This window comes from Cervus elaphus, chromosome 4 (assembly GCF_910594005.1).
Source record: "Cervus elaphus chromosome 4, mCerEla1.1, whole genome shotgun sequence".
Lineage (NCBI taxonomy): Eukaryota > Metazoa > Chordata > Mammalia > Artiodactyla > Cervidae > Cervus > Cervus elaphus.
The window spans coordinates 8,817,883-9,063,105 of record NC_057818.1 but is presented as its reverse complement, the minus strand read 5'-3'; the positions used below and the strand labels follow the sequence as shown (position 1 = coordinate 9,063,105).

The following is a 245,223-nucleotide window of genomic DNA, read 5'->3' as shown; positions in this document are numbered from 1 at the left end:
CAAATTCAATGAACATGAATGCAACAGGAAAAATTTTGTGATTTCTTTTTAATCAATATAAATTCAATTACTTGTATTCCTGTTTTCAGTGTCATCTTCTGGAGAATTGAACACCAATTTCAGAATTCCAGAGTTTGTTCACAAGAGGTATAATAGTCAAAATATTTTAGACCTTGATAGGGCCTTAATGTATTGGTAAAAAATGAAGGAATCCATATTAGGAGGAAATTAAAAATTTAGGCTTTGAATTTAGGTAGGTCTGGATTCTCATCTGCGTTGACTTAAAGGTGATACTGTTGCTTCTCATATTCTGCTAATGTCAGAACTAATCACATGACTCTATCCTCTGTACATGACTGCAGGAGAATTTGAGAAATATGAGACCACACAGACTATTTGGGGAGCTCTCTTTGGTAGGTTCAATCATCGCCATTATCAAATCCAAAGAGATGAAGTACCTTTTGTTTTGTCTACAGAAGCAGTCCAGTTATAGGTAGAGTTATGTTTTGAAGCAAGATAAGGAGTTTTGAGCCACAGTTGAGGACTCTGTTCGCAAGTCTTTTATTCTATGTTACAGTTAAACTTAGGTTCCCAGAAGTTGAGCAATCTTCTCAAGATGCAGGATGAATTAGGAATAGAGCTGAATTTTATTCTTTCTGCTTAACCTCCCTGCCTGTCTTCTCCTGGAGATTTCTGTAATATCTTTTTGTAATTATTTCTGTGATGTTTTTCCTCCAAATTACCAACTTGTTTATTATCACCTAGAAAGAATAAGTCTTTCAGTGAAATGTATGAGCATGTAAATTTTATGATAATGAGAAACACTTCCTCCTAAAACTAGGATAGAGCATCTGGAAACATAAAATTCATATTAAAATGACTGAAGAGACGCCCCTCCTCCCAATCAAAGTAATTAAAGCCTGGTTGCAAGGATTTGTATTAAGATTAGGAAATGCTTCTTTAGGTTATGTTGTGGTGAAATCTTGTCACAATAACAAAACAGTCTTCTAACATGTGGATGAACTCGGGGCTTCATTGTTGAAGAGCATTCTTCCTCGCACTATGAGTCTGAACATTATGTGTCAATAAAAATGTGTGAAGTTAGTGGGGACTATCTACATACTAGGTTGGCCTTCCATTTTGGTGGTTGAAAAATGGCCACAGATTCTTTAACACACTTCCCAGGGAAAAGTGGGTTTCCCCTGAGAGAACAGCTCTGTGGCTGCTTAGACCAATAGGCTGAAAGAATATAGTGGAAATAGGCCCAGGCTAAAGCAGTTTCCATTTTATGTCTCTTAAAATACTCATTCTGGAATCCTTAACCTTCATGTGGAAAGACAAACCCTGGGAGAGAGAGGGCTCCAGCTGTACTCAGCTCTCTGGTCACTTCTAAGGCACCAGACATGGGGAAAAGAAGCCATCTTGGACATAGACCCCTTCAGCCCCAATTGCTGTACATAAAGCTGCGTGGGTCAGAGACAAAGTACCTGCTGAACTTTTTCTGAATTCCTGGCCAATAAAACTGTGAACAAATAAAATGGTTGTTTAAGCTGTCAACTTTTTTTTTTTTAAATAATTTTATTTCCCATTATGGCTTATATTTTTGTTGTTTCTTAGTTGCTAAGTCATGTCTGACTCTTTGCGACCCCATGGTTCCTCTGCCTGTGAGATTTCCCAGCAAGAATACTGGAGTGGATTGCCATTTCCGTCTCCAGGGGATCTTTCTGGCCTAGGGATCGAACCTGCGTCTCCTGCATTGCAGGTGAATTATTTACCACTGAGCCTCCTGGGAACCTCTATAGTTTATCATAGGATATTGAATATAGTTCACTGTGCTGTACAGTAGGACCTTGTTTATTCATTCTGTAAATAACAGTTTGCATCTGCTAGCCCCAGATTCCCAATCCATCCCACCTCCAGCCCCTTGGCAACCACAAGTCTGTTCTCTATGTCTGTGAGTCTGTTTCTGTTTCATAAAAGTTCATTTTTGTCATGTTTTCGATTCCATATGTAAATGATATCATATGGGATTTGTCTTTCTCTTTTTGATTTACTTAGTATAATAATCTCCAGTTCCATCCATGATGCTCCAAATGGCATTATTTCATCATATTTTTATGACTGAGTAGTGCTTCATTATATATATGCACCACATCTTTTTTATTTATTTATCTGTTGATAGACATTTAGGTTATTTCCATCTCTTGGCTATTGTGAATAGCTAAGCTATCAACTTTGGGTTGCTTTATTACATAGAAATTGATGACTGGTACATCTCTTACCTATGATTCATATCTAGTTTTGAGTTTAAGCTCTGGAACTAGCCTGCTTGGGTTTAAATCTGATCATCAAGTCTTAGTAGTCATGTGATCTCAAACAAATTATTTTAATTCTCTGCTTCAGATTTTTCATCTATAAACTTAAAATACTGAAATTCATCTCGTAAGGTAGTTGTGAGGACTAAATATGTTAAATATGGAACTTAAATCAATGCCCAATAAATACTTATTCAGCAATACACCGAGTACCTACTAAGTGGCAAATACTGTTCTCAGCAGTTCAGTTCAGTCACTCAGTCGTGTCCAACTGTTTGCAACCCCATGAACCGCAGCACACCAGGCCTCCCTGTCCATCACCAACTCCCAGAGTTTACTCAAACTCATGTCCATTGAGTCAGTGATGCAACCCAGCCATCTCATCCTCTGTCATCCCCTTCTCCTCCTGCCTTCAATCTTTCCCAGCACCAGGGTCTTTTCTAGTGAGTCAGCTCTTCGCATCAGGTAGTCAAAGTATTGGAGTTTCAGCTTCAACATCAGTCCTTCCAGTGAATATTCAGGACTGATTTCCTTTAGGATGGACTGGTTGGATCTCCTTGCAGTCCAAGGGACTCTAAAGAGTTCTCCAGCACCATAGTTCAAAAGTATCAATTCTTTGGCACTCAGTTTTCTTTATAGTCCAACTCTCACATCCATATATGACTACTGGAAGAATCATAGCCTTGACTAGATGGACCTTTTTTGGCAAAGTAATGTCTCCTCTTTTTAAAATGCTGTGTAGGTTGGTCATTAACTTTTCTCCCAAGGAGTAAGCGTCTTTTAATTTCATGGCTGCAGTCACCATCTGCAGTGATTTTGGAGCCCAAAAAAGAAAGTCTGACACTGCTTCCACTGTTTCCCCATCTATTTGCCATGAAGTGATGGGACCAGATGCCATGATCTTAGTTTTCTGAATGCTGAGCTTTAAGCCAACTTTTTCACTCTCCTCTTTCACTTTCATCAAGAGGCTCTTTAGTTCTTCACTTTCTGCCATAAGGGTGCTGTCATCTGCATATCTGAGTTTATTGATATTTCTCCTGGCAATCTTGATTCCAGCTTGTGCTTCCTCCAGCCCAGTGTTTCTCATGATGTACTCTGCATATAAGTTAAACAAGCAGGGTGACAATATACAGCCTTGACATACTCCTTTTCTGATTTGGAACCGGTCTGTTGTTCTATGTCCAGTTCTAACTGTTGCTTCCTGACCTGCTGTTCTAGGCTTGGGGCATCAGTGAAAAAAATAGGCAGAAAGTCCTGGATTTTTATAACATTTATCTTCTTTTTTTTTTTTTAAGATTTTTAAAAAATGTGGACCATTTAAAAAATCTTCATTGAATTTGTTATAATATTGCTTCTGTCTTATGTCTTGGTTTTTCAGCCCTGAGGCATGTAGGATCTTAACTTCCTGACCAAGGATCGACCCACGCTTCCTGCATTGAAAGGTGAAATCTTAACCACTGGACCACCAGGGAAGTTTGCCATATACATCTTAAATGAACAGATGAGTAAAACCCAGAACTCATGGAATCAAGGGCCTTCTTAGACTCAGGATGTTTCAGTTAAATGGTGTTCCTTTGTCACATTTCTGCACAGCTCTGCTTTCTTATGTGAATAATCTTTGACTATGGTGTTGGTTCAGAGAAGGCAATGGCACCCATCTCCAGTGTTCTTGCCTGGAAAGTCCCATGGACAGAGGAGCCTAGTGGGCTGCCGTCCATGGGGTCGCACAGAGTCGGACACGACTGAAGTGACTTAGCAGTAGCAGTAGCATGGTGATGGTTAAGTCACTATCATAGTGATTTTGGTGACTTACAGGGGTGATCAAAAGCAGCCTTCGAAAGGAAAGCGGCTGTGTAACTACGGACAACTGAACTCTCTGAGTCAGTTTCATTATCTGTAAAATGGACTGATGATACTGAAAGCAGTTGAAGGTCTCCCCTACCTCTGATGACTTGTGTGTGACAAGAGGCCACCAAGAGGGTGTGGGGAAGGAAGTAAGAGTGCTTTCTCTGTTGGCTAAAGTGAGGGGATTAGAGCCATTTGGATATTTTTTTCTAAACTTGGAATTTGTGTCCATGGTCTGATGTCTAAGTGCAGTTTCAGGGACAATAGAAAAGCATATTTAAAGAATGATTTGGAAAAGGTAAGGCACATGACTGCCATGCTGCAGAGTTATTTGCATGTTAGGTGGCCATGAAGAGCATGTTTGCACCACAAGAGGCTCCTTCATTCTCATGCTCAGGCATTCAGCACACAGCACTCTCCATCTCTTTCTCAAATTCACATGCCTTTTACAGCAGGGCAGTCATTCTGATTTATTGAAGTTACCAATACCTCTGCTTGGAGCCTCACGAGCTGGTATTTTCATTTATTCATGCATTTGTTCTATGGCCGTGTGCAGTGCAATCCTTTACTGCTGGATATACACAGGCGACTGTAATGTTTTGTGTTAATTGCACCAACAGAAGTTTGCTTAAGATTCCATAAGAGCTGGGGAAAGAGGCTTTGGCCAGGCTAGGAAGCTCAGGACAGGAGTCAAGGACATCTGTTGTTTTTGTCTTTCCAGCACCCCTTCCCTTCTTTGTAGGCAACGGGCTTCTTTCTAGTGAAGGATAAATCCTACGTGTTCTAAGTGGGACTGACTCAGCAACCCCTGGTATGTGACCCAGACACATAAATGTCTCCCCTAGGAATTTTACGACACAGGCATTGGCAGAGACTCATTTTGTTAGGGTTGCTAATCTGAAGGGGTATAAATTTGGGATGGCCACCGGTCATCTTTCCAATCATTTGAAGTAAGTCCGATTATGAATGGAACATACATTAAAACAGCTGCAGAGACACTTCCCTAATCAATGGAAAGTAATTGAAATTTGGCTGCAAAGATTTATATGAAAATCAGGAAACACACCTTTTAAATTTTAGGCTGCTGCTTTCCTATTACAGTGATGACACTGTCTTGAATGAAGGGAAAGACAAAGTCCTAATAAATACCATTCAAGTGCCTGGATCCAACCATGCCTGAAGCTAGACATTTAGTTCTGTACTTGTTTTATGATCCAGTGAGTTGCTCCCCCAACTTTTTCCCCCTAAGTTAGTTCAAGGTAGATTTGTATTATCTGCAAGTACAAAGTTTTGCTGGAGTATATAATGACTTAGCTGAGTTTTAATGGATGAATAGGAATTTGTCACGTGAGTTGAGGATGAATAAAATTTTCCAGCAGATAGATCATATAAACAAAGGCTTGGGGAGAAAATTTCTAAGGAAAGTATCTATATAAAATAATACAGTGGGAATTGTCCTTGGTCCAGGCTGTTCACTTGGAAAAAATATTGCTATAGAGTGGCCAAAATTAATTTGGAAACAGTACCCACAAGAGCATGGCCTTCTGAGTAAAATCCACAAAGCAGTAATGAGTTGGAAAAATACTAGCTCATAAGACTCACTTAAAAGACTTCTGGGATGAAGTTATAATTGTGGTAGATACATAAGAAGTGACAGAAATATTACCTTTAATAAGAAGTTCCATTTAATCTATTCGGACTTGCTCAGAAACATTGGGGGAAATCAATCACATTCATTTGATGCTCTTATTTATTTAGAATGGCTGAAAAATATGGCGTTTTATAATTGCTGTAACTAAAGAATCATTTTCACCTGAGATCTGCCAATTTTCAAACACCACATACTAACTTTAATCCAGCTAATGATGAAAATGAATCTTTTGTGTCTTTCAAAGCCAAAAGTATGTTCAGCACATCAGTCTCCTTGCTTGAAATGAGTCCTGTCTCCTTTTCTCCTTTGCCATCTGGATTTACCCATCCTTTAATTCCCACTTCAAATTCTGTTCTTCCAAAAAGTTTCTTCTGAATGCTACAGCAGAATCAAAGCCACCTTCTTCTCAATACGTGTCTGAGTTTACCTCCTGGCCTAGAGCGTGCTTACTGTCTTTATGAAGTTAACTTTGAATTACAACTTAACTTTGGATTAGAGGCCTACTTGGCTGTAGCATCTGGGGCTGAGGGGGCTTTAATATCTGATTTTGTAGCTGCAGAGTAGATTCTATATATTACTCTGCAGGAGTCCCACCAGTATTCCCGTCCCCTGGATGAAAGATGTAGCCAGGAATTATAGTTTCATGGGGTACTGATAAGCCTTATAAAAAAAATGGGCCTGTAATGAACATGTTTCATGTATTAGATGAAGTAGTGTAAATTCAATAGGTCTCTAAAGTGAAGGACTTATCAGAGCCTTCAGTTAATTTTTAAACAACACAAGTTTGAACTGTATGGGTTCATTTATACATGGGTGTTTTTCAGTAAATATGTACTACCACACCACATGATCCTGGTTGATTGAATCCACAGATACAGAACTATACATGTGGAGGAATCACATATATGTAGGGCCAACTATAAGTTATATGCATATTTTCAAATGTGCAGAGGGTCAGCACACCTAACCTCCGCATTGTTAAAGGGTCAGTGGTTATATCTTCATACATTATCTTGGTCGACCTGTTTTCCATATAATTTATTCAACACTAGACTCAGTTTTCTAGGGAAGATGTATTACATTTCTGTTGCTCAATCAATGGCTTCTAGAAACATCTCTTCTCGGATACCTGTTTCAATTGGGAGGCAAAATATTGCAGGCTTGTCATTTTACAATAGGAAACACTCTTGACCCAAGAAGACTATGCAGTGTTTGCTGGACTTTCAGTTCCTTTTTAGGAGACGCCAGCAATGAAGACTGAAGGAGTTTATTTTACTAAGTGCAGAATTCTATAACCTTCATTGTCTATCAGAAAGATACTCTCCTTTGTGAAAACTTAGTTCATAAAATGGCCAACTGGTTTTTCCTGCTGAACTCTTTCAATCACATTTGAATGTAAGAACTATTTTAAACATAGTAATTCACCACATTTACCTTGATTTTTATTTATATGTAGGAATTCTACTTATTTTAAGTGGATCTTAAGAACAATGATTTCTGTGCCTATATTTGGAAATGCCTAGAAAGACTCTTTATTTCTTCCTTTTATTTATGGAATTGGTGATTCTGGGAGTCAGGATGTAGAAAAAGTGTGGGCTGTTGAGCAAACCCAACTTGGATACCTGTTCTATTTCTTGCTAACTTCATGGATCTGGGGAAGGATTTCACCTTTATGAACCTGTTTCCTCACAAAATTAGAACCCACTTACCTCATTGGAAAGTTGTGATGTTCTCTTGCCCTCCCTCGTCTTTGCAAACTGAAATGTGAGAAGATGCAAAGCCTCATTATTGCCCTGTGTCCATCTATTGCTCACCTTGTTTGAAACTGCGTTTCCCTCTGTTGTGACACTTCTTTTTTTCACAGTGGCCTGTATTCACCATCCACGCCTATTCAGCACTCTGACCTTTTCTGCCTGTCTTATTGCCAGTTTTTCTGCACACGCGACATCCACGAGCAGTAGGTATCGTGATTATTTCAGAATGTATTTGGTCGATTATATCTTGAGATTAAATTTTGGATTATTTTGTTCAAATAAGATTGCCCGGTATTGGGCCTTATATGCCTTCTATTCTTTTCTGAAATACCTTGGAACAAACTTAACTATAAGAGAAATCAACCTACATTTATCCCCTAATATTTACGCAAAGTATAACAGTGTATGAGCCTCTTATTTTTGTATTGAGGAATTTGCTTTAACTTTCATTATGAAAAATTTCAGACATACAAAATAGAGATAATAACAGATAATATGGTGAAATCTCATGTACCTGGCACAAAGCTCTAACAATGACCTGTTTGTGGAAAACTTTGTTTCACCTTTATCTTCCTCTTTCTCCCTATCACTGAATTATTTGGGGACAAATCCAGTATATCTTTGCATTTCATTTGTGAATGTATCAACATGTATATTTTGAAATGATAAAGGCAGCTTCTAAAAATCTAACTGCAATACAGTTATCACATCAAAAAATTTAGAAGTATTTTAAAAATTTTATGTCAGTCATTTTGAGTGGCGATGGTAGGGGGGAGATAAAATGTGCAGTAGTTGAGGTTCACTACAGAGCCGTGCAGGTTGAGAAAACAGTGCTGTGCAAAGCCTGAGCACTTTGTGACCTTGACCTTCACCCTGGTCTGCAGATCAGAAGAATCTGGCAAATTCTAAAATCATGAAAAAGAAAGAAGGGAGGTCTCTGGAATGACCACTTAGTATTCCTGCTCCTGCCCAGCAAAGATTACAGGGAGCCAAAAGTTTCTGGAGGTTTGTAGACACATTTACTGGGCTACAAGTTTTGAGGCTCTCACTGATACCAGTAATCGCTGCATCATTGACAGAGGTGGTCCCTTCTTCTTTGGAGCTGATGGCGTCTGCTGCAGCATGGATTTTGGTCCCAAATGGGAGAATCAGTACATTGATGATACCATCATTCCTCTCAGAAACTAACAACAAGGAAAAAGGAAAGAAACCCCCCAAAATAAGTCCTAAATGTGCTACCAAGGGCCAGTCAGTATCCCTAAGTGGTAACATTTCTTATCAAAATGTGACAGAAGTTCTTTCATTAGAAAGGTGCCAAGTTAATTAGCATCTTATAGGGCCTTGTTATGTGCAGAACAACTTTCCATCTGCTGAAACTTTAATCATTATACATGTGACACAAGGAAATTGAGCTTCACATTCCATTACATAATGTAAATTGACAGTTAGTGAATGCTGCTCAATAGCTTGATGTCATTAATAAGGTTGTTTCTTAAACTCATAGCAAATATGAAGTTGTTTTCTCAGTAGGTTAAAAAAAATTAGAGCCAATCCATGTGGCAGTTTTGAGAGGTGAACCAGCTGGGTGCATCTGCCAGGCTTCTGGAAGTCACGGGCTGCTGATGGAAGAAGATCATGTGGGCACTGAGCTTTGTTTGAGGTCACGGTTCTAGAAGGACGTCCTGTAGGGAGGGCAGGGTGGAGGACCCTGCGGCTGTCGCTCTCCCAGGTCGTGTTCAGCACTGGTCTCGGGGTGAGGGATGGGTGCTGGCCCCACTCTGGAGGCTTGTGCCTGGCTGGCGTGGAGATGCAGAGAGGCAGCACCACAGTGGGACAAGGGAAGGAGAGCTTTGTGAGCAGGTGGTCCCTTCTTATGTTCCACAGCCTTTCAGCACTGGGTCCAGAACGTTCTCAGGTAACGTTCTGGGAACCTCTGAGGTCTGGTGCCCCAGCAAAGCAGCCCAGGGAGTCACTGTACAACTGGGGGACAGCATGAGCCACGTCCCTGCTCTGACCCTCATCCCAGGGCCAGCCTGCATGGTGGGCTCTGCTGCCTGGAGAGGGGGCCTCCTCCCCTGCTTGTCCCCGCGGTGCTGTCCTAGTCCTCAGCGTGGCTGGAGTCGGCCTCGCTCCACCCGTGCCTTAGTTACATGCTCGTTGTAGGTAGACAAGGAAATCCTTCCCACCTCTTTCAGGTGGAGTGGGATTGTGTTCAAAGTTAAGACACAAAACCAAAGCAAACAGACAGAAACAAAACCAAGTCAACAATGAAAACAGGAGGCAGGAGCTTTGGGCTGGCTGCAAGGATCTTAACTGTGGAAAGATCGGGTTGGGGGGAACAGAAAGACTGAAGATATCCTTGGATTGCTCAGGGTGTGGGCTGAGGGTGGGCAGGAGTGGGCACGGCTGTCAGCAGCCTGGGAGGGTCCTGGGCACTGGACACCAGTGAACCAAGTATGTAAGTGCAGAGAGTTAAGTCAGACTGGAGGCAGTGTAAGACATGGTGGCTATTTAGCCAAACTACTAAGCTCCCAAACTACATGAAATAGACTCCAAATCTAGCTTGCTCTGAGTTCTTGGAATAACAGACTGCCTAGCTTGAAACTTGTGTCTGTTTTCTTTTTGGTAATAAATTCATGGTGATTTCAGAAAATCAGGAAATTTAAATAGTAAAAATAAAACAAAGACAAGCAAACCCCCTCCAAAATATTCTATTATGTAGAAACAAATCAGTCATATATTTGACAGATTTCCTCCTTTCTTCCTTTCCTCCTCCTTAATCTCCTCTCATGTGTCTGTGTGAGTGTGTAAATATATCACAAATACACACATATATATAGTATTCTACCTTGTATCATACTTTTCCTCCTTAATATTGAAGACACATTTTCCTGTGTCTGTAATGTTACTACTGATCACTGAATAGCATTCCACAGGATGAGTTATTCAATCTCACTGCTTAACTATTGACATGATGGTCTTTCTAGTATTTTCTTTTGGGAGATTATAGTTCCTGACCTGCACCTCTAATAATGAGCCCCTACCGTTTGCTGGGAAGAAATGAGGAATGCTTCTAGCATCACAGACACTCAGGGTGGGACGAGAACTTGGTTGCGGTTTTGGAAAACTCCGACCTCATTTTGTTTGTTTTTTTGGTGCCATATATAGCCACCTCACCTCTTGGGTGGTCCAGCCTGAATTGACAGTGACTGGGAAATCACTATGTGAGAAAGTCAGCAACGCGCTTATTAAATACACATCAGAAATTTTTTTTTTCCATGAAATGATCCAGAATCTGCTTTATAACATGGGGATCTGGAACCAGATAGACTGAATCTGGTGTCCTGGTTCCTTTGCCCGCCAGCTCTATGGTCTTGGACAAAAGGCTTAAAGCTCTCTAACCCTTAGTTTCTTCCTGTGGAAAACAGGTATGATAAAAGAGGAGGTGCCTCAGATGGTTGTTAGGAATGTTAAACGAGATGAGGCATGTGGAATGCATAGTAAGCGCATGATAAAAGCCAGCTCTGATACAATAATATCTGCACATTATTGTAACAGAATATACTCAGTCACTGCCACCCGCCAGACCCATGGGAGTTTAGAGGTGCTGCTGTGTCATACCCCTCACCCCAGGCTTCTTTTCTTTTGGGAGAGATTTCATAGGACAGCAGTTCATATCCTTCGTCCCATCCCACTGTCTCTCTCCTGAATATACTCCACGTCTACCCACTTCTTCCTTTTCTTCCCACCCACCTCCACGCTTCCCCGGACAAAACCTAAGGCCTCAGGGTGCTTGTACCTTCCAGCAGGCTCCCCTGCCTCGCAGTAGTGTGATTAGTGAACATAGGAGAGAAAATTCTTCTGTGGAGACTTTTCATGCGTCAGTATTTTTAAGAAAAATGAAATACACAGTAGAGTTTTGGTTGGCAGAATTCCTAACCTTGACACAATGGGTAACTCTTTTGGTGCCGGTGACTCAAACTGTTTTGACAGCTCATGTGACTGGAGCTGTCTGCTGAAAACCATTATGTGACCAACAAGGTTGAATGATTTTCCAGGTCTTTCCACCCTGAGCAGACATTTTGACCAGCCTAGTGTCTTTCTCCCACTGGAATAGATCAGAGAAAATGGTGTCTTGCCTCTAATTAAATTCTCATCTTTGCCCAACTGTTTGAAAGGGCACTGTCTTAAACCTTTGAACTTTATTTGTAATACAAAACTTCAGTTAGATAAAGGACAATAATTAGCAGATCTTTTATCTTTGGGCATAATTAAATCTTTAAGAAGGGACGTTTTAATCGATGAGTTGTAATGACAAGTTCATAAATTAATTAATCCCACCAATGGAGGCTTGGCAGTAATCAATGGATCTTTAAAGAGGTTCAGGGTGAGGGGACACGGCTGTGGGAACACAGATGCTCTCGCAGTTCAGTTTGGTGTAAAGATTCTAATTTATTAAGGATTAGCTGGTTCAAAAGATTACCTATTTATTCAAGGGAAAATCATTTAAAATATTAACTTTTAATGGGAGGGAAAACCTTCTTCTTGCAAGTTTTTGCTTTTGAGTTTTCTTCTTAGAGCACTCAGACAACTGCTCCTGACATGTGTTTGCACCCTCGTTCTGGGACTGTTTTCCAATTTACTGGCTTGACAGATAGCTTGAATTAGAGAAATCAAAACTGAGAATGAGCACCTTTAGATGTTTAAAGATTCTTCTTCTAAAACCTCTAAAACCTGAGGGAGTCAGCAGACCCCAGCCCACTTGCCACATCTGGCCCCCTGCCTGTTTTTGTGAATAAAGTTTTATTGGAACACAGACATGTCTATTTGCTTGTCTATTGTCCATGATCATTTCACACTACAAAGGCAGAGTTGAGTAGTTATTCCAGGGACTATCTGACCTCAAAGTGGAAAATATGTACTATCTGACTATTTGTTTTACAGAAAAAGATGTTTGTCAGTCTCTGTTTGAACACATTGTGTCCTTTTTACCAAACCTTGAGAACTGTGGTGAAATTTCAACTCAATACAGCACTACATAGATGGTGTTTACTGTAAGAATGTAAATTAAATATTTGAAACATGAGGTTCTTTGGCTTTAATATCCTCTAAACCAGATTCCTGGCATTAATCTGGGGGAAAAAAGCAAGGGAAGAGAGCAGCTAAGGGAAGAGTGTTGTTGCTGTTGATGGCGGTGAGAGGACAGCCATGTAAAAGCAGGAGCTTGCTGTGTTCCACAAACAGGAAAAACACGAGGGTCATGAGTGGTGTAGCAGTGGTGTAGGCTACTGTAGCAGGCTACAGTGGTGTAGCCTGGGGGGTGGGGGGCTGTGAGGCTGGAGCTGTGATCAGGGGCCAGATCAGAAGGTTGGAATTTATTCAAAGAGTGAATGGAAGCCATGGGAAAATTCTGAGTAGGGTGCACTTGCTTCCTGGTGGGGGGGGGGGTGTGTCACGCAAAATACCATAAACTTCATGGCTTCAAACAACAGGAATTTGTTTCCTCAGAGTTCTGAAGTCCAGAAGTCCTAAATTAAGGTGTCAACAGGACCCTGGTCCCCTGGAAGGCTCTAGGGGATGAGCCTTCCTTTTCTATCCCAGCTTCTGGGGGCTCCAGGCATTCCTTGGCTTGCGGCCTTGTCACTCCAGTCTCTTCCTCTGCTCACGTGGCCTCTCCTCTGGGTCTGGGTATCAAGTCTCCTTTCTCTTATAGGAACACTAGTCACTGGATGGAGGGCCCATCCTAAATCCAGGATGACCTCCTTTCAGGTTCCTTAAATATGTCTGCAAAGATTGTTATTTCTAAATAAGGTCCCATTCATAAGCACCGGCACCGACTCAATCGACATGATTTTGAGCAAACTCCAGAAGATAGTGAAAGACAAGGAAGCCTGGCGTGCTGCAGTCCATGGGGTTACAGGGTCAGACATGACTTAGCGACTGAACAACATAGGTGCTGCTGCTGCTGCTAAGCCGCTTCAGTCGTGTCCGACCCTGTGCGACCCCACAGACGGCAGCCCACCAGGCTCCTCTGTCCCTGGGATTCTCCAGGCAAGAACACTGGAGTGGGTTGCCGCTTCCTTCTCCAATGCATGAAAGTGAAAAGTGAAAGTGAAGTTGCTCAGTTGTGTCCGACTCTTAGCGACCCCATGGACTGCAGCCCACCAGGCTCCTCCGTCCATGGGATTTTCCAGACGAGTACTGGAGTGGGGTGCCATTGCCTTCTCAGAACATAGGTACTGGGGGTTTGGAAATAGACATATCCTTTGGGGGGACACAATTCAACCCATCATCCAGGGGCTAACACGATCAATCAGCTTTTGAATTTAGGACCACAGTGCCTGCTTGCTTGGGGCAGGCGATGGGATTGAAGTGGCACAAGCATGGGACCAGGGGGCCAGCTGAGAGGCTGCTGTGAGCTTTCACCACTCCCAAGTGTGGTGGCTTTGTGGTGGGCAGGGGATGGAGAGGTGCCCAGAGTAGGAGCTGTTTCTCTGGAAAGCTGTCTGTGACTTGGTGGTGGGGGAGGGGGGGGTGGGGGCATCTTTTACAAAGTTAGGTGATTTTTTCCTGCTTTCCCCTGAGTGAGTGTTCAAAGAGAAGGACTCAGAAGATCAGGGAGACACGAGTTCATGGAAGGGTCTGACCCAGCACAAGGAAGATGCTCAAACACTCAGCATATGCTGGTGGAATAGATGCAAGCAGAGGATTATTCCAGAAGCTTCCTTCTCTGAGTGTGTGTTGGCTTTGGGCAAAGATGCAGGTCTCCCCTTCACAAACTGTTTTAAAAAATAAACTCTTTTGAACAGGGCTTAGAATTCTTTGGCAGGAAGACATTGGACACTTGGAAATATTACTATTATTTCTGGAGCCAAATTTAGCAAGGACGGCTCTGTCTTTAATTACTGGTTGATGCTGAGTTGTACAGGCAAATGATTACATGCACAATTAGTTGTTCCCACAAGTAGCCAATTATGGGAACGATTATTTAAGAAAATTGTGGCTCCTGCTAAAGGGACTTTACATCGTAGCCTCAAAGTACATTTCTGTATAAAATTTCCTTTTATTGCATGTATTATTATTTTTTCCCTTCTCCTGGGCTGCTGGAGAAAGTGGCCCTTGTGGTCTCCTTTGTGGGGAGAGAGTCGTGGAAACACAGAACTTTGGGGCATGTTGAGACTCGGGCAAGAGTGGGGTTGACAGCTGGGGTTGACAGCTCTCCGAGGGCCCCTCTTGCTCTGGAGACTGTGTCTTAACCCCAAAGGTGGAATGACTGGAGGGTGACTTAGGCCTCTGAATGGTGAGAAGGGATCATCTGGAGGCACATGAAGCCCTGCAGCACAGCCATGTGTTGCTCTTGACTCTGTCTTGGCCTTTTCCTGCTTCCGCAGGAGTGTGCTTCTCACCTAGGCCATTCCTCTCCTGGAGCGTCACAGATCCCTCCACGCAGCCAAACTGTCCTAAAACCATAACCTCTCAGACTCAGAGGGACGGAAACACCATCTGGTCCATCTGTCTCATTTCAGAGATGATAAAACTGAGGCTAGAGAGGAGAAAGACTCACCCAGTGGTCATAAGCCCAGCTGAAATGTGACCCCAGCCCGCCCAATTCCAAAGCCTTGGCTCTTTCCATTGTGCCGTGCCAGCTTCTGGGGGCAGCAGCCGTGGGGCAGTGCGGCCACCAGCATGTTGTGATCAGTACAATTGAGGGGCTGACTGATGGCTCCCTCCAGGCCCGACACACACTGGAAACCATGCCAAGGCACAGGGAAGGGAATCCAGAGAACCTTCTAGTTCCTCTCGTTATGTACCTGAGTGGAATTGGAAAGTATATTTACCTGAGATCCCCTTCTCGCTTTGAATATTTCTCGTGATACAGACCCTGATACCTGTCTGAGCAGCCCTGACCTCACTCAGGTAGGAGAAACCACCAATCCAAATGCCAGTGTTTGGCATTTGGTCCATAAAACCCTGTTCCCCCCGCCCCCACATGTTCAGTTGTGTTTCTGTGTCCCCGCCTTGTTTTCATAGTGACACCTACTCTTCTATCCGAATGTGGCTGTATTGCGTGACTGCGCCCAACTCTTCTGGACTCTGCACTAGTATTTTACTGTCACATCCCTGCCACAGCCTCACGGTGGGTGAGATGTACTCTCCTGTTTTTGAATTTGGATTTGGCCACGCGATTTGCTTTGGCTAAAGAGTTGCTAATATATGTGGCATGAGCAGAGCTTTGGAACATGCCCGCACATCTGGCCTACCCTTTGTGAAGGACTGTATCCTCAGTCACCCCACTTCTGGGCCATCCTTCGAATGTCTGGAACGAAGGAATGAATGGGCAAGACACCATTGTACTCTGACCGCAGATGTCTCTCCGTGCAAGCAAAGGACTCCTTTATGTCATACTGGGAGAGACAGCAACCTAACGGGTGATTTTTACATGTAGCTGTCATTTTTTCTCTCCTTGACGTGAAATAAATGGCTTACAGCATTTTATAGCCCTCAACTGGCTGTCTGATAAAGTCACCTGGCAAGACCTAACAGCATTTTCTGTATCTTCCAAAGACCACTGGTGACCTTTCCTCAGTAAGCTGGGAGTAACACATGGATCTGCTAACCACAAATTTCTCTCCATGGCCACTCACTGTTCTTTGCCTTTTCTGGAATCAGGATCCGGCCTGGAAAGATGTTCTCTTCACCTCATGAGAAAGCAAATCTGATTTGTTCTCTGGGGGGACCATGGCGCAAGCTTCCCTTTTTCCAGAACCAAAACCTTTCATGGCCTTCCATGACCTTGGCACATTTGAAGAGCACTAACCAGTTATTTTGTAGAGTGTCCTTCAGTATGGGCTTCTCTGATGTTTGCTCATGATTAAGCTGAGGTTGTGTGTTGTTGGCAGGAAATCACAGAAGGGATGTGGGGCCCTTAGGTCTCATTGCTGTGAGGTTAGTCTTGATTACTTGGTTAAAGTAGCGTCTGCCAGGTCTCTTCTCTTTAAAATTATTCTTTTCTCCTTTGTAATTAATAATTATCTTGAGGGAAGATTCTTTGAGGTTATGCAAATACCCTGTTTCTGCATAACACTATCAGCCCACTAATTTTAACATCCACGGTTGGGGTTGGTTCTCCACCTGCCTTTTAAATTGGGAATTCTTTAGGCCTTGGTCCTAGGCCCTGTCATCACCTTCCTATCTTTCCTAGGAAATCTCATGACCCCCACAGCTTCACTCCTGCTAGAAAGCTGGGAGTTTCCTTTGATAAACTTTTTGTTGATTAATCACCAATAGCTGTTGATTCTGTCTCTTTAATCTTCCCAGTCATTCCCATGTCTGCAGCCAGTACTACAAATCAAAATCACCGTCCTCGTCTCTACCGAGGACTGTTGCTTTGCCCTTAAAACTGGTCCCTGGTGCTTTGCACAGAGCACCCAAATGCAAGGCTATTCATGCCTCTTTCCTGTTATGTAGGAAATGTGTAAATCTCAAAGACCCGCACTTTGAGATACTGTGTAGCCATTGCTAACAATGAGCTCATTATGAACTAGGGGACTTGAGCATATTGAATAAATAAATGAGTACGTGAATGACAGAAAAAAGGGAACACCTTTCTCTCTCCTTGTGTTAATGGTGCCAGGGGCACCTTCCCAGGGCTAAGATTAGAGAAAGACAAAGGAGGCATCGACCTCAGGGTAAAACCTAAGTGGGGAAGAGATGCCAAAAACATTCTGTAAGGAAGATAATATTTTTAATTGAATATTTAAAAAAGATTAAAGCAAAAATCTAAAATGAACAGAAAATCAAAATTTAATCTTTCTTGAAGATTGTTACTCAACTAACCCCAACCCTGGGTTGCAACCCTATTGCTAATGGGAGAATTTAGCCCTGCAGATTGTAATCACGTAGAACAGGAGTTCTCAAGAGGAGGGGGGAATGACTTTCCCCGCTGGGGTGATAGCTGGCATTAGAAGTTTTGGGGTGTCACACTGGGGCGTGTTGCTGGCATCTGTTGGGTGGGGGCAGGGATGCTACTAAACATCCCACAATGCACAGGGTGGCCCCCACAACACATAATTATCTGGTCCCGTATGTCAATAGTGCTGAGAGTGATAAACCCTGTGTTCGAGATCCTTAAAAAACACTGTGTCCTTGTCTTTAGAAGCTCTATATAACTAGAAGAATATATCAAGGAGAGTGTGGCAGGGTAGTAAACAACCTCAGTAATAGGGATATGCTTTTCTTCCCCCCTCTGTTGGAAAAAAAAAAAGAGTCTGATTAGCCTGAAAAGAAATACCGTGTTGTCTCAACTTCTCAGCCACGGAGTTCTCTCCTTCACACAGAGTGGGCTGGGCTAGAGGAAGGCCGGGTAGCCCGGGGTCTCCCTGAGCAGCTCCTGCATCTGTCTTTGGTCCCTGGACAGTGAGCTCCCAGTGCCCACACCTGGGGTGACGGGTTGAGATACAGGCGCCTTCAGGGGGCCCCCTGCCAGGCCACTGGCTGTTGACCTGTTTCTTGGGAAACAGGGTCCCCACCTGGGAAAGCGTGTGGGGTGTCTGAGGCCATCAGTGTCTCTGCAGGGCCTCTGTGGGCCTTGTTGTTGCCGTTTGCTCTGCTTCGCGCCGCTCTCCTTAGTCTGTGGCGCCGTCCCCTCCTCCTCTGCTCTTGCTGTGTCGGTCTTAGGAGTGGTAGCAGTTCTGCCCTGTTGCTGTCTGAACGGGGCCCCCACTCTCTGCTTGTTCCCTGGTCCCTGTCTACATCCCATGAGCCATCTTTTCACTGTCCGAACTGTGTGGGTTGATGTCCCTGCTGCTAATACCCTGTTAGATAACCCCCTGTCAGCTCTTCTCATTTCATTCCTTCATGACCCCAAGTTTTTCTGCTAGTTTGTCTTCCACCTTCCAGCTGGACTGAGTTCTCCGTGTAATTAGTGAGGTGACCGTGGGCAGGGCTCTGTGATTCCAGCAGCCTTGGCTTTCTCATCTGTTAAACTGAGATCATAATTATCTGGCCTCCGGACCTCACAGGGCGATTTAAGCCATCTAAAGAAACCACGTTTGCCAGTGAGCTTTGTGAATTACAAAGCACGACACAAAACGAAGCTGCTATTACTGTGCTCATTTCTCCACATTCACACCATGTTATCACATCTGCTTTCAAAAGCCTCCCCCATGGATCCTCAGTGATGTAGGGAGGATGCCTGTTCTTTTTAGATGTTAGACAAAACAGACTCCAGTAAGCATCACCCGGAGGTTGGCAATGTGACTAAACCATGGAAACTGTACACAAGAGCCCTCAGCGCATCTCCTCTGAGGTGCAGAGCAGTGGGGTATCCTGGTCATTGGTTAATTTACCAGGCATCTCTGGAGTGTCTTGCATGAACTGGTACAGGGCTGTATAGCCCAGTGTCTTAGCTTAGGCTGCCATAACCAAATACCATAGAATGAGTGCCTTAGAAAACAGAAATTTATTTTCTCACTGTTCTTGAAGGTGGAAACCCCAAATCAAGGTGCTGACAGGGAGGGTTCTCAGTTCTTGGTGAGGGCCCTCTTCCTGGCCTGCACACAGCTGCCTTCTTGCTGCATCCTCTCATGGCAGCAGAGGAAGCTCTCGTTTCTCTTCCTCTTCTTATAAGGGCACTAATCCTATCAGGGGTCCCCATCCTCGTGACCTCATCTAATCCTAAGTATCCTGAAGACCCCAGCTGTAAATACCATCACTTCGGGCATTAGGGCTATAACATGTGAATTTTAAGGGGGATACAGTTCAGTCCATACCACTTAGTGGTATCTGGTTTCTCTGTCACCTGGGAAACTTGTTATTATGTCAGTTCTGACTCTGAAGAAAGTTAGTATGTCTGGGATGTGGTCAAATATTCTGTTTTAATGTGCATCTCAGGTATATCCAGAGCAAGTGGTCTCTGTACCACCATGTAGGAAACATCAGGGTTAATGGTTAAGAGCATGAGACTTTTAACGTTCTCTGTTCCCTGCTACTTGGGTGACCCAGCTACTTGGGTAACCCAGTATTCTCCATCTCTGTCTCTGAGCGATGAGGTTTGTTCATGCATAAAATGGAGATCATCACAGCCCCGTGCTTCCATGGGCTTTCTGTGGGGGTTAGTTTAATATTATTGTCTAATCATTCATTATTGTTAAGTATTAGTTCTTTGTTATTAAATATTCATTACCATTTGCAGAGTGCCTGGCAGACCTTAAATGCTTTAGATACACAACCACCATCACCAACACCGTCAGGTTATTTTCTCTGCCTGCACATGATATTGTGACATCTGCTTGCCCCTTTTTGGTGTCTGAAAGGATCTTAGGCGCTTGGATCAAGAGCAGACCCTCAGAATGCTGAGTGGGGAATGCTCAGCTGCCCCCAGAAGCACCCACGTTTGGTGGGTCTTTCTCCATCCATGGACACTTTTTACCATACCCACCATTTCTCTCTGCTCAGCCACAGATCAGACAGACTGCCTCTGGGCCGGGTTTTGCCTCCTGTGCTGTTGGTAAAAGCATGGTTGACCTTTGTTTTCCAAATGCCTTCCATGAGTTTCTTGCAGCCTGAATTTGGCCAGCCAGAGACAATGGTAGGGCTGCAGCTTATCTCCAGTGGAGCCACCAGATGGCGATGTCTCCCTTGTCATCGCCGGAGGCCCTGCATCCCTCCTCCCGTTTCAGTGCCCAGCCTCCTGCTCCAGGTGCCAGGTCTCCCTGCTGACTCTCACAGGGTCCCCAGGGTCCGTCTTTGGGACGTGGGGAGTACAACTCTGCTTCTCTCGGCGGAAATTTCATAGCTTTGTAGGCACAGAGCATATGTGGTGTTGGCCCAAGAAAAGCAACTTTCCCCATTTCTAGATGATCAAGCTATTGTTTGCTGACAGCTTTGGTCTGTTTTTGGAGAACTTTGCCCAGAAACTCACAGGGGTCAAACAATTGATTCTATGGATTCAGTTGACTTTCATTCCTCTCTTTTTTCTCTGAATGCTCCCATTCGTGGCTTTCTGATAAGCACCCCAATAACTGTCCTCCATAACATGGATGCAAAACCATTTCCCACACTATTTGAAAAGCAAAGAGTCCTCAGTTACCATGAATTGCATGAGAACAGAAACAGACTGCAGGCAAAACCCTCTGCTTTGACACTGAGAAAGGACGTTAGCTAGGCATTCGGCCTTAGCCGCCTCAGAGTAATTTTCCTGCAGCTTACCTGATGCTGCCATTGCTGCAGCACTCCCTGTAAACTACTCATTTCTCCGAGCTGTTCACGTCCACCTCTGCAGGGAATCTATAGACCGGACTTTTGTTTAGATGCCCCACACTGGACCTTTTACTTCTCTATTGTATTGACCACCTCGTGTACCCTGCAGGTGCCTCCAGGTGATTCAGACTAGCAGGCATCACAGTAATTAATATCAGCCGTCAGCCTTGTGGGTTTGAGTCCTGACATAATTATTTATTTCCTTTGTGTTCTGCTGGGTAAATTATTTAAACTCTGATCCCAAGATGCCTTATCTGTAAAATGGGAAGAGTAACAATACATACATGTCAGGTTGCTGTACAGTGTAAATGAGGTCATATTTGAGATGCTTGGGATGATGTCTGGCATACTCACAGAAGACTTTACTACCTGATTTAACCCTGTCAGAAGATACACAGAAGGAAGGGACTCAAGGAAGGGATGGAAGAGGAAGAGACCAGAGGTCTGAGCGGCACCCAGGGTGATGGAAATAGACGCCGTCTAGAGTGGTGGTGGAGTGGGGCAGTGATGGTGAGCTTCATGAGGCCGGAGCGCCAGGCCCTCAGTCTCATCTTAACACAACTGATGAGCCATAGCTTTTGACCCCGTGATGGAAAGTCTTCACTGACTTAAGGTGTGTGTGTGTGTTCTCTTTCCTATCCCTCATTCTCTGTTCTGCATGTTGGTAGTTACTCCTAATTCACCATCACAGTTCCTGCCTTCCCCTCCGCCCTCTCCGCTCTCAGGGAAAGCCGCACTCGCTCTTCAAACGTCACTCTGTCTTGGTTGTGCCCCAGCCCCCAGCCCTCACCACCCTGCCCCCTCCTCTGTAACTGTGAGAGTGAACGCCTCCAACTTTGTGCCCTAGGCACCTCACTCATTTCAGCCTAGTCCTGGCCCTGTTACACTTAGAGCACTTAGGGTAATAGAAATAACTATTTTCTATGGACTCCCCAGGAGGCTCAGCTGTAAAAGTACCCATCGGCAGTGCAGGTGACGCAGGAGACCAGGGTTCGATCCCGGGTCGGGAGGATCCCCTGGAGAAGGAAATGGCTACCCACTTCAGTGTTCTTGCCTGGAGAATTCCATGGACAGAGGAGCCTAGCGGGCTACAGTCCATGGGGTTGCCAAGAGTTAGCCACGACTTAGCAACTAAATCATCACTACCACCAGTAGAAATAATATCACTAAATATGTTTTTTAAAAAATCAAACATTAATTATAACGCTCAGATTGTCTGACAGCCTTCCTCACCTGATCGTGACCCCCGTGTCTGTCTGGAGTGATGTGGTGGGGCATCTATTGTTACCTATTTGAAAGGTGTCCCTCTAGACCTTTTTTTTGTTGTTGTTGTTACATTTGATACACTTGTTTGCTTCACTCTAACGCTATTTATGTTTCCTGATAACAATATTTATTGCATTATGTTGAATGTTTTGTTCCGTATCTGTCTCACCCAATAGGCTACAAGCCATTACACAAATGGTGTCCTATTTGTCTTTCTCTCACCAGGACCCAGCACTGAGCCAGGCACACAAAGGCTGTGTTTCTGTAGGGAGGTCGGTGAGTGTGTGCTCGCTGGTGTGAGGTGGGGCGAAGGGCCAGGCAGGGTGTGCGGAGGGGAATGACAAGAGGCAGAGAGGAAGGTTTAACTGGAGTGTAACCGCCCCACGTGGGCTCACATTCCCGGAAGATGTCTCAGATCTTTACAGGAGCCACGAGAAAGGGCAAAGTTGGAGCGAGCAGCTGAGCAGAACATTGAGTTAAGTGCGGGCGCTGATCCCTGAAAGGCCCGGCTCAGCGAGGGAGAGCAGGGGACCCGGGGTGCAGGACACGGGTCCCAGTAGCAAAACCTTCCAGCCCCGTGGCAGCGCCTTACGGTTCGCCCAGTCATTAAGATTCAGCGGGAGGAGCGGAGACTCTGTCTCGAAGAAGCCAGCTGAGACTACACTGTTCAGGCTCAGATCTGGACGGGAGAGGACTCGTGAGTTACGTCTCAAAACCTGTGGGAGAAAGTGGTGTGAAGCGGCTTTTGTTATGAGAAGTGTATTTTATTACCGTAGTCGGGAAGGCTGTTTGCAGACGGGAAAGCTTTCCCCGGGATCCTCCCCACAGGTGGAGAAGGTTTTCTGTATTTGCAGCCTGTCTCCTTGCCTATAAATCATTCTGATTCTCTCCCCCTGTGCACATGTCACGGGCCTCTCTATTTGAAGACTTTATCGGCATTTATCTTGTAGCTTTTAATGAATCATTTGTTGATGGCATGTGATCCAGGGTATTTTACATGACTGGAACACCACCCTAACCCCACTCAACTACATTTCTTTGACATGTCTGAGTAACTTCTGTTCTGGCTCCCTCTCTCTGAAATGGGAGCTGGAAAATGGGTGAAGCTATCTCAGAGTGCTTGTTTGGGAAGAAAGAGGGATTTCACTTGATCTAATTATCTGCAGTCATTGTTTTAATCAGAGGGTGCACGTTAAAGTAGAAACCTTTGTTAGAATAGTGCATACCACTGAAAAGGAGGTTTTCCTTTCAGTGGGGGGGTGCACTTTAATCTCTCACCCTCCTGAGTTTTTCCCATTTTTCCTAGGTTCTAATCCAGCGGCGGGCAAATTACTGCCCTCTGACCGAGTGTGATTCACCTCCTGGTTTGTCAATAAAGCTTTATTGGCACAGGACCACACCTGTTTGTTTTGATGTCTTCTAGGCTGCTTTTCCGGAGAAGGCAATGGCACCCCACTCTGGTACTCTTGCCTGGAAAATCCCATGGACGGAGGAGCCTGGTAGGCTGCAGTCCATGGGGTCGCAAAGAGTTGGACACGACTGGGCAACTTCACTTTCACTTTTCACTTTCATGCATTGGAGAAGGAAATGGCAACCCACTCCAGTGTTCTTGCCTGGAGAATCCCAGATACGGGGGAGCCTCGTGGGCTGCCACCTGTGGGGTTGCACAGAGTCGGACACGACTGAAGTGACTTAGCAGCAGTAGCAGGCTGCTTTTCCGGAAAAGCCAATGGCAACCCACTCCAGTTACTCTTGCCTGGAAAATCCCATGGATGGAGGAGCCTGGTAGGCTGCAGTCCTTGGGGTCAAGAAGAGTCGGACACGACTGAGCGACTTCACTTTCACTTTTCACTTTCATGCATTGGAGAAGGAAATGGCAACCCACTCCAGTGTTCTTGCCTGGAGAATCCCAGGGATGGTGGAGTCTGATGGGCTGCTGTCTATGGGGTCGCACAGAATCGGACACGACTGAAGCGACTTAGTAGCAGGCTGCTTTTCATGCTACAACAGCAGAGATGAGTAGTTGTGGCAGGTACCCTCTGGCCCACAAAACCTGAAACATTTACTCTCTGACTTTTTACAGGAAGAGTTTGCTGGCCTCTGTTTTAATTATTTCAGGGATGTCAGTGGGTGGTGGTGCCAGATCTCTGCCTTGGGGGTTCTCTAACGTTGCTACAGTTCTGAAGACAGATCTGCCAGGGAATACAGCACATATGCCCCTGTGAGTGTGTGTGTGTGTGTTTGAGATGCACAAGTGTGTGCTTGGGTGGAGGGACTGTCCTACAGCCTGTGCCCCAGGCCTGGGGACAGCCGGGGTCTGAGAGGCTGACTTCTGTGTTCTTTTTCTTGTTACGTGTGTATATTTTTAATCTTTCTGCAGCTACCGTATGCTAGTTATACAACAACAACAACGAGAAAGCTCTTCCTTTTTGTGTTGCCTAACTTTCCCTTTGGGTTTGATGGTGAATTTACGTCCCTGTAAGGAAATCGAGCAGAGGAAGTGCCCCTTGTGATCAGGGACTCAAGGAGGCCTACGTGATACATGAGCACACAGTTGCAGCTCACCTGACACATGGAGAAGGAGCAACTGAAGTTATCATTTCAGCATTAAGACAGTAAAGTGTGTGTATTCGTGTGTATATATATATATAGCACACGTCATTATTTTTCTCTCTTCCTCTTCTGTGCACCCTTTCTTTTCTCTTTATCATCATCATCATTATTTTGTTCAGAGTAATGTGTGTGGAAAGGTTTGAGCAAACCAAACAATATCTTTTTAGATAGATTCCTTCATTTACTAATGGATTCCATAGTTTTGAGCACCTTCTTTATGCCAGCTGTTGTGCTGTGAGGGACCTTTATCACTGACCACATTCTGAATTCCCCCCTCCCCCCTCATACCTGCAGGGTCCTACAGATGAATTCTCTTCCCTTAGGTTCTGTTACCTTGTCTCTTTTCCTCCCCTTGGGGCTGCCATCCCCTTCTTCTCCAGAAGCATTTCTAGTTGTCATTCAAAACCAAATTTTAAGATTTTCACCTCTTCCTGGAATCTCCCCGAAAGCCCTCTAGACTTTGGTAGCTGCCTCCCCCCATGATGAGCTCTCCCCCTGGAACAGGACTGTCTGCAGAATCATGATTCTCTGAGGAAGGGACAGTGTCTGGTTCTGTGCCTGGAGAGGGAGGAAGAGGAGCACAGATCACACTGGCCCTGTGTAAGCATCTTCACGCACGCTGTCTCAACAGAAGGAGCCCATGCTGAGGTCCTTCTCACTGTGTGAAAGACGGGGAGCGTCCCAGAGATGTGAAACCATTTGGTTCAGAGCTGTCAATGGCGGGCCAAGGCTGGAGCCAGCTCTGAGTTCCTTTAGGTTTCGAAGTTCAGGGTTTTCCTATCGTGTTGTCTTCTGTCTGGTCACAGAGAGCGGGAGGGAACAAGGGAGGCTGGAGGGGCTAGTGAAGGGGAGGACACAGGCCCTGAAGACATGGCAGTGCAGTGGGGTTGTGGGCAGCGTTCAGCCGCCCACAGGGCATGAGGCGGAGGTGCAGAGATGGGCACCTTGGACGGGGGAGTAATGCAAATGCAGACAATTGCTTATATTGTTTTTTTTGTTTAATTGAAAACGGAAAAGCAGTTTTCTTCTTCTTTTTTAATCTGGAAACTTACTGAAGAAGAAAACAGCCTTGGTGCCCTCCGACTCTGAGTGCTGAGTTTCCGGTCAGGGCCACTGCCCCCTCGTGTCAGCAGCAGGGACACCAGCAGACCCACGTCTTGCCCTGCACCCCGAGGTCTGATGTAGATCTGCTCTTCCACTTTCCTGCCATTTGCCAGTTGAAAACACACTTAGTACCGACAGGTATTTGGCAGGGCCTGTCTTCACCAGGTTCAAGTCATCACACTGGAAATGGAAGAGTCAACCTTCCTGTTGAAAGAGTTGGACTCAGCTTCTTTTGGAAAGAGCCCTAGCCTTGTCCTCCGCCCACCTCTCCCGCAGGACTTGGGCCTCTGCACTGATATAGTCCTCCCTTTATTACCCCCGGGCACTCTTGAGGCCCTGTGTGGGATTCTGGAATGAAGTCCTCATTGGAAGCAGCGGCTTCCTCCCCTCGCCTCCCATCCAGGAACTTGCGGAATGTGATTTTCCGTTTGCAAATCTGCGCCTTTGGACAGAGTGGTTCTCTTTACTGGCGACTGTATTTGGTCTGGTCTCCATTCAACTTTTTTAAGAAAGCCCATTGCGGCTGTTATTTTGGCCGCGTGGCTGGGCAAACGGAGCCGAGAGCTGAGCCAGTCATCTGGAAGAAGCAGGCTCCCAAGATTTCAGCTCCATGTGTCTAGAAAACTAAGCCAGTGATGAAATGTTCAAGGTGGCTCTTTGTGTCCCTTGTTTAGCCATGCTCTCATGTTACGGGAGGGGACCCTAAGGCCTGAAAGAGGGCAGGCACTTGGCCAGCTCTCACAGGACACTGCTGGCAGATGCTGTGTTGGAATCCCTGCCTCTGTCTCCAGATCCATCCCCACCTCATCCCCTCTGCATGTGTCCCTGCGTCACTACAGCAAATACTTTCCTCTCAGGTCTAAACCCAGTGGGTGGAACTGTAGGGTACAAATATTCTGATATTTTGTCCTTTTCTGGCTAATTTTTGTGATAGAGATTTGCATGGAATGCAAGAAACCAGGCCGATTCTTGATGTTCACAAGATGCTGGGTGAGGGGCATAGGCTTTGGAGCCTGAGCCCATTTGGGTGAGACCATCAGCCCAGCCATGGGGGACTGCGGGGCTGGGGCGGGGCCAAACTGCTTTCCTTTCCTGACGTCTGGTTTCCTCCTTGCTGTGTTGTGATGGCACCTTCCTCATCAGTCGTCAGGCATGAATGAGAGATCGTGGGAGATGCTGGCATCACCGTCAGCTCACTGCACATTGGCACCTTCCTTCCTCTTCCCTCTCTTCCTTAGGGGCATCATGTCACCTAATTATGTTCACTTCTGAGATCCCTAACCCCTTGGGGGTGTAGTAAGGCAGGAAAAGAAGGGGAAGGGAATATTTGTTGAGCAACTACTTTGTGCCAGGCCATATTTCTAGAGCCATCTTGTAATTAACTCTGGGGTGTTCTTCACAGGAGAAGTAAAATCTTTCTCCGAAAGCTCTTAGGTTTAGCCACTCATGTTCACACGTTTAGTCCACAACAGTGTTAAAACAGGCCTTGAAATTAGTCCACATCTTGTATCCCAACTTCAACCACATCCAAGACAGTGAAGATACAAGAGTGGCTTCATCTCATCCCTCCGCCTGAGAGGGGACACATTTCATATTCCCCACTTGCTTTACTTTCCATGAGAGAGATGATTACCCATTTCATGGATAGGGAAGGTGAGGCTCAGAGTGCTTATACAACTTGCTCAAGGTCACGCAGTGAATGGAGTTGGGTTTTGAACATAGGCGTTTCTAATTTCTAAGCCTGCATTTCTCTTTTGACCCAATCTTAGCTTTGGAGTTTCCACAGACCTGTGTGTGAATGTCACAAGGTAATTTTGAATAAACAGATCATATTGGAAAATCAAGTCTAGAGAGAAGGCCTGTGTTCTTTAGATCTTTGTATTAACCAGCTCAGGCTGCCATAACAAAATACCTTAGATTGGGTGACTAAAATGACACATTTTTTCACAGTTCTTCAGGCTGAAAAGTCCAAGGTCAAGGTTCTGGCTGGGTTTGGTTTCTGGTAAGAGCTCTCTTCCTGGCTTGCAGACTCTTGCTGTGTGCTCATATGGAGGAGAGAGGGTTCAGGCATCTCCTTCTCTTTTCCAAACGGCACCAGTTCCATGGAATTAGGGCCCAATCCTTATGACCCCATTTAACCTTAGTCACCTCTTAAAGGCCCCATCTGCTATATAGTTACAGGATGATTTAGAGCTTCACATATGAATTTTGGAGACATAAATATGCAGTCCATAACAATCTTTGTGTTGGGGATTCACAGAGTTGGACATGAGTTTAAATGATGGATTCTAATCACAGTCTTCTCATGAGTAATAAGGCCCAGCTACAAAAGGGGAGCATGTTAGAGAGTTGAAGAAAGTATTTAGAAAAAGCCAGTCTTATCTGAAGGACTCTCTCCTGACTTTGTGGGACAGTAGGGAGCCCCAGACCACATATCTCGCCCTATTCATTTCTAACTGTTTCTGTCTTCTTGGCTTGGTTTTCCCAACTTGTAACAAAAGTAGTTAACACCGTGTTGTTGCTGTCTAGTCACCAAGTTGTCTACTCTTTTGGACCCAGGGACTGTAGCCCACCAGGCTCTTCTGTCCATGGGATTTCCCAGGCAAGAATACTGGGGTGAGCTGCCATTCCTTTTCCTAGGGGATCTTCCAGACCCAGGCATTAAATCCACATCTCTTGCATTGGCAGGCAGATTCTCTACCACTGAGCCACCTGGGAAGCCCTAGCACCGTGTGAGATTATGCCTGTGTGTGAATGTTAACTCTTACTATTCTCCTGTCTTGCTATGGTAGTTATTAGTGTAATTAACAAACCATTTCTGGATGCCCCTGCCCCGTTCCTAGCATTTCTAGGACCCCTGAGTTGCATGCAGTTGTATAACTTGCTCCAGTCAATGAAATGGGATCACTTCAGGTGAAAGCTTTAAGACCCAGTGCCTGATTCAGCCACTTCAGTCTCACCTCTGCCACTCTAACCAGCAGAGCTCTGGTTAAGGGCTGCTTCGTTAGACTGGGTCCTAGGGGGACAACAGTGTAGAACAGCGCTCCCAGCTGATCAGCCATGGGTGAGAAGCATGGGCAAGAAATAAACCATATTGTTTTAAGCCCCCAGATTCTGGGGAAATTCATATTGTGGCATAACTTAGCTTTATACTGACTGTTTCCTGCTTTGGACCCAACACTCCACACTGTCTACACCATGAGCTCTTGATTCATTCAGCCCTTGGGGGTTCTGGGCTACCATCCCAGTTTGCAAAAGGGGACACCAAGACTCATAGTGATGAAAGCATATTGTAACTGGAGACACAACTAGGAAGTCAGTTTGGTTTTGAACCCAGATTTTTCCAACTTGGAAGCTCATGAGATTGCCACTCTATGGGTATACTCGTCTCATTTCTTCTCAGGAGTCTGCTGGCATTTTGACCTCTGAGTCAGGGTCTGAGCTGTCAACTAATCAAAGACTATCAGCCATCAGGTTCAGGGGTTGGCAAACTATGGCTCCTGGGTCATATCTGTCCTGTTATTTGCATTTATAAATAAAGTTTTATTGGAACTTGACTATGTGCAGCTTTCTCACTGCAGCAGTGCAGTTGAATAGTAGTAACAGAGACCAACTGTTTGGCCCACAAAGCCCAAAGTATTTGCTGACTCTTCAGAAAAGGTTTCCTGACCTTTGATCTAGGCAGACTGTTTCATTTGAAAAGTTAGGAAACTGAGACCAGAGCAGTGGAATATGCATTAAAATGGAAAATTATTTTCACGCAAAGCATAACGAACCATTAGGCATAAGAAAATAATCTTCGGGGTCTATGTGCATAACTGTTCTAAAATTATATAATTCCAACATACCATTCCATTCTCTCTGCATTAAAAACTGGCTATGTTTTTGCTTTTCTTTAAAGAAAACTAATAAACTGACTTTTGATAACCCTAACCAAACAGAGATTAAATGAGAGAAAAAAGTCCATTTTTGAATTGGTTTGAAATTAAATGTTATGTTCGTGCTTACAATATGTCATCGAGGGCATTGTCCCTGTTTTGGTTCATGCGACCTTATATCATGAGCATTTCCCACATCATCAACATTTTACATGAATGCAATTACTGATGGTTGCACAGTGTTCTGCTCTATAGAAATGCTATAATTTATATAATCACTATAATGTTTTTGTTTTTTTAGAAAGTTTTCCATTATACTGCGTCTTTTTGCTTAAATCTCTGCCCACATTCCTGATTTTTTCTTGGCACAGATTCCTAGAAGTAGAATTCCTGGCCCAAGCATATGAATGTTTTAATGGTTTTGATTCATTCTATAAATTTCTTTTCTGAAAGAATTTTCCAGTTTATATTGTACCTTGAGCTTGAGGTTGTTTGTCTTACTACACTCCTTGAATCATTGTATATTGTTATTTTTATGTCTTTCCAATAATGATATGTAAATATAGTATTTTATTTTCATTTCTATCAGCATGTTTTGATCACCATTCAAGGTGGATTGTTTTCATATGATACTAGCTATTTATGTTTTATGTTCTGAAAATACTCAGTTCTCATTATTTGCCTTTTTATTAAGAACTCGAAATACGTTTAGAACTTTCCTTGATCTATTTATTCAATCAGTTTTATTGATGAGTTCTACTATTTTCACTTTTAGTGGTTTTCTTACTTGGTTGGAAATGGCCCTTCCTGACCATAACCCTGATTGCTAACCCTCTCTGTTCCTTCATTCCCCTCCGATTGTGATATTTGTCACCCTCACAATCTGCATTTCCTCATCTCAGCCCTATTCTCCTGGGTTACCAACCTCCTTTGCCAACTGCAAAGAGTATACAAATGTCAGTGTTGTGTTTGGTCAACCACGACCCCACGTATAGTCCCTTCAGCGTCACTTTTGACAGCCTTATTGCCTTGGCCTTCCATTGCTTCCATCTTCCAAATTCTCAGTAAATCCATCTCATGTTTAATAAGTGGAAGAACTTCTAGAGAGAGTCTCAAAAGTGGAATCATTCAGTGAATTTACTTGACACATATGCATTGTGCACCTACTGTGTTTCAGGCACTGTTGTAAATGTTTGGAATATGTCCATAAACAAAGACCACTATGCTCAGAGAGCTTTCAGTCTATGGCACAGACACACAGTGGTCAGTAAATTAAATGCATCAACTAGTCACCAGTGTTGCGGAAAAGGAAACAGTGGACAAGAAAAAAGATCAGAGGCTGGAGGGTGGTTGTGATTTTAAAGGACTGATCAGGTTAGCCTTCAATAAAAAGGTGAGATTTGAGTGAAGACTTAAACCAGGGAGGGGAATAGATGTGCAGTAGAAGAGCAATCCAAGCAAGCCAAAGCCCCCAGGTGGCCCTAAGGAGAGAGCATACCTGGTACGTTCAAAGAACAGCGAGGAGGGCGGTGGCTGGAGAGAGGAAAGACATGGAAAGACAGTAGGAGATGACCCTAACCCTGACCCCAGCCCCAAGCAGACAGGTTAAGCCAGGGAGGTCAGGAAAGAGTGCTGATCATGTCAGGCCATTCCGAGGAGCGTGGATGTTACTCTGAGATGGGGGGCCCGGACACAGCCACAGCACTGAACAGAGGGGTGGCTTGTCTCACAGTTTGGAAGGCCTCTTCGGTTGCTACAGCAGGAAGCCTCTCCAGAGGGGCACAGGCAGCAGTCGGGCACGGCGCCGCACTGCTGCAGAGAGGCTGGCAGCTCGGTTCTGGGTGGCAGCAGTGGAGGTGGGCGGGGCGCTGTGCTTACTCGCTCCGTCATGTCCGGCTCTTTGCGACCCTGTGGACTGTAGCCCGCCAGGCTGTGGAGGTGGGGAGGGGTGATCAAATCCTAGACTGACTTTGACGTTACGGCCAGCTGGATTGATTGCTGGACTAGATTTGAGGTCCTGGGGAAGAGGAGAGAGAAAAAAAGGATAACTCCAAGGCTTTGGCATTGAGCAGTTGGTAGGATCGGCTGCCATTATCTGAGAGCAGAGAGTTAGGGGAGGAATAGGTTTTGGAGTTGAAGACTGGGGATTACTTTTCGGCACGTGGCATATGAGATGCCTAATTAGAATTCCAGGTGGAGATGCTGAACAGGTGACAGAAGAGCAGGTTGCAAGAGCGGGGTCTGAGCTAGAAATAAGAAGTTTGGAGTTGCTAGGATGTAGATGGTGTTTAAAGCCGTCAGCGTGCATGATATCCCAAGGGAGTTATTGCAGCTACAGGATGACCAGCTCCTCTACAAATTACTGTGCTCTGGTACCAGCTGGACTCTGAGTGGAGTGCAGATTGCTCATTCTTCTTCTTTCCCCTCAACTTACTAGCTCTGTGCTTTTCAATCTGAGTGATGACTCCTGCCAGGAGGTACATGAAAGGTTATATGGTATCACATGCTCTGTATCTTTCTTGACTTTATGATTCAAAAACTCAGAAAAATGTTTATCTTATAATTATGTTTTATTGAGTAGCATACAAGTGATTTTTTTTTTAAAAAGGGAAACCACCATCTTTAACAAAAACAGAAAAAACTCATGCTTTTTCTGTTTCCTCTCATCTCTCTAATTTGATCAAAGCTAGAGGTATGTGTTCCCCAGGTTAGGTATACTATGGTAGAAAATGAGGGAAGTAACCTCATGAATTCCCTGTCATAGAAGAAAGTCCCGAGTTAACACCTTCATTCATTTTTTAATTGGGTTATAGTTTCTTTACAATGTTGTAGTTTTTGCTGTACAATGAAGTGAATCAGCTATATGTATACATATATCCCCTCCCGCTTGGACCTTCATCTCGCTTGGCTTTAGAACTTTTGACAGTTTCTCAAGTCAGATCTTTCTCCCTTTGTGAAGGTTTCTAAAGCATGCAATATAGAATCTGAATGAATATTTCAAGAAAAGGATAAATGTAGTTTGGGCCATGGCAGCATTTTTATAATAAATATGTGGCCTCCTATGGTAATGATTTTGTATTCAACCCTCCTAAGATGTGTGATTTTTGGATCCATTTGTTAAAAATATAATTTTAGATCTTTACATTTCATATAACTTGATTTATCTTCACGGTTTTCACAGTACTTGCACATGGATTAAAATTTTAGTTTCTCACACAGGATACACAGGAGCAAAGCAGTGGGGAATCCGAGGGGCCCAGGAAACAATGGATCCAACTTAGAAGAGTGATGAAGGGAAGTCCTGGGTATATTAAGCTATGTTCCTACTATCCCATTCATTTAGACTGAAACAGGAGAGTGTCAGTCTTCAGAAAAGAGATATTTTGGGGAGGAAGTCTTTGATGCTTTCTTGAGACACTAGAAATACTTAAGGATTTGATAAAGATGAATAGTTGGAGAATAGAAAGGCAACTTAAAATGCCACAAAAAACAAAAAGCTGTCCAAACAGAGCAGTGTTATCGCTGCCCTTTACTTAGCTTGATTAATCTCCTCCAAGGGGAAACCTGGACTGTTTTTAACCAAAGGGTAAGACCCTTTTAAAAATTCTTGGGACTTCCCTGGTGGCTCAGATGGTAAGAATCTGCCTACAGTGCTGGAGACCTGGGTTCAGTCCCTGGGTCGGAAAGATCTAGAGAACAGAATGGCAACCCATTCCCGTATTGTTGCCTGGAGACTCCATGAACAAAGGAGCCTGTGGCCTACATACACTTAAGGGTTCTTAAGCTAGTGGTTCTCAATCCGGGGCAGTGTTGCCCCAGAGAGACATTGGGCAGTAAGTGCGGAGTGCTGTGGCTTGCAGTGGAGACCAGGTATGCTGTTAAACACCTTACAAAACACACGATAGTCCCCGCCTCGACCTGAACAAGGAATTATCCAGCCCAGAATATCAGCGGTGCTGAGGTTGGGAAGCCCTGCCCTAAATAAAGAGCAAATGCAGAGAAAGGCAACAAATACAATTTGATTAGTATGTTTTTACTCCAAAAGACAATTGAAATTTTTGAGTGACTATTTACTTTCTGTCATGATTTAGCAGTATTTTGATATAAAGGTAAAAACTATCCATTTATAATAATCTGGATAAAGCAACTACCCACTGATATCCTGTCAAGGTTCAGGTATTTATAAAGCATATTGGTCAATATAATGTTTATCCTCTGTGTGGGGTAGGTTGTGAATACATACTGGCTGTTGGGGTCTGCACGTGTGTGTGTGGGGGTATGTACATGTATGTATGCACTTGCTGGTTTTGATGGGAAGTATAAATTGGGTTTTGGAGAAAGATGCCCCCAACTACCTCCAACTGTAAGCCTTGACTTCTTCCTATTAGGATTTCCCTTGCAACTTGGCCTCTTTTAAACTCCTATCTTGTGCATTCTGTCTTCTAATCTAATACCTCTGCGTACATATCTAAACATGATCAGTGACAGTTTTCGCTGCGGGGTGAGGTTTTCTCTGACAAGGCCAGTGAGCGCTGATTTGAGCCCAGCCATTGTGAGTGACTTCAGCTGTCTCTTCAAGTGACATCCAGCTACTTGAGAAAGGAGTGATGATGAAAGTTCTTTGGGCAGAAAACTTTCGCTGACAAGAAGGTGACAGGTCCTTGCACAGCTGGTCTCTGATATGCCTCGGAAGGGGCCCATGGAGTGACTAATCTGAGCTGTGCAGTAGCTGGGAGGAAGTGTGGGGCCCATGCCCTCCTAGGGCTCGTAGAGATCTGTAAGACGCAGTGGCAGTGGGTGCGGACTGGAGGGACCCCTTGTTGCAGGGGCAGCAGGCCAGGGAGCCCTGTCTGTTCAGAACACAAGAAGACTGAAAATTTTCATGGTGAGTGGATGTCTGTGGTCTTTGCCTGCCCAGAATCTGTTCTTCCTCCTCCTAGTAACAGCACCTCGTTTTCCCTTTAGCAAGTCACCTCATCTCTACTTTCATTTGGTTTGCGCCAACCCTGGCTTCCTGGCTCCAGGGACTAGCGACCAACAGACCCAATCACAGTGGTTGGTTCAGGGAAGGCTCAGTGACTCAGGACGATCCCAAGAGACTCAGTTCTGTGCCTTTGCCACAGCTGTTGAGGAGGAGGTGTTCTTCCTCCCCGAGGTTACCAGGGATGGAAGCTTGGAACTTCTAGGAATCACGATGTGGAGCAAGTCACCTAGAGAATGAACCAACTCAGAGAATAGAAAAGCTGAGAAATGGAGAGAAAGAGACGTTCCAGAATCAGTGAAATTATTTGACCCCCTCATTCATCTGTGTCTGAAGGGCCCTGTATTCTAGGCTTTTCCATTGTGCGAACAATGCGTTCTTGTTTTCCCCTTAGTGCACTTACATTTGTTTCTCAACAGAAAGATTCCTGATTGCTACAAACAGCTACCATTTTTGAGTGCCTGCTCTGTCCCAGGTGGTGTATGTCCAGGAGGTTGTTTATCCTCACAGTGATCTGTAGGGTTGGCACTGCCGATGTCCTCATTCTAGAGATGAGATGAGCACAAACTTGGTGGTAGGAATGTGGGGTCTCACAGTTCTGGAGGCCAGAAGTCTAAAATCAAGGTGTTGGCAAGGCCACACTCTCTCAAGTTCCCAGGGGAGAGTCCTCTGTCTCTTCCAGCTTCTGGTGACATCAGGTGCTGCTTGGCCCTGGAGACACATCACTCCAGTCTCTGCCTCTTCTTCACATGGCTTTCTTCCTGTGTGTCTGTGTGTCTTGAATCTTCTTCCGCTTCTCTTATGAAGACAACTGGTGCTGGGTTTAGGGCCCATCCTAAGTCCAAGACAATCCCGTCCTTAATTTAATCATAGCTGTAACAACTTTTTTTCCTAAATAAGGTCACATTCATAGGTGCCAGGGGTTAGTACTTGGACATGTTTTGGGGATTACTAGTCAATCTACCATGACAGGTGTTTAGAGTCTGAATAAAGATAGGTTAGTGGGGACGGAGATGAGAAAATCTACATTTGAACAATATTTAGAAGATAATTGAGATTAATGCATAGAATGATACAATGTCCAAGATTTTCTTCACAAAAATCCAAAAGTGGAAGGAAGAGAGTGGGTTATAAATTAAATAAAATTTCTCCAAGTCAGTAAATCACTGAAGTTGGGTGGGTATATGGAGGCTATTATACTACCCTCTTTACTTTTGTATATATTTGAAAGTTTCCAAAATAAAAACATTTCAAAAGAAGATAATCAAGAATATTCTGTTTATTTATGTTAATGACATATTAATTAAATTTCAGTTTTGGTTAAGTCCTCACTATGTACCTGGCATTTGCTGAGTCCCTTGTTGATGGGTCATGGAGTAGTTACAGATGTGTTTGTTTTTCCAGTGATATGACACTCTTGTATCACCTGACAAATAGGCCTAAAGATTTACTTTATGTGGAGACATGCACACGTGTGAAAAGATTTTTGTCTTAGGATAAATAAAGCTTTCATCACAGGTGATCGGGAGATTCATGTTATCTTGTCCAAACCCAAGAGTCAAAACCTTCGACTAGCCAGCATCCTGCTGCAAGGAAGCAGCTTGTGTTACTTAATCATCCCAGTGTCGCTTATCAGTAGGAATGAGCGACAGTGATCCCGACTCTGTAAACTGACTGTCGCAAGGAAAGGTGAGCCTATTTAACCACCAGAAACACCACAATATGTTAATTTTCTTGTCTCCATAGCAGACGTTAGTTATCAGAGAGGAGTAAGGGGAGAACGCAATGAACTATTAAATGCAAACTAGACATCTGGGTGAATGTGGTTCTGTAGTTTAATCCACGTGCTTTTTTCAGATCCTTTCTCATTTCTTTGCAAAGCATGGTATAAAAATGATGTCAGAAGAATGAATGGTTCGCTGAGTTGTTTAAAAGCCTGCAAACACCATTTACAAGGTGTGTTGTTGACAGTTAAAAATGACGTATCTATTATTCATTGTGTCCCCCCTGACAGAGAAGATGCTGCTTGGATTTGGCGGCTATAAATGAACAAGGACGGAAGTAATGGAATTTGTGATGTGCCCTGTGCTCAGTCGCTTCTGGGGACTGTATTGGAAGCTCAGTGTTGGAGTTTTCCTCGGAGGGACAGCCAGCTTGGGGATATCTGAGTCTGATAGAAGCACCGCTTGATGAAGTTTTCTTGTACCTCCAACTGTTTATTTCAGTTTCTGTGCTATAATCGTCACTGTTTGGCCTGCCACCTTCAGGCTGCAGGGTTTAGGAGTGCACACTTTGTGCTCAGCTGGTAAAGAAAGACTCCACCTGCAATGTGGGAGACCTGGGTTCAACCCCTGGGCTGGAAGGGCCCCCCTGGAGAAGGGAAAGGCTACCCACTCTAGTATTCTGGCCTGGAGAATCCCATGAACTGTACAGTCCATGGGGTTGCAAAGAGTCGGACACGGCTGGGCGACTTTCACTTTGACCCTGCACTCCAGGAGCCAGGGAAGGACGGGGAGCCTGGCGTGTTGCAGTCCATGGGGTCGCCAAGAGTTGGACACGACGTAACGACTGAATGGCAACAGCCCTGCACTGAAGTCCCAGCTCTGTCAGTGGCTAATCGGGAAGCCTGAATCTATCAGCTCAGCCTGTCTAAGGAGCAGTTCCCCGTTTTTTAAAGTGACCATGTTTCATAAAGCTATTGAGAGGATCCAGTGCTGTACTGCCTGAGATGCGCTGAGCACAGTGTTTGCCTCTGTGAATTGCTCAGTGAGTGTTAGATGTTACAGAGGGAAGAAAATCAAATCCAGGTGCTTAAGTGTGCTTTCCAGGCCCGCGGCAGCATCACCACTAGGGAACTTGTGAGAAATGCAGACTCGTGGGCCCCACCCTGGACCTGCTGAATGAACGTCTGCACTCTGCTCGGACCCCCAGTAGGTTCACGAGCGCATTAAAGACACGAAGCTCTGGACACACTCCTGTTACAGGCCATGGTGATGGAGGCTTTCCCCATTGCCCTGAGGCTGGAAACAAGGTGCTGAGGGGCCCCTTTGTCAGAGAGCTGGACACGCCGTGGACGCCGGCCCCACCCCAGCTCGCTAAGGGTCTGCGCAGCTGACTCTCCCACTGTCTGGCGGTCAGAGCGGGGTTATCAGTCAGGAGTGTTTGGCTGAGAGTACAGCGCACTTAAAAATTTTCAGTTTGCTTCCCCAAAAGCCAAGGAAGGTGTTACCTTCAGGCACCTCACTCTCCAAGGCCGGGGATACTTTCAAGAGGCAGAAGGAGGCGTGTCATACCCACCGGGTGGTGGCAGGGTTCAGGCCAGCCTGGTGGGGTCATCTGACCAGCATGGAGCGCGGGGAGAGGTTGGCAGGTGCCTGCTGCATCTGGAAGTGTGTCTGGACAGAGGGAGGTTTCTGAGGGCAGGAAGGGCCTGAGAAGAGAGCTGAGGACACTGTCATCCCAGGCCCTTGTGACCATCATGGCGCCCAGGAGGGGATTGGTGCTTCCTCAGCTCCACGTGAAAGGGCATGGGTTAGAGGGGGAGCGGGCCCTCTGGTGCTGCAGCATTAGGGCGGCTGAGCAGGAACCAATGCTTCCTATCCGTGGTAGGGTCCTTGAAGACGGGTGGGGGCCAGGATGATGTTTTCCCCTGCCCGCAGCACCGTGGCTCCTCTCTGAGGAGACAGCCGTGTCGACAAGGTGCTTGGCAGTGGGCAGGACCCTCAGCCAACGTCAGAATGGCTGTACTCCTTCCCCACCGTCAGACAAAAGCAACTATTTCCCTCTCGTCCTCAGTTCTGGGGAGGGGTTACCTCAGAACCAGCCTTGGGGTTTCCATCCCTCAAGTGCTGGGAAGGGAGGGGCGAAAAGGAAAGCCTCCAAGTTCCCGGGGCCCAAGCCCAGCTGGGCATGAGGAAGGAGAGGAGTTTCAAAGCAGGTATGAGTTTGCAGTTTCCAGGGTTGGGCTTTGCATAGCTTTTAATAAGTGAAAGTGACCATGGCATTTTGGAATCTACTCAAAATTTAACCAAGCAGATAGAAAATCACACTACAGTCCGAAGCAGTGACTGGAGAAAAGACTGTAACATTTCTGAATTACATTTCTGTATGTTGTTCCACTCTGAGCTCCAAACATAGGTTCCTTAGTCTTTTGGGTGTTTAACATCCACAGTTTGGCCATCTGTCAGCAACCCTTGCTTTCATGATTTCCAGTAATTTTCAGTTTCGCTCGAGGCTGGATTTGAAGCCCTTGATTGCCACTGAAACCAGGGAGTGGGCATGGCCCACTCAGCAGCCTGCCCTCCTTAACCCTCCTTGGTCAGAGTCTGCTTGTTTTCATGTATGCACTTTGCTGTGTTGTTTGCTTGGAAATGGTACTGAATCGCTTCAGTCATGTCCGACACTTTGCGACCCCATGGACCGTAGCCCTCTGTCCATGGGGTTCTCCACGCAAGAATTCTGGAGTGGGTTGCCAATTCCTTCTCCAGGAGATCTTCCTGACCCAGGCATCGAACCCACGTCTCTTAAGTCTCCTGCATTGGCAAGCAGATTTTTTACCACTAGCGCCACCTGGGAAGCTCTTGCTTGTAAATACTGACACTGAAGAGAAGACCACTGCTCATTGAGGTAACAGTGGGTTATTGGGGACATCCAAGAAAGACGTATTTCAGAGTTAGAAAGCAGAAATTGGGGAGAACATGGAGAGAGGGATGTCCGCGCGGGTGATAGCTTTAGTTGACGCTGAGGACATTTTGGTTGGAAATTGTGAGTCGAGATGAAGGGACGGGTTGAACAGTTTGTGCCTCTTCTTCTCAAGGCTGAGTGCACCTTCCACGCACCAGACTCTGCGGTAAAATTTAGTCACTGCTTCAGAGAGCTGAAAGATTGTGGCGATGGCTGTATCCCAGGATACGGGCTCAAAACAATGGAAGGAAACATTTGGGCTTTGGAAATTCACTGGAGCAGTAGGCTGCCTTACAAAGGCATGGAATTCCTGTCACGTGAATCATGAAGCTTCGGTGTTTTTAGAGCTGTCAGGACCTGTGTTGTGATCTACATCTCCTTATCCAGGGTTCCTGATGCTATACCTGTATGTGATAAGCCCAGGACACTGTCAATAGCGTTGAGATAGAAGGGTGAGCCCTGCTAGAGGGTTAAAGTCAATGCGTAATGGACCAGAAGAGAAACCTGTAAAGTCATTGTTATCTTAATCACGATAAAATAATAGCTAAAATTTTTGATTACTTGCTCTATGCCAGGCACTTTGCTGATCCACTTACCTGTTCATCCACCCACCCATCCCTTCATGCATCTATCCATCTACTCCTCATTTTCTTAAATCCCCTGTGAGGTTGGCATCACCATGTGGGTTTTATAGATATGGTGTGATTCCCAAGTCCACAGGTTTGATCTGTAACCTGACTGAGAATATTCAATGTCCAAAGATAAAATATGTTTCTAGGACTGGAGCTAGTCAGTCCTGAGAGCATGGAAAAGGAGAGACGCAGAAGCAGAGTCTTGGAGGGCAAGGCCTACCCAGTCTCAGATTTATTCAGAGGAAGAGGATTTTTGCCCAAGTGTCCTCCAACTTCATGATATCTTGGTCACGCTGACCCTTTCACAGGGGAGATCATCTACTTCAGGAACTCCTCTTTGCTGTCACTTCTGTGGATGTCAATTTGGGATAGGAAATAGGTTTTATTTGTATCTTAACTGAAACTTTGTTAGGAAAATATAATCTGTAATGTGTGCCTAAGAGAGATCATGAATACATGTGTGCTTGTGTAATCATGTATATCATGTATATATCATGTATATCATGTGTGAGATAGTTGGTTACACCTGGCATAGATCTACGAATATATAATTTGTGTATGTTATGTTTTGTGTCTTCCTCTCATCTGTATTTTGTATACACACATACGCACTCATCGTTTGAGATCACCTGAGGCCCTGGAGGGGGTGGAGGGCCAAGGCCTTCTCTCTGTGCTGGGGGCCGATATCAGTCGTGCCCCTGCTTTGCACCAGTTCCGTCTGGTATGTGGTAGAGCCAGCATTTGGATCCAACTCTGGCCACTTTCAAATTTAGGGCTCCTCCAGGTGGGAGCGGGAGGTGCTGTATTTCCTCCTCTTTCTTTGGGATACCCGGCAGTCGAGCAGTCTTGTCTGTAGCTGAGCTTCAAGTAGACATTTGCTCTCTTTAACTCTGGTACAACCCAGAAAAGCAGCTGGGAGCAGTGGCTTGGGGGCCGGGAGCCCCGCCCGGGCCTGGGCCCTTTCTCACGCGCAGTGCTGAAGAGCAGCCGCCTCGGCCGCGCCTCACGGCTCTGGGCCGGGTGTGGAGTGACGCGGGCCGAGGCGGCTGCAGGCCTGGGGTGTGAACAGACCTGCAGAGATCAGTCTCGGCTGTGGGGGTGCGATTCCACCTCACTCCCTGCTCCTCGGAGGCCTCGAGGAGCAGCAGTCGGAGCCTTTGCTCCGGAGGGCAGTCTGAGTCCACCTCACTGAGCCGGGTTTCCGGGGGACCAGCTGGAGATGCGGCTGAGCCAGGCTGGACCTCAGGTTAGGAGCGTGGGTCTCATGTCCTGACTTTGGCCAAGGGCAAAGTTTCAGAGGTAAGAAGAGATTCTTTTATGAAATGCTATCAAGGATATGTTCCTGTTTCTAGCCCCCCGCCCCCCATTCTGTCTTGGTTTTTTTTATTCTGAAAGGCAGTGTCTTCTTTTTCAAAACATACAACCATGTCTTCATTACAATGATTAATTTTGTTCTCCAGCAGCAGATTCACATGCTTGTGTAGTTTGTTCTTTCCTTGCAAAGCCCTCCTCCTTAGCACGCACCCACAGTGGTGAGCAGCGGTTCCCCAGGGGTTGGACACTGCCCCCACCCCCAGGGGGTGACGGTGGGGCTGAGGCTGCCTCTGAGTTCAGCCTGCATGTGTTTAAAGTCACACTGCTTAGAAGAGTGGCACATTCATTTTGCCAGTCCAGGAATGCTTCTCACTTTGGGTGGGAATTCTCTTTCCCTTCGTGCACAAGGGCTTCATCCATCACTGCGCTTCCTTGTCCAACTTCATTAACCTGAGCTTGTGTTCATCTTGTGGCGGCTTAATAACCTTTATTTGTGGAATCCCTCAAAGAAAGCCTTGGTTATAAATCCCACGTCACAGAAATGAAGGCATAAATGCCAATCTGTGTCACTGCATAATATTTATTATTTTAATTAAAGAAAATGGATAGTGACATTTATTAGGTCACAAGTTACTTGTTAATGGCAACAAATGACAAAAAAATTACTGATTTTATGAGCAAATCTTGGAACGTTCCTCAATGATTATTCTGTTACACTCTCAACGTGAGTGGTGCTAACAATGCATTGGGCACATTTTTGGAAGCTCATGCTGATTTTTGGTGAGACACACTTCCTGTAGGGGAAAGTATGAGCTTAACTGAGAAGCGAAGTCATAACTGACTGGTGACCTCAGTTTCCCGCCCCCTAACCCCCAGGTCTTTTTAGCGTATACTTTGACTTCCTGAGATAATTGTGTGTGTGTGTGTGTGTGCGTGTGTGTGTAGGTTACTTCCAAAGAGAATAGACGTAGTTGTGAGAAACAAGGATGTTTATCACAGTGTCATTCTGTGTTGTTTATCACAGAATATATAGGGCCCCCTTACTAAAGCACCCATGCAGACCGGGAGATATGTGAAAAAGAGTGATATGCAATAAAATAGTCCAAAGGCTGGGGACTTACAGGGTGTTTAAACATGTATTACTTCATTTAATGCTCACCCTCCTGCCATGAGAAACATACTTGCCTATCTCCATCTGTTTATCTATTCACTCAGTCAACATACCTCATTGGGATTAGTTACTTTAGGGCAGAGTTTATGGACGAGAAAACAAACACAGTTGTTCAGTAACTTGCACGTGCTGCCACAGCCTGGACCTGACAAAGCTGGCATGTGAACCCTTCATTTGTGTGGCTGAAAAACCTGTGATTTTATTAATATCCTGTGTCCTCTCACCACAGGGATTTTGACCATGACGGTGGAGCAGCTGAAGCTGGGTGGCTCTGAGGAGCTCACTGCGGCTGAAGTTAACTTTAGGTCAGGGTATCTATGAAGTTACGTTTCGCAGGGTTTATTCTCCTTTGATTATTGTATGACCTGTTTCCTGAGTGAACAGGCTAAGGAACAGTGCTGGAAGTTTGAGAGACTGATCTCTTTGACAAAGATTGTTAGCTTGTTTACGGTCATAATCGGTTGTGGTCTTTGTTTTGATGTGTATTTTGTTTTCATCCTGCTGATGGCTAAACATTAAAATAGAGAGATTGTGTTGTTTTCACCTCAGTATGCTGGTAGATTTTTATCCCTTGAGTCCAATGGCAACAAGAATAATTTTGTTCTAAAGACAGAGGGTCCACATTTACAAGGTGGGCTTAAAGATGCAGCCACATGAGGAAAGAGAGAGAAATGGGTGTTTATTGACTACATACTTTGTGTTAGCCATTATCCTAAACACTTACCACACGTTCTAGCATTTAATCTTTTAAGATACATTCTATTATTTTCCCACTTTATAAACGAGAGAACTGAGGCTGAGAATCTCCCCACAGTACAACCCAAGTGCAGTGGTTGACGTGTAGTCCCATGAAGCCTCTGATCCTAGGGTACTCACTGCCTGACCTTTGTGAAAAGTTTTGAGGAATAACTTACGTACATCAACGTGTATCTTAACTGTGTGGTTCAACAAGTTGTGACAGGTGCATACACCCATATAGCTGACACCTCAGTCAAAATATAAGACATTTATTAATGTCGCTGCAGAAAGTTCCCTCATGCCCCCTTCTAGCCAACCTCACCACCTACAGGCATCCGCTTTCTGGATTTCTTCACCATAGATTCTTATTTCCTTTTTCTAGGACTTCATATGCATGGAATTGTATGGTGCACTATTTCATTTTTGGCTTCTTTCATTCAGCATGTTTTTTTTAAAGACTCATCCATGTTGTATGTATTAATAATCCATTCTTATTTTATTGCTGATAGTATTACATTACATGGTATGCTACTGTTTATTTATTAATTTTCCTATTAATGGATATTTGAATTCTTTCCAGTTTCGGGAGATTATGAGTAAAGTTGCTATGAACATTTTTTTAGACAACATATTAAAAAGCAGAGACATTACTTTGCAAACAAAGGTCCATCTAGTCAAGGCTATGGTTTTTCCAGTGGTTCTGTATGGATGTGAGAGTTGGACTGTAAAGAAGGCTGAGTGCTGAAGAATTGATGCTTTTGAACTGCGGTGTTGGAGAAGACTCTTGAGAGTCCCTTAGACTGCAAGGAGATCCAACCAGTCCATCTTAAAGGAGATCAGTCCTGGGTGTTCATTGGAAGGACTGATGTTGAAGCTGAAACTCCAATACTTTGGCCACCTGATGCGAAGAACTGACTCATTTGAAAAGACCCTCATGCTGGGAAAGATTGAGGGCAGGAGGAGAAGGGGATGACAGAGGATGAGATGGTTGGATGGCATCACCGACTCGATGGACATGGGTTTGGGTGGACTCCGGGAGTTGGTGATGGACAGGGAGGCCTGGTGTGCTGCGGTTCATGGGGTCGCAAAGAGTCGGACATGACTGAGCGACTGAACTGAACGGAACCGAACTGTGCAAGTGTGTGTTTTCATTTCTCTTGGGTGAAGAGCTAGGGTTGGGATCACTTGGTCATAGGGTAAGGAGATGTTTAATGTTATAAAAAACTGTCAAACTGTTTACCAAAGTGACTGTACCATTTTACGCTGTCACCAGAAGTAAGTGAGCATTCTGGTTGCTCCGTATTTGCCAAATTTTGCATGTCAGGTTTTAAAATTTGAATCATTCTAGTGGTTTGTTGATGCCTCATTTTTTTTGCTTAATTTGTATTGCCATGGTAATTAGTGAGGTTGGGCACATTTCCTGTGGACTTGTAGGGCATTTGAATATCTTCTTTGTAGGAGGTCCTACTCAAATCTTTTTGCTAGTTTTCAATTTTTAAAAAATTTGATTGATCATGTTAATATTATTGATTTGTAAGAGTTCTTCACAATTTGAGTGAAAAGTGATATCTTAATAATGATGATTTTTCGAGCCCATGGACAGAATATATCTCCCCACTTGTTAGGAACTTCGTTAGTTTCTCTTAGCAACCGTTCTGTAGTTTTCAGGGTCTGAATCTTGCATACATGTTAAATTTGTTGTTGTTGTTTAGTTGCTAAATCATGTCTGACTCTTTTGCGACTCCATGGACTGTAGCCCACCAGGATCCTCTGTCCATGGGATTTCCCAGGAGAGAATGCTGGAGTGGGTTGCCATTTCCTTTTCTAGGGGATCTTCCCAACCCAGCAGTTGAACCAACGTTTCCTGCATTGGTGAGTGGGTTCTTTACCACTGAGCCATCAGCGAAGTCCCATGTTAAATTTACTCTTGTATATTTTGGTGCTATTATAAATGGTATAATTTAAAATTTTTATTTTGTAATTGTTCATTACTGGTATGCCAGAATAGATTTTTGTGTATTTACATTGTGTCCTGTGATCTTGCTAGTTCACTTATTACTTCTAGAACTTATTTTACAGATTCCTTAAGATTTTCTATTATACATAATTATGTCATCTGACAATAAAGATATTCTTACTTCTTTTAAATCCGTATACCTTTTATTTCTTATTTCTGCCTTATTGCTCTGGCTAGGACTTTCTGTTAAATATTAAGTAAAAGTAGTGAAAGCAGAAATCCTTGTCTTATTTCTCATCTTAGGGGAAAATTTCATTTTCTCTTAAGAATGATTTTAATTGCAGCTTTTAAAAAATTAATGCTTTTTATTAGATTAAGAGATATCTCTTTGTTCCTAGTTTACTGAGCTTTTTTTAAAAATTATGCATGGGAATTGAATTTTGAACTTTGTCAGAAGTTTTTCTGAATCCATTGAGATGACTGATTATAGCATATTTTTCTCTCTAGTGTTGATGTGATCAGTTACATTGATTTATTTTCTAATATTGGACCAATCTTGCATATTATTGATAAAGAGTATTTGGTTGTGATATATTATCTTTTAATAAATTGCTGAATATGATTGCAAGTATTCTGTCAAGAATTTTTACGTCTACTTCAGTGACATACATTGAATTGGTTTGAAATTTCCTTCCTTCCTTTATTCCTTCCCTCCCTCCCTTCTTTTTTCCTTCCTTCCTTTTTTCCTTTTTGTATCTGGGTTATATTACCTTCATAAAATGAGTTGGCAAGTATCCCCTCCTCCTCTATTTCCTGAGTTTGTGTAAGATTGATAATATTTATTCCTTAAACAGATGATAGAATTTATCACCTAGACCACCTAGGCCTAGGCCTGGAATATTCTTTGTGGAAAATTCCACAAAGAAACTTTTAAATTATGAATGCATTTTTAAACAGATATAGCACTATTAAAGTTTTCCATTACTTCTTGTGAAATTCTGGTGATTTATGTCTTTCAAGGAATCTGTCTACTTCATCCATGATAAATTCATTGTGATACATTTTTCATAACAGTCTGTTATTATCATTTTAATGTCTGTAATGATATAGTCTCTTTCATTATTGATATTGATAATTTATGTTTTTCCTTTTTCTTGTCAGATTTGCTAATAATGCTCAACTTTACAGCTATTTTTAAAGAGCATACTTTTGGTAGGTTTTGTTGATTTTTCACTATAGCTTGATTTTTTTATTTCATTGATTTCTCCTCTTTATTATCTTCTCTTTTATTATGTATCTTTTATATATCTTCTCTTTTTAGTTACTTTATTTAAACTTGTTCCTGTTTTTCCAGCTTCTTCCTAGTGTTAGATCATTGATTTACACCATATGCTTTTCTAATATAAATTTTTGAAGCTGTAAATTTCCCTCTAAGCACTACCCACATTTTGTGCCTTACTCACATTTTGATACCTTTTATTTTCCATTGTTGTTCAGGTAAAACTATTTTCTTATTTCTCTAGTATTTTTTTTCTTTGAACCATGGACTGTTTAGAATCATGTTGTATATTTTAAAAAAATATTTGGAGTATTTTATAGATTTTTTTTTCTTACCAATTTCTTTTGTAATCCTATTGTTTCACATTGACTTCTATCTGTGTTTTTCTCATAATATCTAAATTCTCTTAGTCCTTTAAGTCCTTACAAAAGGTTGATGTAGTAAATAATGCTGCAGTAAATACCTTTATGTTTGTATGTGACTATTTTTGTCTTCACTGTTTGCTTGAGACATATTATCAGAAGTGAAATTATGGACTTACAGGGTATGCAATTTTTAAAATGGTCTTTTCTTTTTAAAATTTTTGCCAAGTTGTCTTTCGTGTAGAATTTCTATTTTCTTGGAGTTTTCCTGCAGAGATTCCTGTCTGCATGGAATACAAAGCCCCAATGCCTCCTGAAGTTGTATAGTATGGCTGCTTTGAGGAACAATCCAAGTTTTAAAAACCTAGATTCCACAAGAGGTAAACAGCCTCTCCCATTTCCTGTCTCCAAAATACACTTTTATTTTCAAACTTTGTTGTTGCTCAGTCACTAAGTCTTGCCCGACTCCTTGTGACCCCATGGACTGTAACCTACCAGGCTCCCCTGTCCATGGGACTCTCCAGGTAAGAACACTGGAGTGGGTTGCCATTCCCTTCTCAAACTTTAGGGCTGTGGGAATAATTGCTACTCAAAAATTCTGGCCACATACTATCATCTATCCCACTTTTTTTTTTTTAAATGAAGAATTTCAGTCTGTAAGAAACTTCACATTTCCATAGAAGGGCCCTAAATATCACTTTCTTGGCAGACCTGACTTCTTGGTATCTTCCTAGGGTTTTTGAGCAATCAGGAGGCTCACAAGAAACTCACAGATTGCATAACATTTCCTTTGTTTATGAACATCTTGCTTAGAAAGCTAAATCTACCCAGGGTCCTGAAATCAGGCTATAGTGTTTATTTACTATCAACTTCGTCACAGCTTAGTGGAATCCCCAGACCTCTGAGAACCCATATCCTCCCCCAAGTTCCAATTGTCTCTAATGGAGTCGTTACATTTGTAGTAAACATATCATCTCACTCCTATTCTAGGGTGAATAATTAGTCTATGGTGCAGATATACCTAGTGCTAGGATTTATAATGATGACAAAGAAGTTGCTAAGATGTATGCCTGTTTTACAGGGGCTTATTCAGCTTGTGGGTGTGAATAAGAGTTCATTAACCCTAAGAACTGCATGTTGTAATAGCCTCTGTATTCAAGCACACTCAGCGTTTGAGTCCGTGTGACTCACTTGCACTGATGGGTCTTGTTGAGTCTCACTGCTGTTTCTGCCAGATGCAGCTGAACCTGCTGCCACTAAGGCCAGTCCAGGTTTAAAAAGAGAATTAGACTTTCCCTCTCAGTGGGTGGAGTAGTAAATACTGCCATGTTTAATTGTCAGCAAAATGAAAACAAAACAAAACAAAACAAAATAACTGTTCTGTCAGTCTGGGATTAGTCAGGAAAACAGAACCACCACATATATTATGGGAAAAAGAAGTTTACTGTTTGAACCTGTCTTTCACGAGTGTGGGAGAAGTCCAGGTATGATGGTTTGGAAGCCAGAAGATCAGAGACGCAGTCCCTGGTGACTGAGGCTTGACACTCAGTCACATGGAGGAGTCCTTCTCCTGGGGAAAGGCGGGGAGCCAGGCACATAGGAGCATCCTGCACCCGGGAGCTCACAGAGAGGTCTGTGGGGCTGCCACACCTGGCTGTCACAGGGTCCCCCGGCAGTGGTTCCTGCCTCACTGCCACCTTCCCGATTCCACATGAGTTCCTATCGTGGGAAAACCCTCACCTGCACCCATATGAGAAAGGAGCTCCCAGATGCTCTTCCTCTGAACGCTTGGCACTGCCCAGGAGTTCTGTGAGGACTGCTATGCGTCCCATGTCAACACTGACCGGTACTCTCTGGAGACCTTGCACTATGCTGTGACGGGAAACTATAAAATCAGAGAAACTGTAGGAAGAAAAATAAGACATAATGACCTGTCTAGTCCTCAGCCCAGAGACACGCAGGCTCTAGGACAGACAGAATCTGCATGTGATCTGGCCTGCTGGCAAGATGCTTCTGTGCTGAATATTATCCCTCTGTGGAGCCCGAGAGTGGGTTAGTCATGTGGCTTTCCATTCTAGGTGGAGAGATTCAGTTGCTTTAACATATGTCCTTTTAAAACGCAAATACCCTCGAAACCATGACATGGTCTCTGACTTTAGTGTAAACTCATCTCACATTGCTTGCTGACATAAAAGTCCTCCTGTATCAGAGTTAGTCTTAGCCAGGGTGTGATAGATCTACAGAAAGACTCACTGAGCATCCTGTCAAGGGTTTATAATATATGTATTGGGGCTTCTGACCAGAAGAAGCATCAGATCACTGGGGGCATCAGACTTGGGGCCCATGGGCAGTGAAAGGGTGGTGCACAGGCGCCACCTGGGACCTTGTGGCGATGGGGAAAAAGCTCTCGGGAGAGAAGGAGGGAACAAGATGCACATGTCACTGATGAATGCATTGTTAAAAATTTGCCCCAGATTATTCATTCATATTCAGAGAAAGCCTAAACACAGAAGAATGAAGGTCACACTCTTAGGTCCATCTGATGTCTTGAACTGAGCTGAGGTGGCAGCTGCATTGTTACATGGCGTGAGTTTTGGGGATCCATTGGCAGATAGTGGAATTGGGTAGAGCGATATCCGATGGGGAGACTATAGCTATGCTAAGCTGTTTCAGTCATGTCCACCTCCTTGCCACCCTGTGGACTGTAGCCGGCCAGGCTCCTCTGTCTGTGGGATTCCTCAGGCAAGAACACTGGAGTGGATCGCCATGCTCTCTTCCAGAGGATCTTCCTGACCCGGGGATGGGATCCATGTCTTTTATGTCTCCTGCATTGGCAGCTGGGTTCTTTACCAGCAGCACACCTGGGAAGCCCCAACTCAGGCGCTACCTGACTGGCAAAGCCATCTAAGATCACCCCATCCCTGGTCAACACAACCCCACTGGAAGGGGAGCTAGAGTGCCAGACACATTTTCTATCTCCTCTTCTCTATAGATGACCCAAATGCTGTGAGTTTGTCTCACACAGCAGAAGCCAAATAGCTATGACATCTAAGCAGCCTGTAGCAGCCTGTTTTGTGACGGACAGCTACCAGGGAAATTTTTCCCTCTCCCTGAGGATATCACCAGACAGCTAGACTCACTTATCTTTTCTCTCCATCACTTTGATCAAAGCCTCTCATTGTTCGTTGATTTAGCATTTTAAGTCTTACCTTGTATAGTCGAGTTCCCTTTTATTTACTTGCACCTGTCTAAACAAGTAATGGCAGAGTTCCTTCTTGTGTTTTTCAGCAGGTAGGAAACCTTGGCAGTCATCAGCATAATCTTAATAGCCATTATCACCGTCATGGCGCTAATATCTATTGAGAATTAAGCCCAGGGACCTTCTGCGTGCTTAACGTGTTTTATCTAATTCTCAAAAGAGTTCTAAAGTTTGTAGCTGTTATTATGGGTTAACTTACTTGCTCAGGGTCACACCTCAGAAGCAAATTCTTAGTTGGAATTCCAAACTGAAGACTGACTAAGTCTTGTTTTATTGCCTGATAACTTGCTAAACTTCTCAGAAACTAAGTAATTTCAGTAACCATGGGAGAGAAGTTAACAGTTTCCTTATTTTTCTATTGCTTTTGAAGAATCTATAGGTACTAGCCTTGTTCTTCTGACTTATATTTCATTTTTAATTCTTAAAAGAAAAAATATGCAAATTTTTCTTTATCATTAAATGTTTTCAATATTTCTTTGATTTTACTCTAACTTTGTTTTCAACAATATAGATCCTTCTGTGTATGCATGCTTCTGAGAGTGATACTATACATCATTCTTATTAAATTTAAGTTCATCTTCATACCCAACACTAAAATCTTCAATAGAAATCTGGTTTTCAAAATCTAGCCTAGACTAGGTTGGAGACATGCTTCACAGATCTGTAACTCTGTGTAACATGGGATCTTAGACTGAAAAGGGCAGGTTGGGGATGAAAAGAGAAAAGACAGTTAAGGTAGACAGCAGAGCTGTGGAGAAAAGCTTTGTGAAAAAGCCCTAGGGACAAAGGGAAGCGGAGGTCAAAGTTAAGTTCTCTGGATTTTCAGTGGTGTTCCCACATCTGAAAATGGTGACGGGTTCAGACTTGAGTTGAGGGGTGTGATAGAACCTGGAATATTAGATAGGGAGAAGGCTAAGTTTGTATGATTAATTTAGGTCTTGAGAAATATGTTCTTGGGAATATGAAGAGAGGCTCATTAATAATTTCCCCTTTTAAAGCACCTCAGTGGGACAGGCTGCAACTGAAGAAACAGTATTCCTTTTTCTGTCCCTCAGCTCAGGTCTCTGTCCACACTGGAAAACCAGCTTTCAGTTCCAGCACATGTATTTCTTTGTGTTTTGGTTCCAACTGTTTGCAGCTCAATCTTCTTGTAATGAAAGAAACAGAGAAGTTCAGGGTCAGTTCATCTAGCTGGTTCAGAGAGAGACTGTCTCACTGAGACACAGTGCTGAAGATTCTAATAGCAGTTTCACATTTTCATGCATTGTGGACCATTGTAAAATAATTTTCTTTTTTAAAAAATTGAAGTATAGTTGATTTACAATGTTTCAGGTGTGCAACAAAGTGATTCAATTATATATTTATATGAGTGGTTGTTTGTGCATTCATTTTCAGATTCTTTTCCATTATAGGTTATTATTAATATAGCATATTGAATATAGTTCCCTGTGCTTTACTTGTAGGACCTTGTTGTTTATCTCTTTTAATAGTATCTGTTAATAGTATCTGTCTGTAGTAATAGTATCTGTTAATCTCAAATTCGCAATTTATCTCTCCTCCCCTTTCGCTTTGGTAGCCATAAGTTTGTTTCTTTTGTCTGTGAATCTATTTCTGTTTTGTAAATAAGTTCATTTGTATCATATTTTTAAGATTCTACATGGAAGTGGTATCACATGATATTTGTCTTTCTCTGACTGACTTAGTGCGATGATCTCTAGGTCCATTCAGGTTGTCACATATGGCATTATTTCATTCTTTTTAAGTGGCTGAGTAATACTCTATTGTGTATTGATGGACATTTAAGTTGCTTCCAAGTTTGTAAATGGTGTTGCTATGAACATTGGGGTATATGGATCTTTTCGAATTAGAGTTTTCATCTTTTCTGGATATACGCCCAGGAATGGGGTTGCTGGATCATATGGTAGCTCTGTTTTTACTTTAAGCAACCTCCATATTGTTTTCCATAGTGATTGTACCAATTTACATTCACACCAACAGTGTAGAAGGGTTCATTTTCTCATTGTGGACCATTTTTTCCTGGTAATTTTCTCCTTTTTAGTCACTTTGTTTTCAAATTGTCATCTTGTAAGGAATAGTTTCTGACTAAGTCATTTACATTGTGTTGTGGACTGAATGTGTTTTCTTAACATTCATATGTTGGATCTCTAACCTCTCTTGGACTTCCAAGCCTCAGAGCTGTGAGAAATAAATATCTGTTATCTGAGCATCTGGCCTTCCCTGGTGGCTCAGACAGTAGAGAATCTGCCTGCAATGCAGGAGACTTGGGCTCGACCCCTGGGTTGGGAAGATCCCTGCAGAAGGGAATGGCTACCCATTCCAGTATTCCTGCCTAGAAAATGCAATGGACAGAGGAATCTGGCAGCTACAGTCCATGGGGTTGCAAAGAGTCAGACCCAACAGAACAACTGACACTTTCTTATACTATCTGAGCATCCAGTCAATGACAGTTTATTATAACAGCCCAAACAGGCTGATATACATTGTTGTAACTGAAAGTCATGAAATCCTTGGGGGAACTAAAACCCTTTCAAATCAGTTAAGAATCAATTGAGAATAGCATAATATGGAAACAATACACTCTTTGAAGTCAAGCAGAGTTGTAATTGTATCCTTGAGTATCAGTTTCCTAATCAGAAGGATAGAGATAATTATTTCTAAACATTCATACATATAAAATAAATGTACTTCTTAAACACTAGGCTTGGTATATGATAAAACCTCAGTAAACAGTTATTTGTACCCACAATAATGATCAACGTTTTGCCTGACAACACCAACTGCTGGGGAGGATATGGAGCAACTGGAATGCTCATGCATGGCTGATGAGAATGTAAATTGGTACACCACTTTGGAAGACTTTGCCACAGTATGTGCTAAGGCAGAACAAAGCAGAACTTATAACCAGTAATTCTACCCCAGGTACGACCCAACTGAAGTACATACATGTGAGACCCAAAACTCATGCATAAAGAATGGTCAGTTCAGTTCAGTTAAGTCGCTCAGTCATGTCCGACTCTTTGCGACCCCATGAACCACAGCACGCCAGGCCTCCCTGTCCATCACCAATTCCCGGAGTCCACCCAAACCCATGTCCATTGTGTCGGTGTTGCCATCTAACCATCTCATCTTCTGTCTTCCCCTTCTCCTCCTGCCCCCAATCCCTCCCAGCATCAGGGTCTTTTCAAATGAGTCAACTTTTCATATCAGGTGGCCAAAGTATTGGAGTTTCACTTTAGCATCAGTCTTTCCAATGAACACTCAGGACTGATCTCCTTTAGGATGGACTGGTTGGATCTCCTTGCAGTCCAAGAGACTCTCAAGAGCCTTCTCCAACACAACAGTTCAAAAGCATCAATTCTTCAGCACTCAGCTTTCTTTATAGTCCAACTCTCACATCCATACATGACTACTGGAAAAACCATAGCCTTGACTAGACAGACCTTTGTTGGCAAAATAATGTCTCTGCTTTTTAATATGCTGTCTAGGTTGGTCATAACTTTCACAGAAGCACAATTCACATTAGTCAAAACCCCCAAATAACTCAAAAAACTGTCAATAGCAGATCCAGCAATGAGAAAAATGAACTATTACTGCAGACAAGTATTTGGATAAATCTCACAAGAATAACATTGATGAAAGAAACCAGAAATAAAGGAGTATATAAGGTATGATCCCATTTATGTAAAATTCAAGGCAAGCAAACCTAATCTATGTGGTAGAAGTCAGGAAGAGTGATTACCTTTGAGGAGAAAATGACTGGTGACTAGGGGTAACAAGAGGGTCCAGGGACTGGTCACATTCTTGTCTTAGTCATTTCTTGATCTGGTTACAAAAAACCAGGCAGTTAGTAAAAATTTCTTGAGACACATTTATGATTTTTGCACTTTTCTGTGTATTTTTTTTAGATTTTTAAAAAATGTGGACCATTTTAAAAGCCTTTATTGAATTTGTTATGACATTGCTTCTGTTCAGTGTTTTGGTTTTTCGGCCATGAAGTGTGTGAGATCTTAGCTCCCGACCAGGGATCAAACCCACGCCCCCTGTATTTGGAAGGCGAAGTCTTAACCACTGGACTGCCAGGGAAATCCCTGTATTTTTATAGTTAACAAAAAGTGTCTAAAAGCAAAGCTGTTATTTCTCTGTATCATTTGTTAGCTGTCTCCAGAGGGGTTTGCTTTCCTTCTCTTGCTTTGCGACCCCTGCTCCATGCAGAGCCTCTCGCCGTGAAGGCAAGCCCCAGCTCTAGAGTCCTCCGCTGTCAGCTGTATGCCACCCTCCTGGGTCATCTCACAGACAGCAGAGTAAAATCAGACTTGACTCTCCTGTACAATGACTCTTCCCTGCGCAGGAAGGAGACGGCAGCCCTGGCCCTCAGGCACGATGCCCTGCCAGCCCCTCAGAGCTCTTGGCTGATTGAACGCTACATCTTGCCGAGCTTGCAAAGTCCTGGATCTGGTTTAGATCTAAGCCCCTGGAGGGAGGGAGGCCCTGATGGAAATGCTCATATTCTGAACTCAGAGAATAAAAGGGTTTTTAAACTGTGTTCTTGGGCACAAGTTTATTCACGGATCCTGCTATAAACTATACTAATGGCTAAGAGAGAGGTCTTGTTCTTAAAAAGGAGATGGGTTATCTTCAAAGAAAAGAAAGTCATTTGAAGCCCTAATCTAAGTTGGTGGCAACTTCTCTCACCATGATCTCCTCTGTTTCCTTTCCATATGAAGACCTGTGCCTTTAATCAAGCCCCTGGTATGTACCAGACCTGGTGTGATGCTTATATAAATGTTATTTCACATGTGATCTTCAAGGAAGTAAAGCAATACAGATATCCTTAGTTCATCTGTCCACAAGTGGAAATTGAATCTCATAGAGCTTCATGTCCTATGTCTACCTATGGACACAGGACTATTAAATAAAAAGTAGCTGATTTTTAGGTGTACCTAAAAATGTGAGGGCTGCAGCACAGTCATACCCAAAGAGTAAGCTGCTGCTGCTGCTAAACACCATGAATTTCATGCCTTAAGAGCCGATGAGCCTTGATGCCAGAATTGTTTTGGCAGAAGGTCAGGGATAAATCTGTAGGTGAGTGGAGCTCAGCAAGCAGGAGTTGAACAAACCAAGAGAAGGCACCTTGGCATCTGTACCATCACTGCTCTTCTTTTTTTTTTTTTGCAAGTTTCATTATTCTGTCATATTGCAATTTCATGGTTCAGGTGCTTGCCTTGGGTACCTGGCCAGGATGCAGGCTTCCAGAGTGAGCACACACTCTTACATGCCTCATGTTTTACAAGGTGTCTAGGCAAGGGCTGTGCACATAATGACGCTGATGTGCATCTCACAGTCAGCTCTGGTCATTAGCGCATCTTAATGGCCATGGGAAAATGTCAAGTCCTTGGCTCTTGGCCTCTCTCTGGGACTTCTGATACGTGCAGTAAATGGAAACCTTTAGAACACGGTGGGTTTTCTGTTATCAAGCTGATGGGTAACTGCCACTCTGTCCTTTCGTTGCCTTAGTCACTGCTCATCGGTTAACTCATTCCTTAAAAATCTGTTGATTAAAGATCTCCCACGATAGTGGCTCAAGTGACTAGAGTTACCATGCCATGTCTCAGGGCTCCCAGCCAATTCCCTGGGCAGTTCCGCCTGCCCAATTAAGCACCTTGCTTCACCCTGACTGCATCTGCCGATCCTCCTCTCTCCCTTCACCTGTTATCGAGCATTAAAGGCAAACTCAATTTTATGCAGATAAATAGAGTTTAGTGGTAATGTGCCACATGACCTTTGAAGTGACAAGATGACATTAATTTTTAGGGATTCTACCTTCTCGGGCTGTCACTGTTGAGCATGTAACTTGATGAGAAGTGGAGGTCTCTGCATTTTGAGGACGCACTTACAGTTTAACATGCTGTTTCAAATGTAAGGAGGCTCTCTCTTTAATTTTTTTTCACCAGCTTGACAGTTTTTCAAACATATTCACTGTCAGCCCTAACAACCTGTCAACAAATGCCATTATGTGAAAATTGCCAAGACTCACTTGAAGACTGTGAAAAGTGACAGACATGCCACACGGATAAGTTTCTCAAAAACCCAGGGCTGAAACTTTTGAAAGACATTGTGGCCCTTCCAAGGAAGAAATGAACAGTCAGATCTCCAGGAAAAAAAAAAAAACAAACCATACACTTGTCATATCAGATATCTGTTTCTTTCCCAGGCAAATTAAGGTGTATGTGAAGGAATAAAACATACAGAGGACAATAGCTGCCAAGATTCGAGGCTGTGCCGTCGCCACTCTTATCAGTGAATCCAGGAGAGGAACAGAAAACCATTTTTTTCTCCCACTAGAGAATTTAAGGAGAGGTCGCCTTCATTTTTAGGTTGAATGTTTCTGGGAATAGGAACCAGGAAGCAACAGAAACCGAGATAAAGCAAAGTGAATCCCATCATGACATGTGAAAATGAGGACTTGTCCTACTATCAGAACAGGATACATCTTGGCGGTAAAATATGGGGTGGGGTGGTGGTGGGGATGCAGTGATGTACTACAGAAAGCCTTGGATATAAAATTAGGAGACCTGGATTTGAAGCTCAGATCAGCTGTTTAAGCGATGTCTAGCGTTGAGCTCTTTCAGTTAACTGTGTCTCAGATTCCTCACCCATGCACTGGAAATGGTAATATCTGCACTAGAGTGTTATACAGAGGATGAAATGAGTTAATGTGTGAATGGGAATTTGCTCAAAACATGGAGTTGAAATCAAAGGCTCAAAACTGGTGTGGTAAGAGAATGTCTCAACCCCAAGGGTCCGAGATCTCATTTTGGATGTAATTTGGCTCTTCATTTGTAACTGAGGTTTCTATTTATCCAGATTCAACCCCAGTGAAATGCTGTGTATCTTGGGTGATGTTTCAAACCAAAGGCAACCCATCCATGAAAAATGGTGGTGAGAGAGGGTGGCTGGTGACAGAGGATAGAGGAAGGCCATCTGGACTGCAAGTGTCTAGCCCCTCCTATTCAAATGATGTCTGTCATTTGATTTATCCACGGGCCCTGGGGCTGCTAGGCTGTGTTCTTGCTGTTGTTCGGACATTCTATGTTCCAGAGATGAGGAATTCTCCCCTAAGGGGGAACCCACATGGAGAGTCACAAAGGGGCCCATGGAACAACTGTCCATGGCATTCTAGAAGGGCAGGGAGGGTCTACCCTTGAGTCTTGAGTGTTTTGTTCTAAGGAAGCATAGAAAGGGGATATTTAAACAGAATTAGAGTGAAGCTTCCTAAGACCCTGCCTAATAAGTAGAATCTGAGATCAGAGCACATTTCAGTGCTGCATATACCTGTGTCTTTTCCTGCTTCCCCTATACCTCAATTTCAAAGTCACCTTCCCATTTTCAGATATATCTGGGTGCTCTTAATCCTAGAATATCTTACATTTTCCTGCTGTGATGGAGGGGGGCGTCTTTTAAAAGAGAACCCTTTCTCCTTCCCTGTGGTTTTTCTTTGGATCACAAAGAAATGTTGGTGCTGAATTTGTGGTTCAGAGGAATATCTTTGGTTCTACTCAGGAGATGTTGATCCAGCTGGAGGTCTCAACTGATAATTGGTTGATGCCTGTCAAGGGTCCTCAGTATCCCATGTAAAAGCCCAAGGGACAAATGCCTTCTGAACTGACTGGGTGTAAAATCTACATGTGTAGCATTATGACCCCAAATTTATGATCTACACTGTGATCGAATGTGTGGATTATGGTGATGGTGCAGGGACGAATGCAAAAGTGCCAGGAAGACAGGAGTATGTGGCCGTTGGTTCAGCTTGGATAAAAGTTTGTAAAATTCTTGACGTTGACTCTTGTTTAGTAGGTTAGATAAATAATGTCTTTCTTAACACAGCTCACCTTCTCTGAGCCTGTGTTTCTATCAACTGTGAAATGGGAATGATGTCTGTGTTTCTGAGCATTTGGGGAGATGAATTGAGACTGTGTGTAAGAGGATGGAATACTCACTCTGTGACTACTTGTGGGGTCTGATCTAGGTGGGTGCTATTGCACTTCCAGCAGTTTGCTGTTGGAAACTATTTGACTTGAGGAAAAAAGTATCTAAGACATTCTCTGTTCTGCAAAAGTGATGAAATTGTTAATTGTGGTGGTGATGCTAATGGAATAATAATGACGACGGCCCTAGATCACTTATAGAATATTTTACTTTGTACAATGCATTCTGTATGTATAATATCATTTAGCTTCCTATATAATGAGGCATCACAACCAGCTTAGCTGTAATAAGTTATAAACTTCTGTTACACTCCTTCTAAAGATGAATAAACTGAGGTTTAATTAGCTAATAAATGGAAAAGCGAGTCCCACTTTTGTCTCAGTCCAAGGCTAGAGACCAGATCTCAAAGACACATGATTTTCACAAAGTCTAGGACTCAACTCCTAAAGTCCTTTATGCAGTTTCTAAATTTTTTCAATTTAAACTTCCCCAGTTCTTCTCTTTGCCTTTATGCCCTTGGGAGCAAGCCGTCACCTTGATTTTGGCTGTAATTCCAATTAACTCTAATGGTCGTCTAGCATGTCTCCCCAGCATGTTGAGATGGAGATTATTTCTCATTCAATTGTTTTAATGTTGTGGGTGTTGAGTGAGTCTACAAACATTTAACCTTTGGTTTCATTATAAGGCTCAGAGCAGACAGGGTGTGGGGAGAAGATAAACCAGGACAAAGATGCTGGGAAAAGATGTATTGAAGATGGCTTTACGAGAGCACAGCATGTGGAATAATAGAAAAATAATTACAAGTACATTTGAGAAGTGGATGGACCTTTCTATTTCAACTTGGAGCATTGGATAAATATTGCCAGAATGCAGGATGGAAGATGCTAGAAGGAAGAAAAACAGCCCACGTTATATAAAATTGTGATACAATAGCACTGTTTATTTTTCCATTATTTAAAAAAGTAATAATATTCCTGAATTTGTAGAGTGGATCAGGGTTTTGTACAGATGACTTTAAAATTTTATTTACTTTCTGGTCCTCATGATAACCTTGTATGGTTTGAAGGTCTTTGGATGCCCTTGCTTTGAGTCCCACTAACACCACTTGTAGGTTTGCAACCTAGAGAAAGATAATTAATCCTTCTGATAATAAGGACACATTCATACTTCATGGAGTTATTGAATGAAATATACATTATGTGAAAGTAGTTATGTGTGTGTGTATATATATATATATGTATGTATGTATGTATGTGTATATATTACCCTGTAAAGAGCTTGGACCTGATTAGTTGCTCATTAGATGCTCTTGTAATAAAACTATTACTTTGTTTATTCCACATGCTTCATTAACTCCACGAGTAAGCAAAGGCTCAGAGAGGACATTTGAGTCTCTGTGGTCACACAGCTTTCATTCATGGTCAGGAGGAGGCATGAGGTAGGGTCTCCTGATTCCCTCAGTGTCCATTTTTATTGGTTTTACAGGGAAATAATAAAATAATAATAATATAGTATATTATTAACATATATTATATTATATATTATATATAATATAATAATAATAATATAGTATATTATTAACATATATTATATTATATATTATATATAATATAATAATAATAATATAGTATATTATTAACATATATTATATTATATATTATATATAATATAATAATAATAATAGTTGGGAAAATGCGGTTTTCTGATTCCACTGATGAAGTCTTCAGAAAGCCATTCTCAAACCACTCTCAACTGGATCAAGCGGTTTCTGAGGACATTTCTGTCTGCAGCCTCACCTGACATCCCTTTGTCCCAGCTCACAGGGGCAGCCGCCCTCCCCGGTTGCTGTGTATCCATAACCGCATGCCTGTTTTGCTTTCAGTGGAATCATGCCCCTGAGGTACCTTCCGTTACTAAGTCCCAATGCCGGGTCGGTGTGCGGAGCTACCTTAGCTCTTTTGATTAACCAGATCCCTTTTTGTAACCCCCATCCCTCTCTCCCCAGGGTCTCAGTAATTGCACATTGCCACAAGCAGCAGTTTTTCTCAGCCCACTGTCATCTCTGATGTCTTTCTGGAAGTTCTGTTTGGACGTTGGATCTCAGGAACTGGTCCTCCAGTTTTCTTCATTTTTCTCCACTATTTTCCATTTTTCTTTTTGTTTCTCTCTGAGAGATTTCCTAGACTGTATTTTCCAATCCTTCTATTGCTCCTACCCACCCCCACCCCCCTGCCCCATTTCTGCTATTGAGCTAGCCAAGAGTCTTTCTTTTACTGTTTGAATGTTCCCTTTGTAAAGCACATTTCCTCTGCAGAACACGCTGTTTTTGCTTCAGGGTTACTATATCCTCTCTTGCTTATCTGGGTATAGTGATGGTTTTGACAATGTTTTCTTTCTCTGTATATCCTTAAACTTCTTGAAGTTGCATTTTTCTGTTTTCATTTGCATTTTTCCTCAGATAATCCGAGTAATCCTTGATTAAGAAAGTACTGGTCTGAAAAGCTGGTTGGAAACTAAGCATGTGTAAGGTTTGTCTCCTTTCAGTTTCACTTTAGAGTGATCTGAGTGGACTGTTGGTAAACTCCCTCCTAGTATCTGGATGTTTTTCCTCCTGGGTTGGTCAGGTATCCCTGAGATGAGTCTTGATCTGATTAAATGGGTGAAGGTCTGGCTGCTGGTGTTTTGGAAGCCAGAACTCAGTGGAGGAAGGGGTTGGGGAGTGTCTGTTTTTCGCATGCTTCTGTTCATTAACTCCCTCTCTTCTCTTAATGAGACCCAGGCAACCTCCTAGTCCAGGTAGACTCTTTTACTCTCTGCCAAGAATAAACATTTAGTCTTCTGGAGAGGGAGAGGAGCAAGTTACTCAGTGGCATAGAGTGGGGGAGTGGATCTAAGTATCTGATTGCTTCTCTATCGTCTCTCACCCAATTCTGCCTACTTTATCTCCTTCCCTCTCCTGGCCTTAGTTCCTGCTGTGACTGGCGGTGTCTGCTACCTGACCTTTTGACCATTCTGCTGTGTACATCAGGATGTTTCTTCTCAGGTACCTAGAGTTGGTAGCAGTCTCTGATTGTTCACAGTTATTACGTATCCATCCATTGTCCGAGTATCAAAATTCTGCTTTTCTTCTTACTCTTCTCCCTATCCTTGTGAGTTGTCTTTTCTATTTTCCTTTTAAATTCCTTTATTGTGTGTTATTTTTGCTTTTGTTTAACTGTCCTCACCTGCAACTCACTGATTAAAATTTTCCATAATTTTTTAAAGGATAACCCTCTGAAAGAATTGGAATAGAATGTGTAACTCCATATCAGTGGGGACAAGTGTGTTGAATAATATGTGGTCATTCAACTAGAAGCCAGGAAAGGAGAAAAAAAGGAGCAAAGAAATCACTTATGAATTAGAAAACAAAACAAGATGATAGAAAGTGGCTTAAATGTCTCCATAAACCAACACATTAATTTCAGATTAAGCTTGCTGGTTAAAGGAGAATAAAACCTTAAAAATATTAACTAAATGCTTTTTGTTAGTAGATACATTTGAAACTTGGCTTCCCTGATGGTTTATCTGTAAAGAATCCATCTGCCAATGTAGGAAGCATGGGTTCAATTCCTGGGTCAGGAATATCCATGCCCTGAGAGGGGAATAGCTATCCACTCCAGTATTCTTGCCTGAGAAATCATATGAACAGAGGAGCCTGGCAGGGTACAGTCAGTCCATGAGGTCACAAAGAGTCAGACACGACTTAGCAACTAAACAACAACAAAATATATATTTCTAAAATTCTTCAGTGATTCACTGCCACATGAAGCACTCCTGAGCTTTTGACATGTACACAGAGATGAGTAAAGGTCACTTCTCTTGAGTCCAAACTTTTCAAAACTTAGAGAAAAGTAGAAAGAATCTGAGGAAGCTATTAGGAGAGTGAAGGGTCATAAGATCGATTTTCCTTGTATCTGGAATCTAATACAGAAATGAGAACATGTTCAATCATTCTTACTCACTCTAAGTTTCTCTGTTTTCAGGGCATTTGGTTCTTCTTCCCAGTTTAGGGTACATGTAATGGGGTCAGCCTCATTATGGGTTTGGGCTGGATATTAGATGCTGTCTGCTGGTTGTTAATCAGGCTTAATTTGGAAGCTGGCAGCCTCTGGAAGGATCATGGTATTACTAGTAAAATCTTCAGAGCTGGTGTCTGAGCCCGTTATAAAAAGGTTTATCTATCATGTGTTCAGATGGATGTGTGAGTGTTCTTGTTAACGGTTTTGCTCACGGAGGGCGAGTTTCTGAGTAGCAGTTTAACTTTATCAAACAGAGATTAAACCCTTCCCAATGTGCACCTCATGTCCCTCTTTTCTCAGTGTAGGAAAGTTCATGGTGAAAACCATTATGACCTCTAATATTTGGGACTTCTGTTCCTGAGACAGTAAACTGAGATGAATGTTTCCTGGTTCTGATGAGTTCAGAAAGCATTTGCTATAGTGTCCATCTGATCACACTACTTACTATTTTAAAGGTTTCAATGTTGTCACCCTGCCCATGAGATAAAGATCATCATCATTAACAAGGTTAGCAAGCCCTGATCAGACACCCATGGTCAAGAATCCCCTCTCTGCATTTCCTCTAGCTCTTCTCCATATTTCCAGGCATCTGTTTTAAGGGAATATGGGGTTTGCTTTAATCAGATTTGGTAAGACTTAGAGACGTGGAAATGACTGCCTTGAGGGGAGAAGTCTAGCAATGCTGGATGAGTAAAAAAGATGGGAAGGTAAATTTGAAGGAAGTCTAGTCTTTTTCTTTTGTAAGTTGATATTTAGGAAGTAGGAAATTTCTTTATGCAATGTCACCTGAAACTGTGGTGAATTAGCTTCAGGAGTGTTAAGAAGGAGTCTGCAGATTCTTCGTATTTCATAAAACTGTGTGGACTTGCACCACAAATTTAATAATTCAACTGGGTGTTTATTTACTATTAAACCTGTGTATCTTCAAGGACAACACACTTTTCTCTCCTGAGATTGATATTCCTCCAATTCAGATTCGAAGAACATTTCTTGAATGGTTACATTTTCACATTTTTTTGGTAAGGGTTGTGTTCTCTCTTTAAATAAGGAAACAAAAATTCGAAGAGGATAACTGACTTGCTCGAGGTCACACAGCCAGAGTCAAATCTAAGTCTGTTCTTTCTGCATTCTGATCCTCGTCGCCATTTAGCCAAACATGGCTACATAGCCTGTCTTATTATTGACCGTTCTTTGATTCTGGTATGGGCAGCAGGGTTACTCTTCCAATCAATAATCCAAAAAAAAAAAAAACAAAAACAAAAACCAACCTTGGAAATTATTTGGAGCCTGTAGTATTTCTTATGCAGACTAGGACTTGGGTGGTGAGGCACACAACCATCCCTGTTGGCTTAGCACCTACTGAATCTCCCACGAGAATAAGGCTGCATGGCCTCATCTTGAGGAGCTAATATTCTATGGGAGGGGGCACATGATAAGTAAGTAAACGAATGAGGAAGCAGGTAACTGTGATCCTATGCTAAGGGCTTTGAATGCAGTAGGGAGCTGAGAGACGATTTCTTTGTGGCTGAGAACTCTGTTAAATGGGGTGGACAGAGAGGAATGACGTTTAAGCCAAGACCTGGAGGATGAATGATTACTAGTTATGGGCCCATGTGGGGAAAAGCATGCCAGCTACGGGGAGAGCACTGGAAAGGCACACAGGTCAGGGCTTTCGTGTTGGGGAGTTTTGTTCTGTTAGCAAGACGTGACAGAGGAGTCCAGGCAGACGGCGTGTGCAGCACACCGCCTGAGAGGGTCTGCAGGGCAGGCAGTCGCCCAGTGACCAGCAAGACTTCTACAAGAGCAGCTAATTGCAAACCACAAGATTGGTGCTCCTAGAGGGTTGATGAGACTGGCAAGTGCCAAGAATGTCGCCTGTGTCTGGAAGCACTGAGAGCTGAGGTCAGCCCTGGAGCACAGAAGCCTGTCCCCTATGCCTGGGGTGGTGGCAGGCAGCACGCGTCCATTGTTTCCACCGCACTGCCGGCAGTGAATCGCAGCTGGTTGTTGCTGAATTCTGGGATTTGCTTCTTGGAGAAAAATAATTAACACTGGCAGGAGTTTGATTGCATTAATTCACAGAAAGAAACACCCAAATGATAAATCCATAGTGGGAGAAACTGCCCATATGTTACAGATTGGCTTAACATGGTCGAGGCATTAAATAAAAGAAGTCTGGGAAACAAAAACCTTTATCAGCTTTATTAACATTGAACTCTGTGGCTTCCACTGGGGCTGACACACTTAATTAAAGACGCTCTGGTCTAATTAGGTTGCACATCAAATATATAAATACAAGCTTGTAGAAAGCCCAGTGACTGGAGTTTGGATCCCCTTTGCTGTGCATATTTACTTCATACCAACACCAGGACCTTCTCTGGTGAGAGTTGGACACGGTGAGGCAGTTCCACCCTGTTTAGAAGGAGTAGGTATGTGCTTCTTTGTGCCGAACTTCTTTGCATCCAGACGAAGCTGGAGAAAGCAGACTTTGATTTTCTTCATTTTTCTTAAGAAGATAGATGCATTTTGGAAAATTCATCCAGAAGGCCCCTTTGGCCACAGTTTTGGTACAGCATTTGTTGGCTTATATATTTCAATCACTCATTGTTACCCTCATCCTCATCCTTGTCACAATCATTACCTATTTCTGAGGGTTTAATTCATATTGGTTGTTATTTTATATTAGTCAGTTTACTTACACTATTGTGCCTTTGGGAAAGTTACTTAGTGTTAAGTAACTTTTTAAATCTTAGCTATCTATTGCTGCGTAACAAATTACCCCCACACTTGGTGACTAAAAGAACAAACATTAATTATCTCACAATTTCTACAAGTCAGGAATCTGAGCACAGCTTAGCTGGGTTCCGTATTTCAGCTGTTGCCAGAACCGTGATCTCATCTGAAGGCTCGGCTAGGGAAAGATCCACTTCCGGGTTCACGTGTGTGGTTGTTGGAAGGATCTGTTGCCTCATAGGCTATGGGCATGAGCATTTCAGTTCCTCATTGGGGGTAATTGTAGTGCTTACCTCATTTATTTCTTGTCCCTCACAAGGTTTAAAGTCTTGAGACAATTGTTTTTCGGTGTCTGAAACCAGCCATTTCATGTATCCTGTCTCATTTTCTAGTTGTGCGTGGCTGTATGGAAAGTTCAGTGCTGCTTACATCAGCATGTTCAAAAGTGCAAGTTGAAAAATTAGAGATAGCTATACGTTTTGTATAGTAATTTATATATTGTTAAAAAGTGAGACTCTTCAAGTAAACCTGGGGCATATCCATTGAGGAAATCAGAAAAGGTTGACGTTTGGGGTTTCTTACCCTTCACTGACTCATCAGTCAAGTTTACTTGAGCCAGTGACCACCTGTGTCCTCAAATACTTGCTTTCTGGTTGTAAAACAGAAAATGATGAAATCTAGTTGTGAGGCCTAACCAACTCTGAAGAAGGGAAACCTGCAGAGGGCTTCTATTGTAAGCCTCCCATCTTGGGGTAGAGAACAAAGTTTTTCTAAAATTTTTTTTTTCTTTCCTGAGTGAGTGTTTCTTAGGGCTTTAATAATCCATGGACTCCAGTAAAAACGCTATTGTTTCAATCAATTTGTAAGTTCTGTGAGTCCCTACCTATTTTCAGTTTACCTGTTGCCTCTGATGACACCATCTGTCTGATGTCCTGGAAAAACCTGGCAGCAAATGTATTTACCTAATGCACCCAGGACAGAATGGAAGCCAAGACTGGTGTGAGCAGGCCTGTGCTCCACCATAGTTACCTTGGAGGGGCTCTTTCCCTTGCCCAGAAATCATCTGAGTGTGACGTGAGGAATGGGTGGTTCAACAGCCACCACCTCCAATGTCCCGGGTTCCAGTGCAAGTTCCCAGCCAAACTGGAAACCAGGAATGTCTCTGTCTCTTTCCCGATTCATCCTCTCTTTTCAACAACCTCCTGTAACAATATTGTCTCATTAAGTCCCATGAACCTCAGCAGCCAAGGAATCCCCTGAGGTGCTTAACTCACCTGTCCTTTCAGGCTCATCTGAAGAATCAGCTGACCTCCCCCTTCCCAACCCACATCCAAAGTAGAGCTGTCCATTGTTTCTTTCTCTCGGGGTCTTGAGAGCTGACAACCATTAATAAGTGATTTTCTATTTGCTTGTTTATGTCTGTATCCTCTATTAATTTGTAAGCTCCGTGAACATGTGGGGTGCTGTATGCCATTGTTGCCCCACTGCCCAGCATAGGAGTTGGTATATAATAGACAGCCAGGAACATCTGTATTGTAGTTTGAGTAAAAGCATGAAAGGATATACTCAGCTATACTTCAGTGTTGAGACCTAATTTGGTTAGAAGGCCTGAGAGCAAATCCCAGGTCATTAGCCTGGAGATTTTTGAAAGTGCCTTTCCTTCTGAGGAGCCAAAATCACCACCTCAGTAGTTGTTGAGGATCTCATTGTTGCTATGAGAATATTTCTCATGGAGGGCTGGAATTTGGTTCATGTTTGGTAGAACCTGAAGAAATTTTCAGTGTGACATGCCCATATCATTCCCTTAAAAAAATTAACCATTGATGTGGTGTACTCAAAAGTGCCCTAAGTCAAAATCTAGATTTGTATTCTGGTTCAGTCACTTACCACCTTGGTGTCTTTGTTAGTCACTTAACTTCTTTGAATTTTGCTTCCCTCATCTGTAAAAGGGGCCTAATATTATCTCCCACCTCCTGGAGTTACACGGAGGTGAGTTAGTAAAGAGTCCATAGAGAATTCACAGAGCACTGTGGTGTGTAGTCAGCTCACCATACTGGACAATCTCAGATGTATTACTCCATATAGAGAGCCACATGGTTATTCAACCTTAGAGGTGGTGATGTTAAAACGGTTTAGAATGCAGGCAATGCTGTACAGGCTTCTTACTGTGTCTGAATTCTTGGAGCATAATAGTAGCTGCCTCTAGATTTGTGTTGAGAGGGATTCTGAAGTTACCTGCAAACTCAGAGAAAAGGATGCTGTGATGTATTAGTAATCCCTGTCCTGGTAATAGTGGCAGTTCATACACAGGTCTCATCTCATCACATCTCATACACTGATCATCTCTGAGTCTTCTTAGTGAAGCCGTTCTGGTGGTCTAGTGTGGGGTGAGAGATGAGAAGGATGAGAGATTTGGGCATCGAATGGGGAAAGAATAAGAAGGGAGGTTTGGGCAGCTCTCCTCAGGGAGATGCTGTGTCCCAGACCTCCTGAGTGCATCCCCCTGATGGCTCACCGGGGTTGCCAAGCTCCTTCACAGTGGGGAGAGGTCGCATCCAGGCTGTGTGTTTAATGAGCCCCTCTTTGTTGCTCTGTTTGCGTCTACTGTGGACTCTGAATTTGTTTGCTCAAAGTTTCAAGGCTCATTAAACAGGCCAAGTTGGGCTTTCTCTAAAGAGCAGCTCATCGCTTTTTGGATGATCATTGGCAAACTTTTCCTTTGATTTCTCTGATACTCCTCACCCTGGCTCCAGGCATCACTCTTCACTGGTTCTTAAGCTAACTGGAGGATTTTCATTTTCTCGGAGGTGGTTGACTTTTGCGCCAGCCCTGCTGATGACCTGCAATTATTAACCAGTGTAACAGAATGGGGACGGGGAACATGAACAAGTAACTGGACACATTTTGTGGAAAGGACCCCAAAGCAGAACACTTTCCAAAGGTTTGTCTCAGTGAGGTGAAATAAAAGAATGCATGCAGAAATGCTCGAGAAATTAAAAATTGCCTTAGAAACGTGCACCATTTTGTTGTTTTTCATACAGGAATTTTTTTTTTTAAATTACTTTTCCTCCTGGTGCTTTGCCTCACAAGATTCTTAACTTTCACGTCTTATCATAAACGTCACCACTTCAGAGATACCTTTTCTGACACCCTTCACTGCTTGGGCTTCCTTTGTGGCTCAGTTGGTAAAGAATCTGCCTGCAATGCAGAAGACTCAGGTCGATTCCTGGGTTGGGAGGATCCCCTGGAGAAGGAAATGGCAACCCACTCCAGTATTTTTGCCTGGAGAATCCCATGGACAGAAGAGCCTGGTGGACTACATACAGTCCATGGAGTTGCAAAGAGTCAGACATGACTTAGCAACTAAACCACCATCACCACCTCCCCTGCTTGCTGTTGCTCTAAGAGATTATCGACTGCTGAAACAACTGGTTGTGAATATGTTTAGTATTTCTTTGCCTAATTATTTTGTTTCCTCCACTTTAAGATTCATGAAGGAGGTCGGGTCAATGTAGTTAACCAGTTTATCCCCAATATCTAGTATATACTTGGCACGTAAGAAGTGCTCAATAAATGTCTGTTGAATGAAAATGAAAGAGGAGAGTGAAAAAGTTGGCTTAAAACTCAACATTCAGAAAACTAAGATCATGGCATCCGGTCCAATCACTTCATGGCAAACAGATGGGGAAACAATGAAAACCATGAGAGATTTAATTTTCTTGGGCTCCAAAATCACTGCAGATGGTGACTGCAGCCATGAAATTGAAAGACGCTTGCTCCTTGGAAGAAAAGCTATGACCAAGCTAGACAGCATATTAAAAAGCAGAGACATTACTTTGCCAACAAAGGTCCACCTAGTCAAAGCTATGGTTTTTCCCGTAGTCATGTATGGATGTGAGAGTTGGCCCATAAAGAAAGCTGAGAGCCAAAGAATTGATGCCTTTGAACTATGGTGCTGGATAAGACTCTTGAGAGTCCCTTGGACTGCAAGGAGATCCAACCAGTCCATCCTAAAGGAAATCAGTCCTGAATATTCATTGGAAGGACTGATACTGAAGCTGAAACTTCAGTACTTTGGCCACCAGATGCGAAGAACTGACTCATTGGAAAAGACCCTGATGTTGGGAAAGATTGAGGGCAGGAGAAGGGGACGACAGAGGATAAGATGGTTGTCACTTACTCGGACATGAGTTTGAATAGGCTCCAGGAGTTGGTGATGGACAGGGAAGCCTGGCATGCTGCATGTAGTCCATGGGGTCACTAAGAGTCAGACATGACTGAGCAACTGAGCTGACTGACTGACTCACTGACTGAATAAATATTTGAGACAAAACATGATATAGCAATAGGATTAGTGTGGGACTGAAATAAATGGAATGATGGGTTGTGTCCTGGTTTCATCGCTCACTAGCTGTGTAGAGAATTTACCTTACTTCTCATTAATAAAGAGAGAAAAATCAGAAGGAAGTGATGAATATAAGCCAGCATGCACAGTAACACCTAAAGTAAAGTCCTTTATAAATATTAGCTATTATTATTATTAAAATGATTGGATATTACTTCCTTATTCATTCAACAAAAGATCACAGAGTACTTATTTGTTATGTGCTGGACACTGTCTGGAGGGTTTCCTTCAGAGAAAACCGAGCAGCTCAGATGTGCTAGTCTTCATTCCTTCCCTTGCTCCTCTTGTTCCCCCCATGTGACTGGGGACTAACTGTTGACATGTTCCTCTTCCTCTCTCCATACGTCTGAATGACCACCAAGCCCTACAAATTCAGCCTCCTAGATATCTCTCGAGTTGGTTCACTTCTCTACATCCTCACCTGCAGTCTCCAAGTTTAGGCTCCCATCACCTCCATGGCCACATCACCTTCTAAATCCCATCTTCCTTCAGTTTCATTGGCCCTCTGCACAACATCAGAGTGATTGCTCTGAAACTTAGTTTGGGAATTAAGTCCAATCCTGACCTTCTGTTACGTATTTGAAATGAACTTGCTCCCTCCATCTGAAAGATGAATGTGCCTTCAGATGAGTCAGATATTCAACTCAGGTTCTCATCTGACCTTCCTCACTGTTAAAGGACCCTCCTAGCTTGGGATCTGTTTGCCCCCTAGGGATCCTCTTTTCTCTTTTCTCCCTGGCCACCATAGATATGAATAATTCATACTGGAGCCCCAGCACCTAGTAAGCTCTTCCTGAATACTCTCTTGAGAGAGGCAGCTTTCTGTCTGGTCTCTGCCTCTCTGATGTGGCAGAAAGAAATTGGAGATCAAGACAGCTTATTATTAATATCTTTGGGTTGAATCCTAGCTGAGAAGGGTAACAGGAGCCTCTTCCTCGGGCCCTAGTTTCAGACAACCAGGAGAATGTTCTTTAGAAGAAACATACCATTAAAAATATTTATTTTCTAGCAAAAATGCATGGTGAAGACAGCTTTTCTTTTCCCAGGGCCACTGTTCCCTGCCAAAGCACACATCTGAGGGGGACTAACCTCTTCCCTTATTGGAGAAGGAAATGGCAACCCACTCCAGTGTTCTTGCCTGGAGAATCCCAGGGACGGGGGAGCCTGGGCTGCTGTCTATGGGGTCGCACAGAGTCGGACACGACTGAAGTGACTTAGCAGCAGCAACAGCAACCTCTTCCCTTAGAATAAAGAGAAACAAATAGCTTAGAAACACAGCTCCAATTACATGACAAATTTCTAGAAGACCACTGATACTCTTCTGGGCAACTGACAAATTCTCATGCCACCTGAAGAAATTCTTATCAATTTCATGTTCTCCCTTGTAGATACCACACCACCCCCCAATCCTTTGAGATTTTTACTATTTACCCCATTTTAAAAGTGATGAACTTGAGGTAAAGAAGATTAAGAAATGTTCAAAATTATTTCCCTGTGTCAGAGCCAAGATTTAAACCTAGGTCTGTGTCTACAACACATCGTTTCTTTCTGTTCTGATTCTAAAACAAAGAAAATAAAACATTTAGTTAATCACATAAAACAACTTTTAATCATGACCTTTAAATAACTTTCCTAATCTCTTCACTATGGGAATATTTACAAAGAGCATTTTCAGCTTTTCGGGAGGAATTCCGAGACTGGGTAGGAGACATTGACCCCATTCATCCACCAACACAATATGCCGAATCTGTTTTGAGGGTGGGGGAAAAAAGAGAACAAGAGAAGAAGAATCCAGAGGAGGGGCAGCCACGGAAAGAGCTTAGTTTTGTAAAGTTATAAAACAGTACATATGCTCATGATACACATTCTAGATAAAACAGAAAAGTACAAGAAATGACAAACACCATATTTAATAATACCATGCTAAGATGTGGTAGGCATCTGTTACTTGTCTGCTCAGTCCCTCATCCTTCCTTTCCCCATTGCCTTCAGAAACTTAGTCTTCCTTCTTTTTTTTTTTCTGGTAATTTCTTTTCCTGCTCCTACTTTTAAGGTTCCCTAGAAATTTCCATTTTGTCCCATGATTCTTATACTCCTCCCCCTGCCCCCTAGAAGCCACGATGATTGGTTTGGGAGGAGAACCTGACTCAAAATGGACCAGTCACAGCCCTTCCCTTGGATTTTAAACCTTGGGCCAGAGAGAGCATCTGTTTTTCTCCACTAGTGGAAGGTATGAGATGGAAAAAAAAAAATTATTTTAGATATTCAGTACTCATATTTCTATAAGGTGGTGGAAATCAGTTTGTAGTGATCAGCAACAAATATTCCTGCCTAGTCCAGGTTCAATTCCTTATTGTACTCTTTTCCGGCTGTGTGACATGGGCAAGGCATTTCACCTTCCTGTGCCTCCGTTTCTTCATCTGTGAAAAGGTACTGTGCTGAGGGTGGAATCAGTTAGTAAAGGTAAAGTGCCTGGACCGCTGATGTACACTCAGCGGGAACTACATAAACGTTCACTGCTGCTGGTGGCGGCAGTTGCAGTAATCGTGGTAGTGTTATGTGAAGAACGAGGCAGGCACCAGAGTGGTGAGAAAATCCGGGGGGCGCTTCTGTTTCTTGGCTCAAGTTTGTTCCTAAGATCTCCTGCAAATTTGTCCTGCCCAGGGCTCAGTCCTTCAAACCGTCCTGGGACTCTCTGAGTCAAAATATTCCATTTTTATCTAACCTAGTTGACTGCCGTTTCTTACACTTGCCAACAAGAGAGTAACAACTAAATTTATTGGCACTTAACATGTTTAATATAAATGAGTTAATTATAAAAGTAATATAACAATTACTCCCATCCATTAATGAGAAATAAAGTTTAATATTTTGACTTTGTGCTTCATATTTTTCTATTTATAATTATTACATAAAATGGGACAGATATTGTTGATGCCTCCTTCCCTCCCAACCCTCAGAGAAAACTAGTATCTTGGGGAATATGCTTCGCTTCCACAGTTTCATACATTTATTACATGAGTGTGTATCAGCAGATAATACCTGATATTAAAATGCATTAGTGGCACATTACACAGTGCTTATCTTTCTGAAATTTGCTTTTAAAATTCAACATACTTATAAATCAAGTTCTTTCATTTTAGGTGTTGAATTTTTCATTCCTTGAATATAACATAATTTATCTGTTTCTTTTCTCATGAACACTTAGGTGCTTTTCTCTTATTTATTTATATATTTACTAATTTTGCTCTCACAAATCATTAGCATGTTTGCTAATTTCTTCTTATCTATGTGTGTGAGCATTTCTTTGAAGTACATACCTAAGAAAAGTGGGATTAATGGCTGACAAGGTTTGAGTTTTTTTTTTTTAACATTACTAGGTGTTGTCAAATTGCCAAAGTATACATTTACCAGTAGCATGTACGTGGTCCCTCCAACATTCGATATTATTATTTTAAAAAATAAGCCAATCTTTAGGGTGAAAATGAACTCCTGTATCTCTTGTCCTTTTTTCTATAGGGCTGTTGGTTTTTTTTCCCTCTATTTATAGAAACTTTAAATATACCTGAGATGTTAACTTTATTGTGATATAGATTGCAAATATTTCTCCTTGTTTGTCATTTGCTTTTTACTTTGCTTTTGGTTCTCCACATGTTAAAAGCTAGTTTGCTGTTTTTTGTTTGAATTGTTCCCCTTGTCATTCATTCCCCTATTCCACCCTTCTGACCCAGCAGTCACTGCAAAGAGATGTATTTAAAATGCTGAGTTCTAGAAAAGGCAGAGACAAGCCCATTCTTCCAGGTAGCTATGATCACCTTCAGGAAAGCGGCTTTTTGTGGCCAGGGACTGCAGGTTAAGGAAGAAACATACTTTCTCATGAGGACTTGGGAAGGAGCTCTGGAGAATCCACATTGCTGGAATTATCTGAGTTGTGGAAAGAAGAGTGATCTGATGCTAGAAGTTGGGGTTTGACTTCAGTTTTGTGACTTTCTGACTCTGTGACTTGGGTCAAGCCAACCCACCATCACTGAGACTCATGTCACCTCCCTCATGAGATGACGTTGTCACTGAGCGCCCAAGGATGTTATGGCGCCTTGCGTTTACTTAGCCCTGGCTGTCGGGGAGTTGAGGGTGAAAAGATTGCCCCTTTCCCATGATATGGGTGGAGGAATTTTAACTTATTTATTTCCTGGTTATCATTTGGCTACTTATCAAGGGCAGCTGATTCATTTCTCCTTCTGTGTCTGTGGTTCTTTCCAGCAAGCAATCAAGTTTCGTTTTTTTGAAGTCCTTTTCTTCCCATCAGTTCAGAGACCTCCCATGGAATACCTCCCACCAGCTTCCAGGCCTTGATATTTCACAGCTGAGTTATAAATACCTTAGGTAGTTCAGGAATGCCTGCATGCCTTCCTCTCAGGCCGTTGCTGGGAGATCTCATGGTTTCATCGCCTATTTACTCCACATCTTAGATATTGTGCCTGAAATTGTATCATTGCCCATTTTACCTTCAGTTTGAATATGAAACCAATATGAAACTAACGTGAAAATAATACAAATTGTAAAAGGGAAAGCAAATATTCTTGGGGTTATTTTACAATATGTGTCCGGGTCCACTCGTCTTGTGTGTATTTAGTTGGTCCTGTTGGTTCTGCATCCAAAGTGTCTCTTCCATCCAACCAGTTCTCCCATTGCCACTGCCACCGCCTTGGCCCAAGTCACCAATGCGTCTTGCCTGTATTACTGCAAAAGCTTCCTAGTTGTATTCACCTCTTACTCGCTTGCAACCCCGTTCCTTCCAGAAGCTGACATGAATGTATCACTGCCTGGCTGGAAACAACCCAGTGTCTTTTCCTTATGCTTAGAGAGAAGTCCAGTGCCTTGTCCCATCTGCAGGGCTTTGGATGCTCTGATCTACCTCTCTGACCCCCACTTTGTTTGGTGTCCCCACCAGTCAAGCCAGCCAAGTTCCGTCCTGCTTTAGAGCCTTGGGGCTGACAGCTTGCTCTGCATGGGATGTTCTTTAGGAGCGTACTCTTGTTGCCGACTGCACCTTATTCCTGATTTTGCTCCAGTGTCAAGATCTCGAAGTGGACTTTCCCGACCACTGTATCAAAAGCAACTCCCTGACTCCAGTCACTCTTCCAGATGTCTCGGTTTTATCTTCTTCGTAGTTTTACATCTGGCATCTTCTTGAAATGTGACAGCTGACTCACAGCCGTATCCCCACTACCTAGAACTCTGCAGAGCATACATGTTAATAGTCCATCCATGACATGCACACACCTGGACATCCAGCATCCAAAGAGGCCCAGTAACACGTGACATCTTTACTGAGTGGAAATCCCACGTGCTGGGCCATAGTCCATTCAGTTCACCTAGACTTCATGCTTATTGCCTTATCTGATCTCACCTGGGAGCTGCTGAGGCCGCTCATGTGGGGTTCCATTTTACAGATGAGGACACCTTGCTAGACTGTTTGCTAAATGTTACACTGTGGCTGAGGCAGGCCAGGAGTTGCTGCTCCTGACTTTCAGTGCAGTGTTTTTCTGTAAGTACCTTTCCTCCTGCTCTGGACTGCAGGCAGAGAAAGTGAAGATGAAATAAAAATGAGTCGTTTCTGCAGGGCACGTGACCTGAAAAGTAAGTTTTCCAGAGGCTTAAAATAAAATTAAATGCCCAAATTGAGATTGGAGCAGAAAAGTAAGCAAATGATCATTTCAAAGAGAGAAAAAATATTTATTTATTTTTAATGCCACAGTTAGAAGAAGGAGGGAGATGGGCTGCCAAGATCTGGCATAACAGTGTTTCACATGCTGCCCTGCCGGAGCTGTTTCTTTGACTTCAGCGGGTCGTTTTTCCTGTGGCGGCTGGAGGTGGGGTTGCAGTGGTGTCAGCTCTTGGTTTTCTTGGTCGGTTAAAGTTAAATTTAGGAAGGGTCAGGGCTTTTAAAGGTCTGTTTATTGCTTCTCTCCTTCAGCTCAGGGTGGAATAGAATTGACAAGGCTGCTTGTGGGAAACATTTCTCCAATTTTTAAGGAAGGTGAACGACGTGCTGGCGTCGCAGGAGTGTGGACGCCTGTTGACCTTTCTTCAAACCCCTGTTCTCGGGCCATTTTTCCTCCTCCTGGCTATTTCTCACTGACTTCATCACAGCCGAACCACAGAGAAAACAAAACAAACTTGAAATCTGCCTCCTACAGGCTTATACACAATAAATATTTAGGAACAAAAGTGGTAGAGTTTAGTCAGACCGGCAGATAAGCATGTATCCTTGACATTGCCAGTTAACTAACGTCTCCTCTAAGAAATCTGCTTCTGCCTCCACAGACTGTCGTGCTGAAGAAACCATTTTATGAGCACTTTATCATTTTATGATGTTCTTTTTAAAATGTTTGTCTCAATAGGCTTTGGAACTGGAAACAAAATCACTGATTCCTTTTCTCCCCACACCCCCCACCCCAGGAGATAGCTTCAGCTTTCTGATTTATTTTACTTTTAATAAAATATTGAATGCCATTTTCTCTAATTATTTCTTATTGAATATACTCCTTAAGTCCCCCTTTTTCGAATAAAAAGAATAAAACCGACCATGTAATAGGACAATGGTTCTATCACTACTGATAATTATACATTTTGTTCTCATTGTAATTGCCCTGGTTTGAACTGTGCTTATTTTAGCAGAAAGCGTTCATTATTTTATCAACAACTGGCAGACCCCGCTGGTATTTACTGACTTTTCTTTAACCAAAACAAGGATTATAGCTCCTATCCATGGCTCAGCTGCTAAATCTTCGCTAAGAAATTTGGGAACCCCTTTTGAATGAAACACTGTACAAAGCTTTAAGCACTCTTTGCAACTGAGTTGTATTAAATGATAGACAAAAAAAGCCCTCTGAAGAATTGGTGCTTAATTACAACTTAATTAGCATAATTATGCATGCTAATAGCATCTCAAATGAATAGCAGTTGTCAGGAGGTTGGGACCATCTGTAAGAATGTCGGATTAATACATCATTTTTTATTTCTAACAACGCTGTAACTCTTTCCCTGAAAGTGATTTTCATTAATCAAGTTCATTTTTATTATATAGAAAATTTGGCATTTTTCATTATGGGCCATTATCTGTTTCCCCATGCAGCCCTAATACAATACTAATGAGCCCCCGTGTGGCCGGTCCACACTGACAATGGTGGTACAGGTGTATTATTATAATTGTTACAAACAGCACATTGTACCTCTGGAGTAGCGGAGTTCTAATCTCCCAGCACCCGCGTTTCCACTTGGTACCTCCCTGGGGCCTAGTACAATTTTCAGAGCTTTATGAAAAACATACATGTTTGTGGTTACAAAGAAGCTATTTAAAGAGAAAGAGGCCCGTGATTACCTGCAGCCAGGATGCTGTTTTGCTGAGAATCCCTTTTGTGGAAGCAGAAAGCTTTGGGGGTAAAAGGAGGTCTGTGCCTGGGCCAGCCCTACTCTGGGGAGGAGGAAGGCGGCGGCTGGGGGGCCCGGGCATTTGCTGCAGAATGGCTCCGTTCCGTGCAGCATCACTCATTGCTAAACATGGCCATAAAACCGCAGGGGGGACATGTGTCTTCATGGTTCTTAGCCCCAAGAAGCACCCCAAATGGCAATCTCAAAGTTCACATCTGGATCCACACACACATGTTACAGCAGGCTCTGTAAATATCTGGAGTCTGTCTCGTCTCAGAGCTGCCTTTTCCTCTTAGCCTGGGCTTTTGATTGTTTGGAGGGTTTATCCATGCTCCACCTCTGTCCTAAAAGAAACCTCCCCTGGCCTTCTCCCCAGACGCGCACCCACCCAGGCTCTTTCTACTCTGTTCTTTTCAGAGGAGCCTCATCTGTTCTTGCACCCACACCCCAGCCTGAAGCCCAGGGTTGATGCCCTGCAGAGGGGTGGGAGGGCCCTTCAGGGCTCTTCACCCATTTCCAAGCTCAAGAGGAGCGTCAGCCTCACCCACTGTGTACAAATACAAAGCAAAATGGCTACAGCCTTATTCCAAACCTCAGTTCCGGGGAGTAGAAATAAGCTACTTGCTGTGTAGATAAGCCCCATGGTCCAGAGGTGAATAAAGACCCCTTTCTTTGGCATCGCAAGCTACATAGGGGCCGGGAGGGAGCTCTACATGGGGCCAGTGATGCATGTTTGTCCCTTGCACCTGCAGATGGGAGATAGGGGTGCTGGAGAGAGAGGCTCACAGCCTTGGTGGGGTCAGAGAGTATGGGGAAGGCTGCGGGCACCTCCCTCACTCAGGATCCAAGTGAAGGTGAGTCTGTCAGACCCTGCTCTGGCCACATGTCCCAGGAAGCACACTGTGTGTGGAAGATGCAGTCTGTGGAGCAGGGATACTGCCTTGGACATTTTTATGCTAAAACAGTTACTTGTCGTCTATGTGGTTTTATAATTTCCTAAGTCTAGAAACCCTACTCCAGAACCAGACTGACTGACCTTGAATCCTGGCCTTGCCCTTACAAGCTGTGTTTCTCTGAGCCACTTACTGAACCTCTCTGTGCCTTGTCGCCCCTGTAAAATGAAGATGATGCTAGTGACTTTGAAAGGTTGTTGGGAGGATTAAAAGATTTTTAAAAGGTCAAATATATAGCATAATATTTGGCAGAAAGCTCTCATGAAGTGGTAACTATTAATGTTGTCTCCCGAGAACTGTTTTCTTGGGTCCCAAGATCAGGTGTAAGATGCCACTAGTAGTCTCAGTGTAAAACAGGAGGGAGCTGTTGCAGGTGGGGCCAGTGGGGTCAGAGGTGGTGCAGAACGACAGTTCTGAACACAGGCTTTGGAGCTCAAGGGGTCTGGGTTCCCAAGGCCCCCAGTTCCTAACAGCAGGCTCTTCCACAGACTCTTTGAGGTGACCACCTGTGTCCTTATTGACAAGGGGAGTTATGCATGGCCCCTGCCTCCCAGGGCTGCTGGCAGGACCACCCAAGATATGTGTAGATTGCTCAGAACAGTGCCTGCAGTATAGACAGGACCTCTCCCCTGGAACCCCAGCCTAGTGGGGAATAGTGGCGGGCCAAGATTCCTGCTCCACGTCTGCCACATATTGTGTAAGCTCTGTGACTCTTAAACAAGTCACTCGACCCCCATGCCTCGTCTTCCTCGTCTGTAAATGTACCAGAGTATGACTAACACCACTGGGTAATGGTCGGATGAGCCTGGCACTCAGTCGCCGGGATAAGATGTTGGGGGTTTCAGCAGCCGTGATTCCTTGTCTCCTGCAGACTCTCCCCGTGTTGGCCCCGGTTTCTCGCCAGAGTGGATTCTCAGGCAGGGAGTCTGCAGAGCCTGCCGGGCTTACAGCGAGCTGCCACTGGGAGATGCACTGTGTCCGTGACAGCTCCAATCAGCTCGGAACAAAAGAGCGCCTGGCAGTCCTGCCGATGGCCTTTTCTCGGGGGCGTGGGGTTCTCCTGAAGGTCATGGGTGCTATGTTTTTGTTTCTTGTTGCCTATGGAACGACCGGCTTTGTGCTCGGGTATGCGCGTGCACACACAGACAGACTCAGACACACCCCGTGGTCACTGTCCTGCACAGGTCCAGGTCTGCTGTTTGCTCCTCTGCACCCACAGGGTCACCCTGAAGAACACAGGTGTGACCTAAAGGAAGACATCTCGCTCCACACTCAAGAGGGGAGAGACCTTGTTATCTTCCTGATAAAAGAACTGAGAGTAAAACCTATTGAAATAACCATGAGACCCTTATTAAGCGCTCGCTATTCACTCCACCATCCATTCAGGCACCCGTGGATTGTTTTAGCAGATCTTTAATGAATCACTTTTCCCTGCAAAGGGAGGGAGGGTCATCCCTTGGGACTCTGTGGGGAATGGGGGTTTTTTGTTCACCATGGAGCTTTTGACCTAGTTGAGGATGGTACATGAGTGCTATGGGGGCAGGAGGGAGATTCAAGGGGGCTGGAGGGAGCTGGAAAAAGAAGCCAGGCTTATGGGGAGACCAGCATGGGGGCTTCTACTGATTCTGTTTGGAGACTGCCTTAAAACCCGTCCCCAGTTCAAAAATGTACATCGTGTACAAGCTAGCATATCCACTACTAAGGGTTTATCCTCCAGACCTGTGTGAGACCGTTCGTTCAACATAGATTTGAGAACAAAAGACTGGAAACAACCAGGATGTTCATTAATAAGAGAATGGTAAATAAATGATTGTCTGTTTAAACAATGGGATATTATGAACTTGTGAAAAAAGAATAAAGTGGATCTCTATACGGTGACATGGAAAGAACTCAAAGCTCTTTTGTTGAGTGAAAAATACTGAAGGCGATATAATGAGTTTGGAATGTTCCCCTTGGTGGAAAGAAACTGGAGATATACACAGATGCAGGGGAAAAAAATATGGTGAGCAGTACTTGCATCTGAAGGCAGGGCCTGGATCTGGGAGTTTGATGGAGACTTAATTTCTTTGTATGTCATTGTTATGTTTTCATTTTTTGCAGTGCGTGTACATTAATTTTTTTAGTTGAAGAAACAGAGCAGAAAAAGAAAACCTCCCCCTGCCATGAGGCACAGAGAAGGCTGTTGAGGAGAGCAGGGTGCGGGCAAGGGGCTGGGGCTAGGGAACCCTTTACAGCCCTCCCGCCTGAAAGAGTCCTTCCAAACCCCTTCTCAGAGATTCTGTGACTTGTGAAATCCTGTCGCTGGTAGAACCACCTTGTTGCGAATTTCCCAGTATCATTTTGCCCCACGGGGAATGTCAACAGAACTTCATTTGAATGCAACTTGTACCTGTCTGTCTTGTTCCTGGACCTGAAGTGGTTTAGGGTAGAAGAAAGTGGATTTCCTAGAAGGGGTATATTAGTTAGAACCAAGAAGCACCTCTTCTTAAGATCCCCTCATCAGAAGGAGTGAGCAATTCACAGAGCAGTGGCGTAAATGGTAACAACCCCTTGTTGTGCTGCCGTGCCTGTGAGACAGGAACATGGGTTCACTCTTCTGAACTGCTGGAAGAAGACTGAGCTAAAACCAGGAGCCCTGGGCCCGGCTGGGGTACCGTTCCCTTTCAGCCTCAGTTGACTCAGTTGTGCTCCTCACTGCTGGGGCCCTTCAGTTCTGATAGCCCGTGGTTTTGTCGAGCTTAATGAAACAACAGAAATCAAGTGGCAGGAGAAAATTTTTCTACCCCGTGAGTACCATGATGGCACTGCTGACACGTGCTGGCTGTATCTGCCTAAACCATTTTTGGCTTCAGTATTAGGATAATGTGGAAAACAACAATAACACAGAGTTGAGACAGCTACTTTAGGTCTTCTGCCTCCTCACTGTTTTTTGAAACTTTCCCTTGCCTCCAAACTCCAGTGTTCATGACCCACGTGGATATACTTGCTCTGGAGACCCTGCCCCTAGTCCCCTGCCCGTGTTGGATCTGATACCGGCCCCGGGTCCCGCAGACCAGCTTTAACCTCCTTTGGGGTCCACACCCTCATTCTGCTTTTCCCACAACGCTCTCTGCCCCCTTCACCAGGCCTCCCGAGGGTTAGGATCCTCCAATTCCAAAGCCAAAATGTTTTCCAGCTTGTGTTTCCTAACTGTATATAATGTTACTTTAAAAGAGTGAGAAGGCAAGAAAGGAAGGAAGGAAGAAAGAAGCTTAAAATGCTTCATGAAGTCAGGGGTGGGGGTGAGAGGGGGAGTGGCATGTACTATTCACTAGAATTCCTGTAGAGTAATCAAGTCTTTTCATTCCAGAGGGTGTTATTGCCTGGTAATTAATATTAGATCTGATTTTGAAATAAGCCTAATGATGATGACTTTGGGGGTATACATTTTTTTTTGCTGTATTTGCATAAAGCCTCTTTCTCAGCTTTGCATATGGAAGTTAAGAAAAAAATGTGAGTTTTGCCTATAAGATTCTTCTTGGCATACTAGGTGGCAGAAAAGGTGATTGTCGGCAGGGACCACAGTTAGGAAAGTGAATTTAATGTTGTTTGACATGCCGCTTTCGAAAGTACATGGCCTTCCTTGGGCTAGTTGGTGCTGGGAGGCTCGGAAGCACTGGGGCTCTAGAACCCCTGAGTCTTTCCTGGGAGGCTGACACTGGATGTGGCAGGATGGTCAGCTTGACACAGGTGCCTTTCCCACAGACCTTTGTCTCCTTGTCTTCTGCAGTTGTCTACGGCAACTCCACTGTATCTTCTGCATCTCCATCGTGACTCACGGGATGAAGTTAGCAGCGCGCACACGAGGTGGAGTTTTATCCTGTATTCCCTACTTGTTGCTTTGTAAAAAATTACCCTAGGATGTAGTGACTGAAAATAGCAAGCATTGATTATCTCAGTTTCTGTAGGTCAGGAATTTGGGAGTGACATTCCTAGGTGCTTCTGGCTCGGGAGCTCATTTTCCTCTCTTCTTATCTGTGCACAACTTTCTCTCTGCTTGCAGTGCTGAGCCTTGGCCTTGTTCTATTAAGAGGCAAACTCCTTTCTTACAAAACCCTGATTAAATAACCCAGCCTCTTATTTCTTCCTCTGCTCTCCCCAGAAATTGGCTTCTACCTTTCGGCTCCCATGGCATTTGGACATACTTTTGTTAAAATGAGAGCCTCTGACTTAAAAAAAAAAATTTTTTTTTTTTTTTGGCCACACTGTGTGGCATGCAGGATCTTAGATCCTCAACCAGGGATTGAAACTGTGCCCCTTGCATTGGCAGTAGCTTCTTAACCACTGGGCCACCGGGGCAGACCCAAGAACCTCAGGCTTTTCAGTGTGTGTGTACACAATGTCCTTCCCTTGTGGCTCAGCTGGTAAAGAATCCACCCACAATGCGGGAGACCTGGGTTTGATCCCTAGGTTGGGAAGATCCCCTGGAGAAGGGAAAGGCTACCCACTCCAGTACTCCGGCCTGGAGAATTCCATGGACTGTATAGTACATGGGGTCGCAAAGAGTCAGAGACAACTGAGCGACTTTCACTCGCTCACTCACGTGATGCCTCTGTGTTGCCTGGGTCTGACATAATGTCTGGTTGAATAAATAAATCTGCAAAGTGGTTTCTGGGGGGTCTCAGAGACTCGTTTGACATACGTTGAGTTCCCATCCTATGTCAGAGCCTGAATGTCTGGTCCCCAGGACTGACAATGAAAAAGGGACAGTCTGGCAGTCAGTGTTAATTGATTGGCTCAGTCTCTGTTTATAATACCTTTCCGCCAGGGGTGGCCGCATGACCACAGTAGACCATTGGGTGATGTGGGTATGAGGCTGCTGAGGAGTCCCACAGCGTTCTTTTGCCTTCCTAATAGTGGTGTTGTACAGTGATCTTTTTAGATCTAGTAGACAAGAAGTTGTTAGCCTTCTTCATCCCCACTGAAGCACAGATATGACAGGGATGGGTCATAGCAGCTGTTTTGTGGCCATGAGGTGATGAGTGAACACACTGAAATGACGGAGCCAGTGAGAGAGAGTGAGGCTTAATGTTGTGGAGTCTCTCTACCAGCTCTGGGCCGCATTTCTCTAGGTTTCTTATTGTGTGAGGAAAAAGTAGATGTCTGTTTTTGAAGATACAAATATATTAATTACTTGCGGCCAAATGTAATTCTAACTAACACAAATGGAATGAGTAGAAATTCCAATTGCTCTTAATTAAGAAGAATTCAAAACTTAATGTTTAGGACCTTCTGCCACAGGGAACACAGCAGCTGAAGGTAACATTTCTGACCAGATGATCAGATGAGGAGCTGGAGACCGGGCTCCCTGGAGACCCTGGAACTTGGTCCTCCCTAGGTTTGCCTGGCGTGGTCCTCCACCTGGTTGCTGCACTCTCAAAGCCTTCCTTGACCTTTCAGGCTGGCGTCACTGGGACTGTTACCTAAAGGACACCCCAGAGCACCCATACCCCTGCTGACTGATGGGACCAGGGAAACACACGGTCGACTGAGGCCCGGGAGCTCTCGACCCCAGACAGTGCTCTCTAGTCCCAACCTGCTGCAGACGGCAGAAGCGATTAGAGAAGATTATGGGATGACTTTGGAGTCCTTCCTTTCGTGCATTTCTTCTATTATGCTTTTGATTTAAAGCAGGCCCGAGAAAATACTTGATTCTGGCTAAACTCAGAGAAGTTTGTCAGTGAATGAGAATTTCAAACATAACGTGGCTTTGATCTCAGTCAGATCTCCCCTGCATCCCATTTTAATATGTCAATTAAGTATTTTAGTATGTTGACAGAGGGCCGTATGGTGTGCTTATCATCCGGGGGAATAAAAACACTTGCTGATACTGAATGAACAGGGCAAACTTTGCTGTAACTGTCGAACCCCATTCTGAGCAATACACTCTTGTTCGGCCACTTGTTTGCAAGACTTCGAACTTTTAATTGGCCCATACCAGCAGAGTGACAGCAAGCAAGGTTTCAATCAACATACTCATGATTTGCCAGTATTTTGAGCAATAAATTGCTAGCTAATAAATTTCCCGTAGCTTCCTTTGTAAATGCCAGCTAAAGGCCTAAACATTCCGTGTAGATTTAATTACACATTTAGTGTTCCTGTAATTTTGAATTAATTACATGCCAAACAGATTTATGTTCTATGTACTTAATAAACCTTGGTAAGTGCCCTTTTAGCAATCAATTGGTATTTAGGACCTGGTTTGTTTTTTAAAAATAATGGTTCACATCGCTGGGTCTTGTTGTTCCTTCCATATGTTTGGGTGTTGATAGAATTAGAGGCACCAGATGTTGATACTAAAATGAAAACAGAGTCACTGGTGGATAGCAGGGTTCGGGGGTGTGGGGCGAGGAAGGGGGATGAGCTCATACTTGGACGTCAGGGAGCCGAATCATCAGCTTCATCAGCAGGTTTGGGTTCTGCCGTTTGTCTCAGCCCGTCGAGTGGTAGGGAGCCCAGGCTGACCTTGGGAGGAGAGATGAACTGCCTGAGATGGTCAGTCAGTCTCCTCACCGTCTCCAGGTGGTTGGGACCCTGGTGGCCACTAAGGATTTTATTTATCCATTTTTCTTAAGGTGCTGCTTCTTATTGTATTCTTTCTCAGGACAGACTTCTTTTCCAGCTCATTGGGAATCTCCATTGTGTTTATCGAGGATTTGCTCAATGCTCAGGACTGTGTTAGGTGTGTTTGAGCCCTGTTTCCATGATCTCTGATCACAGCCGTCTGGGGTGGGGGAGTAGCAGAGGCAAGAGAACCCATTTGCGCTTCACAGATGAGGCAACTGAGGTCCAGAGAAACGAAGGCGCCTGCCAAGGTATCAGTGAGCAAATGGTGGAGTGGACCTCAGCCTGCGGCGGAACACACCGGTGTCCGCTACTCCAACTACATTTTGATCTCAAGTTTTTTTTTTTTTTTTAATATTCTGTCTTAGTCTGCTCAGGCTGCTGTAACAAATTACTGTAGACTGGGTGGCTCAGACAACAGACATTTGCTTCTCATAGTTCTGGAGGCTGCAAGTCTGAGATCAGGGTGCCAGCATGGTTGAGCTCTGGTTAGAGCTCTCCTTCCCGCTTGCGAACAGCTTGCTTCTGACTGTGTGCTCACATGGTTGACGGCAGGGCCAGGGAGAGCAAGCTCTCTAGAGAGTCTTCTTAAGGGCACCAGTCCCATCACGGGGGCCCCACCCTCATGGCCTCCTCTAAATCCAATCACCTCCCAAAAGCTTCACTTCCAAATACCCTTCCACTGGGGATTATGGCTCCAAGAAACCCATTTTGGGGAGACATAGCTCTGTCCATAGCACCTTTGAAATGGCTGATGATAACTCAGGTTGGGAAGAAAAACCAAGAAACAGTGACCTCTGGGATTCTCAGGTGTGCATGACATTCCTGCTTCAGACGCAAGCCGGAGCTGCCGAGCTGCCTCTCGTTGCGGAAGCAGCCACCACATCTCAGAAGAGCCTTCAGGAGAAATCCTGCCCAGAGCAGAACTGGAAGAGGCAGGCAGTGCCCTCCGTCCATGAAGATAAAAGTCAATCGGCTGGGGAGTGCAGAGGCAGGTCGGGGTGATGAGGAGAGGGCAGCAGTGAAATGAAAAAGCAGCTCCTGGGGGTGGGATTGGAATTCCACATGAAAGAGTCACATAAGTTATCCCTCGGCAGGGCCAGCATCTGATTTCCCTTGTTGTCAGAGGTCGGGGAGGCCGGTTTACAAGCGCTAGCTAAGGGATGCTGCACGGTCACCAAAGATGTTCCTCTCTGCTTCCTGTGAAAGCAGTTCTGGCAGAGCGCGCCCACCTGCCGGAAAACGCACACCGCTCCTCTCTCTGACTGCCTCCCATCCCCTCTGGTGGCAAGTTCCAAATCGAGCTCTGTTAGATACAGGGAGAAACGTGCTGTTTTTGCCTGCGTTCTCTCTTTATCTGGAAACGTCCCCAGGCCTGTGAAGTTAAGCAGTAACATAGCAGGCGGCCATCCTTATTGCTGGATAATTGACTGGGTATCCCGAGTGAAGCAAAGGTGGTTACAGAATGGTAAAGTCAATTATCAGTTATTAATGGCGGTTATACGGCATAACAGAGCAATTTATAAATTGAATTTCTAAGTTGACCAGCTTTCCATTTATGTATTTAAAGGCAGGAGGCAGATATATGAAATAAAGCATGTGACCTTTGCTGGTGACACCGTATGGCTTCAGGAGATTCTCTTTAAATAAATTCTTTACTAGGCCACTTTTATGACGGACTTTGTTGTTTTGGACAGAAACTGCTGAAGGAGCTAATGCCCTCCAATCTGGTTTGGGTGAATGTGTACAGTCACTATTAGTGCCTGTGTGTGAGTCACGGTGTGTCCATACCCACATGTGTGTCTTCACCCGTCAGAAGAGTCCATGCAGAAATAACATGGAAAAGCCTGGAGGGAGGCACGTGTACGCGGACCTCATGATACTTTTTCGACAGGAAGTGTGCCGTTTAAAGCAGCCCTGAAATGGAGAGAGAGCGAGGTCCCTGAAAAACCAGGGAGATCACTGATGTCAGAGCTGGGTTTTATCAGAGGGTGGTTTAGGCTTTACTGCCTCTTAAAAATAATTTTGTCTTTCAGGTTTATTCATTTTTGGCCTCACTGGGTCTTGTTGCCGTGTACGGGCCCTTCTCTGGTTGCAGTGAGTGGGGCTGCTCGCCTGTCGCGGTGCTCGGCCTCTCATCATCGTGGCGTCCCTCGTCGTGAGCACAGGCCACAGGATACGCAGGTTTCGGTGGCTGTGGCACGGGGGCTTATTGCTCTGTGGCCTGTGGGATCTTCCCGGACCAGGGATCGAATCCATGTCCCCTGCACTGGCGGGCAGATTCTTGTCCATTTTGTGGTCAGGGAAGTCCAAGGCTTTGCTGCCTTGTGAAGGCATTTTTACCTTTAATAAAAGGAAGTTTTTAACTTGGCCCTACCGATTAGCTACAATAAAAATTTATGGCAGGCTGAGTGAGTTTCTACAATTTGAGGGGGGGGGTGGAAAACTCCTTTCTAACGCTTAGAATGAATAAGTGGACTAGGGAGGTGCCATCTGTGAGTTTAGAAACATTTTGGCTCTTTCCACTCGTGCTGTTGGCACACACCTCAGCGGTGATGGGAGATCTTGTTTCTTCTGTGATTTCATAACTCACAGGACTCATTAATTTACATTCCAAGCCACACTTTCACCTACGCGTCACCTCGCTAACTGAGCCAGAAGTGAAGGTGACCTCTGGGGGCTTTGTCCCACGTCCTCACTTTCCTTGTGCAGTTTTGTTTTTAACTACAACGTGATGAAGCTAGTTCCCCTTAAACCTGCCACGCTCGACAGAGCTGCTTGAAAGACGCAAAGCTGGATGTCAGTGTCTCCTCTCCCCCCATATGAGGAGTTATTCACCGCGATTTGTAGGCAGCACAAACCATTTTGCTATTTCACCCCCTTCCCCAAACACCCTTTCTTTACCATAATGTTTGGGGCCCAGCAATGTTCACGGCTCTCTACAGATGTTGCCTCATGCATGATAAACAAAATGGGCGATTGCACAGCTGGAATTCCCCCAGACCCTCTGTTGAGCGAAGATTCCCTCCTGTCAGCTCCTCCTCTCTGCTGTGAAATCAGCCACGAGCCCTACCCTCTCTCTGTTTCCATTAATTTCCCCTTCAGCACATCTGATTTCGATTGCAGGGTCTCTGGGTAGAGCCCTGATTAGCTTTTCTTTTGGAGTTGGTCCTCACATTGCTTACAAAAATGAGTGCAAATCATGAAAATGACTCTAAACAAAATCCACTAGCTGGAAATAGTGTGGGGAAAGAATATTGCGGTGGGGGTGATGCGTATTTCAAAACTCGCTGAGTTGGAAGCCGTTTGCCAGAGATTCTGCATAAACAGTGGTGATTGTTGGGACTTATCTTTCTTGCAATATTTCTGCTGAGAACTGTTGGGCAGGCCCTATCTGGAAACTTCTCTCTGTCTCTCCTAAAAAAGGTGGTGGTAGAGGGGAGGGGGCAGAACCCTCATCATCTCTTCTAGGCATCCCACTTCTAACTTCCCAGCCCACTCAGCACTGACTTGGAATTTTTGGCCCCAATCAGAGCTTTTGTGCCTTTTTACATAATGACTGGGCCCCTCTGCGAAGGGATGGGTTGAGTGACAATTTTCTGCATTGTGTCTGTGTTCCGTGACTGGGTCAATAGTCCATCCCTTAGAATTGGAAAAATAGCTTATGGGTGAAAACAAAACCATCATTTAAAATCCCCACACAGTCGCCCCCTCCGCCGCGGATGGGGCTGACATTTGGGAGCGCTGGTCTCTGGAAGAAGCACAGTGCTGAAAACGCAGTCTGCCAGCATCCCCGAGTCAAAGGGAAACAGATCCGCCTCCCTCCCCCGCTCTTCTCCATTCCAGCCCAACTTCCTGCACCGGTTATAAATATTTAAAGCTACAGTCAACAAAGTTTAAAGACGGGGAAGTGAGGAAACCCAATCCCTGCTGCGATGCCTTCTGTGTCCTGCATCCTGCCTCTTCTGGCCTTCGGAGCAGGGTGAAGGGCACGGGGCTCAGGAGGAGTAGCTGCCTCCTCACGCTCAGGAAAGCCGTCAGCACCAGAGAGTGGCACAGACTTTTCATTTTGTGGTCCTGACTCTGCTGAGTGTCCAATGTGACCAGTTTGCTGGAAATAAAGTTCTTGAAGCAGCTCACTACTTTACACCCTTGCTCTGGATACCTTTAGTGCAACAAGCCTAGTAGAAGCACTCAGACTTTGCCGGCACGGTGCTGGGTGTGGGTCATGCAGAGTCCAAAAGCTGCAAACCCTCCCCTGCAAGAATCCATAGTACAAGATGGTACATCACGGGCCATCAGGAGGATTATCAAGAGTTATGCAAAGTGCTGTGGGGGCTTAAAAGACTGATTCATTCACTCAACCAACACCTACCTATATGCCCCTACTATGTGCTAGGCAGTGGGTGAACTTCTGAAGGGTCAAAGATGAAGCAGGATGAGAGTGGGGTGTAGAAAACTAATGAGATGTTATCATCCAAGATGGATCTTGGTGGATGAGTAGGAGGTTTCCAGGTAAAATAGTGAATAAGGACTGGGCAGAAGACGTATCTGGAGGAGAGAAGTCAAGGGCAAAGTTGTGCAAGAGTTCAGCATGACTAAAGGGTGGCAGAAAACCCACGGGAGTTTCTGTGGTACGTGGGTCCCTCACAGGCAGGGACACTGCACCCCGAGGAAAACATATTGGGTCTCATCCAAGCTGGAGACTCTGGTCCTGGGCTGTGTCACTCAGAGAGTGAGGTATGTTTCTCAAAACTGCTCCACCCAGAGGTAATCCCTTTCCTAATTCTGACAAGCAGCCTGTATCTCATCCCCTGTCTTGTGAAAACATCAGCTCTGCTCCATCCCTCGCCAAGAAAGCAGAACTCCTTGCTGGGTGGGAGAGAAGGAATTGCCTCCTGTCCCACCCTTGCTTAGGAGCTGGGACCAGAGGTGAGGGCTGCCAGGTCCTGCTCTGGATGCAGTTGCAAGTTAGTGAGTTGTAGGTGTCCTCTTGTTGGATAATACAGGTTGGGGGCAAAATTTATAGTTAAGAGTCTACACCCTAGCCCAGAGGTCAGTTTCTAGCTGAGGTGAGGGTCTCACATCTGTGAATGGAGCTGTCTTTGTAATGGGGCAATGACCCCCCAGCCTTAATTTTAAAGGACTCTTTTAATCAACTGCGGCAAAACTTTGGTTGAGTAACGTGAAACATGTTTTTACAAATGACATGTGAAATGCATTTGAAAATAAATTTTGTTTTGTTTTCTTCCCTTGGTGAAAAATCTCTAGTTCTTTACTTGGCCTAAGCACGTTATGGTTTATAAAGCCTTCTCATATATTTACTCTTCCCAAGAACTTCCTGAAAACTGAGGCAGAGACTGGGGAGAAGACAAGATCAGAGACTCATGGTGGCATGGGCCTAGGTCTGTGTCTGCATTAGCTCAGGTGCCTCACGGGATCTGTAAGGGGCTCTTTAGGGCCTGGAACCCTGATCCCACACCTTGCTGCAAAGGTTGATTGGACGTCCTGCCCGAGGGTTTTGGGGCTGAAAGGGCTTCATTCTGCTGCTGAGGAGCTGTGGCTTTAAGGGACACGTTTGTCTGCGGAGGCAAGTGCGTAACTTGGGGTGCAGAAGGTCTGAGACGGCCCTGTGATTGCTCCTGTGATAAGACACGTCTTCTGTCCTGCAGACGATGACAGCATGGCCCTGGGGGCAGGCTCAGGGCCCTGGCTCAGCAACGGCCCCATGGCCGTGAGGGACTCACACAGGTTTGGACTCTCAAAAGTAACCAGCTGGGGACCCTGCCCTTCTGCAGTCATCAGATGGCAGAGCTGAGTTCGCAGTTGTGATTCAGATGTTTGAAGTCACCTGTAGCGACTCCATACGGCCTGAAAGAGGCTCCTTCAGACTTTGGAAGTTGGCTTTTCTGATTCCTGGGCAGTGGAGTATTCATCTCAACCATTAGTACCTTCCTTCACCCTCACGGGGAGAAGTGCTGGAGATAGCTCCTCCTCTCCTGAATCGCACTGGCCTGTGACTCGTCTTGGCGGCTCTCTCATACATTGTCTTATCTTTTGCCCTTACCCACTGTTCACTGTGCCCCGTTTACTGTTCTGCAACTCTGTGCCCTGGCGCATGCTCTGGACTGGGGAGCTCAGCTGTATTTGGAAACCCAAGAATACCAGGCGACGACAGTGGCAGTCGGTCCCGGGGATTTCTGACATCCAGGGGTGAGTCAGCACGCTCCTTCACACCATCTTCCACAAACCTGTCACTCTTGTGCCTGTGTTTATTGCTTCCTTTCTGGGAGAGTGCTGAAAGTCACCGTCTAGGAGGCCTCCGTCAGTCCTGAATCAGCCTTTCTCTCTCTGCCTCCTCTCACCTCTATCCACACAGTTACAGGTGCTTGTATGATGCAAACTTCCGGAAGAGGTTGCAGACTTAGGTCACCCATGGGTTCTCATGACCAGTTTGACTCTAAGTGGTTATGGTTTTAGTAGACGGTGAGGAGACCTTAACCTACTCAGCAGTACATTTCTGTAGGAAAGTAGCTCCAAAGGAAAATAATTTCTCTTCATGCAGGAATCACATGCAGGAAAGGCCCAGCCTTTCCTGGGCCTGTTCCTCCAGGATGGGAACTGCTCCCTGACCGTCTGCAAGGCAAAGCCTCCTGGGGGTGGGAGGACGAGGTAGGCTGAAGAGTCCGTGCCTTTAGAACAGTTTTATGAAAAACAGGATGTGGTTCCCAAGATGAGAGCCCCTCAAAAGTGACCAGCTTATTTATACAGTTAAATGAGCAGTTCTGCACCAGAGTGTGTGGATGGAGCTCATGTTCTGTGACTGAGGCCTGTTTATGAGACAACATGCTTCATGGGCCACAGTCACTGCCAAACAGAAAGCTCAGTGCCTGGGGGAACACTTGCAGACTGGCTTTAGAGTTGTCTTTTATTTCTTTAAAAACAGATTGCCCGAGTCATAGGCCACTTAGGAAGATAGTATAGCTTAGCGAACTCTGGTGTGAGAGTGACTGGGTTTAAATCCAGTCACTGATTTGACCTGTACTAGTTGTATGACCTTGGACATGTGAGTTAATCTGTCTTACCTCAGTTTCCTCTTTCTGCACAGTAGGAAGAGAAACACCACCTTCTTGTTTTAGGCTGAAAATTGCCTCCCCGCACCCCCCCCGCCCCCGCAGATATCCGTGCCCAGATTATCCTGGATAATGTGGGTGGGACTTTAATGCTGTTATGAGAGTCGTTATAAGAACCGGGCAGAGGGAAATTTCATAGACACTTTGCAGAGGAGAAGGGAATGTCAAGATAGACAAGAAATAGGAGAGACTTGGATATACTGGCCCTGGAGACTGGAGTGATGTCGCCATCACCAGGGAATGCCGGCAGCCACTAGATGCTGAAACAGGCTAAGAATGGATTCTTCCCTGGAGCCTCCAGAAGGAACCAGAGCTGCTGACTCCTAGATTTTAGTCATTGAGATGTATTTTGGACTTCCAGCATCCAGAGCTGCCAGAGAATACATTTCTATTGTTTAAGAAATTTGAGATGATTTGTTATAGCAGTCACATGAAACTAATACACACCTTCATGGTGTTATCAAGAGGATTAAATATGATAATGCACACAAAACATTTGGTATAGTCCTGGTGTTACATAGTAAATTCTGAACAAGTATGAGCTTTGATTATTGTTTTATCTTGAAGCTGGGAGAAAGATTTGCAGAGGGCAAGGAGAACTGGTTGAGGGGGTCAAAAGGGGTGCGTGGTGTCAGGTCCTGACTGGGTCAAGCTTCTGTTTTTCTCCTTTGGCAAAAGGAGGCCACCAAGTCCTCCCCCGAGTTATGAGGATCAAATGAGTTAATGAACGTGAAACTGCTTTGCACGTCACCCACGTAAATCGTTAAGCTGTGGTTACAAAGAGCGGGACCAAACTGAAGCAACGTGGCAGAGGGCTGCGGAGAGCTTTGTCCCTCCGGCTCTGTGAGGTGAGGTCATCTCTTTCACATCTCTTTTGTTCCTGCCTCTCTGAGCTCATTTGCTGGTTCTCCCCCTAATCCGGGCCCCTTTGGCCCCGAATGGAGCTTCAGATGACAAAGCTCCAACAGTCCCAGCCAGCCGTGAGCCACCCCTGGGGCATATTTCTTCTTGTTACCATTTTTAAGAGGCACAAACAAAAATAAAAATTAAAAAACCCAAATACACTAATCTAAAAAATCATTTGCAGTGCCCGCCATGGAGATTAGGTCGATGGAGTCCAGTTCCACTGAGCTGAAGTTTGAGATGTTTTCAGTCTATTTTTCAGGCCAGAGACCCATGAGACCCAGCGTCGGGTGTCAGCTTAGATGGGAACAAGTCAACCTTTGTCAAATGCTTGAAAGCGGTGAATTCATCTGTAAAGATACCCAGCCTCCCAGGAAATGTGCTGTTTTAGCCTGAGTAGGCAAAGGACAACACATAGGATGAAAGCAAGCCATTTCTGCCCATGATTTGCTTTGCCTTTTACTGGTCCGTCCAGTAAAATCTTCACACTCCCTAAGATGGTCAAAGGTGTGTGTTGTAATGACAGCTCTTTGCTGAAGGACTTGGCAGATTCCTCCAGTTCACTGATTCAAATCTACTCACCTGCCGGAAAAGAAAGGACCCCATTCATATGCATTTATCTTTAACAAATAGGTCATGAAAACCCACAATGTTCCAGGTACTGGGGGGACGCTACTGACCACAATGCATGTGGGTTATCTGGAGCTTGGAGCTGACTGGGGATGACATTAGCCAAAAAGTGACGTCATATCAACAAACTGCAACAGTGATATGACAGGAGCGTCGAGTACTAAGAGGGTCTCCAATGGAAGTTTCTCCCGGCAGAGAGTTCCCGAGTTCCAATGCAGGAGGCATCCAGGGATCAGTTGATCCAAAAGGAAGGGGAACACGCTAAATGTGGAGAGGATGGTGTATGCAGAGGCCCCAGAGTGGAAAAACAACAACAACAACAACAAAATCATGACATGTAGGAGGAATCAAGTAGAAGCTGGCATGGTGGAAAGCAGAGGAAAGAGTTTGGGGTGAGGCTGAAGGAGTATGAGGGATCAAAGTGGGGTCCTTTTGGCCCTGTAGGGTGCACACTATTTGGGGAAGAAAGATTCACCTCCTGGATCCCAGTCCCCCAGGGATGCATCTGTGTGGCCTTCACTCTGGGTCCCCCAGGTCTGACCAGGTCTACGCTGAACCTGGCAGAGCCAGGGCCGTAAGAGAGAACCCGAGAGGCGGGTGCTCTGTGGCTCTGCCAGCCCAGTGTGAGCCTGGCCCTCGAGCCTGGAGAGCGTTCCTGCCAAACTTGTCCTGGGTCTCCTTCTGGCTTAGTTCACACGTGAGGGTTTTTGCCTCCATTTCCCTGCAAGTTTAGGTCTCTGCTCTGAACTCAGCAAGACTTGCTCTAGCCTTGAACTCCGCCGTCTCTGGTTTGTTCACTCGCTCAACAAATATTTATTGAGTATTTGTGATGTGCCAGGTCCTGGGCTAGGCCCTGGGAGGCAGAGCTGAGTGAAAGAAGGCCTACTTCCTACTCTAGAGAAGCTTGAAGTTTGGAATGGGGGGAAGGGTAATAGCTTGGACCTCCACAGTCAAACATCAACTTGTCCTCTGCCCATTGTCTGAACTTCCCCCGTCACCATTTATGGATTGCCAGCCAGCCACTTTTCCTTATATCACAGGGGCTCAGGCCAGACTCTCGGTCATTCTGAGTGGACTGCACTGATCCTCCCTAATATGGGCCAGAGTCCAGTCCCAGCTCCATCCTCCTGCATCCTGGCTGCGTAGCCCCAGGTCCAGACAGCAAAACCATCTTGCTTTGCTGTGTCTTCAGGTGCCCAGAAGGGCCGTCTTCCTTGTTATTTCCCCATGGGCACAAATCTTCTGAAGGCAGCATAAGTTCCCTCCAACAGCAGCATATTCCCACTTGCCAGTAGTTAATGAACTGTTGTTGGGGATGGTTAATGCCCTGTGAAATCAGTCATTAATTGTGGAAACAACCGATTTCAGAGAGATCGCGGCAATTATGAGCCGTTTATGATGGCAGAGGCATAACACTGCCACGCTGCCCATTCGTCACGAGGGAAAGAGTCTGCAACTTGGCTTTGAAGCTATCTTCTAAGGGAGTGGTCACGCACTGCCCAAGCTCCCTGCAAACCACGCTCTCAAAGCCCTGGCTGCAAAAACCCAGAGCTAGTAACCATGCTCCTCGGGAAACAAACAGATACACCTGCAGAGGGCCGGCTGAAGGAGGCAGCATCGGATAATAGATAAAGCGGCTCGCGGGCTGTGGCCTTTCCTGGCCTGGTGGCTTCTGAACTGCGGTCCCAGAGCTGACGGAGCAGAGAAGGTTTTCCTGGTGGCCTCTGGGCTGGGTTCTGAGGGTGGTGATTCTGAGACATATTCTTCATCAGTTCTGTTTCAGGGGAGCGTTTAAGATAAGCTGACCCCTTTGTTGGTAGTGTGTCTGAAACATGCTCATCATTTGTTCTTTTCATGATGAGTGTCCCCCTCCTGGCAGTCAGAAACCGGTCACAGTAACAGGAACGTTCACAGTCTTTCTCTGAACTGTCCTTGGCAACCTTGCCACGATTTTCAGTTTCCTGCCCTCAAGTCTCCCAGCCGTTTCTGGAGCCCCAGACAGTGTCTGTGTAAACTCCTGAACAAGTTTTTAGAGGCCTCCGCCCCTCTGGGAAGTTGGTACCTGGGGGCGTCTGCCCCTTAGTCACTGGCTCTGCATTCACAGGCACCGGTCCTGCATCAGATACTGTCCCCTGTAGCATCCAGGAGGAACGGCAACCGTGAAAGGTTTGCCCAGCAGAGTAGCAGGGCCATTCATCTATTTGACAAGGTCCAGCTCTATCAAGACTGGGTAAGGATGTGGGTGTGTTCTCAGAGCCAGGGGGTTTATGATACTGAAATATTGGGACTGCCCTGTGTGATCAGCAGCATAGCCTTAGCAAAATGCATTTTGGTATTCCAATAGGGTGGAATCCTTTGCAGCATTTAACATGATTATTAAAATCTGTGCTTATTGACGTAGGAAAAATGCCCATGGTCTATTACTGAGTAGAAAAAAGCAGGCAACCAAATTCACTCGATCCTATTTTACAGAAAATGTGCACACATGTGGGAATGTGGGCATGTGACTGTGATGGTCTTTGTTGATACCCCACAACACGTTGCAGTACTTATTCTGAGAGATTGAAGCTGACTTAGAAATTCCTCCTTGTGCTTTTGGATAGTATCTGAATTTATTGTGACAAGCGTGTCTTGAATTTATAAGAAAAGTAATATATATTTTTTTACATTTATTGAAACCTGCTCTCTTTTATCTATTGTAATAAAATTATGTCTTATCAGGATTTTCTAAAGCTTTTTACATTACTTGTCCTTATTGGCCAAACTAAGACACAATGCTATTAGAAAAATTTGGAAAATAGTACCTCCAAAGAATTTGAAAGATTAAGTTGTAAAAGCTGAAAAATAAATGGTTTGCCTATTATCAGTTGGACAGCATCAGAGAAATAGACTTGGCTGGGAGTGGGCGTTGGGAGATGGGGGCAATGAGGCAAAGATACAGGAGAGTTTGGTAGCAAATAGGCAAATAGAAACAGTGGTTTTGCAATGACGGGGTGGTGCTATGGTGGATGTTAGATGACCTGTAGGGGTCTGTTGTGGCCACAGAAGGGATTCTTGGGCAAACAAACTTGTAAATATGTGACGTGACTGAGATTTGCACTCTGCCTTTAAATTTAGGCTTTTCTTGAACTCGTGTGTAATTCCATATTCAGTCACGCTTTTTCCTGGTAATCTTCTGTCCTGTCTCTAAATGTTGGGCTTCTGCTTGGCCCCCGAGCTAAGAAGTGGTTGTTCACACAGCCAAGGAAATGGTTATGATCCCCTTGCCTTCTTAGATGTGGTCTTTTTCTTGTTAAACATCGTTGCATGCAAACTTCATTTTAAAATACTGCAGCACAATTGGAATTTCAGCCAGTGGTGCTTTTGAATTCCAAAGCAAGAAGTGATTTCTTTAATGAAATTTGATGCAAAGTGAAAAACCTGAAATATGAAATCAATATTGTGAATCCAGGTTTTAGCTAGGTTATAAGGTGGCTGGAAGGAGGAAGCAGAAATTTTTTTCAAACAAGTTAACTAAGTTTATTTTAAAAATTATCTTTGGGGCTTTGTATAAATAACAACAACAACAAACATACATTTGAAAGTGGCTTTGTAATCATGGTCAGTGAAAAATTTCTTAAAAAATTCCACAGCATCATAAGCATCAATCTCATTTTATTAATGGTGGAACAAAAATAGTATTTATTCCACAAATCCTATTTTTTCCTACTAAAAAAAATTTCTGTGACTTGTCCGAAGTTCTCTAGGTTTGGAAAGATAATTCATAAATAAAGCAATAACATGAAATCAATGCAAGACATATTCTGACTGGAAGTGGTGCTAATAAAAATGTAAGATGCAGGTCAAAAATAAAAAACCAGTGAATTCTCCAAATTATCTCTTTGCAGTGTATTCCCAGTGATTAAGACAGTCTGTTCTTTATTATCTACACTAATGCAGCTTTAAAATAACTTCCTTCATTGTTTCATGGATCTATAATTTGTCTCTCTAGCGAGATTTTGGGCTATTGAGGGCAAGGGACCATTTGCTCTGTTTGTCTGATATTCCCTACTCCTGAGTTTTTAGGAGAGTTGGGAATGAGTGAAGTGCTTCACAATCATTTATTCACTGGGAAAGAAAGTACTGGAATCAGAAAATAATAGGTTTCGTTTTTTCACATGACTTGCCAACTCCAGTTGATTGCTAATAGCTTCTTGGAGTCCCAATTAAGAAAGAGTCTGAGGATCAGCGGGCACCATGTAAAGAATATTGTCGTTGATGGAGGTAAAGTCTGTCGGGGGTGTAAGAGCAGTGCGTGTTCAGTGCTCAGTCGCTAAGCCGTGTCGGACTCTTTTGCAATCCCATGGCTTCCCTGTCCATGAGATTTTCCAGGCAAGAAAACTGGAGCGGGTTGCCATTTCCTCCTCCAGGGGATCTTTTGGACCCGAGGATCGAATCCGCATCTCCTGCGCGTCCTGCATTGGCAGGAAGATTCCTTACCACTGCGCCACTTGGGAAACCCCAGCAAGAGCAGTGGTGCCTATGAATGTTCAGTCCCTGTCCCTGAATTAACTGACCCCAGACCCACCACGCTTCGGACTCTGTCAGGTGAGAAAAACACATCTCATTATTTAGGCTGCTTTCAATCAATTTCTCTTACACATTGCTGAAAGCATCATTCCATGTGATACAATCTCCTATTTCCCAAACCCAAAACTTCAGCAGAAACTTTTTTGACTCATAAATTATGATTTCCCCCCACTAAGGAATTGATATGTTTCATTGAAACACCCCATGAGATACAGGGTTGCAAAAGTTCTCACATATTGATTCTCCTACTTTCTAGTCAAGCGACTTCTGCTTAGGTTTTCTTAAAGCTCCAAGTCTCTGTCTTCTAATTTGTAAAAATGGGACAATGCATATCTCACAGAATTATCATGAGAATTAAATAAGACAATTGAAGTATGTGAGCACAGGTAACATAGCCGAGTACCACTCGGCGGGATTTCTTTCTCTCCTGACCTCCCTGAGGAAGTTGAAGCTCAACTACTTTGTAAAAACACCCACTTTACTTCACTGCTGGAGTTCAGTCCCCAGGTCTCTTCACAGCGGGCTCTGGCAGCTCTGATGGGAGGCAGCGGAGGGCTTTCCCTTTGGAATGATGGATTTCTTCATGAAACCACGTGCTGGTTCTGGCATCACATCCCCCAGCTCTAGTGCAGCTGAAAGGCAATCTAATCAGGAAAAGAAATTCAATGCGAACTAATATACAATTTGGAAACCTTCTTTTTTTTTTAACACATTGGAAGATTTTTGCTCTTATTTTATTACTGGGCCTCCTGATAAAAAGAGAGATGAGCTATTCTTCAGCCAAAGAAACCCTTACATTGAAATTAAAGTTTAAACCTTTTCTGTGTTTGCTCTGTCAGACCCATAGGATGGTGTCAGAAGGGACTAAAACTATGTGACAATGTTTTATAGTTTTATTATTATTTTTGGGGGGCAAAAAGGTCCTGTTGACTTTTTCTGTGGTTCTGTAGTCTGGCATTAAAACGTTGTTCTTGAATAAAGAGGAAGTGGCTGAAGCTGTAAGGAGAATGACTTAACATTTAAGAATTGATTCAACAACGCGTGCATTTCGTAATACTGAAGAGAATGGGTTTAAAGTCCGGACGGATTTGGTGTTTGCTCATCCCGCTTAACAGCCACATGACCTTGAACGGTTAGTTCAAGCCTCTGTTTCCAGATCTGTAAAATGGGTATGATGCATGCGCTGTTTAACCATCACTGCATAAAAGCCTACCGGTCGCATCGTTTTTTATTTCTCTGGCATCTGTGTGTCACAGGAACTCATCTGCTCTTGGTTGGGTGGCTCTACTGCTGTAGGTTGGACTCACCCACATGCCGGTGGGTGGCAGGGGGCCAGCTGGGATGACTGCTCCACGAGACCCTCATCCTGCCTAGAAGAGCAGGGCTGCTGAAGCTCACTCCTCTAGAGGTCGTGGCGGGGGCTGGGGTTGTGAGACCAGTCTTGCAAGCCCTCGTCAGTCCTTTGGTCATGCCTGCGGCCATTTCACTGGCAGAAGCAGGTTCCCCAGCCCAGCTCCGCACAGAGTCAAGGGTTTACGCTCCTTCCTCCTCCTCCCCGCCTGCTCTCTTTCCCCCGCCTCCTTCTTTCTCCTCCTTCCACCTCTCCTCTGTCTCCTGCTCTGCCTCCTTCCATCCCCCTCCTTTCCCCTCTCCCCCTCCTCTTCCTCCTGCTGCTCCTCCTTTCTTCCTTCCTCTTCTGTTTCTGGGCAGTTTGAAGTGGGGAACAAGCCATGCTGCCTGAACCTCTCTCCACCCAACACTGTGTAGGTCCCTGATTCATGTTGACTTAACAGAAACCATAAGGCAGTTTGTACCGAGCTCGTCAAGCTGTGTGTGTTCATGCAAGCATATGTGTGCCTGTGTGTGCGCTCATGGGCTTACATGCATGCACACACACACACACACACACACACACACACACACACACGGTTTGAAGATATTGGACTATCTTCACTTATGAATAATAAAAAAAAAATGACCTCAGTCTTGTCAAATGCTTCAGGAGAGAAAAAAAAAATTTCCTCTTTTATGCCATCATTTGCTCAAAGGCAGATCCAGAGTGTTCATTCAAATGTTTCTTCTCCCCTGATTATCTTGTACAAAGCTCTCCATTTGGGAATACTTGCAGGTTTCCTTGTCATTCTCCAGCTCTGGTTTATATAAAAATGGATCATTTGTTGAGGCAAACTTCAAAGCCAGAGAGCGCCCTAAGTTATAAATGGTTCCGTCTTTTAATTCAGGCATAATCCTATTAGAGACACAGCTCTCAGGCCTGGGGAATCCTTTTAGGATTCTTTGATCAAGGGAGCACTTTTGAGTTCCGTGGCTTCAGCCTTCCAAGCCCTAAAAGTAACAGGGAACCCATTTGATATCTGGAAATGTCCATTTCTCTCATTTCTGGTGAAAGAAGTATATTCTCCAGTGAACCAAGGCCCGGTTTTGAAATCAGGGGAAAATGTGGGAAGCAGGAATAGCATTGTGCCGTATTTCCACAGCGTGCAGGACTAACCTTTGCTGATGTGCCAAACAACTTTAGGTGGCATTAAATTATATCTGAAGGCGTTTGACACCCTGCTCATTCATTGCCCATCTTCAAACGATCTTTCTGATTACATGAGATAGAAGTTTCAGTTTGGGCTTTGTCTTTAGCTTCTTGAAATCTTGTGACACTTCTGTTTCAGAGATCGTCAGCGAGTCTTGACCTGAGACTCCAAGGCTCCACACATCCTGCCATCCTCTGCTTCCGCGCCCCCATCACTCCCCTGTCAGCACTGAGTTTCTCATCCGGCCTCACTCACGCTGCTCCCATCGTGGGGTTGACCTCTTTGCTGTGTGTTAACGCACCAAACACGTTCATTCCCACCTCGGAAACTTAGCACCCTTTGTTCCCTCTGTTCTGGCGTCTCGTCCCCTGTTAATCCATGTGACAGTCCCTCACCTCTGATCTGTGAGCTAGCTTTCCTTGAGGCTAGCTCTGTCCACCCTGTTTCAAGTGGCATCAGTCTCTGGTCTTCTCTGTCTTCCCGCTCTGCTTTGTTTTATTTTCATAGCACTTTTTCATCACCTGTTGTACTTTAGGGTTACTTATTTGTTTATTGTTTGTCTTCCTCAGAATATAAGCCTCATACTTGCAGGAACTTTTGTCACTTTGGTTCACTGCCAAATAAATGGCCAAGACTTAGGACAGTGCCTGTCAAGTAGAGGATGCTCATTGAAATGTTTGTTGAATGTATGAATGAGAGAACTGGGTTTTGAATTGGTGAATGATATTGTCTAGTTAGAGTTCAGTATCACTGCTGCTTGCATTGTAGGTATTTTTACCTGCACTTTCTGTTTAAGGCAAGTGATACCAGCATCTGGGCCCACAATTCCTGGCCCAGAATTCCTTGAAAATTCCACCTTCCAAAGCCTCAATCATCCATCAAGGCTCTGAGTTCATGACAATATTCAACACACTCCTGGGATCACTTACAGTGCAGATGAAATATGTATCTCATTGGGTTCTGAAATGAATATTTTGAGCCCATATATCAATTTATGTTTTTTGCTTTTTCTCCCGAGTTTCTCATATATGAACCACATTTTTCAAGATCCTAGAGAATGAAATTTATCGACAAGAAGTCTGTGTGCTTTTTAAAGGGTGGGGGGGACGGCGAGGATCTTTCCTCAAATGTAACTGAAGAATTCACCAGTGGAATTTAAATTTGAACTACACCCTGAGTGCTATATTGGAAGTAGCACAAGGGGCTTGTCTGAGATCAAGCATGTGAGACATGTCCAGAAACACAGGAAAGTGAAAGTGAAAGTCGCTCAATCGTGTCCAACTCTTTGCAACCCCATGGACTGTCCATGGAATTCTCCATGCCAGAATACTGGAGTGGGTAGCCTATCCCTTCTCCAGGGGATCTTCCTGACCCAGGAATTGAACTGGGGTCTCCTGCATTGCAGGCGGATTCTTTACCAACTGAGCTATCAGGGATGCCCATAGAAACACAGGGGATTTAGTCTAATGAAACACCTGCATCGGAGAAATGAAAAATGGTGGAAAAAAATCTTTAGGGAGGCAAAAAATTTGAGATCTGAGCTTGACAATGATTTGGGGGCAGAAATCTGTGACTCTGAACCAATTCAGGTGGATCTGAACACTCCATCCCCAACTGGGGCAGTGATCCAATTAATTCATTTATGCAACAAATTTATCAAGTTTCTACTATGTTCCAAGCACTGTCTAAGTGCTGGCCAACCAGTGATGAATAAATGGATAAGACCTTTTGATCCTGGAGCTTAACATCTAGCAGATGAAATGACACATAAGCCAACACACCCAAATATTATTTTGGTTACAACAGCGGGTCAGAGGCCCTGACTTAGGTTAGGGGTGAGGACACCAAGGATGCGAGCTGAAGGTCTGACAAGGCCCCCTTGTGATGCCTAACCTCTGCTCTCTCCTTTCTTCACCTGGGAGTCCTTCCTGCCCTTCTCTTCATTTTTTTTTACTCTGAGGCCACTGGTCATTAAGCTGGTGATTGCAATCTCTTAAAGAATGAGACATGTACAACCCTAGGGCCCTTCACAAATAAAGGGACTCTGCGTCTCCAGGGATGGGTCCAGGGAATCTGTGTTTTGAAATTATACCCGCAGAGTCCGTGGCTAGCTCAGGTTTGGGAGCTTTGTTTAATCATCCAGGAGAGCTTCTGAGGTCCCCCTACTTCTCCTACCAAATTATTCCCTGAAACAGTTTGGTTTAAATGCCAGCCTCTGCCTTCTCTCTCTCCTTTTTACCATCATTGTTCTGGATCCCAGCCATAGTGGACGGTGTGATTGACTCACCTGTCCAGAGGCTCTATTGACTTTTCCTGAAACCCTAAAGTGACCAGAACCCTCTTCTCTTGCATCTTGTCACAGGTAAAGAAGATACAGTTGTCATTCACGTAACACTCCTGCATGCCAGGCACTGTACAGGTAATATACCTGCCCAGATAATATACCACTTAGCTCTTAGGGGCACCTCAGTTGAATGCTCAACCCACCTACACTGATACACAAGCTGTGGTCATGTCAAAGTCACTTGAAGATCCTCGCAAACGTACGGAGACCCAGCTGCTGCCATGCTTCAAGGACCCTGGCCGTTGTTCTTTAGTAGCTTTCCAGGTGCCTCTGATACACAGATTTGAGTTCCTCTGCACCATGGCAGTGATCCTCACACTTTAGACAGAACACCTCAGAATTGCCTGGGAGAGCTTTCCAATGCCAAGCGAGCTGGTGCTCATGTGATTATAGGATTCAGAATCACATCTCGGGCTTCATTCTCACCTGCGGCTGCCTGCAGTCTGGGAAGGCAGTAAGTTGATTGCTTCTCCTGAGTCTTTGGTGCCGTGCTTTTCAGCCTGCTGTGGGAAATCTGGGGTGCCTGACATCCTGTGAGCAAAATCCTGGGAAGGAGGCCTCTGCCTTTTACTTTGAACACAGTGTTTTTTCTCAAGGTAACTTTTGGGTTGGGTTGTTTTTTGAATCCCAGATTAACATGATTTACTAAAATTTGTTAAGGCCAACGCTCGGTTTTTATCCACGTGGGTTAAGTTTAAGGTAGACTCTGTCTCTGGTGAAGCCTGTTACTCTGTTGCATTCTCCTAAACCTGTTCACACCCAGCCTCTCTTTCATAAGTTCAACAAGATTTGAGGGGTTGATTTTACAAAAGTGGAGATGGAAGCCCAGGAGAGATGGCGTGCCTGCTTAGTGGCTCCTGGTGAATGGATCACGTGGCTGGGGCGATAGCTGAGGACCTGTGGCTCCCAAGTGGTGCTTGAATAGGCGGTCCTGGTCCCTTCATGCTGGGTCCTACCACATCAGTGGTCCCTGATGCCTGGAGCTGAAGGTGTGGATTGGGGCAAATCTCCAAAAACAACTCTTAATAAGGCATTCACAAAGCTTCAGCTTTCACCACAAGCCACAGTGACACTAGCTAGACTTAGGGCTCTAGTGATAAATTGGTAGTAATGAAATCTCAATATCTATCCACGAAGAGAAAAACAAAAAATCCATAATGGGCCATGATGGACCATTAGGTGTTAATGGGAATAATACAAATACCCAACAGAGTACATTACTGAACTGAGCAAGCCTCGCCCAGCCCATCACAATCTGTAATGTCTCAATATTTTAACTATACACATATATATGTTGAGTTGAGAATAACAATAGCTGAGATTAGGGAGTTTGGGCAGTAAGAGTTGAGATAGCGCATCTTCACTGTAACTGAAGGGATGAACTGGGACCTATTATTGCAACTCTCTAAGCTTCTGCTTCTATCTGTAAAATGGGTACAACTATGCTCTCCTACAGGGTTGTTGAGAGGACAAAAAGAGGTCACAAGATCTCATTGTTTTAACTTGCATCTCCCTGACTTCTGGGTGAACTGAGCACCTTTTCTTGTGCGTCTTTCAGAAGTTGTCTGTGAACTGCCTGTTTCTCTGCTTAGTTCAGTCTTTTGAGTTGTTGACCTATATGTTTAGATATTAGTCTTTCTGTCAGATGTGTTGCAAGTATTGCCTTCCCATCTCTTTTTTTTAAACAACTGTGTTGAGATGTAATTTATGCACTACAGATTCAGTCATTACCAGGGCACAATTCACGGATTTTTGTAAATTTACAGAGCTGTGCAACCAGTGCTGCAGTCCATTTTAAGACTTTTTCTACCGACCCAGAAATGTCCGTGTGCTCGTTTCAGTTTACCCATGCGCCCACCCTCCAGCCTGAGGTAACCACCAGTCTGCTTTCTGTGTCAATAAGTTTCCCGTTTTCTGGATGTTTCATAGCAATGGATTCATGCAGTGTGTGACTTTTCCCATCAGGTGTCTTTCACTTGGCATCATGGTTCTAGGTTCATCTATTCTGTAGCATGTGTCAGGACTTCCATTTCTTTTTGTTGTTGCGTAGTATTCCACTGGAGGGATATATCAAGTTTGTGTCCTCTCCAGTCCCTGATCTGCGTGCGTGTGTGTGTGTGTGTACAAACCCAGGAATATAGTGTCTCATACCATGACCACAACTAGATAACCAGAGCCATTGGCCCTCTCTGCCTCCATGATCATCACCTCTTGGGCCTGTTCGTTTCCCTGGTAGGTGTGTGAAGCTGCCACTCCTCACAGTTACCTATCCTGGTAGAACCTCTCCCGACCTAGCTGGAGATGACGGTGATGGTGATGGTGGTATGACGGTGGTGATAATGATGGTAATGCTGGTGGTGATAGAGGTGGTGGTGACTGGGGGTTACAATCCCAAGACAGAATGCCACAGAGTCCCACTGTTCTTACTTAAAGTCCAGCAGCTTTATAAGCATAAACACTTTTCAGATTGTTGTTTAACTTTGGTGATTTCCAGGGTATTGAAAGGGTAATTTCTGTCAATTTTTTTCCGGCTTTAGAGTTGCTTTGGGGGAACTGATTGGCCAGTCTCCTTAGCTGGCCATAGCTGGAAGGCTCACCTTGCTTCCCAGTCTCTTGGTTGTCTTTTAACTGAGTTGTGAGTTCTATTGTCATATAATGATTTCAGTTTTTTTTTTTTAATAATACAGTTGTTCCCCATGTATCCTCCCTTCTATTTCAACACTTATCATTACACTGCCATTTTTGTTTCTACTAACCCCTTCTCTTTTTTCTTTATTAATTAATTTATTTTTAATTGAAGGATAATCACAATATTGTGTTGGTTTCTGCCAAACATCAATGCGGCTCAACCATAGGAATATATATGTCCCCTCCCTCTGAAGCCTCCCTCCCACCTCCCCTCTAGGTTGTCACCGAGCCTGGGTTTGAGTTCCCTGAGTTGTATAGCACATTCCCGCTGGCTATCTATTTAACATGTGGTAGTGTATATGTTTCCATGCTACTCTCTCCGTTCTTCCCACCGTGTCCTTCCTACTCCCCCCATGTTCATGAGTCTGTTCTCTGTGTCTGCATCTCCACTGCTGCCCTGCACACAGGTACACCAGCACCATCTTTCTAAATTCCATATATTTGTGTTAATATACGATACTTGTTTTTCTCTTTCTAATTTACTTCACTCTGTATAATAGGCTATAGGTTCACCCACCTCATTAGCACTGACTCAAATGCGTTCCTTTTTATGGCTGAGTAATATTCCATTGTGTGTGTGTACCATAGCTTCTTTATCCGTTCATCTGTCAGTGCACATCTAGGTTACTTCCATATCCTGGCTACTGTAAAAAGTGCGGCAATGGGTATTGGGATACATGTCTTCTTCAATTATGGTTTTCTCAGAGTGTGTGCCCAGTAGTGGGACTGTTGGGTCATATGGTGGTTTTATTCCTACTTTTTTTTAGGAATCTCCATACTGTCTTCCATATGGCTGTATCAATTTACACTCCCACCAACAGTGCAAGAGGGTTCCCTTTTCCCAGCACCCTCTCCAGCGTTTCCTGTTTGTGGGTTTTGTGATGAGGGCCCTTTTGACCAGTGTGACGTGACATCTCATTCAGTTTTGTGTGGACATGCCTGTCAGTATTTCTGTTTTGGCGTCTGTGTTTTTTGGTTTGTTTAGGGAGACTTTCTCCATCCTGAGATCATTAACAAATTCTCTTATCCTTTCCTGTAATATTTTTACATCTCTGTGACTCACATTTAAAGGCTGTTGATTCATGTGAATTTGTTTTCTGTAAGACTTGTACCCATGTATATTTATGCCAGAAAAATATCAGAATTTTTAAAAACCATGTCTTAGCTAGTGTTAAAATTTGTGTATATTCTCTCACCATTAAAGTTTATTGTTTCTTAATTAGTTGTTTATCTTGTTTTATGAGTTTACCTTATTTTCCAAATATTTCTTATGAAGTCTTTATATACAGAAGATATTGAGCCCTTGTCTATCATACTGCTGTGACCATTCACCAATATGCTATTTGACTATTAATTAGTTAATTTTTTATAATGTCAATGCAAAATCATTTTAGAAAAATGAGAAAATAAGCATGGCTTCATTAAGACCTTAGTGTTTACTCTTTTCCTGGTTGGTGTATGTTTAACCACATATTTACCCAAAAAGGTCACGTGGCATGTGGTACTTTCTCAATTATTGTATCATAAACCTTTCTCATGGGCACTTCATCCTCAGCATAATTTTAATGTTGAGTTTTTTTTTTAATTTATTTTTTATTGAAGGATGACTGCTTTACAGAATTATGCTGTTTTCTGTCAAACCTCAACATGAATCAGCCATAGGTATACATATATCCCCTCCCTTTTGTAGCCTCAACATAATTCTAATGATTGAAAGGATTCTATTATATGGATATACAGAAATTTAATTCATTTCCTTCGGTTACTCAGTCAGATTCTTTGCATTGTTTGTCTCTTACATATTAACACTCTGAAGAACAAAAGTAGCTAAATTGTTGTGAGTATCCTGGGGGCTTTGTCAGAGAACATACCAATTTCTGAAGTTTCTGATACCTATTAACAAATTGGCGTCTAGAAAAGTTATTTCAGTTACATTCTCACTGGTGATATGTGGGTAGCTTTGCTCCTAGGACAGCAGGAATTATCATTTTAAGAAAATCTCTGCAAATTTGGTAGGTAAAATTTTATCCTTTCAATGTTTTAGAATAGTCATAAATTTATATATTTTGTAATAAGTAAATATGTAAATATGTATTTTATGTATGTATTTATATGCATATATATGCTTTGATTGCAATTATTTAGTTACAAATAAGGTTAGACATTTTTCAGTTTAGCAATCACATTTCTTTTGTTAGTGGCCTCATCATGTCACTTATCCAGTTTTTTAAATGAGTATTGATCTTTTTCTTAATTACGATCTTTACATATAATTTCATTTCACAATATGAGACTACAGTATTTTGTAGGGTGCCATTCTTAGACTATGTAGTTACTATAATTCCATATCAATAGTATAATTTAAGTAGATTGGTACCATTTTACCTTCTCTAATTATTCTCTCCCCGGCTACGGTAGATTGATTACACAAATCAATCAGAAAGTCCCCAATTCTCTAGCCTTTCTGCTGTCTGTGCCCTTTGCAATCTGACTTTGCAACTCCTCCAAAGATGGAGCTTTGAGTCCATGATACCTCGAAGACCTGCTTTGGCCAACAGAATGGGGTGAAGGTGATGAAATCCCCTGCCGTGTGAGGTTTCGCATGCTCATGCTCTCTCTCTTGGAATTCTGCCGCTGTCACGTGAACAAGCTAGCCTGCTGGGTTATGGGAGACGTGTGGCTGTGTCATTCTATTGCCTTGGCAGACGACAGACCAGCTGCCAGACTGGTGAATGAGGTTTTCCCTGACCACGGGACCCCGCTGTGCTGTGCTGTGCGTAATCGCTCAGTCGTGTCCGACTCTTTGTGACCCCCTGGACTGTAGCCCGCCAGGCTCCTCTGCCCATGGGGATTCTCCAGGCAAGAATCCTGGAGTGGGTTGCCATGCCCTCCTCCAGGGCATCTTCCCGACCCAGGGATCGAACGGAGGTCTCCTGCACTGCGGGCGCATCCTTTACCTGGGAAGCCCCCAGACCCTGCTAGCCAATCACAGATGCTTGAGAAAGTCAGGCTGAGATCACTTAGGCAGAGTCCAGATCAACAGCACCATCCAGCCATCCCCGGATGTGTCAGTAGGAATACACAGTGGTGTTTTGAACCACAAGTGTTGGGGTCATTTGTTGTATAGTAACTGATATATTTCTTTTTAAGAAAGTGAGATGGTGCAAAATATGGAATTTCTTTTATCCTGCAGAAAAAGAAAGAAAAGAAAGTGAAGTCGCTCAGTCGTGTCCGACTCTTTGCGACCCCATGGACTGTAACCTACCAGGCTCGTCCATCCATGGAATTTTCCAGGCAAGACTACTGGAGTGGGTTGCCATTTATTCTGCAGATGATTGTTGTTTTCTATGTATTATATCTTTCAATGGTTAGTTAATTTTATTTGTACCTTATAAGGATATGGAGGTTTTCAATGTTAACTGCCAGTCATTTTATACAACATGCTAACATTTGAGTTCTTCATTTTGGTTTATCTCTTGTTCTATTGTCCTGCCTACTGATGAGTCAAGGTTCAGTACCATCTTAAAATGTCTCTGATATAGTCACCATTTATCCTTGAAAGAAAAAGTAACTTTTCTTGATATTTATTCTTTAAAAAGTCACCATTTATTCTTACTTGTTCATAATTTGTACCAGGTAGGAGAAAGATATTTTCTGTTGGTTTGTTTCATAGCTCCATGATGATATGAACTGTTTTTATGTTGGTTAAAATACTTACAACAACTTCAGTACAGTCATGATTTTTCTGTTTGATGAGTAAACTAAAACAAAAAAACACAAAGAGCAAATAAAAATTCACCATTGCAAAAAATTAACTGTCTAGAATTTTGACATTATATAACAAAAAAACAACTGAAGTTTAAGTAAAATTGTACATCAGTGTTTCAAATAAAAAATCTCACTCAGTTTTTTAGTGATAAAAACATACTTCTAACAAAAAGGAACTTTTACCCTGCACTGGCTAATATTCATATTCTAGATATTTTAAGGCATCTGATTTTCCCCCAGTTTTTACCTTCATCTATATTTTAGGGTATAATTGTTTGTATAGTATATCATATTCTCACAGATTTGTATCAATAATCAGAATTTTATAATCTCTCAAGGTTCTCTGTCATCTGTCTTAAATTTGATTTTAATTAAGGCTGAATGAAAAATATGACGTTTGTAGTTTTACCTTTTCCTAATATTTTAGGAATTTTCTCCCCTAAAATCATAAGTAAATGTTAAAATTTATGTATTATTATTTATCTAATAATATTACTTAATTATCTTCATATGCCCATGTTTGGCTGGGTATAATATTCTCAAAACACTGTTAGGATGGACATTTTTCAGGTTTTCTTCCAGCATGTAGTGTTGGAAGGCCATGTGATTCCTCTCCTTGAGACCTCTTAATAATCTTCTGTCCTTAAATTTAAAAGACAAACCAAACAAATGACAGTAGAACAGGTTTTGTCTAGGTGTTGGTTCCTCCATGTTGATTTTACCTGCCTTTTCACTTACAGAATAAGTTATTCAGTTTTATTGTGGCTTTGCATTTTACTTTTGTTTCCTTTGTTTTGGTATCCTGCAATATGGATTATCCAACTGTTGGAATTGGAGCTTTGCCATTTATTTGTTTTTCTTACCTATTACCTTCCCTCTCAACTTCTATTCAGTCTTTTACTTGCTCTTCTGTGAAAAGTGCACCAACCTTGTTCTGCACTTTTTTTTTTTCCAATGTAAATTTAGTCTTCATGATTATTAATGCTATTTTCTTTTAAATTCAGTTGTGGGGTTGTTTTGTTTTTCTTTGCACATGTCAGGAACCATTACATCTCTCTCTATTGTCTTATCTACATGTCTTATGTCAGTCCCCCACCCCAGAAGCAGATCCAACAACTGCTTAGAGAAGCCAATAAGCAATGAGATATGAGTGGCTGACACACTGGGTAACTAAAACCAAATCCCAGGTAGAAACACTTGGAAATGGTATAAAACACATATTCCAAACGATCCCAAAGTGTGAGCAGTCTGGAGTGTTTATACTCCATATCTGTCAGGCAGTGCCTGGGGCCATCTGCAGGGGCTGGTGAATTTCCTAGGAACTGCCAGCTCACCATGTCCTGGGCATGTAGGGGTCCTGCAACTTGAAGAGATTACTCCAAAATCATTCAGGTGCTGGCCCTTCTAAAAGAAGTTAGTATGCAGAGAAATTGTAGGACGGTTTGAGGGACTGGGGAAAGAGTGTAATTTTTGGCTACATCAGGTGGAAAGTCCACAAAACTAGATGCTGCCCTGAAAAAGCTTTGATAACCAGAATGTGTTCTTCCCTTGTGGCTCAGCTGGTAAAGAATCTGCCTGCAGTGTCGAAGACCTGGATTCCATCCCTGGATTGGGAAGATCCCCTGGAGAAAAGAATGGCTACCCACTCCAGTATTATGGCCTGGAGAATTCCATGGACTCTATAGTTAGTTCCTCGGGTTGCAAGGAGTCAGACACGACTGCACGACTTTCACTCACTCGCTTGCACTTTGAAGCCTGGATTTAAATTCAGTTCACTTCAGCTGCTTCTTGGCTGTGTCTAACATCTCTAAGACTTCCATCTCCCTATGTGTAAAGTATGTATCGTCACAGGGTAGCTTTGAGGATCAAATACTTCAGAGCCAGGTCTCTAACTGAGCACTTACTGTGTATGTTTTCATTTTAAAAATTCAGCCTGGACTTTACCTTTGAGTGCAGTTTTGACCATATGTCTTAGTTTTGTGATGTAATTAGTATTCTTCTGTGTGTGATGTTCTAAATAATGTGTGTTGTGTGTGTGCATGCTCCTTATCCTACCTGAGGCCATTTTAAAGAGCTGCCCCGTTGCCAGATTCAAAACATACAAACGGAAAATGGAAACAGCCAGTTGCTGCTGTTCAGTTGCTCTCTGTGACCCCATGAACTGCAGCCCACCATGTTCCTCTGCTCATGGGATTTCCCAGGCAAAGATGCTGGAGCGGGTTGCCATTTCCTCCACCAAGGGATCTTCCTGACTCGGGAGCTGAACCCACGTCTCCTACATTGGCAGGCAGATTCTTTACCGCTGAGCCACCAAGGAGGCCCAAGACAGCCAGGCTTTGCCCTTATTTTGTGTTTTGATATTTGAAGTGCTTTCTTCTGAAATGTAAATCTTTTTCTGTCCCAGAGTAGTCCTGTGAGGTTCCATGGATGAAGATTTGCGCTCAAAGAGCTTAGGCAGTTTATCCAAGGTCACACAGGAACAAGTGACCAGAATCAGAACGGGCACCCAGCTTCCTCTGACTTCTGTCCCAGTGATTTTCCAATAGCCTCACACTCCTTTTGTGTGGTGGCCTCCGAAGATGTCCACGTCCTAATCCCCTGACTGCCTGATGGCTATTTTGTATGGCAAAAGGGACTTCACAGATTGAAAAAGGCTCTTGGCTGCAGGGCTTCTCCTGGATTATATGTGTGGGCCCAGTGGAATCCTAAGAGTCGTCGTGAGGGGCGTGCAGCGTCAGAGGAGGAAGGGTGATGAGGGAGGCAGGTGTGGGGTGCTGAGTGAGAGGTCGGGGCGGGGCTGGATGGGCAGAGAGAGAACGGGGCTGAGAAACAGAAGGAAGCCAGGCCGCTGGCATGGAAATGGTCAGAACGGTCCTGAGCCGAGGGTGGCAAGCAGCCTCCAGAACCTGAAAAGGAAGGAAAATGCTTCTCACTGGAGTCTCCGAAGGAACACAGCTCTGCCGCCACTTGGCTTCAGCCCGGTCAGAGCCCTTCTGGACTTTCGACCTCCAGAATTGTAAGATAATGTATTTATGCTGTTTTACACCATTAAGTTTGTAGTGATTTGTTACAACAGCCACAGGAAACTGATACTTTGTAATGGTAACAGGTTTGGACACCTCTATGTGTGCTGTAGGCATTTAGAAATTGTTTATTCATTTTTCCTGCAGGGAATAGTACTAGAAAGGCCAGGCAGGGATGAAGGCTGGCTCCTGCTGGCAAAGGCCTCAGAGACCTGGAGCAGCAACATGGACAGTTGGAAGCCCCTGATGGTGGGTTACACTAGAGGCAGACTTAGGGCACCTCCAGGTGGAGAGCCCAGAGTCAAGAGCCTCTTGATGAAAGTGAAAGAGGAGAGTGAAAGAGTTGTCTTAAAACTCAACCTTCAGAAAACTAAGATCATGGCATCCAACCCCATCTCTTCATGGCAGATAGATGGGGAAACTATGGAAACAGTGAGAGACTTTATTTTCTTGGGCTCCAAAATCACTGTAATGGTGACTACAGCCATGAAATTAAAAGATGCTTGCTCCTTGGAGGAAAAGCTATGACCAACCTAGACAGCATATTAAAAAGCAGAGACATTACTTTGTCAACAAAGGTCCATCTAGTCAAAGCAATGGTTTTTCCAGTAGTCATATATGGATGTGAGATTTGGACTATAAAGGAAGCCGAGCCCCGAAGAATTGATGCTTTTGAACTGTGGTGTTGGAGAAGACTCTTGAGAGTCCCTTGGACTGCAAGGAGATCCAACCAGTCCATCCTAAAGGAGATCAGTCCTGGGTGTTCACTGGAAGGACTGATACTGAAGCTGAAACTCCAATTCTTTGGCCACCTGATATGAAGAGTTGACTCATTGGGAAACTCCCTGATGTTGGGCAAGATTGAAGGCAGGAGGAGAAGGAGATGACAGAGGATGAGATGGTTGGATGGCATCACCGACTCGATGGACATGAGTTTGAGTAAACTCCGGGAGTTGGTGATGGACAGGGCCTGGCGTGCTGCAGTCCACGGGGTTGCAAAGAGTGAGACACGACTGAGCAACTGAACTGAACTGAGAGTGGAGAGTGAGGGCTCCGGAGAGGTCAGGGTGCAGTTGGAGCAGAGTCTGAGGAATGCTCCTGTGCTATCTAGGGAGAGATGGGAGAAGACCACCCTGGGAAGCAGGGACAGCATGGCAGAGCCACGGAAGTTAGGGGGTGCACGTGGGTCAGAGGGAGCACAGGAGGCAGCCAGATCCCTGTTTCGTCCGTGCAGGGGAGGATAGCACATGGCTGGCTGGCTCCCCCACCTCCTAAGCTCCCCTGTGCTTCCTGCTATGGGCTGGCCTCTGCGCCTTCCAGCAAGGTGCCTGTGGGCTTCCTTGGGGCTCTGGGTTGGGATCTGGGTCCTCCTCGCAGGAAGAACAGGTCAGCACCCACCAGCAGTCCTTTGGTCACAGAGGCGCCCTCGGACTGCTGATTCATAGATGGAGAGTGTCAATAAAAACAATCAAAGGAGACCAGCAGCCCACAAATAATATCGACTCCAAAACAAGTAAGTGGCGAGGGGCTGGAGAATATTGGAGCGACACGCGCTTGAGTACTTGGAGGAAGTTCTACGGTATAATGTGTTTTCTGTATCAGTAACCCATGCTGATCAAAAGATCGAAACAGCGACGGTTTGGTTTTCTGTGTGGAGGGGAAGACAGCGTTCTCGCCCCCTTTCTGTGCGTCTTGTCTTGGAGACGCGTCTTCTCACCAGAGTTCGGCCCTGCACGTCTGCAGGTTTCCCAGGCGCGCTCTGGACGCCGCACCTGGAGGCCCCACCTGGAGGCCCCCTGCCCGCCGGTACCAGGTCTCAGGTTTGCTTGAGCTCACAGACTCCGTCCTGTGACTGCTTTACGCCAGAGTTCAGATGCCCCTGGCCATAAGATTCACATAGCAAACACATAGATATCCAGCTCACATAAAAAACCTGGACTAGTTTGTTTTGAAGCGTATCATGGAGCAGACTGCTTTCAATATTGGGAAAAGGTGACGGAGATTAGATACTAACTCGGCATGCATTTCTTTTAGCCTCCCTTGCCTGGTTTAAGTAACCGAGTTAACTAGCAGTGGCTTCCAGCTTTCCCCGTGACCTCGTGCTCTGTGGACAGAGCCTGACACCCCAAGGCTGGATGAACCAGGTGAGCTATGCTTAATCTCCCCTCAGTGTTATTTCCCTTCATTATTTATATTTTGTTTATACAGCATGTCCGATGTGCCAGACATTCTTTTAAGCACTGAACAGATATTAATTCATTTGATCTTTGTAATCATCCTATACGGCAAGAACTGTTGTTATCTGAGCTTGAGTGATGAAAAAACTGAGGCACAGAGAAGGTAGTGAATTTCCTTCCCAGGGTCCCAGGGCTCGTAAGTGGCAGGGTAGGATTCAGCCCAGACAGTTTGGTTGAGTTGTCATGCTGCCCCCGTGGGAATGAGAGATTTGGTCCCTCTGGTGTCTTCCTGCTTGCCCACCTCTGCCCTGGGTCAAAAGCCACACTCTCATCGCTTGGGTCTTCTGGCCTCTGCTATAGCAGCTGCATGCGCATCTGAAGTGGTGGGCTCTGTCTGCGTGCCTGGTCTTGGCATTGGCAGCATCCTGACGCCAGGAGTGAGGAGCGGGAAGTGCCCCCCTCTCCTTTCACTTGCCAGGAGCCACCAAGCCCTGAGCCCGCCACCCCGAGTGAGGAGCTCGCACACCCTGGGCCTGCTGCCACCCAGGGACGTGTCCTTTCCTTTATTGGAAACTGACAAGGGGATGCCAACAGACAGAAAGCTTAAAGGTCCTGCTGTGTCCACCCTGATTGCCACCTATACCCACTACAGTCCCAGAGTTTGGGACAGAAGTACCCATGTTCTTTTATCAGCTCCTTTGAAGTCCCATACTTTTTCTGTAGGGCTTAAGGGATGTAGTAATTCCTCGGGGTCATTCTCTTAACACTCCAGACGAGGTAACTGGAACAAAGGTCTGCACGATAGGCCTTTCTTGTTAAAGGCATGGCCCTTGCATTGACTCTGTGCCCTGTACACACTGTGATTTTTTCTAAGTTCAGGATGGCACTTGAGCAATTCCCTTCTGCTGCTTGTTCATTCAGTCACCAGATGTAGATAAACCAGGCTCCGTGCAAAGCACACGGAAACCAGAAAGAAAGCAGCCCCAGTTCTTGCCTCATTGAGCTCATAGTCTCCTGGGGGAAAACAAATAAATGAGCAATTGCACCTGAATAGAGAAATGTTTTGATAGTAGCAAACAAAGTGGGAGAGACAGGTAGGCTACTCGAGGGTGGCCTCTCGGGAGCTGATGCCTGCCCTGGGTCCTGGGATCCCATGGAGGAAAAAGGGAGAAACTGTCCAAGCATAAGGAATAGCATATGCAAAGGCATGAATGGGGAGAAAACACTTCTGAGTGATGCATAATGTGACCGTTGATCATAGGATTAAAACTTATCAATCAAGTAGATGCTCTTAATGTGAGTAGATGATGTTTGGCACTGCAGCAGCCATGTGTGATCATGAGGCCTGAGGATTAGAGCCAACTCCTTTGGGATGTTTTGTAAACTATTAAATACCCTTCGGATCTAAGCAAAGTTTTTTGTTGTTGTTACTTCCACCTTAAAGGATATTAACTGATATAGCTATGATAAGGAGTTTGGCCTTTACCTTATGACAATGCAAAGACATAAAAGCTTTAGCAGCCTGCCTTTACAGATATGTGACATCTGTGATGGATGTGTGTGTGTTCCCAGCATTGCACACTCCAGTTGTGTCCCTGCTTTATCAGTCTAAACAAATAGCAGTTTAAATACAGTGATAGAGGCAGACACATTTCTGTCCCATACCACTTCCCAGAGCAGAAAGCTTTGTGAACAGTTACTCCTCTAACAAGCCACTTTCATGCAGATGTTCACAAGGAGGACACCAACTCTCTTCACACCCGCCCCTTGCTTCTGAAAAACTTTTCAAATTCATCATTATTTATAAAGTTAACACTCATAATGCAAAGGTTTCTCTTTGATGTGGGAGTGTTTTCGAAGCCTCGGTGACCTATATTGCCGACATACTCTGTGCGAGGTGAGGCAGGGACCGGCTGGGGAATTACCCGTGTTTAATGAACACTAAAATTAGAATTTGACTGAAATCCACAGAAATGGCTCGACAGCAAGTTTGAGATGCCCCTGGGGAGCTGTGGGCAGCTCAAATTTACCCACAGGCGTTTTTGAAAATGTTTTTTTTTTTTTTTTGAATCAGCATAGTTGGCTCTTTTGAGCCGAGAATGCTGTTTGCTCTCAAATCTTCTCCCAGCCCCTCCCCCAGCCCCTGACACTGATGCTAAGCACCCAGTGATGCGGTGCGCGGAGCGGGGCAGTGGTCTGTCTGCCCTGTTGCCAGTGGTCACACCCCTCATGGAAAGTTCTAAGAAAAATCGCAGCATCAAAAGCGAGTGTAAAAGAACCCTGGATATCCTCCTGTTCCGTGGACCCTACGAAGGGGGACTTGGGGTCGATTCTGGTATCCTAAAAGAGTTAATAGAAATTCTCCTTTTAATGAGAACTAAAGTCCTGAGAGCTTAGTTTGGTGACCATCACTCCAAACCCAGGAATAATAAAGATGACAAACCACCAAAAAATGAAGTCCTGGTTGGCGATTGGACGAGAGTTGGAGGTGCGGTTTCAGTGCAGCAGCCTCATCTCCCAGGAGGGGGAGCGTCTAGGAGGTGGGGGCAGGACCAGAGTTTGAAACTCAGACATCTTGGTTCCGAAGCCAGCGGGCTCTGTCTGGGGTTGCTCAGCCCACGGCGCACTCTGATGCGGTGCAAACTGCCTGAGAATTCTGGGGGAGTGCTTTTATATGCTTGTGTGATTCTAAAACTTTATTTTCTAAGTTATAAGAACATTTATAAAAATGCTTGTTTGGACAAGCTTTAAAATAGAAGAAGTTAATAATGACTTCCAATTCTCCAGTCTCTCCTCACTAGGAAACTGATAGTAACATTCAGTCTTTGATAGTTGATAGTTTTTGATAGGTCTTTGACAGTTTTTTATATTCTTATATAAATGTACAGATATATAAACTATAGGCATATATGTCTGCCTGTTTTTAATAGGACATTATATTCAGCATTTTGCTTTTTTACTTATAAAGTATCAAAAGAAAGATGACAATTAAAAAAACAACACATCAGAAGTATCTTTCCTCATATATCATCTAATTCTCCTGACTACTATAATATGAATTTATCAAAATTTATTCACCATCCCTTACTGATCCTTTCATTCACTTTTGCAGAATATAAATTCATATATCTTCCTGTCTGTTCTGTCATGAGCACCCTGGGTACTCAACTTGAGAGCAAATAAGAATCACCTGGTGATCTGATTGAAACATTCTGGAGTCCCACTTCCAGCAATTTTGAGTCACCAGGTGTAGGCGGGCCTGGGAATTTGGATTTCTAAAGTTCCCAGGTGTGGTTTGATGCTGCTAACTGCAGACTAGGTTTCAAGTGGCTCTGCCCTTCTTCAAAATCCTCCATCAGCTCAGGGGTGTTGGGGAATTTGTCTCTTTACCAAAGCAGCTCCTGAAATTTCATCTCCCTTTCAGCCTCAAAAACACCCCCCTGTGAGCAGAGGTCCTAGGGCCAATGTCACAAGCTCTGTGGTACCCGCTTCCTGTACCAAGGGTGGCTGCTAACGGCTGCAGGCTCACACTGGAATTAAATTATCATCACACCCCACGTGACATCAGTCATCCACACTCGAACCTCAGACAGCCTGCTCGAATAATGCTAACCTGGGGCCTGTATCCTATTCTTCTAAAAAAGAAAAATTTTATGGCATTACACATCAACCCGAAAGTTTCCCGTTGCTTGCATCATAAGGCTCAGTGAAACACCTGTATATGTAACAAGCTGTCAGTCAGAGTGTGAAATGTTCCTGCCTTCGGTTCTGCACCCTGGCCACCAAATGACCTGGATTGTTATCACTCAGCTGCCTGTCCGCAGTGAGGCCGTGATACCTTTCTCGTCATCACCAGCCTCGTCTGACACACGTGTCCCTTTTGCTGACCCTGAGGAAAATATATTTTAAAGAAAGATAGCTCTTGAAAATATCTACATAGCATTCTGACATTCTTCTGATTTTATTTGCAAGGTCACTCAATTCTTTGTTTTTACATTGTTTTAAAATATGTATTGCACGGTCTATAGGGAATCTAAATATATGTTTCCCTTGATATTGGCAGAAGAGTGTGATGTTGAGAAATAGTTGCCTTCTATGAAGTTCAAATATTAAAAACACAGATATTCTGCTGCTAGAAAAATGTTAACCGAGATGTTATCTTTGGGGCGGGAGGCAGGGGGTGGGTGGAGGAAAATGCATTTTCCCCTAATCCCAGCCAATCAATAGCACCACCAGGAGAACTTTCTTCTTCAAATGATTCATAGGCTCCTCCCGCAGAGATACAGGCTCATCAGGTGTGGGGATCCGGTCCTGAAATAACTGAAATGAGCAGGCTTAAGGATTGCTAGTTTCTGTTACCAACTTTGTCAGCTAGATCGTGAGTCTTTCTACGACAGGTACTCCTGTGTGTCTTTCTGCCTGGAGCGGAGTGGTGTGAAAACTGGATAGCACTGATGCTGGGCACACAGCGGGCCTGCCTCCCTGCTTTTCTAGAAGTGTTTGTGCGCAGCCAGGCAGGCTTTTTGAAGACTGTCCTTGTGCGGCTGCTCTAGGACCACGAGTGTAAGGAATCATGTGAGAGTCTTTGTTGTGAAAGATGTGGGATAATATTTTGTGCAAAACATTCATCCCCCTCCCCTACAGACTCAAGCAGGTTTTGCTGTTTTGCAAAAGTCAGACTTTCTTGAAGCATCTGTGAGCACAGAGTGAAGCCTGATCCTTGTTATAATCCCTATTGTCATCTGGTTCTCGTATCCTCCTGTCTACCCTGGGGCCAGGTCAGACTGCCCCGCTTCGTAGGATCTCACCTCCGACCAAACTTCCTGCCCTTGACCTTGGGGTCCATCAGCTTGCCCTTCACTTTGCCTCTCCAGCAGATTCAGGGTTGCCTCTGGGGCTCTCACCTTTCATTTTCACTAAATCCTTCTGGGGCTGCTATTTTTATCCTTATGTTTGAGGTGTCGAGACTGTTTAAGATGAGGCCTGTGCTGTGGGCACAGCTCTCCTCCACAGGCTGGAGGCTGCTGTCCCATGCGGCCACCTTGCAGTGTTTACGTGGACACCGTGGGTGACTCCCTTCTCCATCCCTCCTCCCCTTCACTCCACAGAGCTAGAATGCAGGCACATACTGCCATTTATTTGTCAAGACGATAAGAGGGGAAAATGTTGGTTTGCAAATTTCCGAAGTCACCTGCTTTTCCTGAGTTGGTCAGTTCTCTTATCCATTAACTCCTCTGATTCTGAGTAGTATCAGTGATTTGCTTTTTGTCCTGTAATATCCTGTCCCTGAAGTAACACTCTTAAACTCTTTGAGATTGGGAGTTCATTTCGCCCCTATCTCTGCAACACCCAGGGCGCCCAGGAGAATGAAAAGGTGGCTTGTTGAGTGAAATGCTAGGGCCCAGATTTCTGAAGACATGGCCATTGATGCACAGCAAATTAAAATGATCATAAATGAAATTCCAATGGTTTAGTTTTGGAAATGTGCAAAATGTAAGTTTAGTTTATAAAAGCATTTATGAAAATGTTTATTTTAATAAGTAAACAAGAAAACATAATTAGTTTCTCCCCACCTCTCTCCAGTCTCTACATGTTAAGGCACTGATGTGAATGTTGTGATGTGTGGCATTCTATATAGCTTTTTCTACTCTTAGGTAAACAGTCAAGTATGTACCTGTACAGGCATGTGTTACGTTTTTAATGGGATTTTTCATGTGTTACTTGTTTACAATGAGACCTAAACACCCCAAAGCAGCACCCTCAGTGACTGCCAAGCAGATTCTCAGTCACTGCCGACCCCCCAGTACCTATTGCTGTTACACAGCAGAGAGCAAATACGTGTCGGTGTATTTGTTGGATGGGCGGGTGAATGAATGAATGAGTGAATCCGGCTGACCCCAAAGGAGGCCCAGACGCTAGTTTCCCCGACTCCGCCAGATGCTCCTCTCTGCCCACCACCCTGGAGCCGAACCCGACAGGCCTGTCTCCCAGTGGAGAACCGTGCGGTCATTGTGTCTCTTCCCCTTTGTTCTCCACCCTTGTCTGTCCCTGGGAAGGCTGGGCTGGGGCGCTGAGCAGCCAACACCAGACAACCCCTTTTATTCCTTTTGACGGCCTCAGGGAAGTTTGATGGGGATATTTCCATAATCGATGAGGGAGCCCTGTCACCCTAAACATGGAGTCTTTAAAGAGAATAGGTTTATGCAAATTAGATATTGATGGAGTAATGATTAATTGGCTCTGAGCCTTTGTTAATATGCAATTGTAGTAACAGAGATACATTTATAATTATTTCGGTTAATTGTTCAAACAAGCACTCAGGACTTAATTGCACAGAGTAATTGAAGAGCCTTGGTATCAGGATTATTTCTTTCCAGAGAAAAATCAGAGTTCTTTAACTAGTTGGATTCCTGTGCCGAGAGGCTTAGGTGCACCTTTGAGGTCCTGGTATCGGCAGAGGAGAGGGGACAGCCACATATTCGTAGGTCTTCCTGTGTCTGCAGACTGTTGGGGATGTGGGCTTTGAATTCGGTCAGATAACGGTTCAGAGTTCCAACTCCCCCTGTTCAGTAGCCCTGTGGCTTTGGACAAGTTATTTAGTTGCTCTGAGCTACAGTTGCCAAATCTGTGAAGTGAGAGGGATGACCCTTCTCTTACACAGTGGTGGGAAAAATACATGAGGCAGTCCGTGTGAAACCCTCTGCTCCTCGGTGCCTCGTCCCTGTTAAGCAGCTCTGATGGGAACCGGCGCGGCCGTATTTACCAGCAGAGCCACCGGCGGAGGCGAGAGAACTGCAGTGAGTACAGGCTGCACAACACCTGTGAGCCCATGGAGGCATGGACGCGCTGGGGGTAGGAGGGGCCCCAAAGGCCTGACTTGGAGCATTTTTAAAAGCACAGAGGTGGGAACAGATGGGAGGAACATGTGTCAGCTCTGGACTGGTCTATGAAAGTGATGATGGTGCTTTGCCGAGGAGCTGGCTTGGTTGCCCACCTCCTGAACATTGCTGTTGGCAGATTCCAACTTTTCTTGCAGTTACCTTTGTTCAAAGTCTCTCTCTGTCTCTCTCACACACACACTACAAATCTTCTGGTGGGGAGAAAGAACTCGATGCTGCTTGAAAAGGGGCAGGCCTTCCCACGGTCCTTGTGTTTCTCTCTCCCTCCTCCTGAAAGTGGCCACTCCCAGCCATGCAGGATGAGGGGCTGCAGGACGAGCTAGCTGGAATGGAGGGAGTATGCAGTGGTGTTCGGAGCATGGGCTCTAGAGCTCAACCAGTGTCTTTGCCATTCCAGGCTTTGCACGTCAAGGCTGTGACCTTGGACAGGCTGTGGAAGCTCTCTCTGGCTCATTTTCCCATCCACAGTTTGGACCTCATTGGACTGAAGGGAGGCATAAATGGGACGGTACGTGTAGGGTATTTATTTAGCACAGAGCCTGGCCGCTGTAAGCGTCTGACAGCTGTGTGGTGATGAGGATGGAGATCAAGATCCTGGGGAGCTCAGGCAGCACTTCAGTACCACCCGAAGGGGGTCACACTCTCCCACATCACCCCATCAACTGCAGCCTCCACAGAGGCACCCAGTCAGGCTGTCCTCCAGTCTTCCTCATCTCTGGGAATTTAGGAGCCTTTTTAGTCGATGGCTCAAGTCATCCCTGTTTATTTCACTCTTTTGCCACCTGAGGTTGAAACGAGGAAGCAAAGAACTGCTTTCTGTGGTGGGTACCATCCAAGAGTTTCAATCACAGCAGCAGCTCTTCTCCCACCCAGAGGGCCTGATTGCTTTCTCTTCTCACTCTCTCTGGAAAGATTCTTTGTTTCCAGATCGACTTTGTACACTGTATCTGCAAGACCTTTCTGTCATGCTTTTTGCATCTGTTTACTTTCAGCCTTTATGTGTCTTCATGTTTAAGACACATCTTTTGCAGGCAATAAGAGTTAGGTTTTGGTTTTTTTTTACGCATTCTGACAATTTCTCTCTTTTGAATTGAGTGTTTATTCTATTAGCATTGAATGTCGTTATTGATGTGACTGGGTTTAGGCCTGGTTTACTATTTGCTTTCTACTTGTCCCTCCTTTTATTTTATTTTTGTTCTTCTGTTCCTGCTTTTCCTACTTTCTTTTTTGTGTTTGAAATATATATGTATATATATATATATATAATTATAAAACATATTAGAGTTCCATATTAATTTATCTATGGCTTTTTAGATGAACTTGTTGGTTTTTTATACTTGAATACACAGTTTACCGAGGGTCAGTATTGCCTCACTTCTAGTAGCATGCGGAAAACCTCCAACCATATGGTTCCATTTACTCCCACTGACCCTCTATGTTACAATTATAAGTAAGTATTATATCCATGTAGATTATAAGCCTCACCTCAAAATACAACTTTATAATATTTGTCTTAAACAAAAAATTATAGAGATTGGCAAACTCTGACCTGCTGGTCAAAAATTGACCCATCACTTGCTTTTGTAAATTAAGTTTTATTGGAACACAGCTGTGCTTACAGGTTTAAATATTGTTTGTGGTTAAGAGTAGTTGTGACAGAGACCATATACTTGCAAAACCTAAAATATTTACTATCTTCTGCTTTTTTCAGAAAATATCTGTGACCCCTGCTTTCACAATCATGTGTATTATAAAGAAACTAAAGGTGGTTGGGGGGGGGGGGTTGGCTAATGCCTTTCAGAGTTTCCCAGATATTCACCACATATGAAGCCCTTCTTCTTCATCTTAGTTGAAATATAGCCCCATATGCTTCCCTGGGGTCTCAGCGGTCAAGAATCCACATGCCAATACAGAAGACCTGGGTTTGATCCCTGGGTTGGGAAGATCCCCTGGAGAAGGAAATGGCAACCCACTCTAGTATTCTTGTCTGGAGAATGCCGTGGACAGAGGGGCCTGGCAGGATACAGTCCATGGAGTTGTTAAGAGTCAGACACAGCTTAGCAACTAAACAACAACAACGACAATCTCCAGCTGTAACAAGGAGTGATACCAAGGAACTTTGAATATCAGAGTGCAGTGCTGACTGTAGAAGGGGGGAGCTGCACTCAGTAGTATGGGCTTTCTGACGCTGTATGAATATTTGAGCACGGCTTAGGTGAGGAAACCCTGTTGTGATTTTCATAAATGTAGCTAGCGTTGTTTTTATGGGATGACTCGGTGCCAGTCGCTAGGGTAAACGCTTGTGCTGGATTATCTCATTGCATCTTTACGGGAACCCACTGACATGGTTATGGTTAATGTCCTAGTTCACCTGAAGGTCCGAGGGATGAGCATTATACTCAAGGTCAGGCACCCTCATGGAGCCAACAATCACACCCAAGGCCTGTGACGGTAGAACTCATGTCCTTGACCAGCGCTGTGCTCAGCCTTGTTACCCTTTGTGGCGTGTCTCTGTCTGGGTGGACTGTCAGCTCCCAGCGTTCATAAGCCAGGCCTTTCTCGCCTGGAACAGTATCCACAGGCCCACCGCATTGCCCTGCCCATGGTGTGTGCTCATCTCGTGGGTGTTGAGAGGCAGGACTAACGTGAACTGTCTAGTGTAGGGCAGATACCAGAAATGGAAAATGAGTGGAGTATTAGAGAATCAGCAGACTTTGAGGGTGCTAATGCCAAACCTTAAAGCAGGAACTGGGGAGGAGGCGTGGGCAGGGTTCCCCGCAGGGCAATCCTGGAGACTTAATAAGGAAAAACAAATTCATCTGAAAGAGGCAAAACTGATGGAAGACACACATCCATGCCCCAAAGAGGGAAGGGATGAGTTTTAGGACTAGGTGGAGAATCAGGCTACCTAGAGAAATCCCTGGATGATGCTAACTTGCTTTTGGAGGGTTCAGAATCTGCCAGCCCTTCCCCAGCCGAATGTAAGAGAATATACCTCTCTCTCTCTCTCTCTAAGTTTCAGCTCCTGGAGTCTGGCTCCTAATATCAGGTGCACAATAAATCCTTGCTGAATTAAATTAAAATGTTTAAGGAGCCATTTTCTGAGCCAGGCCTTTCTCTGCTGTCAAGGAAGAATTTATTTAACAAGTCCTACACTTTGGCACACAGATTCTACTTCTCTTGGCTGGTCTGTGGCCATGATTTAAGATGCTGAGGTTGCTGCCCATTGTTGGGAAATAGATTCTTGGTTGGGGAAGGGGTGTGGCTTAAAGGTTTGGGAAGAAGATAATTTAAAGGAGTTCTAAAAAAGACCGTTAGTTTATACGCTGGTCCCCCTAGAGGTCTCTGGCTCCTTGAACTCTGAGGGCAGTTGGGTTTTGCATCAGCATGAACAACTCCAAGTCATCTGTCTGCAAGAGGCAGGGAATATGGTCTGGTGTAAGATTTCTCCATGCCTTGCCCCCTCCCCCCACCCCGTGGATGTTGTCCATTGTGAGCATCACCTTAAATATAATGAATATCTGCAGTGCCTGGGAGCAGTGATCAGTACTTAGAAGACATGGCCCCTGGTTATAACTCCGTGGTATGTCTTTCCTCCTATTTCATGACCAGTAGCAAAATCTTTCCTCCCCTGAACTTCCCTGAGCTTGAAAAGGCGATATCCTTTCCGAGACACCCAGAGCTAAGATGGAGTATCCGTGCCAGGACTTAATGATCACCTGTTTCTCAAGAAGACAGCTCCAGCAGCTCGAATGAGCCCCGTGATTCAGTGAGTTAAGAAGGAAAGGAGACATTTTAATTTTAGTGGACGAGTGCCGTGTGGCTTCTGGGAATCCAAGCACTCAATCTGCGCTCCTGCGAATGCCAGCTCTGGTCCCCACTTCCAGGGGATGTGAGAGCCAGACCCTCCTTGCCAGGAAGGCATCTGCAGACCAGCTCTTGCTTCTTCAGCACCAGGGGGGCAGAGCAACAGAGACACCCCTTAGGTGCTGGTCTGGGCCCTGTGTCTCTTGGCAGAATGCTCAGGATGCCATTAAATACTTCCAGATCTAGGACTTGCGCTCAACACACAAGTTGTGGCCTTCTTTATTGGTCTCTTGAGCTGGACCTTCAGATCCTTCCAGGTATAATTATCTGAGAAGTAGACTCTGTCTGCTTAATTGTGTAGGATTCTCTACTAAGCCTAAACAGTTCCTTTTGCAGAGGTGCTGTGAAAGATGGAACAGTATTTCAAAGACACCGAACACTTAGGGGAAAGGGAGAATTGGTTTTACCTTCTATCAGTGATGCTGAAGTTACCCAGGAAGTCGGACGGCTCCATTTATTTATCTTGGATGGTTCAGTGTGGAGTGAGGACAGCCTTATTCTGGGCAGTTCTCTGCTTCTGTTCAGTTTTACTTTGAAGCCCCTTTCAGCAGGTGTTTTTCTTCTTTTGATGCTTCTCCCAAATACTACTCCTGAATATTTTACATGAATGGACAACACAAAAATATTGATGACTTTAAAGATGGGAAATCTGTGACCCCACTCTAACTCCTCATGATTTCATTTTTATCTCCATATTCCTATATAATTTACACAGATCAGGTAATACTTAACCTACTCTTTTGTGTTTTATTTGTACCTCAACACTTTCCTCTGTGGTGCTGCAAAGTCAATTTAATGATTCCTTAGTGTTCCATCCTATTGTTTAACAAATACTAAAATTGTCCCCAAATATTGAGCATTTACGTTGTTTAAGGACTAACTTTTAGAGAAAATCTGCATTAGATATCTGTGTGCATATTATTTTATTTTCTTATGTTTCTCTTGAATTGTATCATTGGGTAAAATTCATAGAAGCAGAACAGTTATTTTCAGGACTGTTTTCATGAATCTTGTTCCTTTTTATAACGCTTTCCAACATGGTTGTGCCAATTTACATGAAATGAATTAATGAACATAGGGCTCACTGAAAACTCACCAGGATTTGATGTTATGATTTGTAAAATTTAGGTTTGAGAGATTATGTCACTTTTGCTTAATTTTCATGTATTTGATTTCTCTCCAAGCTTTTGATCTTCTTTCTAGCAAGAGAGACCTGACTGTTCCCAAACTAATCAAAGGCAGTGTTTACTTGGCTTTAAAGCACACGCAGTCATTTTCCTAAGTGCTGAGAACTCCTGTAGCTTCTTCTAACAGCCAAACACAAAAGAGAGGGAATGAGTTATTTAGCAACATGATAACCTGGAGTTACCTTTCCCCAAACAGGAAAAAAAAAAAAAGTTCTGCTTAATTATTTGTTTCTCACATTGAAGACCTCAGTGCTGTTATTTGTCATTAATCCAGTGGAAAATTTTCAGTCTTCATCCTGCTTGATCCTCCACATGCTTGTCCTGGGCCACTCTCTCCTTGAAACAATTTCCTCTTTTGACCTTGTTTTCCCCTATCTCCTTTCACTTCAGCTGCTCTTTGGGGTCTTGTATTGTCTCCTCCCGCCTGGCCTTTGAATGTGGGATGTTCCGGGACTTAGTCTTAGACCTTCTCCTCTTCTGTGCTCCCTGGACACTCATCCCCACAGAGTCTTCCATTACCACTTCTCTGCCATCTTTATCTCCAACTGGAGTTCCAGATTTGGAGATGTGAGCATCGGCTTAGCACCCCAGCGGCTGTTTTGAGTACAGCGTGGTCTGCTCTACCTCCTTTGGAGTCCTGCACCCTGGTCCAGGCACGTCTACTCATTGGCGGACCAGAAACAGCAGCGTCCCTGATGCCTATTACCCCTCACGCCCCTCATCTCTGCCTGTATCAGATCTCGTTAACTTCACCTCTAAAACCTCTCTCGACTCCATTCAATTCTCACCATCTCCCGGGCCGCCTGCCACCTGCATACACGTGGACAGGTCTTCCCACATGTGCTCAGCCTTGCCTCTGCACTCTACTCAATTCTGTGCTTTTCGCTGAAGCAAATTGCTTCTTTAGCTTAAAAAATCTCTGTGGCTTCACATTACTCTTAGAATGAGGACCAAAACCCTACTGTGATCCACTTGGCCGCATGTGACCTCATCCTGCCTGCTCTCCAGCTTCATCTCATTCCGCACTCATACCTGCTGTCCACACCCCAGCCCTGCCTGGGCCTTCTCTCCATTGTCCACATGTTCCAGGCTCTCTGCTACCACAGGGCCTTTGCACATGCTGTCCTCACTGTTGGGTGTATCTCCTTTTTCCTTTGTCTCTGGTTCCTTTTAGGGATGCTGGGGTGAGTGTGGGGGGCACTGCTCACTCTTTCCACTCAGCTCACAGGACTATTGTTGGCTGATAGCTAAATCTTTCCCCAGAGTTTGTCCTCAACTGAAAGGAGCTGCCTTGCCCAGAGAGTTATGACTTGTTGAAGGGGGTACAAAGTCTAAGACTCTGATAAGACTTCCAGGCTCTTGGCCAGGTCCTCTGTTGCTGCTTTTCCCTCTGCCCCAGGCAGCCTCCCTCACTCCCTTGCAGGTGATGTTTCTGAGAGCACCCTACTATAGACCCTTTGCACTCAGATCTTCATGTCAGAGTCTCTTTTCTAGGGAACTAAACTATAGCCCTCCTATTCATCCTTTAGATCCTGGCCCACACATCATGTCCTCAGGACCTCTTCCCCAACTCACCTCAGTCTCTGTATTCATTAGTGTTATTCATTAATGCATGACTAGATTTTAAGCTTCCAGAAAGCAGGGATATCCCCAAATCCCCCACTCCAGGCTATCCCCACACTATCTCTCCGGGTGACATTGAGTTAGCTGCCAGACATGGGAATGAAGCCACCGTATCCAGTACAGATGAGTTGACCCAGATCAGAAGACCTACTGGTCAACCCACAGAACCATGAGAAATTGAAAAAAAAAAAATGTGTGGGAACAAATTGCTTTAACCTATTGAGTTTGGGATGCTCATTCTTTGTGTCTTCTTGCCAGTTAAAAATGTGAACACCTGAAACAACTATAAAGGGTTAAAGTTTCTTGAGTGAGTAGATTGGATTTTGTCAATAGTTAAATGTTCTAAGCTTATCCAACTTACGGCTCAGCTGGTAAGGAATCCGCCTGCCATGCGGGAGACCTGGGTTCTATCCCTGGGTTGGGAAGATCCCCTGGAGAAGGGCAAGGCTACCCACTCCAGTATTCTGGCCTGGAGAATTCCATGGACTGTATAGTCCATGGGGTCACAAAGTGTTGGACACAACTGAACAACTTTCATTTATTCATGTCCGACCAAGGATTTTTAACTTGGTAATTGCTGTCCTGATCGACTCTACTTCTGACTAAAGAGCGTGAAGCGAGGTGGATGTGGAGGGAGGGGATTGTGCTATCCTGGGAAGCATAAAGGTACCCAGCTACAGAGGTTTTTTTTTTTTTTTGCTGGAAGGCCTTAAACCAACTCAACAGCCCCGTGGAGTACTGAGCCCAGCTTCGCGGTGAGCCATAGAATGATGCTTCCGTGTTTCGCAGCATTTGGCTCATCTGTAGACAGACAGATGTCTTTCCAAGGCAGGCTCCTGCGGACACGTTCACCTTTAACGTGTACAGTCTTCATGTTTAGATTCCTTAATACCATGTTTCAACACACTTTCAAAATCCCCCCAAATTACTTATCTCAGACAGCGGTACATCTTTGGGAGAAAGAAATATTTGCATCAAAAATCAGAATACCAGTATTTCTCAATAAAACTGGGGAAAAAAATCGGAGTAACAATTAAAAGGCATAGAGGTCTCTGCGGGTGAGTGTAAATTGAATTGGGAATAGGATATACAACAAACTTTTCAAAAAAAAAAAAAAAACCAAGAACTAATCATTCAGTAAGTCAACAAAGTTATTTTTTAAAGCTTATCCTTTCAACTGCTTCCACTTTATTTTTTTTATGCTTCAGTGACTAAAAATGGCAAAAACATTTTATTTATGTAAAAAGAAATCACTTGTATGCAAAGTTGCAGCTGCTTCTTATAGGTATACAAATGGATAAAAGCCTGGGAACATGCAGTTTTTCTTTTTTTAATGGAAATCTTGATTTGCTCTTTAGTGTTGAGTTGAGAATCCTTCATTCAGTGGTATCTTGGAGTTTGAACTGGATTGACAGCAAAAAATGAAATACTAGAAAGACATTTGTATCCTGGTTATATCTCATTAGATGCAGTTGTGCTTTTGAGAACTGTAACTTTCTGGATTAGAACAGAAAATAAAAATAGTGATGATGGTGATGACTGTAATAATTTGTAAAATGTCTAAAATTTTTAATTATTTAATATTACTTGGTCTGCTTTCCCTATCCTCCACATCCCTGTTTTAAAAATATAGAGTGTTTAAAATAGAATAATAACATGAAAATCATTCCGAGAAAGTACCCCCAAATGTTGTGTACTCAATTAGCTTGTTTTTGGTGACTTGGAAGAAAAAAGACATTCCCTGTATATACTGCAGACAGACAGGAATGATGCTTTTGTACAGAGAAGCAAATAATCCCTTATCTTTTGGAGCACGACTCAGGCTTGTTTATTTATTTTATCTTATTTTGTTTGAAGCTGGTCAGGTCAACTTCTGAAGGCAAAGGGGGTTGGGTGGGGTTTAAAAGACGTGACCTGGGCTGGACTGAGATGGAGTCATGGTCAGACCTTATGTCTGGGCTCCTGTCCTGCAGAAGAATGGCTGGGCAGAGTGGGTTCAGGAGAAGCTGACCTTGAACTTCCTCAGAAGAGCTGTTGATCCTCTGCTCTGATCCATGATCTAGTGGCAACTCTTAACCAGGGGCAACTCCGTCCCCCAGGTAACATTAACAAAGTCTGGAGATGTTGTTGGTCATCACATTTAGAGAGAAGGTTGCTCCTGGCGTCTAGTGGCTGGAGGCCAGGGTGCTGTTGGCCATCCTGTGATGCACAGGAAGCTTCCACCACAGAGAATTAGGGCCCAGATGTTATTGTGCGGAGGTGGGAAACCCTAGTGCGGTGGGACTGTTTGGAATTGCTACAGAGGCTCTCACTCAGAAACCACTTGGATGCTTTGGGGGTTTTTCGTGAGGAGGAGTGTGGGTGATTGGTGCCCTCCCAGGTGATTTGTCAATGAGAAAGCAGAGTCACAGCGACAGTCAGCAGAGCCAAGTGAGAACTCAGGTCCTCAAGTACGAGCAGGTCTAAGTTTTCATTTCCTGCATGGGGCTCCCACCATGACGGACTCTGGTGTTTCTGCTGCAGACCTGGCAACAGCAAGGTCTTTGCTTCCACTTCTGACCTTTCATCATCACCAGCCATCCCCAGCCCCTGGGCCTTCAGCCATCAGTAAATGCCCTCTTGTTCCAGCATTTTAAACCTTCCTCACCAAATCTTTACCTCCGTACTCAGCCATGTGTGAGTCAATTCCATCCCCCAAAGAAAGAAATGAGAAACAAACTGTCAGGAGACCTTCTCTTGCTCTGCCTCACTGTCTCCCATGTCCCCGTCTAGAGCACGACTTCCTCTGTCCCCACTGACTCCCCCCTTTGCTCGGCAGCCACTTCAGGGATGTCCTTCTCTGCTTTCCCTGTATTTCCTTACTTACCGCTGGTCTCCTCACAGTAGAATACGAGCTCCTGTGCCGGGGTGCTTTTCCCCTGCCGCCCTGTCTGCCCTGCATAGAACAGGGCGGGCACCGTAGGTTCTTAGCAGCTATGTTTTGAATGAACACATGATGAGTGATGTTCAGTTAAATCTCTGACATCATGGTCTCACCTGGGATGAGGAAAGTGATATTTCCAGAACCATGGGAAGTTGTGTTTTTCAGCTCCCAGAACAGCCCCACCTCTCCCTTTTTAAAAACCACCTACGCGTGATTGGAGACACACACCAATGACATGACATACCTACACGTGTATATCCTGCTTGGTATTGTTCATGCTCTTAGGCCAATCAGCGCTACTCATAGGCTGTCAGGAAATGGCATCCTTTTCTTCTTATGGCCTCGTCTTTGCTTCTACTTAGTCTCACTCTGGGGGAAGTCAGTTGTGAATGATGAACTCACAGTGCTGTGGGTTGGATCCTTTCCCTCCCAAAGATGCGTGCAAGTCCTAAGCCGCAGCCCCTGTGGATGCAGCCATATTTTATTTGGAAACAGGGTCTTTGTAGATGTAATTAGGTTGAGGCCCTAAGTCCAAGGATTGGTGTCCTTATGAGAAGAGGCCTTTGGGACATACAAATATGAAGAAACCGGGGGAAGATCATGTGATATCAGAGGCGAAGACTGGAGTGAAGTGTCTGCAGGCCAAGGGGTGTCAGGGCTGGCTAGCAGCCCCCAGAAGCTGGGAGAATGGCCTGGGGCAGATTCTCCCCTAGAGGCTTTGCTGGGGACATGGCCCTGCTGACAGCTTGATCTCAGACTTGCAGCACCCAGGCTCAGGAAACACACTTTTATAGTTTTAAGCCCTCAGTTTGCAAGGCTAACAGTCTCCAAATGTGCAGGTCCCTTCAGCCAGCCCTTGCAGCTGAGGAAAGTTGTGTTGGAAATAAGCCGCAGGCTCTAACTGGCCGGCTCAGCACTGTTGGACAAAGGGTGTCCGGGTGGTGAGGCAGCGAATTCCTCTTTCCACAGATGAGGGAGGTGACAGGAGGTGGCTCTGGGAGCCCTGGGCCTGAGCCCTGTGGGTCTTGCATGGGCTCTCGTGATCTGGGGCTGCTGGGGATCCCTGGGTCCCAGAAAAGTAGAAGTGGGGACCCGAGCCAGCCTCCAGTTTAGGGGAAGTCATCTGAGATCATGGACCAACTCGGGAGATGACTCCAGAGTGAACCAGAACACTGAGGCTCTTTGCTTCGGGGACGTCTGTGACGTCAGAGCCGTCATTCTGACCCCTTGGGTAGGTTCTTGCAGCTTCTGTGTGTGCCCTTTGAAAGGGGTACTTACTTGTATTTACTTACCAGGTACTCATCTCTAATGGTAAGCTCTCAAGCTTTACGAGGGAAAGGACATTTCTCTGTTTACTACGCTTTCCTCAGCACATTGCCCAGTACCTGATACACTGTAATCCTCACAATGTGCATGTGATGGGATTGAATTGATGGGAGGTGTTCACGTGCAATCATATATCCTTAGGTAATTGAAAAATGAGTTCAGTTATTGTTTATAAACGTGGTTGCTTTAGTACTTTAAAGAAAATTTTAAGGAACCCTCAGGTACTAAAAGGTGTAGTGAAAAAACAGTCTAAAACAAAGCATCTCACAATCCACAGAACTGTACAACACAAAACGTGAACCCTAATATAGACTGTGGACATGAGTTAATGATGTGTGTTGTATTTGCTTATCAGCTGTGACAAATTCACGACACTAATGCAGGATACTGATAGTAGGGCAAACTGGGTGGAGGAGAGAAAGAATGGAAGGTATATGGGCACTCACTGTACTTTCTGCTCAGTCTTTCTACAGACCTGAAAGTGCTCTAAAACATAGTCTGTTAATTAAAAACTCTAAACGCACACAAAAAAATCTAACTTCCTTATATTTTGAAGACTTGCACTTACTTTGCAGGATTACTATCAAGACTGCACACACACACACACACACACACAGAGTTAAATAGTTGATATGAAGTTGGCTGTAGAGAGGAGACATGAGAAATGGCATTGCTGTCTTCACTCCATACACTATTATTGGGAGCCCCAGAGGCAAGAGTTTTTACACAGATTAACTGCATAGATTAATTTTTATGTGCAAAAGCTCAGAAAAGGATCAAACTGAAATTGACACCAAATTACAGAATTAATGCTCCAAATCTTGTATGATCATTTCTGCCACATATACTCTCTGATGCTGGAAACTCCACCTCTTATATGATTCCAAGATCTCCTTGACACAGCCTCTCATGCAAGTTTTATCCATCTACTCTAAACTTTATTTCAGCTGGAAGGCAGTGTTCTGGCCAGCACCATGATCTGTATTTTGATCTTTATTTCATCCTTCTGACTTTTGGAGAAAATCCAGAAACTTCATCTGACAAGCACAATGTGACCAGTATGATATTAGTCACATGAGAGCGTTCAGAGGCCTCCTCCTCCTGCAGAGTCCATCAAAGAGGAAGTGGTCAGAAGTGGTCAGTAAGTTGGTCTCAGTTAGAGCTTCTGCCAGGGCCGTTTCTAGAATTTCAAGATGCAGAACCAGGTAGTGAGTAGAACGCAGAAGACCAGAGTCTAGTTGTGATGAACCTAGTGAGAAAATCAAACAGATACTCAAAAGCATAATGAATGGGCTGGAGGAAAGAAAGTAAGGGCTGAGCAGGGTAGGGAGGTGAAGGCGGGTTGAGGGCAGGTTTATTACGTGAAAAGTGCTGAAGAACCTGGGAAGTGAGAACTAGGAGGAGAGAGAAAGGGACTCAGGACGAAATTTCTGGTCTGACCAAGAAGTTCTCTGGGGGTAACCAGCAAAGGGGAGGATTCATCCAAGCCACTTATTGGCTCTTTAATTGTCGGCATTTTTTATTTTTTAACATGATACTTCTCTTTCTGATATGGAAATGCATATTGTATCTTCGGGACCTCTTGGGAACAATTCTTTGTGGGGCCCTTGTCTATAAGTAATTTCATTATAAAATTTATTCACCATATGAGGTATGGTGATTTACTGATGATACTGTAGGACAGTGGGCAGAGAACATGAGTTTTTTTGTTGTCCCGTCTCCACATACAAAGGCACCATTACTTCAGGTCCAGAGACCACTTCTTTGTGCTTTTTATGGTCAGTAAGTCATTCCTGGCTGACTTCACATCTTCCATCATAAGCAAAAAGTAGCAACCTGTTATTATTCATAATGCCGTGGCTTTTCATAACCAGTTTATACTGAAAACAATCCAGATACTCTTGCCTCTGCAGCTCCCAATACCATTGATTTAGCTCTGGTTCCAATATTACTCATGACGCAGCGTCATCCGTCACGCTACCTGTGAATACCGGCTCCCACTGATTCAGAGGTTGTGCTTTGTTGATGTTGACCACAATACAACCTTACCAAGAGTGTGCAGGAAAACAGGCACGATGATTCATTTTCTGGGCACGTTAAACCTACCATTTGGAATTTTTTCTGTACTGACATGAAGTGTGGAACAACCCATCCTCCAGTGGTGTCTTCTCTGGAGCTGTCAAGGACATAATCACTGCATGCCTCGCCTGTGGTCCCTTTCACTGTTGACGACACCCGCCACCCGCCGAGCAGGACGCACAGGAAAAGCCAGGCAAGAGGCCTGTGGGCAGAGAAGGGAGAGCCGTCCACTTGGCAGGAAGCGTCTCTTTCTCCTCCAGCCTGACCTGCCAGGCCATGTTCCTGGAGCCAGGGTCTGGCCACAGGGCCTTGGGAGGACCTCATAGTATGAATCCTGGAGCTCTGGGGGTCATTGCCTCCACGTCTGGGGTAAAGGACCCACGAGTGCTCCAAAAGGAAGGAGTGAAGACCAAGGTCTGTCTCAAGGGAGGGACTCCCAAGTACGGGGTCAGTGAAGTCTGGGCATGGAGGGCACACTGCCTGTGTACAGTGAGATTACAGATCACATGTCTTCACATGGTATCACTGCTCCCTGATTTCCTGACGCACTTCCCTTTGACCCCCATTCAGGTCCTGTGTTCCACCAGCTCTTTGTTCCTTCACTGCAGTTTCCTGAGTCAGGCCTCTGATAAGCAGGTATTACAAGGGAATTTCTGTCTCCAAGAAAACCTTTTTCCTTCTTCTTCTTCTGATGAGTGCTTTTTATTCTTCAGATCCAGCTTACTTATTCCCTCCTTCATCAAACCTTCTTGAAGCTTCCCAGCTGCCCCATCAGAACATCCATTCTTTCCTTCATCCAGCCAATAAAGAACTTTTTAATGAGCAGCTACTGCTCTCTGCCAAGCCCTGTTTCAGGCCCTGTAGCAACAACAGTGACTAAATAGGCCAACCATCCTATAGGCTTCCTCTGGACTCTGTGTATCTGTTTCCACTTAACTTGTGTTGAAATTATCTCTGGTGGTGGTTTAGTCAACTGAGTCGTGTCCAACTCTTTTGACCTCATGGACTGTAGCCCACCAGGCTCCTCTGTCCCTGGGATTCTCCAGGCAAGAATACTGGAATGGGTTGCCATTCCCTTCTCCAGGGAAATTATCTGCATTTGTCAGCAAATGTTTTCTGTAAAGGGCCAGATAGCAAGTGGACTTTGTGGGATGTATGGGCTCTGTTAAAGCTGCTCAGTTCCACCACTGTTGTAGCTCAAAAGCAGCCAGAGATAGTATGCAAATAAGTGGATGTGGCTGGGTGCCAGTTAAACTTTATTTACAAAACAGGTCAGGGGCCTTGTTCTGCCTATCATGCATAGTTTGCTGCAGTAGAAGCTCCATTAGAATAGATCCTTTTTTTCTTGACTCTTTCTATTTTATTGTTTTTACTGTTATCTTAGTGCTGAGAACTTGGTGCTGAGCACTTTGCACACACAAGGTACTTGACATAAATTAAGCAAGAGAAGTAAAGGAATGTCATCCATTAAATTGGGATGTTTCTGAAAGACAGGGTCCATCTACACAGTGATCAACATGAATAGGCGTTGAATAGCTGAGTGAGCTACAGGAACACCTTCCTCCTGAGACTTCCTTCTGGTCCGTGCCTCTGATGGGTGGGCAGGAACCAGGCAGGTCCGGGCCAGCCTTGTTATCCTGTCATATTGCAGCTGCCTCCTCAGCAGGCTGAGTCGAGCATGAGGAACCAATAAGAGAATTACAGGCAGGCCTCCCTACCGGCATGGGCCCCTCGGCCAGCTCGGTGACAGCCCGCTGCAGTCTTGCAGAGCCGCGGTCCAGTCCAGGGAACTCGGCAGCGGAAATGGCCATTAAAGTGAAACACGCCTGCCTGTCAGAGAGAAGCAGCGACCACAGGAGCCCGATCGCCACTGTCAAAATGCCTGTCAGCGCCAACCCGCTTGTTAAGCTTCTGGGGCCCACCTTCCTGAGCGAGGGGCAGCCAATTGGCTCTGACAAGCAGGGCCCTGGTGTTTGGCGGGGCCTGTCAGCTGAGATCCAGAGGGGAAGCGGGTGCTGCTTTGGAAACGGGGGCCTGACAAGCGCCGCCAGATCAAGACGAGAGAAAGGAGAGAGGGTGGGGTGCTGAGCTGGGGGGCTCCGGGCAGCGGGGCCTCCCCTAGGAAGGAAGCAACTTGGCTTCTGTGTCCTGTCAACTTTGCTGTCGCTGGACAGTCGGCGGGATTTCAGACAGATCGCCGCCCCTTTGGGAAGCCCAAATGCCTTGGCAGACAATCTCAGGCCTTGATTTGATTGATAAATCCTTTGTGACGAGAGGGGATGAAACAGGCCCCCTGTTTGGTACATACAAATAGGAAATTAGCTGGCAAAGTTGTCAAAGATAATTAACTTTCCAATTCTGCGGGTCTATTCAGGTTGACATCCTGAAATTATTTAGAAATGCACATGTCAACGCTCTGACAGAATCTGGGGCTGATCAGATAAACAGCTTTGGAGATGTTTGATTGTAAAATGATGTAAGCGCTTAGCCGGTGTTTTATCACTGCGAGCTTCCGTTCACTGCTGTGGATGATGTTCAGGGGGAGGGTTTGGTGGCTATGGGTGGGTGGGGGCCAGGGGTGTCGGGGCGCAGAGATTGAATAGGACGCACAAAGTACAACAGACTTGCCTTCTCAGTTTACTGTCAATGAGTTGAGAAATTCCTAACCTTCAATTCAAACACAGTTAACCTTGGACTCAACCCAAGAACTCCTCTCCAGCTCTCAGCCCCTAGAACGAAGGAGAGTTTTCCGAAGGATTTGGCAGCAGGCACGTGGTTCCTCTGTCAAACCCAGTCTTGGCCCAACAAGTGCAGGGTGCAAAATCACCTAGAATCACTGCTGTTTCTTATTCATGATGAGTTTGGGTAGATCACTGGGTTGTCATTGTTGCTGTTTGGTTGCTCAGTCATGTCCGACTCTTTGTGACCCTATGGACTGTAGCATGCCAGGCTCCTCTGTCCATTGGATTCTCCAGGCAAGAATACTGGGGCGGGTTGCCATTTCCTTCTCCAGGAGATCTTCCCAACCCAGGGATTGAACTCATGTCTGCTGCACTGCAGGCAGATTCTTTAGCGCTGAGTCACCAGGGGAGCCCAGATCACAGGGTCTCACAGGCTATTAAGAGCAGAGAACACCTTTTCAGCATTCCCATCTTGTTACTGCGGATTGCTTCTCTAAAAGACCAGTTCACAGCCAAATTCTTCCAATGAAGAAATTCCTTCCTCCAGGTGAATGAAGGCGAATGAGAACTAACATTTCCTGAGCACCTGCTCTGTGACAGAGGTCCATTTGCTTATTGTAAGGTTTGTAATTCCCACAGTAGATAAGTCTTTGTCATTTGCCTGGTGAGAAGATACTCAGAGAGATTAGATCAGCTACTGAGGTAAGCCAGCTATCTAAGAAGTGAAGTCTGGACTTGAGCATGGTTTGACTACTTCTGCTCTTCCCCCACCGTGATTTTCTGGTTAGTAGAATTGAAGACTCTCAGACGGACTTCCCAGATGGAGCAGTGGTAAAGAGTCTGCCTGCCAGTGCAGGAGATGCAGGGAATGTGTATTCAATCCCTGGGTGGGGAGAACCCCCTAGAGGAGGAAATGGCAACCCAATCCAGTACTCTTGCCTGGAAAATTGCAGGGACAGAGGAGTCTGGCAGGTTATAGTCTGTGGAGTTGCAGAGAGTAGGACATGACTGAGCAACTGAGAATGCACACATGCAGACTCTCAAATTGAAAGGATTCTGAAGGTCATAGAGGTCAGGGTTCAGTAATCCAGAATCCCTGGGCCAAATCCAGCACCTACAAATCCAGGCCTACAAGCTAAGATTTTTTTTTTTTTTTTTTTTTGCATTTTTAAATGGTTGGGGAAGAAATAAAAAATAATGTTTCATGACATGAAAACTACATGAAGTTAAAATTTGAATGTCCATAAATAAAGTTTTTTGAACATAGCCTCACTCATTCATGTATGTATGTCTATGACTGCTTTTGTGCTATATTTGCAGAACTGCGTAGTTGTAAAAGAGATCATACGGCCTTCAAAGCTGAGAATACTTACTGCTTGACCCTTGACAGAATACATTTGCTGACCCCTGGTTCACTGGTGTCTCAGTGAGAGCTTATTGAGCTCTGAGTGTAGCGGGCACTGGCAGAACTCTCAGCGGGTATTATCTAATTTATCTTAACTACTCAAGGTGGGTGCTCACAGGTGAAGAAATTATAGGTTCAGAGAGGTTCAAGAAACTGGTCAGGCTAACTCAGTAGAGCCAGGATTCATGGCCTGAGTTCACATTCAAAGCAATGCACTCAGTTCCCTTATTTTATTGCCATTTCACTGTAATTCACGTAACCTGGATGTAGCTTGAGATACAATGGTGATTACCACTGAAGTGGGCAGAGTAATGGCCCCCAAAGATGTCCTCATCCTAATCCCCAAAACTGTGAATACCTTCCATGGCACAAGCGACTTTGCAGGTATTATTAGGGATCTTGAAATGAGAAGGTGGTTCTGGATTATCCACATGGGTTTAAGGATAAGAGGAAGGCAAGGAGGTCAAAGAAAATGAAAGAGACAGGATGATGGAAGCAGAGGTTGGAGTATTGTGGGGCCATGAGCAAAGGGATACAGGCGACCCTAGAAGCTGAAAGTCACTGAGGGGGTGTATTCTCCTCTGACCAGAACAGCAAGAGGATACCTTTGTGTTGCTCTAAGATGCTAAGTCTGTGGTCATTTGTTACAGCGGCCACAGGAAGCTAATATACACTTCCCGCATCCTTGGCTTCAAGCTGCTCAATGTGGTAAAGGACCCTATCCATCAATAGAAGTAGATTTCAAAGAAAAATCTGTACTGCACATGTTAAAAATAAATAACTTCTTGGGGATGGGATCAGTCTAGAGGCTTCCTAAGAAGGGGGTGAGAGGGCTTGCAATGCTGCAGAGCTGTGTCTTCAAGGAGGTCCTTTCTTCATTCCAGTTTCTGCAGCTGGATGCTGCTATCTCCCAGGATCAGCCACGTGATGTAAAGAAACAGAAGAGAAGGATCAGAGGCAGCTTTCCCTCATATCTGTCATGCTTTCACTTCTGAGGCTAAACTTGGGCTTTCTGGCACGTGACCTAACCTGATACCATGCTCCCTGGTGAGTTTTCTCCTCCTGTTTACAGAGGAGCTGAGCTTTTGCAAAAGGGAAATCAGAATCTTGCCTGCATTTTATTTCTATTGTGACCATTTGCAAATTAATTTGGAAGGCAATATAATTTACCTCTTGTATAGAATTCAGTTTTGATTACTGCCATGTCACTGAATTTCCTGCTTTCACGAAAGCTCTTATTATGAGAAATTAAGATACCTTCCTCCTTCATACAAATAAAATAAACATATGGCTGAGATACGCTATTGAATTAAAAAATATCATTTAATCCAGGGAAGATAATTATTTGAAAGAAACTGGAGAGGAGAGACTCAATCTAGGGTTTGAGTGTTGACATGAAATTGTGAAGGCTATTTTCACTCATCGCTGACTTTTAATAGCACTTTGCACAGAGTAATTTGCAGCCTAAACCTTGTTAATGTGATACTGGTTATTTCAGAATCATGTCAGGGAGTCGGAACCATTCCCCAGACCACTGTTGGGGTGTTCCGGTATGTGGGCCTAGGTATTCAAGAAGTGGTACTTAATGACACATTGCCTTGCCTCTCAGTCGATTTTATTTTCTGTAGTCATGCTTTGTTCAAAATGGCCTTTGGGAAGAGGGCAGAAAAGTTAGCTGCTGTAGACATACTGTGTGTACACCACTCTGCGTATCATATGAAGGCTGAGTGTGTATGGGGCACGAATTATAGGTTTGAGAGAGTGGTCTTGACTTTCCGTGCTGGCCTGTGTGCCCTGAGTTTCATCTCCACTGTTACGGTCACTGTCACACACGTCCTTGGAACTTAGCGCGTGGAGGTATACCCTGCCTGATTTGCAGCCGCCCGGTGAGTGCTCTGTCTGGCCTCGGGAGCCCACTCTGCCCATTGTGAAGTGAGCTGGAAATGTTTAGGAGCATTAGTCCTCAGTCAATAGCTCACGTGAACTGGTGGGGAGAGGGAGAATGCCTCTCCTGCGGCGAGGGTGGGAAGCGTGGACACCTCACGGCTCTTCTGCTGCCCTCCCAGTGTTCCCCAGAGACAGCCCGATTGCCCTCAGTGGTAATGTGCGTGAACATCCATGCTTTGCCAGCTTCTGTCCCTCTTTCATCCCTGTCTCTTGCAACTTGGCTGGTTTTCTCCTGTAACTGCCTCTGGAACAAACCACTTGCACCCAAATCCTTGTCTTATTGTCCTTTGGTGGGGAAACCAGTTCAAAACAATCATTATTCCGATGAGTTCATTCGTTTATTTATTAAACCCTGGTTGGGAGCCTGTTCAGAGAAGGCAGCTGAGAACCACGTAAGACCCCTGCCTGGAGGAACACAAACCCTATCGAGCAGACAGATGTTAAACAAGCAAACAGACACGGAAAGGATAGTTTTTTCAGGTTGTACCTACATGTTCTGCTGGAAATAAACAGGGCCGTGGGGGAGAGTGACTGATGGGAGAAGATCTTTCTAGAGTGGTCGTGAAGGGTCCTTCTACGAGCCAGTGACCTGCGGCCTGGAGGATGAGAAGGAGCCAGACAGGCATGCAGGGCAGCAGTGGAGAGCACAGGAGCGCAAAGGAGCGTGACGGGCTTGGAGTGCTGAGGACAAGGGGGAGACGGGGTTTGACCGGAGGGATGGCTTTCATAGGCTCTCCAGGCCCTCATGGGCTGTGCTAAGATCTTACACTTTAAGGAGAACAACAACTCCAGTTGCTGAAAAAATCATCAGGCTAGATGATCACTGTTGCTGATAAAGAGTAACAGAGGGCTTAACAGTCATGATGAGGGTGAGCGTCGAGGAAGTAATACTTGCTGTGAACTTAAGGCCATTCATTGGACACCGTGCTCCATACCGTCTAAGATCTCACTTTAATACTTTGAGCAAAGCGTTAAGTTGGGGGTGTTTGTCATCCCTGTTTATTTGATGAGAATATGTCAGACAAGGGAGTTTGGCCTGCTTACCTACAGCTGAGTAGGTTACATGGGATTAAGTTGAGATTTGAACCTAGATCTCTCTGGCTCTTGAACTAATGCTGTTCCAGTTGTTAAACCACATTGCCATCTTTGCTTTGTTAAAAACACTGCTTAAAATCATTAATAAGCAGTAAGTTACCAGTAAGACTCTGTGACCCCCATGGACTGTAGCCCTCCAGGCTCTTCTGTCCATGGGATTCTCTAGGCAGGAATACTGGAGTGCATTACCATTTCCTTCCTCAGGAGATCTTAAAGAGTTGGACATCACTGAAGGGACTTTCACACATGCACACACAAATAAAAAAAGTAGCCCAAGATCTTTTGATTCAGTGAAGAAAATCAGAATCAGGTTATGAACTTAACTGCTCTATAATTTACATGTTTCTTGTTCAATGAAAGTATTAACATATTTTGATCATTCTACATCAAGCTTTGCGTCAAGCTTCTTCTCTGCTCTCGTTCTACTTGCTGTGCTTAAAAGGCTCAATGCTTGGTGGGGGCTGGGGGTGGGTAGAGTACCCTGCAGATACAGTGGTTGACTGCCATTGGCATGTTCATAAACAGAGATAAAAAAAAAAGGAGGAAAATGCTTCTCTCCGTTCTGAGTGCCTATCATTAGAAATGCTTTTCTGGTCGCCTGATGTCCTCTGCTAGCGATCAGAAGTTGTTTTATGCAGTTTGCTCAGCGTTCAAATGTCCTTTCGATGAATTTGTAGGGGAGAAAGTGGTCTCCCCGTCCTATTCCTCTGCCATGTTAGCTCCTCCTCTATTATTAGAAATGAACCTCTCCCTTCCTCTGACTTGTATGTGTAGGATTTGCTTAATTAGAGAAAAGCTTTGCCCATCAACTGTAGATGGTTAAAGTGGTTCAATAATTTCCTAACAACCCTTATCATTTGCCAATAGAAAGAGAAGGAAGAGGTGTGAATATAAACAGAGGGATATGTTTATTACTCTCTAAACTCCTACTATTGATAAGCAATTTAGTTCCTTCTTAGCTTGTTTAGCTAAAGAAATGGTCACTGGCTCCCAGGAAAGGCCTTCGACTGGGACGATGGAATGTGGTGTGGAATCTTGGGGGTGTCAGGGAGTCTGTTAAGGTCTGGAATACTTGCTGGATTAATATTAGCAATTCTGTTTGGATACACTTTGAATTTTACATTAACAATATTGACTTCAGTAGCTGAGTCAAATCAATCAAGTTGATTTTAATATTTTGATCACAGGACCTCTTAACTCACTTAAAAAATAATTATTGAGTACCTACTATGTGCTGACCACAGATGATATTACCATGAACACAGCACAGAAGGTGCCTACTGCTGTGGAGCTTTGGTGCAACAGGGGTTTCACACAAATGAGTAAATCCCCAAACATCAGGTATACAAAAGAGTTGTGATGCTAAAACAGAGTGAAGTAAACAGATGGGGGCAGGGGGGGTGTCCTCGGAGAGTGGTCAGGAAAGGTATCCTGGAGAGGTCACAATCAGCTGAGATCTGAGTGTCCAGCCTGTCACCATGTAAAGGTGTGGGAGAAGAGCTTTTCAGAGATAGGAAAGTGCAGATAGTACCAGGGTGGGAGTGATCTTAGTGCTTTTAAAGGTCAGAAATAAAGCCACGTGACATGAGCTGAGGAACCAAGGGGAGGGAGGCAGAAAGGAGATGTTGACCAGGGTGAGGATTGTATACCAAACGGTATACGGTCTTGGAAACCATTAGATGGTTTTTGTCAGACTCATAACATGACCTGATAGTCTTCTTTAAAAAGATCTTTCCAGTTGCTTTAAGAAAGCAAGACCAGAACCATGAGGCCCAGCCAAGGGACTATGGTGGCTGTTGGGGAAGAAACACTGGTATCTGGCATCAGACAGCAGAGGATATGAAGGGGCCAGTGAGCAGGTTTGGAAAAGGTTTGGGTGTCCTACAATCGAAAATCTCTCCACAGTGGCTTAAACACAAAAGGCTTATTCTCACGAGTAAAAGAATTGGAGCTAGACAATCCAAGGCTGGTATAACAGCATTATGAAATCACCAAGGGGCACAGGCTCCTTCTGCCTTGGAGCTGTGCTCCTTTTAGCCTGCTGCTTCATGGTCCAAAATAGCTACAGAAGCTCCAACCATTATAAATATATTCCAGGCCACAAGAAAGTAGAAGGCAAGACCCCTTCTTCTTAAAGGTCATTTTTGGAAGTAGGCACACATCTGGTTACAATTCATTGCCATATGTTTATACCTAGCTTCAAAGTAGTCTATTTGTAGAATGACATTTGCTGAGAAATAGACAGTGGATCTTAGCAATGATCTAGCATGCATGCGTGCTAAGTCACTTCAGTCGTGTCCAACTCTTTGTGACCCATGGACTGTAGCCCAGCAGGCTCCTCTGTCCATGGGATTCTCCAGGCAAGAATACTGGAGTGGGTTGCCATGCCCTTCTCCAGGGGGTCTTCCTGACCCAGGGATCGAACCTGTGTCTCTTGTAGCTCCTGCATTGCAGGCAGATTCTTTACCACTGAGCCACAGGGGAAGCCCTAATGATCTAGCAATCTTGCCTTAATCCTAGTACTAACCTAGTTTACTTGCCTGAGACCACATAACTTAAAACATATGGGAGGGGCTGAGACCTAAATTTTACCATTATTTGTTCTCTTATTTTCTGCCTTTCCTATACTCAGCTTTTCTATTATCTTCACAGTTGAGAAAATGACTAGTTTTTTTCTCAAACACCTTTTCAGAGCTATTTATTTTCCCATTTTTAGCACCAGGACCATTCTCTGAGTTCTGCAAAGTGTTATGGGGAGCAGAGGAAAGGGAGAGTACTGATTTCAACCTTGCAATGCAATCACTCCCCGCTTCCATAAATCAGCAGGTTTTTAGGAGGCGGCAAGGAGAGTGCCATCTGATTTTTACACACCTGATTCACAATAAAATCTGCACAGGGGCTTCTGGGGGTGCCTATTTTCCCAAAAGGCTGAGGTAGCAGAAATCCATCTATTATATTAGGGGAGAAGGATTCACCCATTTAGAAATAACTGGTAAATGCTGGTATAGAGCATTTTAACTTCCAATATCCATTTTTAATACAACTTGGTGGAGTGTATCTTTGCATGTGTCCTAAAACTCCCAGAGAGGATCCTTAATGACTTTTCTGCTATAAGCCAAAAGCTTTGTTTAAAAATTAAGAATAACAGTGAATACCAGGATCTCAGATCTCTTTCACTGACATGAATGTGTGGCTTCATGAAGTCCAGTAGTGGTAACTCCTCTTGCTCTTAGAAGAACCATCCCCACTCCTCCTTGGGTAAGTTCACATCCGCTGGATGGCATGACGTGGCCTTAGCGTGTGCACGACTATGGGGCCACGCGTAAGCATAAAGGCAATGCGTGACTCACCCGGGAACAGAGGCTGCAGATAGTCCCATCAAGTCTTGGGTCTCAGGTTTCCTCACCACTCAGAGGAGGTTGGTTTAGACCATCTGGGATTCCCATGCTCCTGGACAGGGCGGGGAGGTGGTGAGAATGCTTCTCCTAAGCCTGCAGTCCCGTGACTGGGGTTCTCAGCGGGCGTCCGTTAGGTGAGCTCCTTCGATGAAACATCCCTGCTTGTACCCTGCAGAGCAGCGGCTGCCTTGCCTGCGTGTTCTCACGAAGTGCTCTTGGTAGTTTGATGACATGGTCACCGTCATCCGCACTTTACAGTAGAGGAGACTGAGGCTGAAGAGAGGTCAGTAGCTCATTCTCACTATTCTCTGGTGGGACCCAGATGGGACTCAGACATGTGACACCAATATAGGAGCTTTCTTTCAGGAAAGCCAATTCATTACATGTATATTCAAAATAAATTAAGTTTTAAAACTTAGCAGCACCGAACGTAAATAGGTTGAGCCATTTGGAATTGCCAATACTTGATAGTATTTGTGCTAAAAAAAAAAAAAGTCAATCCTATGTAGTTCAATGGGTAGATAAAGTAATCCTTTGCAAAGTCATTGTACTCAGTTTGGCGTTTGGCAAATGCAATTACTGAAGGACTTCTGGAGTATGTAATTCTAATCCAGATGGGTACAGTACCCTCATCTAAAACCAGCAAGCAATGGCATTATCAAAGGACTTGGTCATTACTCCTTGCTAAATATCTATAATCTCCTTTGCTCTGTAAGGAAAGGGCTTACAGAGGAAAGCCCTGTATCAGCCCTTATTCTGGGATCTAGATATACTGCCTCATCAGAGATCAGAATAGTACTTCCTAAGTGATGGGTCTCTTTATGTAATTTCCGTGGTTGCATTTCAGAAAAAGAACTTTGTTGTTGTTGTTGCTACAATGATTAGATTACAAAAGATAAAAATATTTAAGCCAAAGAAGTTTATCACAAGAAGAGTCACAATATGTATGTGATATCAACCAATATGGAAAAATAGGACTGGAGAATATATGAGGGCTGCACTAGTGACTGTGGAATGGAGCTGAGTTGTGTTATATTTCCTCCCCGCTCTCTTACATGTTTACATTCTAATTTTCCTGTCTTATAATAATTACTCCTTATGAGAGGAAAATCAAGTCAAATCCTCAAAAATGAAAGAAAATGCTTCAAAAATAGATTTTAAATATGGCAGGACAAAAACATTAATGTGAAAAGAAAGTCTAATTCTGCCTTTTGAAGGAGAAAAATGTTGATTTGCTGAGAAAGGAGCTGAGCAGATCTACACAGGGAATGTGGAGAGCCAGGGAAAAGAAAGAAAACGGAAAGGATGGAACAGTGTGACTGTGAGCTGGGAGGACATGAGGAGAAAAGGAAAGCCAGGGCTGCCCAATGCAGATCTTCCCTGCAAAGCCACACCCTCTGGGAGGGCTCCCTGAACCCCTTACCTCCCCACCCCCCACATGTAGGGTGACGCTATAAACTCATCCTGTTTAACCAGGGCCTCCTGGTTTTCACACTGAAAGTTCCAGTCCCTGGGAACCCGCTGGGGGAAGGTTGGTCAGCACCTCTCCTCTCCCCGCCTCTGCACAGCTGTAGAGTGATGTTACAATTGTAGTGATGTTGCAGTTGTAACAAGTTAGCAGGGTCTTACAAGGTGTGTCCTTTCCTTATCTCTTCAGTTTCCTTGTGTCTATCTTCTCTCATCTGGCAGCAAATTTCAGGAGGACAGAAACCACCCCAGTGACTTGCGGTTGTGGGTGTTGGTGGATTTATTGAATGAGGAGATGCGCTGGCCAGGCACGAGCAGTCCAGGCTAAGTGTGTGTAAAGATGGAGCTGGGGGAGAGAGCCTGGTGTGTCAGGAGCTGAGGGTCTTCCTGCTCAGCCAGTGAGGGGTGTGCAGGCTGGAGTGAGGCCATGATAAAGCCTTAGCACTCGGGGACCGTCACACCCTCTCACTGTCTGCTGAGAGCGCTGGACCTGCTGCCCACAGAAATGCACAATAACTGCACATCATTTCGCATATAGACTCAGAATTTTGAGCAAGAGTGGCATGACTACAGCCCGTAGGTCAAATCTGGCCAGTGGTATGTTTCTCGTAAATGAAGTTTTATTGGCACATAGCCACAGTCATTCATCTGTGTATTGCCTATGGCTGCTTTCTTATTCAAGCACAGGATTGAGTGGTTGTAACACACAATGTGATGAACGTGTGACGTCTCAAATACACGTTTCAGCCCCTTACGGAAAAAGTTTGCCAGTTCCTAATTCGGGGAGCAGTTGAGAGCCTGGGGGTGGGTGGTGCCTAGACCCAGGTTAAACCCTTGCTGTAGAAGTGAGAGAGCTACTGAAGGAAGTTAAAGACGACAGCACAATGGTTAGTCCCACTTTGGTTGGCGTGGGTGGTGTGGAAGGTAGGAGTCTGGTAGCAGGGAAACCTTGAGGTGATAGCCCAGAGGACAGGTGGCAAAGTTTGAACGAGGGCAGGGGGGTGGAGTGGCAAGCAGAGATTTCCAGATGCCTACCTCACCAGGTCTGCTTTGCTTCCCTACACCCTCGACTCGGCCCTGGATGCCCACGCCCCTGGCAGTTCTAGGCTGCACTTGACCACGAGCTGCTGCTGGGTTCCACACAGATAGTGTCAAATCAGCCCTCTGAGGCTCATTGCTGGCAGCGTGTAGAGCTCTAATCAGGGAATTCACTCGTCCCCTTCTGCTTTGTGCAGTGCTGGCTTTAAAAAGATCTAAACCCAAAACTTGGTGAAAAAAAGATCTAAAACCGCGTGGGGTTCACCCAGCAAGTCAAAGAGCAAGTGCTTACTGTTGGCATTCAAAACAGCCGCTGCCTTTGAAGTGAGAGGTCTTTTCGGGTCTGCGTCGGGACAAAATGAGGATGCGGTGCGCTCTCACTGGTCACCGCCTCATCGTCCACAGTGCTGGGAGGTGACAAGGAGCAGAGAAGGGATAGCAACGCGTCCCCTCAGAACTGCCCCCCCGCCCAGGGACCACCCGCTCTTCCCGCTCACACTGTCAGGGTTCAGGGGCCACATTTGGAGGTGGGATCCTGGGTTTGAGGCTCCTTGGTCCGTTGACCCTCACTTTTCTCCCCCTCCACCTGGGAGAACTTGTGCTATTATTGCCATAAATAGTGTTCTCAAGGAACAGCTCGGCTAGTGCCAGGCAGCTGTGGGACCCAGGAGTGTTCTCGAGGATCACGAGGTGAGCAAACAGCTGTGAGGGGGAATTGCGCTGAGTTGTGCTTCAGTGTGGATGTACCTCAAAGACATTCTGCCAAGTGAAAAAAAAAATCAGTCACCAAAGACCACAGATTGTATGATCGCATTTATGTGAAATGTCCAGAACAGGCAAATCTGTAGAGACAGAAAGCAGATGAGTGCTTGCCAGCAGCTGGAAGGAGTGAGCAGTGAGCGGGGAGTGAGCGCTTAATTGGTCTGGGTTTTACTTTGGAGTTGATGGAGACATTTTGTTAAACCAGGTGGCGTAGATGAACAGCGTTGTGAATATACCCGATGCCACAAAACTGTTCCCTTCACAGTGGCTGATTTTATGTTGTGTGGATTTCACTTCAGTAAATCATTTCAGGAAGGAAGAGGAGCAGGGGGAGGAGGAGGAGGAAGGTCACGGCCCTGGAAGGTCTACACTCCTCCTTGGGGGATTCCGTCCTGCAGCCGTGCCGCTGTCTCTGTGTTGATGGCCATGCTGCTTGTCCTCCCATTGCTGTTTTCTCTCTGTCCTGCCACCACATGCCATTGGCTGGCCTCCAGAGTTCTCAGATCTACCTGCTCTTTTCCTGTCTCACTGTCACCTGCTTCCTCTAGGACCTTCATCCCCCCAGCCCAGGAAATGCCCTTTCTCCCTGTCTCCAGTCTCCTCACCTCCACCCTGCACCCCTCCACCTACCCCTGGCCATCACCTTCCTCCTACAGCACGTCATGCTGCTGTGCCCCAGGTCTTTTCTGGCTCCCTTCCTTTGGTAGGAAGGAGCCCGGCGTGGCAAACTGAAGACAACCTTGGGCTTGGCTTCGGATGCTCCAGAGCACCCTGCTTCCAACCCTGACTAGAGTGGCCTCTTGGCAAACCCATGAGGGTGTCTGTTAACACAGACTCTGTCTCATTTCTCCCTTTGGTTGCACAGAGGTAATGACAGTCCATCATGGGCTGTGGTGAGAATCAAGTGGCACTGCGTGTGGCCCAGAGTTACTGAGCATTGGCCCAGGCTGACCCTGGACTAAGGACATCGTTTGAGTCTTCTCAAATAATAGAAGGCTGTGTTCTGCCTGTGACTGTGCATATATTTGATCCATCCTCATCGTTGTCAGCATCACTTTTAAAGTCGCCTTCAGCGTGCTCCCGTGCTTGGCCTTTTTGCTTTTATTCTGTGCACTACAGATCGGTTTACTTCCCGTACCTGTGTGTGCATGATGGCTGTACACCATTGCCTGGATGGTCCCCTCTGCGGGGAGCGCCTACGCTTCCCTCAGAGTCGGGCCACTTGCTGTGTCTCTAAATAGCATAGTTTTCCTCCAGGAAGGTCTGAGAGGACTGAGGCTGTTTTCCCAAAGATTCCTCAGGCTCAGGCTGAATCTTCAAAAGTTGAGTAGCCACGGAGAGTTGAGAGAGACAGAGACGCCCAGATCTTCTGGTCCTGGATGCTGAGCCCCCAGCAGAAATTCACCCCACACTCGCAGCCACGTGTCCCACAGTTGTCCCATGAGAAGTCTTGTCCTGGTTGGCCAAATTTTAATCATGCAGACCTTTTGCATTTACATGTTCTACAAAGACCTTAGTCTTTAAGTGTTAAAGTGTCAGTCTTGGGTGGGGCGTTTCATGTAAACGCCCGTGAATCTTCTGAGGGTGTCCGTCTGTGCATCTGTAGTGTGACTGATCCCGGCTCTTGACTCCCTGCCCTGGAACGGACCCGCTTCTCTCATGTGGTCCAGAAGCTTGGCTGCTGCTAGACAGCATCTCCTCTTTCTCTGATAACTCAGGTTGTATCCAGGAGGCCTCATGGGGCGGGAGGTCTGTAAGGAGGCAGGAAACTGACGTGATCAGAAACTGTTTTCTGATCGCTTGACAAATGATACGACTTTCCAAATGTCCAAAGAAAAACAAATTTCTTCCCTCCCTTCATCCATCTCTTTATTCTAATCCCAGTCGTGGAACTGGCTGACAGGGAGCGTAGAGGCCCCAAGTCTTGGCTGAGACATTATGAACAGTGCTCGGTTTACTGATTCCTTGAATAAATGTTTATTCAGCACATACTCTGTGTCAGGGATTTTGCTAGGTGTTGGAATATGGGGTGAAACACATGGACGTGGTCACAGCCCTCTTAAAGTTTATCACGTAATAGGAATGACCAACGTGGGATTACCAGCAGATGGTGTTGGTCCCAGTGGTAGAAACAGGAACGTGAAACAGAGGCATCTCCCTGGTGAGAAGGGGCCTGGGAAGGCTCCCTGCAGTAGTTCCGGTGGGAGCTGAGACCTGAAGAATGGAGAAGAGTGAATGTGCGGGAAGTGTTACCAGCCGCTGGACAAGCACACAGAAAGTCTCAGAGAGACCGCTTGGCGCATCCCAGGAAGCGGAAAGGGGATCGTGGTTGGAAAGGGTGGAGAGTTCCGTTGGGTTTCTGTGGGTGGCAGGGAGGAGAAAAATGGGAAATGAGGCTGGAGAATGTTGTTGGGCCTGACATCCAAGGGCCTCCCTGGCCCCAGGGCGCCCAGAGAGTCTCTTCTGCACAGGGTCATGGTAGGGCTGGAACCACAGGGCCCCTCTGAGTTCTATCTCCCCAGCATTTAAGAGCAGGTTATTGCTACTCAGAACCCTAGTGTCTGCATCTACAAAGGAACACAGTTGACCTGGTCATACATGGAGATAGGAGGACTGGAGGTGGACACATTTCCTTGCCATGAGTTCAAGACTCCCCTGGAGATGCTGATGCTGTGGTCGCTGCTCAGACCTGGCCCCTGTCCCCCTCTGGCCTCAACCAGCAGGCATAGGGCCTGAGAGGCTGACCAGTAGGCAGGCAGCTCATCCACAGACAGAATGCCTGTCATTTTTCTCTGACTTGGAGCAGAGGACTTGGGCACCAAACAGATGCAGACTAGGCTCTTGATGGTGTTATCTGTTCATTTTGTTCATCCAGTCACTCTCTCCAACATAACTTCGCAGCACCAGGGAAGCGCTTGTCATGGTGAGCCAGACAGGCATTGACCCTTGCCACCCTCAGAGACTTTACCATTTGATCAAGAAGAGAGAAATTAAACAGAGAAGTACAAAAACAATCACAGTTTTTAGAGGAGCTAGAAAGGACTAGTAGAGCATTGCCCAGTGCTCCTTGATTGTATGGAAGCTTATGGTTTGAATCTTGGATCTACTGCCTGTCTGATGGGAAGGTTCCTGGACCCTTCTGTGCCTTGGTTTCCTCATTTGTGAAGCATGAAGAGTGGGGCTCAATCATGTCAGCAATGGTGGTTTTAAACTTTGCTGTATCCGAATCACCTGGTGAGATCTTAAACATCCCAGTGCCCAGACTACACCCACACCAACTTACTCAGGATCTCTGGAGGTGGGGCCCAGACATTTAAGTTTCCTTAGAAGTTCCTAGGTGATTGCAATGCGCAGCCAAGTTTGGGAACCAGCACTCTAGCCCAGCCCTTCTCACACGTCCATGTGCATGTGAATCAACTAGAGTCTTGGAAAAGACTTCTGATTTATTAGCTCTGGGATGGGACTGGATTGTTTACATTTCCAACAGGGCCTGGTGGGTCCTCAGCTGGGGTGATTTTACATCCAGAGGACCTCAGGCAATGTCCAGAGACGCTTTCAGTTGCCAGAACTTGGGGTGCAGGAAGGTGGTGTTAGCAGCCAGTGGGTGCAGGTCAAGGATACTGCCAAACATCCCACAGTGCACAGGACAGCTCCCACAACAGAGAGGTTTCTGGCCCCAGACGTCACCAGTGTCAAGGGCTGAGAAACCCTTTGCCAGGGTGAAGCTGATGCTGCTGGTCCCACTGACCATGCTCTGAGGAGCAGCAGAGTCACCTCCTCCAGCTCAGCCACGACTCTGGGCTAAGCTATCCAAGAGTGACTGAGAATTCCTCACAAAGCAAGCTGATGCAGTGAGCCAAGATCGAATATTGTCTTTGGTTGGGGTTTTGGTGAAAGGCAGAGAGGATGTCACCAGCTCCAATCATCGGTGTTAGAGAAGCAGCCGTTTGAATGTGTGTAAGGATGTAGCACTGAGAAATCAAAAGGAAGCTCCCACGTTTCCACCGGGTTTAAGCAGGAAAGACAAAAGAACTAAAGAAGGCAAGCGCATGAATTATTAACAGGCCCGGGTGTGAAAGTGTGGTGCAAGCCTTTTTAACACTGTTTGAGATCAGGATGAGGAAAAATGGGCAGAGACTTAATTGTTTCATTGACTTTTGCAGAGGAAACCCAGAGTCATCAGATATACACAGGGAGGGCAGAGGAAGAATTCACGCACAACACTCTCCTCCCTCACTTTTCTGTTAAGATTAATTTGTAATTTATGGTTCTAATGACCTGCCTGGTGATGGGGTTGAGATCTGGATGTAGGATTCATGGCACGGCCACCGTCCCCCAGCTCTCTGAAGCCTTCCCTCCACCCCACTCCCCCCACCCTCTTCAAGACCCCCGACATTTCTCATCCAGATGAGCGCTGTGGGCTTCCACGCGGCTTTCCTGCATTTGCTTTGTCAGCCTTCCCTTCGAAGTGTCTCCACATGGTGACCGATGGGAGGTGTCTCAGAAGGACAGCTGACCACTGCTGCCCAGGGGAAGCTCTTTAATGGCACCTCAGGCTGTGGCCAGTTACGTTTCCTAGGGTTCCCCTATTCTCTAGATCCGTGTTCCTCTTAGCATGATCCATGGACCCTACTGGGTCTCCAAGAGTCTTTCAGGGGGTCTGCAAGGTCTAAGCTATTTTCATAATATATTAAGACATTACTTGCCTTTATCGCCATGTTGACAGTTTCCCTGATGGCACAAAAGCCACGGTGGATGACAGAGCTGGTGCCTTAGCAGGAATCTAAGCAGCAGCAGAACTGCACAAGCTGTCATTGTGCCCTGCATGCCTGTGCTCTCTCGGTGACACAGAAGACAAGCAAATAAGTACACAAAGCATTTTTTTCACAAAGCATTTTTCCCTTAAGAATGTCCTAAATAAAGCAATACTAATGATTAATGTAATTAAATCTCAACTCTTGAATACACATCTTTTCATATTTTGTGTGATGCATCAGGAAGCTTGCAGAAAGCACTCCCACTTCTGCTGTCTGGCAAAGCACAATGGTGGCCTCCAGGCAAAGCACTTGTGTGTGTGAGTTGTGAGCTCAACTAGCCACTTTCTTCATGCAACACCATTTCACTTGGAAGAGCAACTGACAGACAAATTATAATTATTCAGGCTGAGGTATTTGGCAGACACTTTCTTGAAAACAAAAAAGATAGGCCTGTCACTTCAAGGAAAACAACTGATAGTATTTTTTGCCACTGCTAAAATGCAACCTTTCAAGTGAAAATTAGAATTTCGTACAACTTGTATCTGCAACTGCAAGCTTGACAGCATCCCAATACTTAAATACTTCTGTGATGAGATTGATGGTATTAATCTTATGTGTATGTTCAGTCATGTCCGACTCTGTGTGACCCCACCAGGTTCCTCTGTCCGTGGAATTTTCCAGGAAAGAATACTAGAGTGGGTTTCCATTTCCTTCTCCAGGGGATCTTCCAGAGCCAGAGATCGAACCTGAATCTCTTTTGTCTCCTGCAATGGCAGGTTGATTCTTTTATCATGAGTGCCAGTAAATGTGAATTTTTAAAAAATGTGGTACAAGCAAAATATGAAAATATTTTAAAATCTGCATAACTCAGAGAATCTATATTTTCCAAATGAATTATTATGAATGGGTTCAAGAACCATTCAAAGTATGAGATGGAACCCTGGATTTTAACTGGGCAGAGTACAAAATAAATTAATGATAAGGTTTCAGATTCTACCATGCAACTAACCTTTAAGAAATATCTCTTGTTGAGTTTTGGTGTAGTATCAAACAAGACTACACACAGTTACTTGGAAAAAACTATTATAACATTCTTCTCTATTTTAGTTACATGTCTATGTGAGTCTGGCTTTGGTTCATATTCTTTAACCAAAAATTAAATTATAACAGATTGAATGCAGAAGTCTGCGTGAGAACCTAGCTATCTTCTAAGCCAGACATTAAAGGGATTTGCAAAAAATGTTTTGTTAAACAATGTCACTCTTGTCACTGAATTGTTTTCTTAAATTGAAAACTATACTATTACTAAACAAAGCTGTGTTCCTTATGTTGGCATGTAATGGATTTACTATTATTATTGTAAATAAGTAGATAAATATTAAAATTTCGTGAGTTTGAATTTGTGAAGTGTAAATACTGATAGATATAACTCACATAAACGAAAACTGTTTGGGAACCTCAGTAGATGGTAAGTGTGTCAATGGGTCCTCAAGATCGGAAGTTGAGACCTGCCACCCTAGACCTTCACCCATGTCGCCTCTGATCTCCTCTGTGCTCGGAACAACGTGTGACTCTTGTTTTTAACCAGTAATGTGCACCACCCTGGAGAGCCTTGCGTTTCAGAGAGTGATCACATTACATTATCAGCTGAAGTTTCGCAGGGCTAAGGAATTTGGGAGTTTGGGAGACTTAATGACTTGCAGCATGGAAAGCCATGCTGTGAAAAATAATATCAAACAGCTGGTGGGAACTGAATGCCCCCTGAGAGCTGCCCTTGGATGCGTCTGTCTTTCACTCTGAACTCATGGAACCTGTAACTATCAACCTTCCCGTGCAGCAGGAGCTGGGCTGGGCCACGTGTGGATGGCTCCTCAGTCCTCCTTCTACAAAGGGCGCTTGCAAAGGATGGGTTGTATTCATGGTGTTGCCTCCTCAGAGCGGCATCTTTTTTCTCCTTTCTCAGAGGTGACCTGAAAGTCACCATCAAGACCCGAATAGGCTAGCTTCCCATGAGAACGCTGCCCCTTCCACAAGCCCACCTCCTCAGAGCTGCAGGCATTTTCAGGCCTCATTAAGCCTCCTCATGGAGTAAGCTGTCTTGGCCTGGACCAGATGGACTCCCCGAGGAGATTTGGCTAAAACATCTTCTCCTGAATGTCTGAAGCTCCCATGCTCACAGGCACCCATCTGTTCCTCTTGAAAATGCATCTCAGCCACTGGGTTTGGAATGATCTGGAATTATCACTGCAAATGAAATATCCCTGCCCCATTTCCTCTGACACCCAGTTCCCACTTTCACAAGTGTTTGGTTTGCTGGGAAGGCAGACTTCGGGGTGACAGTAGCATTTTGGATTTGGTGTCAGGTTGTAGCACGTAAATCCTGCCATTCACCCGCTGGTTCTCCCGTCTCCCGAGTCAAGGTTGCTATATGAATAAGGGCAACGACTAAATGGAAAATGCAGAAAGGCTTAGATGGAAATCCATTTCTCTTGGAATGTTATATAGTCTCCCTCTATGGGTTTTTTCCTGTTTTGGATAATTTTGAACCAGTGGATTCATGATATATGGCTTTTTTGGGACTGGCTTATTTCACTTAGTATAAAGTTTTCAAGATAGATCGTGGCGTAGCATATGTCAGTTCCTCATTTGTTTTTGTTGTCAAATAATATTCCTTGGTGATATTTATTCATTCATGGGTTGATAGACATTTGGTTGTTTGCCAGTTTGTGGCTCTAATGATACTGTGTGCATTCATGTAAAGGTTTCTGTGTGAGCCTCAGTTCTCTGTTCTCTTGGATGTATGTCTAGGAGTGGAACTGGTCAGTCTTACGGTGACTATATGTTTAGAATTTCAAAGGACTGCCAGATTGTTTTTCATAGTAGCTATGCCATTTTATAATTCCACCAACAATTTATGAGGGTTCTAGTTTTTTTATATCCTCACCAAGACTTATTATTGTTGGTCTTATTGATTGATTGATTCATTCATTCATTTATTGAACAATTAGGGAATTTCCTGGTGGTCCAGTGGCTAAGACTCCATGCTTCCTGTGCAGGGGGCCCAGGTTCTGCTCCTGGTCAGGGAACTAAGCCCGACAAGTCACATCTAAGAGTTTGCATGCTTCAAGGAAAGGATCTTGCATGTGGCAAAGAAGATCGAAGATTCCACGTGCTGCAACTAAGACCTGGTGCAGCCAAATAAATAAATGTTAGTATTAAAAAACCCAACTAGTTACTGCGTACCCGTGTGTGGTAGAGCCTAGGGAATAAAAGTTAGAAAATCACATAAGGAGCTTATGATATTTTGGCAGAGACCAAAAGACCAAATGAAAATGCAAATAAAAGTAAAAATGCAATTATGAGGGAAATTACAGTGGGGTGGTTGTACATGATGTTACGTGACTATATACCAGGGTGGTTTGACTTTGTCCAGGGGCTCAGGGAAGGTTTCCCTTAGGAGGCAATGATTGAGCTGAGATGTACAAGCTGAATAAGAGCTTAGTAGATATTTGATCATAAACAAGCGTGTTAATGAATCTCTGCCTCAGTTCTGCCTTTGTCATGGAGAGTTTGCCAGATCCACAAAACAGAGTGGTAAGGGGAACTCAATGAAAGTTATTGTTAGGGAAGGATTAGACCCCTCAGTTAGTGACCCCCTGGTTTCCTTTTGTAATCTCCTACCCTCCCTCACTCTCCAGAAGGAAGGGTCTCTAGACAAATGACGGTATTCATGGTGATGGTGGTGGTGATGACGTTGAGGTAGGCTCTGATTTGATAGGTGCCTTCTATGTGTCGAGCACTGTGCTAAGTCATTTTAAACATCTTATTCATTTCTTATAATGACATTGCAATAGAAGGAGGTCAGCATGAGAGTAGAATGAAGAAGAAAAGGAAAAAGGCAATGGGGAAGAAAAGCAGTGAGTTTAGGTATGAGGGAATTGGCCTTGTAGTTGAAGAAGTGACTCTTAAGATAAATGTTTCTTAAGTCCATATTCACAGAGCACCTGAAATAGACATTTGGTTTCAGAAAATATACTTTCATGCAATTTAATTCTGTTTATACTTAGAAGGGTATTTTACTTCTTGAATATGGAATGCAGTTTCTTTTATTTTAAATTACTTCTCTGGTATTAAACTAAATAGTTTAGCTTAATCACATATAACAAACCTCCCAGTATAAGGGCCTGGATCTCAAATCTTGCTACAAATTAGTTTCCAGCCCAGGCAATAAATGCATACCTGGAGCAAATTCAAGAAGGGAAACCACTTTAATTAGGTTTGAAAGTGTCTCCAATCAGTTCCAGAATAGCTGTCACTGGATTTATGATGTACCTTCCAAATTGTAACTCTTTTCATATTCACCTGAAGTGAGAAGGCCACAGAGAAATTGAACTTGATTTCTTGAAACCTAAACATTTATCTCCCCAAACAATTGTCTCTAGAAAAGATGGGCAAGACTGATGGAAGGCAGGCCGGCTCACCTATCTGTTAGCCTCTATGGTAGTTTCCACTTAATTGCAAGGGTTCTAGAAGGATTAATCCAATCAAACCTTCCTTGGAACATCTCCATAAGTATAGTCTGACCCCACTAATCTGTCACGCAACAACTGCATTCACTTTTACATTTGTGTCCAAATGACAGTAATGCATGGCTTTCCTGGAGGAGGAGCTGGTGCTGAGACTCAGAGGTTAGATGATTTGCAGAATATCACTGACTTCTAAGTGTCAGAACCAGGATTCAAGCCCAGATTACTCCAGTTCCAGTATTTTGAGCCCAAGGAACATACTCAGAATAAAATATCAGCAATAAAAATGATGATCAGTCATCTCACGAGTGGCCTGTTAATTTTTGTTGGATTCTTTTAGCCTTGCTTTCGCAGCCATAGTACATGATTGTGACAAAACTCAAGGAAGTAGATAGCAGGGCATGGCAGAAAGGCGTGATGCCAGAGTTGGAAAAGTGGGAGTAGAGCCTGGCTTTCCACTTCTCACCGCTGCGACTTCGGGCTTAACCACTCTGACGTGAGTCTGAGTAAGCTCCGGGAGTTGGTGATGGACAGGGAGGCCTGGCGTGCTGCGGTCCACGGGGTCACAAAGAGTCAGAACGACTGAGCGACTGAACTGAACTGAACTGACTCTGACATTTCGTCTCCTCCTCTGGGTAGAGGGAATTAACACCCTGGGTAGAGAGTGTGATGAAGTTGAAGGGAGAAAATGCCTTGTGAACTCTAAATTGCCTTCACATTGCTTACTATTTTTAATATCTAAAAGAATACCATGAAGTCTGACAGGAGAGGCATGCAAGGTCTGCTCTGAGAGGTAACTGGAGACGTACTTTGTCAGAAAGTCACCATGTCTCTGAGCCTTGACCACTCACCGACCAGCTCTTTAATTCTTATGTAAATGGCATAGTAAGTGTGAAGAAGGTAGGGTATCTGGGTTAGGATTCCTAGTATCTCCACACTGTAGAAATACTTTATGAATAATATCTCATTAAATAAATCTATGTGATGGGTAGCAGCGCTATAACCCTCACTTCACAGATGCTAACTGAGCTCACATTGCTTCAATGTACTCCAGTCCAGCTAAACTGTAATTTCCTTTGATTCCCAACCTTTCTTCCCTTCCATTTACTTGTTATTATCAAAGTAGTTTGCAAATGGAGATTATTTAACTCTTTCTCCTAGATGACTGTCATTTAACTTTGCTTGTAAGGTGATGTGGTAGGCAGGGGACTTCCCTGGCGGTCCAGTATCTAAGACTGCACTCCGAATGCAGGGGGCCTGGGTTCACCTCCTGGTCAGGGAACCAGATTCCCACATACTGCAACTAAGAGTTTGCACGCCACAGTGAAGATTGAGGACCTTCTGCAGCTAAGACCTGGTGCAGCCAAATTAAATCAGTGAGGGAAAAAATAAATACATTTTAAAAAGATGATGTAGTAGGGAGAATAAGCCTCCCCCCACTGACCGCCCACCCACCCCCCCCAAGAAAAAAGATGTCCACATCATAATTTCAGGATCTGTGAATGTGTTACCTTACATGGCAGAAGGGACTTTGCAGATATGATTAAAGTAAGGCTCTCAAGATGGGGAGATTACTTTAGATTATGTGGATAGGCCCAATATCATCAAAAGCTTCCAGGATAATTAATACAAATGCCAGAGACAGAGATATGAGGACAAAGCAAAGGCCGGAGTGATGAATTTTGAAGATGGAGCAAGAGGTAGGAAGGCATGCAGTCTATAGAAGCTGCTGGAGAAGGGAATGGCAACCCACTCCAGTGTTCTTGCCTGGAGAATCCCATGGACAGAGGAGCCTGGCAGGCTACAGTCCATGGGGTCGCAAGAGTCGGGCATGACATAGTGACTGAACCACCATAGAAGCTGTAAAAGATGAGAAAAAGGATTCTCCCTTAGAGCCTCTGGGAGGAACCCAGTCCTGCTGACACTGCAGTTTTAGTCCAGTAAGACAGACCTACTTTGGACTTCAGACCTCAAGAATATTGGGTTTTAAGCTACTAAGCTTGTGTTGTGTTAAGTTTGTGGTAATTTGTTGTAGCAGCAATGGGAAACTAATACAGAGGATCAGACCGAAGGAGTGTTCTTGGCAAGCCTACCAGTCAAGACACAATCTCAAACATTCAAGTATGTAGAGCTGTACTGTGGGCTATAACATTCTTAGCAGCAGCGGATTGTGAAGCCAGCCAGTGAGGTCAAGCCCACGCGGCTGGGGAGTGCAGCTCCAGGAATCCAAGTTCAAGTCTTTCCAACCGTGTCACCCTCCTTGTTCATAAATGTGGTCTGCGTGGTGACTCACGCCAGGGCCTACAGCCGGTTGCCAGCAGAGCTGGACTGAAATGTGGTCCTCGCGCTCCAGATACATTTCTTCAAAAGCAGTGATGTGGACCACAGACTCATCACAGAACGGGGATGTCTGACCTGGTCCTTCTGCCTCTCCCACTTGACTCATTTCCGAAAGTACCTGAGTGTGGTGCTCAGCCTTCACCTGTGACTACCCTGTCCTCACTCATGGTCCCGTGTGATAACTGGTTGGCAGACAGTAGAGCCCGTTGTGAAGTAATCACCAGTGGAGTGGTTAATGTTTGCTGAATGTCCCAAGACTGCACTTTGATTCCCGTCACCACCACCCATTATTGAGGGAGAGTCCTGATAGTGGAATCTCTCGGCATAAACAAGGGCTGGGGTTACTCATGGTTCAGGGCGTACCCTATAGAATACTGTGTCCTCCCCAGTGCTGAGCTTAGGATGCAGCTAGATGACAACGTGTTAGTCGCTCCGTTGTGTCAGAGACTCTTTTGTGTGACCCTAAGGACTGTAGCCCACCAGGCTCCTCTGTTCGTGGGATTTTCCAGGCAAGAATACTGGAGTGGGTAGCCATTCCCTTCTCCAGGGGATCTTCTCGACTCAGGGATCAAACCTGGTCTTCTGCATTGCAGGCAGATTCTTACCTTCTGAGCCACCAGGGAAGCCCAAAGTTGTGTTTCTGGGGAAAGGAAGGAAACTGAATGTGGACGGGCACCCATTTTGTACACAGAATTACACCTAGTGAATTCAGATGGCTTTGTCTCACAGTGGCATTGTGAAGGATTATGGTTCTTCTTTCTAAATGTGGAAACTGAGGCACACATCCAGTGGGTAACAGGGCTAGAAGTAGTGCTGGGGAGTTTAGAAGTGTGGGATTAGTGTGGAAAAAAACAGAGTTATTGTTCATACATTTGGGTAACAAAAGGCATTTAATGTCCTCTGTTTGCACCTGTGAACAGGAGCGTTTGAATTCCAGCATTGACCCACACATGTAGTTTATTTTGACCTACTAATGTCCTGAATAGAGCTGATCTAAATCTACTTGTGTGGGGTGCTGGGTTGATGCAAACTACACCAGGGTAGGTTTCAAAGACTTGAATTGTAGCTTGGATATTATTATTATTTTATCTTGGACAAATTAAAAATTTTGAAAGAGGCTTTCCCTTGGGACTTTCTTACCTATCAAGGTAGCATAATATAGAGAATATCATAGGTTTTGAAAACAGGAAAACCAGGTTAAAATTCTAGTGGCCTTATATGAACTGTGGCCTTATGCTCCATAACCTCTCTTGCCCTCAAGTTCATCATTAGGAAAATAATTATATGGAGCTAGTTGGGCTGTTTCAGCACTGCAAGTAATAAATTGCAAGCATCCAGAAGGCCCACTGGTGCCTGGTTTCCCTTAAGTGGTAGCTCTCCAGTGAGGGACATTTGTCTAAGTCATCTCTGGATCTCCTGCACGTCTCACATTTTTGTTTCTTAAAACCTTTGACTACTGTTTATGGGAAACTTATTATGCAGTAGGCTATATGCCAAGGATTATACTTGCATTATCTCAATAAAGCTTCATCACAATTTTAGGAGGTATCAGAATAATTGTAGATAAGGAGAAGATAAATAAGTTGTCCCTGTAACTAAAAATACTGATAGAATCAAGATCTGAATCTAAATATGACCATCTCTGGAACTCCCACTCTTAAAATTAAGCTCATATTCATAACATATATGTCTACACATATTATCACTTTTGTAGAAAAAGCTGGACACCAGTTCCCCCCCACCCAAAGCAAGTTGACAACCCTGTGAATTACTGAGTCCTTGAGAGTCCCTACATGGCACTGGGATGAGAAAAACCCAGTACACACCACACCAATGCTTTCTACCAGAAGTTGTAACTGAGACTAATTGTCAGAGGTGTGAGGAAATTGAGATTCAGGTATTTGACTGCCCTTATTCTCAATGAGTGGAAGAGCTGCTGCTCAAAGCTGATGGGAACTTGCCTCTCTGAGAACCAATCAGGAGAAGTTTGGGTTCTCATCCTGGTTTTTTCTCTCTTCCTTCCAGCTGATTCTCAACCATTTTATAGGTTAAGCCGTAGGTTGGGAAAGCAGATGACTGAATTCTGTAACTTCATTCAGCTCACTTCCCCCCAAATTCACAATTAGTGAGCTTCTGTAATCTGCCAGGTAAGCTGCTAGCAACAAGAATCCCGGACTTCCCTGGTGGTTCAGTGGCTAAGACTCTATGCTCCGAAGGCAGTGGGCTGAGTCCAACCCCTGGTCAGGGAACCGGATCCCACACGCTGCAGCTGAAGGGCCCACATGCCACCACAAAGACTGAAGACTCCGTGTGCTGCAACCAAGACCCAGTACAGCCAAATAAATAAATAATGTTTATAAAAAGAGTGCCAGAAAGATAAGGTCCTTATCCTCAAATGAAACTTTAAGAAGCCTTGATCTGTAGCATCTGCCAGTTTCTGTGGTGTAAATACTCCCCCCATTTTAGGCTTCACATGTGATGTTACTGAATGTGGAGTGGGGAGGAGTTACCTACTGGCTCTGGTAAACCTGTACTGTCTGGCTCCAGCCTTCCCCCTGGCTTCTTAAATTTCATCTTTGCTGGAAAACAGGCCCCTTCTTTGCCTAGTTAGTCCCCTCTTACCCTTCAGATCCTCACACAGGTGTCCCTTCTGCAGAAGTTTCAACTGGACCCTTGTCCCAGATGGAAAGCCTTCGGAGAGCTTGAGAGGTCTTTCTAGGCGTGGCCCTCATTCAGGAAGTATGAGAAAGCGCTTCCAGAGAGATTTTGACTGTGACTACACGAGAAGGACTTCCCCAGTAGCTCAGCAGTAAAAGAATCTCTCTGCAATGCAGGAGATGCACAGAAGATCTGAGTTCGATTCCTGGGTCGGGAAGATGCCCTGCAGAAGGAAATGGCACCCCACTCCAGTATTTTTGCCTGGGAAATCCCATGGACAGAGGAGTCTGGTGGGCTCCAGTCCATGGGGTTACAAAAGTGTTGGACACAACTTAGCAACGAAACAACAGTGAGAACACCTACGAACCTCTGATCAGGGCCTAGAGATGAGTGTGATGTGAACCCAAGCTTGAGGCAGCCTTGTGAGAGGAAACTTCTCTGTCAAAATGGCTCTTGGAGTGAGTCCCGGGTCCCAAGGGAACTTTCATCACAAAGCAAACGCAGTTTTCCCACAAAACAGCTGGAAAGGGTTGGGCCAGCTGACATAGGCCCCACACGGTACTGAAGTCCCCCACTCCACCTGCTCATTGTTGAGCCCTGGGTAACACTCTTATTTTAAGCCGGGTGAGGTTCTAACTCCCAGGGGTGTTTTAGGTGCCTCAGGGCAGCGCTAAGACATTTAGTCTAGGGCTTTGGAAATACTGCAGCAGTGCCATTGTCTTCTCTCTAGAGGCTGCTGGGCTGACTTGGATAAAATAAGAAATGGCTTGACCCCTTAGCCTCAGACAAAATCAGGACAAAATTAAATGCTTGAACTTTCCTGGACTTCACCCTACTTCTGCCCTATCGGTCTCACTTGCCTCTGCCTTCCCTTCCCAGTGGCCACTCACAGCCAGCTCTGAGGACATCCTGCCTGGACGTCTCTCTGCCTGGGGTATTTCTGGCCTCACCCAAGATAGGAAGAACCTGAAGTCTCCTGAGAGCCTCACCTCTAGAGGTCACCTGTCTGAGTCTGCAGTCACGAGAGAGAGGAGCGTTTGCAAGACGGGGTCAGTGGCTGAACTCGCACCTGCTGATGGAACTAAGCCGCCGACTCTTCTGAGGGTCACCTTTGCCATTCACCACCATTGCCTGGGAAGTTGATTCTTTTTCCCTCGTGACCTGCTCTGACACCAAAGAGCTCTCTGGTGCCTCCTCTTGGGTCCAGGTGGCCTTTATCCAAAAAGGCTGGACCAGGGACACTTCTATTGAACTCCTCCTGTGCAGGTAAAGAACGGCCATCCCTGTCTTCACTTTTACCACCATCACTGCCAACATTCCAGAGCTCCAGTGGCTCCTCTGTCCATGGGACTTCCCAGGCAAGAATACTGAGGTTGGGTTGCCATTTCCTATTCCAGGGGATCCTCCCGAACCAGGGATTGAACCTGCATTGCTTACATCTCCTGCATGAGCAGGGGGGTTCTTTTCCACTAGTGCCACGTGGGACGCCCACCTCTGATGGTAACTTTGGCTTACCAGCTCTCTGATGACTCTGCCGAGCTTTTCTCACATTGAGAAATGGTCTAGGACCCTTGCTCTGCACATATTGTTTCTCTAGAGAATTCCCACTAAACGCCTGTATATCTGTTTGTGAGTTTCCTGTTGTTTCTCTAAGCAATTGTCACAAAATTAGTGGCTTAAAAAGACACAAATGTATTCTCTTACACTTCTGGAAGTCAGGAGCCCAATATGGGTCTCTGGGCTAAAATCGAAGTATCACTGGGCTGCATTCCTTATGGAGGCTCCAGTGGAGAATCTACTTCCTTGTCTTTTTCCAGTTGCTGGAAGCCACCTGCATTTCTTGGCTCATGGCCCTTTCTTCCATCTTCAAAGCTGGCAGTGTAGCATCTTCAGATCTCTCTGCCTCTGACCTTCCTCCCTCTTTTAAGGAAGGACTCGTTTGATCATGTTGGGCCCATCTGGATAATCTCACATACTCTTCCCATCTTAGTATCCTTAATCACATCTGCAAAGCAGGGTAAACATATTCACAGGTTCTAGGTGTTAGGAGGTGAGTATCTTTGGGGACCATTATTCTGTCTACCATAATCTCTTGATGCCTAATTCAGGAATCGGCTATTCTAGGAAGCCTTCTCTTAGTTAAAAGCAACTACTCATCCATATGAAATACATAATTTTAATTTTATCATATATTATAATATTGTGTTATTTAATAAATCACCCATCACTGCCCTTGTTTTCTTACTTATGTCCCTTGAAATAGATGGTGAGAACCACGGGGTATAGGGTCATGTCTTATTCAATCTGTAGCCCCCAAGTCGAGCAGAGTGCCTCAGTTTAGGTTTCAATAAATACTCACCTGAACTGAAGCATGCACTTTGTGATATGCAGATTGCATTTTGACGGGGACAATCCAGAACACCATTTGTAGAGTGTCCAATATGTAAGACCAACTAGACCGGGGGGGCGCATAATACAGGTAGAAATTTGGGAAGATATCACAGTCCAGCCTAATTTAGAAGGCTGAGTGGAAGCACCAAGGCTGGGAGTGTGATCCAACGTAGTATCTTGGGAAAGTAACAATCTCTTGGAGTTGCTGAAACATAAAATTCAAGTAGGAGTAGAGCCTGAAGATGAGGCTAGAGGGAAGAAATGGAAATTCAGGCCAGACTCTTCTACATTTTACTAAGGAGTTGGGACTTTGTTCTGTAGACAATTGAGCTTCCCTGATAACTCAGTTAGTAAAGAATCTGCCTGCAATGCAGGAGACCTCGGTTCTATTCCTGGATCAGCAAGATCTGCTGGAGAAGGGATAGATTACCCACTCCAGTATTCTGGCCTGGAGAATTCCATGGACTGTATAGTCCATGGACTCGCAAAGAGTCGGACACAACTGAGCAACTTTCACTTTCTGTAGGCAACAGAGAGCCAGCATGTATTTCTCAGTTGAGTAATATGACGGAATTGTTATCTCCTGAATGTGGAGGGTGAGGGAGAAGACAGCAGACTGAAGGCGGGGAGATTGGGGTGGTTCATAGGAGGCAGACGTATGCTCTGGGTCAAGTCTGTGAGAAGCGGGACAGAGGAGCAGACCTCCCGGTTAAACACCGAGGTCAGCAAGGCAGAGACTGTGCACGTTTCAGCTCACCTTTCGTCCTGGCCCCACCGAGCATCAGTAGGCTCTCAATGCGCAGGGATTTGCAAGTAAGTGACAAGACTGATTTGAGTGATGTTAAAAAAAAAAAAAAAAAAAGGACCGATGCAACTGGGTGACTTGGGAACTCCAAATAAACATGTTAGACTTAGTCGGCGAGCATAGCGCGTAGTGCAGGATCGTGCTAGGAGGGTGGTTTTAACTGGCTGTCCTTTGGCCGTCAGATGACTGACTCGGGGTGTGTGTGCTGGAGGTGGGCTGGGGGAGGGCAGTGGCCCCTCCCTCTTGGTTTCCAGACACTGGATCTCCCTGCCTCCTGCCCCTTGACCTTCCAGGCACCTCTCCCCGGCCCCTCCTTGCCAGGCACACCGCTCTGGGCTAATTCTCGGCTACTCAGGTTTCTAGTCTAGCTTGCCCCAGAGGGCATCCTGCATAGCATTCCTTCTCCAGCCCACTCGGGGATTCTTAAGTTTAACCTCATTTCCATACTCCCAGCATTTGCCAGCAAATTCATTTGGACTCATTTTGAATAAGCTCCTGGGTGCTTGGCTCAGACCTTAAATATTTCACTTGATTTGTGTTTGAGAGGGGAGGGGAACCCACAAACAAACAAAAAATGATGGCTCTATATAAAATGACAAATATTTATTGGACTTTTCAAAATGCATACAATAATTCTAAAGGCCTCTGGGAAAATGTTAAATTAAAAACTGTGCAGTAAACAACCTGTGAAATCAACTGCTCTTGGTACATAAAGGTCTGTTTCTCCCATTGGTGTGTATAGGCTTAGACCATTTGGCCACCACTATCTTTATAAATAGAAAGTGATGATGAAACATTGCATTTCAGTGATTCATAGGCTAATTAAAAAAAAAATACACCCTCACCAACAAAATTCTTTCTTCCCTCTTGCTTCAGTATGTGAATTACCTGTCTGTAATTCAATCGACTTAGAGAAATTGATCTATGAGGAGATTTTTAAATCTATAGTTTTACCACAATTGGGAGACTCTGAATAACATAATTGACCAAATATAATTCTCATCTCTAAGGCTCACCCTTGATATGTCAATATTTCAGAAAGGAACGAAACCAACAATTATTGAGTACCTACTGTGTGCCAGGTTTTGAGCTAAGTGTCTTTTTGATCCATTCTTATTTTAGCTGCATCTTTGCTGTAGCAAAATGTATATGTATATGATCTCTATCTTATAGATTAGAGAAGGACAGCTCAGGAAAGCTAAGTGCCTTGTGTGGAATGACCTAAGAAGTGGGCAAAGCAGGATTCAAGAATTCAAGCAGATGTCTGTAACCTGCAGAAGGAATGGTCATAGGAATGAATGCAGGGACAGTTGTCAGACACCTCACTGGTGATTTTCTTCCTCTGTCCTGGTTTGCAAAGCATCAGCTCAGGCACTGCACATTGCCAGTTAAATAGATTCAGAGGTCGGTGTGTGCAAGAGAGGAGCCTCCTCTTCAGCAGGCCACACGTCAACTATTATGATTCCTTGGGAAGTACTGTCTTGTTGCTGAAGTTAGCGGGGATGCTCTTGCTATAAGGGGTGATGTTGGTTTCGGGTTAAGATGGTGTATTTATTTCCTAGGACTGTCTTGGGCTTCCCTGGTAGCTCAGATGGTAAAGAATCTGCCTGCAATGTGGGAGACCTGGGTTCCATCCCTGGGTTAGGAAGATGCCCTGGAGGAGGAAATGACAACCCACTCCAGTATTCTTGCCTGGAGAATCCCCATGGATGGAGGAGCCTGGCAGGCTATAGTCCACGGGGTCGCAAAGAGTCGGACAGGACTGAGCGGCTAAGCACACAGTGCCTAGGGCTGTCCTAAGAAAATACCGCATCTTGGGTGGCTTCAAACAATAGAAATCGATTCCGTCACAGTTCCGGAGGCCAGAGTGTTGGCAGGGTTGATTCCTCCTGGGGACTCTGAGAGTGAAACTGCCCCGTGCCTTTCTCCAGTTTCTGCTGGTTGCAAGGACTCCTTGGGGTTCCTTGTCCTGTAGATGCATCACTACGGTTCCTGCCTCCGTCTTCACATCGCATTCTTCTCTAAGGACACCCTCATTGGATTTATAGCCTGCCTTAATCCAGTATGATTTCATCTCCATCCTTACCTTAGTCACACATGCAAATACCCTTTCTCCAAATATGGTCACATTCTGATGTTCTTGGTGGACAGGAACTTTTTTGGAGGGCACTATTCAACCCATTACAGATGGATGTTGTTTAAGGCATTTAGAAAGTATTTAGATAAAATGCTAGAAGCATTTGATGCTTAATTTTATTAAATATCTTTTTGACTTTCTCTGAGATAAAAAAATATCTTCATTGGCAGATTGAAGAGGGTCAATCTATTAACAGATTCTCTATTATTAAATGGTACTTTTATGATGGTATCGAGTTCTTAGTGTGTGCTATTATTGAAATACATTACTGGGCTCAGTTTAATAATCTCTTATTTAGAATTTTTGTATTTATATTCCCATATAAAAGAGAACTGCAGTTTGTGGTTTGAAGTATTTCAACTCAGTTACAGAATCATTCCTGATTCAAAGCAGACTAGGAATTGCCTAACTTTTAAACATTCTGGATAACATTACATGTTGTGAAAATCAGTTAATCTTTGAAATTACTTGCCTATTAAATCTTACAGACCCAATGCCATTTTACTTAAGTGACAGTATGAAACTTTAAAAAAAGAGTTCTATTCAAATAAATAGTTATTGATCTAGACAAATGGATCAATTTTGATAGCCTCTTGGAAACTGTTTTAGCATTTCACTATGATTTTTCAAACTAATTAGTTGAATGTCATATAGCATTCTTTAAAGGCTCTGCCCTGCTTCTTGTACATACATTGTGCTTTTGTGTTTCCTCCTTTTTTCCTCATCACTTGACTTCTCAGAGGTTATTTTATTTTTTGCCCTGCCACACTAAAGTGTCAACTTGTAAACATTTTGATTAGTTTTCTGTTTTTTCTGATTCTTACTTTACTAAGGAAACATTACTTATATTTTCCCTCTTATTTTCCAATTTAAATGAAAAGCAGTAACCAAATATATGTGTCTATATATACACACATATATGACACACATTGAAATATACATATATTTAAACATTTAAAGTTAAAAGTTAGAGTCTCTTGGACTGCATGGAGATCCAACCAGTCCATCCTAAAGGAGATCAGTCCTGAATATTCATTGGAAGGACTGATGCTGAATCTGAAACTCCAATACTTTGGCCACCTGATGCGAAGGACTGACTTATTGGAAAAGACCCTGATGCCGGGAAAGATTGAGGGCAGGAGAAGGGTTGAGATGGTTGGATGGCAGCACTGACTCGATGGACATGAGTTTGGGTGGATTCTGGGAGTTGGTGATGGACAGGAAAGCCTGGCGTGCTGCAGTCCATGGGATCGCAAAGAGTTGGACATGACTGAGTGAACTGAACTGATATATACATACATACATATATGACACACATTGAAATATAATATACATATATTTGAACATTTAAAGTTAAACATTTTTTCACTTACCTAATATTTAAGCATATCTCATATTTGTACGGATGTATAAAGCATTTAATTTATGAATCCGCTTCCAATTATAGCATTTAACACATCTCATGTGGATTTATTTGTCACATATTAGCTTTTTTTTTTGAGTCTTCTTTTTTTCAGTTTATTTTCTTACTGAAGGATAATTGCTTTACAGAATTTTGTTGTTTTCTGTCAAATCTCAACATGAATCAGCCACAGGTATACATATGTCCCCTCCCTTTTGAACCTCCCTCCCATCTCCCACCCGCTCCCATCCCTCTACGTTGATACAGAGCCCCTGTTTGAGTTTCCTGAGACATACAGCAAATTCCCGTTGGCTATCTATTTTACATATGGCAATGTAAGTTTCCATGTTACTCTTTCCACACATCTCACCTTCTCCTCCCCTCTCCCCATGTCCATGAGTCTATTCTCTATGTCTATTTCCCCATTGCTGCCCTGCAAATAAATTCTTCAGTGTCATTTTTCTAGATTCCATATATATACATTAGAATATGATATTTATCTTTCTTTTTCTGACTCACTTCACTCTATATAAGATTCTAGGTCCACCTACCTCATCAGGACGGACTCAAATGCGTTCCTTTCTATGGCTGAGTAATATTTCATTGCGTATATGTACCACAACTTCTTTATCCATTCATCTGTCGCTGGACATCTAGGTTGCTTCCATGTTCCAGCTATTGTAAATAGTGCTGTGATGAACAATGGGATACATGTGTCTTTTACAATTTTGGTTTCCTCAGGGTGTATGCCTAGGAGTGGGATTGCTGGGTCATATGGTGGTTTTATTCCTAGTTTTTTAAGGAATCTCCATACCATCTTCCATAGTGGGTGTATCAATTTACATTCCCACCAGCAGTGCAAGAGCGTTCCTTTTTCCCACACCCTCTCCAGCATTTATTGTTTGTAGACTTTTTGATGATGGCCATTCTGACCAGTGTGAGGTGATATCTCATTGTACTTTTGATTTGCATTTCTCTAATAATGAGCGATGTTGAGCATCATTTCATGTGTTTGTTAGCCATCTGTATGTCTTCTTTGGAGAAATGTCTAAGTCTTTTTCCTGCTTTTTGATTGAGTTTTTTGTTTTTCTGGCATTGAGTTGTATGAACTGCTTGTATATTTTAGAAATTAATCCTTTGTTAGTTGTTTCTTTTGCTATTATTCTCTCCCATTCTGAGGGTTGTCTTTTCACCTTGCTTATAGTTTCCTTTGCTGTGCAAAAGCTTTTAAGTTTAATCAGGTCCCACTTGTTTATTTTTGTTTTTATTTTCATTACTCTGGGAGGTGGGTCATAGAGGATCTTGCTTTGATTTATGTCATTGAGTGTTTTCCTCTTTATGTTTTCCTCTAAGAATTTTATAGTTTCTCGTCTTACATTTAGATCTTTAATCCATTTTGAGTTTATCTTTGTGTATGGTGTTAAGAAGTGTTCTAATTTCATTCTTTTACATGTAGCTGTCCAGTTTTCCCAGCACCATTTATTGAAGAGGCTGTCTTTGCCCCATTGTATATTCTTGCCTTCTTTGTCAAAAATAAGGTACCCATAGGTGCATGGGTTTATTTCTGGGCTTTCTATCTTGTTCCATTGTTCTATAATTCTGTTTTTGTGCCAGTACCATACTGTCTTGATGATTGTAGCTTTGTAGTATAATCTGATGTCAGGAAGGTTGATTCCTCCAGCTCCATTCTTCTTTCTCAAGACTGCTTTGGCTATTCAGGGTCTTTTGTGTTTCCATATGAATTGTGAATTTTTTTGTTCTAGTTCTGTGAAAAATATCATTGGTAATTTGATAGGGATCGCATTTGGTGTGCATTGCATTTGGTAATATAGTCATTTTCAGAATATTGATTGGCATTTTATATATTACACAATCCCTATTTACTTACAAGTATAGGTGCAAATTTTAATTTTGATCTTCTCTGACATAAGAGGTATTTAAAGGTGTGTTACTCAAAATAATTGCAATTTTTGCTTTAATCTTACCCTTTGATCAACCACAGTCTTTTGGGGACTTATGTTTTTGGAACTGTATTTAGCTGATCAATTTGTGGAGATACTTTAAAGACATTTAAAATGTCTTTTCTATAAGACAAAAGTATAATATGCCTTTAACATTAATCTTACATATTAATTAAAATATTCTATATCCTACTTAAATTTTCATCTTCCTGATCTTTCTAAGAGTGTTAGTTTATGTTATTTTAGTTAATTAGCTATTTGGTGAGGGAATAATTAGATATGAAATTGGTTAGTGTCCTTTGTCTGTTTCCATGTGGGATTTATGGCTATAGACAATGCTATTGGTGATGGGTTCATATCCCCCATGTTTTTATCAATATGTACTTCCATTTCTAATTATTTTGATTCCATATTTTGCATTTTTGTTTTTGCCATAGAGCTGCATGCCTATTATATTAAATTTAGATAATTCCTTTGTTAATATAAAATGAGACTGTGGCCATTACTCTTTACTGCATTTTATTCTTAATTCTACCTTGTCTGGTGGCTTAGTTACTCAACTGTGTCCAGCTCTTGCAGCCCTATGGACTGTAGCCCACCAGGCTCCACTGCCCATGGGATTTCTCAGGCAAGAATACTGGAGTGGGTAGCCATTTCCTTCTCCAGGGGATCTTCCCAACCCAGGAATTGAACCCAGGTCTCCTGCATTGCAGGCAGATTCTTTACTGACTGAGCCATGAGGTCTGCCTGAATTAATTTTCACTCAAGTGTGATTGTATGCTGTGCACTTCCATCCCATCCTGGAGGTAGATGAGAGGCATCTTCCACTAATATTTCCCTGAAGCCTGTGTGTCTGTGTGTGTGTGTGTGTTATACAGGTGTATAGCAGGCATTGCAAATGAGTGGAAGATGGTGAAAGGTAATGTCAGGGAAATGAGATAGAATATAAGATAACATGCATTAAAGAATAATAGCCACAGTCTCATTTTGAACAGACAAAGGAATTGTCTGTATTTCATGTAATAGATGTGCAACTCACTGGGAAAAACAGTAGATTCAATATATATCAACTGAAAATAACCAGAAACAGAAGTAGAAATTGACAAAAAGAGTGGGAGACCTTAACTCTCATGCCCAGTGTCTGAAGTTTTCTAATGGAGGAAAGAAATGAGGGCAGGACAAAACTCAGCTGTGGCTTCTGTGGTTTACAGGATGGACTGTTCATTTCCTGCTAGGGACTTTCTGATGCAGCTGTTAGTGAGACAAGGTGATCCCAACAACTGCTCTTCCAAAAGCTGGGTCCTTAGGTCCTGGGTTCTGTGGACCTGCATTCTGGTGCTTTGGGGTGTGTACAACCTAAACAAGAACTACTATCAAGACAAGCACATAGTGCTTTGGTAACATCTGTGTGAAAGATGAGTCTGGTGGCCATTGATGATTTCCTTGGAACCCATGGTGCTTTGGAAAACGTTTGGGGAAGAAACAAATAATAAGTTCTGCCACCTCACCCCTTATTATTCATCCATTAAGGTTTTGTTGAGCAGCTAATGTGGCTACATGAGGAGTCCAGCCCTGAAAATAGCGAGGTCAATAAAACAGATGTGAGTCATACACTGTCCCATGGGATGGAAAGCCTGTCCCTCTGGAGGATAAAACAAATAAAGCTATGGTTGCAGGTCACCCATTTCCAAGAACCACAGCCTCAGAGGGGAGACAGATTCGAGGTGAGTTCCCACAATCCCCTCACATCTTGGAGAAGACAGTGGGAAAAATGATTTTTGTGATGAGGAACTGCTGGTGAGAAAAGTGATGTGACAGAAAGTGTCATAGCCTTGGGCTAAGAGAAAATCAGCAATTAGCCAGAGAGAGACATGTGCCCCTCCCCCCCAAAAAATTGAAGATGGAACAAAATATCCTTAGTGTTTATATATATGCTAAGGAAAGGGGTTGCTGTGGGGAGTGGCCTCCTTTGCCCTGGGTACAAATAAGTCTATAATCCATCGACAGATCCTGGCAGACTGAATCGAGAGCACTGGGAAAGTCCTGAGGTTACATTTTTCTTTTTGAAGAGTGCTGCCAAATTGCTAATTTGGACTCACGTTCTTTTTCTGCAACATAGCTTTCTCTGACCTCGAAGGAGCTAGGGTGTAGGCTGCTGAGTGTCTTAATGTTTGAGAATTGCCAACTCTGCTTCTCCTCCCGTAACTCTCGGGTGGATTGGTCCATAGGGTTAAATGGCTCATTGCAATTCAGCAAAGTGGCTTTTATGTGCAATTAATGTTTGTTAATTTGGTTAAATGTCAAAGTATACATTTTTGGGGGGGGGGCAGCTGCAAAGTTCCTGCTGTACAGCCTCCACCCCCCAAACCTTTAAAGTATCAAGGGGTGAGATGTTATTCTCAAACAAATGGAAAAGTGATCATATTCAGCATCTGTTTTAAATTGAATGGACAATACCTTACTTAAATGTCCCTCTTGGGAGATAAGACAGTAAGATGTCAGCACAACTGAGTTTAGAAGCAAAATTAAGGGGATAGTTGAGAAAACCCAATGAAAAAATATTGCCTTTGCCCCCTGGCCCCCAAGAAAGAAGAAGGGCTTTGAGTTAGCTGTTTGGCCCACTTGCTCGAATTCCTCATCTTTTTGTTTGCCCGGTATTTTAATATTCTTCCAATGCTGTTTGTATATTTTATGCTCTGGGTAATTTTTTGTTATTCTTGGATGTGTTCATATATATATATATATATATATATATACTGTGTTCTGGTTCTGTTGCTTTGAGTGCTAAAGACTTAGCCACAGTTACAGGAGTCTCATTATAGTGACCATTTTTATTAAAGTCTACTGTGCATTTATTAAAAATACACACAGTAAAAATATAGACTAACGTACTTAATTCTTCAGCCCTGGCATGTGTCACTAAAGCAGAAAAACGGTTGTCTTTTCCAAGTTTACAGGGAAAAAATAGGCTTAAGGGTCTCAGTCTTAGAATTTCTCTCATACTTCTTTTTCCCTAAGAATTGGATCCTTGCTATAACTCCGTGCTGGTTAAATTGTGCTGCAGACATGCGTGGGTAGAATTTAGGTGTGACTTGTGGATGTCCTAGATATTTTTAATTCCTTGTCTTGTCCTCTTTTAAAAAAATCACTCGTTTGCACTGCTTATCCCTCTGTAGCTCCATGGCACAGCGCAGTGATGGAAGTTCTGTCTGCTCCACTCACTGGCCGCTCACCCTGCTGGATGTGGGAGTTTGGGCCAATTCCTTCTAAGCCTCAGTGTTATAGTCTCTCTTCCTTTTGTTGTATGAACTGCCTTATAGTCATCACTCCTTTCTTCCTCATAGCCTCAGAAAGGAAGACCTCTGGGACCAAGATGTGGGGTCTATGGAGACGTGTAGTTGCTCCTTGCTTGAGGACAAGAGTCTTCCCAGTGGCTCTTCCACATTAGGCAGGGTCACCAAAGCTGGCAGAGCATAAAGAACATACGTTTTCTTGGTATGTTCATTGTTTGGGTCATTTTCAGAAATCCATGACCATGGCTCACTGATGATCCTTGCAGGGCCGGCTACATGGGCACTTACCTGGGGCCAGTTATGCAGGTCTCGGAGCTCAGAAGGTGCCTTCACCTGGTGTAATGCCCCACTGTTGCCGTCTTAAAAGTTTTTAACAATCTTTGAACAAGAGGTCCTCCATTTTGATTTGCACTGGGACCCACGAATGGGAGTTCCCATCTTCCTCACAGAGTCAGGGACACCTGTGTATGTGCCTCTCTGGGCCAGGAGAACATATTAGTGTTCCCCAGGGTTCAAAGGAGAGAGCTGAGTTCAGTGAGGACTTAGTTGAACGTGCCAAAGCGTTTACAGTTACACTGGGTGGTGAGCTCATTCGCTGATAGCCACGTTTTTATGAATGGAAGGGAGCAATGTCCAAGGTACTTTTCGATTCTGTGGCAATCAGTCTTATCTGGGAAGCTCTCTGAATTTTGTGGCCCCCTAATCCTCGAAGGTTTCATCACTTTAGAGTTGATAGAGTCCTATATCCTACCACAGTTACCCTTTGGTTGTTCTTTCTCTGAGAGTCCTCCATAATTTTGCAGACATAGTCTGTGAATTTCACCCAAAGAATGTACCATTGCTTCATGGGACAGGCTATGTCCAGGAACTAGACTATGGTAAGCCAACAGAAACATGTTTGACTTTCTCCCAGACCTTGGCTGGATCTCCATTGCCTACTGGAAACAAATGAAAAACAAAACAAAACAAAAAACCCTCCTCAGCCAAGCATTCAACACACATTTTGATATATTTATAAATATGTTTTTTCAGAGAAGTCCCTAACTTCAGGGGCTGGGAAGGACATTTTGGTGGGATCAGAGAAGATAAATGACACTTTCTCAGAGAAATGTGCCCACCTTGGTGATAGGGTGATGTCCCAGGACTTATGCTTAAGAATGGGCAGACAGGTTGGTGGAGAGAACCAACTGGAGACATGCTGCATGGTCTCTTTCTCTGACTCTGCCTTTTGTTTCCTTTTGTGTGTGAGATGAGATTTTAGTTGGGTTCATGAAGGAAAGACAGGAAATGATCCCACTCTGACAGAATGCTCGGTCGTAGAATTCCTACTCAGTGGGTAGAATTCTGGGCAGGATTCTGTTGATTTCTTTGGTTTTCACCCAGTTCTTGACTTGGTGGAAAAGCGAATCCCTGGTCTAAATTCACTGTCTGTCCCACCCAGGGCCTCTCTTCTCAGGAAATGGAACTATGGTGGGAAAGAGTCTTGGAAATGGAATGGGGAAATTGGTTTGCAAGTTCTGGTTGTGTGAGTAGCCATCAAACTTTCTGAGTCTCACATTTCTCATACTTAGGAAGTGATGGGGTGAAGTTTATGCATTGCAGAGTGACTATGAAGGTTACAGGCTACAGTCTGTGAAAACACCCTAACCTAGCATGTAGTACATAAGAGCTATTCACATTTTATTTAGTTGAACCAGAGCAGAGGAGTAACTCTGTGTGTATTGAATTTATTGTTATTAAATGTCCTTTTGGCAGGAAACCAGAGTTGACTGCATTTTTCTTTGTTTGCCTACTTAGACTCCCTCTGTATTTTCTAAGATAGATATTATATATATATGTATATAATATATATATAAATAATGATTATGACGAAGAAATCCCAAATCACAATAACTGGTATTTCTGCCCTGCTTTCTACGCTAGGAAATGTGAGGGGAGCAGGCAGAAATCCATTTTACTAACATCATTAAGCTTTACCATGTTTTGGGCCAATGTAACACATCCGCTAATCCTGGAAGAATGTCAGCAGAGCAAGGAAGAAATCCACTTGCTCCAGCCTGCAGCTGAGCAGAGATCCTGGGTCTGGTTGACGAGAGAGCAGGAAGGGGCGAGCTGGCCAGCAGTCAGCCTCCAGGCGGGAGTTCGCCTGCAGCAAGGACAGAAGGAGCGAGAAGAGGACAACCAGAGAAAGGACAAGAGAGGCTCATGCGTGTGACGGGGCACCGAGCGCAGAGGCCCTGACCGCAAACCAGCAGGGCTACACACGGGCTCAGGCTCTGGCAAGTCCGTAGCGGGTCTTCCTCCTGGGGTGAAGGCTTTTCCAAGAGGAGAATTAGAAGAGCTTCACCTCCATCCTAATGGCCCTTCAGAGGCCACTCCTTGTAGATTTGATTTCATATTTCCCAAGAGAAACAGATTTTTGTCTTCATGGGAAAATTCTACAACAGATTATCCTCACTGGGGTCTTACTTTTCCTACCAGGATAGAAGAGGGGCACACTTTAGGCCTTCATGGAATTCCAGACTCACATTCCAAAGAACAAAATTGCATTTGTTCATGTTATAAATAATAATGCACTTGGACCTGGCACCCACTAGGCCTGGCTGCAGAAGATATATAATACAATTAGCCCTTGCTGGGAGCTGCCAGCTGACAATGCTGGCAGGATTTATGTGTTTGCTTTTTCTATAAGTAGAGTTTTATTTGATAAGTGCAGTCCAAAGACATAAAGAATTAATCCAGGGTCTGCATTGTGGGATATTTCCTCTGTAATATTAAATATTACACCTCTATCCAATTACATAAAATTATGTTAATATTATCTTCTTTGTTGTTGTTGTCTGCCTGTTTCATCTTTGTAGCCAAAGAATTTATTAAAAGCAGTGACTGGCTTCCTTTCAGTAGAAGGTAGTTTTTTTTTTTTTTTTTAATCATCTTAGAAGACTACAGTTATTTCCTTCTGAAAGAAACACTCCCGACTGGGGTGGAGGGTCTGGTTTTCATGACCTTTGCTCTGGACTCCTCCAACTTATAGCTCTTTCCTTATGACCAACCTGAACTTCTAGGAATAGCAACGTCACACATGTGGAATGCGTGTAGGTAGTTGGTAGTGTAGAGAATTGGAAGTGGGCATTTGATCATTTCAAAGGGTTTGATACCTATCAAATACAGAGATGGGCTTCCCAGGTGGCTCAGTGGTAAAGAATTGCCGCTTGCCAATGCAGGAGATGCAAGAGACTCGAGCTCAACCCCTGGGTCAGGAAGATCCTCTGGAGTAGGAAACAGCACTCCTCTCCAATATTCTTGCCTGGAGAGTCCCGTGGACAGGGGAGCCTGGCAGGCTACAGTCCGTGGGGTCAGGGTTGCAAAGAGTCAGACACGACTGAGCACATATCACTGGGTGTTGTGCAGATCCTTGGGGCAGGGGGGATATACAGAGATAAAGACCCAACAGGAGGGTGATGGGGGGGCAAGATTTGGGGATGAATTATTTTTTCAAATGCCCACATGATACCCAGGCATTCAGTGTGTTTACTGGTTGGTGGCCACTTAATAAAAAATCTATCTCAGCCTGGTGCTGGTGTGTGCAGTTTCTTCTGCCAAGGGCCTCAGAACCTGGGAGAGAAAGCAAGAGGTGACATAAAAATTAAAGTGTGTAACATTCTGAGGTGAAAACAAGGAAGATCCGCTCCTTCACACAGATGAACATCTTAGAAGAGCTAAGATACACACAGAGAGAACACGGATACACACTCGCCAACTGCCGCTTTCCGTCACACATTACCAGAAGTGTGACCTGTAGCCCAGTGCTGACTAGGTACTGTCTGTGGTGAGAAAGAACGCATAAATTGAGAGTTTGCCTTTAGAAAGCTTTATAGCAATTTAAAACTCTCTTCTTATGTTTGAGGAATCCAAGAGTTTAGAAAAAACACAAAACTTGACCTTATAGTTTGTGTTACATTGTTTTAATTCTACTGTTTGCTGGCAATGAATTTTTATTAATTAGAAATAAATGCATTAGAAAAAAGAAAAAGAAAATTGGGTTTTTCACTGGATGATTTGAAGAAAGTGTAGGTCTTAACAGATAGTACTTTTTCCATCCACAGAGCCCAGTACAAAAATTAAAAGACAGCAGAGCCTTAATAAATGTTAACCTGACTTGAGCTTTGAACATGACTCAAATAGCTGCGCTAACCCACGACTTCTGCCGTCAGGAAGGGGAATAATGAGGAGAAACTAGGATTTAAGGCAGCATCCTGTGTCCCAAATATATGTATATTGAGGCTTCACAAAAATTCCCAGAAGCAGCATAGTTAGAACCACTGTACTGGGTGGAAGACCAAGGACACACAGTTACACAGCTTAGAAGGGGTAGAGCCAGGTTTCAACCCCCAAAAGCAGATTGTTTCTTTTTCTTGACTTGCCTTGGCTTAGGGGAGACTTCCAGGGAGTGGGCACTGCAACCCATCTGTGTCCAGGCCCAGTGGGAAGCTTCTGGCAGTGTTCTCTCAGTAATTCCCTGAGAAGTCCTCTGAATTTATCTAGCTCTTTACAGACGAGGGATCTGAGTCATGAGAGGTTAACTGATGGAGGAAAAACCAGGCCAAGCAGGGTCTGACATCAGTTCTGTTCAGCAAGAGGCAAGCATGGCCCAGTAGTTTAGTCAAACCGTGTTCATATCTGAGAAGGATAAGGGGGCTTGGTACCGCTGTGTAGGTTGTGCACTGCACAACACCAAGGGCTCTCAATCACACCATCATCCATGTAACGGAGCCCCTTGGAGCTGTGCAATGCACAGTCCCTGTGGCTCAGTCAATGGGCCTGGCTGAGAAAGGCAGCAGAGTCTGAAACCTGCGGTTCAAAATAGTCCCAGTGCACTTTTCAGAAAACACGCCACACTCCGCCCTCCGCTCCTCAGAGAGAATGCCTCTCCACACGACCTGCTGCCCCTATTGTCCTGCCCCCGGCACAGGTCACCGGTCAGAAACAAAGCAAGATGAGCTTGTGATACACCCTTTGTTGGTCCTTTAATCTCTGGCTCGCTGTGCTTTTATGAAATGTGAAAGTAGATTATGGGCTGTGAAACACCATAGAACTGTGTTAGGTAATGATTGGGATGTAGCAAATGCTGCCAATGATAATAAAGAAAGAATGAGGTCATAGGAAAACCCACTCACGTTTCAGCTACTCGTTGTTTCGGAAGATCCAGATTCCCCAAGAACAAAACAAGCATTTGTTCTTATTGATATCTCGTTGCCCTCTCTTAGTAAATCTTGGCATGGAGTAGGCATTCAATAAATGCTGACACATGAAGACGGTGACAAAGAAATGAAGGGAAAGTTAAGTGATTGAATAAACAAAGTTGTAGGAGTTGCCAAAAGTGGGAGCTTGCTGCCTGGTGGTGATCTTTTTTTGGAGAGGTAAATTGGTGCAGATTATATGGTGGTACCTCTTTGGGTGTAAATTACCAGTCATGGGAACCAGTATTTATTGAGTCCCAGCTTGTACATCAGTCACTGTGTTAGGCACTTATCCACATGCTAGTTCATTCAATCCCTCATCAGCCCCAGAATGTCATTACTGTGGTCTCCATCTCACAGGTTAGGTAGCTGGTCTAGGTTCACATTTGTAAGTGACAAATGTAGGATTTAAACAATGTCCCACATCACTCTGGAACATGCACTTTTCTGTCCTATTTGTTAAGCCAAGCAAAAGTGCCCCAGACTGACTTAGAGATAAATTTCCTTTTTGAAATCATGGGCTTTTCAAGGTGTTGGGTTTGTTATGTCCTTGTGTCTGTTGTTAGGTTCTTTATTTTCCTGGGAGAGCCTTTCTTCTCCTGGCACCTGGGGAGAGCCTGGACTCTGGGAGGAGGATGCAGGGCAGAATCATAGATTCTGTTCTAGCAGCCAGCTGCTGCTGCTTCCTGCAAGGGCCTGACTCTAAGGTACCTGAGAAGGGCTCTTGATAAACCAATCTGCACAGGTCACAAGATCCTGAGAGCTTTCAAAGGAAGGAAGGGGAATGAAACAGAGAGAGAATAAGATGGTAAGAGGAAACCATCCTGGGTGGATCATTGCGTTATTAGATTCATCTTTTCCACTGGGTGCCTAGTGGTAAATACGCTGGGGACCATTAGGATTCAGGGTAATGAGAAAAAGAGGAAAAAAAGAATCACTTCCTTCTCCTGTCGTTTGATGCCATTGAATTTGGAGGTGGGGCTGCAAACTGCTGTCTGTCTCTCGTGGATGTTGTTAGTTTTACTTCAAAGCCCTGGAATTCTGAGGAACAGGCCTGGAGAGGGCTGTGTTTGCAGGGAGGAGGGGGGGTAGGGCCCGTAGGTCAGGGGGGAAGAGGAGACTCGCCAAGTGTCAACATCGTTCAGTCTTTCAACCTGTCAGCTTGGTGCCACTGCTTCTGCCAAGACCTGGAGGTTTCCCTGTGGCCCACATGTCACCTCGAATCTGACTTTATGTTTCCAGGGCATGGCTTATGAGTGCCCTCCTCCCTTCCGCCTATGTGCTGACCCAGCATCCCTTCCTTTCACCGCCCGGGTGGTGGGTGAGGGCAGACTCCCTGGGCTCTGGGTCTCATAGCATCGAGGGCCCCATGCCAAGTCCATACCTGGGGCCGTTTGATGCTCCCAGGGTGCTCTGCCCTCCTGCGCTGCTCAGAGGAGGCAAAGCCCTGGGTCTGGGGTTTTCAGTGGTGTGTGTTCACTCAGAGTAAATGCTTTCAGGATTTGAGGACAATCAACCAAAACTTCCCAAGCATGGTGCATGGTGAGGTGGTCCTCTTAGCCGCTGACGCCGCGGGAGCCTAAGACCCCAGGTGTCTTACTTTGCCGGGCTCAGTAGCGGTAGGGGGTTTGAACATATCCTTATTCCCTCAGGCTGCATTTGTCATGATTTGTAATGCTGAGCCACATGGAAGTATCTTCTGGTGCTTTCCTGTGCCTTTTTAGTCCTAAATCCTTCTTAAGGATTCCAGAGCAGGATGTCAGTGTGTTCTGTATTCATGGCCCATATTATAGTCAGAATCTTCTAGTTTAGCTGCCTGCTAATGGCTCCTGCAAACCCATCTCTGTTCCCTTCTGGCTGGGTGGATGCTGGGCAGGCTGCCATCAGAATCATCCCTTTTTCCTCTATCCAATGATTTGGGGCAAAAGAGAGAAAACACTGGTTGTTTGGGGGTGAAATTCTGCCTCCAAATAACCAGGATGTCTGGGCTTTCTTATCTGTGTGGTTTAATTCCCCGGAAACTTTCTAAATAAACCTTCCAGCTATTTTTTGTGTTGTTGCTAAAGTAGCTGACTAAGTGTTTATCTGCAGATTAGAAGCTTTGAAACGCACATAGAGTCTGGTTCATAGGACTTTAGGGTCATGTTCTTTGCTCCTTTGATTTGGTGAGCTTTTTCCTAAGCACTCTTTGGTGTCTTTGGTGAGGTCAGTTAAAGGAGACTGTAATTTTTGCTCTTCCTCCCATGTAGAGGCAGGCTCTTACTCCCTCCCTTTGAATCTGAGTGGCCTTGGTGACTTGCTTAACTGGTAGAAGGTGATAGAGGTGATGGTCAGAGACATCCACGGCTGGGTCACACAGTCTTGCAGCTTCATCCTAACCTGTTAGAACGCTTGCCCTAGGAATGCTCCCTCTGGGAACCCAGGTGTAAGGCCCAAGGAGAGACCACACATAGGTGGTGTGTGGACCAGCCCCAGATAAACCCCATGGCCAGCCTTCCCAGCCTAGGCTCCTGGCTTGTGAGTGAAGATACACCTTGAAAGAGTGACCCTGAAGCTCTGATTGCATGACAGGTTAATCATTCCAGATAACAGATGAACCAGCCAGCTGAACCCACCCTGCATTTCTGATCTGAAAAAATAAGATGGGTTTTTATTGTGGAGGGAGTGAGATAGCATGAAATTGCTGTGCATAAAGAGGTGCCTCATATGTCTTGGCTGTGGATAACTAACACTCATTTCAACCTCTTAATAATAGCTCCCTTGGGGGCAATGACATTAATAACCAAAATTTAGAGAATTATTTGGGGCTTTCCTGGTAGCTCAGCTGCTAAAGAATCCACCTGCCATGAAGGAGACCCCAGTCCGATTCTTGGGTTGGGAAGGTGGAGAGCATGGCAACCTACTCCAGTATTCTTGCCTAGAGAATCCCCATGGACAGAGGAGCCTGGCAGACTACAGTCCATAGGGTCACAAAGAGTTGGACACGACTGAGCAGCTAAGCACAGCACAACTCATAGAATTATTTAGAAATGTAAAGTCATCTTACAGATCACTTCACATTTTCAAAAATTATATGAGTATTTTTACTAATATAATCTTTGTTAGTGCCATCATTACACTAATTTGGCAGGTAGGAAAATATGTTTTTCTCTCCCATTTTAGAAATGCAAACGGACCCAAGGAGGTCCAATGTCTCATCCCTGGTAATAGTTTTCATGACTCCAGGCCCTGGTACAGGATCGTCTCACAGTTCAACCTCAGCAGTAGCACAAGGGGTTATGATCAGGGACACGACAGAGACAGATTGTTAGCCAGGACTTGTCGTTGAAGGTGAGGGTCTATGGGGTTTGGCATGCTCTTTCCATCTTCTTTTCCTATTGAAAATGAGATGTGCAGAAAACCCAAGTGTCTTCAGATGTACTCTGACTCCTCTCTAATTTCAGAATTTGATGGCAATGGCTTCTCATTTGTACCAATTGATTGTAGAACTACCACTCGCTGACTGTGAAGAAATGCCTATCAAAGTTCAAAACTATTATCTTGAAGAGGTCAGTGAGAAGAAAAACAACATCTTATCAGCTGGGATCCAAGTTAATGTTTCTCCATTTATTTTAACCCTTAGTTGGGGGTGTCAGAGGGATTCAGGGGTGCCTGAGTCATAAGACCTTAGTATATAGCACATGACACATCCCAGAGGAGCCTGGACTCTGGGAGCTAAAGGGGCCTCTGCTTGGGAATAATTTCAAGGGAAGTATCAGTTATGGGGCATGTGAAGAGTCTGAACATGTCACAATCATCACCAGATGAAATGTGGACTCCTATATGAGCCTGCTGTGGGCTGGGCATGGGTCAGGTGCTTTGCGTGCATAATATGACTTAATCCTTCCACAAAACTATGAGGGAAGGAAAGGAAACCAACTGTAAACCAACATATATAGAGATATAGACATAGACATATAGATATAGATAGGTATATCTATATCTATCTATCTATCTATCTATCTATCTATATATATTCTTAATATGGGCTGTGTAGCCAGCCTGATTTAGGATTAAATCTTGACTCCACGATCAGTATATAATTGAGGTCAAGCAAACTGTCTCTAAGCCTCAGTTTCCTTGCCTGAAATTCAGCATGATACAAGTGGAGTGAGTGCCTGGCCTAAAGCCTGCTGTGTGTTCCAAGCTCATGGTTGGTCTTCACCACCATCCCCACCATCACTGGTATTATCATGATCACAGTAAGCCTTGATCATTCCCATTTTCTAGAAGGCTCAGTGATCCGAGGCTCAGTGCTCTTTGGTTTGGGAAGGGTTTTTAAGTTGTGCTAATATCCTGCTCTATAGAACTGTTTTCTCCTAGAGAGGAAGTTACTCCTTTTTCAACTACTTTTCAGTTCTAATTATCTGAAAGAGAATGTCACCATGTAATTCTAATAGGAAATTAATGCCTCTCTAACACTTGTTAACAGAGAAAGCAGGCCTTAGGATCAGAACTCTGGACAGGAAATGTTATATGACCAGAATTCAAGAGTCTGGCTTTTATTATAATTTCTTCATATTTCCATTTTATTTATGTTTATTTATTTATGTTGTTGTTCAGTCGTCAGGTTGTGTCCTACTCTTCACGACTGCCTGGACTGAAGCACATCAGGCCTCCCTTTTTCATTTATTTATTTAACTTATGGGAAATAGTAATCCATAGTTGCACACTTGAAGTGGCGATTAAAGTTTCTTACGCCATACAATTAAGGGAAAGGGTAAAACAGTAGGTTAAAATAAGTAGCAAACAGTAAAGAAGGTGCCCGGATACGGCATGCATGGTGAAGGTGGTAGGTGGGTGTTTGTACACTGCAGTGCTGCCTCCACAAAAATTCATCTTGGCTCCAGGCTCAGAATTGTAGTGTGTCTCTATCTATTTATGTTCCTCCTGAGAAGCCTACTGTGGTGTCAGAACCACCCAGGAGAACCTCATAAACATGCAGATTCCTGGCCCTGACCCGGTGGGGGTCTTGGAACCAGTTCTCAGCAGCTCCCAAGAGCTGACTGGACACCTCTCTCTCCATCTGTGTGTTAACTGGTGTCACACTGGCAGCTGAAACTGGCCGTGGTGAGGACACTTACACCAGAAAATCAGCAAACGCCACGAATCAGGGCTTTCTTCTTTTTCTTCAAGAGAGACCTGGTTGCATATTTTGCCCCTGCCCCAAACCTACTGAAGCGGGAGCTCCGGGGAGAAGGGCCCCAAACACCTGTGCTTATTAAGTCACCGCCCAGGTGATTCTGCTGCTCTGCGTACATTCTGTAACCACCGCCGCCTCAGAAACTCTGGAAGCGCAAGCAAACCTTGCTTCCTCGAAGCCGCTCTCCCTGCCCCACCCGCAGTGCCCCTAGCCTCCCGCCCACGGACGGTTCCGCTACCAGGAGGGAAAGTGCTGCGGCGGCTTCCCTACCTGCTGAAGCAGAAACCCCGGGCAGGGCCGGGGAGAGCACTTGTTTAAGCACAGATAGCCGGAATAATTGCTGAGCGGATCTGCAGAGTGACTGGCTAAGTAAATTGCTTTTGTGCGTGTCAGGTTTCTTCGAGTCTGCCCCGGTACTGGGGGTGGGTGGAGAGCGGGGGGGAAGGGGCTCCTAGAGAAGCTCAGGCTGGCAGGGTGAGCCCCTGGCTGCACCTCCATTTCCTACTGCAGGGCCCGCCCGGCTGATCTCCCCCGGAGGCTCTGACGGCTGGGAGGGGTCACCCCCACACCCTGAGATGGCAGTCTGGAGCTGCGGCCGTGTCAGCTTCCCCCAGTCCTGGAATTCAGATCAACACGCACGCAGTCCGTGAAATGGTGGGCTGATTTCCCTGTAAATAAAAGGCTACCTACCCATTCCTGAGCATCTAATATGTGGCATTTCGCACACCATGCTGGTTTTATTTAGAGCAAAGTCATAGTGACCGCACAGGCAGAGCATATGAGGCACGGTTTTAAGACTCCTTTTGTCCATTAACTCATGAAGATGGACAGCAGCACTATGCGGTGGGTATTATTCTTCTCCACCAAGGAGCGGAGTGAAGGCACCTTCCCAAAGCCACAGAGCGAGGATCGCTGTGGGGCCCACCTGCCCCCCACCGGCCTCCGTCAGCTGAACTCTCCTCCACAGAAGCTGAGTTGCCTCTCACCCTGGGCATCCCTCATCCCCTCCGGAGAACCCTGTGCAGCGGGTGACGGTGATGATCATGCTGCTGAGGACAGGACTGCTCCAAGGAGCGAAGAGACTAGTCCCAGATCCCACAGGGAGTAAAGGAAAGAGCCCCCAGGAAATAAAGAGCTGCAACAGATAAGCGCGGGACCATTCTGTGCGTGGAGCCGCCTTGCTCACAGCTTCACAGGGTGGCGATGCCTGCTTCAGGACCACAGAACTTGAGATCAGGAGCGAGAGCTCAGCGTCTCGGCTGAAGCAACTTCCCTGGGGGTCAAGTTCTACCTCTGCAGCCCAGGGGAGTCCCTCAGCCTAGGAGTTTCTCTCCCCTTTTGCAGAGTGGTCGCACTGTGCCATACACCTGAAACTATCAACGTGGTAAATCAGCTACACTGTAACAAGTGAAAAAAGAGTAGCTCAGAAAATATTAGCTCAAGATAGCATCGTGAACATTTAATAAACTAGCATGGACAACCCTCTTAGCAAAATTCCTGACAAAGCAGGGGGTAGAAAAAAGTGGTGTTATTGTTAACTGTTTCCACTCAAAACTGGATGCTACTGTTTGCTATCATGGTTGACCTACGGGAACATACCTCGAAGCCTGGAGCCTGCTGTCGCTAAGCTTAGTCCCGCAATTAAGTCCTAAATGCAGTCAGGGCTTTTTTCCTGGCTGGCTTCCCACAGACATTAACGTGAGAGGGAGAGGGGGTGATTGACACAAGGTCCAGATGTGCAGCCCTCCTGAGACGCTGGGCTGGGGGAAGGGACACGGTGCACTGGTTTTCTCTCCCCAGAGGAACTCACTCATTTGTCACCACCTGGTCTGACCTTGGGGTTGACCCCCTGCCCCCACACAGTGGCAGTCTCAACATGGAACCAGCTGGGGATCCATTTGATCTCAGAGTGGTCCTCTCAGACCAAGAGTAAACTCCCCTTTCCTGTCTGCTGGTCACAATGAAGGCTGCCCTGTCTCCCGCCGGACAAAGTAGGCATATTGGTTTCAAAGTCTGATCCTAGAATGTCAGCAGTGGCCCAGATGTAATGCAAGAAGCTGCCCAGGGCTTCTTTTCATTCTTATTTATGTTTTAAATAATTCAGAATATTCTAAGTGCAGTTCTTGGTGATTGAAGACAGTTTAGAAAATATAAGTGAAAGTAAGAAAAAAAATTTAAACCAGGAATCCTACTTCTCATCAGCATAAGGTATCTAGCTTGATAGTCTTTATCCAACTCCAGTTCTCTTACAAAGTAATGGAATCACTGCTTATAAAGTAAGGGAATAAAAATTATGAAGTGCTCAGTGGTTTAAACAGTCTCAATTTTGTCGCTTAAAAAATTCACATGGATAAACATTTTGGACCTTTGCCTTGAATTTTGAAAAGGAAAGGGCTGTTCTGACCTCTTCTGGATGAAGGTCTCAGGAAGACATAGGATATGAATGGTCTTTGCCCCACTCTGGTACCCACGGGGGTGTCATATTCTACAGCCTGAGAGGAAAGAATTCTGAGTGTTTAAGCCTGTTTCAGACGGAGTGCCTTCCTGGAAATTAACAACGAGGACACAGGTAGACTTGGGTTCGCCAGGCACAGAAAAAGGCTCTCTCCTACTCACAAAGCCATTCCCCGAGCTTCCTGGGGTGCACGGTGAGAGGAGGAGGAGACGGAAGAGGAGGCGCTGGAACAGGAGAGCCAAGCTCCTTCATGTTCGCAAGGCTGGTGAGGGGGAGGAGAACCTGGCCCATCAACCCCCGTTGGCTGTACCTTTCTAGCTTCATCACAATTCAAGGTCTAGTCCTCCTCTTTGCAAGCCCAGAATGGCCCTGCCTTGCAGATGGAAAAGGTGTGCTGTTGGTTCAGCTGGCCCAGCTTCTAGCCCCTGAATGGTTGCAGGGGAAGCCAAATTGCAACCAGGAGATTGCTTGGTGAAAATGCTCTATAAGAACAGAGCGAGCGGGTGATGGAAGCGGTCTGTGCCCTCCAACCAGGAGGAGAGGGTGGCCAGGGAGTCTGGACCCGGAGGCAGCCTGGGGTTGGACATTCTCTATCCTGTCTTTTCTATTTAGAGTGGAACAGGACTTGGAGTCAGTGGACCTGGCAAGTCACTTAGGTTTCCCTTGCCTCAGTTTTACCATCTGTAGATTGGGAATGATGTAGTATCTGCCTATGTGATTTGTGTAAACTGCCTGGCACATTGCATTGCTTTTACCAAGAACCATTTTCTTTATTTCCGTCATGCTTTGGTTTGTTTTATACAGTAATGTAGCTGCTGAAAGTGAACGTGTTAGTTGCTCAGTTGTGTCTGACTCTCTGGGACCCCGTGGACTGTAGCCAGCCAGGCTCCTCTGTCCATGGAATTCTCTAGGCAAGGATACTGAGGTGGGTAGCCATTCCACACTCCTTGCTTACTTAGATCAGGAGCCATTCTGTCCCATTAAATGACCGTTGCTTGGCCTTCAACTAAAAGTAGTTGCTGATAACCTGTGTCCATGACTCCTCTTTTGATTCCTGCTCTTAAGACCTCCCTCAGGCTTCCCAGCGGAGAAGGCAATGGCAACCCACTCCAGTATCTTGCCTGGAAAATCCCATGGACGGAGGAGCCTGGTAGGCTGCAGTCCTTGGGGTTGTGAAGAGTCGGACACGTCTGAGCGACTTCACTTTCACTTTTCACTTTCATGCATTGGAGAAGCAAATGGCAACCCACTCCAGTGTTCTTGCCTGGAGAATCCCAGGGACGGGAGAGCCTGGTGGGCTTCTGTCTATGGGGTTGCACAGAGTCGGACACGACTGAAGCGACTTAGCAGCAGCAGCAGCAGGAGGCTTCCCAGATCTACAGGTGAGGTTGAATGACGGGATAATCCAGGAGAGGAGATATCATTGTTGTTCAGTCACTCAGTCGTGTCTGACTCTGCAACCCCATGGACTACAGCACATCAAGCTTCCATGTCCTTCACTATCTTTAGGAGTTTGCTCAAACTCATGTCCATTGAGTTGGTGATGCCATCCAACCATCTCATCCTCTGTCGTTCCCTTCTCCTCCTGGCATCAATTTTTCCTAGAATCAGGGTCTTTTCAAATGAGTCAGCTCTTCACATCAGGTGGCCAAAGTATTGGAGCTTCAGCTTCAGTATCAGTCCTTCCAGTGAATATTCAGGACTGATCTCCTTTAGGATGGACTGGTTTGATCTCCTTGCAGTCCAAGGGACTCTCAAGAGTCTTCTCCAACACCACAGGAGAGGAGATAAAGAGTTTCAAACTTAGATCACAGTCTCTAGGAAGAGTCAATCGACATTGTTAGTACCTGGAGGTTTGATACACCTTGTAATCTTCACTCCTGCCATCCAGTCTAGTAGACACCGTTCTTTCCTCCAGTCCCATTATTTTGAGGGGGAGCGGGAAACATACACAAATGCAAGAGAAAATCTTAAGTGCCTGATTGGGGAAGGACCCCCACTCAGACCTAACAATATATGATACAGAACAGAACCTAATCCAGATCTCATTTCATTTATAAGAAAGTGTTTATTAGCAAGCATTAAGATTATAGGGAATTAATTTTAACCCAGAAAGGAGTACATTTTGCAGGCAAGCAGAAAAACTTTAGAATTTTTTATTAACCTCAATTGACATCTAGAGATTTGATAGTTTCCTTAAAAAAAAGCTGGTTTGAAAGCCCAGCCATTTGTATGTAAACTTTCTCCATTAGTCGGGCTAATTGCTTGAGGACTTGCCTACTAATCTGGCATTTTCTCCTTGCCTGAAGCCCCTTATGGTCCCCACAGGGATTTAGACTCTCCTCTGGTGTGTAAAAGTTAGATCAATTGATAACTTCCAGAGCACAGATGCCAATCTTGACTACACAGAGCCCAAGATGGCCTGAAAAACCTCTTCTCATTCTGTTTTTCCATCCATGTTTTAAGGCAGCATTTTGTAGAATAAGGGACCTTTAGTCCTAGACACTCTCCATTTTGGTACTTTGGGTAACCTGATGCTTTCAACAATACCAGAATGCATCATAAGACAGTTGTTTGCTTTTCATTTCTCTTTCAGTATTTCTGAAGGTGTCTAGGAGGAAAGGTCAGTGTGATGCTGGTATAAATTGTCAGTCTCTTTCTGGGGTTGCCAAATTTAGCACATAAAAGCATAGTACATCCAATTAACTTTGAGTTTCTGATAAGCAAATTACAATTTCAGAGTAAGTACACCTCCAATAGTGCATGGAGTCATACTAAAAAGTACCTGTTGTTTATCTGGAATTCAAGTTTACTGAGATTCCTGTATTTTATCAGATAATTTCACCCCTTTCCGATTTCTACTAATCGCCTCTTTTAATGAAGATTAAGCAACTTAGCAGCAGCAGCAGCAGCAAGCAGACTTCAGACTCAGACCCTATAGTTGGCGATGATATCTAGTTAAAATTTAATAGCAGTATTACATTTTCACATCTTATTTTTACATGTCACTTTTAACTTAGCACAAATAATGCCAGTTATGCATTTACAGTAGTTCTTTTAGAAATAAACTTAATTTTAAATAAATTTAAATAAAAACTAAATTTTTAAAGTAAATTTTAAGTAAATTTAAGTAAAAACTAAGAAATGGATGGATTAAAACAAAATGTTAGTATAGAGTTAACCTGAATGTGGGCCAAAATTACTGAAGATGGGACACACTACTTTCCATGTGCTTTAATTAGATATATCTTGCATATAAACCTGGGATTAGATACAATACTTGAAGAGAAGTTTGAGGTTAGTTATAGGAATCCACAGTTCTCTCCATACATTTTTATAATTTAAGAGGGTGGAAAATCCAGATTGCCTTTTTTGAGAGGTGGGGGGAGAGTGATGGGTTATTTTAGGACCCAGTGAGGCTAACTGCTGAGTGGGGAAGAGTTTTCATTTGTAATTCCTTTTTTACTCTTTATACTTTCTTCCCAAGTTCTCTTAGTTCCTGGGTTCTCAGCGTATGGGCCAGAAGCATGTAATGAGCTGGGAGCCTGTTAGAAAGGCAGAGACCCAGGTCCCACCTCAGACCAGCAGTATATGTTTTGACAAACACTTCAAGTGATTCTGATGAAACAAAGCTCGAAATTTATGGTCATGATTCATACATTAGAGAATAGCTACAAAGCAACATCCCCTGTGTGGTTGTCTCTGCTTCTCTTAGCTGGGAATGTTCTCTTCCTTATCTGAATAGCCATAACATTTCATTTGAATCCTTTAGAGTACTTTATTGTTCTTCGTGTGCACCGCAGTTATTTGCAAGCGGTGTCTGCTGTCCTGTTTGCCACGAGCTCTCTGACAAGAGGGACATTAATTATGCATATAGAAAACTTACCAAAGAAATAGCAGAACTCCTTATCTGACTAAGAATTTTTAAAAATTAATTTATGAGGTCTTCTACATAGGAATGATTAAGGAAAAATACCCTCACTAAACTCTGAATAGCAGTATCTTGGGCTAAAGATATCAACCAGACAAGACACAGAAGAAGAAGTGCAAATTCCTAAATATGCAAAAATATTCAGTTTATTGGAAAGTAAGTTAAAGCAAATTAGGATATGGATAAAGAAGCGCTTTAGCTATAAAATTAACAGAGATTTTAAAATGGTAATATTCAAAAAAAATGGTAATATTCAAGTTTGGCTAGAATACAGAAAAATAAGCATTCATATAAAGTGCCTGAGGGAGTTTAAGTTATACAATTGATATGGAACGTAATTTGGCAGAATATATGGACTGCCTAAGAAAGTTCATGCCCTTTGACACAGTCATTTTTCTTCTTGGGGCAAAGTCAAAAATGCATATGAATATTTATGCACAAATATGTTCATTGCAACATTATTTATAAATAGCAAAAATGTGGGAATGAAATGCATGCCAAAATGGTTAAATAAATTATGTTAAATAGAAATGAGAGAACATATGCAGCCATAAAAAAATGTTTTCAAAAGATATTTAATGACATGGAAAATGTGCCTCTTCTAATGTTAAGTTAAAAAAAGAGAGCAAGATAAACATTTATATATACAGTATCCTAAGAATTATGTTAAAAATGTGTGTGTGTGTGTCCAAAGGAAAATAGCCTAAAACGTTGCCGGTATTAACTCTGAAAAGCAGAAAGTTCTACTCCTATGAGATGCTGCATCTCTTTATTTTCTTCTAGACTTTAGACAGCTGGATCCATGAAATAAAATGATGTGCAGAAATAGATTCACATACACTGTATTCAATCAGTTTGTTTTTGTGGAACATCTGGATAAGCACAGAGGGAAAAAAAAAACGTCTTGACCCCTACCTCACTCCATAGACAAAAATTAACCTGAGATGAATCTTATAGGGAAACGTAAAATCTCTTAACTTTCTATAATAACACATAGCTGTCTATCTTTAGGACTTTGAGGTAGGCAAAAACTCTTTTGGGGCAGAGTTGGGGAGTTAGGAGGTGTACCATGAAGATAAATATATATGTTTCAAGTTATTTCAGAAGTTCACAAGATTGTCTTGATAATTAAGCAAAATAATGTCCATGCAGTGGCCGAGACATAGTATAGTATCTAGTATGTAATACGTGCTGAGTTTTGTTCCCTTTCCTCATCTCCTTTATCCAGGCACGAACGTGACCATCTCCACACTGGTGTCAAACAATGGGAAGCAGTGGGTCATGCATAAGTTCTGGAATTAGACCATTCAGATTGAGGTCACATGCACACTCCCTGAGTAACTTGGAACACATTCCATTTAATTTCTCTGTGCTTCAAGTTCTTCATATGTAAAATACTGAGTTAACCCATACAGTCTTTGGGATTCACTAGGTGATCCATATGAAGTGCCTGTGACCCGGTCTTCTTGAAAGTAGGTGTTGAAACACTAAGACAAGTAACATCTGTGATGAAGGCCCAACTATCAGACGAGAAGCTGAGGGTTCTCGGTCTGCTTTCTTGGCCGTGTTTGGGGGAAGAACCATTTGTAGAGTATCCCTTGTTAGTAACTGAGTATGATGATTTTGCTGGCTGACTCAATAGCTAGCCAAAAATCAAAGCAAAATTTTGTTACACCTCCCACCATGCAGAGGGATATAAATAAGAAGGTTCCTAGTTCATCAGTTAATAAGAGTTACCGCCCCAGCACTACAGGCAGAGGAATGAAGGAGGTGCCAGTGATGGTAGGTGTGTTGCCTCTTGGCAGCCTCAGGGTCCCCGAGGATTGCTGGTTCCTGCTTGTCTGGTCTAGGGAGAGTCATCAGGTCAGCCAGCAGTGTCCAGCAGGCACAGCTAAAAGACCATGGGCCAGAGAAGCAGTGGAGGGGGTGGGGGTGCATTCTTTGATGGTCTGAACCTATGTAGTCGTAACTTTTACTGGGAGGTACCGGGCATTCATAAGTTAGTCCACAAAGCACAAGTAACCCACTTATGCATTCCAATTATCTCTCGTAAAGATTGTCAAACATATGACTGAGACCTCATATTTGGTACCATCCCTGCATATAGTAGTTGCTCAATAGCTGAGCTGGCCCTTTAACTGCCTATGGAACATAATACAGCCCCAGAGGACATATTTTCTACTGTTTCTCCCATTTCACTGATGATGGGTTGGTGAGGCCCCAGGGAAGGAGCTGGGATAAAGAAGATCACATAGAGCTCAGGGGGCCTGTAGGATCTCCATAATTAGGAGTCTTTTGGTTCGAAGCAACTCAGATCAGCTTTAACTAGAAGAACTGGGGAAAGGGAAGTTTGTATTATAAGTCTGTGGGTTATATCAGGATTTTCAAGGGCAGGGAAGGATCCAACATTGGGCTTGAATTTGAATCTAAACATTTCTTTGTGCCTCTCTAGTCCATCCCTCCTTGTGGCTGAAATCTTTTTTTTTTCCTTCCCCAGTTCACATGACTAAAAATGTTCACCTATATGTCTACTCTGGAAACCAGGCAGACTGAATTTGGGGTCTTATTAGTTATTCTATATTCCTAGAGAAGAGCCTTTAGCCTTCTTTGGGTCTGATACCACCTATGATTAATTTTTCTCATTCAGGGGCCTATGCTGTTGCCGGATGGACAGAGGATATGGGTCAGGACAGCTCCCAGCAGAGATACTAAGCATGTAGCCCAATTTGTGTCTATTCTATCAGTGATACTGGTACTCCAAGATGGTCTTCCTCTTCCCTGGGAATATGAGAAGGAATTGAGAAAGAAACTGTATATTCCAACCAAGCATTCAGGGTACACTTCCTTAAAAGGCTAATGAAAGATGTTACTAAGAGAGTGAACCTGGAACTTAGCCTTGTGGCTAAGATACTCATGCATGGTGCCAGGACAGCCCGTTAACTAGTCCCTTGGGACATGCCTCCCTGCCCATCTTCACGATTGCCGCCTTCTTTCACTAGTACCTGCTACTCAGCGGCCCGGCTGTTTGGCCTGCCTCATGGCCTCTGTGTTCTCACTCTGCCCATTTCCTGCAGTGCTGTCAGAGATTGGGGTTCCTAAAATTCAAACCTGGCCATATCACTTTCACTCTTTAGAATGTTGCTGGTTCCAGGAGCCCTAAATCCATGTGCTTTGCTCTGCTCTACAAGATGCCAACCAGTGGCTTTGTCCTCACTTCCTCATCATGCATGCCAACCAGAAGGTATATCACAGGTTTGTCCAGCCCAGCTCACAAGAAAGGCGATGCAGTCAGGCCCTAGGTTCAAGTCTCCTCTCACTGCTGATTGGCTCTGTGACAATGGGCAGGATACTCATCCTCTCAGGCTTTTAGTTTCCTTCTTTGTAAAATAAAAATTAAAAACAGGACCCACACATAAGTCTATGGGGAGAACTAAATAAAACAGCTCATGTAAAGTGCTTTAGACAATGCCTGTGCACGTGTGTGTGTTCTTAGTCACTTGGTCAAGTCCGACTCTCTGCGACCCCATGGACTGTAGCCTGCCAGACTCCTTTGTCCATGGGGACTCTCCAGGCAAGAATACTGGGCTGCCATGCCCTCCTCCAGGGAATCTTCCCAACCCAGGGATCGAACTCAGGTCTCCTGCATTGCAGGCAGATTCTTTACCGTCTGAGCCACCAGGTGGTAAGTATGCAGTAGACACTACCTACCATCAGTAGCAGCAGTTTCATCAATAAAATGATCACCGTGGTCAAATGAGCCACCATTTTGATTCCTCAGCCTCCAACTCTGGTAAATTGCAACCTGTGCTAACTACCCTTTTCTCGGAAGACAAGTTGAGTATGTTCCTTTAGTAAATGGCCAAAAGGAGGATGGGAACTCTGGAAATAATGAATAAAATGCTGCCTCATTAATGAGCCCTTTAGCCATACCTCCCTCAGAGGCACCTAAAAGATAGGAATAAATATTTCTTGGAAATAATGTCTTTTTCTCCCAAGCAGAATACCAGTCCTTGACCTTGGACTGCCCACAGAAATCTAAGGGCAGATGCCACCCGGCCTTCGGGACAGAGGGTCTGAGCTGTGGCCCCTAGCTGGGCTCCCTGTCACAGGGATGTGGCAACCCTGTAATTCATTACCAGTGGAAACAGAACATCATTGAAGAGATAAGGGCAACAATGGCTTTCTATCCAGTGATAAATGACTAACAGTTGCATTATTTTCCCTTATTTATATATGGCTCTCTTTATTGAATTCAGGGAGAGATAAATAAACGATCTGCCAAGCGTCTGGTTAATATTACTTCTCAGGGACTTGTTTTAGGCCCAACTAGACTCCTACTGATAATATCTGTAAGCTTTTCATGAGGGGAGAGACATAACATTTGTTTCTGACAAGAACCCTCTGTTCGCCTTATCTATTTCATTTGAGAGGCCATCGACCCCTAGCTTCTTTGGTTAAAATGAACTCTTTCCAACCACGGGGGAGTTCTTGAACTTGCCTCTCAGCACACAGAGTGACTGGGTGTCTCTGCTGCAAATCTGAGGACCTCTGTCACAGAGAGTCAGACTCCGTGCTTCCTGCTGGCCGCCAGGAGACAGTGAGGGGCATGGTGCTGAATCTCTCCCCGCACATGTTAAGATAAATTCACTTTTCAAATTTGAATAATTCCTTCCTGGTCTGAATAGAGAGAGATGCCATTTCTTTTAATCACACCATTTTTAAAATTTAAGTATTTATTGATACACACTGGTTTAGGAACACAGAGCTGGTCTGTGGCAATGGAAATCAACCCTAAGCCAATAAATAAACCCTAAGCTAATAAATAAATAACCCTGAGCTTCTACCAACATGGTGCAATGTAAGCTCGGAGACTTTCTTTATTTTCGAGATAAAGAGATAAAGGCGTCCTAACGCCCTTTCTCTATGTACCGTATTGGAGGCGTAGTTCTACATGCACCCGAAGAATTCATACTCCTTCTTTGCAAGTGATTTAATGTATAGCCTCTGAAAACCTTTCTCTGATCCTAGATCTGCATCTCCAAACAGCTAACTGCTCTGCCGGGGTCTCATACTGTTGGCCCCCTCATGCTAGCTACATGGCTGCGTTTACAAGGCTCCTTGCTCTAGACAGCAAGTTCTTGGAGGGCACATGTTGCAATCCCTCTGTATCTTCAGGGTTTAGTAGAGGGTTTGGCATAGAGTGGGTGTTTAGTAAATATCTCCAGATATAATGGGTCAGCGTTTCTTTCCCTTGAGTGCTGCTCTTGTTCTTTCTTGATATTACTTGTTATTTGAGACATCTCTCTCTCACCAGACTGTCATTTCCTTGAGAGCAGAAATTGTGTCTGTATGTGTACAATGTTCCCCTCAGTGTCTAGCACAGTGCCTGACAGTTGGCATTCAATGTATGATTACCAAAGGGATAAATAAGAGATTGAAAGACATGAGGTCTTGGGATTCAAGGCCTGTGCGTGTGGACAGATGTCACAGTACTGTGCATGACCCTGCACCTGAGTCCAGTCTGGCTCACAGTCCAGTGAGATGCCTGTTTTATCATCTGTAAAATGCTACAAAAATCTCAGAGATACAGAACCAATGACTGTGGAAGCTCCTACTTCACTTTGAGGTGCCATTTTGATGTTAACAACTGTCTTTGACTGACATCCTATCCCTGACCACCTCGAACCGTAGTCGGTGTGCAGGGAAGTGGACCCATGCGGTGGGTCTCAGGATGAAGATCTGGACCTGGGTGGTTCTTGGGTTGCATGAGCCATGGTACCCAAATGAGAGAGTCAGCAGGAAGAAAGAGGCTGTGCTGCTATTGTAACACGCTCTCTCCCTGGTCCCTTCACCTCTGTGAGTTCCTTGAAGGTGGTCTTGAACAGGCTCCCCTGGTTTTGACCGTCAGTGGTTCCCCCTTCCCTGAACCCTCCTTACCTCATCCCACATCAGCCGTTTATTCTCTCTCTTTCCCTCTGACCTTTTCTGCCCCTTCTTTATCCTCTAATTGAGCTAGGCACCAGGTGGGGTTGAGCAGTGCAAGGAAACCTCTCACATCAAAGAAACACGAGGAAGAATTTGGGAGTCTGGCAACTAGCAATGCAGCAACAGTCTCTACATCATTCCATCCAATTAGTGTGCTGAGTTTTGTCTAAACCTTTCTCTGTGTCCTGCATGCAGTGCACCCTCTCTGAACCACTGCCACCCAGCTTCATGCAAGCTTACTGCCTTTCTTTGAAATTGCTGAAGGCACTCTGGCTAATGAGCTAACTTCTGGCTAAAATTCAGTTTAAACCCTGAAATCCTTCACATTGCTAATAACATTATTCTTTTAAAACCAAATTGGAAGCATTATACTCCCTTTATCCCATCCGTTGAATGAGTTTCTAATTCTCCAAGTTAAATTTCATGTGCCTCATCCTGAGACTGAATGCTCTAGCCTTTAACTCAGCTTTCTAGCCTCATTTCCCTCTGAATCCTATTAATAACTAGCCCCCAAATAGCTCTAGACGCCTTTATGGGAGGCAGGGAACATGGAACGCTCCCTGTAGTGCCATCTTTGTTAATCTGTATCTGTACTATTTTGTGTACACCTTCCTTGGAATTTTAAATTCATGACCATCATTTAATATCCACTCAATTATTCCCTTCTCTAGGAAATTTTCCCAGAGTCCAACTGTTGAGATAAATTGCAGGAGCTCTGCTCCTAGAGCAGTTTCACTGTAGCATCGTTTAGCCCATCACAGCTCATGTGGTCTCCAGAACTATAGGTGTAGCGGTGCCTTAGCTCAGGCTGTTCTAACAGGATACCACAGACAGAGTGGCTCAAACAACAGACACTCATCTCTCACAGTTCTGGAGGCTGGGAAGTCCATGATCAAGGTGCCAGCAGATCTGGTGTCTGATGAGCGCTCTCTTCCTGGTTTGCAGATGAGGGGAGAGAGAAACCATCTTTCTTGAGTCTTGTCTTGTAAGGACACTGATCCCATTCACGAGGGCTTCACCCTTATGACCCAGTTACCTCTCAGAGGCTCCACTTCCAAATACTATCACATCGGAGTGTAGACTTCAACACAAAAACTTCTGGGTATGGGGTGGGGAGTGGTGATAAACGTTCAGTCCTTAGGAAGCATCTGTCACTTCCACCAAAGGCTGAGTTTCTTGGAGGACAGTTTCTTGTTTCCACCCTGCGGTCCTTAGTTCAAAGTCTAGGGCACAGTGAGTGCTAATGTATTGATGGGAAATTAATTTTAGCCGGTTTTCCACAAGTATCCTTTCCCCCAATGTTTCCAGTTCCTTTTAAAAGACTAGTTATTACAGAAAATTTCAAAGTGCACAAAAAGTTGAGAGAATAGTTTGGCAAACCATGTATTCATCATCCAGTTTAAAAAAAAAAAAAAAACCCTGCCCATGCTTTTAAAAGCAAAACTCCTCTGCAGACAAAGACTTTGGTGTTGAGGGGTATAAAGACACAGTTCTGGAGTGTCCAATTAATTCAAATCAAGTTTGAGCTGAGTTTCTTCCCCCAGAATAACATCAATAGGACTCCCAGTGAAAGGATGTCTTCCTAAGGCAATTCTGAAGACAAAAATGCAATATAAGAACACACTTCCCAATAATGTGAAGATCTATGGCTCTACTAAATAAAAATGTTCCCTTAATGTACTGTAAAAAAATAAAGATGTTTGGCTAGATTTATCAACCTGCTTCAGGAGCAGAATTAAGTTTCCATGCTACATTTTTTATACTTATTTAAAAACACCTGAGTTGTTACATAGCTAGTCAGACAACTGCTTCATTATATAGATATAATACATGTCTGCTCTGAAGATGTATGGCTTAAGAAAAGACTTCTGTGTCCTCAGACCTGTTGGGTAACTTGCAACGAATGATTCCTAACGACACAGATGTGGGTGCAATTAGGTACATGTTACAGTTTTAATAGATTAATAAGACTATGCTTCCCTGGTGGCTCAGCTGGTAAAGAATCCACCTGCAAGACCGGAGACCTGGGTTCAATCCCTGGGTTGGAAAGATCTCCTAGAGAAGGGAACCGCTACCCATTCCAGTGTTCTGGCCTGGAGAATTCCATGCGGTCACAAGGAGTTGGACACAACTGAGCGACTTTCGCTTTCTTTCAAAGATACTTAATATACTAGAGGTATGTTGCCACAAAATGAAATTAAAGCCAGCTCTTACAATTTTGAAGGGATGCTGCCTGGAAATTGAATAGCAAGCCAAGCAGGAGGCAGAACTCTTCATTCTCAGCGGACTGGATCACCCCAGAAGATCCACAGTGATAACAAGCATGTGTGCATATTGACACGTCACTGCGTCATATGCCCATTTTAGAATCGCACAAAGTTCGTGGCCTAGAGTTCCAACAAACAGCATGTGAAGAAGGGGTTTTGTCATGTCTTTGCTCTTTACATAAGCTATTCACCAGTGTTGCCCGCAGCTTCTAACCCAGGCAATTCACAGGCCATGAGACAATGCCAAACAGTCAAACATGGAGTGTTACAACAGTGGCCCAGTGGGTGCAGATCTCCCCCAGGGAGGAAGAGAATGTGCGGTGGGGAGGGGCGGGGAAGGCTGGAGGAGCCCAGTGAGAAGCTACAACAATGTGAAGGTGAAAATCAGAATGGATGGGGTTTCATCACTCCTTAGAACCAACCGTAAATTCCATCTACGACGGAGCCAGGAGACTTGGAATAAACCAACCAACGAAGACACTAGCTTTCTCCCCCCACAGCTCCCACAAACCTGGATTGGTGGAGTATAAAAAAGTTGGCTTTTTTATTTCATCTTTTCTCTCAGTGTGAGCCCGAGAGAGATTTGGAATATCACATTTTACTGGGACAAACACTCCAAACTGACCTTAGCGGCCCTACCTCAACCGATAATCCTGCATGAGCCTGGTGCAGTGTAGATTCCTCAGGAGCCTTCATCAACAACTAATTGATTTACTCAAGCCTAAGTAATTGCTGGTCCTCTCTCCGGTTCTCAATCTCACCAGATCAGGACCGACACATCCATGTAATGAGCTGCCTCCGTTCTTTTGTCTCCCAGCCATAGAAAACACCACTGCTTCCAATTAAATTCTATGTGGTTTATGGAAACCAGCCAGCTCACCTGCATTAATTCTTCCCTGTCCTGGCCAAGCCATCCTATTCAGTTTCATCCTTAAAATCTAGTGCTCCAGACTCTGAAAAGCCATGGGTTGTTCTGCAGTAAGAAAGTTGAAAAGAGGGTGCACTAAAGGGAATCTGAAAAACAGTAACAGCTATCTTCCCCTTTCTGGGCAGGACCATGTTTCAAAAAATGTGCCAGGCACTTCAGTAAGAGGCTTCCTCATTACTTCATTGCATCCTCTAAGTCTGTATAATCCACCCTTGAAGGAAGGGGAAACTGAGACCTGGAGAGAGCCCGTGACCTTCCTAAGGTCACACAGCAAGTGGCAGAGCTGAGACAAGAAAAGTGCCTGACACATAGATGACAGTTTCTCAGGATTTCTATTCTTGTTCCAGGCTGTGGTTGCATCTCCACCATCTAAATACTTCTAGAGTCCTGTGAAAGGACTTCTGGAGTTTGTAAAGACTGTCCTGGTACTTCAAAAACAGAAACAATTCATGCGTTTACTAATGAAATAGTTTTACAGTCTGAAAAAAAAGTGTTAATTTTGTTTGTTTGGGCTGGTACTTTACTAACCCGGCATAGTAATCCCAGTTATCCAAGTTGATCAGTACGAGGAAGAAAAAGGAAGTCTTTGAGCTCTTTCCTAAAGGGCGACTGACTAACTGGGACTTGGCCAGTTAAAACAAAAAATGGAAAACCTGTCATCCTGAGATACCACAGTGGATATGGAGGGTAAGGGAATTCAACTCTGTTTTCAAGTCATTTAATGATGAAACCTATTCTCCACTGAGTGGATGGAGGGTATGGAGGATATATCTTGTGATTGAATAAACTAAGCTTCTTGAGGTCAGGAACCTTCTCTGCATACCTTTGCTTCTCCAGGAGAGTGACTAGTATATACTAGCTGCTCAGTAAGTTATTTAAAAAAAGTCTTCCCTGGTGGCTCAGTGGTAAAGAATTCACCTGCCAATGCAAAGACACGGATTTGATCTCCAGTTTGGGAAGATCCCACATACCTCAGAGCAACTAAGCCGGTGCACCCCAACTATTGAGCTTGTGCTCTACAGCCCGCGGGCCACAACCACTGAAGCCCGCACGCCCTAGAGCTGTGCTCCACCTCCACGGCATGAGAAGCCGCTGCAGTGAGAAGCCCATGCACCACTCCAGAGTAGCCCCCACTCACCACAACTAGAGAAAGGCCCACGCAGCAGTGAAAACCCAGCACAGTCCTAGATAAACAAGTGAACTGAATAAAGTCATGGATGGGCCCTGACATCCAGAACATGTGGTATAGAGAATGTATTTGAGTTTTTTGAAATGAACTGATAATTCAAGACCTAGAGGACAGTGACGTCACAGAACTGATTACATTTGTGGAAAATAGGGGAGGGCAGGGTAGGCAGTGGTGGTAAGTGTTGTCGTGGTCACAAGAATGTATGTTGGGGCTACAGTTGGGTTGGTTTAAAAGAGCAGGGCATAAGAGTGAGTTACGGGTTAAGGTCCTGTTAAAAGAAACTCAAGAACAAGAGAATAAGACCTAGACTTAGCTGGCATGGTCCATGCAAAGACCCCAGAGGGTAAAACAGCAGGTAACTATTCTTATTTTGACCTGGCAGCCATTCTGCAAAAACCAGTTGTAACTTAATGGTATTTTATTGCCTGTTTCCCATGTAAATTGGTCTCTTTGTCTTATCTTCCCAGAGAAATTTCTCACTAAGCATCACTTTCAGTAAAACCAAAACCATAGGAGCTCTTGATGACTTCTCTCTTCCAACATGCATTCTTCGTGAAGTTATGCAAAGCTATGAAAGGAGGAGACACAGGAGACATGGGTTCCATCCCTGGGTTGGGAAGATCCCCTGGAGGAGGAAATTGCAACCCAAGCCAGTATTCTTGCCTGGAATGTTTCATGGACAGAGGAGCTGCAAAGTCTTGGTCACAACTGAGCACATGGCACACTTACTGTATTCTCTGCAGTATCTAGAACAAAAAATAGAACAAACATATGATCTGAGCAATTTCCACGTGTACTCTGTCATGAAATCAAAGCATGGTTTTTCTAAATACAGGCAGGTCTTTGGGGAAATTAGGAAACACTGAAATGATTAGTAGCCAGGGGGCAACTTTTCCTTTCCCCAGTGATGTTGGCTGGAGCATCACTTTGAAATGATGACAGGGAGCATCCTTAGGTTTTGCTTCATTAAAATGACTAATGTTCAAGTGAAGATGCAAAGGTTAATTGCACCATCTCAGAGAACCACGCAAATACATCAACAATCAAGGGAGTATCAACCACCAGCAAAACACCATTTGGATGTCTGAGGAGTCATAAATTTCTGGTTTCAAATCTTGGGCCTTCCTAGAATTTTCCAGAGCCCACTCTGTTAGCAAGTTGAAGACTAAAACTTGAATATCAGTAGGTTTCAGAGTTAAGTTTTCTTAATCACCTGAAGACCATCTCAACCTGGGATCTTCTCTCATGATATTTTCCCTCCCTAATTATCTAGCACCTCAAATCCTAGTGATTCCGTAAGTCTCACTTCCTCATGGAAGCCTTCCATCATGCAACCTCTGACTTCCTTTAGCACTCAGAAGCCAGCTATGAATGGAAATTGTCCTCTCCCTAGTTTTTTCACGTCTGGGCAACCTGTGCCCTCAGCTAGACTCCAAGCACCCCATTGCCAAAGACACATCTTTTCCATCCTCTGTATTTTCCATCATCCACCATCCCAGAGCTGAACATGGACTAGGCCCTCAACAGGGACCTATGGTGATCCTAGCCCACCTATGACAGAAAATGTAACTGGGGAGCAAGCATATATCAAACGCTTACTAAGCTCAGCCTCGAGTCAGGTTCTTTACATACATGTTAATTTTGATTTATTCAGCAACCCTGAAAGACAGTACTCATATTTTAGAGATAGAGAAACAGAGTCAGAGACTGTTACTACATGGAAAAAGCAGTAACCGAAGACAACTTAGCCTGACACCAAAGCTTCACCTCCTTCCTCTGTCCTGTGCCAGTTTTCTCCCAACTAGGGGCGTACAGGCTCCCGATTGCGGCTAATACACCTCAAAGAGAGTGACTTTAAGGGATGAAGTGGTAGACAAGTCTGTGCTCCCTGCTTGACACTTATTCCCCTCCTACCACTGCGTGTGAGTGGTATTGATACGAGGCCCAGGAAACGAAGCTGGTAGCGATAAATTATACGGCTTATTATAGAAGGGACAGTCAATAATTATTAGGGGGCCCATTTTAAGTGAGGTCCACGCTCTCACAGCCGCTTTACCCATGGCCACTTCTTCCAATTAAATACGATCAATGAAGAGAAAGAACCAGAGGAGAGGAGATATGGCCTCAGAAGGATTTGGTTTTTGTATGCTCAGTGATGGACTCCTGGGGTTTTAATTGGCTTTTTGTTGCCAGAACATTCTAAAGAAATAATTTTCTTTTATGACTCCTGAGAGGTCTGGCAGTCATCACTGTTTTACACACGGATTTGAATATTCAAACACTCACTCAAACGTGAACTGGGAGAGACCGGCCTTTGCCTGTGATGTTGACACACACACTGGGTCCGGCTTCCCCACCTCCTCCCACGCTGGGCCTCCTGCCTGTGACGCCCGCCCTTCTAGCCTTTCCTGCCAAGTGGCGACATCCTTTCTTCAGAACGTTGCTAAAATGTCACCTTCTTGGTGGAAACTTTCCTGAGCCCTCCCATGCCCATCTCCAGCAAGTACAGTTCTTTCCACCCCTGCGATCCCACCCCTGAGAAGCTCTCGGCGTCTGTCTGCTGCACTGTAATCTTTGTTGAAGCGTGGACCTCCGCTCAGCATGTCTAATTATTTGAGGAGGCAGTACCACCTGGCGGTTAAGGCTCTCCCACTGCTTTTCCAGACTCAGCTTCCTCATCAACGCTCTTGTGGTTCAGTCACTCAGTCGTGTCCGACTCTGTGACCCCATGGACTGCAGCATGCCAGGCTTCCCTGTCCCTCTCTATCTTCCAGAGTTTGCTCAAATTCATGTCCTTTTGAATCGGTGATGCCATCCAACCTCTCATCCTCTGTCACCCACTTCTCCTCCGCTCTTCAGTCTTTCTCAGCATCAGGGTCTTTTCCAATGAGTCAGCTCTTTGCATCAGGTGGCCAAAGTATTGGAGCTTCAACTTCAGCATCAGTCCTTCCAATGAATATTGAGGACTGATTTCCTTTAGGATTGACTGATTTAATCTCCTTGCTGTCCAAGGGACTCTCAAGAGTCTTCTCCAGGACCACAATTTAAAAGCATCAATTCTTTGGCACTCAGCCTTCTTTATGGTCCAACACTCACATCTGTAGAGGACTACTAGAAAAACAATAGCTTTAACTATACGGACCTTTGTCAGCAGAACGACGTCTCCACTTTTTAACATACTGTCTAGGTTTGTCAGAGCTCTTCTTCCTCATCAGTAGAAGTGCCCTAATATCCACCCCTTAGGTTAGGGAGAGTTAAATGAGATAGGTGATCCTGGCAAAATGCTCAGCACCTGCTCTCAACTAGCATTAACTCTTTGCATTGCTGTCCTTTTGGTCATGCCTTCTGACCACACACTCTGTGCATACAGCTGAGCACAGTGGGTGAGACTGGGAGCTTGCCGTCTACCACCCAAGAAGACCGGCCTCTGTCCCCGTGCATGTCCTCCTCGGTGCTGGGCAAACCATTTGTTGTGCTTGACGTGCCTTCCCCAGCCTCTCTGTGGCGTTCTGACCCTCACTGCCAAGTCTGACCCAAGTTGCACCTCTTCCAAAGACCCTCCCTGACCCATCCAACCCTGGGTGATCCCAGGGGCTCGGTTTCCATAGCGTTTATCTGGGATCACTAATTGTCAAATTCTATCCTTTCTCACCAGTTTGCTTCTCAAGCATGTACAGTTAATCTTGGATTCATAGAGAGAAACTTGAAGGCAGAAGCTGTGTCGGATTCTCCTTTGTACTCTCAGAGCCTGGATCAGGGTCACTCCACAGAATTCTAGGGACTCAGTCATCACCGGTTCCAGCTCAGTCTTTCAGTGAATGCTGTTTGTTGGCATCTTCCACTGTGTAGGCCCTGAAGTCCATCTGGGAACAGGACAGCTAGGACTCCTCCACTCCCATGGGATTCACCCTAGCCTAAGGTATGGTCACATAAGCAGGTCAACGCATAAAGGAAGGCGATCGCTGGAGACACTGTCACATCCTAGAGAAGATGCAGCAGGGTGAAGTGTCAGAGAAGGGCTGGGGGTGGCAGCCTACGCTCAGCCTCCTCTTTCCATCACTCAGCAATTGAACACGGTATTTCCTAAGGAGTGCTCTGTTGAGCAGCCGCTGGGCCAGATGCTCAACCAAGGCAAGACGAGCGGCTCTATTGTCAAAAACAGTTGGAAAATACATCCTACGTGTTTATCCCCTGTTGGAGCTGCACAATTTATATTAGTACATTAAAGGCATTGATACTGCAGTAAAGGCATTTTTATTTTGCTTCTACCAGCATTTCCCCAATTTTTTTTCCTTCGTAGAACTTTTTATCTGTTTCTCTTTTAATATTTGGCACTCATTAACAGTCCATGAAACTTAGGCCTGCAGAATAAACTTTGAGATATATTGATTGTATTGAATGGTATTTATTCTCAGCAAAATTCTTATCTACGTAACCCCCCAGGGAAGCTGGCCTACATGTCATTGCTAAGCCATAAAATTGAGACAAAGCAGAAACAGCTTCACTGAGTGAGCCAGTCATGAGCATATTTTCTTAATTCAACCCCGCTAGAAATTATTAAATATCTCCTGTGTTCTAGTCAACGTTCTAGGAGCCGGGTCTAGAGGAGAGAGCGAAACACAGTCCTTTCCGCCATGGGGCCGTCTGTCAGGCCTGCGGGGTGGGGCCAGCCGCTTCCTCCCAGGTCCTCCCCACGGAGCAGAGGGCCACAGTGAGCCCATGTGAGCCCAGGCAGATCACCCCCCTGCCTCATTCAGTGTCCCCGCTGGCTCTTCATCTCATGCAGGGCAAAAGCCAGAATCACTCACAGTGGCTTGTAGCTGAGCTGTTGCCAGCTCCAGCCGCTTGCCTCATGTGGGCTTTTTAAATTAAAATTATCTGCTATTAAATAAAATTAAAACATGATAGTGCAGACCCCTCAGTTGGACTAGCCACCCTTCTAGCCTGCAGGCATGCGTGATCAGAGGCTACCATCGTGGGCAGCATTGACATAGAACGTTTCCGTCCTTGCAGGAGGTTCTGCTGGTTGGATGATGCCTTGTGACATCTGATCACTGTTGCCCTTCCTATCTCCTGCTGGCCTTGCCCTCTTCCCCCCTCTGCTCCCGGCCCAGTGCCCCCATGTGGTTCTCTCTCTCTCAAGGCACAGTCCTGCCTGTTTGCCCTTCTTCCTTTCGCCTGGCGTGCTCTTCTCCGCATGGCCACCTGGTTCATCTCCTTGCCTCTTGTAGTTCTTTTCCCATATGTCACCTTCTCAGTGCCGCTCTCGTGGCACCCCAGGTAAAACTGCAGTGACTGCTTCTTATCTTCCCATGTCCTCTTCCCCTCTTTACTCTCTTTTTCCCTTTAGTGCTTAGCACCATCTGGGGTACACACCCTTTACACACTTGCTTACTTTTTGTATATTCCACGAGAGTAGAGATTTTTGACGACCTTGTTCACTGCTGTATCCCAGTACCTGGAACATAGTAGGTGCTTGAGAAACATTTTTGGATGAACAAAGGCGCTTGATGGAGAAAGACATCATCACAATACCACGATGACAGCAACATACACAGATACAGATTTATTGTAACATCAGGTAGTGGTAAGTACCTTAGAGGAAAAAAAATCAAGCCACGTTAAATGGAAGGTATTTCGTCTCCATTTTTAATAGGGAAACTATTGAGGAAAGTTAATAAATTTCCCATGGTCACCACCACGATGGGCCAGCTAGGATCTGAGCCTCCCTCCAGTGTGGTGCTGGTTAATGTTTAACAACCGGCCCTCCGAAGAAAAGATAAAGCACCGATTTGCAGTTTGCCTGCCTCCATGATACAAATACTCCCACCATGGCTGATGTCAAGCCACCAGCCCGATGCCATGGACCGTGGGGTTGGGAAGAGACACGCACAGTCTGCTCCCCTGAGCTGCGCGAGTTCCCGCGTACCACCGCTGACCTTGATGTCCAAGCTCATCCTGTTGCTCCAGGCAGCCCACCCTGGACAGAAGCAAGCAGACCCCTCTGAGGAATCCCCCTTCCTGGACACCACGTGACCACTATCCTCTCGCTTCCTTGGCTTGTGTTGATACCTCTCTGCCCACACCATTTGGGTTTGCATTCGACCTGTTTGCTTCGTGGCATTTTTCTCCTAGGAGGGTCATGCTTATTTGACTTGACAGAAGAGGTTGCTCTCAGAGGGGTCTTCTTGCCACGTTAGCCTTTGAAATGACTGCCTGGATGGCACAGGTAATCCTACTGGACCTTTGGGGCCTGGGCAAACTATTTTTTTAATTGATAATTCCACATTTCTATAACAAGTGGCCTCCTTAGTAATAGCCTGCCACATCACATGTGATGATTGCTAATTTAGGTTTTCAGGCTTCCTGGATGTAATGAGCTCTAATAAGCCCAAGACTTGTCACAGGCTCAGAAAAGCCCATTTCCCCCCTCGAAGCAATGATTTCCCTTCCATCCCTGGACACAATTGGGCACACTCTTAAAAATATTAATAACTGTGACTGGGATGTTCACCCCTTTCCAAATAAAACATAAAGTCCTGGTTTCATTAAGCCAAGCTATTAAATTAAGAAAGCGTTTTTAATTATCTGAGCATTTCAGGGAGCTCGTAAAACATTTAAGGACCTCACGGGCTGGTGCTGAAGCCCTTTCAGAGTGAATTAGAGCCTTGACTCCTGGAGCGGGATGGGAAGGTCTGGGCCCAGAGCTGCAGGTTCCCCAGGGCCTGGGGCATCACCCTGCTAGATGGGAAGGAACTGCTGATCTTCTGGCTGCAGGGGGTGGTGGTGGGGTGCACCTGTGTCCAAGCTGCTGGAGAGAGCAAATCCACTTCTCACAGCAAACCAAAACCTCTCACAGAACCCAACAAGCCTTCCCCTTAAGTCTTGCTCTCTGCTAGAGGCTGAGGTTTGAAATGATTCTGCTACTTACTGAGGAGTCTCTTATGTGCTCACTGCTATAGAACTTAGCAGATCTCAGCCCATCCTTATAAAGGTCACGTGAGTTACATGTCCCCAACTGATGGGTGAGGAAACCGAGACAATTGCCCACTAGGGCAGCCAGTGAAGCCGGTCCCCAGGAAGACGCCCTGTCATCTGACCCACGGCCCGTGTGCCTCACACTGTTGAGTGAGCTGTAGCTCACACCGTATATGCCAAAAAATAATAATGACCATCATTATTGTGAGGGAATAATAAATGCCTTTTAGGGTGCCAGGCACAATGCTCTGCACTCTGCATAGCTTATCTAATTTAGTCCTCCCAGCGACCCTATGGAATTGTTATCATCTCCATATGACAAATGAAGAAACTGAGTCACAGAGAGAGGTCAAGTAACTCCCGTGAGACTCCTCATCTAGCGCTAGAGGTGAGGTTTGTGCCAGGACTGAGTCCCAAGTCCATGGTCTCAGTCACTCTGACCTTCCAACCCCCCATCTGAGCCCATCTCAACTCCTCGGCTTGTTAAAGCAGCTGAGTGTTAGGTTGTACTCACACTGTGTGGGGGGCATTTTTCTTTATAATCCAGACCTGAGTGTCCTTTCCAGTCTTCCCTTTTTTTTTAATCTCCCGTGGGCCCTCGTCACTCCAGTTAATTCACCTGCACCCAAACATGCCTTTGGACGTATGACTCATTTTTAATTGATAAAAGTGGATCATTTCCCCCCCTCAAAATTGTAGTTTCCTAACTAGTACCCTGCACAGGTTGCTGAGACATTGACGCCCGAGGCCTCTGGGTATCTGGATCCAGTTGTCTCTGGATGTGAGCAACTTCACTTATGTCCCTAGTGTGCTGCTCGTATGTCATTAGCACAAGCATCACACTGGGTAATTATTAGGTCTTTCATTTGAAAATATCTAGTAGAATCCATATTTCACCTCCCAGAGTGACAAAAAAAAGTAATATTTTGGCTTGTGGAGAACAGACTCTTGTGAGTGAGAGTGACACTTGAAATGCCCAAGGAGGGCAATTTAGCAACATCTATTCAGATTGCAATTGTGCAATCATTTAGACTCAGCTTTGCTTCTACTAGGAGTATATCCTTTAGCTACACTTGCTCCCAGTGCCACATGTACATTATTATTTGCTACAATATTGTTCAAAATAGTAAAACATGAAAGAGAGGGAGAGAGAAAGGAAGGAAGAAAAAAATGAAAGAAAGATCGATGATATGGCTTTGTGAATGGCTTATGTAAATTATGGCACAGCCACAGAATGGAACACTATGCAGCTATAAAAAAGGAGGCGTTAGTTTGTGGCCAGAAATGGAATGATATCGTATCACTTTTGCAAACACCGTATGACATAAATTGCAGCTGCAGGATGCAATGGCAGAGAGTGAGAGCGTGGAGGAGAGTTCTATATGCAAAGGGTAACAAGGGCAAACGAGAGCCTGGCATTTTCAGGGAACTGAGGGAGCGTTGGTGTCTGGAGCAGAGAGGAGAGGGGAGTCCAGAGCACGCAGAGCAGGACTTTGTGAAGGTTTCTGCGTCTTTGTCCTCAGAGTAATTGGAGGGTTCTGAGCAGGCAGGGAGTGCCTAGATCAGATTTGCATCTCACTGGGAAGGATCATTCTGACTACACGGAGAGACCAGTGAGGAGCTGCTCTCTTTGTCTGGGTGACGGCCACCTGAGAGGCTGTGGCGTCAGAGTCGGGGGGGTGACCATGACAAAGAGGTGACAGGATGTGCTGGAGGCTTGGCTGGGAGGTGACCTGATGGACTGTGAGAGGGATCCACACGGGTGGGACCGTTTCCTGAGAGAGGGCGGGACCAGGTGCGTGGTGAGGCAGGGGACTTGAGTGTGATTTTAGGCATGTTGAGTCCAAGCCCTTTTGAAACGTCACAGAGGAGACAGCGAAAACGTGGTCAGAGGGAGAATTCTGGAATTCAAACAAGTCTGACCACAGTAGGGAGACATGTACACAGAAACTGAGGGTGTGCAAGGGGATGGCATTTTCTGGGACGAGACTAGTAACCAGGCCTTCCTCCCAGAGGTGCAAGCAGCGGCCGAGCATTCATACGCCAGCTCATAATCGGTGCTTCCCGGGTGTCGTCTGATCGGTCACAGAGGAGCTGTGGATGGCAATTATGGGGTTACCTGCTCTCTCCCCACCGCACCCGCTCCAGGCTGGGGGGCCCCTCCCCTGCCCCCGGAGTCTTTCTGCAGACCGCCCACACGGTCCCTCTCCCCAGCGGGGTCACTCCTGCAGCTCAGAGGTGAGCGGGGCATCCCGCCCTCTCTCTGAGCACCTCCCCGCCCAGCAAGCGGCAGCGCTCTCCGGGAATAATTGATATTACAGAAAGCACAGGGCCGGGTGCCAGCTTCACATTCTCCAAACATTTAATGATTCAACCTTTTCAGTTTCATCAAAGCCAAGCGTGGAAACTCCCCGATGGCCCACTGCTAACAAATAGCAGGGTGCCTGCCTTAGCATTGCTGCTCCTCAGGTGTTCGGGCGCTGGAGGAGCCCTCTGGCCAGCTGACAGCTGCCCGGGGCCCCCTCCCGGGCCTTTGTGCCCACACAGAGACCTCAGGTTTGCAAGCTGGGCGAAGCCTCACTCTTGCAGGGGATCAGCCGGCAACACTGGCTTGAGCAACCAGGGGTTGGCACGAGCTCCCTTTTAAAATCTGTTTGTTTAAGCTGTCAAGACAGGACACAGCTGTTTGTGACAGGGAAAAGGAAGCACAGGCCAGCCCTGCTGGCATGGTGGAAGCAAGCTGGGGGGTGGGGGGTCTATCACAGGAGTGTCAAGACCACTAGGGAGTGTAGGTGAGAGAGGGAGAGGAGGAGGAGCTGGGCAGGGGACCTGGGGAAATGGGGCAGAACCGGAAACCAGGAGAGGATGGATAAAAGACAGACAGCTTAATAGAGGGACCGGGGAGAGGCAGTCAGGGACACAGAGACACAGAGAGGGAGGCAGAGACAAAGGAGGTCAGAAATCAGAGTCATGCACAGTCACACAAAGAGGGACTCAAAATGAATTCGGGAGGACACAGCTAGGTTCTCTGACCTGGGGCCCCTCAGCTGGGTTCAAAGGCGTTGAAAGAGACTCTTGGCATTCACAGTTTCTTTGATTATTGCCCAATGTGAGCCCCACATGACACGTCATTATTAATTCTAACAACTCTAGTAGCAGCAAGAGTGGTGATAGTAGTAGCAGTCAGAGCAGAATTAGAACTTGCTTCTCTATAGAGCCTTCCAGAGTCCTTGCAGCAACTACCCCCAAGGTAGACTCTGTAATCTTTGCTAAGATTTGAATAGCTGAGAAAACAGTTGCTCTGAGAAGTCATATAAATTTTAGAAAGTCACCCAGCTGGTCAGGAACAGAGCTGTGTAATTCACTCAGAACTCCTACTTGGGAGACCAGTCCTCCCCCAGTCCATGTGGTTTAGCAAGGGCTGACCTTCCTGGTTGGCCCCATGACCAGGCCTGGCCAATCAGAGCACACCACCTATTGGGCCCTTCCCGTGATTTGTTCAGTTGTGATTGGGCCAAGTCAGGCCAATCAGAGGCCTCCCTTGACATCTGTGAACCAGAACTGTTAGGAGAGACTACTCTTTCTCAGGACCTCCACGTTATATGGATGAGACGAGCCAGGCCTGCTTGTGGCATCTCCCTCGTATGCTTGAAGATGTGTGCTGATTGGAAACATGGGAACAGACCACACTGGAGCCCTGGGATCCATGTATCTCAACAGCCTTCTGAGAATGACTTCTCCATCCGGGGGCCAACATGGGCCTTATTTTGGGCTTGTTTTGAGTCTGACTTCCATCCTTTACAACTAGAAAGAGTCCTGATATCAAATGCATCTTTAATTAACTCTTACTTTTAATTATTTAAATAAGTATAATTTGTTTTCTACTCCTCATATCCACCCCAGACTTTAATTCACACAGTTATCTTCCATTGATAGTAAGAAACAAGACTGACTCTAAAAATGTTCCTGGAGATCATTTTTTGACTCAGTGTAGCTGCTAAGAGACTTTCCAGGTGTCCCCAAAATGTGACTGTGCTTGAAGACAGCATCTGTTTCAATAGGTTGTTGGTTTTTGTTTGTTTTTTCCTGACCCATACCTAAAGCCCAGTAGGCATGAGCAGGGCATTCAAATGCAAAGATGATTTATGTGTGAAAGGAATTAAATGTTCTCTGAGTGGAGACTGCTTCTACTCGATGCCTTACAGCAATTAGCCTTTGCTGTGTAACAGATAACTGAAAACCCAGTGATTCAAAGGGATGCACATGTACTTAGCTCTGAATTTGCAGATGGGTAGGTGGTTCTAGTGGGTTGAGCTGAGCTTGGTAGAGTTCACCTATCTCTCAGAGGTCCAGTGTGGCTTTGCTGATCTTGACTCAGTTCTCCATGTTCTGGACTTTGCTTCTCATCTTCCAGCAGGCAAGTCCAGACTGGTTCTCAAGCTAAAGACACAGCAATGGGAGAGGACAGATGGAAGTGGCCCTTTAAGCTTCTGCTTATATTGGGTTTACTTCTATTCTGTCTGCCGAAGTAAGCCCAGAGTCAGTGTGGAAAAGCATCGCTGAAGGGCAGAGATACCTGAGTATCATCTGTTGTCTTTAGTGAACATTCAGTAAGTCTTAGTAGAGAATAGACTCCAGTCACTAGGCTGGCAAATACCAACTGCTGATGCGAGGCCCTGAGAATCTACTTTATATGGGGGTGGATGGGCAGCTAAGGCGTGGCAGGTGGACCTTTCAATTCATACTTAGGGAGGAATTTAGAACTCTATGAGTTATTCTTCTGCTGAAAATATTTCACATGGAAAATTGTTTTTGTTAGTCTTTTACCACTGCCTCTAATCCTTTACTTCTTGCCAGAACCCTTTTAAAAAATCTTTTCAGCCAAGAGGGTCCTCAAAGAACTTACAGTCTAGAATGGGAGACAGACCCAGAAACAGAAAATTTCAAGATCAAAAATAATGGCTGAGGCAGAACTAAGCCCAGTGTGCTATGCGAGTCAAGGGGTGGGGCACTTAGCTCAAGCAGGCAAACCATTTAGAGAAATCTATTTTAAATTGATTGTTTTATTTGCTGGATTTTATATTGACATGTTTTGCTTTGCTCTCAATGTGTTCTGGGACTGCAGCCTATTCATTTATTATTAAGAGAACGGTAATTATTTCCAGGAGCTCTTGAGAATACACTTAGCTTCCCCTTTGCCTGATCTCTGCTGATTCTGGTGTAACCTTCATATCTCTGAGGACATCTGTAGCAGGAAGTGACAGACCCTGCATGCCCCGTGGAATCACCAAAGACCCCACTCTGGAAGGAAGGCTTGCCGACCACCACGTCTCAGACTTTAATGAGCACACGGGTCCCCTGGGATCTTGCCAAAATGATTCAGGAGGTCCAGGGTGAGGCTTGGGATCCTGCTTTTCTAATAAGCCCCCAGGAGGTGCTGATGTGGCTGTCTGAACCACATTTTGAGTAGGAAGATTCTAGAAGATCGGCAGCACTTTCTCCACTGGTGAATATTGCAGCAGAGCTGAGCAGAGGCTGACCTATATCTCATCTGTCTGGCCAAAATGTCTGGCCTATAAACTCGGTGAAGACAGTGCCTCTTTCTTGCCCATAACTCTATCTGCAGTGCCAGGAACGTAGACAAATCTCGATGAGTATTTGTCAAACAAATGCCTCCTGTTCCCACCCCCCCATCCCCCACTTTTCTGTGGATGTGTTTACATGAAGATTTACCTGATAGTCTTCCAGGTTCATGCTGTGAATGGAGCCTGGACTTGCACCCATCCCATGGGCTGTAGTCTTGACCCCAAACCGAATTCAAGACAGCCTGGATATCCAGGGCTGGACCATGTGACCTGAAGCTCTCCCCTACATTTGAATAAATCTCATCCTGATGAAAAAAACCTTAGGAAACTGGGTAAAATTCAAGGTGATTCAGACTGCTTAGAAAATATCAACATTAGACTGAAACCAATTCTGGACAAGTGCTGGCACTACTTTCATGGATGACTCTACTGGTCCCCGTATCCTGCCCATGGGCCAGACTGGCTAGATCTTGATTCTAGCTGAATGTTACACAGCTGCTGCTGCTGCTAAGTCACGTAAGTAAGTTGTGTCCGACTATGCGACCCCATAGACGGCAGCCCAACAGGCTCCTCTGTCCCTGGGATTCTCCAGGCAAGAATACTGAAGTGGGTTGCCCCATTTCCTTCTCCAATGCATGAAAATGAAAACTGAAAGTGAAGTCTCTCAGTCATGTCTGACTCTTAGCGACCCCATGGACTATAGCCCACCAGGCTCCTCCGTCCATGGGATTCTCCAGGCAAGAGTACTGGAGTGGGTTGCCATTGCCTTCTCCGGAATGTTACACTAGAGTTCCTTAAATCCTCTTGGACTCAGTGATCGACACTGTTAGCTTCTTCCTATTACAGCTCTTCTGGCTTAGTTTTCCTTAAATCTTTCAACACCTTCCTGCTTCCTTACTTGAAAATCCCAGCAAAGCTGCACAATTGGAGCTGGAGCTAGGCCAGTGATGACACGAAGGACTAACATTGAAATTTAAGATCATTACCGGTCCCTTAGCTTGAGTTCCCACCCAGAAACTTGGCACCTTCCTTAGAATGCATTTTTAAAAAGCCCAAAGCAATTAGCCATTATGCAAACTATCTGCTTCTCAGTTTCCTCAACTGCAAAATGGAAAGAGCTGCACCCTCCTTGTGGGGTTTTAATTAAGATTAAGATTGTGATATAATAGTTATAAACTGCTTAGCTCAAGACCTGACACATGCAATGGGCCCCATAAAGGAGAGTTCTTTTTATTTTTACATCTAAAGGCTTAGTCCTAAAGTCCAGGATCCCCTAGGGGGAAGGACTCCAGGGAATCTACACCCACATCTCCAACAGCTCATTATGGAGGAGAGCAGGTTGGGTCTAGCAGAGGACAGTAGTATTAATAGCTAAAATAGTGAACACACTCAAGTTTCAGATCACAATCAAGCCCCTGTGATGCCAGTAAGTGGATGCTGGCAGTAGAGGTCCCATGCTGGAGGCCAGGCATTTAGCCAACAGAGTGCTGTTGGGTGTCTCTACTCTGAGAACTCCCGTGGACCCCTCCCTCTTCTGTGACACCTTTCCAGCCTCCTTGCTGTGGGTATGGCTCATCCCTGTGTGTATATTGCCCAGCACTTGTCCAAAACTGACTTCATTCTAATGTTTACATTTTCTGAGCAGTCGGATCACCTTGAAATGTATTCTTGTTTCCTAAGATTTTTTCATCATCATAGAATATGAATATCCTATGAAGGATCATAGAATGTGTTCAGCTAGTCAACAAATTTTTAGTGAACATTTCCTATATACCAGACACTGTCCTAGGACAGGACACCTCCAAGGACACATTGCTGAAAGAGGAAGAGAAAGGTCCTGTCCTTATGAAGCTTAAATGTATTTTGCAAAAGCAATGTACATTTTTTAGAGTCAGGAGTCAAGATTAAGACTAGAATGAGTACCAGCCTGGCAGAGATTCCAGGAGAGGTCCCAGTAGGCCTGTGTACACAGTAGATACTTGCTTGCATTCTGAACTGAATCCGTGAACATATAATCATGAGGAATAAAAACAGAAGATGGAAGAGAAGAGAGATAAGGTTGATGGATTCACCAGGAGCCATTCTGGTTCTTGTTGGGAGGCAGTCACTCACTCAGTTATGGAATGACCAGGAATATGTATTCCATAGTCAACAAAAAGAGGCTGAGCTTTGACTATGGGCTAGCTATTATAATCAGAAAGATGAATATTGCAGTAAATGAGAAAAACAATTCTTCCTTCATCAAACTTACTGTGTCACTAAGCATTTTCTTGGTTCTCTCTGTGTCTTGATGAGATCAGAATCTCTAACCACATATATCATCTTGGATACTAGAAGGTGCATTCTAATCACAAGAATTACTGAACATGTTTTTGTGCATAAGAACATTTTAGGTATCTTTCTAGATCAACATGGCACACAATGACAAGTTGACTATTCAAAGTTTTGAAATCCTGAATCTTAAAATTCATTTTTCAACTAAAACTGATAAATGAACAACCAATATTACACAATTAATCCATTTAACTTCAGCTGAAATAATATCACCCAGTCCATCTTGGACTATATTTATTTATGTTAAATCAGGGTTTCTCAGCCTTGGCCCTGTTGACATTTGGGGCCAGATGATTCTTTGTTTTGAGAGGCTGTTATGTATATTGTAGGATGTCTAGCATCATCCCTGGCTTCCACCTGCTAGATACCAGTAGCATTCTCCACAACTGTGACCACCGGAAGTGTCTCCTGGAGTCCTAAATGTCCCCTAGAAGACATACGGTTGCATTGTTGAGAAACATTGCATTACGTGTATCTGTGCTTTCAAAGAATGACACGGTGTTTTGAGGTATGCCTGATCTGGTACTGAGTGTTGGTTCTGTTGTGAACAAGCTATGTGATGTTGGTTGGGTATGACCCGAGAGTCAGCTTCTGCATCTGAGCAAAGGGGTAGTGAGTCCATGACCTGACCCTGTGGTGAGGTTTCAGAGCTGACATGTATGAGGGACGTGGTCACATCTTAATCTTTGGCTAGTAGAGTTGGCCATTGCTAATAACTCTGGGTGTTTGGAATATGTGTGTGTGTGTGTGTGTGTGTGTGTGTGTCTGTCTGTGTGTGTGTGTGTGTGTGTGTGTGTGTGTGTGTGCGCACATGCACATGTGCTACAGGTCAGGGCTTTGCTGCTCAGAAAGAACTACCCCCATGTGGCTCATGAGCTCCCTGGTGGAACATGAGGGGTACAGAGCAACACTGAAAAGCTCAGCTTTGGACTGGGACAGACCTGGATTCCACCATCTACCAGTTTTGTGTTAATTTCGATCAAGCTGTGTGGCCTCTCTGCCTCAGTTTCCTTACCTGACACATAAAGGTAGTAACAGTACCCATCTCATGGAGTCACCGTGTTGTGAGGATTACTTGAGATTGTGCGTGTGCCTGTGGCCAAGGCAAGTTTGCTCAGTAACCATTAATTGCTGTTCCTGTTATTATTGGTGTTATTTCACCCTTGGGTGCATCCCTAGGGGTAACTTCAAAGCAGAGAGTGGCCTCTTTACAGGGGGTTCCAATCTTGCCAGAGAAACTCAGTCAACAACTTCCCTAATGAGCTCAAGGCTCCATCAGGGGAACCTTTATTTGCCTAGTAACTCTCTGACAGTGTGGTTTCTGTTCCTGCCTCAATATTATATCCCAATTGCATATTCGCTTGCCTGCTTGGGACTCAAAACTATCGGTTGCTACAATAGCATAAATGATATTCATTGTTAAAATAGGGTAAATGCCTATTTCCTTTGCACAATGGAAGAAACCGTTGTAGGCTATTAAGTAAATAACTATAAATAACACACTATAAAATGCTTCACATATGCCTTCCTGCCTTGAACTGCAACACTCTGAGTAGCTGTTATGGCTGGGTAAATTATACGTGTTTTTAAACACTGTCCAAAATACATATTTACACGTACTTAAAATCCTACACTAAACAGTCTCTATAGCAACCAGAAAAACACAAAAGCCTTATTAAGCATTCTTTGTAGTATTTTTAGGAGTTTAGTCATTAGGAGAAAGCTCATAGGCCATGTAGACACCAGGGAACATGAAGAAAGAAAGTCTTTATAGGAACAAAAGAATGAGGCTGGCTTTGAACCTGGTGGGAGGGGATTTTATTTTTTTAAGCTAATAATCACCAAGGGCCTTCTCTTTGTGAAGGCGATGCTATGTTTGGGGTACATCAGACACAGTTTTGGAATTACAATCTGGTTTCTCAACGGAGAAGAGAATCTTCAGTTAACAATTACCATATTCCAGCAAAAGATCACTTTCAATGTTTTCTCTTTAGTCCCAGCAAGAAAAGATTTCCTTGCCATTCAAAAATGAAGTCACAAGTACTGTCTGTGTTGAGTCTGAGTCGTATAACTAACACTTCAAGGGGGAATTCTAATGGTTTCGCTGGGGTGAAGCCCAGGTCCCATCAGTTGAGCACTGGGTTTATCTATCTATGATGTGTGGCGACAACAATGTACCCCAGAAGAAGCAGTGACTTAAATGTGGTCCTGATCAGATCACATGTCCAGTACTGCGCGGTGGTCTCAGCTCCACGCTGTCACCTGGGGACTCTGGGGAGCTCTATCCTTGTGTGAGACCACCTCTCAAGCACTTGCTTCTCCAGCAGAGCAAGAGGGCTGGAACGTGGCTTGAGGGCCCAGGAGCAGCACACCCCATCTCCATTCACATCCCACTGGCCAGCACTCACATCACAGAGTTCCAACCAGCCTGCAACAAAGGCCAGAAAGATAGGGGAGCACGTGAATCATTTACTGAACACTAAACATCTTTGGGAAGAATATCACGTAAATGTCCAATCTATACCAGATAGTTTATACTGCTTGATCTTATCATTAAAACAACTCTGCAATGTAAAAATTCCCCATTCACTACTGGAGAAACAGGCTCAGAAATCTTAAATGACTTGCATTAAGTTCACTCAACCAGAAACTGGAAAAGTGAATTTTAGTATGAAGTGAAGTGAAAAGTCTCTCAGTCGTGTCCGACTGTGTGACCCTAAGGACTATAGCCTCCCAGTCTCCTCAGTCCATGGAATTCTGCAGTCCAGAACACAGGAGTGGGTAGCCATTCCCTTCTCCAAAGGATCTTCCTGACCCAGGAATCAACCCAGGGTCTCCTGCATTGCAGGCAGATTCTTTACCAGCTGAGCTACCAGGGAAGCCCAGTCTAAAGCAAAATATGAGATACTCTGTGACCAGCAGGTCCATTCCTAATTACTTTTCCAGAAATGCTGCATACATATGCTCACCAAAAGACATGTTCATAGAGACACATTCAAAAGACACATTCATAGTAATAGCCCCAAACTGGAAACAACCCAACATCCATCAATGATGGGATAGATAAATAAATTGTGGTATATTAACACAATGGAATACTACATAGTACTGAGAATGAATGGGAGCTACATACAAGCAGGGGTAGAGCTCACAAATATTACCTTGAATAAAAGAAGTCATGTGGAAAAGAGATTATACCGTATGGTTCCACACTGTATTATTCAAAAGCAAGCAAAATTAATAGAAGTCAGGATAATCATTACCTTGGAGTTTGGTAGTGATTAAGAGGATATGAAAGAGAGCTTCTGTTTCTTGTAATGTTCATTTATCTGGGTGCTAGCTATAGGGGGTGTTCAGTTTGTGTAACTTCATCTAGCTGTGAAGTTATAATTTTGCATATTGCTCTTATATATTATGTTTCAATAAAAAGTCTACTTGAGAAAAACTTGCAGAAGTGTAAATTATAGGTTCAAATCAAACTGATTCCAAAGCCCTGTCTTTCATCATGTCATATCCATTTCTCTCTCAACCACATTAAAGTAAAGCTCATCGCCACCCTTAAAAGAGTTCAACTTGATTCCTACCCGAGTCACACAGCCCATCCATTAAGATGGTTCCTTAGAATTATGGCTTAGCTAGAAACTTGCAGCAAATTTGAGAGAATTTGTCAAAGCTAACTCCAATTCACTCTGATACTGACTTTGGTAATGTAGTTTTTCTGCCTTGAAATCGAATGTAAACCTGGAATCTCCGGAGGCTGGAGGGAAAGACAGTAGAATCTGCCTGCTCTTCAGGCTAGAGGGATGCATGCAGTCAAGTGCAGAGGAGAGAATGGAACCTGTGTTACAACAAACCCCAAACCAAGACAATACAATCATATAGACTGGGGCCGGGGATGTTCACATCCGTTTTATTTGGAGCAGTCACAAGACTCAAAAACCATTGTGCCGACCCAGCTAAGGTGAACTCCCTGCTGAAGAGTGATCCCATTAGTTTTCTCTGCCCCTTCCCTATCCCCTCAACACGCCCAACACCAAAACAGCAATTTGGTGGAGCCCTGCCTGCCAAAAGACAGTGCTGTCTTAGGGAAGGTATTAGTGGTAAATCCTCAAGCTGTTTTATAATCGCCTCCTAGGTTGGCAGCAGAAGGCTAAACACAAAATTGCAAGATGAGCTTGAATTTAATTTTGCAGCTTTCATCTGTCATCACGTCATGACAGTATGTTATTCTGGGCTTTACAGAAGGTGCAGGGCAGGGGTAGAATACTCCTACTGGGAAGGGCTTCTCTCCCATCTGTTCCTGTTTTAGAAGAAATGCTTGTGGGATCATGGTTTCCAAAGATCTAGTGCGAGTCGCCAGAGGCGCTCTTAAGATCTGTCAGGTGCTTAATCAATGGCAGCCTTTCTCTCCATACTTCTTTCATTCATTTATTTATTCTGCACCTATTTTGTTTCAGGTGCAGTGCAGGGCCCATCAACCAAGAAAACGTACTTTCTGCCCAGGAGAAGCTTGTGATCAAGAGAGAGAATAGACGACATAAGTAAGTGAGAAATTTTAAAGAAACTTTGCTGTTCAGGCAAAAAGGAGGAATGGCCACTAAGCTTTGAAGACTGAGGTCACTTCTGGTGGTAATGACTTCTAGGCTAAAACATGAGAAGTCCAGTGTGGCTGTGCTGGATATACCCCATGTGCCCAAGACTGTGCTGTGCCCTGGAACTGTAAGGGTGGACAGAGCCTGGTCTGAAAAATGGGGTAGAGTGTAGTCTGACAAGGGATAAAGGAAATCAGTGGACTCTTTCAGGAGGCTGATGAAGTTCAGTAGGGTGTTTTGGACCAGGTTGGTGGAGGTGGTGTCTGGGGAGTTCATTCTGGACACATGAGTAGCTGTTAGGGGAAAAAAGCATAGAGGGAGAAAATGCAGGGTGTTCTCACAGAGGGAACTACATAAGCAAGCACAGCAGTTGTGAAGCTGTGGGCCTGCAATGGATGCTCTGTCTATTTTAGTGCCATTGGTGTGGGGCTTGCAGCGGGTGCAGCAGAATCTGGGACGCGCTCAAGGTGGGAGTTAGGGTGAGCGGTGGTAATCTTGGTGAATCACTAGTCAGTGGTAGGGGCGGTTGATCACATGGTGCTTGAGAAGGATCACCCTAAGGCCTGTCTGGTGAGAAGGTGAAATTATAAATCCACATTAGTGTGACCAATATCCCAGTAGGACCCACAAGCCTGATGCTTTCCTCTCCCCCTCAGTCTTCTGGGCTGTAAGAAACACAAAACTGAAACCCGGAGAATGCACATCGGGAGCAGAACAACCTGTTACGGTGTTTCCTCTGTGAACACACGGCCTTGGTGTGGATTTATCCGACTGCATTTAGGACTGATGATAGAATCATTGCTTTTTTTTTTTTTTTTTTTTATCCCCTCCATGACACAAACCAAGAAAAAAAAATCATAATAAAATTTTACAAGTTAGCTGCCACCAAGAATAAACAAGAGAGCACTATAAGAAATGAATCAGAGGCTCTAACTGAATCTCCTCTCAGGACAATAACTCTAATGTAAAGCCAGGGTCTGAGGAGGTCACGGTGGAAAACTCTCCTGGGGCATTCCCGAGGAGAAAGGAGATATTCTCCTCCTGTCATTTCCACTTCATGTCCTAATATGTCTGTGGATGTGCAGGGAAACGTAATCTGCAGCCTCTGCTCTGAGTCGAGGTTTGGATAACCAGGGCCATTAAGGCATCCCCAAGGATCACAGAATTAACCCTCTATGAACCCAGGGACGCCACTGCCACGGCTACACCAGGAGAAAGTTGCTTGATTCTAATCACAGCTGAGCCAAAGTGTCACTTGCCATTAGGTTCGATTGGCATCCCCCCCCCACCCTTTTAAATTACAAGATTACCTTTAAATTGTGTACAGGAGCTCATAACTGCTGTCCATTGGAGGTAATCGAGAGTGATTTCATTTTGCCCATGGACAGGCTGCCTCTTCCCGAGTCTTTGTTCATTAAGCCTCTGTCTATCTCAGATTCCATTCCGGTATCAACAAGGAATAAGTTCTGTAGCACAGAGCACATTGTGTGTTTGCTTTCAGAGTTGCCTCCTTTGTTGACTGATGATTCTTTAGGGCAAGCTAGATTCTCCTAGAGCCTGTCATGTATTTGTGGCAGACATGCTTTCCCTATGTCGCCCGGGTGGTCTTCTTGACAGAGACTGCTGCGTTGGGCTGACCCCACGAACTCTCCAAAAAAACATCACTTGGAAAGACAGGTCTAAATCTCTATAGTCATTCTTTGCTGCCTTCAGTTGAAGCAGCTTTGGTGTGATTGCTTATAGACCAAGTCCTAGCATTATTCATCCATTTATATACTTATACTTTCATTCATCCAATCCATTCATTTGATATAATTGTGCTTAGTCACTCAGTCATGTCCGACTCTTTGAGACCCCCTGGACTGTAGCCCACCAGGCTCCTCTGTCCATGGGCATTCTCCAGGCAAGAATCCTGGAGTGGGTTGCCATTCCCTCCTCCAGGGGATCTTCCCAACCCAGGGATTGAACCCAGGTCTCCTCCATTGAAGGCGGATGCTTTATTGTCTGATCCACCAGGGAAGCTCAAGAATACTGGAGTGGGTAGCCTATCCCTTCTCCAGGAGATCTTCCCAACCCAGGAATTGAATCAGGGTCTCATGCACTGGAGATAGATTCTTTATTTTTTGATATAGTTACTGTGCATGTATTGTGTGAAAGACATTGAGCCTGACGCTGGGTACACCGGTAAGCTGGTAAACGGACACAATTACATAGGCTCTTCCATTACAGTGTGATAAGGGCTGTGAGATGGAGAGAACAGGAGGCCCAAACTAGATGCATTTATTCCAGGGTTGGGGGCGTGGGCAAGACTGCTCAGAGAGAGTTCCTTCTGAGCTGGATTGAGAAGGTAGCAATGTTTCATTGGCTGCAGGAATGGCTCGTGCAGGGGTCTGGAGGTGAAAGGGAAGTTCAGAGAGGGTGAGGATAGAGAGCAGGTGTGCGTGCATGAAGCTGGCAGAGCAGCACACCAGGGTGTTAGGGGAGGATGCAGGGATCATGTCCCAAGGAGTGCTGAAAACCTATTCATGAGCATGTACTTTGCTGTCAGGACAAGCATGTGAGTAGACATGTATTGTAGAAACATCACTGTGGACCTTGTACACACAGTAGATGACTAGTCTTGTGGGGGTCTGATGGATTTGCAGTGGGGGTCTGACTAGTTCTGTGCGGATCTGATGGGTCTGAAGTCTCTGATGAGGCCTCACACGCAGTATCCATTTCCCCTGACACAACATCTACTGCATTCTTTGATTTTTATCTTTTCTCCCAAGAATGCCCTCTGTGCTCCATTTATTTCATTTCTGCATGTAATGAAATAGAATTTCAGTAAGAACCCATCTAAATAGGCTCACAGCCAAGAGCTGAGGGCATAACAAGAATGTTGACACCCAAAGCCTAAGACTATGGACCATAGTAAGCAGAGGAAATGTTAAGATTTGCCTTGGCAAAGTGATTTAACTGGCTGTATTGTCAGGTCCTTCCGCTTTAACAGTAGAAAATGTTAAAATCTTGGCTTGTGAGTTGTAAGCCAGCACGTGTTGTAGAGGACACTGGAGTCAGAGTCTTAAGATCCAAGTTGAAGTTCAGTTGCTCAGTCGTGTCTGAACCTTCGCGACCCCGTGGACTGCAGCACGCCAGGCTTCCCTCTCCATCACCATCTCCTGGAGCTTGCTCAAACTCACGTCCATTGAGTCGGTGATGCTCCAATCATCTAGTCCACTGTTGTTTCCTTCTCCTCCCACCTTCAATCTTCCCCAGCATCAGGGTCTTTTCTAATGAGTCAGTTCTTCGCATCAGGTGGCCAAAGTATTGGAGCTTCAGCTTCAGCATCAGTCCTTCCGATGAATATTCAGGACTGATTTCCTTTAGAATTGATTGGTTTGATCTCCTTGCAGTCCAAGGGACTCTCAAGAATCTTCTCCAATACCACAGTGCAAAAGCATCAATTCTTCCATGTTCAGCTTTCTTTATAGTCCAACTCTCACATCCATACATAACTACTGGAAAAACCATAGCTTTGACTATACAGACCTTTGTCAGCAAAGTAATGTCTCTACTTTTTTTTTTTTTTTTTGTCTCTACTTTTTAATATGCTGTCTAGGTTGGTCATAGCTTTTCTTCCAAGGAGCAAGCATCTTTTAATGAGGTTCATCATGTCACTTAATAGCTTAGATGACTTAGAAGTCACCCCTTTTTGCATCTTAAAATTTTGTGTTACTCTTACAACCCAGCATGATGTGGGGACTCATTGACAAATGCATAGCATTTTGCAGATATTTATTGGATGAATGGAAATGGGTAATATTGGAGAAGCTCTGGACTCTCTAGGCTATAGTCTCCTCATCTGTAAAATGAGGAGGTTGGGTTAGGTGTTTCTGAGCCCTGTCTACCTCAAATAACCTACAATTCCTTGATGCTTGCCTATTTCAGATGTTCATACTGGCTAATTGTGCTAAAGATAGGAAAAAATGGTTTGGTATCTGGTAAAGCCAAAGGACAAGGAATAAAAGATTTCTGAGAGAAGAAACCCTAGTGATTACTCTGGCCCGACTAAAATTCCTCTCATCCCAAAAGCCAGGTGATGAGAAGGGTGCTTGTTTGCTGCTGTCCCCAGCTTCACTTGACTTCTCTAGTGAAGATTGGTCTCAGAGGATGCAACTGGCAGCAGATTTCCTGTAAGACCACTTTGCACTGTAGAAAAAAGCTGCTTTATCCTTTTATGTTATCTCAGGAACACTGATGCTGCACTGTTCATGCAAAAAAAACCTTCATGTTTCTTCTCGAATAAGGACTCAAAGAAAGGTGATTCTGAGCACAGAAAATCTGATATCCAACATTGAATAAAGGTTCTCACTGGCTTTCTGAAAGGTGACTTGATTTGGAATTTAAAAACCACTGGGAATTATCCCCCTCTCTACAGCACCTCTGATGTATGTACATTTTATCCTTGCTGTATTTAAAGACTTTGTTCTTTCTTATCATGTAGAGATTGGCAGTACTCTGTATTTAATGACTCAGCTGATTGCCCTTTACTATAGTGAGGTAGCTAAAAATAGCCACATGGGGAACAGTTCCAAAGATATCAGAATGGAATGACTTGAATATGCCCTGATCACAGTTGAAATATCTCTTGACCACGTTGAGTATCTCCTATCTTGTTGGGACCTGGCACCTGAGGTTTCTGTATTATTCATAGTCTTTTTTGGTGCTTCAACTGTGATGTTGATCACATGGGACCATCCAGATTCCTGTCCTAGAGCACAACCCTCAAACCTTAGGAGATTAAGCTACAAGTCAGCTACTGGAGATGACGTGAAATGATTAGAGAACCCAGTTTCAGCATCTTTGTCTCTGGGAGTCTGGGATGACCTCCCAGGAGGTCGCTTCTACAGCGTGCAGCCACCTTTTATAGACTTTCCTTTGTTTTCTGTCTCTTAGCTTGGGCTTCACATTCCCAGGGAATAGAAAACTATTTCTTTGCTCACTTCTATTGTATACTGTCAAGCACATAGTAAGTACACAAAATAATTTCCCATAAAGGGTAGAGATCTATTAATAATTGCATTTTAATTGCTATCTGCTTGATTTGATTGCAAATTCCATGAAAGAAAGACTTCATTAAAAAAAACAAAAATGCTGTATTACAAGAATATTGGCTGCTAGTCAGTGCTTAATAATTATTTACTGAATGAGTGAGTGAATGAGTGAGTCATTGAATGAATGAATACATATTAACCAAAAAACCCCCCAAAAAACAAACAAACAAACAAAAAACAACTTTAAAGGGAAGAAGGTAATCAGATTGGTTACCTAATAATTTAACACTCAAAATCCACTGCCCATAACAAATAAATTTTGCTAAAAAGGGTTGTTAAATTAGTCCATCTACTTCTTTATTCTGAATCATTAATCCATTTGGTATGCATAAGTATATTTTAAGAATTCTGGCACTAAAACCATTCCAGTATCTATACTTGAAAGAAAAACAGGTCTCCTGAGGTATAGTTGACATATAATCAACTGCACATTTTAAAAAGGTATAATTTGATGTTTTGATATATGTAGACACTAGGGAAACCATTACACAAGATAACGAACATATTCATTTACTCCTAAAAGTTTCCCTGTGTCCCATTGTAATCACTCCTTCCCCTTAGGCTACCACAGATCTGCCTTCTGTCACTCTACATTAGTTTCTGTTTTCTAGAATTTTATATAAATGGAGTTATACAGTATGTTCTCATTTCTGTTTGGCTTCCTTGACTCACCACAATTATTTTGAGACTAATCCAGGTTGCAGCGTGTAACAAGACTGCATTCTTGCTTTGCTTAGAAACATCCCATTGTATGATCATACATCTGTTGAACGATTCAGCTGCTGTGGGATATTTGGGGAGTTTCCAGTTTTGGACTATAACAAATTAGGCTTCTATAGACATTCATGTGAAAGCCTTTGCATGCACAAATGTTTTCATTGCTCTTAGAAAATACCAGGGATGGAATTGTTGGGTGATTTGACAGGTGGATGTTTAACATTTTAAGAGATTTCCAAGTCATGGTAGCATTTTGCATTCCCACCAGCAGTGTGTGAGAGTTCTGGTCTTTCACATCCTTTCCAAGACTTGGTGTGATGGGTCATTTTAATCTTAGCCATTCTGATAGGTATGTAACGGTATCTGTTGTAGTTTTAATTTTGCTTTCCCTAAGGACTGATGCTGTTGGACAACTTTTCATGTGCTTTATCACCCATATAATCTTTTTATTTATTTATAAATGATCTATTTATTTATTGTTTGCTTTCTATTAGTGACTTTCAAGAGATTTTTGTATATTTTGGATACCAATTCTTTACCAAGTAGAAGACTTGCAAACTGTTTCTCACAGCCTGTGGCTTGTCCTTTAAACAGTGTCTTTTGAAGAGTAGACATTTTAAATTTTTAATGAAGTCCAGCATATCAATCTGTTCCTTTATGGATCGTGCTTTTGATGTCACATTTGAGAAATCATTGTCTAATCCAATAATGGAGAGGCTTTCTCCTATGTCTTCTTGAAGTTTCATAGTTTTAGGTTTTATATTTAGGTCTGTGATCCATTTTGAATTAATATTACGTATTGCTCAAGGCTTGGATCAAAGTTATCCATTTCATATGGATATTCAATGGTTCCATACCATTTGTTGTAAAGACTACCCTTCATCCACTGAAGTGCCTTTGTAACACGTAGAAAATCATTTGTCTGTACGTTATTACTATAGCCTAACTATAAAATTTGACATTTGGCAGTGTAAGCTGTACAACTTTATTCTTTTTAAAAGTTATTTTGGCTACATTAGTTCTTCTGCATTTCCATATGACTTTTAGGATATAATCAATTTCTATTATAAGAAGCCTGCTGAAAGATTAGGGAGAATTGACATCTTAACCATAACGAGGCTTCTGACCAATGGACACAGTATATCTTTATATTTATTTAGGTCTTGAATTTTTCCAGCAATGTTTTATAGATCTCAGAGTATGGGACTTTTCCATCTTTTGTTAGATTTATGCCTAAGTATTTCAAGTATCGTATTTTTTGTAATATTGTAAATGGTATTTAAAATTTTGGTATTTCTAGTTATTTATTAACAGAAATATAACTGATTTCTGTGTACTGATTTTGTACATTTGCAATCTTGTTAAACTCATTTGTTAATTCTAGTATATTTTGGGGGCATTCAGTCAGATTTTCTACATAGAAGATCATGTCATGTATGAACAAGAACAGTTTCAGTTATTTATTTCCAGTTGAGACCACTGTTATCTTCTCTTTGCCTTTTTGCTGGAACACCCAGTGCAGCACTGAATGCAAGTGGTGAGAATGGACATGCTTTACTTTTTTCTGCCTGTGGAGGGAAAATAGTCAGTCTTCAAGTTTGAACTCACAACATTTGCAGACAAATACCAGTTGCGCTCTGCAGTTCACGGAGAGCCCCAAACATATACACTTGTCCATTTCTGATGAAGATTGCTATGGAATGTGGAATATCATTATACAAAAATTAGAGTCAGCAGCTGACACTGAACCAGATAATGAGAAACCGAATTTAAGCAGGATAATACTCGCCTCAAAAACAGAGGCTAGGAGCCTAATAAGAAGGGATGGCAAATTAATATCAGATTCGTACTTTCCACTACATATAACTTGATAATGTTGGGGTGGTATTAAGTAAAAACTCTGATAGGGCTTCCCAGGTTGTTAGAGGCAGTATCGGTCCGCTGCCTGAGCTGCGCTGGTGGGGAAGGAGGTTGAAAACAGTTCTAGCTTTGCATCCGTGCGGTGGTGCGCTGGGGCTGGCCCACCCAGGCTCTCCAGGCCAGCTGTGCTCATCTTGTCCCAACTCGCATTCAGAGACGTCACCTTGTTAGCTGGACACCGACCACGGTAGGAGGATGGATTTACACTAGGGAAGCTTGGCAAATGCTACAAATCAGAGAGCTGGTTGTTAAACATTTATCAGCATACTACTATCTAATTGGCATTTATCAGCACACCACTGTGTAATCAGTACCCTGAATATAATTGGTATTGATATATGAATATACTCACATAAAGTATAATTCCTGAATCTAAGAGTAGAACACCACATAATTTTATGTATATCTAAGAAAGATAAAATGCTATTATTGTAATTTTGAGATTCCACTGGTAGAGTGGGAAAAAAATCTCATCCTATATTTAGCTAGGCTGAAATGTAAGAAACTCTGAACTATAGCATTGAAGAAATACGGCATTACTAAAATTCATCACAAAGGAAACACTATATAGTTTATTTTATTTTATGCATTAGCCATTCACATAAAATGCTTGGCTCTCATTATAAAGTCCTGTTAAAAACAAAACAGTACAGTAATGTTTTTGGAGTTTAACTAAGGCATTAGAACTTGATAAGCATATAGCTGATTCACTTCATTGTACAGCAGAAACTAACACACTATTTTAAAGCCATTATGTTCCAATAAAAAATACAATAAAATAAGGGGAAAAAAAGATTTTGAAGCCTTGTGTAGGCAAAGAACCAAATATATGGCCCTCTTTAACCTATGCTTACAAAGCACTTGCTGCTTTTTATTGATACAATTTGTTTATTCCTTTATTTATCTGTCTCAACTAGATGATGTTATGCTTCAGGGCAAAACTTTGTGTGTCTTACTACCCTTTACATTCTCAATATTGAAATAGTTCTTCAGCTCATTATAAGTGATGAAGAAATGTCAATTGGAAAAAAAACCACAAATAAAAACAAAAACCATTGTCTGTCTATCCTGATTCCTAAAAGAGGCATACTCATGTTTGGGTGTAGCTCACACACGGAGATGCCGAATGAAGGTTTATTTTAACAGATATGTTGTTATGACTTATACATCAGATATATTGTTGAGTAACCTCTTTTCTTCTGACCATCTCACCAAAGGGGCTAGCCCCTAGTGCTGGCCAAACAACCAGAGTTGGATATTTCTGAGAGCGAAATTGAACATGAAGATGGTCAATGCTCGATCATATCAAATGGGCCACTGGCCTGGGGTGGCTTTCAAGCATTGTAACTTAGATAGACTTGCCTTTTCTTGCTCTTCCTTTAAGGACTGAATACAGGTCAGAATCTCATTAGCCTCTGCGTGCCTAGGTGCTTAACAGGCTATGAGGAAGCAGGTCTTCAGTGATCTTCTCAGGCAGCCTGGTTCAGTAGACGAGAAGCTGACCATTCCTACGAGGTACCAGCCAAGCACATCACTCAGTACATCCATTTGGACACGGTGGCTTCTGTCCTTTTCTTTTTCCCAGAAGCTGAAAATATTCCCTGATAACTCAACAGAGAAGAATAAATTGTCCCCGTGTATTTACACAGAGGAAAAAGATTTTCCTCATTGTATTTGCAATTCCGTCTCATGCGATGACCTCCATTCTCATAATCCTTCATGGAGTATCGTGATTTAAAAAGCTTTCTCTCCCTGCTGTTTCTGTTAAAAGGTTTTCTGGTGCGGTTCTTGGAAAGTCAAATTCTGCATTTAAATGTTGTATTTTCGCAGATATAATATAAAAGAGGCCATACTTCTGGCATGTCTTTCTTCCTGGGAGAGTAGAAGGTAATTCCACCCTTCTGCATATATTGTTAACCAAGCCATGAGAGTGTACAGCAGCTTTAATAGCAAAGCAATTGTGATTACATCTTGCTCATAATTACATTTATTTGCTCACATATGTTGAGAAGGCAAGCATTAGCCCGACCGGATGGGTATGTGTTTGTGCAAAGAAAATCATCCGACAGATTGGCAGTGAGGAAAACAGCTTTCAGCCACCTAGGTCTCTCCTGTCATGGACACTTGCAAAGACTGTCAGGGCTTGCTTAGTTTTTGCTTTCGTGCTTCTCAAATCGATTGCATTTGGAAAGCAGGTGAATTTATTATGGGTGATGGATTTGCATCAAAATAATAAAAATATTAGGGGTTGCCTATAACAAGATACACATCTGTGGTCCAAAAGAGAAGGAAGTTGAGAAGTGCCATGGTTCAAAACAACTTTAGAAATGGCCCCTGTCCCATCTGAGGAAAGGATATAGGCAGCTCCTCAGGGAATTTAGAGGAATATAAGAGGGTTATGTGTGTGAAAGAATTTTAGATCTGCATCATTGAATTGTCCCTAAGGAAAATGGGAAAGTGGTGGAAATGGCACTGGATTTTTGTGAGACAAATGAGCTTGGTCAGGCCACCTATAACTCAAAGACTTTGAAGAAGTTAGTTTACTCCTCTTTGCCTTCATTTGCTTGTCTCTAGAATGGGTGTAGCAGTACTGAGCTTATTGAGCTGTTTTCTTATTTTTATACTCACAAGATATAAATTAGTTCCTTACTGTTTGGGCCACTGCTGTACCCTCAGAAGTTGGCATGATTCCTGGAACATCATGCTTACTCAGTAAACTTTTTTTTTTTTAATAAATGAATGTAGATTACTTGATACAGGCACAACTCAACAAACAGTATCATATTTACTGTTGTTGGAATAAACTGCCAAACTCTGTGGCTTAAAGCAACCGAAATTTACTATCTCATAGTCCTGGAGGTTGGAAATGCTAAAGTTCAACGTGTCTGAGGGTTGTGGTCCTTCTAGGGACTTGAGGGGAGAATCCATTCCTTGCCTTTTCCAGCTTCTGGAAGCTTGCATTCCTTGGCCCAGGCTCCCTTCCTCTGTCTTCAAAGCCAGTTGTACGTTGCCATCCACTCTCTCCCGGCTTTGACATCCCATGTCTCTCTTATAAGTATCCTGCGATGGCGCTGGGTCCACTGCATAATACAGGGTGGTCTCCCCACCTCAGGGTCCTGAACCCAGTCACATCTGCAAAGCCCCCTTCTGCCATTCGAGGGAGCACCCTCACAGATTCTGGGATGAGGATGTGGACAGCCATGGGGCTGTCTTGATTCTGTCTACCACAAGTCTCTCTGATGGAATAAAGCCCTCCCTATTCAGTATTACCATACCTTTTCATTACCTGTTTGAAAGTTCCTCTTGAAGACTTTCCAGACAAGTCATAGTCACAGCTCTGGATTCTCTTTGCCTCCTTGATAATGGTCCAAGGATTCCAGACCAACAACAACGTCCCTTTAGGCCTCAGCAGATGGTGATTTATCTCTCTCGCTTTTGGAGTTAGAAGAGCACGTTGTTGGGTTGAGTAAGTCTCTCTCAGCAACTAGCAGAGGGTTTGCCACTGAAATAAATGATCATGGAATGAATAACTCAGTGTTGAAACAGTAACAGCCTACCTTCTAGGATCACTTCTTAAGAGGAGGGATGCCTTATAGAAAATTCTTTGTAACCAGCAGAAAAGCAACACCTAGCTCAGCTGATGCACTGAGCATGTATCTTCCAGACTCACTTATCAAGGAAGTGTTGTGGAGGCTTAGGTGCTTCTTTTCCCTTGGGCTGAGAAATGTTCAAATACAAGGTTAGAGCCCTCAAGGCCTGAAACTTGTTTGGCATGCCCAAAACTGTGACATAGAATTGAACTCTGTGAATCACCAAATAATTCATGGAGAAGCCAAGATCTCATAGATGTTTTGGGCTGAGAGAGGGTTGAAGGGTCATCCAGTTTAACCTTTTATCCACTGTGTAGAGTTCTTTGGACCATGTGGTCTATAAATAAGCCAGTGAAATCCTTTTATGATGACATCAGTTTCGATGAGTTTTCTACCTTTGGCACATTTGGTGGGAAGTTCTCTCTTAGGTTGAGAGAGTTCTCAAAATGTTCTCCCTATGGTGGCTGCCCATCCACACGTCCTCTGTGCCACACGTCACCTCCTCTTTGGTGCCTTCCATAGATTTCTCACCCCAGACTCATGTCTGCCTCCCTTTCTCTCTTCTCCTATCCATTCCTTGTGATTCCTGTGGCTTCCGTAGTGCCATTTTGCAAGGGGTTATTCTGTGTCTCTTCTAACAGAGTCCACATTTCTTAAAAGCAGGTTTGTTGTATCTCTGAGTCTCAGAGCTTAGCAGAGTACAAGATTTATAGCATCAGGAGAGTCAAGTTTTGTTGAATTAAGGCTACAGGTAATTGAGCCTAGTGGACCAAGCCCAGGACACCCAGTAAAAGAGAATCACGGTTGAAGTCTGCCCTGGCTGCTTTTGAACGATGTGGACTGGGCAAGGTAATTCTCCTCTCCAAGTCACAGATTCCTGTGTCTTAATGGGAACCACTTGGGGTTGTTTTGAGGATAAAATGTGTGAATTATGGGAGTGTATTATGCAAATACAGAGGGTTGTCTCTGTGCCCTTGAAGCTACTAGAACAGACCTCATCCTCTTCTGCTTGGCAGCCCTTCAAATATTCAAAGGAAGAGATCTCACACTCCATATCCCAAGCTGACAATGTATATAATAACTAACTGGGAGATGTCCAGAATTAAAGATCTGGGCTTCAGCTATCTCTCTGCTGCTTATTAGCTGTGTGACCTTGAGAAATTAACTTCTCTATGCCTCAGTTTCTCCATCTGTGAAAAGAGGGTAAAGACAGAACTCATTTCTTAAGTTTGATGTAGTATTGGGTAAGATATTGCTCATCAGAGCTTCAAATAGTACCTGGCATGTAGTCGTCAGTCAGTCAGTTATTATTGCATGACTATCCTGGTTTCCCTGCAGCCTTAATGTCCTTAGTTCCTTCCACAATATGAACTATCCTCCCCACCCCCCGCCCAGGCACTATTCTCTGAGAATGGCAAATAAATCCTATCTATTCTTTCAGCTGCAGTTGGTTCATAATGACTGGCTTGAACTTTATGTTAAGGAGGATTCTGAGGCCCTGTGGTGTGGGCTCAGTAGGAAAGAATGTGAAAATAACCTACTTGTATTTTCCAACAATGGAGAAATGCTAACATCCGCACCCTAAATATGCCAATGTTGCATCTCTTTACAATCCTAGGTAAATTGAGTCTAAATTCCTTATTTTATTGCATATGTCAGACCATATGTCAAGTCAGGCTCCCCAGAGGTCAGTTTGAAAAATATAAAAGGTCAGAAGTACCAGCTGAACTCCTGCCAAGCGCCAGGCACTCTTTTAGGTGTTGTTTATACAGAAGTGAACATATTTTGCTTGTTAATGGTGTTTACCTTCTCATGAGGCAACAGAGAATCAACTAAGGAAATAAACTTGAAGGTGATTTCAAATAGTGATAGGTACTGAGTGAAAATCAAAACTAGCTCTTTTGATAGGAACTGGGGAACAGGGGAGTGGTATGTAATTTAAACTGAACAGTTAGGAGGGATTTCTCAAGTGGTGACATTTGAGTTGGGATTTGAGTGGAAAGGATCTAGTTTTCTGCTGTTGCTAAAACAAATTACTGAAAACTTGATGGCTTAAAACTACACAAATCTATGTATCTTACTGTTCCATAGGACACTGATCTGCACAAATCTCTCTGGGCCCAAGTCAAAGTGTCAGCAGGACTGCGTTACCTGTGTACACTCTGGTGGAGAATCCATTTCCTTGCCTCTCCTGGCTTCTAGAGGTCACCTGCATCCCATGGCTTGTGGCCGCTTTCCCATCTTTAGCAGTGGTGGGTCTAGTTCATCTTGATTCTATGTCCCTGCCTTTTCTGCCTCTCTCTTCCACTTTTAAGGACTCTTGTGGTTACACTGAACCGTTTTGAATAATCCAGGATAATCTCCTTCTCAAGGTCTTTAACTTATTCACACTTGCAAAGTCCCTTTGGTCACGTAAAGTAGCATGTTCACAGATTCCAGCACCCAGGAATGAGGATGCAGACCTCTACCACACATTTCTGTGAGTATTTGGGGTAGAGGTCGCCAGGCTGTGGTACCAAGGAGAAGAAGGGCTCCCAGGTGGGAAATACTTGGCATGTTTAGAGGAAGAGAGAAACCCAGTATGCCAGTTGCCTTCTGAGCACCGAGAGGGCAGAAGATAAAAGTCATGCTTGTTTCTGTTTATTGAGGAACTGCTATGTGTCTGTACCTTGGTGAGCACTTTCTATATATTATTTCATAGATTCTCGTGATAACCTATGAGAAAGGTGTTATTATTCAATTCCTTTGACCTGTTAAGGAATTGGTAGCTCAGCAGTTAAGATATATAGATAAGATCATAGAACTAACACAAGATGAAGGCAAAGTATGATTCCAAGCCATCTATATATGAGTCTCTGTTCTTGACCATTCTGCTTTTCTGCTCAACACCCATAACACAATTGCTTGGGAGCAGATCCCAGTGTAAGCTCACAGAGGGTGGTCCATGGCCCATGGTGAGCCTGGCTAATCTTGACTGCTGCTTCTTCAATTTTCTTTGAAACCATCCTTACTAATTTTGAGCTCCAGGGATATTTTCCTGAGAAACAACAATCAGTTGAGAAGAGAATAGTGCCTAATAGTGGGAGCTGACCTGACATTAAGAGCCAGACCTTTGTAATTCTGAGCGCTGGCCTGGCACTCATAGCAAGGCCGTGGCGTTTTTCCACTGCACATTAACAATTTTATGGAACACCAACATCAGACAATGCTACTTTGTGCCCATGATAGAATAAGGCAAAAATGAGATAACCCTGTAATTATGCCTAAACACAGACAAAACATGAACACTGTCCAACCACAAAATGCCAACCATCTTGCTTTCCCAGCCAATATGAGTGACTGCAGCTTCCTTATCAATCATCACTCTAGCATTACTCTTGTCTGTCCCCCCAGTTGATAAGATTTATTGATGTGCAATCAGGGAATAACCACAGCTTTCTTGCAGTGCCCAACCTAGACCAAATCCCTGTTTTCTTGTATCTATTTCATAAGCAACTAACACAAGCCCAACCAAATCGTAGAAGTTGTTCCAGCACTTTCTATTAAGATAATACATGGCTTCCTATGGTATGGGTTCTCCCTTGTTCCAACAAGCCAATAAACCAACCTCGGTGTCACAGGTGTGTCCTGGGTGTTTCTGGCTGATAGGCATCGTCCATAGAGAAACGCACATGCATACAGCAGTCCATACATGCCTAATCTTCTGCTCTGAACTGCTGGGGTCTGAGAAAGATTAGGTGGGGTCTTATCATGAAAGAGACACTTGAAGTTTATCACAACTTGATGATAAACTCTAAAGAACAGGGTACTCAGAGTACTCAGAGACAGGGATAAATAGAGGGGACATACTACTCAGGGTTCAGTTCCTGACCAGCATGTGTGACCTTGGGCATGATTTCAGTCCTGTTTTATCATCTTCAAAGTGAGCATAATGATGTGCTCACCTACAGAAATGTGGAAATCAAATGAAATAGTCCAGGGAAGGAACATAGCATAAGAGGTGCCACATAATAAATATAAGATAAATGTTGGCTATTTATTATATTTTTTTCAAAGAAAAAAGAGATTTGCTGGAGATGATATTAATGTAACAAGGGGTACCATTCTGGAGGAGGGGGACTTAAAAGGAACCCTGGTGATAGAAATGTTCTATGTCTTGTTAGGCGTGGTGATTATACAGGGATGTGCATTTATACAAACTCACTGCACTCTACATGTAAGATCTGTCAGTTTCACTGTATGTAAGTTATAACTCAATGAAGTAGTTCATACTTAAAAAATAAAAAAGAGCCTTGAAGGCAAGGTGAGACTAGGCAAGTCAATACAAATCAGTATAAATCGAGGAGGCACAGCGGGCTTCCAGAATGGCATTAGAAGTTCTCAGTGATCAACGGAAACAGACAGGCTTTCCCCTAAATCCTCCAGCCAGGCTCCTGAGCCCCTTCACCAGTTCTGTGAGCATGGCGAATTCTACAGACTGTGGCTCTCATATCGGATGATTACCATTCAGCAAGTGGGTCTTCAGAAAAAGCAGAAGTCCTATTTCTGCTGAAATTATTTAGTGAAAGCACATGAAAAGCACAAGTTTTGGACTGAGACTACCTGGATTCAAGTCTTTGCTTCTCTGGGTTTTGCTACATTGGGCAGTTCACTCACATTCTGCAACTTCCTGTGTCCTTTGGCATAGAGGATGAATATAGTACCTTTTAGCAGCGCTGTATTGTTGAAGGAGAGAATGGATGTAAAGTGTCTAGCATAGTGGGCATACGAGAGTACTGTTTTAAACCACTTGCAGTGATAGCGGCGATGATGCAGGAGGTGGAGGGGGTGGTGAGGAGGTGAGATTGGTGGAGGTGATGCTGCTGCTGGTGGTGATGCAGGCGGTGATGACGGTGCTGGTGATGGTTGGAAAGGTGGAGGAAGCAATGAAACGTATGTAGCGATATGTGTACTGACCCTGCGTCCCAAAATATAAATCCAACCACATTTTCACTCAGCTGAACACCGAGAAGCTTATTTCTCCAAGCTTACTACCCTTCAAGCTTTATCTTCTGTTGCTCTGGTGCCCTGTGTTGTCCGCACATAGCATAGATTGAGGCGGCAACAAAGAAAGGAAGGGCGTTCACAGTGAAGAGGGGCATAGCAAAGCCTGGAGCTTCAGCCCTCTTCTCGTGAAGACCATTGATATCTTCACCTTCTGGCCCTGCCTAAGCTCAGGTGTGGTTTCTTACCCTCTTGGGGGTGCCCTATTCCTTCTGACTGCAAGGAACTCTGGACAGAGCCTGTACTTGCACCACCAGAAATAGCATCGTCAACGTCAGCTTGAGCTGAATGAGGATTTGCAGCAAGTCTTGATGCTGCTGTGCGGTAGACCCCGACTTTATTCACACAGTGCAGAAGCAAGCCACATCCTGTGATCTGTCCTCTATATTTTCCTCCTCTAGAATATAATAAATTAAACATACAATGAAATGCAAAAAGGTTACATTGAGACATATACTATTTGAAGGTTTAATTCATTTTTCTAGTGTATAAGACACAAGGCTATTAAATTTTTAAAGCAGTGATCTCCTAAACTCTCTACTTTATGAGGGCTTTCTTCATAAAGATAAATGGTTTCCTTGCCAAATCAAATGCAGATTTGAAACAAATTAAGTTAATGTTCAATGATACAAGGTAGAATGAATGGGGGAGCTGTTTTATTTTGCATTGTAATAACCATACACACCTAAATCAATAGCTGTGGAAAAAGGCAATAATATCACGTAACTGCAGGAAATGAAATATAGTGGCCAAGCGGGGGGGAACAGGCTGCAAAAAGAAAGGGTTTGTATTGGAATAATGACATTTCATTAAACAGGGAAGGAGGACTATTGAAGAGAAGTCCATAGCAGTAAATTCTGTTTCTTATAATAACACTTGAGACGAGTTAAAGTTGGCTGGGTATTGTGATAAAGGATAATGCTGTCGTCCTTCTGTGCATGGGGCTATAATTTTAGGTTTAAAGAAAACCTAGATATTAAAGAGCCAGTGCATGTTTTCAGAGGGCATCCTCATTCTTCTCATCTTTTGCTTAATTTGGTACAAGGTCCAATAATCTGTCTGAAAGATTGCATGAGGAAGGTAGCCTGAGGTGGTTTTTTTTTTTTTTTTTAAATTGCTCTTGAATGAAAGTCAACAGGTTTTTTTCTTCCTTCCTTCTTTCTTTCCTTCCTCCCCCTCTCCCTCCCTTTCTTTAGTTCATAGTAGGCAGAGCAGGGACAAAGGGATTTGCTATTAATGAAAGCTGCTTTTCAACAGTTATTAGAGAAGGAGAAAGAGAGAGAGGGGGGAGAGAGAGACATGTTCCATGCTGATATTTTTGATCATATACCTCTCTACCCATAGTCTCTAGAGAAGCTGCGAAGGAGCTATCCTAGAAGACCTAAATGCCCTTATAGATGCGGGGACCTCACTCAGGGATCTCATGGTCTGAAACCGTTTTGAGTAAACCATTATCACCTCAATCTTGCCCCAAGAGAGATGGTACAAGGCCCCCTCAGCTGCAGCCTCAAATGGTGTGTTCTTGGATTGCCGCAGTACATTGAAATCAGCCTTTGTTGCTATTGTATAGTTGCTAAATCATGTCCGACTCTTTGCAACCCCATGGACTGTAGCCAGGCTGCCCTGTCCATGGAATCTTCGGGCAAGAATACTGGAGTGGGCTGCCATTTAAAGCTGGGGAAGAGCTTCTTTGTTTCTCCTTGGATGTCTTTCTTCTCTCTTCACCGAAGGAGACAGATGCACCTTTTCTATCTGGCACCTGTGTGCCCACCTGCAACTGGGCCTATAGAGATGCTGGCAGGAAAAGCATCTCATCAGAGGGGTCACCTTCTCCAGGAAGGCTTCCTTGTCTTCCTCAGCTGGATGAATTTGTGGTCTCTGTTGACAGTGCAGCTTTGGCATGGGAAGATAGTACACTGTGCATTTTACTGTGTTATCCCAAGAAATTCTGCCTGCATAATGGAAGGCACAATTGTACTTGTCTCACATGCTACCAAAGTAACACTCAAAATTCTCCAAACCAGTCTTCAACAGTATGTGAGCTGTGAACTTCCAGATGTTCAAGCTGGATTTAGAAAAGGCAGGGGAACCAGAGATCAAATTGCCAACATCCATTGGATCATTTAAAAAGCAAAAAAGTTCTAGAAAAACATCTACTTCTGCTTTATTGACTATGCCAAAACCTTTGACTGTGTGGATCATAAGAAACTGTGGAAAATTCTTGGAGATGGGACTACCAGATCACCTGACCTGCCTCCTGAGAAATCTGTAGGCAGGTCAAGAAGCAACAGTTAGAACCAGATGTGGAACAGACTGGTTCCCAATAGGAAAAGAAGTACGTCAAGGCTGTATATTGTCACCCTGCTTATTTAACTTATATGCAGAGTACATCATGAGAAATGCTGGGCTGGATGAAGTACAGGCTGGAATCAAGATTGCCGGGAGAAATATCAATAATCTCAGATATACAGATAATACCACCCTTATGGAAGAAAGCAAAGAAGAACTAAAGAGCCTCATGATGAAGTGAAAGAGGAGAGTGAAAAAGTTGGCTTAAAACTCAACATTCAAAAATCTAATATCTGGTCTCATCACTTCATGGCAAATAGATGGGGAAACAGTGGAAACAGTGACAGACTTTGTTTTTTGGGGCTCCAAAATCACTGCAGATGGTGAATGCAGGCATGAAATTAAAAGATGCTTGCTCCTTGGAAGAAAAGCTATGACCAACCTAGACAGCATATTAAAAACCAGAGACATTACTTTGCCGACAAATGTCCATCTAGTCAAAGCTGTGGTTTTTCCAGTGGTCATGTATGGATGTGAGAGTTGGACCATAAAGAAAGCTGAGCACCAAAGAATAGATGCTTTTGAACTGTGGTGTTGGAGAAGACTCTTGAGAGTCCCTTCGACAGCAAGGAGATCCAAGCAGTCCATCCTAAAGGAAATCAGTCCTGGGTGTTCACTGGAAGGACTGATGTTGAGGCTGAAACTCCAATACTTTGGCCACCTAATGTGAAGAACTGACTCATTGGAAAAGACCCGATGCTGGGAAATACTGAAGGCAGGAGGAGTAGGGGACGACAGGATGAGATGGTTGGACGGCAATACTAACTCGAGGGACATGAGTTTGAGCAAGCTCTGGGAGCTGATGATGGACAGGGAAACCTGGCGTGCTGCAGTCATGGGGTCACTAAGAGTTGGACATGACAGAACGACTGAACTGAACTGAACACACCGGTTCTAGAAGACGAAGCTCCCAAGTACAAAACAGGATCTGTGATCCTAGTAACACTGCAGTCTTGAGCAGTTCCCTTAAACTCTTTCTTCCTCAGCCTCCTCATCTGTAAAATGGTACTCAGCCCTCGGGGATGTTGTCAGGATTAGATGAGAGGATGCACATGCAGCAGTCAGCAGTCTGGCATGCAGAATGTCTGATAACGAAGGATGTAAACAGAGCACATTTAATCACCCACCAAGCATGGCTCCTGGAATTAAGTCGCACAGTGAGTCTGACCCTATATACTAAAATACTCCCCGGAGTCCCAGTCCTGGAGAACCACTTGAAGCCCCTGGCCCTGAAAGGACTGGCAGGGGCCAGACTGGCAGGGGAACATGCAGTAGGAGTCTGACACCAACAAGAGTAGACGAGGCTGTTCAGTCCAGTGCCCCGGGTGGAGCAGGGCACCCAGGGCAAGCGCAACACGAGGAAGCCTGCGGGGATTCAGTTTCCAAGCACAAGTCTATGGGGACATGGCTGAGAAAGTGTCATTGCAAACTCTGCAGTGGCCTGTGGCTAGTGAGGGTGTATGTGTGATATGTTGTCCCAGGTGCCGCTTACCCTTGCCTCCCTGCTGCCCTCATGGGCAGAGAATTCTTTTCCATTCCATGTTGGTATGGCATTGCCTGGGTCTATGCTGGGCAAGGTAGTTCTCTAACCCCCTCAGTCTTCTCACCTGCCCACCCAAAGTCTTACCTCCTTAGCACATTTGTGTCTGATGCAACACGTATTGATCTGGTTCAGCATGCGATACGAAGCCCTTACCTGCTTTCCATCAAAAATCTACCACCTCCTAGCTGTGTGGCCGCAGGAAAATAAATTGGCCTCTCTGAACCTTTGTTTTCTCATGAATTAAGTGAAATCAATGTACTGATGATCTGAGGATTAAGTTACACAATACATGCAAAAGATCTAATGCTGTACCTGGCAACTAACGCATTGTTAATAAATGCTGTGCGTGTGTGCTAAGTCGTGTCCAACTCTTTGCGACCCTATGGGCCGTCGCGCGCCAGGCTCCTCTGTCCTTGAGATTCTCCAGCCAAGAATGCTGGAGTGGGTTGTCGCGCCCTCCTCCAGAGGATCTTCCCAACCCAGGGGTCGAACCCGCATCTCTCGTGTCTCCTGCATTGGCGGGCAGGTTCTTAACCTTGCATCAGGTAGGCAAGAGGGCAGACTTCAACCTACTCGGGAGGGGACATCTCATCCTCAGTCTCCTCGCCACGCTGTGTATTCAACACGTGGTCCCCTGCTCCTCACTGGATGGGCACGTGGCTTGGGGATCGGGATGTGACTCTGGAGCCAGACGCATCCTGAGGGTGATCCCTCACTCACACTCTGTCTGTGGCACCCTGGGTGCCTCGCTCCCATCGTCTGTAAAATAAGAAGGCATCTTCCTCACAGGGCCAGTGTGAGGGTGGACTGGGCTAATGCGAGTGAAGGGCTTGGCTAGAGCTTGACACTTGAGAAAGCATTCAGAGCCCAACCATGAAAGCAATTACTGTAATTCAGTCCTTAGCACCACCACGTGAGAGTGATAAGAACGAGGATCGTCACCTTGGAGAGAAAGACCCCGATGCTCAGAAGTGAAGCAGGGTGTTTTCCCCCCAGGTCACACACTGAGGCAGGGGCAGTTTGGGGTGAAACAAATGCACAGCCACGTTAGCCCTCCACGGCCTCTCCTGACTGAGCCACCTCTGCTGGCCCCACTTCGCTATTTCACTCCAGCTCTGAGTTCACGTGTCTTTCCAGCGCCCGGGGTGCGTCCCGCCCTCCTCATCTTCTGATACATCCCCTACGCCTCAGCCTGTCATTCCTTCCAGAAGTCTGCCCATGTCTCTACCCCACCCTGGTCTGGACAGGGCCCCTCGCCTCACAGCGCTGTCAGGGACTCCTCATGCAGCTATATTCCCCCTGCTCTACAAGCCCCTTGCTTTCAGAGACCATCCGCTAGTCATTCACTCTTTGATGGCTTGGCTGCTGATCGCCTAATAAACACTAGTTAGAAGAAAGAAGCAAAGAAGGAAGAATTGAAGAAAGTAAGGGTATTTTCTTCGGTTGATAGTATTTAAAGTAATGTTGCTTTTCTTTTTTTTCCTAAAAAATTTAATGGGACTGTCACAGTCATATAAAAAGCAGTTAATAACCATATGCAAAACCAGGATCTATTCTCAAGTTCTTTGAGCAATGGAAAGATCCGGAGCTTTGTAGCCAGGAGACCCTGGTTTTTTTGAATCTTGGTTCAGCGAATCACTCGTGTCATTGTCCTCAGTAGTAAGACAGGCACTCACATTACCGACCACGCGAGGCTGTTGTGAGAAATTAGAAAGAATATGATGGCAATGGTGTGCACACTGTCTGCTCTGTTGCAGTGATGGCCTCATCGTGGTGGGCGTCATTGCTGCTGTGACTTCTGTGGTTTTCATTAGGAGCGGAGCTCTTTCCATCTCAGCAGATTGCGTTCTTCAAGGAACACACAGTTCTAACAAATTAGCAGCTTAGCCCTTCTCTCCAATCAGCAAAATTTCTTAAATATGTGCTGGGCCCTGTCCCGAGCAGAATTTGATACTCATTTCTGTGCTTGCGTGGAGGGGTTCATAATCCTAAATTGGGGAACTGGAAATCACACTGAGTATGTTGGCTAAAGAGCCAGGCTGAACTCATCATACAGAGTCCTTGTTCCAAGGAAACAGAAGACGGATGCTCCCGGGGGATGTGCATGGTCTGGCGTGGGCACTCTGCGTCTTCTTGCTGCTGTAACAAATCACCACAAACCTGGTGGCTTAAAACTACACAGATTTATTATGTGACAGTTCTGGAGGTCAGAAGTCTGAGACGGGTCTCACTGCACTAAAATCCAACTGTCAGCTGGGCTGTGTTCCTCCTGGAGGCTCCAGGCAAGAATCGGTTTCCTGGTCTTTTCCAGCTTCTCGAGGCCTCCTGCATGCCTTGGCATCTGGCTTGTTCTCCATCTGCAAAGCCAGCAAGGGCAGCTTTCTCATGCTGTGTCCCTCTGGCTCAGACTCTCCTGTCTCCTTTCATTTCTAGGGACCCATGTGACGACACTGGGATAACTCATCTCCCCATCTCAAGATCCTTCAGATCACATCAGCAAAGTCCTCTCCTCCATGTAAGGCCACGCATTCACTGGTTCTGGAGTTCTTCACGTGGACATCTGTGGGGTCCGGTCTTCTGTCCACCACTGATTCCTGGGGACAGACAAGGTCTCCCACAAGGGGCCTTGAGTGGAGATTTGCTGACACGCAGAGTGATCCACCAAAGGCTTTGACAAGTGTAGCTTATTTATAGGGAAACAAGAGGGAAATGTATCCATTTGAGTTTATTATCACACTTTCCATAAAAGGGTATTTTAATTTTAGGTAGGAGGTGACAGTTATGATGCTAATTGTACATTGTGCGAGGTGCCTGACCACTTGCACTTATTTAGTCTCTATAATAACCTAGCAAAGCATTATCTTCATCCTGTTTAAAGACCTGTACCTGTTATATTGGACATCTGGAATCTGAACCCAAATCTGTAGAGCTTGAAAGCCCAGTTCTTTCCTATCGGGCACACGAATTCCTGGAAAAGAATCCCTTACTTTTTCCATCAAAGACTGGGACTACTGGTCAGCAGTCTCATTTCCCAGCCAGATGTGGACTGATGCAAAACAAGGAGGTAGTCATGCCTTTTTTTTTTTTTTTTTCTGGAACACCAGCTGGGTGGGGAGGTCTGGGCTGGCAAGAACTCAGAGTCATCTGCTCTTTTCTGACTGCCCTTCCAGAAGCAAGCTGATGAAGGGGAAAGGATTTCCCCTCCAGCCTGACATCAAAGGTTCCGGTCAGGGGCTCCCCGGGCCAGGATGCTGTTAGCATGGGATATTAACCAAACACACTTCACCCCTGTGTTTGTCAGGGGTGGTTGTGTCTTTGACGCAGCCTCATTCCTTGGACTTAATTAAAACCCAGTTCCCTCTTTTATTCAATTTATGAGGCCTAGCCAGCAGGATTAAGCGATTACAGACAAAAAGCCCCATTTGTGAAACACTCCTAAACTCAAGCTGTTATGCTGCTTACTTGTACTCCATTAAATTAATAAGGAATGAATGGGCTGATCCATTATGAATAAAGCAGTGGGGAGTCTCTGCCCCGGCTCATACTTCCTGCTCCCTCCTTGGAGAACATTTGTGTAAAATGATTATGTTCATATTCATTCAATTGGAATTCTCTAAAAGTGGAATGCATAAATTACTCTAAAGACACAGAGTTTATCTTAAACATTAACTGCGAAGGGTGAATTAATACGACTATTATAAAACCATTAGCATTCAGCGTATTTACCTACAGCTGCAGTATACCTAAACCAAATTCAGCCCACGATTGCCACTTGTGTTGGGTGATCAGGCGAGTTTATTTTAGCCCTCAGTTCATTTAAACTCATAACACAACCTTGAATATCCAATTTTTCCATTAGCTCCTTTTTTCAGGGGTTAACTTGGTTGGAAATTGATTTTCATTGTTTCCTGATTTAACCACAAACATCTATCCAGCTGTTATGACACCTCAGTGTTTCCAAATATCTGTCGTTTAACTCAACAAGATAGGAACAAAGAGGCTAACTTTGTTCACACTTTGAGGTCCAGACAGGTCAATTACCTAAGGAGTGTGGGAGACACAACTGAGGACATGGGACATCCAAGGATCTTTCACTGACCACTTACCCAGACTGTAGAGAGTGTGTAACATGGCTGCATGTGTAACACGGCCACTTGTATAACAGGCTACGTGTGTAACAGGGCCACATGTGTAACAGGGATGCATGTGTAACAGACTGCATGTGTAGCATGGCCGCCTGTGTGACAGTCTACATATGTAACATGGCTGCCTGTGTAACAGGGATGCATGTGTAACAGA

At 44.3% G+C, this 245,223-nt stretch overlaps 1 long non-coding RNA gene across 2 annotated transcripts; it reads left to right on the top strand.

The window, feature by feature from the left end:
* Positions 1–22,456: 22,456 nt before the first annotated feature.
* On the top strand, positions 22,457–166,867 carry LOC122691542. Of its 2 annotated transcripts, none has more exons than XR_006340437.1 (4): positions 22,457–22,788; positions 113,891–114,000; positions 138,908–139,070; positions 162,891–166,867. It is a non-coding gene; the product is annotated as an uncharacterized LOC122691542 (long non-coding RNA). The 2 variants fall into 2 exon arrangements; XR_006340436.1 differs by lacking the exon at positions 22,457–22,788 and adding an exon at positions 108,350–108,432.
* The last annotated feature ends 78,356 nt before the right edge of the window (positions 166,868–245,223 follow it).